The sequence below is a fragment of the Aotus nancymaae genome, unplaced genomic scaffold (assembly GCF_030222135.1).
Source record: "Aotus nancymaae isolate 86718 unplaced genomic scaffold, 86718_ANA_hifiasm-v0.15.2.pri h1tg000173l, whole genome shotgun sequence".
Classification (NCBI taxonomy): domain Eukaryota; kingdom Metazoa; phylum Chordata; class Mammalia; order Primates; family Aotidae; genus Aotus; species Aotus nancymaae.
The window spans coordinates 1-236,629 of NW_026988588.1; the positions used below are offsets into that span (position 1 = coordinate 1).

At 38.2% G+C, this 236,629-nt stretch overlaps 1 protein-coding gene and 1 pseudogene across 18 annotated transcripts; one reads left to right on the top strand and one right to left on the bottom strand.

The window, feature by feature from the left end:
* Window positions 1-72,684: 72,684 nt before the first annotated feature.
* Window positions 72,685-73,195, bottom strand: LOC105727198 (protein tyrosine phosphatase type IVA 1-like; annotated as a pseudogene).
* A 39,865-nt stretch (window positions 73,196-113,060) lies between these two features.
* On the top strand, window positions 113,061-235,723 carry ZMYND11 (zinc finger MYND-type containing 11). 18 transcript variants are annotated; one of them, XM_021670712.2, is made up of 16 exons: window positions 113,061-113,129; window positions 156,897-157,031; window positions 180,462-180,556; window positions 190,466-190,625; window positions 201,744-201,905; window positions 217,289-217,366; window positions 218,028-218,120; window positions 219,580-219,667; window positions 220,193-220,248; window positions 221,335-221,412; window positions 222,362-222,480; window positions 226,748-226,955; window positions 227,375-227,443; window positions 228,248-228,520; window positions 228,824-229,009; window positions 233,431-235,723. In XM_021670712.2, exons 3-16 carry the CDS (start codon window positions 180,492-180,494, stop codon window positions 233,551-233,553), a joined length of 1,758 nt encoding a protein of 585 aa, XP_021526387.1. In that variant the 5' UTR covers window positions 113,061-113,129; window positions 156,897-157,031; window positions 180,462-180,491; the 3' UTR covers window positions 233,554-235,723. The 18 variants fall into 18 exon arrangements, with proteins under 18 accessions (XP_021526387.1, XP_012322375.1, XP_064227858.1 ...); XM_021670709.2 differs by lacking the exons at window positions 113,061-113,129; window positions 180,462-180,556 and adding exons at window positions 113,732-113,792; window positions 199,054-199,098; XM_064371785.1 differs by lacking the exons at window positions 113,061-113,129; window positions 180,462-180,556 and adding exons at window positions 113,732-113,792; window positions 199,054-199,098 and having other exon boundaries at window positions 220,196-220,248.
* Window positions 235,724-236,629: the final 906 nt, after the last annotated feature.

The following is a 236,629-nucleotide window of genomic DNA, read 5'->3' on the forward strand; positions in this document are numbered from 1 at the left end:
GGAGGACTGTGATTTATGCAAGGTTCTGAGTAACATGCTACCACAGGAAGGTGGTGGTGCTACTCAGCCCTAGAGACAGACACACAGACACACACATACACACACACTTACACCGACACTTTAGACACACAACTGGTAGTGTCTAGACAAATCCTTAGTAGTATGAGGTGGGCATTGAACACATCCATGTTCCAAAGATGGAGAGAGATTTCCCTAATTCACACATGCATTCTCCCTCCTTCTCCCCCAAACCTGCCTCATCCTCAAGCCCACGCTTTATTACGTAGCATACAATTAGGCAGCGCTATCAGGTTACAGAATTGTCAGCAATGCTCTCATTAAAACAACAGCACAGTCAAACAGACAGCATGCTAGCGTCTGAAATCTGATTAATTCTTTCAGACATTTCTCATGATGACTGTAGCAACACAAGCAGGACAGAAGCTATGCTCAGAACCGAGCCTAACTGAGTGAATGGCCACCTCCCAAAGTGCTTCACACTCTCATTTCACCCTCAGAGGCAGAAAAGAGGATGGCAAAGGACTCATGGGTCTCCCATGCTCTCTGAAAAGGACTCCCATTTCTCCTGTGGACCAAAAGTCACAAGAAATGTAGCTTTTTATTTGTAGAGCACACAGCTTTTGGAAAATACACAGCTAAAACTGTGTGGACAGTTTTATCTGTGTGATTTGAAAAACTTGCCTCTAAGTGCATCGATCATAAAGTTAGAATGAGGGATCTGTGTCCACTTGAGTTGAGCATTCTTTCAGTAAGAAAAGATGTGGTTCTATTTTAACTCTTTAGAACTGATTCTCATTCTTGTCAATCGACTGTGAATTTTCTGTGTTAATTTCTAGCAGAGGTAATCGAGTTAATCCAAAATCATAGGTGTATATAAGTCCAGATTGACAAGTATACACAAAAACCTAGCCACTGAGCTGAAAAAGGGATCACTTCCCAGTGGGCCTTAATTCCCACGTAAACCGCTGTGCAAAAATCGAGAAACAGATACAGAGAGTGACTGGCCTAAGGCTTGTCACTTGAAAGTGTGTGGCTGAATGACTGGCGGATGGTTGGAAATCAAATCCAAATCTCCTGACCTCTAGTTTCAGAGGGTGCAGTGCCTCCCCAATGTCCAATATTAGAGTTAAATTGCTTAGCAAGGGCTTCACTGGATTGCAGTCAACATTAAGAGACCATAGATTCCATCCACACAGTCATTGCCCCTTGGTCTCTAATGAGAATTTGCCCAGTTAAAATTGTAATGTTGGGTTTTACCTGAGAGATCTTGACTTTCAGCCTGTAACTTTTGAAAAGGGTTGATATACTTAGGAGTTCCTGCTACAAAGTAAGAGTCAAGCGCACCTCTTCAGCAAAGGTGAGATGGCCTTAGTGGTAAATGGAAAATGAGCTCCTTTAAATCACCGCTCTGTCACCAATCATTAGGCAAACTTCCTAAGAACATACATGTATTGTGTTTTTAGGAGGGCTGGGATTTATGCAAGGTTCTGAGTAACATGCGACAACAGGAAGCTGGAGGTGCTGCTCAGCCCTAGAGACAGACACACAGAAACACACATACACACAGACACACACACACAGACATTTTAGACACACAACTGGTAATGTCCAGCCAAATCCCTAGTAGTATGAGTTGGGCATTGAACACATCCATGCTCCAAAGATGGAGAGACCTTTCCCTAATTCACACGTGCATTCTCCCTCCTTCTCCCACAACCCTGCCTGATCCTCAAGCCCACGCATTAATACATAGAATACAATTAGGCAGCGCTATCAGGTTACAGAATTGACAGCAATGCTCTCATTAAAACAACAGCACAGTCAAACAGACAGCATGCTAGCATCTGAAATCTGATTAATTCTTTCAGACATTTCTCATGATGACTGTAGCAACACAAGCAGGACAGAAGCTATGCTCTGCACCGAGCCTAACTGAGTGAATGGCCACCTCCCAAAGTGCTTCACACTTTCATTTCACCCTCAGAGGCAGAAAAGAGGACTGCAAAGGACTCATGGGTCTCCCATGCTCTCTGAAAAAGACTCCCATTTCTCCTGTGAACCAAAAGTCACAAAAAAAGTAGCTTTTTATTTGTAGAGCACACAGCTTTTGGAAAACACACAGCTAAAACTGACCCCGCTTTAAGTGCTGTAAGCGGGGACAGTTTTATCTGTGTAATTTGAAAAACTTGCCTCTAAGTGCATCGATCATAAAGTTAGAATGAGGGATCTGTGTCCACTTGAGTTGAGCATACTTTCAGTAAGAAAGGATTTGGTTCTATTTTAACTCTTTAGAAATGATTCTCATTCTTGTCAATCGACTGTGAATTTTCTGTGTTAATTTCTAGCAGAGGTAAACGAGTTAATCTGAAATCATAGGTGTATATAAGTCCAGATTGACAAGTATACCCAAAAACCCAGCCACGGAGCTGAACAACGGACCATTTCCCAGTGGGCCTTAAGTCCCACATAAACCGCTGTGTAAAAATCGAGAAACAGATACCGAGAGTGACTGGCCTAAGGCTTGTCACTTGAAAGTGAGTGGCTGAATGACTGGCGGATGGTTGGAAATCAAATCCAAATCTACTGACCTTAGTTTCACAGGGTGCAGTGCCTCACCAATGCCCAATATTAGAGTTAAATTGCTTTGCAAGCACTTTACTGGATTGAAGTCAACATTAAGAGACCATAGATTCCATCCGCACAGTCATTGCCCCCTGGTCTCTAATGAGAATTTGCCCAGTTAAAGTTGTAATGTTGGGTTTTACCTGAGAGATCTTGACTTTCAGCCTGTAACTTTTGAAAAGGGTTGATATACTTAGGAGTTCCTGCTACAAAGTAAGAGTCAAGGACCCTCTTCAGCAAAGGTGAGCTGCCCTTAGTGGTAAATGGAAAATGAGCTCCTTTAAATCTCCGCTCTGTCACCAATCATTAAGCAAACTTCCTAAGAACATACATGTATTGTGTTTTTAGGAGGGCTGGGATTTATGCAAGGTTCTGAGTAACGTGCTACCACAGGAAACTGGAGGTGCAGCTCAGCCCTAGAGACAGACACACAGACACACACATACACACACACACACAAACACAGACACATAGGACACACAACTGGTAGTGTCCAGCCAAATCCTTAGTAGTATGAGGAGGGCATTGAACACATCCATGCTCCAAAGACGGAGAGAGATTTCCCTAATTCACACGTGCATTCTCCCTCCTTCTCCCCCAAACCTGCCTCATCCTCAAGCCCACGCTTTATTACGTAGCATACAATTAGGCAGCGCTATCAGGTTACAGAATTGTCAGCAATGCTCTCATTAAAACAATAGCACAGCCAAACAGACAGCATGCTAGCATCTGAAATGTGATTAATTCTTTCAGACATTTCTCATGATGACTGTAGCAACACAAGCAGGACAGAAGCTATGCTCAGAACCGAGCCTAACTGAGTGAATGGCCACCTCCCAAAGTGCTTCACACTCTCATTTACCCTCAGAGGCAGAAAAGAGGACGGCAAAGGACTCATGGGTCTCCCATGCTCTCTGAAAAGGACTCCCATTTCTCCTGCGGACCAAAAGTCACAAGAAAAGTAGCTTTTTATTTGTAGAGCACACAGCTTTTGGAAAATACACAGCTAAAACTGTGTGTACAGTTTTATCTGTGTAATTTGAAAAACTTGCCTCTAAGTGCATCGATCGTAAAGTTAGAATGAGGGATCTGTGTCCACTTGAGTTGAGCATACTTTCAGTAAGAAAGGATTTGGTTCTATTTTAACTCTTTAGAACTGATTCTCATTCTTGTCAATCGACTGTGAATTTTCTGTGTTAATTTCTAGCAGAGGTAAACGAGTTAATCCAAAATCATAGGTGTATATAAGTCCAGATTGACAAGTATACCCAAAAACCCAGCCACTGAGCTGAACAACAGATCATTTCCCAGTGGGCCTTAAGTCCCACATAAACCGCTGTGCAAAAATCGAGAAACAGATACCGAGAGTGACTGGCCTAAGGCTTGTCACTTGGAAGTGAGTGGCTGAATGACTGGCGGATGGTTGGACACCAAATCCAAATCTCCTGACCTCTACTTTCACAGGGTGCAGTGCCTCCCCAATGCCCAATATTAGAGTTAAATTGCTGTGCAAGCACTTTACTGAATTGAAGTCAACATTAAAAGACCATAGATTCCATCCACACAGTCATTGCCCCCTGGTCTCTAATGAGAATTTGCCCAGTTAAAATTGCAATGTTGGGTTTTACATGAGAGATCTTGACTTTCAGCCTGTAACTTTTGAAAAGGGTTGATATACTTAGGAGTTCCTGCTACAAAGTAAGAGTCAAGGACCCTCTTCAGCAAAGGTAAGCTGGCCTTAGTGGTAAATGGAAAATGAGCTCCTTTAAATCACCGCTCTGTCATCAATCATTAAGCAAACTTCCTAAGAAAATACATGTATTGTGTTTTTAAGAGGGCTGGGGTTTATGCAAGGTTCTGAGTAACGTGCTACCACCGGAAGGTGGAGGTGCAGCTCAGCCCTAGAGACAGACACACAGACACACACATACACACACACACACAAACACAGACACATAAGACACACAACTGGTAGTGTCCAGCCAAATCCTTAGTAGTATGAGTTGGGCATTGAACACATCCATGTTCCAAAGATGGAGAGAGATTTCCCTAATTCACACATGCATTCTCCCTCCTTCTCCCCCAAACCTGCCTCATCCTCAAGCCCACGCTTTTTTACGTAGCATACAATTAGGCAGCGCTATCAGGTTACAGAATTGTCAGCAATGCTCTCATTAAAACAACAGCACAGTCAAACAGACAGCATGCTAGCATCTGAAATGTGATTAATTCTTTCAGACATTTCTCATGATGACTGTAGCAACACAAGCAGGACAGAAGCTATGCTCAGAACCGAGCCTAACTGAGTGAATGGCCACCTCCCAAAGTGCTTCACACTCCCATTTCACCCTCAGAGGCAGAAAAGAGGACGGCAAAGGACTCATGGGTCTCCCATGCTCTCTGAAAAGGACTCCCATTTCTCCTGTGGACCAAAAGTCACAACAAAAGTAGCTTTTTATTTGTAGAGCACACAGCTTTTGGAAAACACACAGCTAAAACTGTCCCAGCTTTAAGTGCTGTAAGCGGGGACAGTTTTATCTGTGTAATTTGAAAAACTTGCCTCTAAGTGCATCAATCGTAAAGTTAGAATGAGGGATCTGTGTCCACTTGAGTTGAGCATACTTTCAGTAAGAAAGGATTTGGTTCTATTTTAACTCTTTAGAAATGATTCTCATTCTTGTCAATCGACTGTGAATTTTCTGTTAATTTCTAGCAGAGGTAATCGAGTTAATCCACAATCATAGGTGTATATAAGTCCAGATTGACAAGTATACCCAAAAAACCAGCCACTGAGCTGTACAAGGGATCACTTCCCAGTGGGCCTTAAGTCCCACTTAAACCGCTGTGCAAAAATCGAGAAACAGATACAGAGAGTGACTGGCCTAAGGCTTGTCACTTGAAAGTGAGTGGCTGAATGACTGGCGGATGGTTGGAAATCAAATCCAAATCTACTGACCTCTAGTTTCAGAGGGTGCAGTGCCTCACCAATGCCCCGTATTAGAGTTAAATTGCTTCGCAAGCACTTTACTGGATTGAAGTCAACATTAAAAGACCATAGATTCCATCCACACAGTCATTGCCCCCTGGTCTCTAATGAGAATTTGCCCAGTTAAAATTGTAATGTTGGGTTTTAACTGAGAGATCTTGACTTTCAGCCTGTAACTTTTGAAAAGGGTTGATATACTTAGGAGTTCCTGCTACAAAGTAAGAGTCAAGGACCCTCTTCAGCAAAGGTGAGATGGCCTTAGTGGTAAATGGAAAATGAGCTCCTTTAAATCACCGCTCTGTCATCAAACATTAAGAAAATTCCTAAGAACATACATGTATTGTGTTTTTAGGAGGGCTGGGATTTATGCAAGGTTCTGAGTAACATGGTACCACAGGAAGATGAAGGTGCTGCTCAGTCCTAGAGACAGACACACAGACACAAACATACACACACACACACACAGACACTTTAGACACACAACTGGTCATGTCCAGCCAAATCATTAGCAGTATGAGGAGGGCATTGAACACATCCATGCTCCAAAGACGGAGGGACCTTTCCCTAATTCACACGTGCATTCTCCCTCCTTCTCCCCCAAACCTGCCTCATCTTCAATCCCATGCATTATTACATAGAATAGAATTAGGCAGCACTATCAGGTTACAGAATTGTCAGCAATGCTCTCATTAAAACAACAGCACAGTCAAACAGACAGCATGCTAGCATCTGAAATCTGATTAATTCTTTCAGACATGGCTCATGATGACTGTAGCAACACAAGCAGGACAGAAGCTATGCTCTGCACCGAGCCTAACTGAGTGAATGGCCACCTCCCAAAGTGCTTCACACTCTCATTTCACCCTCAGAGGCAGAAAAGAAGACTGCGAAGAACTCATGTTCTCCCATGCTCTCTGAAAAGGAGTCCCATTGCTCCTGCTGACCAAAAGTAACAACAAAAGTAGCTTTTTATTTGTATATCACACAGCTTTTGGAAAATACGCAGCTAAAACTGTCCCCGCTTTAAGTGCTACAGCACTTAAAGCGGGGACAGTTTTAGCTGTGTAATTTGAAAAACTTGCCTCTAAGTGCATACATCATGAAGTTAGAATGAGGGATCTGTGTCCACTTGAGTTGAGCATTATTTCAGTAAGAAAGGATTTGGTTATATTTTACCTCTTTACAACTAATTCTCATTCTTATCAATCAACTGTGACTTTTCCGTTTAATTTGTAGCAAATATAATAGAATTAATGCAAATCATATGTGTATTGGAATCCAGATTGACAATTATGCTGAAGAACGCAGACAGTGAGCTGAGAAAGGGTTGTTTTCACAGTGGAACTTAAAGCCCTCTTAAATCTGTGTGCAGAAATGGAAAATCAGAGACAGTGAATCCCTTAAGGCTTCTCACTTGAAATTTAATGGCTGTCTGACTGGCAGAAGTCTGGTTATCAAATCCAAATCTCCTGTCCTCTAATTTCAGAGGTTTCTCTGCCTATACAAAGCCCAGTTTTATAGTTAAATGGCTTAATAATGGCTTTACTGGATTGAAGTCAACATTAGAAGACATTGAACTCCATCGACAGTCTTTGGTGCCTTTTCACTAATGACAATTTGCCCAGTTACAATTTTAACATTTGGTCTTACCTCAAAAATCTTGACATTCAGCCAGAAACTGTTGAAAAGACTTGATTAATGAATGAGTTCCTGCTACAAAGGAAGAGCCAAGAACCCTCTTCAGCAAAGGTGAGCTCTCCTCAGTTTTAAACCAGAAATGAGCTGGTTTCAACCAACGTCCTCTCATGGATCATCCAGATAAATTTCTTAGAACATACCTGTATTGTGTTTTTAGGGCGGCTGGGGTCTATCCAAGGTTCTGAGTAACATATTAACACAAGAAGTAGTAGGTGCTCCTCAGACCTGGAGACAGAATCACAGACTCATGCACACACACACACACACACACACACACACACACACAGTCTAGACACACAAACGGAAATGTCAAGCCAAACACTTAGTAGTTTGAGGAGGCCTTTGAACGCATCCATGCTCCAAAGGTAGAGACCCATTTCCCTAATTGACACTTCCATTCTCTCTCCCTCTCCCCCATCTCTGCATCCTTCCCAAACCCATGCATTATTACACAGAACAAATTGAGGCAGGGCTATCAGGTTCATGCATTGTCAATGACGCTCTCTTTAAAAACAACAGCACAGTCAAACAGGGAACATGCTTGCATATGAAATGTGATTAATTCTCTCTGACTTGGCTCATGATGACTGGAGACACCCCACGTGAACAGCGGCTCTGCTCTGCAATGAGCCTAGGTGTGTGCTTGGCAGTGCTTCACACTCTACTTTCACCCTCAGAGGTAGAGAAGAATTCTGCAAAGGACTCATGTGTCTCCCATGCTCTCTGAGAGGGACTCCTATTTCTCTTGGGGACCAAAACTAACAACAAAAGTAGCTTTCTACTTGTAGAGCACACAAATTTTTCCAAACCCACAGCTAAAACTGTCCCTGTTTCTGTGTATTTTGAATAAGTTGTCTCTAAGTGCTATAGCTGATGAAATTAGAACGAGTGATCTGTGTCCACTTGAATTGAGCATTCATTTAATAATAAAGGATTTGGTTATATTTTAATTCTTTAGGACTGATTCACATTCTTGTCAATCAACTGTGACTTTTCCATTTTAATTACTAGCAGAGGTAATAGAATTAATCCAAATCATAGGTGTATTGAAGTCCAGATTGACAAGTATTCTTAAGAAACCAGGTACTGAGCTGAAAAAGTGTTGGTTTCACAGTGGGCCTTAAGACCCACATAAATCACTGTGCAAAAATCGAAAAACAGAGACAGAAAGTGACTCACCTAAGCCTTGTCACTTGAAAGTGAGTGGCTGACTGACTGGCACAAGGCTGGTTATCAAATCCAAATCCCCTGTTATCTAATTTCAGAGGTTGCTCTGCCTACCCAATGCTCAATTTTACAGTTAAATGGCTTAATAAGGGCTTTACTGGATTGAAGTCAACATTAGAAGACATTAGATTCCATCAGCAAAGCCTTTGGCACCTTGTCACTAATGAGAATTTGCCCAGTTACAATTTTAACATTGGGTCTAACCTGAGAGATCTTGACATTCAACTGGAAACTGTTGAAAAGTCTTGATTATCGAAGGAGTTCCTGCTACAAAGGAAGAGCCAAGAACCCTCTTCAGCAAACATGAACTGGCCTCAGTTTTAAACGGGAAATGAGCTGGTTTCAATCAACATCCTCTCACGGTTCATCAAGATAAATTTCTTAGAACATACATGTATTGTGTTTTTAGGAGGGCTGGGGTCTATCCAAGGTTCTGAGTAACATGCTAACACAGGAAGTAGGAGGTGCTCCTCAGACCTGGAGACAGACCCACATATCCACGCATACACACACACACCATCTAGATACACAAATGGTTGTGTTGAGCCAAATAGTTGTATGAGGAGGGCTTTGAACACATCCATGCGCCAAAGGAAGAGACACATTTCCCTAATTGACATGTCCATTCTCCCTCCTTCTCCCCCATCCCTGCCTCCTTCCCAAGCCCACGCACTATTACACAGAACACATTGAGGCGGGCTATCAGGTTCAAGCATTTTCAATGATGCTCTCCTTAAAAACAACAGCACTGTCAGAGAGCATACTTGCATATGAAATGTGATTTATTCTTTCCGACATGGCTCATGAAGTCCGAAGACACCAAAATCCTGAAGCTATTACAGCAGCACCAGCTCCTCCCAGTGTCTCCAGCTCTGCATCCTCAAGCCATAACAGCAGCACCACCTCCAACCTGGATCTCCAGCTCAATGACTCTCAGACTTGAAAGTCATCACAAGCCCCTCCCCATGTCTCTCTTACCCTGGAATTAGAACAGCAGCAATAGCTCCTGCCTAGGTTTCCAGCTCCACAAACGTCACGCTATAAAAACAGCATCAGCTCCTCCCTGGATCTCCAGCTCAATGACTCTCAGACTTTGCAGACATCACAAGCCCCTCCCCAGGTCTCTCTGACCCTCAAATTAGAACAGCAGCACCAGCTCCTCTCTGGGTCTCCAGCTCCACAATCCTCAAGTTATAATAGCAGCCCCAGCTCCTACCTGAGTCTCCAAATCAATGACTCTCAGACTTGGCAGGCATCAGAAGCCCCTCCCGAGGTTTCTCTGACCCTCAAATTAAAACAGCAATACCAGCTCATCCCTGGTCTCCAGCTCCACAATCCTCAAGCTATAACAGCAGCAGCAGCTCCTCCCTGGATCTCCAGCACAATGACTCTCAGTCTTGAAAGGCATCTCGAGGCCCTCCCCATCTCTCTCTGACCCTGGAATAAGAACAGCAGCACCAGCTCCTCACTGGGTCTTCAGCTATACAATCCTCAAGCTATAAGAGCAGCAGCAGCTCCTACCTGGATCTCCAGCTCAATGACTCTAAGACTTGGCAGGCATCACAAGCCCCTCCCCAGTCCTCTCTGACATTCAAATTAGAACAGCAGCATCAGCTCCTCCCTGGTCTCCAGCTCCACAATCGTCAAGCTATAACAGCAACACCAGCTCCTTCCTGGATTTCCAGCGCAATGACTCTCACAGCTGAAAGGCATCACGACCCCCTCCCCATCTCTCTGACCCTGGAATTAGAACAGCAGCACCAGCTCCTCCCTGGGTCTCCAGCTCCACAATCGTCAAGCTATAACAGCAACACCAGCTCCTTCCTGGATTTCCAGCGCAATGACTCTCACAGCTGAAAGGCATCACGACCCCCTCCCCATGTCTCTCTGACCCTGGAATTAGAACAGCAGCACCAGCTCCTCCCTGGGTCTCCAGTTCCACAATCCTCAAGCTATGAAAGCAGCATCAGCTCATCCCTGGATCTCTAGCTCAATGACTCTCAGACTTGGCAGGCATCACAAGACCCTCCCCAGGTCTCTCTGACCCTCAAGATAGAACAGCAGCACCAGCTCCTCCCTGGGTATCCAGCTCCACAATCCTCAAGCTATAACAGCAGCAGCAGCAGCTCATCTGTAAATATCCAGAGCAATGACCCTTAGACTTGAAAGGCACCAGAAGCCCCTCCCCATGTCTCTCTGAGCCTGGAATTAGAACAACAGCACCAGCTCCTCCCTGGGTCTCCAGCTCCACAATCCTCAAGCTATAACAGCAGCAGCAGCAGCTCCTCCATGGATCTCCCTCCCAATGACTCTCAGGCTTGAAAGGCATTATGAGGCCCTCCCCATGTCTCTCTGACCCTGGAATTAGAACAGCAGCCCCAGCTCCTCCCTGGGTCTCCAGCTCCACAAACCTCAAGCTCTAACATCAGCACCAGCTCCTCCCTGCATCTCCAGGTCAATGACTGTCAGAATGGGCATGCATTACAAGCCCCTCCACAGGTCTCTCTGACCCTGGAATTAGAACAACAGCACCATCTCCTCCCTGGGTCTCCACCCCACAATCCTCAAGATATAAAAGCAGCACCAGCTCCTCCATGGATCTCCAGCTCAATGACTCTCAGACTTTTCAGGCATCACAGCTCCTCCCCAGGTCTCTCTGACCCTCAAATTAGAACAGCAGCACCAGCTACTCACTGGGTCTCCAGTTCCATGACCCTCAAACTTCAACTGTAGCACTGGGTCCTCCCTGGGGCCAGGAGCTCCGGGACCCTCAGACTTACACGGAGGCATCAATGGCTCCTGCCCAAACTCCAGCTTCAAGATCATCAAACTTAAATTGCAACACCTGCTCCTCCCTGGAATCCAGCTCCATGAAAATCAAAGTTAAAGTGCAGCACCTGCTCCTCCCGGGTGTCAAGCTCCACGACTATTAAATTTAAACTGCAGCACCTGCTCCTCTCCAGGTTCCAGATCCATGACACTCAATCTTCCACACCTGCACCGGCTCCTTCCCAATCTCCAGCTCAACAGCTGTCAGACTTGACAGTATGCACCAGCTCCGCCCCACAGCTAAACATCCATCAAAGTTCTCTTTTATTTAGAATATACTCACTCTCAAAGTACTCTTTTATTTAGAATATATCCACTCACAAAGTACTCATTTATAAAAAATATACTCACACTCAAAGTACTCATTTATTTAGAATATACTCATACTGAAAGTACTCTTTTATTTAGAATATACTCACTCTCAAAGTACTCTTTTATAAAAAACATACTCTCAAATTAAAATTTTATTTAAAATATACTCACTCTCAAAATACTCTTATAAAAAGTATACTCATGCTCAATGTACTCTTTTATTTAGAATATAATCACTCTCAAAATACTCCTTTAAAAAAATAGACTCACGCTCAAAATACCCTTGTATTAAAATATACACTCCTTCTCAAAGTACTCTTTCATTTAGAATATACTCACTCTCAAAATACTCTTTAAAAAATATACTCACTCTCAAATTACTCTTTTATTTAGAATATACTCACTCTCAAATTAAACTTTTATAAAATTTATATCTACTCGAAATGTACTTTTCTTTATAATATACTCCATCACAAATTACTTTTTATTTAGAATATATTCACACTCAAAATACTCTTTTATAAAAAGTATACTCCCTATCAAAGTACTCATTTATTTAGAATACACTCAGACACAAACCACGGTTTTACAAAAAATATACTCCCTCCCAAAATACACTTTTATTTATAATATACTCACTCTCAATGTAGTCTTTGAATTCGAATATACTCACACTCAAAGTATTCTTTTCTTTAGAATGTACTCACTCTCAAGGTATTTTTATAAAAAATATACTCCCTCTTCAAATACTCTTTTATTTAGAAAATACTCATACTCAATGTACTCTTTTATTTGGAATTTACTCACTCTCCAAGTATTCTTTTATTTAGAATATACTCACTCTGAAGATACACTTTTGAAAACCATACACACTCTCAAAGTATTGTTTTATTTAGAGTATACTCACTCTCAAAGTATTCTTTTATTAAGAATATATTCACTCTCAAAGTACATTTTAATTTAGAATATACTCACTCTCAATGTATTCTTTAAAAAAATATACACACTCTCAATGTACTCTTTTATTTAGAATATACTCAGACTCAAAATACTTTTTTATAAAAAATATACTCCGTCTCAAAATACTCTTTTATTTAGAATATTCTCCCTCTAAACGTACAATTTTATTTAGAATATACTCACACTCAAAATATTCTTTTATAAAAAATATACTCCCTCTCAAAATACTCTTTTATTTAGAATATACTCATACTCACAGTACTCTATTATGTGGAATATACTCACTCTTAAAATACTCTTTTATAAGAAATATACTCCGTCTCAACGGACACTTTTATTTAGAACATACTCCCTCTCAAAGCACTCTTTTATTTAGAATATACTAACACTCAAAGTATTCTTTTATAAAAAATATACAGCCTCTCAAAATACTCTTTTATTTAGAATATATGAGAATCAAATTACTCTTTTATTTGGAATATACTCACTAACAGGTACTCTTTTATTTGGAATATACTCACTCTGAAAGTACTCTTTTATTTAGAATATGCTCATTCTCAAAGCACTATTTTATAAAAGATATACACCATCTCAATGTACTCTTTTAGCTAGAATATACTACCACTCAAAATACACTTTTGTTCAGCAAATACTCACACTCAAGGTACTCTTTTATAAAATATAAATTCCCTCTCAATATACTGTTTCATTTAAAATAGACTCACTCATATAGGGCTCTTCCAAAAAAAAATCCCTCTCAATGTACTCTTTTATTTAGAAAATACTCACTATGAAAGTATTGTTTTATTTAGAGTATACTCGGTCTCAAAGTACTCTTTTATTTAGAAAATACTCACACTCAAAGTACTCTTTTAGAAAAAACATACTCCCACTCAAAATACTCTTTTATAAAAAATATAATCCCTCACAATGTACTCTTTTATTTCGAATATATTCCCTCAAAATACTTTTATTTAGAATATACTCACACTCAAAGTACCCTTTTATGAATAATATACTCCATCTCAAAGTATTCTTTTATTTAAAATATACTCAGTCTCAAGGTATTCTTTTATTCAGAATATATTCGCTCTCAAAGTACTCTTTTATTTAGAAAACACTCACACTAAGGTTACCCATGTAGGAAAAATGTACTCCCTCTCAAAATACTCTTTTATAAAAAATATAGTCCCTCGCAAAGTACTCTTTTATTTCGATTATTGTCACTATCAAAATTTTCTTTTATTTAGAATATACTCAGTCTCACAGTACTCTTATTTAGAATATACTCACACTCAAAGTACTCTTTTATAAAGAAAAACACTCAACCTCAATGTACTCTCTGTTTTGAATATACTCCCACACAATGTACTCCTTTATAAAATACATAATCCCTCTCCATGCACACTTTAATTTATAATACACTCACATTCGAAATACTCTTTTTAAAAAATATTCTCCCTCTTTAAGAACTTTTGTTTAGAATATACTCACACCCAATGTCCTCTTTTATAAAAAAATATACTACCTCTCAAAGTTCTCTTTCATATAAAATATACTACCTCTCAATATACTCTATTATTTAGAATATACTCTCACTCAAAATACTCTTTTATAAAAAACACTCCCTCTATGTACTCTTTTATTAAGAATACTCCAACTCTCAAAGTACTCTTTTACAAAACATATACTCACACTCAAAGAAGTAATTTATTTAAAGTATACTCCCATTCAAAGTACTCTTTCATAAAAAACATACACCCTCTCCAAGAACTGTTTTATTTAGAATACACTAACACTCAAAATACTCTTTAATATAAAATATTCTAGCTTTTAAAGTACTCTTTTATTTAGAATATACTCACAATCAAAGTACTCTTTTAACAAGTATACACCCTCTCAAACTTCTCTTTTATTTAGAATATACTCACTCTAATAATACTCTTTTATTTAGAATACACTCACACTCACAGTCTTCCTTTATAAAAAATATACTACCACTCAAAGTATGCTTTCATCTATATTATACTTCTTCTCAAAGAACTTTTATTTAGAATACAGTCACTCTGAATGTACTCTTTATAAAAAATATACTTACACTGAAAATACTCTTTTATTAGAAAATATATTCACTCTCAATGCACTCTGTTATTAAGAATGTGCGCACTCTCAATGTATTCTTTTATTTAGAATATACTGACTCACAAAATACTCTTTCATTTGTGGTATACTCACACTAAATGTACCCTTTATTTAGAAAATATTCAGTCTCTAAATTCCCTTTTATTTAGAATATACTCCCACTCAATGTACTCCTTTATACAAAATATTATCTTCGCAAATTACTGTTTCATAGAACATATATTCCATCCCAAAGTCCTCCTTTATTAAAAATGTACTCCCACTAAAAGTACTCTTTAGAAAAAATGTACCTCCTCTCAAATTACTGTTTTATAAAAAATATACTCCCTCTCAAAGTACTCTTTCATATGGAATATTATCACTCTCAAAACAGTCTTTTGTAAAAAATATACTCCCTCTCAATGTACTCTTTTATACTGAATATAATCACAGTGAAAGTACTCTATTCTATTGAATATAATCACACTCAAAATAGTCATTTATAAAATATATATTCCCTCCCAAAGTACTCCTTTATATTGAATATAATCACACGCAAAATAGTTTATATAAAAAATATACTCCCTCTAAAAGTACTCTTTTATATTGAATATGATCACACTCAACGTACTCTTTTATAAAATATACACTCCCTCTCAATGTACTCTTTTATATTGAATATAATCACACTCGAAATTCTCTTTTATAAAAAATATACTCCCTCTTAATGTACTCTTTTATAAAAAACATACTCCCTCTCAGAGTACTCTTTTATATTGAATATAATCAAACTAAAAATAGTATTTTATAAAAAATATACTCTCTCTCAACTTACTCTTTTATATTGACTATAATCACACTCAAAGTACTCTTTTATAAAAAATATACTCCCTCTCAAAGTACTGTTTTAGATTGAATATAATCACACTAAAAGTACTCTTTTATAAAAAATATACTCCCTCTCAAAGTACTGTTTTAGATTGAATATAATCACACTAAAAGTACTCTTTTATAAAAAGTATAATCCCTCTCAAAGTAGTTTTAGATTGAATATAATCACACACAAAGTACTCTTTTATAAAATATATACTCCCTCTCAAAGTACTCTTTTTTTTTTTTTTTTTTTTTTTTTTGAGACGGAGTTTCGCTCTTGATACCCAGGCTGGAGTGCAATGGCGCGATCTCGGCTCACCGCAACCTCCGCCTCCTGGGTTCAGGCAATTCTCCTGCCTCAGCCTCCTGAGTAGCTGGGATTACAGGAACGCGCCACCATGCCCAGCTAATTTTTTGTATTTTTAGTAGAGACGGGGTTTCACCATGTTGACCAGGATGGTCTCGATCTCTTGACCTCGTGATCCACCCGCCTCGGCCTCCCAAAGTGCTGGGATTACAGGCTTGAGCCACCGCGCCCGGCCAGTACTCTTTTATATTGAATAAAATCACACCGAAAATACTCTTTTATGAAAAATAGACTCCCTCTCATTGTACTCTTTTATAAAAAATAAACTTCCTCTCAAAGTACTCTTTTATATTGAATATAATCACACTCAAAATACTCTTTTTTAAAAATATACTCTCTCTAAAAATACTCTTTTATATAGAATATAATCGCATTCAAAATACTCTTTTATAAAAAATATAATCCCTCTCAAAGTACTCTTTTATATTGAATATAATCCCACTCAAAGTACTGTTTTATAAAAAATATACTCCCTCTCACAGTACTCTTTTATATTGAATATAATCACATTAAAGTACTCTTTAATAAAAAATATAATCCCTCTCAAAGTACTTTTTTATATTGAATATAATCACACACAAACTACTCTTCTATAAACAATATACTCCCTCTCAAAGTACTCTTTTATAAAAAATATACTCCCTCTGAATGTACTATTTTATATTGAATATAATCCCACTCAATGTACTCTTTTATAAAAAACATACGCCGTCTAAAATTACTGTTTTATTTTGAATATAATCACATTCAAAGTATAATTTTATTTTGAATATAATCACACTAAAAATAGTCTTTTATAAAAAATAGAATCCCTCTCAAAGTACTCTTTTACATTAAATATAATCACACTCAAACAACTCTTTTATAAAAAATATTCTCCCTCTCAAAGTACTCTATTATATTGAATATAATACCACTCAAAGTACTCTTTTATAAAAAATATACTCCCTCTCAAAGTACTCTTTTATATTGAATATAATCACATTCAAAGTTGTCTTTTATAAAAAATATACTCCGTCTCAAAGTACTCTTTTATATTGAATATAATCACACTCCCAATAGTCTTTTATTAAAAAATAAACTCCCTCTCAAAGTACTCTTTTATAAAAAATATTCTCCCTCTCAAAGTACTCTTTTATATTGAATATAATGACACTCAAAGTACTCTTTTACAAAAAAATATACTCCCACTCAAAGTACTCTTTTATATTGAATATAATCACACTCAAAGTACTCTTTTATAAAAAATATACTCTTTCTCAAAGTACTCTATTATATTGAATATAATCACCCTCAATGTAGTCTTTTGTAAAAAATATTCTCCCTCAAAATTTCTTTTATTATTAATATAATCACACACAAATTACTCTTTTATGAAAAATATACTCCCTCACAATGTACTCTTTTATATTGAATATAATCATCCTCAAATTAGTCTTTTATTTTGAATATAATCCCACTCAAAGTACTATTTTATAAAAAATATAGTCCCTCTCAAAGTACTCTTTTATATTGAGAATAATCACCCTCAATCTAGTCTTTTATAAAAAATATACTCCCTCTGAAACTGCTCTTTTATTTTGAATATAATCACCCTCAAACTACTCTAATATATGATATATACTCTCTCTCAAAGTACTCTTTTATTTTGAATATAATGCCACACAAAATATTCTTTTATTTTGAATATAATCACCCTCATACTAGTCTTTTATAAAAAATATACTCCCTCTGAAACTGCTCATTTATATTCAATGTAATCACCCTCAACGTAGTCTTTTATAGAAAATATACTCCCTTAAAAATTTCTCTTTTATTATGAATATAATCACACACAAAGTACTTTTATGAAAAATATACTCCCTCTGAAAGTACTCTTTATATTGAATATAATTCCACTCAATGTAGTCTTTTATAAAAAATATACTCCCTCTCAAAGTACTCTTTTATATTCAATATAATCACCCTCAAATTAGTCTTTTATTTTGAATATAATCCCACTAAAACTAGTCTTTTATAAAAAATATACTCCCTCTCAAAGCACTCTTTTATTTTGAATATATTCACCCTCAAATAGTCTTTTGTTTTGAATATAATCACCCTCAAAGTACACTTTTATAAAAATATACTCCCTCTCATTGTACTCTTTTATTTGGAATATACTCACACTCAAATTACTGTTTTATAACAAATATACTCCCTCTCAATGTACTCTTTAATTAGAATATACTCGCACTCAAAATACCTTTATAAACAATATACTCCCTCTCAATGTACTCTTTTATTTAGAATATACTCACACTCAAAGTACTCTTTTATAAAAAATATACTCCCTCTCAATATACTCTTTTATTTAGTATATACTGACACTCAAAGACTCTTTTTTAAAAAATGTACTTCCTCTCATAGTACACTTTTATAAAACAATATACTCTCTCTCAGTATACTCTTTTATTTAGAATGTACTTACACTCAAAGTACTATTTTATAAAAAATATACTCCCTCTCAATGTACTCTTTTATTTAGAATATATTCACCCTCAATGTACTGTTTTATTTAAAATATACATCCTCTCAATGTACTTTTTATTTAGAATATACTCACACTGAAAGTACTCTTTTATAAAAGAATATACTCCCTCTTAATGTACTCTTTTATAAAAAATATACTCCCTCTCAAACTACTCGTTTATAAAAAATATACTCCCTCTCAAATTACTGTTTTATTTAGAATATACTCACCTTCAAAGTACTCTTTTATAAGAAATATACTCCCTGTAAACTACTCTTTTATTCAGAAAATACTCACACTCAATGTTCTCTTTTATAAAAAATATACTCTCTCTCAATGTACTCTTTTATTAAAAATATACTCCCTCTCAAAGTACTCTTTTATTTAGAATGTACTTTCACTCAAAATAATCTTTTATAATAAATATATTGCCTCTGAAAATACTCTTTTCTTTAGAATACACTCACACTAAAATTATTCTTTTATAATATATGCTCCCTCTCAATATACTCTTTTATAAAAAATATACTCCCTCTTATAGTACTCTTTTATTTAGAATATGCTCACACTCAAACTACTCTTTTATATAAAATATACTCCCTCTCAAAGTACTCTTTTATTTCGAATATGTTCACACTTAACGTCCTCTTCCGAAAAGCTATACTCCCTCTCAAAGTCCTCTTTTATAAAAAATATCCTCCCTCTGAAAGTACTCTTTTATTAAGTATATACTCACATTGAAAGTATTCTTTTATTAAAAATACACACCCTCCCAATGTACTCTTTTATATAAAATATACACTTTTTCAAAATACTTTTTTTAGTATATACTTACACTCAAACTACTTTTATAAAATATATACTCCCCTTCAAATTTCTCTTTTATAAAACAATATACTCCCTCTCAATGTACTCTTTTATTTAGTACATATTCACACTCAATGTACTCTTTTATTTAGAGTATACTCACACTTAAAATACTCTTTTAATAAAATATACTCCCTCTCAAACTACTCTTTTATCAAAAATATACTCCCTCTCAATTTCCTCTTTTATTTAGAATATACTCACCTTCAATGTACTCTTTTATAAAAATTATACTCCCTCTAAATCTACTCTTTTATTCAGAAAATACTCACACTCAATGTTCTCTTTTATAAAATTTATACTGCCTCTCAAACTACTCTTTTATTTAGAATATGCACATACTCAAAGTTTTCTTTTATAAAAAATATACTCCCTCTCAAACTCCTCTTTTACAAAAAACATACTCCCTCTCAAAGTAACCTTTTATTTAGAATATAATCCTTCTCAAATTACTCTTTTATAAAAAATATACTCCCTCTCAAAGTACTCTTTTATAAAAGATATACTCCCTCAGAAAATACTCTTTCATTTAGAATATACTCACAGTCAATATTCTCTTCAATTAAAAATATGCTCCCACTCAATCTACTCTTTTATAAAAAATATACTCCCTCTCAAAATACTCTTTTTTAAAAAATATACTCCCTCTCAGAGTACTCTATTATTTAGAATATACTCACACCAAAAGTACAATTTTATCAAAATTTACTCCAACACAATATACTTTTTTACAAAATACATAGTCCCTCTCAAGTACTCTTTTAGAAAAAATATACTCCCTCTCAAACTACTCTTTTATAAGCCATATACTCCCTATTAAAATAATCTTTTATAAAATTTACTCCCTCTCAATGTACTCTTTTATAAAAAATATACGCCCACTCAAAGTACTCTTTTATTTAGAATATACTCACACTCAAACTACTTTTTTATTTAAAATATGCTCCCTCTCAAAGTACTCATTTATACAAAATATGCCCCCTCTCAAGGTACTCTTTTATTAAAAATATACTCCCTCTCAATCTACACTTTTTAAATAATATACTCCCTCTCAAATTACTCTTTATTAAAAAATATACTCCTTCTCAAAATTCTCTTTTAAAAAAAATCTCCCTCTCAAATTACTCTTTTATAAAATATATACTCACACTCATAGTACTCTTTTATAAAAAATATACTCAGTCTCAAAGTACTCTTTTATTTAGTATATACTCACACCAAAAGCACTATTTTATAAAAAATATACTCCCACTCAAAATACTATTTTATAAAATATATACTCCCTCTCAAAGTACTCTTTTATATAAAATATACTCCCTCTCCAACTACTCTTTTATTACAAATATACTCCCTCTCTAAATACTCTTTTCTATAAAATATACTCGCTCTCAAAGTACTCTTTTAGAAAAAATATACTCTCTCTCAGTGTACTCTTTTATTTAGAATATACTCACATTCAAAGTACTCTTTTATGGAAAATATACTCCCTCTCAAAATACTCTTTTATTTAAAATATACTCACACTCAATATACTCTTTTAGAAAAAAATATACTCCTTCTCAATGTACTCCATTATAAAAAATAAACACCCTCTCAATGTACTCTTTTATTTAAAATATACTCACAGTCAAAATACTCTTTTATAAATAATATTGTCCCTCTCATATTACTCTTTCAAAAAAATAAACTCCCTCTCAAACTACTCTTTTATAAAAAATATACTCCCTCTCAAAGTACTCTTTTATTTAGAATATACTCACACTCAACTTACTCTTTTATAAAAAATGTACTCCCTCTCAATGTACTCTTTTATAAAAAAATATACTCCTTCTCAAAGTACTCTTTTATTTAGAATATACTCATACTCAAATTACTCTTTTGTAAAAAATATACTCCCCCTTCAAATTCCTCTTTTATTTAGAATATACTCACTCTCAAATTACTCTTTTATTTGGAATATACTCACTCTAAAGTTACTCTTTTCTTTAGAATATACTCACACTCAAGATACTCTTTTATAAAAAATATTGTCTCTCTCAAAGTACTCTTTTATTTGGAATATACCCCCTCTCAATGTACTCTTTTATTTAGAATATATTCCCTCTTAAAGTGCTCTTTTATTTAGACTATACTCACTCTCAAAATACTTTTTTATTTAGAATGTATGCATTCTCACAGTATTATTTTATTTAGAATATACTCACTCTCAAATTAGTCTTCTATTTAGAATATACTCACTCTCAATATGGTCTTTTATTTCGAATATGCTCACACTCAAAATACTCTTTTATAAAAAATATGCTCCCGTGCAAATTATTGATTGATTAAAAGAATACTCCCTCTCAAATTACTTTTTTATTTAGAATATACTAAAACTAAAAGTACTCCTTTATAACAATTGTATTCCCTCTCTATATACTGTTTTATAAATAATATACTCCCTGTCAAACTACTCTTGTATTTAGAATATACTCAAACTCAAGTTACTCTTTCATAAATAATATACTACCTCTCAAACTACTCTTTTATTTATAATATACTCAAAGCCAAATACTCTTTTATTTAGAATATACTCACAAAGTACTCTTTATAAAAATATACTCCATCTCAAACTGCTTTTCAATTTGAATATAGTCACTCTCATAGTACTCTTTTATTTAGAATATAGTCACTCTCAAATTACTTTTTTATTTAGAAAATACTCACTCTCCAAATACTCTTTTATTTAGACTATACTCCCACTCAAAGTACTCTTTTATCAAAAATATAAAGACTTTCAAAGTACTATTTTATGTAGAGTTTACTCACACTCGAAATACTCTTTTAGAAAAAATATACTCCCTCTCAAAATACTCTTTTGTAAAAACTATACTCCCTCTCAAAGTAGTCTTTTATTTTGAATATACTCCCTCTCAAAATACTTTTATTTAGAATATATTCACACACAATGTACTCTTTTATTTAGAATATATTCCCTCTCAAAATACTCTTTTATTTTGAATATACTCACTCTCAATGTACTCTTTTTGAAAAAATGCTCCCTCTGAAAATACTGTTTTATAAAAAATATACTCCCTCTCAAATTACTCTTTTATTTAGAATATACTCCCACTCAAATTACTCTTTTATAAAAAATTTACACCCTCAAAAAATACTCTTTTATTGAGAATATACTCACACTCAAACTACTCTTTTATTTATAATATACTCAGAGCCAAAGTACTCTTTTATTTACAATATACTGACACTCAAAATAGTCTTTATAAAAAATATACTCCCTCTCAAACTGCTCTTTGATTTGAATATACTCACTCTCATAGTACACTTTTATTTAGAATATACTCGCTGTCAAAGTACTCTTTCATTTAGAATATACTCATACTCAATGTACTCTTTTAGAAAAAATATACTCCCTCTCAAAGTACTCTTTTATAAAGAATATACTCCCTCTCAACATACTTTTTATTTAGAATATACTCACTCTCAAAGAACTCTTTTATTTAGAATATACTCATTCTCAAAATACTCTTTTATATAGAATATACTCACTCTCAAGATACTCTTTTATTTAGAATATTCTTACTCTCAAAATACTCTGTTGTTTTGAATATGCTCACACTCCATGTACCCTTTTATAAAAAATATAGTCCCTCTCAAAGTACTGTGTTTTAAAAAAATATACTCCCTCTCAAATTACTTTTATTTAGAATATACTCACACTCGAAATACTTCTTCATAAAAAATATACTCCCTCTCAAAGTACTCTTTTATGAAGATATACTCCCTCTCAAAGTACAATTTTATTTAGAATATACTCACGCTCAAAGTACTGTTTTATAAAAATGTACTCCCTCTCAAAGTACTCTTTTATAAAAAATATACTCACTCTCAAATTATTCTTTTATTTAGAATGTACTCCACTCTCAATGTAATCTTTTATAAAAAATATACTCACTCTCAAAATACTCTTTTATTTAGAATGTATTCACTCTCAAAGTATTCTTTTATAAAAATTATACTCACTCTCTAAGTACTCTTTTATTTAGAATATACTCTCTTTCAAATTACTCTTTTACAAATAATATACTCACTCTCAAAGTACTCTTTTATTTAGCATATACTCACTCTAAAAGTACTCTTTTATAAAAAATATGCTCATTCTCAAAGTACTCTTTTATTTAGCATATACTCACTCACAAAGTCCTCTTTTATGACAAATGTACTCACTTTCAAACTACTGTATTATAAAAAATATTCTCACTCTCAAAGTACTCTTTTATTTAGAATATACTCTAATATGGTTGGTTAAGAGGAGCTCAGGATTGCAGGTCCAACTGAAAGCGCAGAGGGTGAGTGGATGCCGCATTTCCAGACAGATTTTTACTGCCCACAGACCAGGAGATTCACACATGGAGGAGCTCCATGGGTCACCAGCACTGCTGTTTTGGCTGGCGCAGCTGTTTGTCCTTTGCCTGGCACAGGGGTTGCCAGTGCAGAGTAAACTAGACTGTGTCCCCTCTTAGCCAGCAAGGGGAGCTGAAATGGGGAGCAACGCCAGGAGATTCCCAGGCAAAAAAGCACCACGAATCTCACAGCTGTGGTTTCAGCTGGTGCAGTGACTCCCAGTGTAGAGTAAATGAAACTGTGTCCCCTCTTAGCCAGCAAGGGGAGCTGAAACAGGGAGCCAGGCCAGGAGATTCCTGGGAAAAAAGTGCCATGAATCTCTGACCACAGTTTCAGCCAGTGCAGCAGCTCTGGGTGCAGAGTACACAAGACTGTGTCCTCTCTTAGCCAGCAAGGGGAGCTGAAGCAGGGAGCCAGGCCAGGAGTTTCCCGGGCAAAAAAGTGCTACGAATCTCATAGCCACGGTTTCAGCCATCAGAGTGGATCACCACATGGGAAATCACACAGATCCCAGTGCCTATTCAACAGGTGACCATGTCACCGGGTAGAGAGCTGACCGTTCAACTAAAAAACAAAAGGCTCTGTGGAAGGGAGCCAGGTAACCAGGCCCAGCTGGTCACACCCCCACACACAAAAAAAAACAGCTATTAGAAATGCTTTGGGTTGAGATTTTCACGACAAGTACAACTGAACCCAGGATGGTCCAGCTCTGTGGAGGAGGGGTGTCTGCCATTTCGGAGGCAGCCTGCAGTTCCCGAGGCAACCTGCCATCGCCAAGGCAACTCGCCATTACAGAGAGAGTCCATCACTACAGAGGTGGGCCAACATAGTGGAAGCAGTTCTAGCTACACCCATATAAACAGGACTGCAGGGAAGTTCACATGGCAGTCGGGCAGAGCCCACATCAGCTCGGCGAAGCCTCTGCAGGCTGAGAGTGACTAGGCTGCCTCCTTGTGGACAGAGAATATGGCAGCAGCACAGCAGATACTCATAAAACCCTAACTCCCTGGGACAGAACACCTGGGGGAAAAAAAGGGGGTTATGAGTTCTGCTGCTCCAGACTTAAACTTACCAAAATCAGAAAGTCAATAACTACAAAGTCGACAGGTGGATAAATCCACAAAGATGGGAAGAAACCAGCATAAGAAGGATGAAAACACATGAAACCAGAACACCTTTCCTCCTCCAAGAGATCACAACTCCTCACCAGTAAGGGAACAAGACTGGATGGAGAATGAGTGTGATGAAATGACAGAATCAGCCTTCAGAAAGTGGATAATAAGAAACTTCTGTGAGCTAAAAGAACATATTCTAACCCAATGGAAAGAAACTAAGAATGTTGCAAAAAGACTTGACGAAATGCTAACAAGAATGGACAACTTAGAGAGGAATATGAGTGAATTGATGGAGCTGAAAAACACAACATGAGAACTTTGTGAAGCATGCACAAGTGTCAACAGCCGAATTGACCAAGCCGAAGAAGGGATATCAGAGGTCGAAGATCAACTCAATGAAATAAAATGAGAAGGCAAGATTAGAGAAAAAAGGGCAAAAAGGAATGAACAAAGTCAACAAGAAATATGGGACTATGTGAAAAGACCTAATCTACATTTGATAGGTGTACTGGAATGTGATGAAGACAATGCAACCAAGCTGGAAAATACTCTTCAGGATATTATGCAGGAAAACTTCCCCAACCTAGCAAGGCAGGCCAATATTCAAGTCCAGGAAATACAGAGAACACCACAAAGATATTCCTCTAGAAGAGGAACCCCAAGGCACATAATCGTCAGATTCACCAGGGTTGAAATGAAGGAGAAAATACAAAGGGCATCCAGAGAGAAAGGTCGGGTTACCCACAAAGGGAAGCCCATTAGACTCACAGAAGATCTCTCAGCAGAAACCCTACAAGCCAGAAGAGAGTGGGGGCCAATATTCAACATGCTTAAAGAAAAGAACTTTCAACCCATGATTTCATATCGAGCCAAACTAAGCTTCATAAGTGAAGGAAAAATAAAATCCATTCTGAACAAGAAAGTACTAAGAGATTTCATCACCACCAGACTGGCTTTACAAGAGCTACTGAAAGAGGCACTACACATAGAAAGAAAAACCAGTACCAGGCACTCCAAAAACACACGAAATGGTAAAGAGCATCAACACAATGAAGAATCTGCATCAACCAATGGGCAAAACAACCGGCTAGCATCAAAATGGCAGGATCAAATTCACACATAACAATATTAACCCTAAACGTAAATTGACTAAATGCCCCAATCAAAAGACACAGACTGGCAAATTGGATAAAAAGCCAAAATTCATCACTGTGCTGTATCCAGGAAACCTATCTCACATGCAAGGATACACAAAGGCTCAAAATAAAGGGATAGAGGAAGATTTACCAAGCAAATGGAGAGCAAAATAGAGCAGGAGTTGCAATTCTCATCTCTGATAAAATAGACTTTAAAGCAACAAAGATCAAAAGAGACAAAGAAGGACATTACATAATGGTAAAAGGATCAATGCAACAAGAAGAGCTAACGATCCTAAATATATATGCACCTAATACAGGAGCACTCAGATACATACGGCAAGTTCTTAATGACTTACAAAGACACTTAGGCTCACACACAATAATAATGGGAGACTTCAACACACTATTGTCAATATTAGACAGATCAACGAGACAGAAAATTAACAAGGATATCCAGGACTTGAACTCAGACCTGGACCAAGCAAACCTAATAGACATTTACAGAACTCTCCAGCCCAAATCCACAGAATATACATTCTTCTCAGCACCACATCACACCTACTCTAAGATTGACCACATAATTGGAAGTAAATCACTCCTCAGCAAATGCAAAAGAATGGAAACCATAACAAACAGTCTCTCAGACCACAGTGCAATCAAGTTAGAACTCAGAATTCCGAAACCAACCCAGAAAGGCACAGCTTGATGGAAACTGAACAACTTCCTCCTGACTATTGACTGGATAAACAATGAAATGAAGGCAGAAATAAAGATGTTCTTTGAAACCAATGAGAACAGACACCACATACCAGAATCTCTGGGACACATTTAAAGCAGTCTCTAGAGGAAAATGTATAGCAATAAGTGCCCACATGAGAAGAAAGGAGAGATCTAAAATTGACACCCTATCATCAAAATTGAAACAGCTAGAGGAGCAAGATCAAAAAATCTCAAAACCTAGAAGAAGACAAGAAATAACTAAGATCAGAGCAGAACTGAAGGAGATCAAGACGCAAAAAACCCTACATAAAATCAATAAATCCAGGAGCTGGTTTTTTGAAAAGATCAACAAAATAGACAAACCACTAGCCAGATTTATAAAAAAGAAAAGAGAGAATAACCAAACAGATGCAATAAAAAATGATGAAGGGGATATCACCACAGATTCCACAGAAATTCAAACCATCATCAGAGATTATTACAAACAACTCTATGCACATAAATTAGAAAACCTGGAAGAAATGGATAAATTCCTGGACAGTTGCCTCCTCCCAAGCCTAAACCAGAAAGAAGTCAAAACCCTGAATAGACCAATAACAAGGTCTGAAGTCAAGGCAGCAATTAAGAGCCTACCACCCAAAAAAAGCCCAGGCCCAGATGGGTTAACAGCCGAATTCTACCACACATACAAAGAGGAACTGGTACCATTCCTTCTGAAACTATTCCAACTAATCCAAAAAGAGGGAATCCTTCCCAAATCATTTTAAGAGACCAACATCATCCTGATACCAAAACCCAGCAGAGACTCAACAAGAAAAGAAAACTACAGGCCAATATCCATGATGAACATAGATGCAAAAATCTTCAATAAAATACTGGCAAGCCAATTACAACAGCACATCAAAAAGCTTATCCACCATGATCAAGTAGGATTCATCCCGGGGATGCAAGGCTGGTTCAATATACACAAGTCTATAAATGTATTTCACCACATAAACAGAACCAAAGACAAAAACCACAGGATTATCTCAATTGATGAAGAGAAGGCCTTCGACAAAATTCAAAAGCCCTTTATGCTAAAAACCCTCAATAAGCTAGGTATCGATGGAATGTATCTCAAAATAATAAAAGCTATTTATGACAAACCAACAGCCAATATCATACTGGAAGCATTCCCTTTGAAATCTGGCACTAGACAAGGATGCCCTCTCTCACCACTCCTATTCAATATAGTACTGGAAGATCTAGCCAGAGCAATCAGGCAAGAAAAAGAAATAAAGGGTATTCAATTAGGAAAGGAGGAAGTCAAATTGTCTCTATTTGCAGACGACATGATTGTATATCTAGAAGACGCCATCATCTCAGCCCAAAATCTCCTGAAACTGATAAGCAACTTCAGCAAGGTCTCAGGATACAAAATCAATGTGCAAAAATCACAAGCATTCCTATACACGAATAACAGACTTAAAGAGAGCCAAATCAAGAACGAACTGCCATTCACAATTGCTACAAAGAGAATAAAATACCTAGGAATACAACTAACAAGGAACGTAAAGGACCTCTTCAAGGAGAACTACAAACCACTGCTCAATGAAATAAGAGAGGACACAAACAGATGGAGAAACATTCCATGTTCATGGTTAGGAAGAATCAATATCGTGAAAATGGCCATACTGCCCAAAGTAATTTACAGATTCAATGCTATCCCCATCAAGCTACCAATGACCTTCTTCACAGAACTGGAAAAAACCACCTTAAACTTCATATGGAACCAAAAGAGAGCCCGCATAGCCAAGTCAATTCTAAGCAAAAAGAACAAAGTGGGAGGCATCACACTACCGGACATCAAACTCTACTACAAGGCTACAGTAATCAAAACAGCATGGTACTGGTACCAAAACAGAGATATAGACCAATGGAACAGAACAGAGGCATTGGAGGCAACACAACATATCTACAACCATCCAATCTTTGACAAACCTGAAAAAAACAAGCAATGGGGAAAGGATTCCATGTTTAATAAGTGGTGTTGGGAAAACTGGCTAGCCATATGCAGAAAGCAGAAACTGGACCCCTTCCTGACACCTTACACTAAAATTAACTCCAGATGGATTAAAGACTTAAATATAAGACCTAACACCATTAAAACCCTAGAAGAAAACCTAGGCAAAACCATTCAGGACATAGGCATAGGCAAGGACTTTATGACCAAAACACCAAAAGCATTGGCAACAAAAGCTAAAATAGACAAATGGGACCTAATCAAACTCCATAGCTTCTGCACAGTGAAAGAAACAGTCAATAGAGTGAATCGGCAACCAACAGAATGGGAAAAAAATTTTGCAGCTTACCCATCTGGCAAACAGCTGATATCCAGAATTTGCAAAGAACTAAAACAGATTTACAAGAAAAAAACAAACAAGCCCATTCAAAAATGGGCAAAGGATATGAACAGATACTTTACAAAAGAAGACATACATGAGGCCAACAAGCATATGAAAAAATGCTCATCATCACTGGTCATTAGAGAAATGCAAATCAAAACTACATTGAGATACCATCGCACGCCAGTTAGAACGGCAATCATTTAAAAATCTGGAGAAAACAGATGCTGGAGAGGATGTGGAGAAATAGAAACACTTTTACACTGTTGGTGGGAGTGTAAGTTAGTTCAACCATTGTGGAAGACAGTGTGGTGATTCCTCAAGGACCTAGAAATAGAAATTCCATTTGACCCAGCAATCCCATTACTGGGAATATATCCAAAGGATTATAAATCGTTCTACTATAAGGACACATGCACACGAGTGTTCATTGCAGCACAATTTACAATAGCAAAGACCTGGAACCAGTCCAAATGCCCATCGATGATAGACTGGACAGGAAAAATGTGGCACACATACACCATGGAATATTATGCAGCCATCAAAAACGATGAGTTCACGTCCTTTGTAGGGACATGGATGAACCTGGAAACCATCATTCTTAGCAAACTGACACAAGAACACAAAATCAAACATCGCAAGTTCTCACTCATAGACAGGTGTTGAACAACGGGAACACATGGACACAGGGAGGGGAGCACTATACACTTAGGTCTGTTGGGGGTGAGTAGGGGGGACAGCAGGGGTTGGGGAGTTGCAGAGAGATAGCACGGGGAGAAATGCCACATATAGATGAAGGGGAAGAAGGCAGCAAATCACACTGCCACGTATGCACCTATGCAACAATCTTGCATGTTTTTCACATGGACCCCAAAACCTAAAATGCAATGAAAAAAAAATTTGTCTAAATACATTTAAGTTAATCCATTTTAAACTCCAACCAGGAGTATGTAAAAGTTTCTATGAACCCTCTCCAATGCTAAGTATTTTGATTTTCTCTTTACCTTTGACAAGATAGAGCATGACACATTATCTCATTTAAACTTTGTTCTAGGCATTCTGGGTACTTTTGTAACCTTATTGCTAATTTGTGTTCAGTGTATGTGAATTTGTGTGATCTTCAGGGAATATATTCTCTTCCCAGGTCCACAAGGGGCGTAGTTTCAAAGGCAAGGACTTCCAGTGCCATGCTTTCCCTACCAGCTCCATCCGGGTCTTAAGGGTCTTTGTTTAAACTTTGGTGCATACAGGAAAAATCAAAAATCAGTCACTCCAGAGGCAGTTTAAAGGAACTCTTTTCACAGGTCAAAGAGCTTGGATAGGGTGGGAATTCCTCCCAGGGTAAAAAGTCCCCTTCTTCCACACCCCTTCGGATTCCATATTCGGGTCCCCTACCACAATCTTGTGGAAGCTTTTCTCCCTTATCTTTTTATTTCTCCTTTTTCTCTTTCTCTGCCTAAATAAATCACTTCTTGCAAAAAAAAAAAAAAATATATATATATATATATACACTCAGTCTTCAAGTACTCTTTTATTTAGAATATACTCACTCTCAATGTACTCTTTTATAAAAAATATACTTTCAATATACTCTTTTGTAAAAAATATACTCACTCTCAAACTACTCTTTTATTTAGAATATACTCACTCTCAAAGTACTCTTTTACATAAAATATATTCACTCTCTAAGTACCCTTTCATTTAGAGTATACTCACTCTCAAGATACTCTTTTATGAAAAATGTACTCACTCTCAAATTACTCTTTTATAAAAAATATACTCATTCTCAAAGTAGTCTTTTATTCAGAATATACTCACTCTCAAACTACTCTTTTATATAAAATATACTCACTCTCGAAATACTCTTTTATAAAAAATATACTCACTCTCAAAGTTCTCTTTTATTTAGAATACACTCCCTCTCAAAATACTCTTTTATAAAAAATATACTCACCCTCAAATTACTCTTTTATTTAGAATGTAATCATTCTCGAGTACTTTGGAAGATGGCCGCTTAGGAGGAAGTCAGGATTGCAGCTCTGAGAGAAGGCGCAGAGGGTGAGTGGATGCTGCATTTCCAGACGGATTTTTACTGCCCACAGACGAGGAGATTCACAGGAGGAGAAGGCCCACAGGTCGCCAGCACCGCTGGTTTGAGCAGCGTGGCTGCTCAGCCTACACCCTGGAGCGGGGGGCAGTGACTTCTCATGCAGAGCGAGAGACACAGAGTTCCCTCTGAGCCAGCAAGGGCAGGTGAAGCAGGGAGTCAAGCCAGGAGACCCCGAGGCAAGGGCACGCCACAAATCTCAGAGCTGCTGCATCTGCTGCTGCAGCGGCACACAGGGCAGCGGATTTTAACTGCCCACAGACTAGGAGATTCACAGGTGGAGAAGCTCCACGAGTTCCCAGTGCCGCTGGTTGGAACGGAGCAGTCGCTTGGCCTGCACCGGGGGCAGGGAGCAGCGGCTCCTTGAGCAAAGTGAACGAGACTGGGTCCCCTCTGGGCCAGCAAGGGGAGCTGAGGCAAGGAGGCAAGCCAAGAGATTCCCGGGCAAAGAGGGTGCCACTGGAAACACGGCTGAACTCGGGAAGGTCCAGCCCTGTGGGGGAGGGGCGTCCTCCATCGGGAAACACCCTGCAGTTCCCGGGGCAATTTGCCGTAACAAAGACAACCCACCACTACAGAGACTCCGTCACTACAGGGGCAGGTCAGCATAGTGGAAGCAGTTCTAACTACACCCATATAAACAGGACAGCAGGGAAGCTCACACAGAAGCTGGGAGGAGCCCACAGCAGCTCAGTGAAGCCTCTGCAGGCTGAGTGTGACAAGACTGCCACCTTGTGGGCAGGGAAAATGGTAGCAACACAGCTGAAAAACATAAAGCCCTAACTCCCTGGGCCAGAACACCTGTGGGGAAGAAAAGGGGGTTAATGAGTTCAGCTGCTGCAGACTTAAACTTACCAAAATCAGAAAGACAGCAACTACAAAGTCAATAGGCAGATAAATCCACAAAGATGGGAAGAAACCAGTGCAAAAAGGATGAAAACACCCAAATCCAGAACACCTCTCCTCCTCCAAGGGAGCATAACTCCTCACCAGCACGGGAACAAGACTGGATGGAGAAAGAGTGTGACGAAATGACAGAATCAGCTTTCAGAAAGTGGATAATAAGAAACTTCCATGAGCTAAAAGAACATGTTCTAACCCAATGCAAAGAAACTAAGAACCTTGATAAAAGACTTGACGAAATGCTAACAAGAATGGACAACTTAGAGAGGAATATGAGTGAATTGATGGAGCTGAAAAACACAACACGAGAACTTCGTGAAGCATGCACAAGTTTCAACAGCCGAATTGACCAAGCAGAAGAAAGGATATCAGAAGCCGAAGATCAACTCAATGAAATGAAACGAGAAGGGAAGATTAGAGAAAACAAGGTAAAAAGGAATGAACAGAGTCAACAAGAAATATGGGACTACATGAAAAGACCTAATCTACGTTTGATAGGTGTACCCGAATGTGACGAAGAGAATGCATCTAAGCTGGAAAATACTCTTCAGGATATTATCCAGGAAAACTTCCCCAACCTAGCAAGGCAGGCCAATATTCAAGTCCAGGAAATACAGAGAACACCACAAAGATATTCCTCTAGAAGAGCAACCCCAAGGCACATAATCATCAGATTCACCAGGGTTGAAATGGAGAAAATACTAAGGGCAGCCAGAGAGAAAGGTCTGGTTACCCACAAAGGGAAACCCATCAGACTCACAGCAGATCTCTCAGCAGAAACCCTACAAGCCAGAAGAGAGTGGGGGCCAATATTCAACATCCTTAAAGAAAAGAACTTTCAACCCGGAATTTCATATCCAGCCAAACTAAGCTTCATAAGGAAGGAAAAATAAAATCCTTTGTGAACAAGCAAGTACTCACAGATTTCATCACCACAAGACAAGCTTTACAAGAGCTCCTGAAGGAGACACTACACATAGAAAAAAACAACCAGCACCAGCCACTCCAAAACACACAAAATGGTAAAGAGCATCAACACAATGAAGAATCTGCATCAACCAATGGGAAAAACAGCCAGCTAGCATCAAAATGACAGGATCAAATTCACACATAACAATATTAACCCTAAATGTAAATTGACTAAATGCCCCAATCAAAAGACACAGACTGGCAAATTGGATAAAAAGCCAAAACCCATCAGTGTGCTGTATCCAGGAAACCCACCTCACATGCAAGGATACACAAAGGCTCAAAATAAAGGGATGGAGGAAGATTTACCAAGCAAATGGAGAGCAAAATAGAGCAGGAGTTGCAATTCTCATCTCTGATAAAATAGACTTTAAAGCAACAAAGATCAAAAGAGACAAAGAAGGACATTACATAATGGTAAAAGGATCAATGCAACAAGAAGAGCTAACGATCCTAAATATATATGCACCAATACAGGAGCACCCCGATACATAAGGCAAGTTCTTAAAGACTTACAAAGAGACTTAGACTCCCACACAATAATAGTGGGAGACTTCAACACACTATTGTCAATATTGAACAGATCAATGAGACAGAAAATTAATAAGGATATCCAGGACTTGAACTCAGACCTGGACCAAGCAAACCTAATAGACATTTACAGAACTCTCCAGCCCAAATCAACGAAATATACATTCTTCTCAGCACCACATCACACCTACTCTAAAATTGACCACATAATCGGAAGTAAATCACTCCTCAGCAAATGCAAAAGAATGGAAACCATAACAAACAGTCTCTCAGACCACAGTGCAATCAAGTTAGAACTCAGAATTCAGAAGCCAACGCGGAACCGCACAGCCTCATGGAAAATGAACAACTTTTTCCTGAATGTTGACTGGATAAACAATGAAATGAAGGCAGAAATAAAGTTGTTCTTCAAAACCAATGAGAACGAAGACACCACATACCAGAATCTCTGGGACACATTTAAAGCAGTCTCTAGAGGAAAATATAGAGCAATAAGTGCCCACATGAGAAGAAAGGAGAGAACTAAAATTGACACCCTATCATCAAAATTGAAAGAGCTAGAGGAGCAAGATCAAAAAAACTCAAAACCTAGCAGAAGACAAGAAATAACTAAGAACAAAGCAGAATTGAAGGAGATAGAGACACGAAAAACCCTTCAAAAAATCAATAAATCCAGGAGCTGGTTTTTTGAAAAGATCAACAAAACAGACAGACCACTAGCCAGACTAATAAAAAAGAAAAGAGAGAATAACCAAATAGATGCAATAAAAAATGATAAAGGGGATATCACCACAGATGCCACAGAAATTCAAACCATCATCAGAGATTATTACAAACAACTCTATGCACATAAATTAGAAAACCTGGAAGAAATGGATAAATTCCTGGACAGTAGACTCCTACCATGCCTAAACCAGGAAGAAGTCGAAACCCTGAATAGACCAATAACAAGGTCTGAAGTTGAGGCAGCAATTAAGAGCCTACCACCCAAAAAAAGCCCAGGTCCAGATGGGTTCACAGCCGAATTCTACCAGACATACAAAGAGGAACTGGGACCATTCCTACTGAAACTATTCCAAATAATCCAAAAAGAGGGAATCCTTCCCAAATCATTTTATGAGACCAACATCATCCTAATACCAAAACCCGGCAGGGACTCAACAAAAAAAGAAAACTATAGGCCAATATCCATGATGAACATAGATGCAAAAATCTTCAATAAAATACTGGCAAGCCGATTACAACAGCACATCAAAAAGCTTATCCACCATGGTCAAGTAGGATTCATCCCGGGGATGCAAGGCTGGTTCAATATACGCAAGTCTATAAACGTAATTCACCACATAAACAGAACTAAAGACAAAAACCACATGATTATCTCAATTGATGCAGAGAAGGCCTTTGACAAAATTCAAAAGCCCTTTATGCTAAAAACTCTCAATAAATTAGGTATTGACGGAACGTATCTCAAAATAATAAAAGCTATTTATGACAAACCGACAGCCAATATCATACTGAATGGGCAAAAACTGGAAGCATTCCCCTTGAAATCTGGCACTAGACAAGGATGCCCTCGCTCACCACTCCTATTCAATATAGTACTGGAAGTTCTAGCCAGAGAAATCAGGCAAGAAAAAGAAATAAAGGATATTCAATTAGGAAAAGAGGAAGTCAAATTGTCTCTATTTGCAGACGACATGATTGTATATCTGGAAGACCCCATCATCTCAGCCCAAAATCTCCTGAAACTGATAAGCAACTTCAGCAAAGTCTCAGGATACAAAATTAATGTGCGAAAATCACAAGCATTCCTGTACACCAATAACAGACTTAAAGAGAGCCAAATCAAGAACGAACTGCCATTCACAATTGCTACAAAGAGAATAAAATACCTAGGAATACAACTAACAAGGAACGTAAAGGACCTCTTCAAGGAGAACTACAAACCACTGCTCAATGAAATAAGAGAGGACACAAACAGATGGAGAAACATTCCATGTTCATGGTTAGGAAGAATCAATATCGTGAAAATGGCCATACTGCCCAAAGTAATTTACAGATTCAATGCTATCCCCATCAAGATGGATTAAAGACTTAAATATAAGACCTAACACCATAAAAACACTAGAAGGAAACCTAGGCAAAACCATTCAGGACATAGGCGTAGGGAAGGACTTTATGACCAAAACACCAAAAGCATTGGCAACAAAAGCCAAAATAGACAAATGGGACCTAATCAAACTCCACAGCTTCTGCACGGCAAAAGAAACAGTCAATAGAATGAATCGGCAACCAACAGAATGGGAAAAAATTTTTGCAGCCTACCCGTCTGACAAAGGGCTGATATCTAGAATTTACAACGAGCTAAAAAAGATTTAGAAGAAAAAAACAAACAAGTCCATTCAAAAATGGGTGAAGGATATGAACAGATACTTTACAAAAGAAGACATACATGAGGCCAACAAACATGAAAAAATGCTCATCATCACTGGTCATTAGAGAAATGCAAATCAAAACTACATTGAGATACCATCTCACGCCAGTTAGAATGGTGATCATTAAAAAATCTGGAGACAACAGATGCTGGAGAGGATGTGGAGAAATAGGAACACTTTTACACTGTTGGTGGGAGTGTAAATTAGTTCAACCACTGTGGAAAACAGTGTGGCGATTCCTCAAGGACCTAGAAATAGAAATTACATTTGACCCAGCAATCCCATTACTGGGCATATATCCCAAGGATTATAAATTGTTCTCCTATAAGGACCATGCACGCGAATGTTCATTGCAGCACAGTTTACAATAGCAAAGACCTGGAACCAGGTCTTTTATAAAAAATATACTCACTCTAAAATTACTCCTTTATAAAAAAAATACTCACTCTCATATTACTCTCTTATTTAAAATATACTCACTCTCAAAATACCCTCTTATTTAAAATATACTCACTCTCAAACTACACTCTTATTTCAAATATACGCACTCTCAAAATACTCTTTTATAAAAAATATACTCACTCTCAATGTACTCTCTTATTTAAAATATACCCACTCTCAAAGTACTCTTTTATAAAAAATATATTCACTCTCATATTACTCTCTTATTTAAAATATACTCACTCTCAATGTACTCTTTTATAAAAAATATGCTCACTCCCAAAGTACTATCTTTTTTGAAATATACTCACTCTCAATATACTCTCTTGTTTAAAATATACTCACTCTCAAAGTACTTTTTATAAAAAATATACTCACTCTCAAATTACTCTCTTATTTAAAATATACTCACTCTCAAAGTACTCTTGTATCAAAAATATACGTACTCTCAGAGTACTCTTTTATATAAAATATACTCACTCTCTATGTACTCTCTTAATTAAAATAATTCACTCTCAATGTACTCTTTTATAGAATATATACTCACTCTCAAATTACTCTCTGATTTAAAATGTACTCACTCTCAAAGTACTCTTTTATTAAAAAATATCCTTACTCTCATATTACTCTTTTATAAAAAAAAAACTCACTCTCAGAATACTCTTTTATAATAAATATAGTCACTCTCAGAGTACTCTTTTATAAATGTATACTCACTCTCAGAGTACTCTTTTATAAAAAAATATACTCACTCTCAATGTACTCTTTTTTAAAAAATATACTCACTCTCACTCTTTTATATAAAATATACTCACTCACAAAATACTTTCTTTTTTTAAATGTACTCACAGAGTACTGTTTTATAAAAAATATACTAGCTCTCAAAATACTCTCTTATTTAATATATACTCACTCTCGAGCTACTCTTTTATATAAAATATACTCACTCTCAAATTACTCTTTAAAGAAAATATACTCACTCTAAAAGTACTCTCTTATTTAAAATACACTCACTCTCAGAGTAATCTTTTTTAAAAAATATACTCACTCTCAAAATACTCTCTTATTTAAAATATACTCACTCTCAAAACACTCTTTTGTAATAAATATACTCACTGTTAGACTACACTTTTATAAAAAATATACTCACTCTCAAAGTACTCTTTTATAAAAAATATACTCACTCTCAAAATACTCTTTCAGAAAATTTTACTCACTCTTGGAGTACTCTGTTGTTTAAAGTATACTCTCAACATACTCTGCTATTTAAAATACACATATTCTCATTGTACTCTCTTATAAAATATATACTCACCCTCAAAGTACTCTGTTATTTAAAATATACTCACTCTCAAAGTACTGTTTTATAAAAAATATACTCACTCTCAAATTATTCTGTTATTTAAAATATGGAAACTCTGATTTTACTCTGTTATAAAAATATAGTCACTCTCAATGTATTCTTTTGTAAAAAATTTACTTACTCTCAAAGTACTCTTTTATAAAAAATATACTCACTCTCAAATTACACTTTTATAAAAATTATACTCACTCTCAATGTACTCTGTTATTTAAAATATACAAACTCTGATTGTACTCTGTTATAAAAAATATACTCACTCTCAAATTATTCTGTTATAAAAAATATACAACCTCATTGTACTCTTATAAAAATTATACTCACTCTCAAATAATTCTATTATAAATATTATACAATCTCTGATTGTACTGTTATAAAATATATACTCACTCTCATATTACTCTGTTATAAAAAATATACAAACTCTGATTTTACTGTTATAAGAAATATACTCTCTCTCCAATTACTCTGTTATAAAAAATATGCAAACCCTCAATTTGCTGTTATAAAAATATACTCCCTTCCAATTTACTCTTTTATGAAAAATATACGAACACTGATTGTACTCTGTTATAAAAAATATACTCACTCTCAATTTACTGTTATTAAAAATATATTCACTCTCAATGTACTCTGTTATAAAAAATATACAAACTCTGATTATGCTCTGTTATAAAAAATATACTCACTCTAAAATTACTTTGTTATAAAATATATACAAACCCTCAAATTACTCTGTTATGAAAAATATACAAACTCTTATTGTACTCTGTTTTAAAAAATGTACTCACTCTCAAATTACTCTGTTATAAGAAACATACAAACTCTGTACTCTGTTATATAAAATATACTCACTCTCAAATTCCTCTGTTATAGAAAATTTACAAACTCTCAAATTACCCACTTATAAAAAATATACTCACTCTTAAATTACTCTGTTCTAAAAAATATACAATCTCTAATTTTTGTCTGTTTTAGAGAATATACTCACTCTCAAATTTCTCTGTTATAAGAAAATTACCAACTCTGTACTCTGTTATAAGAAGTATACTCACTCTGAAAGTACTCTGTTATAAAAAATACACAAACTCTGTTTGTACTCTGTTATAAACAATATACAAACTCTCAAATTACTGTTATAGAAAATACACAATCTCTCAAATTACTCTGTTATAAAAATTATACAAATTCTCTTTGTACCCTGTTATGAAATATATACAAACTCTGTTTGTACTCTGTTATCAAAAATATACAAACTCCCCAGTTACTCTGTTATTAAAAAAATACAAATTCTCTTATTACTCTGTTATAAAAAATATACAAACTCTGTTTGTATTCTGTTATAATAAATATACACACACTATATGTACTCTGTTATGAACAATATACACACTGTATTTGTACTCTGTTACAAAAAATATACAACCTCAATTTTTACTCTGTTATAAAATATATACAAACTCTCAAAATACTCTGATATATAAAATATGGAAACTCTCAAAATACTCTGTTATAAAAAATATAAAAATTCTATTTTTACTGTTATAAAATATATGAACACTCAAAATTCTCTGTTATAATAAATATACACACTCTATTTGTAACCTGTTATACAATTTATACAAACTCTATTTGTACTGTTACAAAAAATATACAAACTTTTTGCACTCTGTTATAAAAAATATACAAAATCTCAAAATACTCCTTTATTTAAAATGTATACACTCTATTTGTACTGTTACAAAATATATACACATGCTATTTGCACTCTATTATAAAAAATATACACAGTCTATTTGTACTCCATTATAAAAATACACACACACTCTAAAAATTCTTTTTTAAATATATACACACTCTCAAAATTTTCTGTTTTAAAAAGTATACACATCCAATTTTTACCTTGGTATGAAAAATATACATGCTCTATTTGTACTCTGTTATAAAAAATATATATAAACTATCAAAATTCTCTGTTATCCAAAATATACACACTCTACTTGGATCCTGTTATAAAAAACATACACACTCTGTTTGTACTCTGTTGTAAAAAATATACATCCTCTTTTTGTATTCTAATATAAAAAATATACACCCTCTATTTTTACTCTGTTATAAAAAATAAACACACTCTCAACATCCACTGCTATAAAAAATATACAAACACTATTTGGACTCTGTCATAAAAAATATTCACACTCTATTTCTACTCTGTTATAAAAATATACAAACTCTCAAAATGTTCTGTTATAAAAAATGTACACACTCTATTTGTAATTTGTTATAAAATATATACACCCTGTATTTGTTCTCTGTTAAAATATATATACACACTCCATTTTTACTGTTATAAAAAATAAACACCGACTGTTTGTACTCTTTTTTTATAATATATACACCCTTTATTTGTTCCTGTTATTAAAAATATACACTGTATTTGTTCTCTATTATAAAAAATATACACACTCTAAAAATTCTGTTATAAAAAATATACACACTCCATTTAGACTCTGTTATAAAAAATATACACATTCTATTTTCAGTATGTTATAAAAAATATACACCCTTATTTATACTCAGTTATAAAAAATAAACCCACGCTATTTGCACTGTTATTAAAAATTACACTCTATTTATACTCTGTTATAAAAACTATTCACACTGCCTGCATACTCTGTTATAAAAACTATTCACACTGTCTGCATACTGTTATAAAAAATATGCACACTCTTGAAGTACTCTGTTATAAATAATATACACACTCTTGAAGTACTCTGTTATAAAAAATATACACAACCTATTTGTACTCTGCTATAAAAAATATACACACTCTAATTTTACTCTGTTATAAAAAATGTACACATTCTCAAAGTACAGTGTTATAAAAAATATACCTTTGGACTCTGTTATAAAAAATATACAACCCCTATTTTTACTCTGTTATAAAAAATATACACAGTCTTTGTGTCCTCTGTTATAAAAATATGCACCCAGTGTTTGTTCTCTGTAATCAAAAATATACACACTCTATTTGTATTGTTATAAAAAATATACTCTCTCTGTGTGTACTGTGTTATAAAATATATCCACAATCTATTTGTACTCTATTATAAAATAACACTCTCTATTTGTACTCTGTTATAAAGATGTACACACACTCTCTAATCTCTGTCATTAAAAATATACAAACTCTCAAACTACTCTGTTATAAAATATATACACTCTTTATTTCTACTCTGTTATAAAAATATGTGCTCTCTATTTGTACTCTGTTATAAAAAAATATACACACTCTATTTGTACTCTGTATTAAAAAATATACACACTCTATTTGTACTCAGTTATAAAATATGTTCACACTCCATTTGGACCCTGTTATTAAAAATGTACATACTTTATTTGTACTATGTTATAAAAATATGCACACCATCAAAATACTCTGTTTAAAAAAAATGCACATCCTATTTGTACTCTGTTACAAAATATATGCGTACTCTATTTGGACACTGTTATAAAAAATATACACACTCTATTTGTACTCTGTTATATAAAATATACACACACTATTTGCACTCTTTTATAAAAAATATACACTCTCTATTTGTACTCCATTATAAGAAATATACACACTCTCTAAATACTCTGTTATAAAAAATATACACAATCTCAAAATACTCTGTTTTAAAAAATGTACACAACCTATTTGTACCCTGCTGTAAAAAATATACACCCTCTATTTTTACTCTGTTATAAAAAATATACACAATCTATTTGTACTCTCTTATAAGAAATATACACACTTTCAAAATGCAGTTATAAAAAATATACCCACTCTATTTGGACTCTGTTAGAAAAAAATATACACACTGTATTCGTACTCTTTTATAAAAAATATTCAATCTCTGGAAATATTCTGTTATAAAACATACACAAACTCTATTTGTATTCTGTTATAAAAAATATACACCCTCATTTGTACTCTGTTATAAAAAATATGCACACTCTATTTGGACTCTGTTATAAAACATATACACACTCTCAAAATACCTTGTTATAAAAAATATACATACTCTATTTTTACTGTTATAAATAATATACACCCTCTATTTATACTGTTATAAAATATATACACACTCTCAAAATACTCTGCTATAATAAATATACACACTCTATTTCTACTCTGTAATAAAAAATATGTACACTTTCAATATACTCTGCTAGACAAAATATACACAGTATATTTATACTCTGCTATAAAAAATATACACTATCTCAACATATTCTCTTATATAAAATATACACTCTCTCTTTGTACTCTGTTATTAAAAAAATACTCTATTTGTACTCTTTTATAAAATATATACACCATCTCAAAATACTCTGTTATAAAAAATATACACCCTCTCAAAATTCTCTGTTGTTAAAAATATACACAACCTATTTGTACTCTGTTATAAAAAGTATACACTATTTTTACTCTGTTATTAAAAATATACACTTTCTAAAAATACTCTGTTATAAAAAATATATACATCTATTTGTACTTTTTTTTTAATTCAAAAGTTATTTATTTTTTTTTAATCACAGACTGGTAATTTTTTTTTTTGAAGAAAGAAAAGGAAGAAAGAAAGAGAGAAAGAAAGAAAAAGAATAAAGAAGAGGAAGAAAAAGGAAGAAAAAGAGGGAGAGAGAATGGGAGTATTGCTTTATTGCCCATGCTAGAATACAGTCTAAAAATGGGAATTGAAAACCTCTTTTATGTCAATAATTGTGCTTAACAATGGAGACAGGAAGGAATAAGGGAAAAAAAATAACAAACAAGCAGCCAACCAATATTTCATTTAAACCTATGAAATGCTATGCAATTATTGAGGAGTGATTTACTTCCAATTATGTAGTCACTTTTGGAATAGGTGTGATATAGTACTGATAAGAATGTATATTTTGTGTATTTGAAGTGGAGAGTTCTATAAATGTTTATTAAGTTACTTGTTCCAGGTCTGAGTTCAAGTCCTGGATATCCTTGTTAATTTTCTATCTCGTTGATCAGTCTAATATTGACAATGTGATGTTAAAGTCTCCCACTATTATTGTGTGGGAGGCTAAGTCTCTTTATAAGTCATTAAGAACTTGTCTTATGTATCTGGGTGCTCCTGTGTTGGGTACGTGTATATATAGGATCGTTAGCTCTTCTTGTTGCATTGATCCTTTTACTATTATGTAATGTCCTTCTTCACCTCTTTTGATCTTTGTTGCTTTAAAGTCTATTTTATCAGAGGTGAGAGAATTGCAACTCCTGCTTTTTATTTATTTATTTATGTTTGCTCTCCGTTTGGTTGGTAAATCTTCCTCTGTCCCTTTGTTTTGAGTCTTTGTGTATCATTGCATGTGAGATGGGTCTGGATACAGTGTACCGATGGGTTTTGGCTTTTTATCCAGTTAATAATATATATGAGTTTAATACTGCCATTTGATGCTGGCTGGATATATTTTTGGAAAGGCTGATACTGGTTGCTCCTTTATATGTGTAGTGCTTCTTTCAGAAGCTCCTGCAAAGCAGGCCTGGTGATGGTGAAATCTCTAAGTACTTGCTTGTTTGTGAAAGATTTTATTTTTCCTTCGCTTTTGAAGCTCAGTTTGGCTGGATATGAAATTCTGGGTTGAAAGTTCTTTTCTTTAAAGATGTTGAATATTGGCCCCCACTCTTTTCTGGCTTGTAGGGTTTCTGCTGAGAGATCTGCTGTAAGTCTGATGGGCTTCCCTTTGTGGGTAACCTGACCTTTCTTTCTTGCTACTCTTAGTATTTTCTCCTTCATTTCAACCCTGGTGAATCTGACAATTATGTGCCTTGGGGTTGGTCTTCTTGAGGAATATCTTTGTGGTGTTCTCTGTATTACCTGGAGTTGAATATTGTCCTGTCTTACTAGGTCGGGAAAGTTTTTCTGAAAAATCTCCTGAAGAGTATTTTCCAACTTGGATTCATTCTCTTCATCACTTTCAGGTACACCTATCAAATGTAGATTAGGTCTTTTCACATAGTCCTGTATTTCTTGGAGACTTTGCTCATTTTCTTTTTTATCCTTTTTTCTCTAACCTTGACTTCTCATTTTATTTCGTTAAGTTGGTCTTTGAACTCTGATATCCTTTCTCCTGCTTGATCAATTCGACTGTTAAAACTTGTGCATACTTCACGAAGTTCTCATGTTGTGTTTTTCAGCTCCATTAATTCACCTATATTCCTCCCCAAATTGTCTATTCTGGTTAGCATTTCATCAAACCTTTTTTCAAAGTTCTTAGTTTCTTTGCATTGGGTTAGAACAGGTTCTTTTAATTCACAGAAGTTTCTTATCATCCACCTTCTGAAGCCTACTTCTGTTAATGGAATGCACTCACTCTCCATCAGGGCTTGTTCCGTTGCTGATGAGGAACTGTGATCCCCTGTAGAGGGAGAGGTATTCTGATTTTGGATATTCTCAGCCTTTTTACACTGGTTTCTTCCCATCATTTTAAATTTATTCACCTGGCATCTTTTTGCTTTCTGACTTTCAAATTAGGTTTCTGAGTGGACGTCCAACTTGTTGATTCCCAGAGCCAAAATCTGAGCAATCCACTGCACCAGCCAAAACAGTGGCGTCAAGATTGATGGTGCTTTTCTGCCCAGGAATCAGCCAAAAGTGGACCCAGTCCCGCTCACTCTGCACCAAAAACTGCCACACTGAGGCACCAGCAAAACTGCCGCACCAGCCACAAGAGTCACGCCGGCGACCGTGGGGCTCCTCCACTGGGAATTTCCTGGTCCATGAGCAACAAAAATTAATCTGAAAGTGTGGCATCCCCCCGTTCTCTGCACCTTCACTGGGAGCCACAATCCTGAGCCGCCAGTGGTCAGCCATCTTGGATCTCTCTCTCTGTACTCTCTTATATAAAATATACACCCTCTCTTTGCACTGTTATAAAAAAAAATACACCCTCTAAAAATACTCTTTTATAGAAAATATACAGAACCTATTTGTACTCTGTTATAAAAAAAAATCACACTCTATTTGTTCTGTTATTAAAAATATCCACACTCTATTTGTACTCTGTTATAAAAAATATACACACTCTCAAAATACTCCGTTGTAAAAAATATAAACACTATATTTTTACTCTCTTATCAAAAATATACACACTCTCAAAATACTCTATTATAATATATATACACCCTCTATTTGTACTCTGTTTAAGAAATATGCACACTCTATTTTTACTGTTATAAAAAATATACACACTCCATTTGTCCTCTGTTATAATAAATATACACACTCTATTTGTACTGTTATAAAAAATATACAAACTCTCAAATTACTCTGTTATTACAAATATACACACTCAATTTGTACTCTGTTATAAAATGTATACATACTCTATTTGTATTGTTATAAAAAATATACACTCTAAAAATACTCTTATAAAAAATATACACACTCCATTCTCTGTTATAAAATATATACACATTCTCAATATGCTGTCATAAATAATACACACACACTCAATACTGTTATAAAAATATCCACACACTATTTGTACTCTGTTATAAAAAGTATACACATGCTCAAAATATTCTGTTAAAAAAATATACACACTCTCAACATACTCTGTTATAAAAAATACACACATCATAATTATACTATGTTATAAAAAATATACACTCTCTCATAATATTCAGTTATATAAAATATACACACTCTTCATACTGTTATGAAAAATACACACACTCTGAAAATAGTCTGTTATACAAAATATACATACTCTAGAAATACTGTTATTAATATACACACTCTCAAAATACTGTTATAAAAAATATACACCTTCCCAAAATACTGTTATTAAAAATATACAAACTCTCAAATTACTCTGTTATACAAAATATATATAATCTCAAAATACTCTTATAAATAACATACACACTCTAAAATACTCCGTTATAAAACATACACACACTCTCAAAATACTCTGTTGTAAAATATATACACACTCTTCATATATTTCTGTATTCCTGACTTCTAACTGTATTGCAAGTCTATAGTAATCATAACAGCATGGTTTTGGTACCAAAACAGGGATATAGCTCAATGGAAGAGAACAGAGACCTCAGAAGTAATGCCACACATCTACAACCATCTGATCTTTGACAAACTTTGACAAAAACAAGCTATGGGGAAAGGAATCCCTATTTAATAGATGGTGTTGGCAAAACTTGCTAGCTATATGCATAAAGCTTAAACTGGATCCTTCCCTTCACCTTTTACAAAAATTAACTCCAGATGGATTAAAAATTTAAACATAAGACATAACACCATAAAAACCCTGGAAGAAAACCTAGGCAAAACCATTCAGGACATAGGCATATGCAAGGACTTCATGACTAAAACACCAAAAGCAATGGCAACAAAAACCAAAATAGACAAATGGGATCTAATTAAACTCCAGACCTTCTGCACAGCAAAAGAAACTATCAGTACAGTGAACCAGCAACCAACAGAATGGGAAAATAATTTTTGTGAACTACCCATCTGACAAAAACTAATATCCAGAATCCACAAAGAACAAATTTATAAGAGAAAAAACAAGCCAGTGAAAAAGTGGGTGAAGGATATTAACAGACACTTCCCAAAAGGAGACATTTATGCAGCCAACAAGCATATGAAAAAAAGCTCATCATCACTGGTCATTAGAGAAATATCAATCAAAACTACACTGAGATACCATTTCACACCAGTTAGAATGGTGATCATTAAAAAATCAGAAGAAAACAGATGCTGAAGAAGATGTGGAGAAATAGGAATGCTTTTACACTATCGATGGGAGTGTAAATTAGTTCAACCATTGTTGAAGACAGTGTTGCTATTCCTCAAGGATCTAGAACCAGAAATACCATTTGACCCAGCAATCCCATTACTGAGTATATGCCCAAAAGATTATAAATTATTCTGTTATAATGGCACATGCACACATATGTTTATTGCAGCACTGTTCACAGTAGTAAAGAGTTGGAACCAACCCAAATGCCCATCAATGATACACTGGATAAAGAAAACCTGGATAAGAAAATGCACATATACACAATGGAATACTATGCAGCCATAAAAAACAACGAGTTCTTGTCATTTGCAGGGACATGCATGAAGCTGAAAACCATCATTCTCAGCAAACTGACACAAGAACAGAAAATCAAACATCAAATGTTCTCACTCATAAGTGGGTATTAAACAATGAGAATGCATGGACACAGGGAGGGGAACATTACACACCAGGACCTGTGGGGAGTGGGGGAGAGCTGGAGGAATAGCAGGGGGTGGGAGGTTAGGGGAGGGATAAAATTAGGAGAAATACCTAATGTAGATGATGGGGTGATGGGTGCAGTCAATCACCATCACGTGTATACCTATGTGACAAACCTGCACGTTCTGCACATGTACCCCAGAACTTAAATTATAATAATAATAGAAAAAAAAAAGAATCCCATCAGGTTCGTTTAGCCAGAATACTCCCAGATGTTTCCTCTGAAGAGGTTTCCCATGCACTGAGCCCACCCTCCTCTCTGGCCATCAATTCCCACTTGCCATTGCTGAATTCAGAATGAGCCCAATCTCTGTCCCCAGCTGCTGTGGCCCTGGTCAGACACTGCCCACCTTAAATAAAGTCTTAATGTCTTTCACACGCTGTCAATAAAGTTTTAGCAGATCCACCACCTCCCAGCTGTGTGACCTTAGGCAAGTTATCTGACGTGTCTGGGCCTCAGGATCCTCATCTGAAAAATGAAATGAATTCCACTCCATTGGGTTACAGGGAGACCTAATGAAAGAACTTCAACAAAGCATCAAGCCCGGAGCCTGGCGCCCACACAGCCTCGATAGATGGTGGCTCCTTTCTCAGGCCATCTCATAGGCTGCCTCCTGGCCTCACAGGTTTCGGTCATCAACAGCTGGATTCCCAAACATCTAGAATGTACAGACCACCCAAGGGCCTATATTCCTCCAGACCTTCCAGGGCTGATTCGAGTTCATTTTATTATTCATCAGGCTACGTATAAACTCTTTGTAATGATTGCTCCTTTCAATTATAAAATCAAGACACGTTTACTAATTAAGGCTAAACAAAACTACAAAAACCAATAAATCTCCGATGAATAACATTAATTTAAAGCAGCAGATGATGTTTTGCAGACACCAAATGGGCGTCTAAGGTGAGGAAGGAGCAGCCACCAGGGCCCAGGTTCTCTGGAGCTCAGCACCTGTTCCAGGTGCCAAGCAGTGACTCAGCTCCCCTCTGCTTACCACCCAGGTCCTGTGACCCCTGTCAGTACATTTCCCCATCCGCCTAAGAATACAAAAATTAGGCCAGTTGCAGTGGCCCATGCCTGTAATCCCAGAACTTTGAGAGGCCAAGGTGGGTGGATCACCAGGTCAGGAGTTTGAGACCAGGCTGGCCAACATAGTGAAACCCCATCTCTACTAAAAATACAAAAACTTGGCCAGGCACGGTGGCTCACACCTGTAATTCCAGCACTTAGGGAGGCCAAGGCAGGTGGATCACAGGGTGAGGAATTCAAGACCAGCCTGGCCAAGATAGTGAAACCTGTCTCTACTAAAAATACAAAAATTAGCTGGGCATGGTGGCAAGTGTCTGTAATCCCAGCTACTCAGGAGGCTGAGAGAGGAGAATCACTTCAATCCCGGCAGATGGAAGTTGCAGTGAGCCAGGATCGTGTGCTACTGTACTCCAGCCTGGACGACAGAGTGAGCCTCTGTCTCAAACACACAAACAAAAATATATGTATACATATATAAAAAATTAGCCAGGCGTGGTGGCGAGCACCTATAATACCAGCCACTCAGAAGGCTGAGGCAGGAGAATCGGTTGAACCCAGAAGGTGGAGGTTGCAGTGAGCTGAGATGGCACCACTGCACTCCAGCCTGGCCACAGAGCAAGACTCCATCTCAAAAAAAAAAAAAAAAAGAAAGAAAGAAAGAAAAAAATAGCTGGGCATGGTGGCACGCACCTGTAATCCCAGCTACTTGCACCTGTAATCCCAGCTACTCAGGAGCCTGAGGCAGGAAAATCACTTGAACCTGTGAGGCAGAGGTTGTAATGAGGCAAGATCATGCCACTGCACTCCAGCCTGGGAGACAGGAGTAAAACATGTCTCAAAAAATAATAATACATAAATACAATGAAAACAAAATTTTTTAAATTCTTCCACAGACCGCTAAGAGCTCTCCTCCCCACGATGTCTCTGTGGTTCCACATTTGGGAGGCACTAAACCACAACACTTGGGTGTGGATTCTTCTACCTGATTAGTATTTGCATCCACCGTCAGAGCAGGGCTCAGAGAGAAGGCGAAGGAGGTGACAAGCACTCCAGGACTGGGGACACAGCGACACGGGATGTGTTCCAGAGGAGGAGTGAGGAGGCCCTGCAGAGTGGGGCGGCAGGAGCCTAGCACACTGTGGAAAGAGGGGGCCACAGACGAAGCCAGGGGACCACAGAGGCATCACTGCCAGCCCGTCTGGGTCCGGGGAAGGCCAGAGCACCAGGCATTAATGGGCCCGCGCTGAGGATGCAGACAGCCTCGAGGGCCACAGGAATGAGTGTTCACCCTACTTGGTACTAGCGTGCGCCAGGCTCTGTTCTCTCATAAGGAAATTGACGCTGTTCCCCGGGGTTTCAAGTGCCGATGATGAGGCCCTGTAAGTTTAACCACCTGAGTCGGGTCACAGCAGCCGGGGACGCTACCTGATTTGAAGGTGAGCTACCTCGAGAGGCCATGCTCAATTTGTCTGAAGAGAGGCCTCAAGTCCCTCCTGCATGAGCTGCTCAGCCCCCAACTCTTCTGCTGCCACCCAGACCTTGCCAGCTCCTTCCCTCTCCCCAGTACGGAGAGCCTGGGCCTGATCCGAGGCAGCTGGGGCCATGACCCCTGAGTCATCTAGATGCTCATTACTGAAATCACACCAGGATGGTAACAAATGCCCTGAAGCCCCATCACCGCTCCAGCTCAGCTCCCTGAAGGTCCTCCGGCTCTTCCCACAGTCCAGCCAATAAAGGGTTCACGTCAGGCCCAGCAGGGAGTCAGGAAGCCGCTCTGAGGCCTGGCTCCTGTCTGCTTTCAACATCCCCCCTGGTCTAGGAGGCCTGGGGCCTGAAGTCTGGCTGAACTCCCAGCCTGCTCAGCCCCCAGGGAAGGTGGCACCCCCTTTGATCCCCACAAGAGGGGGTACCAAGCACAGCAGCTGCCTCCAGGCCACGTTCAGCCAGGGACCAGAGCACCCAGGGACAACGAGGAATGAGCCTAGAGGACCAGGTACTGCCTTCACCCTCAAACACATTCCCAGGCCCTGTACCTGTGGAGGCAGGAGGCTGAGCTACAGAGGAGCAGGATCCGGTCCTTCCGAGGGAGTCTCGGTCAGGTGGGGACCCCAGAATGCGCCAGGAGCTCTGACGGTGCCTGTGGGCACAGGGAAGACTCCAGCAGGAATAGAGGCAGAACAGCAGAGCCAGACATGGCCGGAATGGATTCTTGAAGACCACCAGGTGTTCTGCAGGAAGCTGGAGGTGATGGAGGAGGGAGAAAGGGACCGCAGCTGGGAGGCAGAGCTGACCTCCTCCACCTGAGGCCGAGAGAGCAGCTGGGGCTGGCTGCAGTCAGGGGACTGAAGAAGGTTGGAGTGGCCTGCAGGGGCAGGTCACGGAGGGCCCAGACACAAACAGGGGCATTGGGACATTAAGGTGAAGGTCACCGAGAGCAGCCAGGTGATGACGGGGGCTTTATGGTTCAGAACGGTCCCTACACAAGTCCCCTCGCAGGTGGGAGGGAGGACAGGCTGTACTGAGGAGCAGAACCCTGTGCGTCCCTGCACAAAAGCTGGAGGCAGGGATGAAGGAGGCTGGGCCAGAGCCGGCAGCACCATCCCCTCCTGTCACTTGCTCAGGGGGGGTGCTGGGGCTGCCTCTCCCTGCAGCCTCTGCCTCTCTCCTCCCCGCCCCTCTTCCTGCAGAGATCACATGTGACTTCACATCTCCTGGGGTGTGGAGGGCTCTGTTGTGGGCTCCAAGGGGAGGTGCCCACTGGGGCCAGGGAGTGGCCCAGAACCGTCCCTGGGCTGAGTTTAGGTGTTGGGTGCCAGGCAGGCTGATTTTTGTGGAAACCTGCTGTCCTCTGCAGGATGGTTCTAGAACCACATCTGCTCAGGGGCCCTCGGTCTCGGCTTCAGAGAGTGGGAGCTGATCCCAAAACACAGTGTGGGCCCCAGTGCCACCCTCACATCATGACAGCTGCCCAGCCCACCCAGAGTGCATCTTGGGGACCTCACTTGTCCCCGCCCAGCCTGGCGAGGAGCTGTTAGTATCTGTTTGTAGTTGAGGATTGGAGAGGGAGAGAAGGTGCCCGAGAACACCAGCTGGGAAGGGACGGGGCCAAGGTTCAAATCCAAGTCTGCTCAGGCATGCCCAACACCCTCCCACTGGCCCATGTGCCGTCCAGACCACCCATCCTCATCGCCAGTGCTCGGCCGTATGAAGAGGGGTTGCCGTTTGCCCAGATGCAGGATTTTCACTACCCCATCCCTCTCTGTCTCTCTGTTTCCTCCCTGGCACTCATGTGATGTTTGTCCTCCATTTCTCTAGGGCCTGCCCCCTCACTCCAGCTAGAGTATCAACTCCAAGGGGACAGGGGTCTTCTCCTCCTGGTTCACTGTGCGGGTCCAGTTCCTGGAGCAGAGCTAGTCCAAAGGAGGGTCGTGAGACCTGGGTCAAGGAAAACGTCCTCTCCCATAACTGCCTGCTTCCAACACCGTCTCCTGCATGAGACTGTGAGCCCCTCCTGATGGTTCTGGTACCTGCTGAGCCTTCCTGCTGGGGCTTAGTCTCCCCACAGAGCAAGCTGTGGCTTTCCATGAGGTAGCTCTCTTGTCACACAGGCTCTGGAGTACTGAGCCCAATGCTGAGGTACTGAGTACTGGAGGTACTGGGCCCACTGCTAAGCTGGGCCTGCCCTCCAGGCTGGGCAATTCTATCCTTGGCCTCCCTCAGTCTGTCCAGCTGCCCTCTGACTCAGCCTTCTCCACCCACTGCCCAGCCAAGGACTGAGTGCTGTGTCTTCCAGCTAGCCCATACAGTTACAAACCTTCTCCTTTTCCACTGTGAACTCTCTTGCTTAAAAACCACAGGAACCCAAGAAGCTGCCCCCTTCATTTGCAAGTGAAGATGCAAGCTGATCACCCAAGTGAACACTGGGAGGGACCACGTGGGGGCAGTGCAGTGACTCCAGAGGCCCCTTTACAGCCACCCAGGCCCTGAGGCCACCACGGTACCTGCAGTTAACAGGCGCTGGGTTTTAGCAACAATTCCTTCTTAGGTCACTAAGGAAATTAAGAGGTCACATGTGATGCTCTGTAAGTGGATATTGTTCTGCCCATCTTCAAGGTAAGAAGACTTTAGGCCACAGACTTGCCCATGCTCCCACACAAAGCCAGAGACCAGGAGTCTCAGGGCAAAACCAGGGGCCTGACCACATTGTCATCCACCACATCATACGGCCGCAGAACTGACCAGGACATCCCAAGACGGTGAGCCTGGGGGAGGGTCCCACCAGCAGCAGCGAGGGAGCTCCTTGATTAGTGCCTGGGTTTCTGCAGCATGGAGGTTTCATTCAGTCCAGCTGTGCCTCCTCCTCCTCATCACCCCCTCACTGATCAGAACAAAGTCGAGGTAGGCGACAGGGGCTTGAGTGAAGGCGAAGCCTGATGTCAGAGCACATCCTGCTCCTTTAAAAGCCACTGGTTGGAATCTGGAGCTGACTGGTCTGGCAAACTGCAGGGACTTGGGTTTCAGTAAGTGACCTTTCTGTTGGCACTAGTTGAGGAGGGCTTGCCATGATGTCGGCCTGCGAGGCCCCACCAGGGAGGAGGGAGGATCTGGGTGGCCGCTTCCAGTAAAAGGCAGGCGTTTGGGCAGCTGGCAGTTTTGAAGGCTTGTTGCTATTGTAAATGATAATAAGCTGATTATTGCAGCACTTGTTCTTAAAGTTTCCTCCAATTGTTACAGCTGAGTCATGAGTTACAACATGATTGTGAGTTGTTTCTTTATGGACATGAAGAGCCCTCAGCTTTTCTTCATCTTTCTCAGTAACTACGTGAACTGGAAACCCCAGCCTCCCTCTCCAGTGCAGGCCAGGACTGGCAAGGACCATCGTGGACTGCCACATCCAAGTCCCCTGGGCTGACAGCAGAGTCACAGGAGGTGACCCTCAGCTCTGAGTAGACACATGGGCTTATTTGGTATCAAGACTTAAGAGCTTCACAGGGATTTAGTTTGGTCTCAGAGTCACCAAAACATGAGTGAAGACTGTGGATCTGGGAAACTTCAAGCCCTATTCAGAGCTCTCCACCCGCAGGCTGTGCCACCCTTCCTCTGTCTGGGTTGTGCCAGAGCTGGGCCTGCCCCAAGCCAGAACGCTAGAGCTAACATTTGTGTCAGAGTTTCCATTATAAAATGCCACCCCGCCATAACCTGTCTGTTAAATTACCCTCAAAGCTACAGGCTGGCAGACTCGGTGTTCTTATTTCCTTCAGGACAGAGGGGGTGCCCCCCACCCCAGGTCTCCCAGGATTCTCCCAGGCAGCACTAACCCAGGGGAATTAACTATGGGTTTCAGCAATTCCAGTCCTCCCTCGTGTGCGGAGATGTGGGCCATGGCCTGGAGCTGCTCAGTCAAGGAACTGTTAACCTCCGCGGCGGCGTGCTCAGGACTGGCTTTGGAAACCTGTGGTGTTAAGGCTTGAATGCAACAATGTCACCATACTGGGTGGAGGGGAATGCGGGTTTCTTCACAAGCTGTCAGGAAATCTAGATGTGACCCAGCAACCAAGGAAGGGAGATGAGGCGGTACCTCCAGGCACACAGCTCACGCCACAATGCACTGCAATGCAATGTGCTAGCCCAATTCTAAAAATCCTCAGTAACACTTTTCAATATACAAGAATCAAAAGTACAGCAGTTTTACAATGTAGGAAAATTTAATACATACTATATAAACAACATCTGCATCAGAAATCACTAGGACAGTGGCATTTTTCACAAATATAAATTCATTACTGTTTAGTCAACAGGTTTTAAAAGTCCACAATTTTACAATAAAGAAAAAACATCTGTCCCCTGAGGAGTGGGGCCCAGATGGCCTAAAGCAGCCTGGACCCTTGGCATGGCTCCCCTCACCCAAAGCAGGCAGCCCTCAGAGGAGCCAGAAGATGCTGGTGCTGGGCTGCTGCTCCTGCTGACAAGTGGATTTTGGTAAGATTTCAGTGTCATTGTGTGACTTCCTAGATAAACCGTGTTTGCACTATGAGGACTGAGGCAACCTTCAGACACACCAGGCCAGAATGTCTGCAGCACAGCATGCAAAGTGTCTGGGTCTCCCTTAGAAGGGCTAAGGAATGACTGAAAGGGGAGAGAGCCCCGGGCTCTGCCGGGCACCTGTCTGCCGGGCTCTGAAAGACCACAGCAACTTTCAGCTGGGCCTTGTCTAGGCCATAGTATATCAGGTCATCCCTCATTCACATACAGGTTTTAGGGGATGCTAGCTCCCTTCATCCTCAACCCCTGGTATTTCTACCAACCACGAAATCTTTCGGAGCCAGGTTCCAGGGAATCCCACCCTCACTCACAGACTCCTGGGGCAGCTTCTCCCATTCACAAGTGGAGAATTTACTTGTGCAAAACATTTTTTTATTTAAGCATATACTATTCATACTTATTAAATCAATGAAGAAATGCTTCCTTTTTCCCAATGCACTCTTCAAACACACTTCAGCACCTAAAATAGATGTCTAATGGGGACACTGTAATTTTAGAATCAATATAACACTGATCTGGCCAAGACTGCCTTTTGTTACTTCATATGGCACTAAGAGTCCTGAAAGTGAATGAAAGGAAGGTCTTCCTTCCTCAGGATGAGACGTCTCTGTGCATAACTCACATGTCCTATCAGTGACTCAAGTGAGAAGCCCTGACAAGCATGGGAACCTGATGGAAACGCAGGGCCTCTGGTGATGCCTTCGCCTCTCCTTTTGTTCCCAGAGGACATGACCCAACTCTGCAGGGGCTCATCTCCTTCCCACCCCCACTCCCATCACTCAAGGACTTGGCAAGCCAACCTCACCTTCCTCTTTGGTTTGGGCAAGGCAAACATGGGCCAGAGTCAGTATTATCAGCAAGAAGCTCCATCTGTGGTTTCCTTCTCACTGTGTGGCCTGAGTGGGGACACATGCCCTGCCCTCTCCACTGAGCAGTCACAGAGGCCTCCATGGGAGGACCGTGGCCAGGTGGCTCATGCAGTCACCGGGGCTTTGCTTCAGGGCATGTGTGGTACAAGTCTAGGCTGAGCAACTCCAGGAACTGTGAGGAGTTCAATAAGGGGGTGGGTCCACTGAGCTCTCAACACAGGCGTCCAAGACCCAGACCCTCCTCTGGAAACAGCATGGGCCAGACCTATGATGCTCTGTGTGGTAGGGAGCAGGGGCCATGTCACACCCACATCTGCTTCGTTCGGGGATACAGGTCGGCATGTCTGGGTAAAGGCATTCATGGTGCTGCCCAGGAGCCCAGCATGCACTGAAGTCCTCACAAGAGACTTCGGGGGTTTAACCCTGTGCATGCCCAGCAGAAGGGTTTTCACAGCTCTGAGCCTGGACATTTACAGGCACACTAGATGTTCAAGTCAGATATTCTGTCTCCATCTAGAAAGGCCTCTGGATACTCCAATACTGGCAAGCTATACTGAGAATAAAACTGAAGGCCTCAGTGTCAGTAAATTGAAAAGGGCCTGCTTAATTGATACAATCAACTTGCTTCCTAAACCTGACTCAATTCAACTCTAGTGTGATTCTTACTAACTATAGCTCAGTCACTGTCTTTGGATGCTCCCCATTTCAGAAAAAGTTTAACTGAGGTTCATACCTGATCATATTCTAAGAGAAACTGAATTAAATTCTAATGATCTCCAACTAGCAGGAGAAACCTGTTCACCGGGTACTTACTTCCATCTGCCCACTACATAATGTGTGATTCTGTCCAATTGATTTCCTCAAGCTGTGCAAAGGGAACGGAAATGCAGCCGAAGTGTTGACCTAGCCCAATACTGAAAGTTTCCCCCACTTTGCTGGCACTACTGAGCCCCACATTAGAAGCCTGTTTGCTGCCTGCACCAGGACCCCCAACTTTGTGATTGCCAGCAACAAGTGGTCAGTAGGCCTGCCTCTGTGTCCACCTCTCCAGGTCCTGTAGTTTTCCTTCTCACCACAGGAATCAGAAATCCACCAGGGAGTCCAGTTCCCTGGCCACACTACCCCCCACCCTCGCCCACCCTACCCTCACCCAGCCTACTCCCCAGTCAAGTAAGACCCACACTGGCATCAACACTGCCAGACTCACAGTACTCAAAAAGTCAGCCAGAGAAACCTACTTTCCCCGGCATGGCAGAGAAAGGAGGCCCACTCAGGAGACCAAACCTCTGAAATGTACAAAGACAGCATGGGAAAATTAGTGTTGGCAGAAATGAAGCCGCTGTGGAAGCCGCTGCCCTCTCACTACCTCCCCACCCTAACCCCACCCACAGGTTTCACATAATGAGGCTGAGTGTCTCATTTCTCCCAAAAATGCATTTGAGGGGTATACCTGCTCCCCTTCAAGTCCTACACTTGTCCCCACCCACCTGCCTGCACTCCCCACACCCTGTCAGCAGCATCCATCATGTCAGGGTGAACCAAATCAGGCAAATCACACACTGTCCCATCAGGCCCCGGCTGCCTCCCTGCACCAGCTCCCGCCAGCCCATGCATTAAGGTCCTGGAAACACTGACCCTGGCGAGAAAACATTCATGACTCTGAAGATCCCCTATTCCTTGACTGAGGAAACACATCCCAGTGAAGCTGGTATACACAAAGTCAGCTCTTCCTCCAAGTGCCCATCAAAGTGGGAGGCCAGAACTAGGCTGGAATGGGACGGGGTGCCAAAGTGCAGGAGTGTTGACCTGAATCAGAGCTGGACCCAGTGAAAGGCCTCCCATTCCTTGAAGTGCTCCTTCAGTCAGTGAGTTGACAGCAGCGGCATGTTCAAAACTCCACTTACTGGTCTAGATAACTGGCTGTTGGATCAGACCAAAAATATCCATGTGTTTGATGACTCTTGCTCTCTCCTTTGCGAGCTGTCCTTTATGTTTTCCGAACATTCCAATTATAATCTGGGTTGTTTTTCTGTTCTAGTGATCTCTCCAAAGGACACCTATGATCCAGGGGTGACTTGGAGTCGTAAGGAGATTTCTGAGAAGGGGACAATCGAGGATCTCAGACTGTGGGGTGCAATGGGGGTAGAGGCTGTTTATAATCCCCCAATTTGCCTGTGTGGAAAGAGCGGTAATGGTCTGAGGGTCCCTGGCCATGGTAGCCCATAGTGGGACAGTGATCAGATGTTCGGCGGAAATTCTGCAGGTGGTAATTTTGAGGCCTAAATTCTTCAGATCTTCTCCGCTTGGAGTCATGATGGTGCCTGAAATAGAGATGCAAGGATCAGCTGAAAGGCTGAAGTCAGATTCCCATCCACTTCTCTTCACCACCCACTTGGCTCTTCCTCATACACTCATATTCAAGGACACTTACATACGGACTTAAAGACATGCTCACATTATTAGGAATCAAAAAAAACTAAAGTAATAACAAAGAGTCATTTTACACTTATTAGCAAAACACATCCTATGAAATGACATAAGCCTCATCAAGTGTGCAGTGACACAAGTATACACTTGAAACAATCACCGATGGCTTTGCAAACTCACTCCCTTTAGGAAAAGTCTGATTAAGACCCACAAACATTTTCATATTTCTGGACCCAGCCCATTAGAAAAAGAGACACAGAAATTATTTTGTAAGTTATTAGTAACAGCAAAACCACCATCAACCTAAATATGCAATGAGTAAGTGAATAGTTAGTAAAATTCTCTTAAAAATTAACTCAATTTGAAGAGTACTAAAATTTTTGGCTTGTACCATGGTAAACTGCTCATGATACCATTAAAAAAAGAATTAGGGGCCGGGCGCGGTGGCTCAAGCCTGTAATCCCAGCACTTTGGGAGGCCGAGACGGGTGGATCACGAGGTCAAGAGATCGAGACCGTCCTGGTCAACATGGTGAAACCCCGTCTCTACTAATACAAAAAATTAGCTGGGCATGGTGGCGCGTGCCTGTAATCCCAGCTACTCAGGAGGCTGAGGCAGGAGAATTGCCTGAACCCAGGAGGCGGAGGTTGCGGTGAGCCGAGATCGCGCCATTGCACTCCAGCCTGGGTAACGAGCGAAACTCCGCCTCAAAAAAAAAAAAAAAAAAAAAAAAAAAAAAAAGAATTAGGAAAACTCCACAACAAAGACAAGCCAACTCAAAAACAGGCAAAGGATATGAACAGACATTTCTCCACAAAGAAGATATACAAATGGCCAAAAAACATGAAAAGATATTCAATATCATTAATCATCAGGGAAATGCAAACCAAGCCCACAATGAGACCACTTCACACCCACCAAAATGGCTCTAGTCATTAAAAAATACTAATAATAAAATAAAAACAGGAAATAAGTGTTGCCGAGATAAGGAAAACCTGCAGCTCTCATACGTTGCTGGTAGGAATGTAAAATGGTTCAGCCGTAAAGAGTATGACTAACAATTCCACTCCTGGGTACATACTCAAAGCTGAGGTGCTCAAGGACTTACACACCAGGCTTCCCTGTAGCATTGTTCACAATGGCCCAATGATGGAAACAACTCAAATGGCCATCAACAGATGAATTAATAAACAAAATGTGGTATAATAAAATATCCTTCAGCCATGAAATGGAATGAGTGCTGATGAATGAATGAACCTTGAAAACATTATGCTAAGTGAAAGACACCAGACACAAAAGGTCACATATTATATGACTCTTTCTATATGAAATGTCCAGAATACGCAAATCCAGAGAGAGAATGCAGACTCGGGGTTGCCAGAGGCCGGGGAGAGGGAATCATGGAGAAGGCTTATTTAATGGTTAGAGGGTTTTCTTTGAGTGATGAAGGGTTTTGGAACCAGACAGAAGTGGTGGCTGCCCAACACTGTAAATGCACTAAGGTCACTCAGTTGTTCACTTTAAACAGTTCCTTTATGTGATCTGAATTTCACCTCAATAAAAGAGAGGGAGGAAGAACTGAGCAACTTCAAGTTTCAGTCAAAATGGAATAAAAGGGACAAAATTGACCCTCCCACCCAAAATAGCCAAAAGGGACAAAATGTATAGAACAGTGGTTTCCAAGACACCAGATGTCAGGCAACGAAGAAGAGTAATCCCTGAAGAATGGACACTAAAGAAGTGAGACTTTTAACTGCCCCTGCTCACTCTCATGAGCTAGTCCTCAGGCTGTGACACAGGAAGAAAGAAACCCAAGAAGAGACCAGGTGGCCTCTGAAGGTGAGGGAATGGGGAACCAAGGTGGCTAGAGTTCATTGGACACAGTTTGAGAATCTGCAGAGAGAGAAGTTTGAAGACCTACAGAGGGTTTCCAGGTGTACAGTGGAATACTGCTTAGGGTGTGCATGTAGGGAGACGACCCAAGGCCAGAGAAAGAACCACCAAAAAGACTGAAGGTAACAGTGCCCTGTGCTCATGAAGAACTGGCATAGTGCCTGTTCTCAGCAGCCACACCAAAGGCCTCCAGATTAAAAAGGCCCTGATGGTATGGTTTGGTGTGTCCCTCCAAATCTCACATGGAAATGTGACCTCTGATGTCGTAGTGGGAGGTGTTTGGGCAGATCCCTCATAAATGGCTTGGTGCTGTCCTTGTGAGGATGATGAGTGAGTTCTCTGAGTTCATGTGGGAGCTGGTGGTTTAAAAGAGCCTGGCACCTCCTCCTCTCTCTCTTGCTCCCTTTCTTGCCATGGGACACCTTGCCTAAACCTTCCACCATGAGTAAAAGCTCCCTGAGGCCTCCCAGAAGCCAGCAGATGCTGGTGCCATGCTTGTACAGCCTACAGAACTGTGAGCCAAATAAAACTCTTTATAAATTATCCAGCCTCAGGTATTCCTTTACAGCAATGTGAAACAGACTAATGCAGTTGGGTAGAGTGTAATGAGGCTCCTTACCTTGGGGGTGGGCACTCATTAGCCCTTGATTGAGCACTGCTCTGGTTCTGCCTAACAGATGTTAACAGCAAGATCTGAAAGAAGCAAACTGCTTCCAAAAAATCTGCAACTCATAACAAAGCTCCAGAATACTTATAGGAATACAAAAATATACAGCATCCAACAAGGTAAATGTTACCTCTGGCATCTGATCAAAAATTACTAGGCACAGAAAGCACCAGGAGGGCAGGACCTGCAGTGAGGAGGTAATCCACTGAAACTGACCCAAGTGATAGGATCCGCAGACAAGGACATCAAAACTGTTCAGAACTTTTAGAGCTAGAACTACAATGTATAAAATTCAAAGTACCTGCCACTACAGAGAGAGTCTGCCATTACAGAGGTGGGCCACCATTGCCAAGGCAGTTCTAACTACACCCGTATAAACAGGACTGCAGGGAACTTCAGACAGCAGCTGGACGGAGCCCACAGCAGTTCAGCAAAGCCTCTGCAGGCAGACAGTGACTAGGCTGCCTCCTCACTGGGCAGGGCAGCTCTGATAAAAAGGCAGCAGCACAATGGAAACTCATAAATAAAGCCCCAACTACCTGGGACAGAGCACCTGGGGAAAAAAAGAAAGGGGTTTATGAGTTCTGCTGCAGCAGACTTAAACGTACCTGCCCAGCAGCTCTAAATGAACAACGGAGATCACAGCTCAGCACTTGAGCTCCTATAAAGGACAGATTGTCTCCACAAGCAGCTCCCTGACCCCCATATATCAAAAGAGTCACCTCATAAAGGAGAGCTCAGACTGACATTTGGCAGGTATCCTTCTGGGACAAAGATAGCAGAAGAAGAAACTGGCAGCAACCCTTACTGTTCTGCAGCCACTGCAGGTGATCACCAGGCAAGCAGGGCCTGGAGTGGAACTCAGCAGTCCTACAGTGGAGGGGCCTGACTGTTAGAAGGAAAACTAAGAAACAGAAAGAAATAACTTCATCATCAAGAAACTGGACATCCACTCAGAGACCCAATCTGAAAGTCAACAACTTCAAAGACAACAGGTGGATAAATCCACAAAGATGGAAAAAAAACAGTGCAAAAAGAATGAAAACACCCGAAACCAGAACACTTCTCCTCCTACAAGGGATCACAACTCCTCACCAGCAAGGGAACAAGGCTGGATGGAGAATGAGTGTGATGAATTGACAGAATCAGGCTTCAGAAGATGGGTAATAAGAAACTTCTGTGAGCTAAAAGAACATGTTCTAACCCAATGCAAAGAAACTAAGAACATTGAAAAAGATTTGATGAAATGCTAATGAGAATAGACAACTTAGAGAGGAATATAAGTGAATTGATGGAGCTGAAAAACACAGGACGAGAACTTCATGAAGCATGCACAAGTTTCAACAGCTGAATTGACCAAGCAGAAGAAAGGATATCAGAGGTCGAAGATCAACTTAATGAAATAAAATGAGAAGGCAAATTAGAGAAAAAAGGGTAAAAAGGAATGAACAAAGTCTCCAAGAAATATGGGACTATGTGAAAACACCTAATCTACATTTGATAGGTGTACCTGAATGTGATGGAGAGAATGAATCCAAGCTGGAAAATACTCTTCAGGATATCATCCAGGAAAACTTCCCCAACCTAGCAAGGCAGGCCAATATTCAAGTCCAGGAAATACAGAGAACACCACAAAGATATTCCTCAAGAAGAGCAACCCCAAGGCACATAATCATCAGATTCACCAGGGTTAAAATGAAGGAGAAAATGCTAAGGGCAGCCAGAGAGAAAGGTCGGTTTACCCACAAAGGGAAGCCCATCAGACTCACAGCAGATCTCTCAGCAGAAATTCTACAAGCCAGAAGAGAGTAGGGGCCAATATTCAACATCCTTAAAGAAAAGAACTTTCAACCCAGAATTTCATATCGAGCCAAACTAAGCTTCATAAGTGAAGGAAAAATAAAATCCTTTGTGAACAAGCAAGTACTCAGAGATTTCATCACCACCAGGCCTGCTTTACAAGAGCTTCTGAAAGAGGCACTACACATAGAAAAGAAGAACCAGTATGAGCCACTCCAAAAACATACCAAATGGTAAACAGCATCAACGCAATGAAGAATCTGCATCAACTAACAGGCAAAACAGCCAGCTAGCATCAAAATGGCAGGATCAAATTCACACATAACAATATTAACCCTAAATGTAAATGGACTAAATGCCCCAATCAAAAGACACAGACTGGCAAATTGGATAAAAAGCCAAAACCCATCAGTGTGCTGTATCCAGGAAACCCACCTCACATGCAAGGATACACAAAGGCTCAAAATAAAGGGATGGAGGAAGATTTACCAAGCAAATGGAGAGCAAAAAAAGCAGGAGTTGCAATTCTCATCTCTGATAAAAGAGACTTTAAAGCAACAAAGATCAAAAGAGACAAAGAAGGACATTACATAATGGTAAAATGATCAATGCAACAAGAAGAGCTAACGATCCTAAATATATATGCACCTAATACAGGAGCACCCAGATACATAAGGCAAGTTCTTAATGACTTACAAAGAGACTTAGACTCCCACACAATAATAGTGGGAGACTTTAACACCCCATTGTCAATATTGGACAGATCAATGAGACAGAAAACTAGCAAGGATATCCAGGACATGAACTTAGACCTGGACCAAGCAAACCTAATAGACATTTACAGAACTCTCCAGCCCAAATCCACAGAATATACATTCTTCTCAGCACCACATCACACCTACTCTAAGATTGACCACATAATTGGAAGTAAATCACTCCTCAGCAAATGCAAAAGAACAGACACTATAACAAACAGTCTCTCAGACCACAGTATGATCAAGTTAGAACTCAGAATTCAGAAACCAACCCAGAAACGCACAGCTCCATGGAAACTGAACAACTTTCTCTTGAATGTTGACTGGATAAACAATAAAATGGAGGCAGAAATAAAGATGTTCTTCAAAACCAACAAGAACAAAGACACCACATACCAGAATCTCTGGGACACATTTAAAGCAGTCTCTAGAGGAAAATATATAGCAATAAATGCCCACATGAGAAGCAAGGAGAGCTATAAAATTGACACCCTATCATCAAAATTGAAAGAGCTAGAGGCGCAAGATCCAAAAAACTCAAAAGCTAGCAGAAGACAGGAAATAACTAAGATCAGAGCAGAACTGAAGGAGATCGAGACACAAAAAACCCTTCAAAAAATCAATAAATCCAGGAGCTGGTTTTTTGAAAAGATCAACAAAATAGACAGACCACTAGCCGATTTATAAAAAAGAAAAGAGAGAATAATCAAATAGATGCAATAAAAAATGATAAAGGAGATATCACCACAGATTCCACAGAAATTCAAACCATCATCAGAGATTATTAAAAACAACTCTATGCACATAAACTAGAAAACCTGGAAGAAATGGATAAATTCCTGGACACTTGCATCTTCCCAAGCCTAAACCAGGAAGAAGTCGAAACCTTGAATAGACCAATAACAAGGTCTGAAGTTGAGGCACCAATTAAGAGCCTACCACCCAAAAAAAGCCCAGGTCCAGATGGGTTCACAGCCGAATTCTACTAGATATACAAAGAGGAGCTGGTACCATTTCTTCTGAAACTATTCCAACTAATCCAAAAAGAGGGAATCCTTCCCAAATCATTTTATGAAACCAACATCATCCTGATACCAAAACCCGGCAGAGACTCAACAAGAAAAGAAAGCTACAGGCCAATATCCATGATGAACATAGATGCAAAAATCTTCAACAAAATATGGCAAGCCAATTGAAACAGCACATCAAAAAGCTTATCCACCATGATCAAGTAGGATTCATCCCGGGGATGCAAGGCTGGTTCAACATACGCAAGTCTATAAACGTAATTCACCACATAAACAAAATCAAAGACAAAAACCACATGATTGCCTCAATTGATGCAGAGAAGGCCTTCGACAAAATTCAACAGCCCTTTATGCAAAAATCCTCAATAAACTAGGTATCTACAGAACGTATCTCAAAATAATAAAAGCTATTTATGACAAACCAACAGCCAATATCATTCTGAATGGAAGCATTGCCTTTGAAATCTGCCACTAGACAAGGATGCCCTCTCTCACCACTCCTATTCAACATAGTATTGGAAGTTCTAGCCAGAGCAATCACGCAAGAAAAAGAAATAAAGGATATTCAATTAGGAAAGGAGGAAGTCAAATTGTCTCTGCAGAAGACATGATTGTATATCTAGAAGACCCCATCATCTCAGCCCAAAATCTCCTGAAACTAATAAGCAACTTCAGCAAAGTCTCAGGATACAAAATCAATGTGCAAAAATCACAAGCATTCCTATACATCTATAACAGACGTAAAGAGAGCCAAATCAAGAACAAACTGCCATTCACAATTGCTACAAAGAGAATAAAATACCTAGGAATACAACTAACAAGGAAGATAAAGGACCTATCACTTCAAGGAGAACTACAAACCACTGCTCAATGAAATAAGAGAGGACACAAACAGATGGAGAAACATTCCACGTTCATGGTTAGGAAAAATCAATATCGTGAAAATGGCCATACTGCCCAAAGTAATTTACAGATTCAACGTTATCCCCATCAAGCTACCAATGACCTTCTTCACAGAACTGGAAAAAAACACCTTAAACTTCATATGGAACCAAAAGAGTACCCACATAGCCAAGTCAATTCTAAGCAAAAAGAACAAAGCGGGAGGCATCACACTACCGGACATCAAACTCTACTACAAGGCTTCAGTAATCAAAACAGCATGATACTGGTACCAAAACAGAGATATAGACCAATGGAACAGAACAGAGGCCTCAGAGGCAACACAGCATATCTACAACCATCCGATCTTTGACAAACCTGACAAAAACAAGCAATGGGGAAAAGATTCCCTGTTTAATAAGTGGTGTTGGGAAAACTGGCTAACCATATGCAGAAAGCAGAAACTGGACCCCTTCCTAACACCTTACACTAAAATTAACTCCAGATGGATTAAAGACTTAAATATAAGACCTAACACCATAAAAACCCTAGAAGAAAATCTAGGCAAAACCATTCAGGACATAGGCGTAGGCAAGTACTTGATGACCAAAACACCAAAAGCATTGGTAACAAAAGCCAAAATAGACAAATGGGACCTAATCAAACTCCACAGCTTCTGCACGGTGAAAGAAACAGTCAATAGAGTGAATAGGCAACCACCAGAATGGGAAAAAATTTTTGCAGCTTACCCATCTGACAAAGGGCTGATATCTAGAATTTGCAAAGAACTAAAACAGATTTACAAGAAAAAAACAAACAAGCCCATTCAAAAATGGGCTAAGGATATGAACAGATACTTTACAAAAGAAGACATACATGAGGCCAACAAACATATGAAAAAATGCTCATCATCACTGGTCATTAGAGAAATACAAATCAAAACTACATTGAGATACCATCTCACACCAGTTAGAATGGCAATCATTAAAAAATCTGGAGACAACAGATGCTGGAGAGGATGTGGAGAAATAGGAACAGTTTTGCAGTGTTGGTCGGAGTGTAAGTTAGTTCAACCATTGTGGAAGACAGTGTGGTGATTCCTCAAGGACCTAGAAATAGAAATTCCATTTGACCCAGCAATCCCATTACTGGGTATATATCCAAAGGATTATAAATCGTTCTACTATAAGGACACATGCACACAAATGTTCACTGCAGCACAGTTTACAATAGCAAAGACCTGGAACCAACCCAAATGCCCATCGATGATAGACTGGACAGGGAAAACGTGGCACATATACACCATGGAATATTATGTAGCCATCAAAAACGATGAGTTCACGTCCTTTGTAGGGACATGGATGAACCTGGAAACCATCATTCTCAGCAAACTGACACAAGAACACAAAATCACACACCGCATGTTCTCACTCATAGGCAGGTGTTGAACAATGAGAACACATGGACACAGGGAGGGGAGCACTACACACTGGGGTCTGTTGGGGGGAAATAGGGGAGGGACAGCAGGGGGTGGGGAGTTAGGGAGAGATAACATGGGGAGAAATGCCACATATAGGTGAAGGGGAGGAAGACAGCAAATCACACTGCCACGTATGCACCTATTCAACAATCTTGCATGTTCTTCACATGTACCCCGAATCCTAAAATGCAATTAAAAAAAAAAAAGACTGAGGCCCCACCAGATGCAACTGCCCAAACTCGGACATTCCAGCCACAAATATGTGAGCCAAATGAACCTATTTTACTTACAAATTACCCAGCCTCAGGTATTCTGTTACAGAGGCACAAAATGGACTAAAGCACAAATGTAGGACAAAACTGACTGAAGGTGTCGGGGAAATGGTGCTGACCTGAGTCACTTTGAAAATGAATAGAATCTGTAGGCTGAAGGCAAATGAACTATACTTCATCATTAGATTTCATTTTTATAAAGCTCTTTCCAACAAGGGTAATTGTGAACAATTGTAAAACCACAGTATTTGTATCGGGAATAAAACGATGACTTACATAAGTCGTAGATGGTAGGAACCAGGTCTTTCACTGTTGAAGTGGGAGGTTACAAATTAGCAAGGGGAGAAGGGTAGAATTATTCATGTGATAGTGGATCAGAGGTGGAGACATCAATGTGAACTTAGGTTTAGTTTAATACAGATCCATACAGTTCCACATAGAAATCTTTATAATTAGGTATATATAAGTAGGTTAAATACACACATATAGTTCCTAACATTGCTAATGGGGGACAAGATACAATGTGAGCATTTGGTAGCCCAATGTAAGTTTTCCTATGATTATCAAAGCAATCAGGCTCTTTGAAGAAATGTCTGATACTAGAACTGTGACAGTAAATATATAAGCCAGGATGATCTTGAAGTATCAGAAAGTGAGTACTAAAAAAAAGTAAAATTTATCAAAGAAAAATTGGAGCCAATAAAAAGAGCTACTGATGGCCAACATAGGAATGAATTGTGCTACATAATGCTGTAGTATTGAGTAATATCTAAAGCTTAAAGTAATTATCTAGATGTCTGTATTTGTATGCACAGCTGAATAAGCACATTGCTAAGTGGAAAAAGTCTGAGGAGAATACACAGTGTGACCTCATTTAATGAGATTCTGGAGAAGGGAAACTACACAGATGAAAAGCCACTGGCTGCATGGGGTGGGGGTTTGACGCATTCCATGTGATACTTTAATAGTGGATACCTGCCACTAGCATTTGTCGAAACATGCAGATTTTTACAGTCAAATGGTTACATAGAGCTGTAAATCAAACTCTATTCAAATTAAATAATATTATTCATGATGTGGAGTATCCCAGCACAGAATACATAAGGTGTTATTAGTGTATAGGAACGCTTGTGATTTTTGCTCATTGATTTTATATCCTGAGACTTTGCTGAAGTTGCTTATCAGCTTAAAGGATTTGGGGCTGAGACGATGGAGTTTTCTAAATATACAATCATGTCATCTGCAAACAGAGGCAATTTGACTTCCTCTTTTCCTAACTGAATACCTTTATTTCTTTCTCTTGCCTGACTGCCCTGGCCAGAACATCCAATACTATGTTGAATAGGAGTGGTGAGAGAGGGCATCCTTGTCTTGTGCCGGTTTTCAAAGTGAATGCTTCCACTTTTTGCCCATTCAGTATGATATTGGCTGTGAGTTTGTCATAAATAGCTCTTACTATTTTGAAATATGTTCCATCAATACCTAGTTTATTGAGAGTTTTTAGCATGAAGGCTGTTGAATTTTAAGGAAGGTCTTTTCTGCATCTATTGAGAAAATCATGTGGTTTTGGTCATCGGTTTTTGTGGAGTTTTTTTCATTTTTTCCCCCAAACACTTTATCTACTCCTTTATATCTTCTCCGTCTGTAACTCTGACAATGTGTACATTGGTACACAGCTTCCTCGGATCTGTTCATTTTTCTTCATTTTTTTGTTTCTGCTTCTCAGAATGGATAATTTCAATTATCTTACATAAAGTTCACTGGTCCTATTTCTGCCTGCTTAAATCTGTTGCTGATCCCCTCTACATTTTAACGTCAGTTATTGTACTTTTCAGCATGCAAATTTTTGTTTGGTTCTTTTTCTATTATTTCCATCTCTTTGTTGATAATCTCATTTTATTCAGGTATCATTTTCTTGATTTCCTTTAGTTCTCATTCCGTGATTTCCTTTAGCTCATTAAACATAATTAACAGTTGATTTAATGTTCTTGGCTAATAATTTTGATGTCTGGTCGTTCCCAGAGATAGTTTGTGTCAAATTCTCTTTTTTCCTCTGAATGACACGTTTCCTATTTCTTTATATATTTTGTGATTTTTGTTGAGAAACTGACATGAGTATTATTATATCATAACTCTGGAAATCGACTTCTTCTGTTATTCAGAGACCGCTGATTTTTGCTTATTTGTGCTTAGGCCCATCCATTTGTGACTTTTCCTAACTATTTTTCCAAAGTGTGTCTTCTTCATTGTGTGTGGTCACATTTCTCTTTCGCTATCTCTGTGGTCAGCTAGGTGGCTGAAAAATATTTTCTTAAATGTCTGACTCCCAGGAGGGAAAAGAAAAATAAATTTTTAAGTACTTTCTTTAAATCCTCTTAACAGATAGATACTGCCTGAGAGGCACTTCAGTTCATGGAGTTTGAAACAATGGCTGGCACGCCAGCCTCTCAGCAATCAAAGCATATGAGCCCTATTTTGAAAGATAAGGACCTTATTTTCTATCCAGGCATCAGGGTTACTCTGAGGTTCAATCAGTTGTATTTGGAATAATTTTCATTTAGCAAGGACACTAATAAGTTAACAAGTATGGAGCAGAATCTACCTTTATATTATGTTTCAAGTCATTACCAAAATTTAACCACAGATAGAGGTTTAACTGTAGCAATTGGTAAAAAGTAAAATCATCACTTAATTCCACTGAGTAAAGGAGAGCTTCTTGGAGGAAGGAGAATTGTAAAACACTTTCAGAGAATCATGTGATATCAAGGACACTCTAAAACTGATAAATTTCCTCCTGCACAGAATAGGATAGAATGGATACAGATGAAAATGGAAAAATCATATACATTTGACAAGTTGTAATACTCAGTTCAATACTTACTAAAATACTGAATTTCATCGGTTTTGAATGCTCAGCATATTAGTATGTCCAGACTGATTTTTTTAACCACTATGAAACTCTTCATAGCGCAAGAGAATTGTCAGTCCATGAACACAGATTTCCAATAGGTGTGTCAGTGTTCCAGTGTTCCAGGAAGAAGTTTGCTGAGTTCCTTTAATTGCACAACCTATTGCCAGCAAAAAGCAAACCTAGTAAATGCTAGAATTTTCTGTGGAGAGGAAAGCCAAGCAATAGCATCAGGATGCAATGTCAAGTTATAAAGATAACGATTGCTACAAGTAGCCTGTGAAAGGCACTGGAAAATATACTCTCATCCATTGTGGAAAAAGAATAATTTTTATAATACTCTAAGTCTACAAATAGGATTTTGAAAAATGTCTGTCTAGTGTCAGGTCACAATGAATAACTACTACATACATAATGTATTTGTTAAAGTACAAAACAACCAAATATTATCTCCTTCTAAAGTTATTACCCAGCTGATGGAAGAGTTTTCTACTGAAAAATAGTGCTGCTGCCCAGAGTCAAAATTATTCTTCATGACTGTTCAATAGAGGCAGTAGCAATGGGGATGGTGGCTCACACCTATAATCCCAGCACTTTGGGAAGCCAAGACAAGCGGATCACCTGAGTGCACAACCAGCCTGGCCAACATGGCAAAACCCCATCTCTACTAAAAATACAAAAATTATCCAGGCGTGGTGGCGCACACCTGTAATCTCAGCTACTTGGGAGACTGAGGCAGGATAATCACATGAACCCAGGAGGCAGAGGTTGCAGTGAGCTGAGATCGCACCATTGCACTCCAGCCTGGGTGATAGAGCGAGACTCCGTCTCAAAAAAAAAACGGCAGTAGCATTGATTTTAAATCCTAAGGGTAACAATGAAAGCTTGGAAGAAATACAACATTTTTATTAGTTGGCGTATGCATAGAACTTTAGAGTTTACAAATTGTTTCCTCATATATTATTTATACAAGAGATATTTACAGAGAAATCATCCAAGAAGATTTTAACTTATCAAGGCAAATATCTTACATCGAAAGAGTAGAGGTGTCAGATTAATGATAAGTCAAGGGGGTCTGGAAAATGTAAACGTGAAGATGGGTTATCTACCATTGACTATTATATGATACTAATTTCCACAGTGTGTTTTATTAGGTTGGTGCAAAAGTAATTGCAGTTTCTGCAATAATTTTAATGGCAAAAACCGCAATTATTTTGGCATCAACCTAATACCATCACCTTACTTGAAAAACTGACAGAGCTCCAGCTCTGGCTTCAGTCACTTCCTAGCCCATTGTACTCTTTTATTTTTATCACACCAATCACCATTAACTCAAATTATTTTTCCTACTTGCTTTAATGTTTATTTTCCGTCTTCCCGCACTAGAATGCAAACTCTGAGTATGGGGAACTTGTTTATTTTGTTCATTGTTCTGCCTAAAAAACCTGAAAGATGGGCACATATTGGGCACTCAATAAAAGGTTTGATGTTAGGCCCTTTTTCTGTATTTCCTTATTTATTTAGATGTTTAAGCCCTCACACTAAATTTGTACAAGCTGCTGAATACTGACAAATTATTTCTCCCACAGAACTATAACCACACATCCCCAGATACTATAAACATATGGTTGAACTAACATTATGATATATCACCATTTTATCAATTATGTAATAAAACAAATTACCAAGCATCCAAAAATTAAGTGACACAGCTCAAAAAGCATATAAAAATATTAGATGTCTGCTCAATTCCCTAGTAGAAACCCACTTCTTGTTTTGCAAGGGATGTTGGGAAGAGAAGGAAAAAAACCACAGTTCAAATAAGTTGGTAAGTAACTTCTCATAGGTATGGGAAACAACTTCAAATACTTTTTTTTTTTTTTTTTTTTGAGAGAGGGTGTCTCGCTGTCGCCAGAATGGAGTGGTGCATCTCGGCTCACCGCAACCTCAACCTCCCAGTTCAAGCGATTCTACTGCCTCAGCCTCCAGAGTAACTGGGACTACAGGTGTGCACCACCATGCCCAGCTAATTTTTGCATTTTTAATAGAGACGGGGTTTCACCATGTTGGCCAGGATGGTCTCGATCTCCTGACATGATACACCCACCTCGACCTCCCAAAATGCTGGGATTACAAGAGTCAGCCACCGTGCCCAGCCAGTAAACAACTTCTGATATGTATGGAAAAAATTTCAAGAGATGTTATGATTAAGAATTGTTTTAATAACAATAACAAAGCATCTCCCCCTTTTAAAAAGCATTTACTAAAGGGCATATTCTACATATTCTGCACAAGACAAAAGCAACATTTCAGTAAAAATAATTAATAACCTCCTCCCATTCTTTTTTCAGGCCCTCCCTCTTTGCTTGTACCACAGAGTGCAACCATTACATTAACTGGAAGGCTTTTCTTGTCTGAAGGCATTAAACGTGTTTCTATACAATGTAGATTTTCAAAAGGGTTTTTTTTTGGTAATAGCATAAAATAAGATTTATAGAAAGACATTAACCACTGTAAGACTTGGTAAACATTTTTAAAAATTCAATGTTTAAATAAACATGATGTATGCTGGTGTAAATGTGGAAGATGTAAACATAAAGTGAGCAGACAAATAACCATATAGCCCTACTTTCAATGGGTAAGATGACTGAAGGAATAGACTACATAGTGTGAAGTGTTCGTAGTTCCTGGGATGTCAGTTATGTATGGCAGCAAAAGTACACAAGTATTACGCTGGATATTTTGGTGCCTAATATTCCTAAATTTCTTACATATTGAGAAGATTTTGGTATGGGAGGATTTTATTTTTTTGAAATGAAATTTTGCTCTTATCATCTAGCCTGGAGTACAGTGATGCAATCTCAGCTCATTGCTACCTCTGCCTCCTGGGTTCAAGCAATTCTCCTGCCTCTGCCTCCCAAGTAGCTGGGATCACATGCATGCATCGCAGTGCCCAGCTAATTTTTGTATTTTTAGTAGAGACAGGGTTTCACCATGTGAGCCAGGCTGGTCTCAAACTCCTCACCTCAGATGATCCATCCGCTTTGGCCTTCCAAAGTGCTGGGATTACAGGCGTGAGCTACCATGCCCAGCCGGGAGTATTTAAATAAGACATAATACCTCATGATTTCAAGAAAGGTCAGTTGGTACAAACAATAAGCACATTTTCAATGCTAAACAGCAAAAATCTTTTGCCAAGTGTCCAAATAGGTCGATCATAACTCCAACATGGAGTTTGCCAATTTTGCCTAGTTTATGGCCTGGTAAAACTGCTCATCGATAACTCCAATGGAAGCTTCATTAGACTTGTTCACCAAAGCAACATGTTGGCTAATATGCACAACAAATTAAGTCCTGTCTCAAGTTCCACTTCCAAGGCAATGGCATCAGGCTCCTCAGTCTTATTAAATGCAGCAGTTGTTTCTATGAGCCTGGGAGTCTTAGAAGCACAGCCGCATTTTAGGATGATACTTCTCCAAATATAAAAGTTGTTTGCCATTAAAAGCTCCATCCACTTTTGTTTTATGAATTATACTGTTTCTTCATATTTCATTCTACCTTCAATTGATGCTAGATCAACAAGCACTGGAGCTCCCCCAAGGCCTGCAACACAGTGAACAGCAAAACAACAACCAGGTTCTTCAAGAAACTTAGTATTTATAAGACTTAGTCATCAATAATGTGGTTGGATGGTGGTACACCATGATCAAAAGGCCAGTCAAGAACGTGGATGCCTTCTTTCTCCACAAGAGTAGTGTCATAAGTTGCTTCACATACTCTTACTATTGTGGTGACTTCATGCTTCTTAAATTCTTCTCTACATTTGTTTAAGGTTGCATTGGTTAGATTGTGTGTAATAAAAATCATGTTCTTATATGTGACTTATACAGGACCTGGGCAGTTCATTCAAACCATGTTAATTTAGTTTAAAAACACTCAATAGGATTATGAAAGAATTGTAAAAATTGAATACAGAAATGATGCAAAGAAACAAAAGTCCACTTTAATCTACTACACTTGAAATTCTCAATGTTTTGAGTATGAAGTTCAAAGTAACAGTAAATGAAATGAACCTTCTAACAAGAAGCAGCAATTCTTCAATCTTGTAATACTGAAGCAACAGAAAGTACACTGAGGTTTACCCTATCCAGATAAGAACTCTTGTAAAATGCTCAGTGGGTTTCAGTTCAACACTCCTGCATCCAGGTTAACCACTTGAGGACTTCTTGGTAGGGTAATAATAAATTTCTACAGTGCATTTGTTGGCATAGAGCTCAGGCTGTGCCTGGCAGTAATCCCCATTATCTTTCAGAAGCTCTACAAATGTGTGACCAAGAACACCACAGAAAGGAAAATGTTTACTCATTGAAGACTGTTGCCTGTTCACACAGCTGGTCCTGAGGTGATGCTGACACAGGCAGCAGTGGTCATCACGAGGCAGCGACGACAGGGGCACTAGCCTTTACCATGCAGTGAGTGGCTCTGAAAAGAGCTAGGCCTTCTCTGAATCTTGGTCATCATCCTTGAGCACTACAATGGGATACAGATTGTTGTTTTTTTTTAAGTGAGCCTCACAGTTTTTGTTCACAAATGCAGATTAGGGAGTTTCTGTTGTCTATTATGACATGATGTACTAATACTGAGCAGAAAACTAGCTAGAAAATCCTAATATATCCATTTCTGGCTAGGGTGCAGTGGCTCATGCCTGTAGACCCAGCAGTTTGGGAGGCCAAGGTGAGCAGATCACCTGAGGTCAGGAGTTCGAGACCAGCCTGGCCAAAATGGTGAAACTCCATCTCTACCGAAAATACAAAAATTAGCCAGGCGTGGTGATGCATGCCTGCGGTCCCAGCCACTCGGGAAGCTGAGGCAGGAGAAATCGATTGAACCCGGGAGGTGGAGGTTGCAGTGAGCCGAGGTCACGTCATTGCACTCTAGCCTGGGCAACAAAGCGATACTCTGTCTCAAAAAATAATAATAAATAATAAAATAAATCCATTGTCTCCAATCTATCTGTGAAATCTGCTCCATAAGCTAACTCACAGCAGAAAAGTAGGTACTTATGTGAACCTGATCTACTTTGAATAGCTACTGGTTAAGAATAAATATATTGTCTATCAAGCAGTGGATTGGAGTCAGAAAACCTAGTTTACCTCTTTGCCCCAACACTTTCTAGCTCTGTCATTCTGGATAAATCATTAAATTTTCTGTGCCTCAGTCCCCTCTACTGTGAAATGGAGTGCCAATTCTCATGTGAAAACGTGAATGCACTTCCTGGCATAAAGTAGTCATTCAATTTTTCAAATGTTGTTTAACTTTGGCATCTCTACCCAGTAGATTTATCAAGCCCATTGGCATAACATATTTAAATTAGCGTAAAAACACAAAATGCTCATAGTTCACAGAAATCTTAAAGGCAGCAACCTTGCTTTTGACTTTTGAATTCTCAGTGCACTGTCCCTACCCAGTCTGTTCTACTACCACCCTCCTGTGTTCTTCCCCGTATTGCTTATAAATCACTCTAGTGCCTGCACCCTTTCACCTCCAGCCCTTGGAGTCTCTATATACCCTCAGCATAACGGAAGCCAGGCAGCTGACTGACAGCCCCTTGCAGAGCAGTTCAGGGATCATTCACTGTTACTCGCCCATTGGGAATCCACTTCACCACAAAGTAGCTTTTTGGTTTTCTCCAACAAAAATAGGGAAGGAGGAGGAGGGCTGCTATGTGCATGTTGCTGGTAAACAATATATTCTCTGTAGTGTTTCATCAGCGTTGCATCATTGAATCCCATCTGCAGAAGCCGGGGAGGACAACAAAGTCCTATAGGATAGGACATCTGTCTCAAAAAGAACCTTTCATGAAGGAAAACAAAGCATTTATAATCTCAATCTGCAGAGTATCACAGATTTTAGGAGACCTCCAAATTTTCCCTAAGAAAAGTAGGCAGCTGACTACAAGATCTGTCCTGTGAATTTCTCAAAATAAAGGAAGTTGAATAGATGATAATGATGTCTTCACTTCCAGCAACTCTTCCTTCAACTCTCCTCAACATATTTCCACACTGAAATTTTATAAAAGCCCCTTTTCACCAAACTCTCTGCTTTATTAGTCAGGTTTTTAAAAATATGAACATATACAGTAAACACCTACAAGTAAATCTTAAGTAATTAAGATAAAGGTTATTGAGATTGAGGTTTGAATTCCTATCCTATAGTTAACGTTCTTTATAAGTATGATGTATTGACTTCTAAGTAGTTTTAATAGAAAAGCATGATTTTTAAAAAAACTACAAAATAAAAGACACACCAAATCCAGTAAATTGATTTCTATTCTAACCACAAAAGAGAATTTTCTGGAAAATTATTATTGTCAACTCTTTTCAATATCCTTGTTAGTTTCTCAGTTGTACCTGAAATCATTTTTAAGCAAAATTAGTTGATTTAGGTGAAACTTTTCTAAGACAACATGGGAAGAACATTAAGAGCCAGCAGGAGCCTGGGCAACACAGCAAAACTGCATCTCTAGAAAAAATGCAAAAATTAGCCGGGTCAGGTGGTGGGGTGGCATGTGTCTGTAATCCCAGCTACTTCAGAGCCTGAGGCGGGAAGAAATCGATTGAACCCGGGAGGTGGAGGTTGCAGTGAGCCGAGGTCACGTCATTGCACTCTAGCCTGGGCAACAAAGCGATACTCTGTCTCAAAAAATAATAATAAATAATAAAATAAATCCATTGTCTCCAATCAGGAGACAATGATTTTTGCTCATTGTCTCAAATCCAAAACTTCGCTTATCTTATGATAAAAAGTTTAAGTGAAAACATTATGAAATGTGGAAATTGAAGTCTCCATAGTATTTCAGTACATTGATAAACTGTAATTTACTAGTACAACTAATAATTACAAAACACTTAGCATGGTACATTGCATTAGCAGCGCTAAGTTTATGCATTACTCAAAAGGTGTTCATATAAAATTTATGGTTTTTGTATAACATTATTCTTATCTACCTAGCAATATTACATATTCATCTGTCACAATGTAAACATGCATGACAGATCATGAATATAAAAAATAAAATACTATTTTAGATACTATTTATACACTGAGGTCATTCCTCTACGCTGGGAAGATTAGGCAGGGTTCAATGAAGTGATTAATACATTTACTGATGTGCAATGGAAGATGGATTGTTTGCTTTGTTTTTTTAGTCTACCTACTTAAAAGATCATTTCATTTTCTTTAGAATTATGAAATAATTTTGGATTAGATCCATGTAAGAAAGTCTGAGAAATGTAGTTAGCAAAATCTCTCAGAGTTCCTAAATCCAAAACTAATAGCATAACAGTTTGGGTAAGGGCATACTAATGATGACATCCAACTCTTGTCATGAGTAGTAGGTAATCTGAGCTCACTTAACAAATAAGCAGGCAGATTCTTAGAGCACAGCTCTTCCTCAATTATCCCAGCATTGTAATCTTTTAGAGCTGCCTGTAAAAGACGTCTTGTCCAATTCTCGCACTTCATGGAAGAAGAAACTAAAGGTTAGCCCAGACCTGCTGGCTGGTTTTTTTTTGTTTTTTTTTTTTGGCAGAGGTCTTGCTCATCACACAAGCTTGAGTGCAGTGGCACCCTCTTACCATCTTGGCTTATTGCACCCTCTGCCTCCTGGGCTCAACCAGATGCACATGCTTGTTAATACAGATCTCATCTAGAAAGATATATTTCTTCATATAGCTTCAAGGAGTCAGAGTTTCATTAACCACATTCAACAGTGCTTTTCCCTCATGCCTGTAATCCAAGCACTTTGGAGGCCAAGGCGGGCAGATCACCTGAGGTAGGGAGTTCAAGACCAGCCTGACCAACATGGTGAAACCCCGTCTTTAAAAAACAAACAAAAAAAAGAGTGTTTTTCTTTATCAAAACACAAGGGCATATCTGTAGATACTTGACGATCTTTTGCACATGAATTTGAGAAAGAAAGCTTCACTGTGAAAATGTCATACATTAAGTGTGTAATAAAACAGTGATACTTGTTAAAATAGAAAGACTCTGACAAGTCATTATACCCTAGAGTAGATTTGACCTTGGGTCTCTGAAACATCTTGATCATCTTTCATTCTAAAAGACGTTGGAATTTTAAAAGAAATGCTCACACTTCTGAAAACAAAGAACATTTAAAGTAACATTTAAAGGTAAGTCCTGCAGCTCTCTGATATGGTCATGTTCAGTTTGCCCTTAGAGTGGGTCCTTTCCATGCTGAGAGGAGCAGGGATGCAAAAATCATGTCTGTCATATATGAATTAAACTTGTTTTGGAGGCCAGGAGCAGTGGCTCATGCCTGTAATCCCAACAATTTGGGAGGCCGAGGTGGGAGGATCACTTGAGGTAAGGAGTTTGAGACCAGCCTGGCCAACATGGTGAAACCCTGTCTCTACTAAAACTACAAAAATTAGCTAGGCGTGGTGGTGGGTGCCTGTAATCCCAGCTACATGGGAGGCTGAGGCAGGAAAATCTCTTGAACTCAGGAGGTGGAGGTTGCAGTGAGCCAAGATCATGCCACCACACTCCAGCCTGGGCGACAGCACAAGACTCTGTCTCAATCAAACGATCAATAAAAATAAACTTGTTTTGGAGAAAACCTGCAGAGTTGGGTATCTAACAACAGTTTAGCATACAGATCTTGGCTTTGGCACTACTAACATTTCCCATTCTTATCACCTCCTCCCAGACCCATCACAGAATCTCTTTCCTTCATGTTATTCATAGCCTCGTTAAGCCAAGTTCATTGTTTTGCTACTATCTAAGGAATAAGAAGGATCAAAGAAGTTAGTTTCACGTTTTCTGCTTTTCTAGGAAGACTTCAAGTGTGTTGCATTTTTACTAGTTTTTTCTTCATTCCATAAATCTCAGTTTTCCTGGCTTCTTAGAAAGACTTGGGATAAATCTTACTAACTTTTCAAAGTCTTTCTCCAGGCTTTTTTCTAAGATTTAATAAATCTAGCTTACAGTGAAGATTTCCCTTCTGGAATTTTAAGTCAGTTTTTATTTACATAAATACTTCCCTATGCCATGTCTGCATCTTTGCCTTTAATATTTCACTCCTCAGATAGATTTTAAACCCCTTGAACAGAAAAATCACATATTATATCTTTTAAAACAGCATCTAAGACCATTGATTCATAAAGTACATCACGTGTAAGAAATACAGCTGGGATATGCAATTCGGTTACAGTGTTTACAGTTCATCAAATATTCATTATAAATAGATTTCATACCTCTATACTTTTGCAGCTACTGTGGGCCCCTCATGATTCATTTCATATAAACAACAACCATATAACCAGCCAGTTCTCGGAATCTAACTTCTTAGACTAATCAACTTCCAATGGGGGTTGAGGCACTACAGCATGACTCCAGCTACCTAGAACATTTAAAAGTAACAAGGAGGAGAACATTTCAGGAGCTATTGCTCAGGGCCTCCCCACCACGAAAGTACATCTCCTTCTTCTTCACCCAGGGTGCCTACTTCAGGCCAGATCTTTAAGCATGGGATAAAACTCCTGGGTGGAATCCAGAATGAGCAGGGAATCTCGACAGAAGAATAATCAGATGAAAAGGCATTATTCAGAGAAGGATATGGATTCACAAGCCCACTCTGAACAATCCATACCTTTAAGGGAATCCCCACTCTCCAGGGACAGCTTGAGGGGGACAGGCTCTCTAGAAGACAGCCAGAAGGGGCTGTTCTTCCTGGCCAGTCAGAACTGATCACTAGTGTTTCTGGACTTGCCTCCCAAGATAAGATAACCCCAGAGCAAAGAACATTACAAAACTTTAGAATAAATAATTCTACAACTAGCTCAATTTCTCATTATTCATCACCAATTTGAAACAAAATTCTAGCCTTGGGAGCACACGCGCGCGCGCGTGCACACACACACACACACACACACCCCTAGGAGGTGGGTGGCATAGGGTTTTTTTTTTAAATAACTAAACAGTAGCAGGCTGTTTGTGTAGATTGCTGATATATTGAAGATATCATTCATCCAAACTAACAAAAAGAATAATACATACCTCAGTAAAGACATAACTAGTACTATATCTTAGGGCTCTTTATGTATTCAGAGCCAGCTAAAAATAATACTTGGATGGAAACTGTTGCTTAAGAATCTTTCCCAGTCATGTTAACATATTAAGCTACTAGAAAAGGAGAGAGATTGTCCTATCTGGCAAGAAAATGATTGTGTGGTCTGATTTATAGAGAATAAATGAGTCTTCAAATTCAGTCTCTACCTGTTCACACTGCTCTTTGAAACATTGGATTCGCATGTTCAGCATCATGTGCAAATAAGTGTTTTCTGGAAATCTCATTTTAGTTGCTTTTTTTTTTAGAGAAAAAAAGTCTATCTTGCCCAGGCCAGAGTGCTATTCACAGTCACGATTGTGCACTGTAGCCCCAGACTCCCCGGCTCAAGCAATCTTCCTGCCTCAGCCTCCCAAGTAGCATAGATGGGACTACAGGCACATGCTCCCAGCCTGCTACTTTCTAAATTATCATCCTCTTAATCTTAAAATTACAGGAGAGTATCCCTTATCAACTGCTAGGAAATAAAGATGGTGTGGCAATTCATATTAAAATACAAAGAAGAAATATACTTTTATAAGTTTAGTAACTTTAAAAACCCTAACATATCTAGCTAAATAAAATAAATTATTTGCACACAAGTTGAGGGAATTAAAACAGTGAAAAAGGAGAGGGAATTGTGTCAACATTTTTTTACCATTGAAAATGATATTTTCAAAATAACTTTTAAAGTTATCTTCAGTTACCAGAACTACTCAGTTTTCCAAACTTCCAGATAAATGTTACTCTCTAGAAGACTATTTTTAAGGTTAATTCTCAGCACACATGCTTTCTATTTGCACAATAGTCTTAGGCACTCTTGGTAGCATTAACACTGCATTGCCCTTATTCTGTGTGCTCTGAAGTCTTCAGGAACTGCCCTTATAGACAAAATATATGCAGATGCAATCTCATCTCTGGTGTTTACCCTCTTTCCTGAACCTTGGTCATGATGTGCTTCCTGTAAAAAAGCCTTCTCTTTCTAAAACTTCACCAAATGGGTAATGAATTTCTTACCATCAATGCATGGCCTGTAGTATTTCACAGAAAGTCCATAAACGACTACTGTCCTCAGATTTTCATATCCAACATCATTTACCAAGACCATAACTTGTTTTACAGCCTAATGGTCTTGCTCAAAATAAGTCTGCTATGTCTAAGAACTCTAAACAAGTGATGTTGTGTGTAGACATTATATGTGCATATCAATCTCCTCACTCCTTTAATTCACTTAGACATAAATGTTCTATTTACTGTTTGTAAGGAACATACAGAGATGAATAAAATACACACTGTGTCCTTGGTATTATGTACTCAACATAGAGACAGACATAACCCATTTTAACACATGAATTTGAGCCGTGTTGTGGGCTCATAAAGTGTGCCTTCCGGCTGGGTACAGTGGCTAACACCTGTAATCCCAGCATTTTGGGAGGCCAAGGCAGGTAGATGGCTTGAGCTCAGGAGCCTATGACTAGCCTGACAACATGGTGAAACCCCGTCTGTACCAAAAATGCAAGGCCAGGTGTGTATTTTGTAATCCCAGCAATGGGGGAGGCCAAGGTGGTCTCCTGGCCATCATGGCGAAACCCTGTCTCTAATAAAAATGCAAAAATTAGCCAGGCGTGGTGGTGCACACTTGTAATCCCAGCAACTCGGGAGGCTGAAGCAGGATAATTGCTTGAACTTGGGAGACAGAGGTTGCAGGGAGCCAAGATTGTGCCACTGCACTCCAGTCTGGCTGATAGAATGAGACTCCAATTAAAAAAAAACAATTAGCCAGTCATTATTACAGGATCCTTAGGGTGTCACTTTTCTGGCTGGAAACCTCTTGGCCAGTGGCACCTTTACCCGAGTTTTGCTCTGGGCTACAGGGCTCATTCTGCTCATTCAGCCTGGCAGGCTGCACATGGCTCATGCTACTGGCTTGGATCCCATGCCTGCCAAGGGCAAGCCAGGCACAGAGTGGTGAGGGGTGTGTGAGTGAGTGACCGTGGGGTCTGGCCATTAAACACAGTCAACCATGCTGACTGCTGCAGGCAGCCAGCTCCAGGTGCCAGCATGGGTGCCGGCTCTCTGTGAGGCAATGGCTGGACCAAGGGCACAGCCAGTGGCTTCTACAGCTGGCGATAGGGAATGCGGTGGCACCAGGAAGCTTGGAGACTTCAGGAACCACAGGGCCCTAAAGAGGGAGTCACAGTCCTGGCTCCGGGAGCTCCCAGGTCCCGGCTCCCTAAAGTGCCACGTTTTCTCTCCTTGTCTTTGCCAGCAATGTGGCAAGCAGTGGGTGTGTTTCAGCCCCACCATTTAGCAGGTCCTGAGTTCTTTTCCTGCACAGGAAGAATGAGGTATGTGGACAAGTGGAGGGTGAGCAAAATGAAGAGGAGCTTTATTGAGTGACAGAACAGCTCAGAGGAGGTCCTGGAGAGGGTAGTTCCTCTCTGCAGCTGGTTTTCCTAATGTCTGCTCAGCTCTCACTGAGCAGGGAGCTTTTATGGGCCTCAGAGGGGAGAAAGTGTGCACTGATTGATCCATGTATGGCCATGGGTGGGCCAGGAAAAGGCACCGCAAGTCCCCATTTTGATCCATGGGATTGGCAGCATAGTCACCAGACTTAAGGTCCTCCCTGGCCTGAAGCTGGGGCCTCACTTGGGACCCACCCACTTCTGCCCAGGAACCTATCTGCCTCCTGCTGCTGTTCATGGCACCCAAGCTGTAGGTGCCAAGGTGTGCCTGCAGGCCAGCACCAAGCTACCCTCAGCCCCCCTTGGCTTCCCTCCTATGCTCATTGACACCCAAAATCCAGAGCGGGCCAAGGCTGGGGGCTGGCATGTCAGCACTGCCCTGAATGTATGCACACCTGGCTGGGCTGTGAGAGTGTCTGGGTTGGCTCTGACTTTGCTCTAAGATGGGAGCAGACACCAGCAGCAGGGATAAGCCAGGTAGTGGGAGCAGACACTTCCAAACCTGTGAGGGAAGGGGGGCCTTCCTGGGAGGCCCCAAGAGTGCAAGGATGCCTGAGTCCACAACCATGGTTTGGGTGACTGCAGCTGTGGCTGAGGGAACAAGGCTCTTGCTTTCTCCATGGAGTAGGAAGCATAGGTCTGCAGCTGCAACTTGGGTGGCTGTGGCTATACCTGGGAGGGTAGGGCTCCTGTCTGCTGCATGCAGCAGAAGGCCAAGGTCTGCAGCCACGAACTGGGTGGCTATGGCTGCACCCAGGGAGCTCCTGCCCCTCCAGCTCAGAAAGGGCAGAGCTCCCGTTTGTCCCCAGCTCCTGCTGGCCCCATTGTGCATCCCCGGCTGTGCGTCTCCACTGAAACTGGCATGATGGCAGCAGTCCCTCCAGACCACTGCCACTGCCACCAGCATGGTGGTGGGCCTCTGTGTTCCCAGCTACTCAGGAGGCTGAGGAGGGAGGATTGCCTGAGTCCAGAAGGTGGAGGTTGCATTGAACCAAAATGGCACCACTGCACTCCAGCCTAGGCAACAGAGTGAGGCCCCGTCTCAAAGAAAAGTGTCTTCTACCTGCACTGGTGCATCATCTTTACTGTTTTATAATTTCAAAGGTATAATTTTATAGGTATCTGTTGTCATTAAGTCTGCTCAGATGTCTAGCCCAGTGGAGTTGCATTACAAAAGGAATCCATTGATTCACACATTAACTCAACAGATACATTGGGAGGCATCTTATGATAAGTCCCTTGGTTTAGGGTATTTCAAGTAACATGTGGATTTTAATCACCGTAAACACCTAAGAATGAATGTTAGTCAACATTCTCTGAGAACCAGCGAGCTGCAACCCAACTGCACTCTTTTCATCCCTTCCAGTTGTCCTATAACCAAGAGAAGAAGAGGTAACATTTTATTTCCCAGTATTATTCTGTCACATTAAATAGTAATGGCCGGGTTCTGTGGCTCACGGCTGTAATCCCAACACTTTGGGAAGCCAAGGTGGGTGGATCACGAGGACAGGAGTTCAAGTCCAGCCTGGACAATATGGTGAAATCCTGTCTCTACTAAAAATACAAAATTAGTCAGGCATAGTGGTGCACACCTGTAGTCCCAGCTACTCAGGAGGCTGAGGCAAGAGAATCACTTGAACCTGGGACGTGGAGGTTGCAGTGAGCCAAGATCAGGCCACTACACTCCAGCCTGGGTGACAGAATGAGACTTCATCTCAAATAAATAGATAAATAATAAATAAATAATATCTTGCTATAGTTGCAATATTTCCTTGCTATAGTTGCAACAATGTAGCCATCTGAGAGATCAGAGTTCTTTTTTCCAGGGTAGAAAAATGGTAACACAAGGGAGTTGTGACTTAAAAATGCCTTGATTTCTCAGAGACTTGTTAACGTTAGTTTATTACATAGGGTCATACACATCAACATGATACACTATATTTGGAAGGATTTTGAGATCATTTAGAAATCAGAGAGCATGTAGCTAGTAGTCATTCATTGACTCAACAGATATTTACTGAGTACCGACTGTGTACCCAGCACTGTTGTAGGTGCTGGGGCTACAGCAGGGAAGGGAGAGAAGCTTGGTTCTTGTCTGGACAGCAGCCTCCCATCACCCCACACTGTGCAGAAAAGGATCCTGGTATTGGGGGAGAGTTAGGCATCTCCACTACTCTGGGAAAGTAACACAATTTAAAAGAAAGATTTAGGCATGTGCTAAATGTGAAAGAAAAAAATTAAAAAGCAGAGTTTAATAATGTTAAAGTTCATGAGAAGGATATTTAATGTATATCTAGATGTGATAGCCTTTTAAATTTGTCCTAACTTTTATATGACACTGTTTAAAGTGACCCATATTGCATCATTAATGTCATTGTAGAAAATATATGAACCAGTAACCTATGACCTGCTGACATTTTAATAAATTTATAATATCCCCAGAACTCCTTGGACACTAGAGAGAATAAGAAAATGAGAGCTTAGTAAAGTATAGAAGCCAACCTCCCTCACACAGTCAATGATATTTTGACTCCTTGCTTCAATGTTCCTCTTAGACAAAGAAAGAAAAACACAAAGGAATAGAGTTGATGGTGTCGCCATTGTTAGGAAACTTAAAATTATCAGTTTCAACTTTCACTGAACTTGAAAAATATACTATTTTTAGTTACATTTCCTATGTCAGTCCAACTGGCTTAACCAGATTTTCCCCTACTCAGAATCCAGGTAGGCTCAAATCAAAAATGCTTTATTGTTGACACATGTAAGAGTGCCCGAACACCCATCCAAATGTTCATCATGAAGTATGAATAGTGCCTGAGAAAGCAAAACCAAACCAATTGGTTCCTGCTAACCAATTTAAAGTAATTCAGAACCAAAGTCAGTTTTGTACACAAAAATTAGGGTAAAATGTTGAATACAATAGGAGATAAAGTCAAAGCATTTTAAAGAAACACAAGAGAAAACAAGCCAACTAAAGCAAAAATATATAAAAATGTAGTGAGACTGACCACATGTTCATAATTGTTAAACTTGGATAAGAGATACATGAAAATGAATCATTCCCTCTTCACTGACTTTTGTTTATGTTTGCAATTTTCCATAATTAAAAAAAATGGAGAAAATAAATCTGCAAAATCAAATTTGTGTTTCTTGAAAGTCTTCTTTAAATAACTAAATATAAAAATATAAAATGTTTAGAATGCATATAAAAACAAGATGCATTGTAGCATACATTTTCTGGAGGAAAATTAATACAGTACAGAATATTGAATTAATCTCAGGGGAAAAAAGACCACCAATTAACCATGAAAATATTGTGACTCTTAATGGATAAGTTCAGTAAATCTTTTTTTTTTTTTTAGATTTTAACCGATAAAGGAGAAAGAAATGTCATTTTGCAAAGTTGGCATATTGATTTAAACACACACACACACACACACACACACACACACATACACATACACACCATTCTCAAAAACAGAAGAGGGGATGCCTAGGAAATTTTAAATAAGTAGTTTTAGATAAATTATTTGCAAAAATTGGTTTGTCTACAAAGCCAGTTATTTTTTTAAGTCACTGAGTGCTGTGTTATAGGAAACAGTAAGTACTTCTAAAAAACAAATACGGTACTAATTCAAAGACAAAATGAAGCTTTTGTTTAAAATGACATTAAACCAAATCCAATTTTCATACCTTAATAAAATTATGTGTAGTAGATAATACCTTAATAAAATTTTGTGTACTAGAAAACTTCTGGAAATGGATTTAAACCAAAAATAATAGTGAAGTTTTAAAGAACAAACCATGTCTAATAGTGAAGGGATGTTCTTAGTAAAATCACAATATTAGAGAGGTAGAAGAAACTCTAGTATGCAGGAACACTATTTGGTCTAAAATACAGTGTAGATACTACTTCAGGGAATTTTGTTTTAAAATTGAATCTACTGGGATATAAACTCTGTATTAAGGGAAGTCTGCTCAGTGAATGATGTTAAGCGGAATAATGAGTGTAGCTTATTAAGGAAAAGCAAAATAAAGGGTTTCTGGCTTTAGGAAAACAATAAAGTCATGAGACTCCCAGACTACATGTTCATTCTCAGAAGTTTTCCTTTGTATATAAAATCACAAATTCCTTCCCTGACCCCAGGGCTTGCTTTCTACTTTGTTCTCTAGCACCCCTTTAACCTAACATCCAATTCTAACCAGAATCTTCTATCACCTGAATTAATCTTGTCAACTTCTTAAAGCTATGTTTCCATGGAACAGAAGATGTACTTAAACAGACTACATATTAGTCTGTTTTCACGCGTTATAAAGAACTACCAAAGACTTGATCATTTATAAAGAAAAGAGTTTAATTGACTCACAGTTCTGCATGGCTGAGGAGGCTTCAGTAAACTTACAATAATGGCATAAGGTGAAGGAGAAGCAAGGCACATCTTACATGGCAACAGGACTAGAGGTGTAAATTGCCACACACAATTAAACCGTCAGATCTTATGAAAGCTCCCTCACTATCATGAGAACAGCATGGGGGAACTACTCCCATGATCCAATCACCTTCTACCAGGTCCCTTCCTTGACACGTCGGGATTACAGTTCAAGGTGAGATTTGCATGGGGCGCAGAGCCAAAACATATTATTCCATCCACAGCCCCTCCAGAACCTCACGTCTTTCTCACATTTCAAAACACAATCATGCCTTCCCAACAGTCCCCCAAAGTCTTAACTCATTCCAATACAAACCCAAAATCCAAGTGCAAAGTGTAATCTGAGACAAGGAAAGTTCCTGCTGCTGATGAGCCTGTAAAATCAGAAGCAAGCTAGTTACTTCCAAAATACAACGGGGGTACAGGCATTGGAGAAACGCTCCAATTCAAAATGGGAGTGATTGACCAAAACAAAGGGGCTACAGGCACCATGTAAGTCCAAAACCCAACAGAGCAGTCATTCAATCTGTTTTAAATTTTAATTTAATTTTTAATTTTATGATAAGTTCTGGGGTACATGTGCAGGATGTGCAAGTTTGTTAATAAATATTTTAAAAGACAGGTTGCATTCTGACCAGTAAGAGGTATCTCATGGTAATTTTAATTTAATTTCTCTAATGATTAGTTAGTGATGCTGAGCATTTTTTAATATATCTGTTAGCCATTTGTATTTTTTTTTGTTGAGACAGAGTTTCACTCTTGTTTCCCAGGCTGGAGTGCAATGGCGCAATCTCAGCTCGCCACAACCTCCGCCACCTGGGTTCAAGCGATTCTCCTGCCCCAGCCTCCCAAGTAGCTGAGATTACAGACATGTACCACCATGCCTGGCTAATTTTGCATTTTTATTACAGATGGGATTTCTCCATGTTTGTCAGGCTGGTCTCGAGCTCCTGACCTCAGGTAATCCACCCGCCTCGGCCTCCCAAACTGCTGAGACTACAGGCACAAGCCACTGCACCCAGCCTGCATGCCTTCTTTGGAGAAATGTTTTTATCACTGGAATACAAGGATGGTATGCCAATATGTTATTTGCAATATATTCAAATCAATAAATGTGACATGCCATATTAACAGAATTTAAAGACAAAAATCACATAATTATATCATTAGATGCCAAATAGCATTTGACAAAATTTGATATTCTTTTATGATAAAAACTATTTCTTATCTTCCATTCTCTAAGAAAAGACAGAGACAGAGAGAGAGAGATGAAAAAAACCTTTCGCCAAGGCTGGGCATGGTGGTTCATGCCTGTAATCCCAGCCCTTTGGGAGGCAGAGGCGGGTGAATCACCTGAGGTCAGGAGCTCAAGACCAGCCTGTCCAACATGGGTGAAACCCCGTCTCTACTAAAAACACACAGAATTAGCCAGGTATAGTGGTGGACGCCTGTAATCCCAGCTACTTGGGAGACTGAGGCAGAAGAATTGCTTGAACCCAGGAGGCGGAGGGTGTAGGGAGCCAAGATTGTGTCATTGCACTCTAGCCTAGGCAACAAGAGCAAAACTTTGTCTTAAAAAAAAAAAAAAAAAAACTTTCACCAAATTGTACATAGAAGGCATGTACCTCTTTAAGGATACCCTTGAGTGTAATTTTTTTTAAAAAAGAAAAAATATAACAACACAATAAAGGTCATTTATGAGAAGCCAACAGCTAACATTACACTCAAAGCTTTTCCTGTAAGATCTGGTGCAAGACAAGGATTTCTACTGTCTTAGTCTGTTTGTGTTGTTCAACAAAATGCCTGAGGCCAGGTAATTTATTTAAAAAAAGAAGTTTATTTCGCTCACATTTCTGCAGGCTATACAAGCATGGTGCCAAATCTAGGGCAGTCATTCAATCTTAAAGCTCCAAAGTAATATTCTTTGACTCCATGTGTCACATCCAGGAAATGCTGATGCAAAAGGTGGACTCTCGGGGCCTTGAGAAAAACCCGCTTTCTGGAAAGAAACTCAAGCCAGGTGCAGAAATTTGCATAAGATTTGGGCAGCTCTGATCCTGTGGCTTTGCTGGGTGCAGCCCCTGCAGCTGCTTTCATGGGCTCATGTTGAGTTCCTGTGGCTTTTCCAGCTGCACAGTGCAAGCTGTCAATGGAACTACCGTTCTGCAGTCTGGAGGATGGTGGTCCTCTTCTCAGATCTCCACTAAGCAGTGCCTTTGTGGGCACTCTGTGTGGGGGCTCCAACCCCACATTTCACTTCTGCATTGCCTTAGTAGAGGTTCTCCATGAGGGCTCCACCCCTGCAGCAGACTTCAGCCTGGGCATCCAGGTGTTTCCATACATCCTCTGAAATCTAAGCAGAGGCTCCTAAAGCTCAGCTCTTGCCTTCTGCACACCTGCAGGCCCAACACCACGTGTAAGCCATCAAAGCTTGGGGCTCGCACGCTGTCAAGCTATTGCCCAAGCTGCACCTTGGCCCCTTTTAGCCACAGCTGGAGCTGGAGTGGCAGGGATGCAGGGCACCAATTCTCAAGGCTGCACAGAACAGTGGGGCCCTGGACCTGGCCCACACAACCAGTTTTTCCTCCTAGGCTCCCAGGCCTGTGATGGTAGGGGCTGCCATGAAGATCTCTGACATGCCGTGGAGACATTTTCCCCATTGTCTTAGTGATTAATATTCAGCTTCTCTTTACATATGCAAATTTCTGCAGCTAGCTTGAATTTCTCCCCAGAAAATGAGTTTTTCTTTTCTATCACATGGTCAGGCTGCACATTTTCCAAACTTTTATGTTTTGCTTCTCTTTTAAACATAAGTTCCAATTTCAGAGCATTTCTGTGTGAACTCATATGACTGAATGCTTTCAGAAAAAGCCAAGTCACATCTTGAATGCTTTGCTGCTTAAGAAATTTCTTCTGCCAGACACTGTAAATCATCTCTCTCAAGTTCAAAGTTTCGCAGATACATAGGGCAGGGGCACAATGCCACCAGTCTCTTTACCAAAGCATAGCAAGAGTGACCATTCATCCAGTTTCCAATAAGTTCCTCATCTCCATCTGAGACCACCTCAGCCTAGATGTTCATTGTCCATGTCACTATCAGCATATTAATCAAGACCATTCAATAAGTCTCTAGGAAGTTTCAAACCTTCACTTCTTCCTGTCTTCTTCTGAGGCCTTCGAACTGGTCCAATTTCTGCCTGTTACCCAGTTCCAATGTCACTTCCCCATTTTCGGGTATCTTGATAGCAATGTCCCACTTCTCTCAGTACCAACTTTCTATATTAGTTTGTTTCACACTGCTATTAAGAACTACCTGAGACTGGGTCATTTAACAAGAAAAGTTTTTATTGACTCACAGTTTTGCATGGCTGGGTAGGCCTCAGGAAATTTACAATCATGGTGGAAGGCAAAGAAGTAAGGTGTGTCTTACATGGTGGCAGGAGGGGGCGGGGGATCATACACCTTTAAACCATCAGATTTCATGAGAAGTCACTTACTATCATGAGACCAGCACAGGGGAAACCACTTCTATGATCCAATCATCTCCCATTAGGTCCCTCCCTTGATATGTGGGGATTACAATTTCAGATGAGATTGGACAAATCATGTCAGTCTAATTTATTTGAAGGTCTCTAATTTAAAAGAAAGAAAAGCATACTTAAGAAGTAAGGAAATAACTCAGTGATTCTCACAAATAGGCCTTAAGGAAAACTTATGAGTATGCCTGTGTGTTTATAGATGGTAACATACTTTGTGCACTGAGGGTTGATACACATGTATGTATGTATGTATGTATGTATGTATGTATGTATTCTTGATTTTAACAATTTAGTGTTACTATTCCTACTGTCTTCTTTCTAAATACCTTTCCTAAGCAATTTTATCCATTCTCTTTATTTAAACACCTACTGTAAACCAAAAATAAAACTCTATGCTCCCCAACCATGTGAATGACCTTTCTTCTTGACCAAGGGCATCCTAAAGTTAACCTGTAAAACTAGTTCAGGCTATGATGTGAAGGGAGAGTTGGACATGTCTCATTACCATTTATATCAACACAGACCTTAAGTCTATTAGAACAGACTCTTTAAGTCTGAAAGGAAATATTTACCATCTATTCTCTCTGAAGCCACAATGTATTTCAAAAAGTATTAGTCATGGGGATATCTTTGGGACCCTCCCAGGTGGGATGAGTAAGCCTAAAGTAACTAATCCACGCCAGCATCCCAACCTCCCTAAGCCTTGGGATCCCTTCCTCTACATTAAACCAAGGCAGATGAGGCATTTCCAGCTCATTCACAGTGGGCCATCTTTTAATCCATATTTCAGTTGACCAAGCAAATAAATAGTTAGAACGTTTTTTAGCTCCCCAAGCTGCAACAGTAAATGCAGAATCCCTGCTTAGTGGGCCCAAATTAATAAATACAGCCTCATTCAATGCTACGTCCTTCCACCATTATCCCACACCTGTTATCCAGATTTCTGCTTGTATAACTTAGAAAACTCAAGCAGTTCTTTTGGAGTATAGTGCACCTCCTCATGTCACACTCTGAACTTCACCTCCAGGCTCTTTCTCAGGGCAATCTTAGAAGATTTGAGGCTCAGTATCTACTTCTGATGTTGGGAGTTAGAATCCCTGAGTTTATCATTTCCTTTCATTACTTTGTCCAGTGAACTTAGGAGCAACCAATCAACTTTATTATATTCCTTGGTTCTCCACATACGGTCAAAGGGTCACTAAACTCCTTGCCTCCATGAGTGGTGTATTAGGAATATCAAATGCATTTATTTTGCATAACTATCTAAACAGTTCATGCCAAGGACTATCAGTGTTCTCCATACTATTAGGAGAAGAGTCCTTAGCATTTTCGGGCCTAATTATATTAAGCAGCCAACTCCAGAAACCCAAAACCAACATTAGAACTCCATCTTCAATATTCTGTTCCTCTAGAACCACTTCTGGTACCAAAATCTGTATTAGTCAAAGTTCTCCAGAGGGACAGAGCTAATAGGTTAGATGCAGATAGAAAGAGAAGTTTATTAAGGAGTACTGACTCACACAATCACCAGGTGAGGTCCCACAATAGGACGTCTGCAAGCTGTGGAGCGAGGAAACCAGTTGGAGTCCCATAGCTGAGGAAGGTGGAGTTTGATGTTCAAGGGCAGGAAGCATCCAGCACAGGAGAAATATGTAAGCCACAAGATCAAACCACTCTAGTCTTTTCAGGTTCTTCTGACTGCTTTTATTGTGGCCTCCCTGGCAGATGATTAGATTGTGCCCACCCAGACTGATGATGGGTATCCTTCCCAGTCCACTGACTCAAAGTAGATTAACAAATCTACTTTGGCAACACCCTCACAGACACACTGAGGAACAATACCTTGCATCCTTTAATCCAATCAAGTTGACAATATTAATCATCACAATAACTAATATGTTTTTATAGGGAATAAAGCAGATGTTTCTCATGATACCTGTAGAATTTTGTTTCTCTGGCCTAAATATAGGTTGGATTGGTTTAAATGTGAAGTCTGTTTTATAATATTTGAATGCCCTTTGTAAATTCTGAGCACTTTTGAGTCAGATCATTGCTTTTTTTTTTTTTTTTTTGAGACGGAATCTCAGTCTGTAACCCAGGCTGGAGTGCAGTGGCACAATCTGGGCTCACTGCAACCTCCAATTTCTGAGTTAAAGCAATTCTCCTGCCTCAGCCTCCTGAGTAGCTGGGATTACAGACATGTACCACCATGGCTGGCTAATTTTTCTATTTTTAGTAGAGACAGGTTTTCACCATGTTGGCCAGGCTGGTCTTGAACTCCTGACCTCAAGTGATCTGCCTGCCTTGGCCTCTCAAAGTGCCAGGATTACAGGTGTGAGCCACCGTTCCTGCCTAAAAATTTGTTTGTTTTTTTTTTTTTTGAAGTGGGGTTTCACTCTTGTTGCCCAGGCTGGAGTGCAATGGTGCAATCTTGGCTCACTGCAACCTCCACCTCTGGAGTTAAAGCGATTCTCCTGCCTCATCCTCCTGAGTAGCTGAGACTACAAGCACCCACCACCATGCCCAGGTAAGTTTTATATTTTTAGTAGAGACAAGGTTTCACCATGTTCGCCAGACTAGTCTTGAACTCCTGACATCTGATGATCCACCTGCCTCAGCCTCCCAGACTGCTGGGATTACAGGCGTGAGCCACCACGCCACCATCCCCACCATGAATAACTTTTAAAGTTCTTAAATCTTCATCAAATTATTAAACTACAGAATGAATACATGTAAAATTTCTAACATTATAATAATTGTTCATTCTTTGTTGTAGGAAAAGATTTAGCATCTTATAAAAATTATGTCTGAGAAGAAGAGATGTTTCTTTAAGCAGCCAGATGCAAATAACTGTAAGCCTACACTACTCAATATGGTAGCCAGTGGTCACTAATATTTAAATTAAATGAAATAAAAAATACAGTCCACCAATTGCACTGGCCTTTCTGTCAAGTTCTAAACAGATCTCTGTGACCAGTGGCTACCATATGGGATGATGGTGCAGATACAGGACATTCCCATTATCTCAGAGATTTCTCCTGGGCATTGCTGCTCTAAGGCGAAGCCTCCAGAAAAAGAGGTCAATGACGAGAGAAGGGGAGGGGAGATGAGCTCAATGGCCATATTTCCTCAATGTACAGCCACCTTTTCTTTTTTACCAGTGTTATCTCATAATGGAAAGAAATAGATGAAACGTTTTCTGTCTTACAGAGTTTGAAATGCTGCTTGTCCTGTGATGAGCTCAACCATGATCAATTGAATGATGATGCTTCACTTTCACGTACAGATGTAGCCCAAGAGATGTGGTATTAAGTTGTTTCAAATAACAAATCCTTTAGTATGATGGCATAGTGATTCCATTTATTAGTGAAAAATATGCCCTTGACAAATTGGGAGAAGGTTAATTTTACATTTCAGCATCCTCTTAAGTATCAAGGGACTCTTCTAACAAAAGGCATCAACCTTTATGAGTCTTCAAAGATGTCTGTATGGCAAATAAAGTATCAGTCTTCAAATGGCTACTGTGCAGGTCCAGATAGGCACAACAATTTTGGAAAAGAAAGAGGGAAAACATGTTTCAGTTGAAGACTTCAGGATCCAAAGGAGGCAAATGTGTTTGGACTAAAACAGCCAGAACAGAGAGAAAAATCACCTACGATAGAGTAGCTGATATATAATATTCAATGATTTTTATGGCAAATGATTTGGACATGGTCCAGAAAACTGCACTTATTTTCCTGATGCTGCCAGATAAACCAGGGGTGTGTATTTTTGTTACAAAATTACTCCTTGAATTAAAAAGTATGCAAATACATTTATGTATGTATTTATTTATTTATTTTTATTTTGTGTTTTTAAGACAGAGTCTCAATCCCAGCTACTCAGAACTCACTCACTATCATGAGCACAGCAAGGGGGTAATCTGCCCCCATGATCCGATCACCTCCCACCAAGTGCCTTCCCCAACACTGGAGATGAGATTACAATTAAACATAAGATTTGGACGGAGACACAGAACCAGACCATATCAGTATATTTTTTATATGTAACTGAAAGTATTGTGGAAAGGCAAATGTAAGCGATGTCTTCAGCAATTGATACATGCTCTGACTGGTGTCACTTCATCTCTCAAAAAGATTCAACAGCACAGAAAGAGTTCAGAGCCACACTTGCCAACTGGTTGTAAGAGATGAGAAGTGAAGAAGTCGAAAGCAGCCGCATAAACCCACAGAGAAATCGTGGGGAAAAAGAAAAAACAGGTGCATACAACAAGAAAGACATAAAAAACACATTTTCTTGGTGAAGAAGAAAAAGGAATTAAACAAGAAATTAGATTTCCAACCCTTTCTCTCTTAATGAAAGATTTGATCCTTTTAATCCCCACTGGAAATTAGCAGTTCTCTACACACAAATTACTAATTTTCTTGGTTAAATTGATGTTGATATTCACTCGAGGTTTTATTGGGGCAGGCCGAAGGTGGCCGGCTGGTCCATCACTGGGGAGAAGATAGGGGAGACAAGAGGCTTTCCCTGTTTAAGTCTGTTTACCCCACATCCCTTCGTCTCTACTCTGTTTACTCCTGTAAACTTTGTGCTGGATGTCCCTCTCAGGGGGAGATCAAAGGGGAATTACCCGTTAATAGTGTTTGCTTTGGGCCCAGAACCTAAAGCTTTTATCATTCGTATAATCACTCTTTTAACCATGCTAACTGTCCACAAGTGTGTTAACTTAGAACCTGTGTTGTAAAGTCTTGATAGAATAAATGTATGAACGGACAGAGGGTCTTGGTCGACTGGTTGCATTTTGCCCTCTGAAAGCAGCCAACGGCCATACCTAGCCTACTCCTATCACCGTAATGGTGTGAGAGTGCGTTCGTTTGTCCATCATTGAGGCAGGGTCTGCAAGCCACACCTCCACAGGCGGCGGTCAACATCTCAGATTGATATAATCAGTACAGCGTATGTCAAGCATATATACGCAGACGTATGTGTATACATATGTGTGTCCCTGTTAGCTTAAGAAGTCTACCCCTGACCCCTCATCTCTATATAGTCATGAATAAAAATCAGCATCTGGCAACAGGGGAAACTTACTAATTTTTTTTTGGAGATAGTCTTGCTCTGTCACCCAGGCTGGAGTGCAGTGGTGCAATCTCGGTTCACTGCAACCTCCACTCCCTGTGTTCAAGCAATTCCCGTACCTCAGCCTCCTGAGTGCCTGGCACTACAGGTATGTGCCACCGTGCCCGGCTGCCAGGCTAATTTCGTATTTTTAATAGAGACGGTCTCATGTTGCCCAGACTGGTCTCAAACTCCTGGGCTCAAGTGCTCTCACTGCCTTGGCCTTCCAAAGTGCTGGGATTACATACACATTCTAAACATTTATCTTCCAGAAATTTTAGTACCTGTGTAAACTTTTAGAATTTAACTATATTACCTAAATTCTAAAAAGGCTTTCTGTTTTCCTATCAGTTTCTCTCCAAGATCACAGTGGACTTTGTAGGTTGACACATGAAGGGTAGAAATTGTTGTTAATAAACACTCATAGAAAACATATAGTTGAGAACCGAAAGAGTAAACTGTTGAGAAATTCTGAGTGTGATTGTCGAGAAATGCTGACCGTATGATAGAATATATAGTTTGCTAAGAACAGCAGCAAGGAAAACCTAGCCCCCATGCGGACCCAAGTGGAAAACTACCTGGGGCATTCTAAAGTAGGAAAACAGTATCTGTGTATCATACACCGGCCAAAACAATTCTTTAAGTATGGGTTCTGTGACCCTGCCCCCGTGGCTCCCTCGTGGAGAATACTTTCTGGTTTGCCCTTGATCAGTGGTAAGCAGGCACCAGCTGCCTACCTCGTTTATCTTGGTCCTTTGAGAAAACACAGAACACCTGTTTGTTAATAATAATCACTTGTTTAGAGAGAATACATGGGTCAGAGTCTGCTTGAGCCCCTCAGCCCGGAATGTTGCCAGCCTTTGAGGCTCTCAGCTGTTCTGACTTTGTTGTTCTATTTGGGTGTCTGCTTCTTAATGCCTTCAGTGCCATCTGGGTGGGGATCTCTACTGCCGAGCTGGTCTCAGTAGTAAATGATTGTATAGAGTCTCATTCCTATAAGTTATGCCAAACCCTTTTATTCATGCTCAAAGTCCTGGCTAGTGTCCACCAAAACCCACTTTTCCAGCTCCCTCCATCCTCCCAGGCTGTTGACCTAGCTGTTCAGTAACTAAATAGTCCTGAAGTGTTGATATTGTTATCCTAAAATCCATAAATACAAGACCATTCAGAAAACAGGAAAATCAGAAATACAAGTGGTTTGCTAATTTAAGAATTGACTTCAACCACTGTAAAGTAGTAAGTTAAAATGAATAAATTAAAAACACATTCTTTTTTTTTTTCTATCTGCAGCCATGTCTGGAGACAAAGAAATTCCGTGATGAAAGCCTTTGAAACATAACATTGCTATTGATTTGGAATATGCAAAGAAATGAAAGAGTAATTCCAAAGGAAGGTAAACCCTCAAAGTTGAGAGGAAATCTCTTTTTATCTTGATTCCAATGATGAAATACAACATTAAATTATTTTTGTTATTTTATTCTACTTAAATTTAACATTAAATTTGGAATACAGTTTCTAAGACAGGATATTATAAGTAACAGAACACAGGAAAAATCCTTCATTAAGGGTCACTACCAATTGGTTAAAACGTAAATGGGTGTGGGCCCACTTCCAGCCCTTCTGTTGATGCTTGCAAGAAGATAGAATAAATAGCATTCCACCCTCCACACTGACACATCTCCTGAAAGCTACTGTTATTATTTAGGTCAATTTAAACATTAAAATGAACCTTTAATGTTGATGAGATGCTACTATATAATTGATTTAAAGCACTATCTGTGAGTTTAGAGTCACTAAAGCAGTAGATAAATATTTGTAAGTACTTATGTTACTAGGCACATGCATTTTATTTACATTTTAGTTTTCATTGAGGCATAGGAGGAGTTTACCAGCTATATTAAGAACTTTAATCAGAAATCCAGAAGGAAAAATACCAGGGTGAGAGCATCTTGAAAACTATACCCTCAGGCATGTTTTCAATTCAGCAGAAATGTGGCCCCTGTGTCTTATAAACACTTTAGTGGCTTCTTTGCTTGAGGGAAAAGGTAACTTGGAGATGATGTTTATTAACGTAAACAACATGGAACACTGAAGACTCCTTCCTTATTTTCAACAAGAAAAAGAACTGATTATCCCTGCTGAGCATTCATCTTATAGAGGAATAAAACCAGGATGGGAAAAAAATCACTTAATATGTGTTTTTAATTAATTTAAACAATCGTAAACTTTTGCACATGTTGCTGTGTCTGGGATTTTGACATTTAAAAACACAAGTGTCAAGTATGTTACCACTTAACCTTTGACTTCATGTTAAGAGTTTGCCTTTGTTTTAATTGCATGGTGACATGGAATTTAATGCAAAGGAATCCCAGTTTTTTCTATGTTCCATAAAGGTGGTTCCAACTAATGAGCTTGGTTTAGTAAGAAATAAAATTTTAAATGTTAATAGTAAAATCGATTCTATTATATTTTCAAATGAGCACGTTTATTCAGCACTTATGGGTACCCAAAACCCCTAAATGCTAGTACTTATTTGGTACCTAGCATGTGTCAGGAACATGCACATACATGCATACCATCATCATATCATATAGGGGATGTCCCTTACCCCAGGACAAACAACAAAGTGGCAGGGTGGGTGCTGAATGGTCATTTGAATTACAACCATCCAGGTGAGTGAGTGGAAGTCAAACTCATATATTACGTTTCAAAGTCTATTTGAGCACACACTGACATTCTCGCCACCTCTAGGATTCTTCTGTGTGCTTGATAATATTCAGGACTTTAAAGAATAAAGACCATTTCCCCCCTAAATATTTTAAAATAAATGTATGAATATAAAATACACATTTTATATCAGTGTTGATATCAGGGTTGAGATAACATTTAGATACAATGTTTCTGTGAAGAAACAATACATATTACTCAATGTATATGTTGTCACTACTGCCTTAATTGTACTATAGTAGACAGAAAGAGATCTTATTTTTCATTGTGCCATTTAATAGAGGAGAACAGATACAAGCATAAAACAAAATTGGATATTAAAAGTAATGGTAAAAGAAATGGGATGTTACTTTCACTTGACTAAGGTTCTATCTGCAAAATAATAAAATCTTGACTTAATGGATCAGGAACAAAGTTCTGAGTCCCCTTTACTAAGTCGTTTCTCTATAACCTAGTCTCCCTGCTGACAGCCCATTCTCAAACATGAAACTTCTTCTCAAGTTTCTTTTCTGAAGTAAGGAATCAGTAATTGAACACCAACATGGCTTCACCTCACTCCAACAGTGAAATTGCTCTTATAAAGGTCACCAATGAGCTCAAAAGGTACCATTTGCCTTCATTATTTGGCCTCTTAGCAACTTTTAAAGTGTCAGATCATGCTCTGTGACCAAGACGTTTTCCTTTCTCACTTCTTGGTGACACCAGACAAAACTAGGTTTCCTCCTTCTTCACAGGCCAACTTTTTGGGTTTGTTTTTTTGTTTGAGACAGGGTCTCACCCAGTCACCCAGGCTGGAGTGCAATGGCTCACTGCATCCTCAGACTCCTGGGATTAAGCAATCCTCCCCCTTCAGCCTCCCAAAGTACTGGGATTATAGGCATAAGCCACTGCACCCAGAACAAGCCAACTTCTTGTTCTTCTTTGCAGAGTATTTCTAGTCTACATAGGGATCTAAAAGGGCTTCTATCTGGGTGTCTTTCTTTTCCCCATCTATACTCTCTACAGGCAGCCTCATCAAGTCCAACGATGTTAAGTAACAAGTAAATGTTGATGATTCCCAAATGCATGTCCTCAGTCTTTACCTTTCTCTGAAGCTCCTGACTGCTATATCTGTACCCATCTGCTTATCTGATATTTCCCCTTGCATGTCTTGAGCATAACTAAAAGATAACATCAGGAATAGAATTCCTGATTCCGCTCTAAAACCTGTTCCTCCCCAAATTAATTCTCCATTTCCAAAAATGATACTATTCTCCCAGTTACTCAGTCCAAAAATTTGGGAGCTATATTTAACTTCTTCATTGCTTTCATCCCCTAATTTTATCCAACAAGAAGACCCGTCAGTTCTAAACTCCTAAATATATAAACTATTGCCTTCTGTCCAGTTTCAGTTTATATCCAGCTCCTGGGATGAATATTTCAGACTCAGTGATGTTTTCAAAGACCCAATTTCCTTCCATCTTTCAAAGGGGCAAAAGGCAAAATTCTAGACCAATAGATGTTTGGAGACCTCTTCAACCTCTCTTATGCATGACGTCAATCGCTAGAGTGTATATTTTTGACTTTATGTATTTTAGGGATACAGATTATGGGCAGATCACAGTGATCTAGCTAGTAAAGTTTAAAGGGAGAATGAATACCACAGAGAGGAAGAAGGAATATATTTATATGAGATAAAGGAAAGACAGACATAGATGGAAGGAAGGAGGAAGGAAGGAAGGAAAGAAGGACAAATAAATCTATAGTTCCAAAATATTCTGTAAAATCTGAATATCGAAGCAAAACATTCTTCATTCTTTTCAATGATACAGGAACAACACATGTTAATATCTAAAAGTAATTTCGTAAGTTGAGTCTAATAGGTAAAAGAAATGATTTTAATGAATTTTCTTAGCTTGGTGATGCATTATTCAAGTGTACTAAATTGCTTCTGATTTTAACTTTCATTATAAAGTTAGCTTATTTTGTTGCTTTTGTTTTCGCATTTAACCATTTTTTACATTATATATATAACATCACATAAGCAATTGCAAAACTATGTAGAGTCAGATTCTCTAGCATGGAAATGGGCCACGTCACACAGTCACATACTAACAAAAATTAGTGTCGTGTTGTAAAATTAACAATAATAAAAATATTTCAATTCAGATTATAATGTAAAAGCGTCATACCAGCTGAATTTTAATGCAAATGCTTTGATAAAGAATTATAGACTGGGCACAGTGGCTCATGCCTGTAGCACCAGCACTTTGGGAGGCTGAGGAGGGCAGATCACTGGAGGTCAGGAGTTCAAGCCCAGCCTGGCCAACATGGCAAAACCACTCTCTACTAAAAAAAAAAAAAAATGCAAAAATTAGCCAGCTGTAGTGGCTCACACCTGTGGTCCAGCTATTTAGGGGGTTAAGGCATGAGAATTGCTCCACCTGGAGGTGGAGGTTGCAGTGAACCAAGATCACACCATTGCACTCCAGCCTGAGCAACAGAGAGAGACTACATCTCAAAAAAAACAAAGAGAAAAGAATGATAATTAAAAGAATATAGTAGTTGTAAGTCTCACACCTGACCATACTTTTGAATTCCTTCTCTTTATCTGTCTTCATCTACCAAGTCTTGCCATAATAGAATAGGAGTAATTGGATCTCTTGGAATAAATAATACACATAATAACCACGGTGGGCCTAGCTGTGAATTCTACGGTCCTGAACACTAGGTGGCCAAGGAGAATATTTTTTTTTTTCACTTTCAGTGACTCATCTGAATATATTATTTTGAATTTCTTTTTTGCTTGGTTTTAGAATTTTTCACATATCTAAAAGACTTGGTTTAGTGAGTGGGGTTTAAACAGTTTTTAAATTGTTTGCTCTGATGGACAAAATATAAATTTTAATACAAGGCAGGGAGGTTTTCTGTGTGTGGCATTACAAGTATAGTCTTTAAAAACTGTGCTCCTTATTGGGTAATATATCTGAAATGATAGTTGTGAATAGGAATATTAATTAAAAGTCCAGACTTCAGATCTGTCAGTAGCTAATCTTGGACTCAAGCCTGGGATAGGTCACTTGCCAGCTGGGAGCCTAGGCAATGTATTTTATCTTTCTAATTCTCAGTTTCCTCATTAGTAAAATGTGGGCACTACAGTTATCAATTGGTAAGGATTAAATGAGCTGGTATGATAAAAGCTTAGTCACACCACACATTTCTCAGAATACTTTATTTCTGTTTAATGACTATGGGTCCTCATTATGCAAGGGATTTAATAATCAAAGATAAATTTATAGAAGAAATAAATTTTCTAACTACAACTTCTCACTATTATATAAAGAGTTTCACCTCCAAGAGGAATATGAGTTCAACATCACCATATCTCTTAATATAAAATATTGAACTGATGACATGGTTTGACTCTGTTTACTCTCCCAAATCTCATATTGAATTTTAATCCCCACGTGTCAGGGGAGGTGCCTAGTAGGAGATGTTTGGATTATGGGGGTAGATTTCCCCCTTGCTGTTCTTGTGATAGTGAGTTTTCACGAGCTCTGAAGCTTTAAAAGTGTATGGCATGTCCCCCTTGGCTCTCTCTCTCTCCTGCCACCATGAGAAGAAGGTGCCTGCTTCCCCTTTGTCCTTCTGCCAGGATTGTAAGTTTCCTGAGACCTCCCAGCCATGCTTCCAGTTAAGCCTGGTGAACTGTGAGTCAATTGGACCTCTTTTCTTAATACAGTAGCCAGTCTCAGGTAGTTCTTTATAGTAGTGTGAGAATGCACTAATACAACTGACTTACTGAAGTTGATTGAATTTGAGGGAAAGCCTACATGAAATGCTATCATGAGCATTTCTTCTCATTGGACTCCCACTTTGTCTATTGGATCACCATTTTCCTAATGAACACGCTATGTCTGGGTTCGCTTTTGGTTTTGTTTTTCCAAAATCGCAATCAGATGATCTGAAAACCGATGCTATAAGGTTGAACCATATGAAAATGCCAGTGTCCGATTTCTTTGACCTATAAAAATGGCTTCAATTTAATATTACTATGAACAGTAGAGTTGTTCTTCATTTAACGGGATAAATATTTTCATAGGAATATAATATTTCATTACAAATAAATTTTCTGGGCTGGGTGCAGTGGCTCACACCTGTAATCTCAGCACTTTGGGAGGCTGAGGTGGGTGGATCACATCAGGTCAGGAGTTCGAAACCAGCCTGGTCAACATGGTGAAACCCCATCTCTACTGAAAATACAAAAATTAGCCAGGTGTGGTGGCACACGCTTGTAATCCCAGCTAATCAGGGAGCTGAGGCATGAGAATTGCTTGAACCAAGGAGGCGGCGGTTGTAGCGAGCTGAGATCACACCTCTGCACTCTAGCCTGGGCAACAGAGTGAGACTCCATCTGTAAATAAATAAATAAATAAAACAAATAAACAAAATGAATTTTCTGTTACCTGCATCGCAAGGTACTTTTGCCTTTAGTCGCTTGCTAAATAAGTACTACTTAAGGTTGCACAGCAAGTCTGCTAAAATTAAACACTTCACTCTGGGAAAGGAAAATAAATCTCAGGACCCCAAAATCACTAAGCCAAAAGGAAAAGTCAAGCTGGGAACTTCCTCAGGCAAACCTGCCTTCTCTTTTGTTTCCAAATAAGACAGCCACGAGCTACATACCTCACTTACAATTTTGCTCACAAGGAAATTCCTCGGGGGCCTCAAGATCTTTACCCTAAAACTGTTGTGTTAAATTTTACTCCGACTATGTAAATTGATAGCTTATTTTCACAGGGGTGGGACAAAGGACAGAACTCAAAGTCATCCTTCTGCTCACCTGAGACAAATGCACATCTGATTACTTCCCCTGCCTTATCATTTATGTAAAAATGCAGAGTCACCTTGCCAGAATAAGGCCTAAGTGACTATGTGTCTACCCACCGCTCACGTGTAAATTGTGTATTTCAGTGAAAAGCTGATCAAACACTGGAAAGAATACAACCGTTTGTCTCTTAACTATCTATGACCTGGAAGCCCCTGCTTTGAGTTGTCCTGCCTTTCCAGACCCAAGCAATGTACATCTTACATGGATTGACTGATGTCTCATGTCTCCCCAAAATGTACAAAACCAAGCTGTGTCCTGAACACCTTGGGCACATGTTGTCAGGACCTCCTGAGGCTGTGTCATGGGCGTGTCCTTAACCTTGGCAAAATAAACCTTCTAAATTAATTGAGATCTCTCTTGGATACTTTCGGTTCACAATTTCTACAACAACGTTTTTAATAATTGTAAAATGAACATGACATTTCATATATAAAAAATGAATATTTCATATATGAGAATATATGAAAATATATAAAATATAAAATATTTTCATATGAGAAAATAAAAATATAAAAAAGAAAAAGTAAAACACAAATACTTTTATTTTCCATAGATTAATATAGTTAGCATTTTTTCATATCGCTTTCTGGTCTTTTTCTAATATATATGTTTATTTTTACACTATATGATACTTTCCTTTAACATCTATCCTAATCCTACTTTTTCACTTAACATTAAAAAATGACCTTTACAAAAAACTTCTTTAATAGTTACATAAATCCTATCCTAGGAATAAATCACAATTTATTTAAATCATGCTATTGCGCACACGTGTGTGTGTGTGTGTGTGTCCGTGCGTGCCTCTGTGGGTGTGCATAAAACACCTTGCTGGCACAATATGACAATTACATAAAGGATAATTAGCATTCATTTATTAGTAAATATATCAGAAATTCCATAATTGTCCATAAATTTTGTTGTGATCTATATTCAATTACCTTATCTTCCAGCAACTGTCCTTTTTAAAAAATGCAATTACTAATAAAAAATTTAAAATGTGCTGAGTTTCACTTTTTCTTTTAGCTTCTTTGCCTATATTCTGTATGAATTTTCAAAATAGGTATAAAAATAATAAATACAAATAAGAAAGGACAATCAGCCCTTGAATAACACTGTATGTGGAAAAATAAAACTGGGCTTCACTGGAGAAGAGGGACTGCGGGCTGGCTGATGGAAGGATGAGGGCGAGCAAGCGGAAAGAAGCACGCTGCTTTCTGTGTTCTGCTTTCTACGCATGGTAGTTGATGCAGAACTTCCTGCGCTTGAAATTCTCAGTGCAGTTACATTAAAAGAAAAAAGGAAGTTGTGCTCTCTGAAGCTTTTCTTTCTTCTTCTTCTTTTTTTTATTTTTTTTGGTTTGTTTTTTGAGACTGGCTCTTGCTCTGTTGCCCAGGCTGGAGTGCAGTGACACAATCATGGCTCACTGCAGCCTCAACCTCCTGTGCTTGAGCAATCCTCCTGCCTCAGCCTCCAGAGTAGCTGGGACTGCAGGTGTGCATCACCATGCCTGGCCTCCAACTATTCTTTGACTTTATCTCAATACTGCACATAAGCAAAAGAAACCAATCAAATTATAAATGCAGAGACAATGGCCAAATAATGTAAGAAATATTTTTGAACAATATTTTGTAGAAAGTATAATTTGGTGCTATAATTATTTACATTCATTTTATTATTCCCGTAGATTTTTACTTACTTTTTTTTTTTTTTTTTTTGAGATGGAGTTTCGCTCTTGTTACCCAGGCTGGAGTGCAATGGCACGATCTCGGCTCACCGCAACCTCTGCCTCCTGGGTTCAAGCAATTCTCCTGCCTCAGCCTCCTGATTAGCTGGGATTATAGGCACGCGCCACCATGCCCAGCTAATTTTTGAATTTTTAGTAGAGACAGGGTTTCACCACGTTGACTAGGATGATCTCAATCTCTTGACCTCGTGATCCACCCGCCTCAGCCTCCCAAAGTTCTGGGATTACAGGCGTGAGCCACAGCACCCGGCCTTCTCTTCTTCTTCTTCCTTCTTCCTTCTTCCTTCTTTCTTCTTCTTCTTCTTCTTCTTCTTCTTTTTTTTTGATACAGAGTCTTGGTCTGTCGCCAGACAGGAATGCAGTGGCACGATCTTGGCTAACTGCAACCTCTGCCTCCCGGGTTCAAGCGATTCTCCTGCCTCAGCTCCCGAGTAGCTGGGATTACAGGTACGTGCCATCACACCCAGCTAATTTTTGTATTTTATTAGAGATGGGGTTTCACCATGTTGGCCAGGATGGTCTCAATCTCTTGACCTTGTGATCTTCACACCTTGGCCTCCCAAAGTGCTGGGATTACAGGCGGGAGCCACCACACCCAGCCTATATTTTTACTTTCTACCATTTCTCCTGGGAGATCTAATGTGTTTAGATAGTTCACTATGTTTTCCTTCACGTCTTTAAGGGATTTATCATTGACCAATTTAGTGAGATATAATTTCCTTTAAATAATAGAAGAATACAAATGGACATTTATATTTTACTACTTCTAGAAGACAGTTTTCCTATGAACTATTTATGTATAAGTGTTACGTTAAATGTTTCTATCTCCTCAGCGTTTTTACAATTTCTCTCACGTTTATTCATATTAAAAACCTAAAACATACATGAAGATAACATCAGTTCTAATTTTATATCAATTATCCAAACCTAAAGAAAGCTTTTCTGAAAATTAACAAAAGGGAGAAGAATCCTTTAGAACAACATAAAATTCCGAAAGCATCAATGATAAATATTGTGATGTTCTTAAACATTAATTTGTATGGGAATATGAGTAATCACAACTGTGAGAAAGCCAAAGGAAGAGAATGAAAAAGAAAATCTTAAATGCTATATACCACAGTACTGGGTTTTAAAGAAACTAAAAAAATTCACCCACAGATTCTCATTGGCCATTGCCACAAATAGGTAGCAATGAGAAGGGAATTTCTGTAAAATGCAACATTAAGAAGGCATGTTCACAGCTCTGCATTCAGATATGATCATCATCAACATGTGTGTACAGAGCTCAGTAACGATGGCAAAGTGCAGGCGCCTGTTGCTTTAATGTAAGTTCACTACATGAAACTCTGGATAAGCTGATGGTGGAAACTACGACTAAATTTTGTCCTTCCTAAAAAGTGACAAGATTTTGAAAAGGTATCCCTGACAAGAGGTTAGAGGAAGTATATAAACATGTAAGTGTGCATTTCCTGCTACTTTGAATGTTTAAATGAAGAAGAGAATAACTTCTCAAGATATTACAGCAATTATCCCCATGCCTCTGTATATTGAGAATCCAAGAACAAATCTCTTAAAGGGTACTGGCTTCCATCCCAGGGGAAGAGGTTTTCTACAGGGAATCACTGGTCTCATAGTTCCTGCAGAGTGATCAAGCATCATTTAGCACTGTGGGGAAGAAAGGAAGCCAGGGGTAAAGAGAAACACGACCAGAAAGAATATCTGATAAGACAGCTTTGGAAGAAGAGAGCAGAAACAACAGGATTTCCAGGAACAGATGCTGGTAACGCATTGGAATTCATGGAATTTTATTACTAATGGGAACCTTGTGCACATCGTAAACCTCCATCATTTACAGAAAAGGGAACTAAAGCTGGGAGAGGCTGCTACTTGCCAAAAGTTATATAACTAGTCAGAAGCAGAGTCTGGGGAAGTGATTGCTGGAAAGAAAGAAAAGAAAAAAAAAAGAAAGAAAGAGAGAGAGAAAGAAAGAAAAGAAAGAAAGAGAGAAAGAAAGAAGAAAGAAAGAAAAAGAGAGAGAGAGGAAAAGAAAGGAAAGAAGGGAAGGAAAGGAAGGAAAACCCTAAAAGAGTCAACACTAGCTGAAATTGATTCTTCTGTTCCAGATAATGGCAATTCATCTGGAGCTAAAGGATCAAGAGCCAGGAGGAAATCCCCGGGATCCAGCCTGGGTCAGGCTGCTGGACCCGTGGGGAGGTCGGAGGAGTTGGAGATGCACCTATGATTAATCATGCACATTCTTGTGTCCTCAGATGTCTTCACTTCGTTGTCCTGTATGCTCAACTCCAGGACGTAGTCAAAGGGGAGCTCCTTTTGTGTCAGGCATTTCACAATATTTAGTCCATTTAATATTCAGCATTACCATTTTACAGATAATAATAATTGAAGCTACTAATACTGAACAGTTATTCCAATCAGGCAGTATTATAATACAGCTACTTGGGAGGCTGAGGTGTTAGGATCGCTTGAGCCCAGGAGGTGGACGTTACAGTGGGCCAAGATCATGCCACTGCACTTCAGCCTGGGTGACAGAGTGAGCCTCATCTCAGAAAAAGGGAAATGGAAAAGGGAGACAGGGAAAAGGCCAGGGTTACAATTTTGAAGGAAAGAAGGTGCACACATACACAAACATCCCTTTTTCATTTTGTGTGATAAGTTGCTCTTGAAACAGGATCCTACTTTCCTTTAAATGATCTGAAGCATATTAACATGGGTATGTGAGGACCTATTTCTAATAAATAGTGTACATTCATCGATGGATGTGGGAAACTGAATTTCAGGAGCCGCAGCTATGGAGCCCTGAAGAGATGCCCAGAGCCTGGGTTTCAAGGCCCACAGGCACTGAAACTAGGCATGGCAAGCACTTGGTTGCTGTGTAGTAAAAAGTTGCCACTTAGGTATTGGCAATCTAAGGAGTTGGAGGAATCATGCTTTCAATGAAAATGGATCTCTTACTTTATATTGACAGTTTCATTTTCTTTTCTTTTAGAGACAGTCTTGCTCTGTTGTCCAGGCTGGAGTGCAGAGGTGCAATCATAGCTCACTGCAGCCCTGACCTCTTGTGCTCAAGCAATCCTCCTCCCTCAGCTTCTCGAGTAGCTGGGACTACAGGAATGCACCACCATACCTGGCTATTTTATTTTGTAGAGATGGGGCCTCGTTATGTTGCCCAGGCTGGTCTCGAACTCCAGGCCTCAATGGAACCTCCCACCTTAGCCTGCAAAGTGTTAGGATTGTAGATGTGAGCCACTACTCCTGGCTGAAAGTTTTTAAAAAGAGATGACACTCACTAGGCATACATTTTTGAGAGCTGCCCCGCAACAGGAAGCAGTTCTGGAGGCAATGAGCCAATGAAGGTGCTGTTACATTTACACTCACAGCCATTTGCAGCAGTCCACACTTTTTACCAGTAACTAATTGCTATGCTAGTATCTTACATGATAAAGCTATACTTTTCATAGAATTGAATACAAATCTTTACTTCTTGATTTTCCTTTTCGGATTGGTGAGTTTCAAAGTGGGTGCCACTGAGCCCTGTGGCTTCTCAGAGCTGTCAGGGGGCTATATCTGCCGGACCAGGACATGGAGATACTCCTCTTACCCCCAATCAGAGAAGCACTGCTCTATTTTCTAAAATGAGTGTCCAGATCAGATTTCATTACCTGGCTATTGTGACAATGTATTGTGTGTGAGGTAATAATTGCTTAAACTCAGTTGACATGAATTAGGGTCTCATTAAATAAGCATTATAGCCTTCTTTTCTTAGGGTGAACTTCCTCTGTGGTGACTACCCACATATATTTTACACTCACTTTTATTAGCTTCAAATGCCCAATAGTTGCATTTCTTGGCTTTTACAAACTCTGGGATGTAAGCTATGTGTAGACTGTAGCCACAAATCTGTGTTCTAACTGTAAATCTGCAGAAAATAAGATTTTGTACAACTTAATTTTACAGTTAATATTCTAAAAATCGAGAGAGATCCAAGATGCCTGATCATTAGCAGCTCGGGCTCGTAGCTCTCAGTGAAAGCACAGAGAACGAGAGGACGCCACACTTTCAGACGAATTTTTGTTGTTCACGGACCAAGAGATTCCCAGCGGAGGAGCCCCACGGGTCGCCAGGGCGACTCTTGTGGCCGGCGCGGCGGTTTTGCTGGCACCTCAGCGCCGCAGTTCTAGGTGCAGAGTCCGGAGATTCCCGGGCAGAAAAGCACCATCAATCTTAACACCGCTGTTTTGGCCTGCGCAGTGGATTGCTCAGATTTCAGCGCTGGGAATCAAAAGTTGGACGTCCACTCAGAGACCTAGTTAGAAAGTCGGTAATTACAAAGACGACAGAGGGATAAATATATAATGAAGAGAAGAAACCAGGCTAAAAAGGCAGAGAATACTCAAAATCAGAATGCCTCTCCCTCTACAGGGGATCGCAATTCCTCATCAGTAACGGACCAAGGCTTAATGGAGGATGAGTGTGTTCCAATAACAGAAGCAGGCTTCAAAATGTGGGTGATAAGAAACTTCTGTGAATTAAAAGAACTTGTTCTAACCCAATGCAAAGAGACTAAGAACCTTGAAAAAAGGTTTGACGAAATGTTAATGAGAATGGACAATTTAGAGAGGAATATAAGTGAATTGATGGAGCTGAAAAACACAACACGAGAACTTTGCGAAGTATGCACAAGTTTAAACAGTCGAATTGATCAAGCAAAAGAAAGGATATCAGATGTCGAGGACCAGCTTAGTGAAATGAAACAAGAAGACAAGATTGGAGAAAAAAGGATAAAAAGGAATGAGCAAAGTCTCCAGGAAATATGGGACTATGTGAAAAGAGCTAATTTACGTTTGATAGGTGTACCTGAATGTGATGAAGAGAATGAATCCAAGTTGGAAAATACTCTTCAGGATATCATTCAGGAAAACTTTCCCAACCTAGCAAGGCAGGGTAATATCCAACTCCAGGTAATAGAACACCACAAAGATATTCTTCAAGAAGACCAACCCCAAGACACATAATCGTCAGATTTATTAGGGTTGAAATGAAGGAGAAAATACTAAGGGCAGCCAGAGAGAAAGGTCAGGTTACTCATAAAGGGAAACCTATCAGACTTACAGCAGATCTCTCAGCAGAAACCCTGCAAGCCAGAAAAGAGTGGGGACCAATATTTAACATCCTTAAAGAAAATAACTTTCAACCCAGAATTTCATAACCAGCCAAACTAAGCTTTACAAGCAAAGGAAAAATTAAATCTTTTGCAAACAAACAAGTACTTAGAGACTTCACCACCACCAGGCCTGCTTTACAAGAGCTTCTGAAAGAAGCACTATACATATAAAGGAACAACCAATATCAGCCTTTCCAAAAATATATCAAAAAGCAAAGAGCATTAACACAATGAAAAATTTACACCAACTAATGGGCAAAACAGACAGCTAGCATCAAATGCCAGTATTAAACTTATATATAGTCTAATTGGATAAAAAGCCAAAACCCATCGGTATGCTGCATCCAGACCCATCTCACATGCAACGATACACAAAGACTCAAAACAAAGAGAAGGAGGAAGATTTATCAACCAAACAGAGAGTAAAAATAAACAAATAAATAAAAAGCAGGAGATGCAATTCTCGCCTCTGATAAAGTAGACTTTAAAGCAACAAAGATCAAAAGAGGCAAAGAAGGACATTACATAATGGCAAAAGGATCAATGTAACAAGAAGAGCTAACGATTCTATAGATCAACGAGACAGAAAATTAACAGGGACATCCAGGACTTGAACTCAGACCCGGAACAGGTGAACTTGATGAACATTTGTGGAGCTCTCCACTTCAAATACACAAAACATACATTACCACCTCACACCTATTCCAAAGGTGACTACATGGTTGGAGGTGAATCGCTCCTTGGTAATCACATAGCATTTCATGGGTTTGGATGAAATGTTGGTTGGCTGCTTGTTTGTTATTTTCTTCCCTTGTTCCTTCCTGTCTACATCGTTGAGTATAATTATTGGTGTAAAAGAGGTTTTCAATACCCATTACTAAACTGCATTCTAGCCTGGGCAAGAAAGCAATACTCCCATTCTCTCTCTCTCTTTCTCTTCCTTTTTCTTCCTCTTCTTCATTCTTTTTTTTCTTTCTTTCTTCCAAAAAAAAACCAAACTGATAATTAAAAAAATATATATTCTAAAAATCACATATATACATATATACATATGTATATATGTATATGTGTGTGTGTGTATATATATATATTTATAGAGAGAGAGAGAGAGAGAGACATGGAGTCTCACTCCTGTCATGCAGGCTGGAGTGCAGTGGCTCCCGCAATCTGGGCTCACTGCAACCCCCACCTCCCAGGTTCAAGCGCTTCTCCTTCCTCAGCCTCCTGAGTAGCCAGGACTACCAGTGTGCCCCACTACACCTGGCTAATTTTTGTATTTTTAGTAGAGATGGGTTTTCACCATGTTGGTCAGGCATCTCGAACTCCAGACCTCAAGTGACCCACCCATCTGGGCCTTCCAAATTGCTGGGATTACAGGTGTGAGCCACTGTGCTCAGCCTGAAGACTAGTACCCTAGTTCTTATTTCTTATGTATATATTCTCCTAGTTTGTTTGCCTTTTATTTGTAGTTGTACAGTCTTCCCTACCTTATAAGGTTAAGTAGTTGATGAAAAACCATTATTAGAAATTAAAAATGCAGTTACTATTACTTTAAATTAGAAAAAAATTGCTATGTGTCCGAGTTCCCATACTCATAACACCAACATCTCATTGAAATGGACCTGTTTATTCATGAGTTCACATTAGTAATCACCCCACAATATAACACTTTCTGGTCACAATTTTTTTCTTTGAAGTGCTGTTCATCTGCATCTTACCTCCTTGCCCTCTTTTCAAAAATCTAGTAGATAAACCCAGGGTACGACGTAGGTTGTATGGAAAGAACTACTTTGGTCTTCTGGGCTCCCTCCCAGCCTCAAACCATTGGTCCCCAGAACCACATACACATATTCATTCAGCTGATGGGCAAATCAGATAAAAATCAAACTTTTTAAAGGCCTCTTGGTATGCGTTTCAAGAGAGTTAATATCAATGCAATTTCCTGCCAGCAGTGTGTAAGTGTTCATTTTGCTAACTCTCAGTAGCATTATCACTGGAAAAGAATTCTGTCATTTGAAGAAAAGCAATGTTAAGTTGTTTAAATGTATTATTACTAGTGAATTTGAGTATTTGTCAGTATTTATTAATAGTTTATACTTCTTCTTCTGTAAATTATTCATGGCCTTTGAGTTTTATGTGGGGAGGGATATTCGTATTTATCTTACTGGATAAATACCATCTTACTTGGAAAATAGAGCCAAGGGTTAAATTCCAGGCAAAACCAACAGGAAAATCAAGGTAAGTCATCTAACTTACATTAGGTTGAATGAGAGATTGTATCTGGATATAAAATTTGAAATGATGTCTACAAAGTATAACTGGAGAAAAATGCGGAGTTACACAGCCACTTCTTTCCTAAAAGGTAAGCTTCCTTTTAAAGATATGATGTTGTCTTACTCTAGTGCCTTCTATAAAATATACAGAACCACACAGTCCTCTACAGATGAAGTAACAGACTTTTTAAAAAGGTGATTCACTGAAAGCTCTTCATTGTTGGAACTTCTGGTGCAACATTCAAACCAGGCATTGCTTGCTTTTCTTCTGATACTTTTTAACCCTTCTACTAAATGTTAATGATATATATTTATTCTTAAAATGAATTAAAATTATTTTGTGATGTTCTTTGAGATAACCAAAAACTCTGTGATGTATCAGAATGAGGGCTGTGAATGGTTTAAAGATTGTGTTTATTTTACTGGTGTATATCATAGACCTATTCAAGTTCCACCCATTTCTAAATTCTAACAGTCTTAGAGACCAGCTATTGATGAATTCAATCAGAACCCCAAAATTCCTACAACGGTCTCTTCTTAATGATTTTTCAGGTGCGGACACGTGCCAAGACGCTCAATAGATACCTGAAACCTGGGGTAGGGCTGAACCTTACTTACACTACGTTTTCTCCTATACATACCTGCCCATAATAACGTTTAATTTATAAGTGAGGCACAATGAGAGATTAACAACACTAATAATAAACCAGAACAATTATAACACTATATGGTACTAAAAGTTATGTGAAAGCAGTCTCCCTGAAAACACCTTGCTCTCCTCTACTCACCGAATTTCACAGGACTCTAGCTGACAGGTGTTTCCCGACTCCCAGTGGCGAAAGGTCCACAGGGAAAACAGGTGAACACTATCAAAGCATGCTTATCTCCGAGCGTTTCTGAAACCAGTTTTAAGGCATCGTCTCTGATTAGGGTTCTAGAATTACTCGCCACAGAAGATAGCCTACTTCTCGCGCAAATCTGCAGTGTTCTTGCAGGGCTGCTGATGGGTGGTCCTGTTCTTTTCACAGTCCTGTTTGCGCAGAGATGGAACGCGGAACTTAGCGTATCCCTACCACTCTCTCTGACGACAGGAGCAAAGGGCTGTTCAGACTACCTAAGCCATGTTGTTCAGGGAAGCACTCGCACTTCTCAGGCTACGCCGCTCCGGACCCCGCGAGCCCCGGGCAGGCACCGGGTCCACCCGGGGCTGAGCGGCGTTGGTGCCTGACAATGCCCCCTCGCGCCCCGGCCTCGGCGCCCGCTCCCGGCTCCAGCGCGCCTGCACGTACGTAGCCTTCACGTGTGTGTGGAGACAGAGGAATATGCTCCAACAAATTTCGGTTACAGGCGCCGAGGACAGTACGCGGGGAAGGTAGGAGCCGCGTGCACGGCTCCGGCCCCGGGCGGGAGGCGGCCGCGAGCCGGGCCGGCCGCGCGCAAGTCCGGCGCCCGCCGCTAGAGTCCCCCGTGTGCGGCCCGGCCCGGCCGCTGGGCGCCGCGACCCGACACAATAAACTCCGAGGGCGGGAGGGCCGAGGGGCCGAGCGGCCGCCCAGCGCAGCATCGCCATGTGAGCGGCTGCCGCGGCCTCGCGGGGACCCAACTTTCCCTGGCGGCGGCGCCCAACTTCCCGCCGCCCGCTCTGGCCCCGCAGGCCCGTGGCGCCGCGGGGAAACGCGAGTAAGTGCGGGCGGCGGGGCCCTCCCGGCCCTCACCCCGCGCGCGGCGCGCCGGCCGCCTCGCCTCCCTGGCCCGGGCGCGACCGCGGCGTTCTCTGAGGTGGAGTATTGCAAACATGGCGCCCCTTGAGCCCGGAGCCCTTCGCGCGGAGCCGGCGGCGGGGTCCGGGCGGGGGGAGCCGGGGAGGAGGGAGGAGGCCGGCAGGGAGGAGGAGGAGGCGGCCTGAGCGTCCCCCCCGCCCCCCGCGCCCGTCGCCGGCTCAGGCCCGAGAGGCGCCGGGCGGCGGGAAGGAGGCGGCACCGGAGGGGAGGGCCGGGCGCGGCGGCGGCGGCGGTGGAGGAGCCGGAGCATAATGGTGGGAAAAGCTCGGCGGCGGGGCGGCGGGGCGGCGGTGCGGGTGGGGGCGTCCATGGAGATGGCGCGGCCCGCGCCGTGGAGCCTGCCTGGCCGCGGCCTCTGGGGCGGCGGCGGCGGCCGCTGGTGGTGACGGCCGCTCGCCGGCTCACGACCGGCTCACGAAGGGCTCCCAGCTCCTGGGGAGCTTTGTGGGTGGCGGGTCGGGCCGGCGGGGCCTTCGAGGGCGGCGGCGGGGCCTGCAGAGGCTGCCCGCCCGCCGCCCCCTTGCCTTGGGCGTCTGCAGAGAAGGCCCCGGGATGAGGCCCCTGAGGACCGCGCGGGGCCTGCTCGGGCCGGGAAGCCGCGGAGTCGCGTGAGCACCGCTCGCCGGGCCCTGGGCCCCTGTTTCGGCCAGGCCTCCGGGGCCCGTGCGCAGTCGGGGCCGGCGGGGAACGCGGCCCCGGGCGTGTGGCGGGAGAAGAGGAAGCGCTTGTCGGCGCCGCACGCCGTGTGCTAGCCCGGGAGCGGCGGGCAGGGCTGGCCCCGAGGCCCGGGGCGGAGATTCGTCGGTCCCCCGGGGCTGCGAGCGACCCCGGCGGAGAGGCCGCCGCCTCAACAGGTCCTTGCGGACCTCCGGGACAGTCCTGCGGGTTCCGCCGCCCTCCTCCCACCCAGAGCTCCGGGGAGAAACTCCCGAGGACTTGGCTGGGATGAGGGGCTGCCTGGGGGCGCCGGGACCCGGACTTTCACTTAAGAGTCTCCCCTCGTGCTTTTCTCTCGAGCCGGGAGGAGTAGGAGCTGGCGATGTGTGCGTCGTACCTGTTTTATTTGTGTGCACCAGGGCTCGGTGTGCTGTGTGGTGTTTAATGCGGTGGGTACCCAGTACGCGGGCTCTTGTGGTGTACTCTGTGTCATATGCAGTGTGCACGAAGTACCCGGTGTCGTACCAGGTATCATATACGGTGTGCACATGTATCTTCCTCACCTAGGCTGTGCACACCTCCCCGGTATTCTGTGCAGTGTGTGCATCGTACCCTGCTGCCATATGAGGTGTGTATGCGGTACTCCGTGTCATATACAAGTGTATATAGTATATGGATAGTTTATTAAAGTATTAAATATATTTACCCCACCTTGTGTCATATACAGTGTGTTTGTAGTACCTGGTGTCATAGATGCTGTGTGTATAGTACCAGCTGTCATATAGTGTGTGCACACAGTACTTGGGGTCTTAGATGGTGTGTACATAGTGTCCTTGTCACACTTTGTATGCAGCACCCAGTGTCATATACAGTCCTTTCGCATTACCCAGTCTTCTGTGCAGTATGCGCAGGGTACCCTGCCGCTATATGTGCTGTGTATGCAGTATCCGATGTCATATGTTATATAGTATCTGGTGTCATGCAGTGTATATGTATATACAGCACCTGGTGTTATGGTTTGCATATATATATCTGGTGACATATACAATAGTACCCCATGGACTACCTACACACTGTATATAAAACATTACCTGGTTTTATATATGGTGTGTAAGTAGTACCCAATGTCATATGCACCAGACATGCACTATCCTTGCCACATAAGCTGTACCCAGTGTCAGATGCAGTGTGTACCTAGTACCGAGTGTCATATGTACTGTGTATACAGTATCTGCTGTCATATCCAGGATCTAGTGACATGAATGTCTGTGAGCTTGGAGGAGGTACCCAGGTGGTCCATTCAGGGCCCTGCCGGTAGGAGGGAGTGGTGCAGGTTGGGTTTTTAGGGAGGTCTAGAGCCCTTGTTCTGCATCCCACAGTAAGCTGAGTCATATGGAGGCAAGAGCATTCTTAAAAAAATTTAATGTGTTTGTCCAGAGGCAGAAAGTAAATCTTTACTTGTTTTCCTCTAAACTGAGAAATATAGTAATTTTAGCTTAGTAATTATGGGGAGCACAACGTTTTCAGATTTTTTAGGTCATTGATTTTAATTAATGGTTGGATATTTTCAGGGAGATAGTGTTGGTTGTACTTTGAAAGTTGAAAAGTTTGAGTGCTTTCTGGTAGGCAGGATCATCTTTGTAATTTTCCTGAATGTCTTAATTTTTACAAGCAGGAGACAAAATATGAATTTCTATACAGGCCTTTAATTTGCCTTGTCTTGGACTAACTGGCACGGGTTACATTATAGTTGCTATTTTTGGTCGATTCATCGTTATAAGATGACCAGGCTAGAGAATCAAAGATTAGAGGATATGGGATGTGATTATGACAGAATCAAAATATTTGTCTTGCTTACCTCTGTGACTTAAAGGATTTCTGTATTTTACATGATACTTCCCCCCATAGATATTGCTCATTTGAAAACCAAATCTTCCTTTTGCAGTCTCTAAATTGGACAGTTTATTTTTGCAATTACCATTTGTGAGGTGTTTACATAAATGTACATATGTGAGCTTCCAGCTCTACGAAAAGAAATCAATTAAAATGTTAAAATTTAGTTCTTTCATTGATACTGAATATTCCTAGGATACCATTCTGTTGGTGTTTTTTTGTTTTTATTTTTTGAGACAGAGTCTTGCTCTGTTGCACAGGCTGGATTGCAGTGGTGCGATCTCGGCTCACTGCAACCTCTGCCTCCCAGGCTCAAGTGATTCTCATGCTTCAGCCTCCCGAGTAGCTGGGACTACAGGCGTGCCTCACCACACGTGGCTAATTTTTTGTATTTTTTAGTAGGGGGCCATTTCGCCATGGGCCAGGCTGGTCTCGAACTCCTAGCCTCAAGTGATCCACCTGCCTCGGCCTCCCAAAAGTGCTGGGATTACAGGTGTGAGCCACTGCACCTGGCCCTGTTGGTGTTTTCAGTGGATGTCATGCATGTTTCAATGGATGACATACGTTTGCTTGGACTCTTATCTTTCTGTAACCCTCCAAGTTTTTTCTTCTTAGGGTTGTTCCAGTGGTGTATAATAGAGGCATTCATACCCTTTGGCATACCTTAATTGAGACACTGAGAATTTTCAACCTATCTGAGGATTTTAATGCTTGCAACAAAAGTATCAAAACGCTGCTCTAACATGCTTACTTAAAGCCCTAAGCCTCTGGTGTCAGATTTTCCTTAACTTCCTAGTCCTTCATTTGAATTCTAAATGGAGAACATCATTACATTTAAGCAAAAAGGCTGTATCTTGGGGGGGTAAAAAAAAAAGAGAGAGAAAATAGTCAGACTTAGCCTTATGATAGTTAAAACTTTTCACTGTTTGAAAACTTTAAATTGGATTTAATACTGAATTTTGTTTTCCTTTTTTTTTTTTCTTGAGACAGTCTCACTGTGTCACCCAGGCTGGAATGCAGTGGTGCAAACTTGGCTCACTGCGTCTCTGCCTCCTGGGTTCAAGTGATTCTCCTACCTCATCCTCCCGAGTAGCTGGGATTGCAGGCCCCCACCCACTATGCCCGGCTAACTTTTGTGTTTCACCAGGTTGGTCTTGAATTCCCAGCCTCAAGTGATCTGCCTGCCTTGGCCTCTCAAAGTGCTGGGACCACAGGCATGAGCCACTGTGCCTGGCCTATTGTTACTTTGATTAATGATATTATTATTCATTTATTTTCATTATTCATTTGATGAATAATTTTATTCATTTGGATAATACAAATAACTAAAATACACTGTGAGAGTTCTTATTTTAACCATTGGTTTTACACTAGTATTTTTCTTTTTTTCATGTCTGTCAGTCCATAACTGCTTCAAGTTGTATTTTCTGTATTTCCTTGAAGCAGATAGACTTTCTGAATAAAGAAAAACTGGTGTTTTCTCTTCATTTGATCTTTGTTAAACCCTCACCAACATTTCTACTAGGAATTCAGCATATTTGAGTTTAATTTCTACCTATATCTCTCATATACCAACTTTCAGTTAGTTGCAGTGCCATTATCAAGTTTGCAAAACAAGTGTAAATCTGCTTTGATACAGTGATTTGTGCAGATATTAGTGACATGGAGGTTGTTCTTCAGGTTATGAGTGGTTTGTCCTCTGTTCGTCTCGACTTTTGAAGTATTTGGTAGCCACAATTTTATAACATAAATGAGGACCATGTTTATAATAGTTCATGTTTTGCCTGTCTACTGTATATCAGCCACTGTGCAGAGTTACTTACATGTATACTTTCCTATTTTAAAAAAGTGACACTTTTTTTTTTTTTTTTTTGGAGATAGGGTCTTGCTTTATTGCCCAGGCTGGAGTGCAGTGGCGCCATTTCAGCTCACTACAACTTCTACCTCCTGGGTTCAGGTGATTCTCATACCTCAGCCTTCCAGGTAGCTAGGACTACAGGCAGGAGCCACCCTGCCTGGCTAATTTTTGTATTTTTAGTAGAATTGGGGTTTCGCCACGTTGGCAAGGCTCTTCTCAAACTCGTAGGTGATTTGCCCGTCTTGGCCTCCCAAAGTGCAGGGATTAGAGGTGTGAATCACCGTGCCCATCTACACATTGTCATCTTAAAAGCATAGCAGTCTTCCTTTTAATTATGGAAGGTTCACCTTGTAGCATACCCTTCATCCCATCTCATCCCATCCCAGAGACAGACAGACACACACACACACACACACACACACACACACTCTCTCTCTCTCACACACGAGAAGTGGATGAGATATGTTTTGAGAGAGAATGTGATTTATATAACATAAAAGTTTGAGAATCTCTAGGATAAGAGGTAAGTGCTAGAAATGAAGATAATGTGAGGGAGATAAGGATCCAAATCTAAATAATACAGTAGTCTTTTTGAATAATCACGGCTTAGCTGTGGTTTTAAAAACATGCAGAAATGATTTATTGCTTAAGGAAGATTGTGTATGTGCTGTTTCTCTTTTTTCAGTAGAAAATCCAGAGAGTTATTGTTTGTATCATGAAAATGCTATACAAGTTTTAGTATCAAAATTATTTGCAAATGCAAAGAAATAATCTGTAAAATAAAAAAATTGAAATTTTTTTAGTGTTTGTGTAATCCATTATATGTCTTAGGAGAGAAATTTGGCAAATTAATAGACATAGATATTTAATCTTCCATTGCATATATATTTTTCCTATTCAAGACAAATGTCCTGATTTTTAGCTTAGCTTTCTTTTAAGGGGAATTTAGCATATTGGAAAATATTTTCATAATAAAAGTACTGGGTAAATTCTTTTAAAATATGTTTGATTAGATAGCAGTAGAAATAACCTTACTTGCATATACTTCAGTTATTGTTCACACTGTAGTCACTGTAAATGAACTTATAGTTCACACTGTAAGTCGTTGTAAAGTTACAGTTGCATTATGTGGCACATTTCACTTAATGCTGATAACATCTGCAAATGTCCAGAGTGCTTGCTTCATAAATGTCTAAAAGTTTTCCCACTTTTATGAAAAACTAGAGATGTAGAAATGACAGAATTAATAGAATGCTGCTATTTCAGAGTTTTAAAGGAATCATATAGACTCTTTGATCTGTTTGTTTTTCAGAGAAGGATATATTTACAGATCACTTAGCTTACACATTAATTGGAAAATGTGTTTTGCTGAAAACTTATGCACATAATATTTTTATCTTTCTGTAAACTTAATATTTCAGTATAGTAGGTAAACTAGTTTGGTTTTAAATCAATGCGTTTATAGTTCAAGTTACTTTATAGTTTGTTTCATAAGATCAAACTAAAATACTGTATTTTCATATAAGTAGAATATATGCAATTTTAATATCTTGACTTCATTTATTAATACATTGTTATTTATCGAAACTCTGCTATGTGCCATACCTTTGCTAGATGCTGAGGCTAACAAGATGAGAGGGTTCTCACCATTGTAGAGTTTAGAGTTCAGAATAACATAATTACTGAAGCACGCATAGTAAAATGAAAGGCAAGAGGACTGCTAGAGCCCAGGAGTTTGACGCTATGTATGGCCAGCTGATCAGCCACTGCAATCCAGTCCTGTGGGACAGTGTATGAATTAAGATATGTCATATTTGAGTTAAGATTACTTGCAAAGTCTTAGCACTGATGATATAAAATTTATTCTGATTGTAACTTTGAGATTTTACTATATTAACAATCTGAGTGTTTTTAAAAGCAACTTTATTATGATTGGTAACTTTTAAAGTACTCTGTTGAAAAGTAGAGCTCTATTAAATATCAAACATATATTATGTTCTCCAGATATTATCTGAGCATTTAAATGAAAGATAGATCCAATTTAAATATTTAGTTTTTTGTTCTCTGTGATTTGGTCTGCATATATGTTAAGTAAATTTAAACTATAGTTTAAGAGCAAAGGATTTTCATTCCTAAACATTTATCATGTGAACACGAAAGGTATTACAAAATCTAAAGGATTTCTTTTGAGAGCTTGTCATATAATATTAGCTCTCATAACTGGGATTAAAATGGTATTTTTAGAAATCGGAAGATAGTATGGTTTATAGCAAGATAATCTGATTTATATACGTTTTAATTTGGATGTACACATTAGGTCGCTTTACAAGTACTTTGTAAGCAGTTTTTAGGAAGCTGGGTTTAATCATGAATGTTGTTTGTGGCAACACCATTTGTGTTATTTGTGTTTTGTTTTGTTTTTAGACAGGGTCTCATTCTGTCAGGAGTGCAATAGTGAAAACTCTGGTCACTGCAGCCTCCGCTTCCTGGGCTCAAGCAGTCCTCCCACCTCAGCTTTTCCAGTAGCTAGAGCTACAGGTGTGTGCTGCCATGCCTGGCTGATTTTTTGTGGTGATGGGGTTTCACCATGTTGCCCAGGCTGGTCCTAAACTCCTGAGCTCAAGCGAACCACCTGACTCGGCCTCCCAAAATGCTAGGATTGCACGCATGAGCCACCTTGCCTGGCTTGTTGTTTTAAAGGTGTCACTTTTTGAGCGCCTACCATACTAGGAAATTTACATATCCCATTTAGTCCTCACAAAACCATCATGAAGGATGTGTCATTGTAACAATTTATAATAAGGGAATAGACTCAGGAGAGTTAAGTTACTGGTGCCCAAGGTCATAGATACATAATCAAATTGGTCTGAATTCGAGTACATAACTACCACATCTGTAATCTGCTATGCTACTCTGTCTCCTTAAAACCCATCAAATTCTTAGATCTTTATAGTGATATACCTTCCCTTTCCCAATGCACTTTTATAAGTCTGCAAAAGTACATAATATTAGCAAAGTATAAAACTATGCCCACTCTGCTTATAAAAGCAGGTGGTAGGAAGACAGGAGTATTAGGAAAGTCTGAGCAATCAAAACATTTTATCTATGAAGTTCTGGTTAATGCCAACTCACTGGTACTGACAGCTAGTAATCTGAGAACAAGCATAGATAATTGGTTCATTTTCTTGCTGTCACTATGGTAGCTCACATTAGGAAGATAACTTGATTCAGGGGCAGGAGCACTGGGGCGGGGAACCTACAGTCTTTATTTTAATACACAATGGAGAAAATTGTTTTAAAATATTTGGAATTATCTCCAACACTAAAGTATTCTTGCTGTCTTAGAGAGGGAAGTCATTGTCTTGAGGAATCTTATAACATTCCCCCTACTGGATAAGTTCAGTTTGGATTAAGATACCTAATTTCTTGAAAGCTATATTAAATACTAAGGTTTTAGCATTCCACTGGGTGTGTACTGTCATCTAAAATAAAATGATACCATTTTGTGAGAAGCATATGGTAAGGAGAGAAATAATCAAGTGAGTGATTGCACCCACAGATTGAGATCATCCTGACACTCATCAGCAGTGATACTGCAATGGGATAATTGAGGGCTAAGCATGGGGAAAGTTCTCAATTTTTGAAAGATAGTATATTTTTTAGTTTCTCTTCTTGTAGATTCTTATCTGCTTCTTGCTTGTTTTTCTATCTTGAAAGAATGTCTGAGAAATGCTGTTTAGAGAGCAGGTCCTTATTTTCGATTGAATTTTGACATGGAGTCCTTCCTCAATTAATATAAAATATACCTACTTTCCCTGCCCAGTTTTTGCAATACAAAAAAATGAGAAAAATTTATTTGGGCTTTTCATTGATGTCAAATTTAATAGGTTTTGGGAGGAGATTGTTTACCATTAGAGATGTTGTCTTTTTAAATGATAGAGGGTGTTAAGTCTACGGCATTTTTTCTACTGTAGTTATAGTTTAGCATTTTTCTTACATGTTTAGAAATATCAAATTTAATATTAAAGGACCAGAGATCTTTTATTTCACAATACTTATTTTACCAGTCTGCATATCTATGTTCTACAATTATATATATATATTTTTTTGAGATGAAGTCTCACTCTGTAACCTAGGCTGGAGTGCAGTGGTGTGATCTTGGCTCACTGCAACCTCCACCTACCAGGTCCGGGTTCAAGCAAATCTCCTACCTCAGCCTCCCACATAGCTAGGATTACAGGCACGAGCCACCTTGCACAGCTAACTTTTCTATTTTTTTAGTAGAGACGGGGTTTCACCATGTTGGCCAGTCTGGTCTCAAACTCCTAACCTTGTGATCTGTCCTCTTCAGCCTCTCAGAGTGCTGGGATTACAGGTGTGAGCCACGGCGCCCGGCCTACAATTCTAATTTTAAGAAGCCTTTCATTTGTGATCAATATTCATGTTGGATTGTTTCAGGTAAGAAACTGCCATTTGAGACAGTGGCTCATGCTGCCTGTAATCCCAGCACTTTGGGAGGCTCAGACGTGTAGGTCAGTTGAGCCCAGGAGGCAGAGGTTGCAGTAAGCGGAGATAATGCCACTGCACTGCAGCCTGGGCAACAGAGCCAAGGCCCTGCCTCAAAAAAAAGAAAATAGAAACTGTCATTTGAATCATTTGAGAGTTAATTTTTAAATATTTTTAGGACTATCCAGATAAAAATAGTTTTAGTCTGTTATTTTCAAATGAATTAAAAGCTGAACAGCCAGCAGTCCAATTTAAAGTTAGGCTTTTTCTCTGCTCATGCTGAGGAAGACTTTACTATTGTTGTTGTTTATGCTGAATTTACAAATACAGTAGTATTTGTACCTCATTTATTTATTTTATTTTATTTTAATTTTTAAAAACAGAGTCTCGCTCTGTTGCCCAGGCTGGAGTTCAGTAGCACCATTGCGGCTCACTGCAGCCTTGATCTCCTGAGGTCAAGCAATCCTCCTACCTCAGCTTCTTGAGTAGCTAGGACTATAGGCGCATGCCACCACACCTGGCTAATTTTTGTATTTTTTGATAGAGGGGAGGATTTTGCCATGTTGCCCAGGATCATCTTGAACTCCTAGGCTCAAGTGTTCTGCCTCTCTTGGCCGCAGAAAGTGCTGGGATTATAGAGGTGAGCCACCTTGCCCAGCCTATTTTTTAAAATAAACTATTTAGAATTTTAGAGGACAGTGTTACACAACTCACATTAGGAACCAGGAGTGTTTTAGCATAGTGGTTCTCAGTTATGGCTGACTGAGCATCTGAATTCCTTTTTTTTCCTTAACAAAAGCATTAAATCAGAATCTCAGGAGTTGTGTCTGGGCTCTAATTTTTTTTTTTTTTAGATGGAGTTTCGCTCTTGTTACCCAGGCTGGAGTGCAATGGCGTGATCTCAGCTCACTGCAACCTCCGCCTCCTGGGTTCAAGCAATTCTCCTGCCTCAGCCTCCCGAGTAGCTGGGATTACAGGCGTACGCCACCATGCCCAGCTAATTTTTGTATTTTTAGTAGAGACGGGGTTTCACCATGTTGACCAGGATGGTCTCGATCTCTTGACCTCGTGATCCACCCGTCTCGGCCTCCCAAAGTGCTGGGATTATAGGCGTGAGCCACCGCACCCGGCCTCTAATTTTTTATTTGTACTATTATATATATGCATACATATTTCATTAGCTTTGGGGTACTCGTGGTTTTTAATTACATGGATAAATTGTATACTGGTAAAATCTGAGATTTTAGTGCACCCATCACCTGAGTAGTGTAAATTGTGCCCAATGTTTTAAAAATATTAAATATTAAAGAGTTTTTTAAATCTCTTACTCTTCTCCCCTCTTTCTCATTGTGGGTCTTCAATATCCGTGACACTCCTGTGTATGCCTTTGTGTACCCATAGCTTAGTCCCCACTTACAGGTGAGAGCATACAGTATTTGACTTTCCATTCCTGAGTTATTTCATTTAGAATAATGGCTGATAGCTTCATCCAAGTTTGAGCAAAAGACATTATTTTTTTATGGCTGAGAGTATTCCATAGTGTGTGTGTGTATCACTTTTTCTTTTTCCATTTGTTGGTTGATGGGCACTTAGGTTGGTTCTATATCTTTGCAATTGTGAATTGTGCCACAATAACCATACACATGCAGGTTTCTTCTTGATGTAATGACTTCTTTTCCTGTGGGTAGATACCCAGCAGTGGGATTGCTGGAGCAAATGGTAGATCCACTTTTAGCACTATAAGGAATGTCTGTGCTGTTTTCCATAGAGGTTGTACTAATTTACATTTGTATACGTTCCCATAAGCACTCTCTTTTCCCCATATCCATGCCAATACCTATTGGTTTTTGACCTATTGGTTTTCACCATTCTGGTGGGGATAAGGTGGTAACTCACTGTGGTTTTAATTTGCATTTCCCTGATGTTTAGTCATATTTAGCATTTTCTTATGTGTTTGTTGGTTATTCATATATTATTATTTGGGAAGTGTCTATTCATGTCATTTGTCCACTTTTTGATGGGATTTTTTTTTTTCTTGCTGATTCGAGTTCCTTATAGATTCTGGATACTAGTCCTTGGGCAGATGCATAGTTTCCAGATATTTTCTCCCATTCTGTAGGTTGTTTATGCTGATGATTATTTTCTTTTCTGTGCAGAAGCTTTTTAGTTTAATTAGGTCTTACTTATTTTTGTTTTTGTGGCATTTGCTTTTGGGGTCTTAGTCATAAATTCTTTGTCTAGGCCACTGTCCAGAAGAGTTTTTTCCTATGGTTTCTTCTAGAATTTTTATGAGTTTTGGTTTTAGATTTAAGTCTTTAATCCATCTTGAGTTGATTTTTGTATAAGGTGAGAGAGAGGGATCCAGTTTCATTCTTCTACATGTGACTTTCCAGTTTTCCCAGTACCATTTATTGAATAGTGTTTCCTTTCCCCAATTTTGTTTTTGTATGCTTTGTCAAAGATCAGTTCGTCGGAAGTATTTGGCTTTATTTCTAGGTTCTCTATTCTTTTCCATTGTTCTGTGTATCTACTTTTATATCAATACCATGCTATTTGGGTTACTACAGCCTTGTAGTGTAAAGACAGGTAATCTGATGCCTCCAGATTAGTTCTTTTTTACATAGGATTGCTTTGGCTATCTGAGCTCTCTTTTGGTTCCATATGAATTTCAGGAATTTTTTTCTATTTCTATAAAAACGATGTTGGTATTTTGGTAGAGATTGCATTGAATCTGTAGATTGCCTTGGGCAGCATAGTTATTTTCACGATACTGATTTTTCCAATCTGTGAACATGGGATGTATTTCCATTTGCTTGTGTTATCTGTGATTTCTTTCAGCAGTGTTTTGTAGTTCTTGTAGATATCTTTCACCTTCTCTGTTAAGTATAGTCCTAGGGTTTTGTTGTTGTTGTTTTGTTTTTCCAGCTGTCATAAAAGGGATTGAGTTCTTAGTTCTTAGTGACTTGATTCTTAGTGATATGGTTTGGCCGTGTCTCCACCCAAATCTCATCTTGAATTGTAGCTCCCATAATCCCCATGTGTTGTGGGAGGTAATTGAATCATGGTGGTAGGTTTTTCTCATGCTGTTCTCATCATAGTGGATAAGTCTCAAGAGATCTGATGGTTTTATGAAGGGCAGTTGTCCTGCACAGGTTCTGTTGCCTGCCAACATGTAAGACATGCCTTTTCTTCTCCTTCACCTTCTGCCATGATTGTGAGATCTCCTCAGCCATGTGGATGAGTTCATTAAACTTCTTTTTCTCTAAAAATTGCCCAGTCTCGGGTATGTCCTTATTAGTAGTGTGAGAACGAACCGATACACTCAGCTTGGTGGTTGTTGGTATATAGCAGTGCTACTGATTTGTGTACACTGATTTTGTAGCATGAGACTTTACTGAATTCATTTATCAAATCTAGGAGTCTTTTGGAAGAGTCTTTAGTGTTTCTAGGTATATGAGCATATCATTGGCAAACAGATAGCTTTTCTCTTTTCCAATTTGGATGACCTTTATTTCTCTTTCTTGTCTGATTGCTCTGGCTAGGACTTCCAGTACTGTGTTGAGTAGAAGTGGTAAAAGTAGCCTTGTCTTCCAGTTATTAAGGGGAATGCTTTGAACTTCTCCCCATTCAGTATGGTCTTGACTATGGATTTGTCATAAATGGCTTTTCATATTTTGAGGTACGTTTCTTCTCCTATTGGGCTCTAATTTTTTTTTTTTTTTGAGACAGTCTTGTTCTGTTGCCAGGCGCCAGGCTGGAGTGCAGTGGCACAATCTCGGCTCACTGCAATCTCTGCCTCCTGGGTTCAAGCAATTCTCCTGCCTCAGTGTCCTGAGTAGCTGGGACTACAGGCACATGCCACCATACCCAGCTAATTTTTTGTATTTTTTAGTAGAGACGGGGTTTCACCATGTTGGCCAGGATGGTCTCTGTCTCTTGACCTCGTGATCCGCCCGCCTCAGCCTCCCAAAGTGCTGGGATTACAGGTGTGAGCCACTGTGCCCAGCCTGGGCTCTAATTTTTAAAAGTTAAACAGTTTTATTTTAGCTTTTCAAGTTTAAAATTTTTATTTTTTGAAGTGGGCAGAGGTATATGCACCTTTTAAAATACTTATTTTTGAAATAGCTTGTATAAAATGTTGTACCCTGGGATTTTTAGCTCCAGGCCTCAGAAATTCTCTTTCAAGAAGCAGAACCATGAAGTTACCTTAAAAAGAGGATAATTGCCGGGCGCGGTGGCTCACGCCTGTAATCCTAGCACTTTGGGAGGCCGAGGCGGGTGGATCACGAGGTCAAGAGATCGAGACCATCCTGGTCAACATGGTGAAACCCCGTCTCTACTAAAAATACAAAAAAAAAAAATTAGCTGGGCATGGTGGCGCGTGCCTGTGATCCCAGCTACTCAGGAGGCTGAGGCAGGAGAATTGCCTGAACCCAGGAGGCTGCGGTTGCGGTGAGCCGAGATCGCGCCATTGCACTTCAGCCTGGGTAACAAGAGCGAAACTCCGTCTCAAAAAAAAAAAAAAAAGAGGATAATTAAAATAACCTGAAAATGCATCCTCGATGAAAGCCTTAAATCTTTTCAGATTCCTCAAACATGCTACTGTATTGCCAGGGAAGATGGATAATCAAAGGTATCATTGGTTGATAGTCCCTGATGGTCTCAGATATAGCCATAATACAGGTAAATACACATTAGATCTTGAGATACATTATAGTCAGGATATGGGCTGCCATCCAGTTTGAATGTCTGGGCATTCCAGTAATTTGACTGAAAAGCAGCAACACAGTGTTCCTGCCTGACCTGTATTCAACTCTCCAGGTTGTCTCCTAATCCTGATGGGCATCAGAAAAACTTGAATGTCTAGTTGGGGAGAGATAGCATGGGGAGAAATGCCGACATAGGTGAAGGGGAGGAAGGCAGCAAATCACGCTGCCATGTGTGTACCTATGCAACAATCTTGCATGTTCTTCACATGTACCCCAAAACCTAAAATGCAATAAAAACAAGATTTAAAAGAAAAAAACAAAAACTTGAATGTCTTTCCCTGGGGTGATCAGATCAACCGTCGTGGAGTTATGCCTTCAGTCAATAGTGAGACCACCTGAGGTTTTTCAGGCTCTGCCCAGCTCTCTGGCTAGCCTTCTCTTTATCCCTGGTGTTTATCTGGATTTCAGAAATCACACCTGGTGATTATCGACATTCCTCCAGGTTGGGAGGATTATTTCCATGTACAGATGGTTCTACAGGTTTGGCCATCTACAGAAGTAGATTTGAGTCTTTAAACTGAGTATCAGAAGAGTATGTCTTCGTTTGCTCTGGGAAGAAGTCCTTGAGGTGTAAGACTCGCTGTGGCTCCAACTCCTACTGTCCAATATCTGCATTCATACCTTAGTAATTGTATTATTCACACTAGCGTTTTGAGGCTTCACAGGTATCCCAGGACCTAGGCAGTGCCTGATAATTTCCATAGGTTTCTTTAATTTCTCTTTAATATAGTGTTCATAATTCTTCACCGATTCCACAAAAGTCAAGCTTCATGGCAAGTGGAATTTTAGGGAGAGACCAGGTAAGGCTCCCTGGGCTCGGTGCTGACAGGGTACTTACCAGTGCCTCATCAGGGCTCTTCTGACAGCACAGCACAACCTCGTCCACCATTGGTTTTCCTTACTGTCTTCCGGGTAGACCTCGGTTGATAACTCCCAAAGTTAGTCTATGTTTTTAAAGTGTGCTAAGTCAAATTTTCTTAAATGTATGTACATAGTTTTGCCAGTTTTGGATTACCAGATACAGTCAAGAATTATATTAATTGCTGCTGTTAGAATTGCATTTTAAAGAATAATTTTATGAAATTTGGACTTAAAGAACAGAGTGGAAAATGTTAGATGGTTATCCTAAACATTGTACGTGATAGGAAGGGAAGAGGATCTGAAGTCTGATTCATAGAAAGTAATTAACTTTGGAAAACAGGAATTTTTGGAGAAGAAAGGCTGAACCGAAACTCGGCCACTCCAGTCTAGGGTCTCATTCTTCTCAGCTCAGTGAGGCCACAGGCTCCCTTTGGATCTCTGTCCCTGCACTGTGGCCTGGGAATTGCTATGAGGCAGAACACTGAGGTTATTATTATTATTTTTTTGAGATGGAGTTTTGCTCTTGTTGCCCAGGTACGATCTTGGCTCACCACAACCTCCGCCTCCTGGGTTCAAGCGATTCTCCTGCCTTTGCCTCCTGAGTAGCTGGGATTACAGGTGTGTACCACCATGCCCAGCTAATTTTGTGTTTTTAGTATAGACTGGATTTCTCCATGTTGGCCAGGCTGATCTCTTAACTACTGACCTCAGGTGATCCACCCACCTCAGCCTCCCAAAGTGTTGAGATTACAGACGTGAGCCACCGCGCTTGGCCATTATTTTAAAATGTAGTTTACTTTTGAAAGAACACCACAATAGTAAATAATTACTTAATACATTTACTGTTGTCATTAAAAATATTTGCATATTAAATTCTGGATATGTCAGTATAAATGGGAACTAATTTTATACTTTATCAAGTCTCACACTTTAAATAGACATTGTATCACTTAGGAGAAAGGCAATTATTCTATTGTGGGAGTGCTGAAACAGAGCCTAAGAAAGTGCTACACTTCTTTCTCTTCCTTTTTTTTTTTTTTTTTTTTGAGATGGAGTTTCGCTTTTGTTACCCAGGCTGGAGTGCAATGGCGCGATCTCGGCTCACGGCAACCTCCGCCTCCTGGGTTCAAGCAATTCTCCTGCCTCAGCCTCCTGAGTAGCTGGAATTACAGGCATGCGCCACCATGCCCAGCTAATTTTTTGTATTTTTAGTAGAGACGGGGTTTCACCATGTTGACCAGGATGGTCTCGATCTCTTGACCTCGTGATCCACCCGCCTCGGCCTCCCAAAGTGCTGGGATTACAGGCGTGAGCCACCGCGCCCGGCTTTCTCTTCCTTTTTAATGGAACCCTGCTCCTCAGATAGAGTGGCCACTAGTTACTCTGCTCACTCCATCTTCAAAGATAGCAAGGGAAAAAGTTTGTGAAATGGAATAATAAGTGAAGGAAATAGTTTGCCAGGATTCACGCAAAGTTAGCCCAAAAGTGTTAGGGATGGATGTGAGCTGCCCAGTACCATCCTGGCAAGTTTTAAAGAATCTGTGCCTCAGGCTGTGACCATTTTTACTGCCGATGAGATGGGATTATTCTAGAAAATATACCTTCAGAAGTCACAATTAATAATTGTATATATATTTTAGTTTCCTGGAGACCGACTCTCCTCCCTTAATCCCCAAAACTGTTTTTACTCCTGGACCTCAGAATCCTTCTCCACCCAGTACCCTAGGCAGTCATTACAAATTCATTAGAAATGTGAAGTGACACCAAACCCAATTGATACCCCTCTTCAAGATTACAAGAAACATATTTTAACCAAATTAAAATTCAGAGTACTATTAAAAAAAAAACAACAAAAAACCTCAGAGTACTTTAGAAAGAGCTATTATATTGCAATAACAGAAGTATTTGGTTTATTTAGCTATAGAAAGTGCCAGATTTATTGACACACATTGTCAGTATCCACTGTTGGCCATGTCTACTGTTGCCTGACATTTCACAATGTGTAAAGTAATTGTGAAATTTCAAATTTTATTTCACATTTAATGAAATATTTTATATATAAGATGGTATCAAAAATAAGACAGAAGTGTATGTTCTCCAAACCAGAATTCTGTTGCTCAAAAGTTGGACATCAGCCTGAAATGTGTTGTGATTCTGGTGGGACGTGGCATTAGAGTGAGTGCCAGGAGCTGTTTTTCCCTCGCATGTCTTTGCTAGGTTTGATCCAGAAAGTGGCCGTATAATTTCTTAGTTCTTTTTCCTGTTCATTCATTATAGTAATATGTATACAGATAAGATTTTTTCCTTCATTATGGTATAGCCTCTTTTGTATGGAATGGCAAATAATTAAGGGTTTAAAAAATTATAGTAATTCCCATGTAATCAGAATCTAAACAATGGAAAAGTTCAATTGCAAACCTTTTCTTTGGTCTATCTTCATGGATTAATTAAAACATGCTACTTTCAAAGATAAATTTATTAGGACAAAAGAGAGTCAGTACAGGTTGAGGTATCACCTGAATTGTCCGTAGTATGATGCTACTATTATAATGTGTAGAAAATATAAACTATTGTTACCCTACCTTTTAAATTCATTCCTTTATTAAGCAAGATGTGTAACTTTTGGTGTAAGCTAGTTTGTATTGGAACAGATTGAAATTTCCTCTTGTCTTTCTGCCCTTGAATACCGTTAGTCATGTTATTAATGTATTGATATGTTCTCTAAGTAGTTCACATTCCACCAGTTTTGAAGTACAAAATTGTTATTTGCTATTTTTATCAGACATGAAGTTTACTATTATACGACCTATATGACAAATCTCAAAAAATTGGAGAAATGAAACATTTTAGTTAATTTAGCACAGACTAGTATGATTGCTATATAATAAGTGAATAGCCAATTAAAAATGAATATTAATAAAAATGCTTACATATCCTCTTTCTTCAATTTTCAAGTTCCTAATAGACAGTGATTATGTCATTTTAACTAACTTGTTAGGAAATGTTATAGCAGATGACAGGATCACAATAATCCCTGATCTGCCATGCTGTTAGTTACTCAAAGTTCGCTGTCTCTAACTAGAAATACCACATTTTCCCTTTTTTAAAAAATCTACCTCTTTTATTGGCATACATTCTATTTATATCAATAACATATACAGAATGTTTATTGTGTATTATAGAAATGGCCGTTCAAAACATTTAAAAAGCAAAGATTACATACTTTATTATACTTAGAGTTGATTCTCATTGTTCACCGTAGTTATGCACTGAATTGGTGAGTGCTGACCTATTGCCCTAGGAGAAATACAGAGTTTGGTTCCTGCGAGCCTGGGGTCACAACGTTTTTATAAACCAAAGTGCCATTTGTATTAGATGGATTCATTTGCCAATCTCATTGTAAAACAAGCCAATGTCTTCCACATAACCCATTGCTGTGAAAATATTTGCTTTAGCAAATATTAAGAAATTTCTTTTGCGGCCTCCTGATCTGCAGAACCTGCCTTGCCTTCAAGTTTAACATTTTCATGCCATATCACCTTTTGAACATGAGGCAGCCAGCACTAGCCAAGAAGGGTTTAACATTTTCCTTACCCTGTGTAAGGAGACCAAGAATTTCTTTGACTTTCAGCTTCCCAACGTTGGTGTTCACTACACTTACTGTTTGATTGTCATCCCATGAATCCAGAAAGTTAGCTACTTTTCTGTTTTTTATATGACTTCATCACATGCTATAGATGTTACTGTAGCACTTTTGGAAATGGCTTCATATACAGATTAGTGCATTGTCTCTTCCTTTTTCCAGAATCATATTGTTGAATCATTGACATTGAACTCGTGGGCAGTAGCACTGTCATTCATACCTGAACAAAAGCTCATCTAACACATATATAGTGTTATAGTGTCTCTGTAAGGCACATCACAGCCTTCTTGCACTTAGGAACACTAGACAGCACTTCACCATTACACTTGGGGGCCACTGTAAACAACAAAATCACATCCAGAAACACAAGAAAGGGAAACACCTGGCATCAGATCTCAAGAAGGACGCCTGTTATCACAGTCTGAGTACTGAAACAAGGCAGAACATGGTCGCAGGGGCCCCAGCTGGGAGTGCGCATGCTGAGTGACTCAATTTTCAGCTGCTCTGTGCATGTGTGCGGTCATATGATGTGAGAACATCATGAGGATTGATTTTAGGATTACAAATAATTTTAGCAAGTAGGAACATTTGCAAATACATAATCTGTAAATAATGAGAATTGATGTAGATAAAATAGCAACAGCTCTGTATCAAGATTTTTATAATTTTCACATCTTCTAATTCTTCATTAAAAAATCAATTCTGTACTGACATTTCATGGCTGCAAATGAAATATAAGAAAATTTCTCTTATTTTGTCTACCAAGTACTAACCAGGCCTAATCCTACTTAGCTTCCAAGATCAGATGAGATCAGGCATGTTCAGGGTGATAAGACCATATTTGTATTCTATCAGTTGGACATTTTTTCCCATGTAATTTTATCTCTTTCTAACCTAGGTAGTAGTGGCTTAGTATCTAATATGCTCTTGGTATATGTGGCTTTAAAAGAAGAATCAGTGTTAGGCTTTGGATTTTTTATTTTTTTGTCAGAAAGCATCTCATGGTTAAAAAGAAATTGAGATTTTTATGCCAAAAAGGTACTTTTTTGGTACGTAGTTCTAAAACTATTAAGTTGAGAAAAGTGTATGCAAAAATCTTAAAGGAAAAGATGGACAAATTTGACTACATACAAATTTAAAAAGAAAAACCCTGTTAACAGAGAAGGGAACTAGAACTGTATTGGCAATATAGATGATAACCCAAAGGATAATATTCCTATGGTATATAAAGAATTTTTGGCTGGGTGTAGTGGCTCACACTTGTAATCCAAGCACTTTGGGAGACCAAAGCAGGAGGATCTCTTGAGGCCAGGCGTTTGAGACCAGCCTGGGCAATATAGTAGACCCCATCTCTACCAAAACAGCAACAACAATGAGAAACAAAGAAATTTTGAAGAATCATTAAGAATGGCAGACGATACAGTGAGAACAGAAGTGATACCTCTCTAAAGAAGAGCTACAGACACACACAAAAAATGTGCTCGAAATGATATTTGGCTTCACTAGCAAGTTTTTAAAAAGCAAATTTAGACATGATATGATTTTTGTACTTTTGGTTTTGGCCAAGATTAAAGCAAGATCAAAAATCTAAAAACTAATAGCCATAATATTTATAATTGGAGAAACTCATGCCTTTATTCAGAGGGGAACTTCCACCCTCTTTTACCATAACCAAAGAGGTCCTCTTTGGGAGACTGGCTGTCATCATAGCAGTGTATTGACACTTTGGTGTACAACAGACGTAAAACAGTTATAAACGGACAAGGGAATCCTTTGAGAAACCTACATACAGTTACTGGGCCATTGACTGGCAGACATTTAGGGAGGAGCTAGAAAAGACAAATTTCAAGCACATGAGTACAAAAGCATGACCATTTAATTTATAGCAGGGATTTTTCAAGTCTCATGGGCTTTGCCATGAAGGGGCTATTTGGCTCTGTCTGGAGACAATTTTGATCGTCATGCCTTGGAGGATACTATAGGTATCAAGTAGGTAGTGGCCAGGGATGCTACTGAACATCTGATGATGCACAGGATGGCCCCGCAGCCCAGAACCATTGGCCTCAAATAGCTTCAGGGTTGAGAGAACCTGCTGTAGAGAGAAGCAGCCCCTGTGCAATTGAGTTGATTTTTTTTGTATTGTTGCATATGATGACCCTGGGGATTTAGAAAACATGTTTGTTTATATTCTGTTTAAGCAGATCTGGGCATTTCAAATATACGTTACAGTCGCAATCACATCTTAAGAAATTTTTAATGCTTAGAGAAATCACATTTACTTGGGAAATTTATGGAATGTATTTTTAAATTAGCATAAATCAAACCTTACTGCATTTTCGTGTTTTACTTACATGAAGCACATAACTAAAACTTATGGATGGTAGATCCTTTTTCCTCTGTTCATGTGATTAGCTTCTTAGCATAAATATACTACATGCTTATTATATACTTTAGCTTAAAGGCCCTTATTAACTAAAAACAAAATAACTAGGTCTCTAACCTTCAGATAATGTGAGAACCATAAATTTGGATTAATGTTAAGTATGTTTTTATGTACTTAGCATTTGTGTATCTTTTTTGGACAAACATCTGTCCACATCCTTTGTCCATGTTTTAATTGGGTTATTTGTATTTTTATTGTTGGAAGAATTTTTATATATTCTGAGTAGAACTTCTTTATCAGATATATGATTTGCAGATTTACAGGGATTTTTTTACATTCTGTGGTTGACTTTTCACTTTCTTGATGGTGTCGTTTGAAACAAAAAAGTTTGTAATGTTGATGAAGTCCACTTTATTTTTTCTTTAGTTACATTTTAACATGATCCCTCTTTTTTTTTTTTCCTAATAGCTGATTGTACTTCACTATATGGATGCTCCATACTGTATTCAACCAGTTCCTTATTGATTTACTATTACAGATAGGGCTATGATAAATGACTTTATGTATACATCATTTTGTGATTTTTGCCAATGAGATTGGTGGGTCAAAGAGTAAATGCATACGTAATTTTGGTGATTATTGCCATATTTCCCTCTAAAAAGATTGTGAAATTTTGTGTTCCCACCAGTAGTGTATGAGAATGCCTATTTCCCTGCAGTCTATACAGCAGAGTACATTGCCAGGCTTTTAGAGTTTTGCTAGTCTAATATGTAGAAATGATATATTAAATGTAATCTAAAAATTACTTTAATAATGGGATAAATTAAGCATCTTTCCATAAATTTATAGGCCTTTTGTATTACTTTCTGTGTTTTCTGCTTGTCCACATATTTTGCCCATTTTTTTTTTCTATTAGATTTTGGGGCTTATTCTGAAATTTTAGAGGTTCTTTACGTATAAGGGATATTAGCTCTGAATTTATAAGTTGCAAATATTTCTTACATTTGTCATTTATATTTTTACTTTGTTTATGGTATATTTGAGTTGTGCAGAGGGTTTAATTTTGCTTGTTTTTAGGTTTTACGTTTACTTGTTTGTTTCTACTCTGGTTTTAAGGAATTTACTCATTTTCATCTAATACTTGATTTTCATTTTCTGACTTTTGATTGTATTCTTCATTCTTTTGAGTTTTCTGTATAGTCATATCATCGGTGCCACCTGTGAATAGAAGTTTTACCTCTTTTTTTTCCAGTTTTGATTCCTCTGATTGCCTTCTTATGTAATTGCATTGGTAAATACAGTTGTATTTACCAATGCAGTATTACATAAGAATGGATATAGTGAGCATCCTTAACTGTTCCCTTATTTTAGCACAGAATCTTCTAATATTTCCCCATTAAGTAAGATGATAGCTTTGAAGCTAATAGGTATACAGGCATACCTTGGATATATTGTGGGTTTGGTTCCAGACCACCACAACAAAGTGAATATCACAACAAAGTGAGTCATACAAATTTTTTGGCTTCTTAATGTAGATAAAAGTTATGTTTACACTATACCATAGTCTGTTAAGTGTGCAACAACACTATATCTAACAAGACAATGTACAGACCTTGATTAAAAAATACTTTATTGCTAAAAATGCTAACAATCATCTGAGCCTTCAGGGAAGGGTCTTGCCTTGATGTTGATGGCTGCTGATTGATTAGGGTGGTGACTGCTGGAGGTTGGGATGTCTGTGGCAGTTCCTTAAAATAAAGACAGCAATGAAGTTTGCCACATCTATTGGTTCTTCTTTTTATGAAAGAGTTCTCTGTCATTTGTAATGCTGTTTGATAGCATTTTACCCACAGTGGAACCTCTTTCAAAATTGGAGTCAGTTCTCTCCAACCCTGCTACTGCTTTATCAACTAAGTTTATGGAATTCTGAAACCTTCGTTGTCATTTCGGCAGTGTTCACAACATCTTCATCAGGATTAGGTTCCATCTCAAGAAACTACTTGCTTATTCATAAGAAGCAACTCCTCATTCATTAAAGTTTTATCATGAGATTATAGCAATTCAGTTACATCTTCAGGCTCGACTTCTAATTCTAGGTCTCTTACCGTTTCTACCACATCTGGAGTTAATTTGGTCCATCAGAGGAATCACTATATCAGCTTTAGACTTATGAAATGGATTCTTAAATCAGACTTGAAAGTTGAAATAACTTTTTTTTTTGAGACAGGGTCATGCTCTGTCACCTAGGCTGGTGTGCAGTGGCACAAACAGGGCTCACTGCAGCCTTGAATTCCTGGGCTCAAGTATCCTCCTGCCTCAGCCTCCCAAAGTGCTGGGATTACAGGTGTGAGCCACTGCACCCAGCTGAAATTACTTCTTGATTAATGGGCAGCAGAACGGATGTTGTGTTAGCCACATGAAAATAACACTAATCTCCCTGTAAATCTCCATCAGAGCTCTTGGGTAACCAGGTGCATTGCCAATGAGCAATAATATTTTGAAAGGAATCTATTTTTCTGAGCAGTGAGACTCAATAGTGGGATTAAAATAGTCTGTAAACCATGCTGTAAACAGATGTGCTGTCATCTAGGCTTTGTTGTTCCAGCTAGACAACACAGGCAGAGTAGATTTGGCATAATTCTTACTGGCCCTAGGATTTTCAGAATGGTAAATGAGCATTGGCTTCAAGTTAAGGTCACCAGCTGCATTAAGAGTTAGCCTGTCCTTTGATGGTTTGAACCCAGGCATCACCTCTCTAGCTATGAATGTCCTAGATGGCATTTCTGCCAATATGAGACTATTTTGTCTACAGTGAAAATCTGTTGTTTAGCGTAGCCACTTTAGTCAGTTATCTTAGCTAGATCTTATGGATAACTTGCTGTTTCATCTTGTAGTTTTATGGAGACAGCTTCTTTCCTCATAAATAACCTCATGAGTCAACCTCTGCTAGCCTCAAACTTCTGCAACTTGCTCACCCCTCTCTTTGTCTTCATAGAACTGAAGAGAGTTAGGTCCTTGCTCTGGATTAGGTTTTGGCTTAAGGGAATATTGTGGCTGGTCTGGTGTTCTATTTAGACCACTAAAATATTTTCCAAAGCAGCAATAAGACTGTTTTGCTTTCTTATCATTCATGTGTTCACTGAAAGAGCACTTTTAATTTCCTTCAAGAACTTTTCCTTTATATTTGCAGCTGGGATAGCCGTTTGGCTCAAGAGGCCCAGCTTTCAAAGCCTGTCTTGGCTTTCAACATGCCTCCCTCACTAAGCTTAATCATTTTTCTTTTTTGACTTAAGTGAGAGAGATATGACTCTTTGCTCACTTGAACACTTTGAGGCAATTGTAGGGCTATTAATGGGCCTGATTTCATTATTGTTGTGTCTCATGGAGGCTGGAGCAGAGGGAGAAAGATGGGAGAATGAGCAGTTGGTGGGGCAGTCAGAACACACACAACATTTATTGATTAAGTCCATTATTTTACATAGGTGTGGTTTGCGGTACCCCAAAATAATTAGTAACCGCAGAGATCACTGATCACAGATCACCATAACACATACAATAACAATAATGAAAAAGTCTGAAATACTATGAGACTCAACCAAATGTTATCCATAGAGACGAACTGGGCACACGCTGTTGGTAAAAGGGCACCAGTAGACTTGCTTGACTCAGGCCACGTTAGATTTTCTTTTTTTTTTAAGGCAATACCTGTGGAGCACAATAAAGTAACTTGTAAAACAGTAAGCGATGCCTGTATATTAAAGCAGTATCCCTCAATTCTTAGTTATTGAGGGTTTTTTATATGAATGAAGTTTGAAGTTTGTCAAGTGCATTTTCAGCATCTGTAGAGGTTATCATAGTCTTCTTAGTTCTAATATCATTTGTTATATTAATGTATTTCCTAATATTGAACCATCATTGCATTCTTAGAATGATACATTAAAAAATACGCTATTTTGATTCCATTGGCCAAGATTTATTTAAGATTTTTGCATGGATATTAATTTGTACCATAAATTTATATGTGTATTGGTATACGTATGTGTTGAGTCCAATGCAGTTGCTCAGTTTCATTTTTGTTCCCTGGAACTCCTTTCCTAAGCCTGTCTTGTATTTGCTCTAACGGTGACTGGACTTTTTTTTTTTAACAGATCTGCTATAAAGCTCTTGGTTTGGGAATTCCCATCGCCTCCCTCCTTCCTGTGTTGAGTCCTGTTTCCTGGACAAGGCAAGATTGCAGGTTTTTCATTCTCCTGAGTTATTTATTCATATTAGTAGCTTCCTGAGAAAAGATACATAGAATGTAAATTCTTTGAATATCTATATGACTGAAATGTCTTTAGCCTTCACTAGATCATTTTGAGGAATTACACATTTAGATTGAAAATAATTTTTCTAAAGAATTTAGAAGGTATTCGTCTTATCATTTTCTAGCTTCCGTGTTGACATTAAGAAATCTGATGCCATTTTGTTTTATGACCTCTCCCCATCACCCGCCACTACCTGGGAAGCAACTCTCAGTGTTTTGATATTCTAAGGTGATGTGCTTTGGCCTCCCTTCCATTCACATGTTAGACAGTTGATGGGTCTTTTCCATTTGCAAATGCCTATGTTTCAGTGCTAGGTACTTTACTTGAATAATTTTGTCCTTCCATTTCATTGTTCTGATATAATGTCTTTTTGTCATCTCCTATTATGCATTTCTTATCTTTTTGTTCTACTTTTTGGAACATTGCCTCAACTTTATTTTCTAACCCATTAACTGAATTTGTTATTACTCATATTTTATATTTTCCTGAATATTCCTATTTATGGTTTACAGGTACAATATTATTTCTAACTCATTATATTACATATATTTTAAAAATCTTTACTGTTTCTGCATTTTCTTTTTTTAACTCCTTCTCCCCCAACCCTTACTCTCTTCTGTTTGCTTGATGTTGTCTCCTTCTTTGTTAAGAAGCTGGTATCAAATATCTGGTTATCTTTGGCTGTCTGTTCACATTTAAGTGTGAGTCACGAGAAAGCTAGCATCTGAACAGTTGTCTTGGACTGAGCACATACCTATACCTATTCTGTGTGAGTTGGCTTTACTGTTGGGATGTCAGGTAGCCAGATGGCTTTTTCTTTAGATACCTTCAAATGTCAGTGTCTAAAGATTCTTTCTCTGGGAACATTTGATTTCTCCAGAAAGGTATCGTTTGGTTTTTTACCTGAGCCTGAGATCTGGAATTTGGCAGTAGAAAGGGAATGCCAATTATTCTTGATTCGTTATGTAGCTTTTTGCTTAACCCCATGTTCCCCTCACACCCCACTACAACTTAATCCCTCTAATTGCTGTGTTTTGCTATCATTTGGCAATCCAAGCTACTTATTGTCAGCTTTAGATTCTGCATGATTTGATCTTAGTATAGCTGTCTTCTGCCTTTCATAGTTCTGTCTATTCACCACATTCCAGTCACTGTCCTGTCTGCTTCAAACATACTGAGTACTGAGTTCTTTCTCACTTAAGGCTTTTGCATATGCCTTTCCCTTTACATGGCTAGCTCTCTTTCACTATTTAAGTCTTTCCTCATGTATAATCTCCTTGGCCTAGGATAGGCAGGATTGGTTAGGTTATGCTGTGATACCAAGAAACCTCAAAATCTCAGTGGTTTAAAACAGTCATTGTTGCTTGTAATACATGTTCATCACAGATGAGCTGGGAGCTCTGCTGTCATTTGTCCTCATTCTAGTATGTAGGCTGACAGAGCAGCCACCATCTGGGGATTGCCGTTACCCATGGTATAAAGAAAAGGAAAGCATAGCAAATCATACTGAGCTTTCTTAAATCATCCAATGTGCAAGTGGTATAAATCCCTTTTACTCAGATTCCACCTGTCAAATCCACACATGGTCTCGCCTAATTTCAGTATGGTGGGGAAGTGCATTGTCCTAATAAACAGTGCATTTTGATTTAACTAGAAATTGGAGTATGACTTTCTTGAGAAGAAAAAAGGAAGGATAGTGTGTATGTGTTGGGGAGGTATATGTGAAAGAGATTAATTGACTTAAAATAGGAAGATAATTACATAAGGGTAGGGTTTTTAAATACAGAGGTAAAACCCAAAAAAGAAAACTAAAATAGTTGACAGTGATTGCTTTAGGATGGCAGGAAGAGGAGGTAGGGAGTTTGGGACTGTTTGATTTTTGAAAAATCATGTGTATGTAGTATTTTAATTAAAATGAGAATAAAATTTAAATAATCATAGACCTTCATATGACCTCTCACCTGTCTCTTTCCAGCTACTTTCCATTTACCTCATTCCCCTTTTTCAATCATTCTTCTGGAAAGTGTTCTCTATTTCAGTTTTTCCACCTGCCACTTACTTCTTAACCCACTCCAATCTGGTTGGGGTGCTATTATTTCGATAATACAGCTCTTGCTGAAGTCACCAGTGACTAACGTATTGCTAAATCTAGTGGACATTTTCAACTCTTTGCTGTTTGACATCCTAGCAATATTCTCCACTTTCTGAAATCCTGCCTTCACTGGACTTCTGTAAGACGGCTCTCCCATATTTGCTCCTAGTTGTTGGCGGCCTACATCTCTATCTACCATATTCTCTCCTGGGGCAGTCTAATCTACATTTATAGTTTCAGTTACCCTGCTGAGGTGCCTGACAAATCTTCAGCATAGATTCTCAGCTCACTAGCTCTATGTCCACATACCTACTTGTATACCTACATTTCCCTTAGATATTTAAAAGACACCTGAATTTAGTCTGCCTAAAACAAAACTCAGCACACACATGCACATAGCACTGCATTCTGCGAACTTTGTCTTCATCTCACATTTCTTATCTCAATTGAAAACACCCAATATCATACCTCGTGTAAACCGGAAATCTAAGCATTATCCTTGACACTCACCTTTCCCTTCTTCCCAGTCCAAAATTAAGTTGTGGTGATATTTTTTCCTCATTCTGCACCCTGTATCCAGGGGTAACTTAAGAAACCCATTATTTTCCAAAGCTCCCATTGATCTTGCATTTTTGCTGCTTTTCCTCAATTACTACTCTCCTCTTTTCCTCATTTCAAAACTTACTCCAAAGCTACAGTAATCAAAACAATGTGATATTGGAACAATATAGATATATAATCTAGTAATAACACAGGTATATGGTCTAGTACAATAGAATTTAGAGTTCAGAAATAAACCCATACATCTATGCCTGCTGATTTTTGGCAAGGATGTTCAGTCCACTCAATTGGGAAAGAATATTCTCATCAACAGATGGTGACAAGATAACTTGATTTCCACATGTAAAAAATAAAAATTAGACCCCCTACCTCACATTGCATATAAAAATAACTCTAGATGGGTCAGTAACCTAAATATAAAAGCTACAACCCTAAAAATTTTTGAAGAAAACAGTTTAATCTTCATGACCTTCAGTTTTGCAATGGATTCTTGGGTAAGACACCAAAAAGCATGAGCAACAAAAGAAAAAGTAGATAAGTTAATATTTCATCAAAATTTGAAAGTTTTATGCATTAAAGGACCTTATCAAGAAAGTGCAAAGACAAGCTACAGAACGGGAGAATGTTTGTAAAGCTTATATCTGATACCAGATTGATATCTAGAATATATAAAGAACACCTACAACTCAATAGCAACAAAAAGACAACCCAATTAAAAATGGGCAAAGGATTGGAATAGACATTTCTCCAAACATATATGCATATCCAATAAATACATGAAAAGGTGTTCAACATCATTAGAGAAAAATTTAGGTAAAAACCACAATGAGGTAATTACATCTACTTAGATGGCTATACTTTTTTTTGAAGTAAACAATGGGAAATAATAAGTGTTGGTAATAATGTGGAGAAATTGGAACATTTGTACATTGCTGTTGGGATTGTAAAATGATGCAGCTGCTTGTGGAAAAGGGTTTACTAATTCCTTAAAAGTTTAAATATAGAATTTATTACTTGATCTAGCAATTCCACTTCTGGGCATATATCCCAAGGAATTGAAGGCAGGCCCAAGCAGATACTTGTATGCCAGTGTTCACTGCTGTCTCATTCATAGCATCCAAAAGGTGGAAACCACCCAAGTGTCCATCAACAGATGAATGGATAAACAAATTGTGATTTATCCATGCAATGGAATATTATTCACCCATAAGAAATAAAGTACTGACATGTGCTACAAAATGGATGAACCTTAAAAATGTACTAATTGAAATAAGACAGATACAAAAGGGTAAGTATTGTATGATTCCAGTCATGAAATATCTAGAATAGGCATATTAATAGAGACAGAAAGTGGATTTGAGCATGCTAGGGGATTGGAAGAGGAAAGAATTGGGAATTATTTAATGGTCTATAGTTTCTGTTGTGATAAAAAAGTTTTAGAAATAGGTAATAGTGATGGTTGCAGTGCTGCCAGATTGTGTACTCAAAAATGAGTGAGATGGCACATTTTATATTAATATATATTTTATACAATTTTAAAAATTAATAATGTAATGTTCCAAGAACGATTGAATTGTACACTTGAAATGGGTGCATTGTATGGTATGTGAATTATACCTCAATAAAGCTTTTTAAAAAAATAAAAAGGTAACAATTTTCTCACCCACCATTTTGTTTTATAAACTGTTTTGTCAAATCGAAAAGTCCTCAAATATCCTTTTGCTTTATTAGTATAACTAAAAAAGTAATTAAAACATTTTTTAAAAGGTGATTAAAGGGTTCATAATGATGTGTTTTTCTATCAGGAACCTTGATCAATGTGTTAGATAGGATTATTTCCTGTTCTTAATCTAATGTACTTTGATCCAAACAAACAAACACCTACCAGGAGATCCACTCTTAAGTGCTCTGTATTGCCAGTTATCCATGTTCTATGCCTGCCACATATGGAAAGCGTGCAGTGGATTGATTGTCTTGGGGGCTCCTGGAGCTGTATTATTGATCTTTACTCTTCCTAAGACCTGGTAGTCAACCATTTATTTTTTATTATTTATTTATTTTTATTTATTTATTTTTTTATTGCATTTTAGGTTTTGGGGTACAGGTGCATACGTGGCAGTGTGATTTGCTGCTTTCCTCCCCTTCACCTATATGTGGCATTTCTCCCCATGCTGTCTCTCCCCAACTCCCCACCTGCCGCTGTCCCCCCCGACTCCCCCCCAACAGACCCCGGTGTATAGTGCTCCCCTCCCTGTGTCCATGTGTTCCCATTGTTCAACACCCGTCTATGAGTGAGAACATGCGATGTTTGATTTTGTGTTCTTGTGTCAGTTTGCTGAGAATGATGGTTTCCAGGTTAATCTATGTCCCTACAAAGGACGCGAACTCATTGTTTTTGATGGCTGCATGATATTCCATGGTGTATATGTGCCACATTTTTCCTGTCCAGTCTATCATCAATGGGCATTTGGGTTGGTTCCAGATCTTTGCTATTGTAAACTGTGCTGGAATGAACATTCGTGTGCATGTGTCCTTATAGTAGAACGATTTATAATCCTTTGGATATATACCCAGTAATGGGATTCCTGGGTCAAATGGAATTTCTATTTCTAGGTCCTTGACGAATCGCCACACTGTCTTCCACATTGGTTGAACTAACTTACACTCCCACCAACACTGCAAAAGTGTTCCTATTTCTCCACATCCTCTCCAGCATCTGTTGTCTCCATATTTTTTAATGATTGCCGTTCTAACTGGCGTGCGATGGTATCTCAATGTAGTTTTGATTTGCATTTCTCTAATGACCAGTGATGATGAGCATTTTTTCATATGCTTGTTGACCTCATGTATGTCTTCTTTTGTAAAGTATCTGTTCATATGCTTTGCTCATTTTTGAATGGGCTTGTTTGTTTTTTTCTTGTAAATCTGTTTTAGTTCGTTGTAAATTCTGGATATCAGCCCTTCGTCCGATGGGTAGGCTGCAAAATTTTTTTCCCATTCTGTTGGTTGCCTATTCACTCTATTGACTGTTTCTTTCACCGTGCAGAAGCTGTGGAGTTTGATTAGGTCCCATTTGTCTATTTTGGCTTTTGTTACCAATGCTTTTGGTGTTTTGGTCATGAAGTCCTTGCCTACGCCTATGTCCTGAATGGTTTTGTCTAGGTTTTCTTCTAGGGTTTTTATGGTGTTAGGTCTTATATTTAAGTCTTTAATCCATCTGGAGTTAATTTTAGTGTAAGGTGTCAGGAAGGGGTCCAGTTTCTGCTTTTTGCATATGGCTAGCCAGCTTTCCCAACACCACTTATTGAACAGGGAATCCTTTCCCCATTGCTTGTTTTTATCAGGTTTGTCAAAGATCGGATGGTTGTAGATATGTTGTGTTGCCTCCGATGCCTCTGTTCTGTTCCATTGGTCTATATCTTTGTTTTGGTACCAGTACCATGCTGTTTTGATTACTGTAGCCTTGTAGTATAGTTTGAGGTCCGGTAGCGTGATGCCTGACGCTTTGTTCTTTTTGCTTAGAATTGACTTGGCTATGCGGGCTCTCTTTTGGTTCCATATGAAGTTTAAGGTGGTTTTTTCCAGTTCTGTGAAGAAGGTCATTGGTAGCTTGATGGGGATAGCGTTGAATCTGTAAATGACTTTGGGCAGTATGGCTGTTTTCACGATATTGATTCTTCCTAATCTTGAACATGGAATGTTTCTCCATCTGTTTGTGTCCTCTCTTATTTCACTGAGCAGTGGTTTGTAGTTCTCCTTGAAGAGGTCCTTTACGTTCCTTGTTAGTTGTATTCGTAGGTATTTTATTCTCTTTATAGCAATTGTGAATGGCAGTTTGTTCTTGATTTGGCTCTCTTTAAGTCTGTTAGTGATGTATAGGAATGCTTGTGATTTTGTTGAATTTTGTCGAAGGCCTTCTCTGCATCAATTGAGATAATCACGTGGTTTTTGTCTTTGGTTCTGTTTATGTGGTGAATTACATTTATAGACTTGCGTATATTGAACCAGCCTTGCATCCCCGGGATGAATCCTACTTGATCACGGTGGATAAGCTTTTTGATGTGCTGTTGTAATCGGCTTGCCAGTATTTTACTGAAGATTTTTGCATCTATGTTCATCATGGATATTGGCCTGTAGTTTTCTTTTCTTGTTGAGTCTCTGTCAGGTTTTGGTATCAGGATGATGTTGGTCTCATAAAATGATTTGGGAAGGATTCCCTCTTTTTGGATTAGTTGGAATAGTTTCAGAAGGAATGGTACCAGTTCCTCTTTGTATGTGTGGTAGAATTCGGCTGTTAACCCATCTGGACCTGGGCTTTTTTTGGGTGGTAGGCTCTTAATTGCTGCCTTGACTTCAGACCTTGTTATTGGTCTGTTCAGGGTTTCCACTTCTTCCTGGTTTAGGCTTGGGAGGAGTCAACTGTCCAGGAATTTATCCATTTCTTCCAGGTTTTCTAGTTTATGTGCATAGAGTTGTTTGTAATAATCTCTGATGATGGTTTGTATTTCTGTGGAATCTGTGGTGATATCCCCTTTATCATTTTTTATTGCATCTATTTGGTTATTCTCTCTTTTCTTTTTTATAAATCTGGCTAGTGGTCTGTCTATTTTGTTGATCTTTTCAAAAAACCAGCTCCTGGATTTATTGATTTTTTTTTTTTGAAGGGTTTTTTGTGTCTCTATCTCCTTCAATTCTGCTTTGATCTTAGTTATTTCTTGTCTTCTGCTAGGTTTTGAGATTTTTTGGTCTTGCTCCTCTAGCTCTTTCAATTTTGATGATACGGTGTCAATTTTAGATCTCTCCTTTCTTCTCATGTGGGCACTTATTGCTATATATTTTCCTCTAGAGACTGCTTTAAATGTGTCCCAGAGATTCTGGTATGTGGTGTCTTCGTTCTCGTTGGTTTCGAAGAACATCTTTATTTCTGCCTTCATTTCATTGTTTATCCAGTCAACATTCAGGAGAAAGTTGTTCAGTTTCCATGAAGCTGTGTGGTTCTGGATTGGTTTCTGAATTCTGAGTTCTAACTTCATTGCACTGTGGTCTGAGAAACTGTTTCTTATGGTTTCCATTCTTTTGCATTTGCTGAGGAGTGATTTACTTCCAATTATGTGGTCAGTTTTAGAGTAGGTGTGATGTGGTGCTGAGAAGAATGTATATTATGTGGATTTGGGGTGGAGAGTTCTGTAAATGTCTATTAGGTTTGCTTGGTTCAGGTCTGAGTTCAAGACCTGGATATCCTTGTTAATTTGCTGTCTCATTGATCTGTCTAATATTGACAATGGTGTGTTGAAGTCTCCCACTATTATTGTGTGGGAGTCTAAGTCTCCTTGTAAGTCAATAAGAACTTGCCTTATGTATCTGAGTGCTCCTGTATTAGGTGCGTATATATTTAGGATCGTTAGCTCTTCTTGTTGCATTGATCCTTTTACCATTATGTAATGTCCTTCTTTGTCTCTTTTGATCTTTGTTGCTTTAAAGTCTCTTTTATCAGAGATGAGAATTGCAACTCCTGCTTTTTTTTACTCTCCATTTGCTTGGTAAATCTTCCTCCATCCCTTTATTTTGAGCCTTTGTGTATCCTTGCATGTGAAATGGGTTTCCTGGATACAGCACACTGATGGATTTTGGCTTTTTATCCAATTTGCCAGTCTGTGTCTTTTGATTGGGGCATTTAGTCCATTTACGTTTAGGGTTAATATTGTTATGTGTGAATTTGATCCTGCCATTTTGATGCTAGCTGGCTGTTTTGCCCGTTGGTTGATGCAGATTCTTCATTGTGTTGATGCTCTTTACCATTTGGTGTGTTTTTGGAGTGGCTGGTACTCGTTGTTCTTTTCTATGTGTAGTGCCTCTTTCAGGAGCTCTTGTAAAGCAGGTCTGGTGGTGATGAAATCTGTGAGTACTTGCTTGTTCACAAAGGATTTTATTTTTCATTCACTTATGAAGCTTAGTTTGGCTGGATATGAAATTCTGGGTTGAAAGTTCTTTAAGGATGTTGAATATTGGCCCCCACTCTCTTCTGGCTTGTAGGGTTTCTGCTGAGAGATGTGCTGTGAGTCTGATGGGCTTCCCTTTGTGGGTAAACCGACCTTTCTCTCTAGCTGCCCTTAGCATTTTCTCCTTCATTTCAACCCTGGCGAATCTGACGATTATGTGCCTTGGGGTTGCTCTTCTGGAGGAATATCTTTGTGGTGTTCTCTGTATTTCCTGGACTTGAATATTGGCCTGTCTTGCTAGGTTGGGGAAATTTTCCTGGATAATATCCTGAGGAGTATTTTCCAGCTTGGATGCATTCTCTTCGTCACATTCGGGTACACCTATCAAATGTATATTAAGTCTTTTCACATAGTCCCATATTTCTTGTTGACTTTGTTCATTCCTTTTTACCCTGTTTTCTCTAATCTTGCCTTCTCGTTTTATTTCATTGAGTTGATCTTTGACCTCTGATATCCTTTCTTCTGCTTGGTCAATTCAGCTGTTGAAACTGGTGCATGCTTCGCAAAGTTCTCGTGTTGTGTTTTTCAGCTCCATCAATTCACTCATATTCCTCTCTAAGTTGTCCATTCTTGTTAGCATTTCGTCAAGTCTTTTTTCAAGGTTCTTAGTTTCTTTGCATTGGGTTAGAACATATTCTTTTAGCTCACGGAAGTTTCTTATTATCCACTTTCTGAAGACTGATTCTGTTATTTCATCACACTCATTCTCCTTCCAGTATTGTTCCCTTGCTGGTGAGGGGTTGTGATCCCTTGTAGGAGGAGAGGTGTTCTGGTTTTGGGTGTTTTCATCCTTTTTGCGCTGGTTTCTTCCCATCTTTGTGGATTTATCCACCTGTCGACTTTGTAGTTGTTGACTTTCTGATTTTGGTAAGTTTAAGTCTGCAGCAGCAGAACTCATAAACCTCCTTTTTCTTTCCCCAGGTGTTCTGTCCCAGTGTGTTAGGGCTTTATGAGTTTCCGCTGTGCTGCTGCCATTTTCCCCGCCCACAAGGAGGCAGCCTTGTCACTCTCAGCCTGCAGAGGTTTCGCTGAGCTGCTGTGGGCTCCGCCCAGCTGTCATGTGAACTTCCCTGCAGTCCTGTTTATATGAGTGTAGTTAGAACTGCTTTCGCTATGTTGGCCCACCTCTGTAGTGACAGACTCTCTCTGTAATGTAGATACAAGGTATCTACAATATATACCTTGTTTATTATAATAAAACATCTACAAACATGGTAGATATTAATCTAACTATATTAATGGTCACCTGAAATATGGCTAAATACAACAGTTAAGACATGAGAGTGGATCAAAAAATTTGACTCAACAGTATTTTGACTGCAAGAAACCCACTTTAAATATATAGATTAAAGAGATAAAGATATAGCATGGTAACGCTAATGAAAAAATCAGAATAGTTATATCAATTTCAGACAAAGGACTTCAACAGTAGTTATCAGGGATAAAGGTGGGGATTACATAATGATAAAGGAGTCAATATTCTAAGGCGGCATAACAGTGCTTAATGTGTATGTACCTAACAGAGCGTCAGAATATGTGAGGCAAAAACTGACACAACTGCAAGGAGAAATAAATGAATCCTCTACTCTAGTTGGAGGTGACAATACCTCTCTAGCACCAGTAGACTGGTATAGCAGGCAGAAAGTTGGTAAGGACATAGTTGAACTCAGAAACATCAACTGGGTATAATATCTATAGATTACATTGTTCAATGACAGCATATCACACATTCTTCTGAAGGTCACACAGAACATTCACAAACATAGACCACACTCGATGCCATAAAACAGACCTAAATAAACTTAAAAGAATAGAAATAATATATCTGCTGTCAGACCACAATGGAATGAAGATTGAAATTAATTACAGAAAGATAGCTGGAAAATCCCCAGCTACATTGAGATTAAACTGAATAACAGGGCTCAAAGAAGACATCTTGAGAAACTTTTAAATATTTGGAGCTAAATGAGAATAAAAATAGAGTTTATCAAAATCACATGATCTTACCAATAGAAACAGAGAATTTGATAAAACCCAATATTCTTTCATAAAAACTTTCAAGAAACTCGGAATAAAAGGGAGCCTCCTTGGTTACAGAATATCTATACAAATCCCACAACTAACATCATGCTATGGTAAGGAACTTGAAGCTTTTTCATTAAGATTAGGAACAAGGCAAGAATGTACACCCCTCAGCACTGTATTTCATCATCATATGGGAAGTCCCAGCTGTTTTACTCTATTCTTGCTGCTATAACAAAATACCACTGGGTAATTTATAAATAACAAGTTTATTTCACGCAGTTCTGGATGCTGGGAAGCCCAAGATCAAAGCACCAGCAGATTTAGAGTCTGGTAAGGGTTGCTCTGCTTCCAAGGTGATACTTTATTGCTTTGTCTTCACATGGCAGAAGAGATGGAATGGTCAGGCAGCTCTCTGAAGCCTCTTTTATAAGGGCATTAATCCCATTCATGAGGACAGAGCCCTCAGGGCCCAATCACCTCAAAGTCTCCACCTCTTAATGCCATCACCTTGGGGTTTAATTTCCCACATGAATTTTGGGGAGAGACAATACATTCAAACTGCAGTACTAGCTGATGCAACAAGATAGGAAAAGGAAATAAACAAATAGGTTGGGAAGGAAGAAATAAAACTTTGTTGGCAGATGAAATCATTTGTATAGCAAATCCAAAAGAATGAACAAAAAACCTCCTGGAGCCAGTAAGTGATTATAGCCAGGTTGCAGGATACAAGAGTAATATACAAAAATCCATCACTTTCCTATTTATCAGTAATGAACAAATGTACTGTGAAATTGAAAGCATATTACCATTTACATTACTACCCCCAAAATGAAATGCTTAGGTAGAAATCTAATAAATTGTGGATAAAAATGTATATGAGGAAGACCTCAGAGCTCTGATGATCGATATAAAAGATGAAATGAGATATTCCATGTTTGTGGATAGGAAAACAATATTGCCAAGATGTCTGTTCTTCCCACTTTTATATACAGATTTCTGTAGACTCAATCAAAATCCCAGCAATTTATTTCATGGGTATCAACAAACTGATTCTAAAGTTTATATGCAGAGACAAAATACCCAGTATGGTCAACATAATAATAAAGGACAAAGTCTGAGGACTGATACTACCTGACTTCAAGACTTACCATAAACTTGAGTGGCCAAGAGAATGTGGCATTGGTGATAGGACAGACAAATAGATGGTTGGAACAGAATAGAGAACCCAGAAATACTCACATAAATATAGTCAGTTCAGCTTTTACCAAGGAGCAGGAGCAATACATTGGAGCAAAACAGTAGCCCTTTGAAGAAATGATGCTGGAACAAATGATCATCCACTTTAAAAAAAAAAAGAATCGTCTAGCTACAGACCTTACACTCTTCGCAATAATGAACTGAACCTGGATCAGAGACCTAAATGTAAAATACGAAACTGTAAAACTCTTAGACAATAGCATAGGAGGAAACCTGGATTACCGTTAGTATGGTGATAATGTTTCAGTTACAACACCAAAGGCATCCGTGAAGGAAGAGAACTGATAAGCTGGACTTTATTAATATTTAATACGTTCATTCTGTGAAAGATAATGCCAGGAAAACGAGATGACAGGCCACAGACTGGGAAAAAAACACTTGCAAAAGACACATCTGATGAAGGACCATCAACCAAAACATGAAAAGAATGTCTAACAATAAGAAAATGAAGAATATGTTCTAAAAATGGGCAAAAGGACCAAGGTGGGCGGATCACTTGAGGCCCAGAGTTGGAGACCAACCTGGGCAACATAGTGTAATCTTGCCTCTGTGAAACATTAAAAAGGAAAAAATTAGCTGGGCATAGTGGTGCATGCCTGTAGTCCTAGCTACTCTGGAGTGTTAGGGTAGACCTCTTGAGTCCAGGAATTTGAGGTGATAGTGAGCCATGCCTGCACTTCAGACTAGGGGACAGAGTGAGATCCTGTTTACAAAAGAAAAAAAATTTTTCAGGGGCAAAAGACCTGGCTGAACACCCCACCACAGAAATACAGATGGCAAATAAACATATGAGAATATATTCAAGATTATTTATCATTAGGGAAATAAAAATTAAATCATCAGTGAAATACTACCACATACTTGGCCCAGATCCAAAACAATGACAATACCAAATGTTGATGAGGATGTGGAACAACAGAAGTGCTCAGTCATTGCTGGTGGGAGTACAAAATGGTCTGGTCACTTTGGAAGACAGTTTGGCAGTTTCTTATAAAACTAAACATTTTCCAACCATATGAACCAGCAATTACACTCCTTGGCATTTACCCAAGTGAAATGAAAACTTATGTGCACATAAAAACATGCACATGGTTGTTTATAGCAGCTTTGTTGTGACTGCCAAAACTTAGAAGCAACCTGTCCTTGAGTAGGTGAATGGATAAACTGTTATATTCAGCCAGTGGAATACTATTCAGTACTAAAAAGTAACAGTCTATCAAACCATGAAAAGATATGGAGGAAACTTAATGCATGTTACTAAGTGAAGGAAGCCTATCTTAAAAAGGCCACGTGTTGTATGATTCCAACTGCGACATCCTGGAAAAGGTGAAGCTATGGAGACAGTAGTGAAAAGACCAGTGGTTGCCAAGTGTTTGGGGAAGGAAAGGATGGAGCACAGACAATTTTTAAGTCAGTGGTACTATTCTGTATGGGCACTACAGTGACACTTACTTGTCATTCATACATTTGTCAAAACCCATGGAATGTACACCAAGACTGAATCCTAATGTATACTATGGACTTTTGAGTCATAGTGATGTGTCAATGTAGGTTTGTTGATTTTTAACAAATGTATTGCTCTGTTGTAAGATGTTGATAATAGGGGAGGCTGTGCATGTGTAGGATCAGGGAGTATATGGGAACTCTGTATTTTCCACTCAATTTTGCTGTGAACTTAAAATAGCTCTAAAAATAAGTTTATTATCATAATTTTAAAAATGTAATTCTCTCCAGCACTTTGGGAGGCTGAGGCGGATCACCAGAGGTCAGTCAGGAGTTCAACACCAGCCTGGCCAATATGGCAAAACCCCATCTCTACTGAAGATACAAAAATTAGCCAGGCGTGGTGGCACATACCTGTAATTCTAGCTACTCAGGAGGCCGAGGCAGGAGAATTGCTTCAACCCAAGAGGCAGAGGTTATAGCGAGCTGAGATCTCACCATTGCACTCCAGCCTCGGCAACAAGCGAAACTCCATCTCAAAAAAACAAACAAAAAAGCACCTAGATTTCAGTGTAATTTAATTAATTAATTTGAGACAGACTCTCACTCTGTCGCCCAGGCTGGAGTGCAGTGGTGCAATCTTGACTCACTGCAACCTCCACCTTCGGGGTTCATGCAGTTCTCCTGCCTCAGCCTCCCTAGTAGCTGGGATTACAGGCACCTGCCACTGTGCCCAGCTAGTTTTTTGTATTTTTAGTAGAGATGGGGTTTCACCATCTTGGCCAGGCTTGTCTTGAATGTCTAACCTCATGATCCACCTGCCTTGGCCTTCCAAAATGCTGGGATTACAGGCATGAGCCTCTATGCCTGGTCCTATGTAACGTTTATTAAGAGGCAAAGACAAAGTATGGATAAACCTAATGTATAAAAATATATAAATGGGAAAATGGTATGAATAGACAATGAAAAATTAAAAGTGCTAATAGACTTTGGGGAAAAGTTCAGACTTATCAAATGCATATTAAAACAATGGGATTAATTTAAAAATTTAATATTTGATGCAAATATTTGAAAGCATATGCAATATACTGATAAAAAACCTGAGCCTACCACCAGAAATAAAAATCATAACATTTTTGGTGCTTTGAATTCTTATACTGTGCTCCTCCATCTCTCTTCCCTGCCTCCTAAACTGTTCTTGTTAACTATTGTGTTTATCGTTTCCTTAAAGCCGTTTTCACAAGTATGTATGTATCACCAAGCAATGTCTTGTTTAATTTTGCTTAAGTTTTTTCTGACTTGTTTCCTCCTTTATTCTCTCTTTTGCCCTCACCCCAGTTTGTGTAGAAGTAGTATGCATATAAAATGATGTTTCCGTAGACTTAGGATATTGCAGTACATCTGAATTTGTTGGGATAGAGAATATCAGTATCACCTGGGAGCTTAATAAAGTTACTCAGAAGTTTTTGCTATTTCTAATTTTTTCAACTACAAGCTTCTTGAGAATCATGGGCTACTTTTACGAAAAGGAGCCTGTTATATTTCTGAGATATGTTGGAGCAGAACAAAGATTGAGGACTATATTAATGATCTCTACAAAGAGTCTTCTGATCTTTCTTTTTGATGTCTCAATCTTTGATATAAAGATTCGCTCTGGGCTCTCGCTATTTACATAACAGCTGAAGAAATTGAATTTAATAATTTTATATTGAAGGTTCAGTATGTTCAAAACTGTAGTAGACACTTTGAAAAACATTAGTTATAAAAATTATGACGTATCTTAGTTTAATTAAGGCAGTTCTTTTGAGGAATTCGTAAGTATTTGTATGAGCAATACATTTGTAAGAGATGTATAAACAAATTGGTATTAGAATATAAAAGACAATTGAGTTTTATCTTGTTTGATTCCAGGAGAAGAGGCTGGTCAGGGAAAATTGCATTAAAGTGGATCCTGGAAAGGACAGGGAAATTTTTGGTAATTGGTAAGGGGCAGGGGAGAACATTCCAGGGAGAGAGAACGGCATAAACAAAGGGATGCAGGTGTGAAATTTGGGAGCATATTTGGGAACTGTGATTAGTACAGTTTAGTAGCAATAATATGCACTCAGATAACAATGGACTGTAAGGTTTGGTTTAGCCATATCAACAAGGAACCTTAAATAATCAACTCTCTGTACCCAGGATTCTAAGTCTTTATTTTTATTGATGAACACCCAAATTGCTATTCTTATATCTAGTTACATCATTAGTCATGTTTACTGGATGAGAGAAGGATTTTCATCTGTTTTGCTATTGCCGTATCCTTAGAGCATAGAAGAGCATCTGGTATATAACAGGCATATATGAATTCTGTGTTAAATGAGTGAATGAATTTAGATTTCATAAGAAAGAATAATTTTATGGTTGTACTTTAAAGAGATCTTGCCTCCATGGGTCAAGTTGTTTTTGGTACTTTTATAATATGCCTCAAACTTCATTGCATTTCTCTCACTTGGAATTCTCTTTCCCTGGCATTTTTTGCAATGTTCTACGTGGGCTCTTATAACTCATGATCATCCTCCTTATAGTGTACCGGTATTACAAGTTACGTTTATTTTCTGTGACTTGATCCAGGTAGATTTTAACTCTACACCTGTTTTTCTGAGATGTAGCATTGCTTCATTCTTTAATCTTGATTTTAGTCATTTCTAGGAATCTGTGACATCACTTTTTGAGTTTTCTGCTACTTAGTCACCACTGTATTCTTCTGGTTATGTTAAATAAATATATTTACTATTTATTATGGTATTATTTAAAAATGTTAGCTTTGCTGTTAAATTTAACATTTAACATTTTACACGTTACAACTTTGCTGTATTTTTTATAGGTCTGAATAAATTGCTCATTCTTACATATCATGAATTGTGAAAAAATTTACAAGTTGAATTATGTTACCTATACCTATTGGTATTATTCTTCAGTGTTTGCTCTAGGTCCCGTGAATTAATATACTACTACTTGGCATAAAATGTAGGAGCTTTATAATAATATAATTCTGCTTACTCCCCCTTTCCTTCCTTTGTGCTTTGCTTGTCATGTATCTTATTTCTACATGTGTTATAAGCCTAATGACACCTATCAATCATTTTTATATTTGATTTATACAGCCAATTATCTTTTAAAGAAATTAAGAAAGGAAAAATTGGCTTTTACATTTTTCTACATATTTACCATACTGCAGAGTTCCTCATCTCTTTCTGGTCAAATTTTACACAAGTGAGAAATAGTGTTTCCCTTGTCTCAATTTTTATAGCACATATTGTGGACCATTTATATGTCATATATTACCTTACAATTAGTTCTATGTCTATGTCCAATTTCCTCTGCCAGTTTTAAATTATTTTTTGCAAGGGTCACTGTTTATACTTCATTATGTTTAGCACAGTGCCTTACATAAAGCGGACAACTGTATGTATTTTTAACTATGTAAGAATGACTGAAACTTTGTGCTTTTGTCTGAGTATTTGTATAATCTCACAGGATTAAGTTGTATTATTACAGTTGACCATTAGATGTCACTTTCTAACATATATTAAATCCTTATCAATGAATTCCTTCCATTAAGGCATATCAAATTCTGAAAGTTGGTGCTCCAGTACAGGAGCACTTAAACTGATAAATGTTTGTACTTTTTAAAGTGGTTACTGTCTAAAATGGAAGTGTTTGTAAGTTACAACTTTTATTATATTTTAGTTCTGTGTATAAATTTATACAGAACCAGCTGATTTTCCTAAAGTTTTCTTTAGAACTTGAATACTGGTATTATTTGTGTATTTTTTGCTCTGTGGAGCAGCTTGGAACTATTAGAAGTAACAATGTGAGAATATTCAGGAATACCTTTAAACATGTTCAGAATGTATTCTGATGGTGCTGTAATTCCCAAACACATCTTATTTTAGGAGTCTGACTGACACAGTTTTCTCGAGATAAGTTTTGATAGCAACTATAGTGTTTATTTGTGTTTGTCTGAGAAAAGGGGGGAACTGAGTGGGCTGTGAAACAGACATAGAGAAAAGGGAATTCATATGGCTCTCTTGGCCAGTCATGGAACACAGCAAAGTGCTTCCCTTCCTCATTCTCTAAACCTAAAAGATAGGAAAGGGAAGATCAAGGAGATTTCAGCTATCTCAGAAGGCTTAATGTTTGCTGTATATTTAAGGACCTAGATATTAAACTTAGCATGATAACATGTATGATCTAGAAGGATGTGTTAGTGGTTCCCAAATGCTAGAATTCATGACGAAGGCTTACCAGATTCCTACAGACACGGCTCTCCATGCTGAGTTAAGAGAAGCCTCTGTGTTATTGTTGCCTATCAGACATCCAGGGTTTAACCTCCTCTTTTCTGTTCCCCATCTTGCCAGGAGAAAACAGGAAAATTACTGGGAGGTGTGGTGGCAATTTTCTTCAGTTCATCTAAAATACTAAAATTTGAATACAATAGCAATGCTGTTTCCTAATCGTGTATTAAATACTTCCGAAATTTACACCTAATCCAAGAATGTTATCATTCTTCGAATTTGTGACCTTCTAGGTTCTGTCCCTCAATCTTTAACATCTCATTCCAGAAGTAACTTTCTTATGTTTAATGTTTGTGATTTGATTTAAAAAAAGAATGTTGTTTTCGTATATCAATGTATGTATATAAAATTTGATTTTTAAGCCAGAGTATAATAAACCAAAGTATTAAACAATTAGAACATTTAAATTCCATTTTGTATTGATCAAATTACAAACAATGTAATGTCAACAAGTGAAGTTTTATCTTGCAGTATTTCTGTGCTTTAAAATAAATATATTTTTAAAAAGTATATTGGTATGAAGTGACCACTTGTCCTTCTTGGGAGAACCTTTTTAACTTTTTGGTTTTTAGAATGTCATTCTTCATGATGTACTGAAATGAATGATACCTCATATGAAGTAACTGGTGATGTGGATGGTAGAAAAAAATAGAATGTGGGCAGTACTACATACTACATTTGTACGATCAGTAGTTGAGAGATGCTGATAATGTTACTTATTTTGTAATCTGTTTTTTCCCTTATGTTTTTGCTTATTACTGCAGCTAAAGAAGTAAACAGGTCATGGCACGTTTAACAAAAAGACGACAGGCGGACACAAAAGCTATCCAGCATCTTTGGGCAGCCATTGAGATTATACGGAACCAGAAGCAAATTGCCAACATTGACCGTATTACAAAGTAAGTAAATTTAAACAAAAAACCTCTGTAAAATTTCGTAGAAGGTTTTGGGGTGAAAGGTCAAAAAAATGTTATCTATTAGGCTAATCAACATATATTACAAAGAACTGAAGACACTGTTTGCTTTGCTGGAGTATTTGTTAGAAAAACAAACACGGAAACATAAGCAACTTGTGTTTAGAAGTTTTATAGAAAAATTAGATAAATAAAATATCACTATGTACTATTTATAATAGTTTTTTAGTTATCAAAATTTTTAACTCTTGGAGATTCTTTTTTCTTTTTTTTTAATTTCTTTTTTGGCTGGAGTGCAGTGGCACGATCTCGGCTCACTGCAACCTCTGCTTCCCAAGTTCAAGAGATTCTCCTGCCTCAGTCTCCCAGGTAGTTGGGGTTACAGCCACTCACCACTATACCCAACTAGTTTTTGTACTTTTAGTAGAGATGGGATTTCACTATGTTGACCAGGCTGGTCTCGAACTCCTGACCTTGTGATTCGCCTGCCTTAGCCTCCCAAAGTGCTGGGTTTACAGGTGTGAACCACCGCACCTGGCTGGAGATTCTTTTATTAAAAACAACTTTAGTGGATCACTTGCTTTTATGTAGTGAAGCTATTTAAAAGCAGTCTATTGTGGTTAATAATTTTAATATAGGATAGGCATGGTATGTATAGTAACATCTTACTAGTTTATAGCCCACTAACAGAATTTTTAACAATTTCATTCTATATTTTAGAAATTATGTTAAATAAACATTCAGTTTTAAAGAAGAAAATTCTCCACCCCCACCCCTCAGTTTCTCAAGCTCTTTATACAGGTAGACAGATTCAGGATACCAAATAAAAAAATCAAAGTACTTTATGAATCTTCTATTTACATGTTGTATACTAATTATAAGGGAATCTTCAATTAGGAACTTGGTTTTGTTTTGTTTCTCTGGGTATTTTTAAAGAAATAAAGCTAAATTTATCATTTTTAAGTGTTTGAAATTTTAAAAATAATTCAGAGAAAATTTATACTTACCTCTCTCCACATTCTTTAGATGCTATATGTAAAAATGGAGAACGAGTAATTTACAAAACTCACTTAAATAAATGCTATTTTTGGAGGCTTTACTAATAAGTAACAAAATTGAGTTCCATATATTTTTCTCCTTTCCCTGTATGCCGGTGAGGAAGATTACAAAGGCTGCTTAATGCGGGACGTGGTGGCTCACGCCTGTCATCCCAGCACTTTAGCAGGCCAAGGCAGGTGGATCGCCTGAGCTCAGGAGTTTGAGACCAGCCTGGCCAACATGGCTAAACCCCATCTCTGCTAAAAATACAAAAGCCCAGTGTGGTGGTGCGCACCTGTGGTCCCAGCCACTCAGGAGGCTGAGGTGGGAGAATTGCTTGAGCCTGGGAGGCAGAGGTTGCAGTAAGCTGAGGTCAGGCCACTGCACTCCAACCTGGGTGACAGTGAGACCCCCATCTCAAAACAAAATAAAAGAACAAAGAAACCCAGAGACTACTTAAGAGAGAAGGAAAAAGGAGCTAGAGAAGGGGTAAGGTATATGCAGCTCCAACTCTGTACTCACCCTTGGAGTTATTTTAAAGCTGACTATGTACAGCTCCTTGCTCCTGTGAGATAGTAGAAGGAAAAAAACATAATACTATGTGAACAATGAGAATAAAATAAATAGTACCTTATTTTAATTATTATGTTTTTAAATAAAGCACATAATTTGAGGTATGATAACTAAATGTAAATGATGTTAATGTGAAACATTAAAAAAAACTCAAAGTACAAAGCAGTATTTTCTTATGGTTGAGATTTTAGAAAAAACATACTTTATGTATATAGAAATTGCTTAGAGAAGAATGTTTACATAAAATGCTTTTCTTTGGATTCAGCTTTTTAAATAAAAATCATGTAAACATGTCAACTATTTCAGTTTTTCAGACAACCTTTTTTCATCTGTAGCATCTTTGTCTAGAAGCTTTAGGGACTTTTTTTTTTTCGAGACGGAGTCTTGCTCTGTTGTCCATGCTGGAGTGTGGTGGCGCGGTCTCAGCTCACTGCAACCTCCACCTTCTGGGTTCAAGCATTTCTCTGTCTCAGCCTCTTGAGTAACTGGGATTACAGGCACCTGCCCCTACACCCAGCTAATTTTTGTATTTTTATTAGAGACGGAGTTTCACCATCTTGGCCAGGCTGGTCTTGAACTCCTGACCTCGTGATCCACCTGCCTCAGCCTCCCAAAGTGCTGGGGTTACAAGTGTGAGCCACCGCACCCAGCCATTTGTGGCCACCTTCTAATCTGGGAGTAAGAGAATTAACTCCCCCAGTAATGGGTGGCAGATATTTGTTGGATTATTATAACACCTGTGTGCGTACATGTGTACACATTAAACTGTAGTAAAAGACATGGAGATTAACAGGATTGCATACATCTCACTTTGCATTATGTATTATTGATAAGCATTCTTTCTCTCCTTTCTTCATCAGAGTAGCCTTAATTGATGCCAAGCCTTATTTTTCTTCATATTGTAAGGTCCATAGTTTTAAAATTAAATATGAATAAATTTATTTACCTACCAAATAGTCTTGGTTTTATTAGTCTCATCTAAAGATGAAAAAGAAAGAAAGAAAAAAGAAAGAATCAGAGGTTAAGTGTTTAAGAATGGGTCCCAGTGTTTCCTCTGCCTCATCTCATCTGAGAGGTATGCCATGTTTATTTTTATTATGTGGCTCACATCAGAGCATCCTGTACTTTCATAACATTAATCACATTTGTCATTATTTCCCTGCTAGACAGTTCCAAGAAAGAACTATCTAGAAAATTGCCTAACCCAGCCAGTGCCTTTGCTGCTTGTCTAATATTAATTTCCTTGCTTGTTAAACTTGCCTAAGGTAAGTTAGGAAGTAGCTTTGGACTATGACAGGAAGTCAGATTTTTTTGCTCTAAAGCCTAATATTCCTATCCTATACTCTTGTTAGGTAAATACTTTTCAAGCCTTAGATTCATTTGAAGTCCAGTTGTTCTGTTTAGTCAAGTCTGAACATAAAGATCTCTTTTAAACTTTACAAATACCTTAAGGTACTGAAGGCTGTAGTAGAGTTACTGTCAAGAATGCATATTAGTCATTAAGTTTCAGTTCTTATTTAGACTGGTGAGTGACACCATTATACAAAAAGCTACACAGTTTTTGGGAAACATTAAAAGTTGTGGGCTTTGGAGTGACTGGCTCTTAGCCTGGTACATCCTAAACACGTTAGTTTACTTCTGTATAATTGTTTAGTTCTGCTTGCTTTTGTTCTTTTAATCTATAGGTTTTTCTACTTTTTTGTTGTTGTTTTGTTTTGGAATTGATCGAAGAACCCCAGTCATTTGTTGTGGTTTTCCAGTCTGGCTTTTGCCAGTTGCATCCCTGTAGTCTAGTTTAACCTGTTGCTCAGCCCTTTTTATTTCATGGAGATTGATAGCTGCATCTGGAGGGTTGGGAGTGGGGGCAAGACTATTCCATGGGAGTGGTGTGTTCTATCCGGAGACACGTGATGTCAGTCGTTTCTCATTTTGTGATGTACATAGCAATTGATGCTAGATCCAGTAACTCATTAAGGACTGCAGAATGGTAATCATCTAATTTGTCTTTCCTTTTTTACTTGGACTACTCCTATAAGGACAAACCTTCCCATCATCTGCTGTTTGTTTACCCTGTGGAATGGTTCATAAGGGAAAAATGTTCATATGGGAAAATTCATTCTCTTTATTTACCAGTTTTTAAAATAGCATCCTTTAATGGTACCAATTAGATTTAAAAACAAATTGTCCGTTGGAATTCATGCATTTAATTACATTTTGTGTATTTCAGTCCATTTTGACAAACACCTTATTGATGCTGTCTTTGACTAGTTGGAGCCCCTAGGCTCTTGGACTTCTTTGTGCTTTGTTATAGAACAAGATGTTTTGAGATCCTCTTGTACATATCCTGCCCCAGACCTGGAACCATTGATTTCTCCCAGGTGCTCTGGTTTCTTTTAGTTTTAAATTGTATTTTAAGAGCACTTCCTGGCTACTCAATGTTGCTAGTGGGTGGGTCTGTCTTTCTAGGCCTTTGGACAGTGTTATGAAATGAAACATACTTTTAAAAGATTAAAAACACCTCATGAGTTCATGCTGATATTTTTCACTGAACTTTGTGGCTACTGGATTTTATTTACTTAACTCTTCTATCTAAAATCTTTATCTACTTTCTGACATGGTGAGAATCATGGTTCTCAAAGACATCATCTGTGATAAAATTTTAGAATTTCAGGTAATTAGTTATTTTATGCAACATTAAATACACAGCTATTAGAATATGAAAATCTTACATATATGTACCATGTATAATTAATGATTATGTTATTTTGTTTTCTATACACAACCTTATTTAGTTTGGGGCCTCTCTTAGTATGCTGAATCTTCTTTTCCTGTCTTCTATATTTGTACTTTTCTGTTTAATTCTTTTCGTCTTTATTTTTGTTTTTTAATATTCTTTGCAACCTCTTTTTATGTAACATTATCTGGTGTATATTCATTTTTGTCTTCACTTCTGAAGTGATTTTTTTTCTATTTACTTCAAATGTTTAACTTAGAATTCTGAGTTTTTCTTCTGATTTGTAGCTTTTTTATCATATCATTTTATTCATGTCTTTTCTCATGTCTTGAGACAGTAGATTCTAGTTTCCTTCTGTTTCGTAGGCTTATCTTTCTGCCATGTTTCCAACTGTCAGATTGTCATTCTGCTCCATGTGCCATAGTCCTCTCTGTTGGCCATTCTCTCTATTGGAATCAGTTTTCCTAAAGTTGTGTCACGGCAGGGTGGTTCCTGAATACTCTTTCCAGATTTATGGCTCTAAAGTTCCTTCTTACGGTATTTTTATAAAGTGCTAAAAATAGAGCCTATTTTTTATTGAGATTTCCCAGATTTTTCTCCCTCTTTTCCCTGTTTTTTTTGTGGAATCACTTTTCTTATACTGAGGGTCTTTTTAACTGACTGCAGTAGTATTTGTTACTTTTATTCATAGCCTTTCTCCGTAATACTGGCCTTTGTCCTGGAAGGGAGCTGTGACTACTTAATTTTGAGTGTTCGTAGGCCCATTAAGAATTTACCACAAATTCATGAGTTACCATGAGTCATCTGCAAATGGGAGTGTGTAAAGTCCTGTCCAGTTTCAATGCTGTTATCAACTGGGCCTACTGTGCTTTCCAGTGAGGCTCTATTGGGCACTTTACCCTCCTCTCCTCTGTTCCATTAGTATCTATTGTGCCTTTCTTTCTCCCATAAGGGTATCAGTACCAATTGGGATTGTAGCTTTCAGATTTGTTCTCACCTGCTCAAATATTGGGATGCATAGGACTTCTCATGACTTAATTTTGTTGTACTTTGTATGTTGTCCAAGGGCGTTTTGTTTTATTTGCTGTTCTTCCAGTAACTCAGTCTAGTAGGTTTGGGGAGATTTAAAAACTATGTTACCGTCATCATCATTTCAGCTCATGACAATCTTGTGATTTTTTTCTTTTTTTTAAAGATGGTTGCTAAAGGGACAGGATATTTTCTGAAGTTCAAAAGCAGAGCCGAAAGCAATAAAAAATTCCCTCTGGCAGAGGCAAATCAAAGGAGCGTTCTCCGTGTTTGTGTACTATACTGGACACATCAGAATAAATAGCAGTATTATCTTCAAACACAGGATTCTTAGCATAGCAAGACTTGGGTTGTGGTTTTAAAAAGACATTCCGGCCGGGCGTGGTGGCTCACGCCTGTAATCCCAGCAATGTGGGAGGCCGAGGTGGGCGGATCACGAGGTCAGAAGTTTGTGACCAGCCTGGCCAACATAGTGAAACCCTGTCTCTACTAAAAATACAAAAATTAACCGGGTATGGTGGCGTGCATCTGTAGTTCCAGCTACTCGGGAGGCTGAGGCAGGAGAATTGCTTGAACCCGGGAGACGGAGGTTGTGGTGAGCTAAGATCGCACCACTGCACTCCAGCCTGGGCAGCAGAGCAAACTCTGTCTCAAAAGAAAAAAAAATTACATAAGTAGAATTTGTGGCCATTTGAAGGATTTAAGTCTCAGATCCTCATAATTAACTGAATTCTTAGAGACTAATCATTTTCTTATCTCTGTAACAAAATGGGAGAACTTATCTGTTCTAAATGTTTGTTCCATCTAATTGTGATGGTATCTAATATTCGTAGTTCATAGCAATAGTCACCCGTTAGTTGTCACCATCTCTCCCCAAGAGAGTTCCGAGTCTTTTTTTCCCCATATTCTTTTAATTTTCCTTTGTAAAAAACTACTAGTGTCTGCCAGGTGCAGTAACTCATGCTTGAAATGCCAGCACTTTGGGAGGCTGAGGTTCGGGGATCACTTGAGACTAGGAATTTGAGACCATCCTGGCAACATAGTGAGACCCTATCTCTACAAAAAGTTTAAGAAATTAGCCAGGCAAGGTGGTGCATGCCTGTAGTCTCTGCTTCTTGAGAGGCTGAGGGAGGATCACTTGAGCCCAAGAGATCGAGGCTGCAGGGAACTGTTATTGTGCCACTGCACTCCAGCCTGAAGACAGAGTGAGACCCTGTCTCAAAGCAAAAACAAAAACAAAAACAAAACAAAACTGCTAGTCTTGAATCCAAGAAGGTAGTAGGGAAGGTACTGTAAGTTAGATATTCACTGCTAAGATGTTTTGAATATTTTGGCTATTTAAAAAACATACCCTAGAGAAACTTCTTACAAGCTCTAACATTTTGGCATGGAAAATATAATTATTAAAAGGGTCAGTCTGAAATCAAAATATGTATATATGGTTAAGTCTGATTTTTTATTAATGATTAAACTGTCCCTCTGATTTAAGGCTTATATTTATAAACTTGATTTAATGATAATATTCACCACCCATCTTCACCACCACCAGGCCTGCTTTACAAGAGCTTCTGAAAGAAGCACTATACATATAAAGGAACAACCAATATCAGCCTTTCCAAAAATATATCAAAAAGCAAAGAGCATTGAAAATTTTACACTAACTAATGTGTAAAAATTTTCACACAATGAAAATTTTACACTAACTAATGTGCAAAACAGTCAGTTAGCATCAAATGCCAGTATTAAACTTATATATATTCTAATTGGATAAAAAGCCAAAACCCATCGGTATGCTGCATCCAGACCCATCTCACATGCAACGATACACAAAGACTCAAAACAAAGAAAAGGAGGAAGATTTACCATCCAAACAGAGAGTAAAAATAAACAAATAAACAAAAAGCAGGAGATGCAATTCTTGCCTCTGATAAAGTAGACTTTAAAGCAACAAAGATCAAAAGAGGCAAAGAAGGACATTACATAATGGCAAAAGGATCAATGTAACAAGAAGAGCTAACGATTTTATAGATCAACGAGACAGAAAATTAACAAGGACATCTAGGACTTGAACTCAGACCCAGAACAAGTAAACTTAATAAACATTTATAGAACTCTCCACTTCAAATACACAAAACATACATTACCACCTCACACCTATTCCAAAAGCGACTACATAATTGGAAGTAAATCACTCCTCAGTAATCGCATAGCATTGCATAGGTTTAAATGAAATATTGGTTGGCTGCTTGTTTGTTTGTTACCTCATTTAGCTAAACAAGCACAAATAAATTTTGGCCTGTCAGCAAAACATTTTACATTTTTAGAAATGGAAGGATGTTTTGTGATGTTTAATTATTATAAAATGGAAACAAATGAGTCATTTTATAAAGAAGAAAAAGCAGTAGTCAGTTCAGGGTTATGTGTGAAGATAAACACAGGGAATAGTAGCTTCTCTTTTCAGTTGAAATGTCTGTAAATGCTAAATTATAGCTAGCACATATGAACTAATCAGTTTTGTATAGTTTGAATAGATATCATCATATTACATTTTTGAAACTTATTTAACAGTAATATTATGCCAAAGAAGCTAGCCCTCATTTTATAGATTATAAATCAAGAAATAAAGGATAAAGAATCATAGAACAACAAAATCAGTAAAAGAAGTGAAATTTAAACCTTTAATCACTAACTTTCCCAACATGAGGCCATGCGCTGTGGTTCACACCTGTAATCCTGGCACTTTGGGAGTCTGAAGTGGGTGGATCGCTTGAGCTCAGGAACTTCAAGACCAGCCTGGGCAATATAGTAAGATCCCATCTCTACAAAAAATACCAAATTAGCTGGGTGCAGTGGCATACGCCTGTAGTCCTAGCTACTTGGGAGGCTGAGGAGGAAGGATTGCTTCAGCATAGAAGTTTGCAACTACAGTGAGCCATGATTGTGCTGCTGTACTCCAGCCTGGGCAACAGAGTGAGACCCTGTCTCAAAAAAAAAGAAAAAAACTTTCCCAGTATGATTCATAACTCATTGTCATGTTATTTCTCTAGATGCTATGTCTATTTTAATATCCAATAAAAACAAGTTACATATATCACTTTCTTTTCTTCTTTAATCCAAACAAATTATTCACATCTACTATTATCACTTGGCTTTAGAGTTTTAAAATTATTTTAAGTAATGCTTATAAGATAGTTTAAAGACATGCTTTTGAAATAAGTACAGATTTTATACTAGTCTCTACTGGCATTGTTGGCTAGACTGTGTGATTGGGGGAGGTTAGCTTGTTTATTATTGACTACTAGAAAAAGCAGTTGAAGTAGTTGACCTATATGTTTCCTTCCTGTCTTGGGCAACTTTAACTTTGTGTTTCTAGAGGTGATCACACTGTGAATAGTATGATTAAACGAACATTCGATTGGTAGACTAGTCCCATTCAAGTGAATGTTTCAGATTAGGGCATCAATTAATTACATGTATTGCTTACTTTAGGGTCAAACCCCAGTTAGAAAATGTGACCTCTGACCTCTTGTGACATGTTTGGCATTGAAATTTCTGAGTTCTCCTGGAGTTCTTCCTGTCGCTTCAGATATACATAAACCCAAACTGTAAGTCTTCTTTCTGTGTAGGATGCATTTGAAGTTGCAACTAGGTACACATTAATTCTTTAACTTTTTGAAACTCACTTTCCAGGAACTGTTTATTTATGTAAGTTAAATTTTGCTATGTCTCATTGTCAGTTTCTGTTCCTTCAGTGGAATTATTGGAGAGGAAGAGAGTGGCCATTGCTTAAGTTCTAAGAAGGAAATAAGTTCATTTAAAAAAAACAACTGATTTATACTATACTGTTTGTGTAATCCCAAGAATTCTCCACAGAATTGCTTATTGTATTCTCATTTGCATCGATATTGATTTAGTATTTCTTACATATCTTACCATGAAAGCAGATTGGCAGGTATACTGCTATTTTATTTTATTTTATTTTAAACAGTAATGGCCTTACAGAAGAGTAACTGATTCTGAATAAGTATAGTCTGCAGTGAGATTCTTCCAGCATGCCAAATTCTTACGACATTTACCTTGCCTTGGGTTGTTGTCTAGCTATTTTTGTGTATTTCACATTTCCTTGCAGTTCTGTGAAGGAAACATACAAGGCACGTAAAAGAATAAACCAGTAGTAGCAAATAATAGGAGAGGGTCAGTACTGCAGATTGGAGACTATCAGTTTACCACACTGTAGGCCTTATTTGAGGGGACAGTCACTGTGAGAATGTTTCAGATGCCTTGTGAAGGGTACAGACATAGTCATGCCTTGGTAGTTGGATGGGATTCGACAAGGCAGAGAGGCGAGTCAAAACCTAGACTGTCTGGATCAAGCAGTGGGACTGTAAGGCTTAAGGGAAAGTGGATAAAAAGGCAGAACGAGTTAGACTAGCATTGTCGTTAATGGTAGCATTGGAAGTTTTATCCTGTAGTGAGAGGGGAATAGCAAAATTTTTTGAATGTAGAAATGATAAAAGTAAAACACAGTCATTTTTTTTCACTACAGCTGGATTGACTTGAGTCTGTCTGTTCTTCTCTGTTCTGGCCTGGGTTTTCATTCTTATGACTTCCTTGCCTGTTTTGTGAGCCCCCAGCTTTGCTACTCTGTTTGTTCCCATCATTGGTGTTAGAGATGTTTCTCAAAAACATTATCAGATTGGTCCACTGTTGCAAACCTTTTTCTGCTGCCCATGAAGTCCACATTTCCAGGCAAAGGTGTTGCTGTCTCAGCCTACCTCTTCTGCACACCCTCCTGCAGCTCCCCACTGTCCTTATGCTCTGGTTGGGCTCTCGCCGGCTCTCAGATCTGCGATTCCCATGCTCTACCTGGGATGCCCTTCCCAGACTCCTCTTTCAGGTGTTATCTCTTGACACCTTTAAGTAAACCTAATTCTGTCAGTTACTTTTCTAAATTTTAGGCATTGTTATGCTCTTAAAATTCTTTTGATTTCCTCATTATCGATAACAATTCTCTTTGGATTTCCTGATTATTGATAAAGTCCAAATACCTGAGCAAGGCATTTGTACAAAGCTCTTTACAATGAGACCCTGACATTTCTTTCTTCTTCTTTTTTTTTGTTTTAATATATTTTATTATACTTTAGGTTCTGGGGTAAATGTGCAGAACATGCAGGATTGTTGCATAGGTACATACATGGCAATGAAGTTTGCTGCCTCCATCCCCGTCACCTGTATCTGGCATTTCTCCCCATGTTATCCCTCCCCAACTCCCTACCCACTGCTATCCTTCCTGTAGTCCCCCACAACAGACCCTGGTGTGTGATGCTCACCTCCCTGTGTCCATGTGTTCTCATTGTTCAACACCCGCCTATGAGTGAGAACAAGTGGTGTTTGATTTTCTGTTCTTGTGTCAGTTTGCTGAGAATGATGGTTTCCAGATTCATCCATGTCCCTACAAAGGACACTAACTCATCATTTTTTATGGCTGCATAGTATTCCATGGTGTATATGTGCCACATTTTCCCTGTCCAGTCTATCATCGATGGGCATTTGGGTTGGTTCCAGGTCTTTGCTATTGTAATCAGTTCCGCAATGAACATACGTGTGCATGTGTCTTTATAATAGAATGATTTATAATCCTTTGGATATATACCCAGTAATGCGATTGCTGGGTCAAATGAAATTTCTATTTCTAGGTCCTTGAGGAATCACCACACTGTCTTCCACAATGTTTGAACTAATGTACACTCCCACCAACAGTGGAAAAGTGTTTCTATTTCTCCACATCCTCTCCAGCATCTGTTGTCTCCAGATTTTGTAATGATCGCCATTCTAACTGGTGTGAGATGGTATCTCAATGTGGTTTTGATTTGCATTTCTCTAATGACCAGTGATGATGAGCATTTTTTCATATGTTTGTTGGCCTCATCTATGTCTTCTTTTGTAAAGTATCCGTTCATATCCTTTGCCCACTTTTGAATGGGTTTTTTTGTTGTAAATTTGTTTTACTTATTTGTAGATTCTGGATATTAGCCCTTTGTCAGATGGGTAGATTGCAAAATTTTTTTCCGATTCTGTTGGTTGCTGGTTCACTCTAATGATTGTTTCTTTTGCTGCAGAAGCTCTGGAGTTTAATTAGATCCCATTTGTCTATTTTGGTTTTTGTTGCCAATGCTTTTGGCGTTTTAGTCATTAAGTCCTTGCCTGTGCCTTTGTCCTGAATGGTTTTGCCTAGATTTTCTTCTAGGGTTTTTATGGTGTTAGGTCTTGTGTTTACATCTTTAATTCATTGGAGTTAATTTTCGTGTAAGGTGTGAGGAAGGGGTCCAGTTTCTGCTTTCTGCACATGGCTAGCCAGTTTTCCCAGCACCATTTATTAAACAGGGAATCCTTTCCCCATTGCTTTTGTCAGGTTTGTCAAAGATCAGATGGTTGTAGATGTGTGGTGTTGTCTCCAAGGCCTCTGTTCTGTGCCATTGGTCTATATCTCTGTTTTATTACCAGTACTATGCTGTTTTGATTACTGTAGCCTTGTAGTATAGTTTGAAGTCACGTAGCGTAATGCCTCCAGCTTTGTTCTTTTTGATTAGAATTGACTTGATTATGCGGGCTCTCTTTTGGTTCCAAATGAAGTTTAATGTGATTGTTTTCCAGTTCTGTGAAGAAGGTCATAGGTAGCTTGATGGGGATAGTGTTGAATCTATAAATTACTTTGGGCAGTATGGCCATTTTCACAATATTGATTCTTCATAACCAGGAGCGTGGAATGTTTTTCCATCTGTTTGTGTCCTCTCTTATTTCCTTAAGCAGTGGTTTGTAGTTCTCCTTGAAGAGGTCCTTTACATCCTTTGTTAGTTGTATTCCTAGGTATTTTATTCTCTTTGTAGCAGTTGTGAATGGCAGTTCGTTCTTGATTTGGCTCTCTTTAAGTCTGTTACTGGTGTATAGGAATACTTGTGATTTCTGCACACTGATTCTTTCTTCTGTTCATATCCAGCATCTCCCTACTCATTGTTTCATCTGATGAGACTCTTCTCAATTGCCTGAGCACTTTATGGATTCTTCATTTTGTATTTTTCCTTCATCAGTGGACAAAATCATACCCATTCTTTTAGGATCCAACTCAAATCTCCTTTGAGATTTTGAGACATTCCTCATTATATTCAAGCCCATTTTCCTTTCTCTTTGTTCTCTTAATAATATATATACAATTTGATTGGGAGAGAGATCCAAAATGGCTGATCACTAGCAGCTCGGGCATGTAGCTCCCAGTGAAAGCACAGAGAACGAGAGGATGCCACACTTTCAGACGAATATTTGTTGTTCACGGACCAGGAGATTCCCAGTGGAGGAGCCCCACGGGTCGCCAGAGCGACTCTTGTGGCCGGCGCGGCGGTTTTGCTGGCGCCTTAGTGCAGCAGTTCTAGGTGCAGAGTCCGGAGATTCCCGGGCAGAAAAGCACCATCAATCTTAACACCGCTGTTTTGGCCGGCGCAGTGGATTGCTCAGATTTCGGCGCTGGGAATCAAAAGTTGGACATCCGCTCAGAGACCTAGTTAGAAAGTCGGTAATTACAAAGACGACAGAGGGATAAATATATAATGAAGAGAAGAAACCAGGCTAAAAAGGCAGAGAATACTCAAAATCAGAATGCCTCTCCCTCTACAGGGGATCGCAATTCCTCATCAGTAATGGAACAAGGCTTAATGGAGGATGAGTGTGTTCCAATAATAGAAGCAGGCTTCAAAATGTGGGTGATAAGAAACTTCCGTGAATTAAAAGAACTTGTTCTAACCCAATGCAAGGAAACTAAGAACCTTGAAAAAAGGTTTGACGAAATGCTAACGAGAATGGACAATTTAGAGAGGAATATAAGTGAATTGATGGAGCTGAAAAACACAACACGAGAAGTTTGCTAAGTATGCAGAAGTTTAAACAGTCAAATTGATCAAGCAGAAGAAAGGATATCAGAAGTCGAGGACCAGCTCAGTGAAATGAAACAAGAAGACAAGATTGGAGAAAAAAGGATAAAAAGGAATGAGCAAAGTCTCCAGGAAATATGGGACTATGTGAAAAGAGCTAATTTACGTTTAATAGGTGTACCTGAATGTGATGAAGAGAATGAATCCAAGTTGGAAAATAATCTTCAGGATATCATTCAGGAAAACTTTCCCAACCTAGCAAGGTAGGGTAATATTCAATTCCAGGTAATACAGAGAACATCACAAAGATATTCTTCAAGAAGACCAACCCCAAGACACATAATTGCCAGATTTATTAGGGTTGAAACGAAGGAGAAAATACTAAGGGCAGCCAGAGAGAAAGGTCAGGTTACCCATAGAGGGAAACCTATCAGACTTACAGCAGATCTCTCAGCAGAAACCCTGCAAGCCAGAAAAGAGTGGGGACCAATATTTAATATCCTTAAAGAAAAGAACTTTCAACCCAGAATTTCCTATCCAGCCAAACTAAGCTTTATGAGCGAAGGAAAAATTAAATCTTTTGCAAACAAACAAGTACTTAGAGACTTCACCACCACCAGGCCTGCTTTACAAGAGCTTCTGAAAGAAGCACTATACATATAAAGGAACAACCAATATCAGCCTTTCCAAAAATATATCAAAAAGCAAAGAGCATTAACACAATGAAAAATGTACACCAACTAATGGGCAAAACAGACAGCTAGCATCAAATGCCAGTATTAAACTTATATATAGTCTAATTGGATAAAAAGCCAAAACCCATCGGTATGCTGCATCCAGACCCATCTCACGTGCAACAATACACAAAGACTCAAAACATTAAGAGAAGGAGGAAGATTTACCATCCAAACAGAGAGTAAAAATAAACAAATAAACAAAAAGCAGGAGATGCAATTCTCGCCTCTAATAAAGTAGACTTTAAAGCAACAAAGATCAAAAGACGCAAAGAAGGACATTACATAATGGCAAAAGGATCAATGTAACAAGAAGAGCTAACGATTTTATAGATCAACCAGACAGAAAATTAACAAGTACATCCAGGACTTGAACTCGGACCCAGAACAAGTAAACTTAATAAACATTTATAGAACTCTCCACTTCAAATACACAAAACATACATTACCATCTCACACCTATTCCAAAAGCGACTACATAATTGGAAGTAAATCACTCCTCAGTAATCGCATAGCATTGCATAGGTTTAAATGAAATATTGGTTAGCTTCTTGTTCGTTATTTTCTTCCCTTATTCCTTCCTGTCTACATCATTAAGTATAATTATTGGTATAAATGTGGTTTTCAATACCCATTACTAAATTGCATTCTAGCCTGGGCAAGAAAGCAATACTCCCATTCTCTCTCTCTCTCTTTCTCTTCCTTTTTCTTCCTCTTCTTCATTCTTTTTTTTTTCTTTCTTTAAAAAAAAAATATATATATATATATATATAATTTGATTTTGTTATTTATTAGTCTCTTAGGATCTTTGAAGAACATTCTGCTTCCTTTCAATGGTGAGCACCTTAAGGGTAGGGTGTGTATCTTTTCTATCTTTGTATCTTAGTGTGAGGCATAGTAATTGGGACATTAATAATAATAAATATTCAGCTGTGTAAACTGTAGAAGTGGTTTGAAGGAGGATTATAATAATTGATAACATTAAATGAGCCATTATTTTGTGGAAAGCACTGTATTTATATAATTATTTAATTTTCACGACTCTGTGAGGTATGTTGGCATGACTCATATTGCTGCAAAGATAAACCTTAGGTAGGTGAAATGGATTCCTCAGAGTCAGTGGCAGAACTAAAATTTTAATATAGGTCTATCTGATATTGAAGTCCAAGCTCTTAACCATTAAATGTTTCCTTCTGGTATTTTAATGGATTTATGTTTTTATCTTTGCAAACTTTGAAGTTTTCAAAACATCATCTGCATGGAACTAACACATTATCTCATGTCATCCTCACAACAACTGTGAGGTTTAAGTGAGGCCCACTTTATAGGTAGGGAATGTGAGGCTATCAGGGTAAATTATTTATCCCAGGCTACGTGTTAGAATTAGGAAGAACCTAATGCTTCAGAATGTATTCTGAAATATTAAAATAATTCCATTGATGAAGGATCCATAAAAATGCTATTTTAGGTTTTGAAGTTTATTACTCTTTGTTCCATGCATTTTGAAATATTTGTTTGCCATGAAATATTTTTATTTCTAAAAGTAACATAAACATATTATAACTTGGAAAATAGAAAACAGAAAAATAACCCTCTATAATTTGTCTATCTGAATTAAAATCAGATACTCATTTTGATCTTTTTTCCCCATTCATTTTCCTATATGTGGTTGTTGTCTCAGCATCATTCAGCCTTTTTTTATGTCATTTCTTGGCCACCATAAGTTATTATTCGTAGTGGTTGCACAGTGCACAGTTGCATCTGGCGAGACTGTGCTGTAACATGATCTGCAAAGGAAGAGAAACAAGATGAATGAACATTTGTTATATGACTTATCTTACCCTCAAAAAAACAGCATGTAGTTAACTTTACTAATTTTACTTTGTAGACAGGCAAATTGAGATACAGTGAGGTTAACTGACTTGTCCAGAGTTAAACAGCTAGTCACTTGGAAAACTGGTGTCCGTGTGCAAATCTGTGTGACTTTGCAGGCCATGCTTTTCCACTCTGCTTTCATGGTGCCTCCATGTGTCATCTGTTAAATTCTTATAACAACACTACATATTCCAATTATACAAATAACAAGGCGAGAGCTTAGAGGACGTAAATCGTGCTAAGTAGCAGAAACTACTTATTTAAATATCAAGTGTGAGGCACTGGACTACATTTTGCATCCGTGGTATCATTTAGCTCCTACTGCAGCCTTGTAATGTTGCCTGCCTTCTGACCATAATGCTGCCAGTGTTATGGTCTAGGATAACTTGGATGTTTTCAGGTTTTTCATCGTGTTCCATATCTCGGTATTATAACTTTTCCCCATGTTTTGAATTATTTCCTTACCATGGACACTCAGGATGTCTTCAGTTTCCTTCCACCATAAATTACTGTGCATTGCCCATCTTTTCCATACCACAGATGACATGACAAAGAATTTTTTGGTCTATCAAACAGAATTCCTCCTTGATCAGGGTGTGCACGTAGGTGCCTAATCTGACTGAGCTCTCAAGAAGGGGTGCCTCTGTCTTCATGCTGGGTGGTACTGTGCATAAGGGGTTTTATTTTCCTGCGTATCTGTGTTTGCATGATGCTATTCAGTTGCCCACATTTTGTCACTCAGATAGATGTTTGAACTTGCATTTCTGTATCTGCCAATGAGTTTAGGCAGCTCTTGGTTTTCTTATAAGGTTTTTGGCTTCCTTTTCTGTGAGTCCTCGTTATTCTCTGCCCATTTTCCACCGGGATATTATTTTTTTCCGTTGATTTACAGGTGCTCTGGTTATTCCAAACATCAATTCTTTTATGCTTTGTAACCTCTTTTCTCATTCTGTCATCTGTTTAACTTTTTCCATAGTTTCATTTATTGAACAGAAATTTTAAATTTTGAAATGATCATATTCAATTTCTTCAGCTGTTTTATGCTTTTGAAATTTTATTTAAGAAGTCCTTCTCCTTAAGAAGGCCACAGAATATTCCCTACATTTTCTTTTAATTTTATAGTTTTATCATTTGCAGATAGGTCTGCAACCCATCTGTAGTTCTCTTTTTATATGGTAGATAAGGATCTACTTTACCTTACTATCTTTTGTTTCACTCCATAGTCTGCCTTCTTCTTTAGGGTTTAAACTTGAAAATCAAAAAGTCTTTTGGGAGATATTTTAGGGCCCCTTACAGCATTCCATCTACTTTAATTTTTATTAGCATACCCTTATTTGTCTGCCCTCCTCTCCTACAACCTCTTTATATGGAGTAAGGATCTCTTTTGGGTATGGGATATCCCAAACACCTAAAACTAGTGACTGGCATGTGACATTCACTCAGCAGTCTTCAATGATGTTTGTTGAGTGCTAGGTGAATGTAGGCTTTTCTTCTGCAGCTAGCCAGTCATTCTAACAAAACCTTGAAATCCTTAATTGCAGAGCTATTAGTCCGGTTTTATTAACTGGCTACATTTTCTTGAGGAAGACATTTCCTTCCTCTGTAAATTAATGCCCTGTGTAACCACCATCTCAATCAAGATTATAGGAAGATTTTATCACCCAGAAAGTTGTTTGTACTCCTTTATACTCCCTTCAGCTGCCTTCCATCATTGCTTTGCCTATGGTCACTGTGATTAGCTTTGCCTGTTTTAGAATTTTATAAGAATGGAAACATTATTTTCCATGATTAGCTTTTCTTGGTCAGCATGTTTTGTGATTCATGTGCTACATATATTGGTAGTTCGTTTTCATTGCTGAGTAGTATTTCATTGTGCGGCTATACCACAATGTTAAACATGTATTAATCTACTGGAGGGATATTTGGGGTGGTTTTTTTGCAGGGAGATAGGGTCTCGCTCTATTACCCAGACTGGAGTGCAGTGGCACAATCTTGGCTTACTACAGCCTCAACCTCCTGGGTGCTCAAGCAATCCTCCCAGTTCAGCCTCTTGAGTAGCTGGGACTACAAGTGTATTCCACCATGCCTGGCTAATTTTGGTATTTTGTTTTTTTGTAGAGTTGGTGTTTCTCCATGTTGCCCAGGCTGGTCTTGGCGATCCACCCACCTCAGCCTTCCAAAGTGCTGGGACTACAAGTCTGAGCCTCCACACTTGGCTGGTGTTTTCATTAGGAGGCAATTATGGCAAAAGCTACAGTGTGCTTTCATGTACAGGTGTAGGCATATGTTTTGAGAAATACCTAGGAGTGGAATCACTAGACTATATGATAAGTATATATTTAACTTTATTAGAGGTGGCAAAACTGTTATCCAAAGTGACTGTTTTGCGTTTCCAATTGCAGTCTATGAGAATTCCAAATTTTCCACATTCTCTGCAACACCTGGTTTTGTCAGTTTTTTAAAAGCTCTAATCATTCCACTGGATTTGTGGTGGCGTCATTAAAATTTGCATTTCCCTGTTAAAAGCATATATATATTTTATTGTAATTTAGGTTCTGGGGTACATGTGCAGATCATGCAGGATTGTTGCATAGGTACATACATGGCAAGGTGGTTTGCTGCCTTCATCCCCCATCACCTATAGCTGATATTTCTCTCCTCATTATCCCTTCCCCCCCTCCCCACCCCCCGTCCCTCTGCTAGTCCCCCCACCACTGACTGCAGTGTGTGATGCTCCCCTCCCTGTGTCCACATGTTCTAATTGTTCAACACCCACCTATGAGTGATAACATACGGTGTTTGGTTTTCTGTTCTTGTGTCAGTTTGCTGAGAATGATGGTTTCCAGAGTCATCCATGTCCCTATGAAGGACACGGACTCATTGTTTTTTATGGCTGCGTAGTATTCCATGATGTATATGTGCCACATTTTCTTTATCCAGTCTCTTGATGATGGACATTTGGGTTGGTTCCAGGTCTTTGCTATTGTAAACAGTGCCACGGTGAACATATGTGTGCATGTGTATTTATAATAGAACAATTTATAATTCTTTGGGTATATACTCAGTAATAGAATTGCTGGGTCAAATGGTATTTCTATTTCAAGGTCCTTGAGGAATCACCACACTGTCTTCCACAGTGGTTGAACTAATTTACACTCCCACCAACAGTGTAAAAGTGTTCCTATTTCTCCACATCCTCTCCAGCATCTGTTGTCTCCAGATTTTGTAATGATCGCCATTCTAAGTGGTGTGAGATGGTATCTCAATGTGGTTTTGATTTGCATTTCTCTAATGACGAGTGATGATGAGCATTTTTTCATATGTTTGTTGGCCTCATCTATATCTTCTTTTGTAAAGTGTCTGTTCATATCCTTCGCCCACTTTTGAATGGGTTTGTTTTTTTCTTGTAAATTTGTTTTACTTATTTGTAGATTCTGGATATTAGCCCTTTGTCAGATGAGTAGATTGCAAAAATTTTTTCCGATTCTGTTGGTTGCCGGTTCACTCTAATGATTGTTTCCTTTGCTGTACAGAAGCTCTGGAGTTTAATTAGATCCCATTTGTCTATTTTGGCTTTTGTTGCCATTGCTTTTGGTGTTTTATCCATGAAGTCCTTGCCTATGCCTTTGTCCTGAATGGTTTTGCCTAGATTTTCTTCTAGGGTTTTTATGGTGCTAGGTCTTATGTTTAAGTCTTTAATCTATCTGAAATTAATTTTAGTGTAAGGTGTCAGAAAAGAGTCCAGTTTCTGCTTTCTGCACATGGCTAGCTAGTTTTCCCAACACCATTTATTAAACAGGGAATCCTTTCCCCATTGTTTGTTTTTTGTCAGGTTTGTCAAAGATCAGATGGTTGTAGATGTATGGTGTTGCTTCTTAGGCCTCTGTTCTGTTCCATTGGTCTGTGTCTCTGTTTTGGTACCAATACCATGCTGTTTTGATTACTGTGGCCTTGTAGTATAGTTTGAAGTCATGTAGTGTGATGCTTCCAGCTTTGTTCTTTTTGCTTAAGATTGTCTTGGCTATGCGGACTCTCTTTTGGTTCCATATGACGTTTAAGGTGGTTTTTTCCAGTTCTGTGAAGAAAGTCATAGGTAGCTTGATGGGGATAGCATTGAATCTATAAATGACTTTGGGCAGTAGGGCCATTTTCACGATATTGATTCTTCCCAACCATGAGCATGGGCTGTTTTTCCATCTGTTTGTGTCCTCTCCTATTTCATTAAGCAATGGTTTGTAGTTCTCCTTGAAGAAGTCCTTTACATCCTTTGTTAGTTGTATTCCTAGGTATTTTATTCTCTTTGTAGCAATTGTGAATGGGAGTTCACTTTTGATTTGGCTCTCTGTTTGTCGGTTATTGGTTGTGTAGAAATGATTGTGATTTCTGCACATTAATTTTGTATCCTGAAACTTTGCTGAATTGCTTATCAGTTTCAGGAGATTTTGGGCTGAGACAATGGGGTCTTCTAAATGTACAATCATGTCATCTGTGAATAGAGATAATTTGACTTCCTCTCTTCTTATTTAAATACGCTTTATTTCTTTTGCCTGATCGCCCTGGCTAGAACTTCTAATACTATATTGAATAGGAATGGTGAGAGAAGGCCTCCTTGTCTTGTGCCAGATTTCAAAGGGAAAAAAGCATATTTTAATGTGCTTACTGACCAATTATAATTTCTTTCACAAAGTATTCAAATTTATTTCAGTTTATTTCAGTATTACTGAAGTGCTCTATATATATTCCAGATACAGGTTCACTCACAGACCTGCAAGTCTTGAGTTCAGGAAGGATATAATGGAGGAAATGAGGAACAATCCACATTTATAGAGATACTGGCTAAAAACTTTCTGAAGTTATTGAAAGGTAGTAATACTGAATCCAGGAAGCCTATTGCAGACCAAATTTAAAATGATATTCACATTTAGCTGTATTGTAAAAACTGCAGTATTTACTATAGGTAAAGAAAAGATCTTAAGTGTAGCCAATAGATTTTTAAAAAGACATCATGTATACATCATATATACAGGTGTGGTACTTAGACTCACAAACTGACTTCTGAACTGCAGTAATGGAATCCAAATGACTGTGAAATAATAGCTTCAGTGTGTGTTAAGAGACAGAAACTGTCAGCCTAGATTTATTTACCTTTCAAGGAGGAGAGTCAAATAAAGACTTTTATAGACAAATACCATCTGAGAGAAAAGAAGTTCTGAGAGAGAAAAAAATGAAGTGAAAAAGTTCTGAAATACAAGAATGAATAATGAGCAAAGACTTGATAAATACACGGTTAAAATTAAAACATTAACTATAAAAAATCAAAATATTCAAGTTGTGAGAAAAAGTCTAGTGCAACCATAATAATGATCATTGACAGTAGAATGGATAGTCATATTTGTATAACAGACTATTATACTACAGTAAAAATACAGCCTCACACATCAATATGGGTTAATTTCAAATATATAATATTAAGAAAGTAATAAAATTACAAAATTATACATGCAGTATGATTCCATTTCTGTAAACTTCAGAAACAGACAACACTGAACAGCATGTTTTTAAGGGATATGTATACATGGGGGCTAACAGGATGAAGACACAAAAGGGGAAATGGGGAACACAAAATAAAGGACAGTGGTAACCAGCAGTGGGGGTGAATGCCACCAGAATGGGCACGTTCTCGGGGCTTTTGTCAAAGTTGGTTTCTGCTTTCTTACCTAACATAGGAGGTGACTTAGCTGGTGTTTGTCTTATTATTCACACTACACATATTTTAAAATCATTTGTTATATATGTAATTTCTACACTGAAAAATTTAAACAAGAAGTAAATGCGAGGCATAGAAGTTTGTTGGGGAAAATAGATGATACAGAAGGGTAAGGAAGGCGGGGCATATAACTGAGAAGGATTAATTGCTCTGTGTTTTCTAATCACTGTTGTACTGTTAGCAGTGCTTTCCTTCTGTTCCCTGAGTATCTCAGTCACATTCAGGTGTATTGATGACCATTACACTGTTTTAGGTAATTCATTACATTCAGCAGTAATTATCATAATTTACATCAACTGTTTCTTGTTGGCTATTTCTCTTTTCTTCTACTGAAGACTCTTCTGTGCCAGATTATCAAAATGCAAAGGATGTCCTGATTACATGGAAATTACATTATTCACATGCTGTTCGCTTCTAAACATTTCTGGTAATACTATAGAAAGTTTTTTCTGCTAAGTATTGTTGTGAGTAGAATTCAATTTAGTGTTATCCAGAGGAATTTTATATGGAACTGAAAGAGAAGACCTATTTTGTTTTTAATTATTTTTCTCCAACAAACTGGATAAAGTATATAATTTTGTTATGACCATGTTTTATAATCGAGTTAAAAATGAAAATGGAAGTTTTTAAGATGTATATAATTTGAAAAGACATGATATTTCAATTTTTAACTACACAACTTATTTTGAAGGAAAATCCATTCAACAAAATTAGTAGGTTATATATCATAAAATTTGCTAATCATTGAAATTTTGTCCTAGAGTTGTGTTAAAATAGATCATGTACTAATATAGTAAGAAGCATTGTACAAATAAAGTTAGATTTAGTTTGGGGCTAATAAATGAATATAAAAAGAAAAATATAACATTTTAAATACTGAAATTCAATTTTAATGTAAAAATTTGAAACATTGTGTTTCATTATAAGACATTGATTAATTCATATTTTCAACTGCTGGGAAACAGAAAAGGAGAGAAGAGAATGTCTGAAACAGGGATAAGAGTAAAAGGGGAACTATTAATAGTTCTGTCGGTACAGCTGTAAACACAGCAGTCCAGGAAGCACAGTCCCCCTTTCATCATGAAGGAAGAATGGAAAGTGGAATCCTTTTAGTTCGTGTTTATGCACTCATGGGCGTTGTATTCATATATGTGTATCAATACATATACACAGTATATTTTATTGGAACTTCTTTTGTTTCAAAAATATTTTGGGGACAATTAAAAAAATATATAATAAAGTTATTTATATCAGAAGGGGATGAGTAGGATGAGGAAAAGGAAAATGAAGTTTAGTGTATGAAATAGAGCCATGAGTAAAGCTACTATAAGAAAGACTTATATAAAGTCTGACAGCTTGTCAAGGATGTGTTGCCGATTTGACTTTCCGTTTTCTGGTAGCTAATACAAAGGAGATGCCTCAACATTTTAGTAATGTCCGTAAAGCAAGTCAGTAACCTAGGTAAAGCATAGCTATTTCTAGTTGTACTTAAACCAGAAAGAAATCTTCAGAGTTTTCAGCAAGTTAACAATTTTCTAATAGTTGCAAAGCGTGTGTCAGGTGTCAGCGTGTAGTGCTATGTCTTAAGAAGTCATGGTTGAGATTTCAGAGGCAATTTTAATTGAAATGTTATTGTTATATAATAAAGAGTATACCAAAACAGTACTCTGCTGTTACTTTTACTCTTTTTTTCCAACTACAAAGGAAATTGACTATCAAACTTACAATATATTTCAATTTCAGATGTGAAACAACTACATTATTCTTGAACCTATGGTGATTTTTGCATCATTACACAGATATGTCATTTTCATTAGTTGTATCATTGTTATAAACTGGTAAGTAAGTTTTTAAAAAGTTGTTAAATTTGGGGATAGGTCTAATTTAATAATTTAAAAAATTGAGCAAGTTGTAAAGTATATAATTCATAATGACTGAAATTGAGATTTTAAATTAAAAATATTTTCTTTTTACAAAATGGAACCAATGTTAATAAAATAAGTAGTTACATGTGTCACAGTAAAAATGTTCTTTTCTCCCCAAGTGAAAACTTTGCCCATTATTTTAAGGGGTATCTAGGTCTCTACTTAGCTTTAAAATAACTGTTTTACTTTTTCAATTTAAATACAGTCACTGCATAAATGATAGCGATCAAAATCTAGTGTAATTATTTACAGTGTAACATTTGAGATAATCATACTAGAGACTTTTTAAAAGAAGTAGAATAACTTTACTATTAATAATTGAAAGGAAGGGATTTTTTTGGTTAATCCTCATATAATCTTTACAGTGTATCTATATTCAGCAAATACTGTAAATTATTTTTAATTCAGAAATAAGGGAAATCAAGACTCAGCAGTTATGGTTAAATAGAAATTATGAAAAGGGTTCATAGTTTAGTATTATGAATACTAAAATATTTCACCTCTCCTTGTTGGCATTTTTCCTAAATAGTCGCTGCAGGTCCATGAGAAGTAGTTCTGTGCCTGGAATTTAGATAGTGGGACAGAACTGGAAAGGAGGATTATTATACTCTTGCCTAGGACTTTACAAACAAATAGTTACTTGGATATTGTGTGTTCTTTCAGCTCCCATATGACTTTTTATTAATTGTTTGCCATGTATCTATTTCAAATACAGACTAGAGAGAGAGAGGCTCTAGGATGATGATGTCTGGTGCACCACCAATTTCAGATCCCTTAATCAAATCAGGAATTGAGATGATTGAAGCTGGGGTTTTGGTGCATATGAGGACCAGTCTCCTTCTAGGTTAGCTTTAAGCATAGTCTTTCAGGATCATAACCTAGTCTGTGGGTTTTTGCCAAGACTCCTTTTCTTTGTGCGCCTGAATTACGGTTTTTGTTTCCCTGTCCCCATGAGATTGTCGGAAGCTCTGCCTAGCTTCTGAGCCTCTCATTGCCTTTTCCAGAATTGGCAGATGCTCCTAAATGAATTATTTTTCAGTATTTTCTTTGGTTTTTCTAGTTTTCATTGTAAGGATTGATCTGAACAACCCAATAAACTATTATTGGTAGCAGAACACACAGAAAGTGTTCTCTCTCTCTCTTTCTTTGACTGTATGTATGTATGTATGTATGTGTGTATATGCATATATAATTTTAAATCTTATCGCTATGAACATTTTCTCACACCATAGTTGTGTTTTTTTTTTTTTTTTTTTTTTTGGAGACAGTGTCGCCCAGGCAGAAATGCAGTGGTACGATCACAGCTCTCTGCAGCCTTGACTTTCTGGGCTCAAGTGGTCCTCCCACATCAGTTCCTGCTTAACTGGGACTACAGGTGCATGCCACCATGCTTGGCTAATTTTTTTTTCTTATTTTTTGTAGAGACAGGGTCTTACTATGCTGCCCAGCTGGTCTCAAAATCCTGGGCTCAAGTAACCCTCCTGCCTCAAGCCTCCTAAAGTGCTGGGATTATAGGCCTGAGCCACTGTGGCCAGCCACGATATTGTTTTGTGAAACATTAATTTTATTAACTAGTATTCTGTCGAGTGGATATACTACAACTTATTTTACTAGTATTAACATTTAGTTCCTTTTTAACTATAAAATTGTATGATGTGGAGAACTTTTTTTTTTTTTGAGACAGGGTCTTGCTCTGTCATCCAGGCTGGAGTGCAGTAGTAGGATCATAGCTCACTGCAGCCTTGACCTCCTGGGCTCAAGCAGTCCTCTCACCTCAGCCTCCTGAGTAGTTGGGACTACAGGTGTGCACTACCATGCCTGGCTAAAAAAGAAAATACCTTAGATTTTCTAAAAGGGTCACCACTTCACTGACCCATAGGAATGATGAATACACCCCATTTCCTTTTCTAAAACACTCTGACAGAGGTTTTGGCAGGGAGGGGAGGGCTCAAGTTAGGGTTAGCTGGGACTATAGACATGCACTGCAATGCCTGACTAATATATATATATTTATTTTTAGAGATAGGGTCTTGGTATGTATATTGTCTATGCTGGTCTTGAACTGCTGAGCTCAAGTGATCTGCTCACCTTGTCCTCCCAAAGTGCTGAGATTACAGGCAAGAGCCACCACACCTGGCTGGGAACATTTTTCTATTAATACATAAGTCCTGTGCCCCATCTTAAGTTACTTAGAAGTAGATGGCTGTCAAGTGACAGGATTATTTGTAATGTTGTTGATGTGTAATGCTGAACTGCTTTCTAGAAAGTGCTTTCAATAGCGGTATGTTGAGTGTAACTGTCTTGATGCCTCTTTAATTGAGGATAATTATTTTAAATATCTTGCTAATTTAAGAGGGAAAAATAGTTTTCCTGTTGTTTTAGTTTCACATTTTTAGACTGTAAGCTTTTTGTCATATTAGTCATAAATGTCTTTCCAGTTTATTTTTTTTTTAATTTACAGAATGGAAATTAGTGATAATTGCTTCAGAGGCAAGAAAAAATGAGTTTCAGATGTTTGTGCGATAAAGAAATTCAACATTTCTAATCTAGTCAGATATTTTGGATCTCCACCTCCGTTACTTCCATAGCTTTTATACTCATAAAGTCTTTTGACATCAAGATACAAGATCAATATTCATTTAAATTTCTATCTTGAATTTTATGATTCTGATATTTTCAGTCCCCTGAGCCAGTACACTGAGCCAGTAGGGGGCCATGAGGTACTGAAATTGGGGGACAGTCTTGAGTCTTAAGGCATTTGTCCAGATTACCTAGAATACACTTAAAATAAATTTATGTTACCATCAACATTGTAAAAGGCCTCTAGACTCCACAGCGGTGTGAACCTGTTTATGAGGGAGAAGAAGGCATCACAGGCATCTGTTGTTTTTGTTGACAGAAAACACATCACTGCATTCTGTGGTGGTTCGTTCTTCCACTGGTTGTTTTTATACTGTTTTTATTAATGTGCTCATTTCCCAGTATATTCATTTCAAATGAGATTGAATCATTGTTAGAAGGCTTTAAGGTAGGTAATTACTTTCAGGAAATTATGGCTCATGAGATTTCTTACTTTGTAAAAATGTTAAATAATCAGTGGCTGTTAGCATGAAATAAATACACATGTATATGTATTTGTCTTGGAACTTTCAGAATAATCTCAGGGGAGGGGAAACAATGTAGGGCCCTATGGCTTGTGGCTTGGAGGCACTTGAGTACTCCGCAATCCATGGACGCTTGCACCCTGGGAGAGAGGAGAGCACTCTGGGGCGCCAGATGGTGGAAACCTGTGGGAATGGAAATGGATAGGGTGGGAGAACATGAGAAGGAAGTTATTGAAAATGGTCAGATAAATTGAATGTATACTTAAATATTAGACATTTACATGCCATTTTGTGACTTATGCTATTAAGTGAAATTAAAATAGCAGACTAGAAGGCCATTATAAGTGTATCTTACACCCAAATTGCTATGCTTTCTCTTTATTGGAAGAAGAAAAGTTTTTGTTATAGATTAAGTAGTTTATAAGAAAATGAGAGACCTGGAGTATCCTTTGCCTGAATTACTAGCAAACATATTTTCACATGATGCAAATCTGCCTAAGTACTTGATGATCAAAGAAAATGAATAATGAATTGGGACCCGTTGTTATATTTGAGGTATCGTATCAATCACTCAACCTTCAGAGTTTATTATTAATTCAAGAAAATCTTAAAACATGTTTGGCCTCTAATGTGCAGTAGGATCACATTACTCCCCTATATACTTAATAATTACATGTTCTTGCTCAGTTCTAACCATTTGCTTTACTTTTGAAGAAAAATGGATGTGAATCTCTCTGAATTTATTTCTTAAGAACATAGCAATATATGTATTTTTAAAGAATTTAGAGTGAGCAGGAAAAAATAAATTCATCACATTTAGACATTACTTTCAGCTTATATTTCTTGACACCACCATTATAAATAAGGAACACATGTTCTTAGCCCTTAGATGACACTTTTAATATGTACTAGATTAGTTATTTTTATTTTTTTGAGGTGGAGTTTTGCTTTTGTTGCCCAGGCTGGAGTGCAATGGCGTGATCTCAGCTCACTGCCACCTTCGTCTCCCAGGTTCAAGTGATTCTCCTTCCTCAGCCTCGCAAGTAACTGGGATTACAGGCATGCGCCACCATGCCCGGCTAATTTTGTATTTTTAGTAGACGGTGTTTCTCCATGTTGAGGCTGGTCTCGAACTCCCAACCTCAGGTGATCCGCCCACCTCAGCCTCCCAAAGTGCTGGGATTACAGGTGTGAGCCACAGCACCCGGCCTAGATCGGTTATTCTTTATTGTAATTTGCCTAAACTCAGACTTTCCATTCAGAAAACATAAAGTTATTAACTCCTTCATTATATTCTCAAGGTGCATCAGTATAGGAGGAAGCACTTAGTTTGCATCGTCATTCATGTGTTTCTAGGTGTGACTAATTTTTCAGCCACACCCTCTCCCGACCTTTGTCTCTATGAAGGGGCTCCCTGATTCCAACCTGCTCTTCATGGCGTACATCTTTTTTAGTCCTTCAAAGACCAAAGATAGAGATTCAAATGACCAGAATATATTCTTCTTTTAACTGATGTAATTTTACTTTGAACTAAGAAAATTGAGCCCAACGTGCTATGACTAACAACAAGGCAGAACTCGTGTGTGTGTGTTAATTCATGCTCTACAGTTGAGTGCATAGTGGCTAAGAAAACCCATTGTGTGAGTCTGTGGATAAAAATATATAAAGGAATAATAAAAGGCAATGCCATTTTCAAAAAACACTTAGCAAACTGGAAGGAAATATCCTCAATAAAAGCTGTGCACCAGAATCCTGTAGCAAGCATCATATTTGCATTTATATTTATCATTTTATATTCATAAGATATGTCTACCAATAACCATCCTCAAGAATCATGTTTAATGGTGAACTATTATAAGAATTCCCTACGAAATCTAAAACAAGATAAGGGTACCCACTGTTACTACTTGTGGTGTGCACTTTACTAGAAGTCCTAATCAGCTTGATAAGAAAAAACAAGTCCAATAGAATTTACAGATAAACCTGAAACTAGTAAGAGAGGTAAGCAAAGTCGCTTAGTAAATGCCAGCAACCACTAACCAGGAAATACTATGTAAAATAAAATCCCATTTTCAAAAGAAATAGTAAACGTAAAATATCTAGGAAAAACCCAAAAGATAGGTAAGAATCTTATGGATAAAAATTATAAAACCATATTAAAAACATAGAAAAAGATATAAATAAATGAACATATGTACCAGTTTCATCAGTGGATGTTCTCAAATTAGTTACGGAGATTTAATTATTTTTGTGGATTCTGGCAAACTGACTATAACGTGGACGAATATAGGACCAAGAAGAGCCACAATGAGTTTGAAAAGGAAGGAGGAGAACTCCCTAAGGCTGACAAGCTTATGTGGGAGCAGGAAACTTGTATGTTGCTAGAGGAATGGTAAATGGTAGCTACATTTTTAAAAGTAAAAGTAGTCTAGCTAATAGATGTAAACAAAATTCCAAGGGGCATACGGTGGGGAAAAAAGTCTTCTCCCATCTCTTGTTCCCTGAGCCCCTGTCAGCAGTTTCTGGAAGGAGTCAAGCTCTAGGACTCTTGTGCATATTATACAGTGTTTTGAGAAATAGTAATGTCTTATACCACGACTTTCAATAAATGTAATATAGAGCTTATGTCATCTTATCACCTATAACGTTGCCTCATTTCTTGTGAAAACAATATAATAATCCTCGGTACAGTTAACAGTTATTTAACCAATCCCCTAAAATGTATGTTGAGATTATTTCTAATTGTTTCTTGCTGCCAGCAATGCAAAAATCAATTTCCTTCTTTGTATGTGTGTTATTTCACACATGCCTAATAATTCTGTGGTTTTGTTGTTGGTTTTTAAGTCTATCTATCTACAATTTATGGATGCAGTCTAAGGTAGGGCTCCATCTCCTTTCCCATGTTAGATAACCAGTTTTCCCAGTGTCATGCACTGGTTAATCAATCTTTCCACCAATAATTTGAAATGTCACCTTTATTATAATGAAAATTCCCATTTGTTCTTTTTTTTTTTTTTGGCATCAGTAGCATTTCAGAATTTTCTTTACACAAATTTTGTCATTCTATTTTTTCCTGGAAATTTTATTTTTCTTACTGTTGTAAATAATTGAGGTTTGGTCTTCTTTTAAATCTTCTGTCTTTTTGGGTTCTATATATGAATGTTGTTAACCTTAATAAATTTGTTGGTATCCAAAGAAATTATTTAATTACTTACTTCATTAAAATTACTTAAAAGCATATCAGCTGATTTTCTTGGGTTTTCTAGATACATGATTTGCAGACTCCTTATCAATTTTTACAACTGTTTCAATTTATATTGGTTATAACCTTTGCAGAGTGTTAAGAAAAAGTGACAGCCACAGACATCTTTGAATATTCTTGATTAGGTTAAGGAAGCATTTACTCTTTCTTGTTTTGTTAGGGGCTAGGTGTTGAATTTTAATAAGTGCCTTTCAACATGTATCAAAATCTTTATGATTATTTTTGACCAATTAATGGAGTAAATTATATTTTTTAATTTCTTCATATTAAATCTTCCTTCAGTTCCTACAATTAAACATTTGGTCATTAGTATATTATTTTGATATTTGACTGTGTTAGTATTTATATATTTATATTTAATATTAGATTATATTAAAATATTTTATGTAGGACTTTTATATCAATATTTCTATAGGTCACTGATTTTCTTTGTCTATGCTATTTTGTGGGGTTTTCTTATTACATGTTAGATTTCTTGCTTTCCTATGATTGTGCACTGGAAGAGTCTGAGTCTCATTGGAGTTAACTGGTCATTATCAGTTTGACGGAAGTAACTTCCGATTATGTCCGTAGCTGATGTTTTTCTGGGGAAGCTCTTTGCAAACTTACTCTATTTATTTCTGTGGAACTTGGCCTTTTAAAGGTTCTATTTTGTTCTGTGTTCAGCTTTTGATCGTTTATTTTCTTATAAAATCATAGTGTTTATATTTTTGCATTGAACTGAACAAAGTAGTTGCTTCTATTCTAGTTTCCTTTTTATAGCTGTCTCCCTATAGACATTTCTTTCTTTGTATATTTGTGCTTTGTGTCTTCATGGTTGATTAAATTAGCCGATGATACCTCTTTTATTTTTCCCTAAGAGGGAGTTATTGGGCTAGGCATGGTACTTCATGCCTGTAATACTAGCACTTTGAGTGGCTGAGATGGGAAGATCACTTGAGGCTGGGAGTTTGAGACCACCCTGGGCAATGTAGTCAGACCATGTCTCTACAAAAAATTAAAAAGTTAGCCAAGTGTGGTAGTATGTGACTGTAGTCCCAGCTTCTCAGGAGGCTGAGGTGGGAGGGAGCGCTTGAGCACGGGAGGTCAAGGCTGCAGTGAGCCATGATTGTACTACTGTACTCAAGCCTGGGTGGCAGAGTGAGACTCTGTCTCAAAAAAAAGGAGGAGTTCCTGGATTCTACAAATTTTCTTTTTAACAGCACTGCTTTAGCTTTTCATTTAGATCTTTTGTAATTTTTAAGTAACCTTTTTGACTCAGTAGTTGTTTATGAGGGTTTTCTGGTTTTGTTTTTAATATCTGGTTTAATTTCACTGTGATTAACAGTGGTGTGTATCACTTTTGGAATCTGTTCAAGTCATCTTTGTGGTGATGTTGTGGTCAGTTGTTATGTATCATCTCTGGACCTATTAAAGGTATATTTTTTGGTTTCAGAATAAATGAACTAGATTTGTCTTATGATGATTTTTTTTTGTTTCAGAATATATCAACTAGATAAATAATAAATGAAAAATTAGGCCAGGCAAACTGGCTCATGCCTGTAATCCCAGAACTTTGGGAGACCAAGATAGGTGGATCACCTGAGTCAGGAGTTCAAGACTAGCCTGGCCAACATGATGAAACCTCATCTCTACTAAAAATACAAAAATTAGCCAGGCATGGTGGCCAGCACCTGTAGTCCCAGCTACAATGTTTTTATCATTTTGTTTTATCACTACGTAACATATTTTGTATGAGTTTATTAGGTAGCTTAGAAGTTTTTTTTGTGTTAAGGGTGATGTTTATGTATTTAAATAGTGCACTCAGTCCCTGAGATAGTTGTTCCCGACTCTTCACTGCGGGGGGCGAGGACATTAGCACATTTTCCCCTTCAACATCCTCCTTCCCCGCTTTCCAAACTCCAGTTGATTGTGCTGGTCTTGACCTTTATATCAAAATATATTTGTACCACTCTTACAAGATTGATCACTTACAGTCTTTTGACTATTAGTCAGCAAAGGTAACAAAACTAGTATGTTTGGACTGACTCCCACCTTCCTCCTCCTCAACCTCATTGGTATAGACATTGCCATCGTCAGGGCTAACGTTCTATTCTCTGATCATAATTCCTCCCTCTCTTTCAGTCTTAGTCTTTCTATTAACTGAATTGACAGAAACAGCAGGCAGTTTTAGAAAGTAAGCTATTTCTTAAACAAGAAAAAGTTACCTTCCACAGTGATCGTCATTAGTCCTTTTGCTGGAGTTTGCTAGTTTTCTTTGTTAAAATTCATCCTCTGAGTTTAGAAGGCCCAACAACGCTGAGTTTTTGCATTTTCAAAATTATTTGTTGTTTTGATGTTTGAATGACAGACTAATTGGATATAAAATTCTTGTATCCTACTTTATTTCCTTGAGCACTTATGAGGCATTACTTCCCTTAATTCTAGCATGTAATGTTTCTCTGGAGAAATCCGAGACCAGTCTGATTTAGCTCACACTATGTTTTTTATCTGGATCCAAATACCTCTTGGAAGTTTAGTGGTTAACTGGAGATAAAGATAGATACATTTATTTATATATATACACACACATACAAACATATATTTATACACACACACACACACACACACACAGAGATCAATCAGTGTTGATGTTTGTTTGGAGGAGAATGGAAAATGTCACAAATCCAACTCTGTAGAATTTATTTCTTTATTAAACAAAAAAGATACAAAGCAAATATGCCAAATATTAACATGAGTTAAATGTAGTTGGTGAATACAAAGGAATCTGCAATATCATTCTCAGTGATCCAAGGTGTGTTGGAAATATTTCACTTTTTTGTTTTAAAAAAAATACCTTGTAACTATAAGTCAGGGAATGTTTGTGTGCTTCAGTGACTCAGTTTTAAATATATTTCATTGAAAATCACATTTTTGCCTGATTGATCACAACATGCATCCATGTTTTCCTTGTATGTTGACAAGCACTCATGTAATTTCTGAATTTTCTCTGGTGTCATTTCCTAAGTTTTGGGTAAAAGTATTACAAAATATGTTTGTAATTCTAAAGTCTTATGGTTGTGGATTATAAAATTCTAAATGTAGAATCTGTAGAGTAGAAGTTAGTGGTAATTGCTCCAGAGAGTAAAACTAAATGGGATGTTCAACTAAAATCTCTTAAGTGATTTATATTTGCTGATTTGTGACTATTTTGAACATATCTTGCTCTAACCATTACAGAATACAATTTGAGTTTAAAATAGCATGATAATTGGAGGAGATGCATATTGAAGATTTTTTCTTTCTTTTCTATTTATCTTGTTTGTTCTTTCATTATCTTGTTCTTTATCTCAACAGGATTCTCATAAATACAAGTCATAATGAAAGAGAAACAGATTACCTCCATTTTCTTATTTTCATTCAGTTTTAGTTTTCACTACTAAAGGATTTTTAAATTTGTTTTTTCTCTGTGTTCAGGTATATGTCTCGAGTCCACGGTATGCATCCTAAAGAGACCACCCGTCAGCTGAGCTTAGCTGTGAAAGATGGTCTTATTGTTGAAACTCTAACAGTGGGCTGCAAAGGTTCAAAAGCTGGTATTGAACAAGAAGGATATTGGTTGCCAGGAGATGAGATTGTAAGTACATTTTATTTGATAAATGTAGAGATGTGAACTTGTAGCTTTTAAACATTATTTAGATACAACCTATTGGAAATCATTTTCAGAAGTTTAATAATATTTTAACATTTTTATCAACATTAACGCTCTACGTTGCTAATATGGATACTTTCCTTACTAATTGTTTAGGAGATGACTCACTTTTACAAAGATCATGCTTCTCTATATATTACCTTGAACCTAAAAAATAAAGCAAACCAAAGCTCTTTAGATATACCCACACTTAATGGCATTCCTAAATGTTTTCTTCAATTAATGTTAGCAAAAAACGTTTCCATGTCAGATAATGTTGATACCATCTAAATAGATAAAAGGGGATGAAATGTCTTCTTGGGGAAACAATCTCAGTTCAGGTGGCATGGTGTCAGAGCCCAGAAGCAGGCTTCAGTAGGGATTTTGTTGCAGAGTACAAAGGTTCCAAATGTTAAGTTCCCCTGGCCAGTATCTACATTGACTGATGATGATTGCAGGTTTCATGTACGGGAACAGAAATCGAATAGGAAAGACAGAACATTAATTCTCTTTACATTTTTACCTACTTCTCATTTGACTCTTCTTTTAAATGTTGACATTTTAATCTTCTATTTCCTTTCATTATGTACCTTTAAACTCAGAGGCACATATCGAAGTACATTTTTTTCTTATGTAAACATTGATTTCATGTGTAATATTTCTATCTCTTATCTCTTTTGGTATTTTTAATACCTTGATTAGAAATGTCTTAATTTTTACAAAGAAACATCATTTAAGATGATAGGTTTCAAATATAACAGATGTGGCCAAGTGTGATGGCTCATGCCTGTAGTCCTAGCACTTTGGAAGGCTGGAGCAGGAGGATAACTTAAGCCCAGGAGTTCGACCCCAGACTGGGCAACATAGCAAGATGCCATCTCTAAAAAATAAAAATAAAATAAAAAATTAGCTGGGTGTGGTGGCACATGCCCGTAGCACCAGATAAAAGGGGATGAAACGTCTTCTTAGGGAAACAGTCTAAGTTCAGGTGACATGGTGTCAGAGCCCAGAAGCAGGCTGAAGTAGGAAGATCACCAGAAGGTAGCACCAGAAGGCTGAGGTAGGAAGATCACCTGAGCCCAGGAGTTTAGGGCTGCAATGAGCTATGATCATGCCACTGCACTCCAGCCTAGGTGACAGAGCAAGACCCTGTCTCTTAAAAAAAAATATCTGTAGATACAGATAGACGTATCCCTTTCAAAAATCTATCCCTTTCTATAGATTTAGTTTTCGAAAGGGATAGATTTAGTAATTGACGACGTTGAGCGTGTTTTATCATAAATTCTCTAAAATCTAAAATTATAAAAATGATGGAGAATCTTATAATTGGATCTTGGTGGAAAAATTTTCCAAAAAGATTTGAGTTTATTTTCTTTTCTGGCCCTACAGCAGATGAGCCAACAAACATACAAACCTGTCAAGCCTGACAGCAGTAAACTAACTAGCACAGTGCCTGTGGGAAGGTGGTCCACAGCAACAGCTGTGATAAATTGTAAACTTAGAAAAGGTGTTCACTTTTTTAACATTGTTTTTGTCAATTTAATCTGCACCTTCAAAGCTTCAGGAAAGAAAATTCACATTCTCCAGCAACAGAAAACGTGGAAGAAAAAACCTTTGCTTTCGTAATTTCATTTGTGTACTGGAAGTATTCTTGAAAAGTTAAGTGGAAATAAGTATATAAGAACAATTTTTCTATTGAGTTTCCTTACAGAAAAGTAAAGCTTTCCTACCAGTGAAGAAACTTAGGGTGCTAAGACATAATAAAAATGATGTTAAGTGATATAAATCTATTGTCTCAGGTATTTAAAGGAGGGCCATTAATTGTTGATAGCTTATCATATACTCAGAATAATCCAGATAATGTAAAATTTATAATCCTAAAACACTTAGAAATTTATAGACAGTATAGAAGACTATACTGATAATTTCCAAGGTTTATATAGTAATTAACTAATAGTAAGTGCAACTTAATCTATAGGATTTTGGTTTGTGGATCATGTGTACCTTTTTTCATAAAGTGATTTTATTTCTCTTTACTGTTTAGATTGGTACTCTTCCATATGCTTTCTTCCTCCTCAGGTTGAAGTTTTTTGTTTAATTCAACCAGTTATTAATGAGCACATTATATTTTCACCACTGTTAGGTCTTACGTTTTGTTTTTTATTTCTAGATGTTCTTCTTGCATATATTTATAGAATAAACCTTTTTTCTTCTGTCTAGATAAAATATTATATGTAAACCAAACATAGTATACAGTTTAATTCTGATTGTTCTTTCCTGCATACATTTTTATTTTAAATATGGCTTTATGATATAAGCACAACTGAATATATCAAAGTTTTGCCTGGTTTATAAAATATGTAAATTTAAATTTATTAAATGCAATGTAAATATATTGTTTTAAAAAATTAAATGTAAATTTACAATTCAGAGGTAACGTAGTTTATTAGAAAGATGTAAGACCTCATATGTCACAAATAAACGGGTTTCAGATCCAATTCAAGCCGTTAGTTATGTGACCTTGAGGAAATTTCTTAGCCTCTTTGATTCTCAGCCCTCAGCTGTAATATGGGCATATTAATGTATATTTCACTTGATTGTTTGAAGGATTAAATGAGATTATATACATAAAGTATGTAACCAGGTACTCAAAGCAAGTTTTTGACCAATGAGTAAAGATCCTTACAACAAAAAATACCTATATGTAATACAGTAAAAGCACATTAGTTTCTTACTAACCATACAAGCAAAAATTCTAATCAGGATCTTTTTACTTTTCAACCTGTATTCTCAAACACAAGACTTATAAAGAGGTTTTTCATTAGAACACTGGATCTTTATTTAAAGTTTAAAATAATGGGACAAATTACATGTATATTTTGTTACCTTGGCTGGGGTCCCACTTGGCTACTCAGTAGCCGTCTATGTGCCACAGTTTTCATGCCCTGGTAACACTCTACAAGGACATACTAATTAACCATTTCCCACTAGGCACAGCACATGCATCTTGTGCTGACCAGCTTTGTGTACTTTTTTAAATGTATGGCCAGTGCATGCAGGCCATCGCGTATGGGGGTGCCAGATGTTAACTGAACAATTTAGGAAGTCCCATCCACATCACAGACATAGTATATTTGCATATTTATTCAACAGTCGCTACTGCATTTATTCTAATAAATGAACATAAAACAAAAGAGTGTCTTATGGAAGGGCCATCTTTTCTAATTTGCACATAGGTGTTCTGTGGCCTAATGACTGTCCTGCATGCCAGCATTTGAGTCTGGGACCCATTCTTTATAGTTTTACCACCTTGTGTATAAGATGAATCACTTTGATGTCTCTAAAAACTTAACTTTTTAAATTGAAAGATGTATGTTGTTATTTATCCATTCATCAAGAAAGGAATACGTCAAGTAGATGTATATGGCCTTAGGAAGGGAAGGCATAGGATGTTTTTGGTTATCTATTTTTAAATGTTTAAGTCAAAGTTACAAATACTCTTTACTTAGGCAGTTCTGTTACTTTAAAAATGGGTGGTAAAGCTCTTTTTTTTCCTCTGTTATCTCTAAAAATTGCTGTAAGCTCACGTGGGGAAAAGGTATATTTATCTTGATAAGTCCCACAAGTTCTATCTCCTGAGATAACTTTGTATCAGCAAAGAGGCTAGAGTCTTGTCTTCAGTTCCACAATTCTGGTGAGAAAGAGAAGGTAGACGAAAGTGTAGTTTTCTCTGTGCTGCCTGTCAGTGATGGAATTTAAAAGTCAGGGTTTGTTGCTGTTACATTTTTTATTCCCCTCTGCTACTTTTTTTTCAATGTTTATTTTTAAAAATTTGAAACAGTTGAGAAATATGCATATATTGAACAAGATTATTTTTTACAATCTAGCAATCATGTAACAAAAGCCTAACTATAATATGTCAGCATATAATTATAAATAATCCAAGTCGAAGCCTATATATTTTAAGTCCAAGATCGTGACCTCATGGTGCTGAGATTCCTTCTTCTAGACTGCAGTTATTTTAGGTATTTTGGGACGCTGATCTCAGCCACTGTTTGTAGCCCTCCACGTAAGTGATAATTCATTTGGAGAAACTGTGTAATTAGGTAGCGTATAAGCATCTTCATGGTAATGTTTTAAATATGTCCATATGAGATGGTAGAATGAAAAAGTAATTGCTTAAAATAAGGCCACTCCCAATTTTAAATGGTTTGCTCAAATATTAGTCAAACAAACAGAAGTTACATACCGAGGAGCCAGGTGTGATGGCACACACCTGTAGTCCCAGCTACTTGAGAGGCTGCGATGGGAGGATTGCCTGAGCCCAGGAGTTTGAGTATAGCCTGGGCAACATAGCAAGACTTGTCTCTTTGAAAAGTAAATGCATAAAAAAGTGTGTGTGCCAACTAGTTTTTAAAATGACAAACTACACTTCTGTAAATTTTGTATGGTCATCTCATACTTCCAGATTGGTCTGTCATTACTTTTTACTCATAGGGTCCACATAATTCATTTAAAGGTATTTTCACAAGTTTTTACAATTATATTGGGAAAAGATCATAAGACCAGGGCACTGAGTGAAATTGTAATATCTGGTCATTCAATGTTTTGTTATTTCAGGACTTTTTTCTTTTGATTTTTACAAAGAAATGCTACATGTCCTTGTAGGCTCATAGCTTGCTTCATCTGCTTACTCTAGAGAAATACACATTGGATGGCTGCATTAAACTCGTATTTCTTCATAGTATTTCAGCGCCTTTATTCTTAAAATGTGAGAAGTATATTTCTTGGACAGATTTTTGCCATCTGCTGGGCTAAGTTACATTTGGTATTTAGTAGCTCCCTGTAATAAATATAAGTTAATATCTTATGAGTTATGCTTTTAAACAATAAGATACTCACTAAAGATGAGATGGTCTTACCAAAGTCTTTAATGTAATACAGTAAGGCAGGTCACACTGAATTATGGATCATTTGCAGATAAAGCATATCAAATATGTCATTTGAAACTGAGACAGTTAATGTTAATTTGGTGACTTTCAACTTTATTCACACCCTCAGCACAAAGCTAGAATATTATTTGACAGATACTTTTGATCTCACATTAAATAATTTGATCACAATTGTTGAGGATGACTTAAAAACATTAAAAAATGATGTTTGCTGTAAAACTACTTCTCCCTTTACTTACCTACCAAATTTGGTCTCACAGCCTCATTTCTTTGTCAATGCCAGGACAAAAATAATGTATGAGTTTAGGTACCACAGTTTACACTTTTGGTTAGAGTCCTTCTGCCAGTGTGTTTTCTGCTTCTGACTGACTCAAGAGCAGCTGCACACATGAGCTCAGGTGTTGGTTCTGTGTCCTGCCTCCATTTGAGTACTTTCTTTTCACATGCTCCAGCTGGTACTGCCTATGAGAAGGATGCCTCGGGGCATCTTTTTTTTTTTTTTTTTTTGAGACGGAGTCTTTCTTTGTTACCCAGGCTGGAGTGCAGTGGCACAATCACAGCTCACTACAGCCTTGACCTCCTGGGCTCAAGCAATCCTCCTGCCTCAGCCTCTGAAGTAGCTGGGACTACAGGCATGCGCTACCACACCCAGCTAATTTTTTTTTTTTTTTTTTTTTTTTGTAGAGACAGGGACAGGCTATGTTGTCTAGGATGGTCTTGAACTCCTGGCTTCAAGTGATCCTCCTGCCTCAGTGACCCAAAGTGCTGGAATTGCAGTCATGAGTTACCATGGCTGTATCTTTTTAAATGAAAAGGTAGACTTCTGTATCTTTTGCTTTTTCTCATTTAAGGCTTTTGACACATATTTAAAAAGCGCAATTAATGAAAGTACATATTTTGTGACTTATTAAAGAGATTAACCTATTATATTGGGGATAAACAGACTTAAATCTTAATTTACACAGGGGCAAGATAGACACTTCTTTTCTATCATCTGTTCCTCCCATCTCAAAATGCCCATTCTACAAGAAGTTTTTGGTTATATTTCTCTTAAAATTTAGCTTAGCTCACATCTTTCAGATAAGAGGCAGGACTGGAATTGATGACCTTATTCGTCAGAACTAACACCATAAGCAGCCATGGCAAGCAGTGGCTCCTATGAGTTGTTCTAGAGAAAAATACTATGCGAGGCTCAATTCAAACTGGCTTGACTCCCCCAACCCCACAACCCTTTTCATATAGCATATTACAGTAAGAATTTCTTTTTAAGTTTTAGGTCTTTGTCTTTTTCTTGATATAATTACAGTTACGATAGTTGTCATAAATTAATCAATCATATGTTTTAAGTGCCTTTAGGGAAAAATTTGATACCTCCTGGATACTGTTGATTCATTTAATGTAAAATATACCTTTTGTTAATTTTTAATTTTTATGGATAGGTATATATGTTTATGGGGTGTGAGATATAACTTATTCTATTTGTGTTACGTGCAGAACCACGTATTTCTTCCAAATGTCCATTCCCTATCTTAGTTACAAAAATATCATTCATTTACCAAGTAAAGTATTGGTGATTATTAGAAATCATTTATACTCTGGTTCTATGTGCATTTAAACTATAATATACTTGCACTTAGAAATTATTTTTGCTTTGGTAAAGAATTTCCTTTTTATTCAATAGTATTTTTGGGTCATGCTGTCTTGTAATACTATTTTAAGTTTATTTTGATTCTATGTGTATATGTTTCTTTTTTTTCTTCTGTCTAAATTCTGTTGCACTAAGCAATGTTGTAATATTTTTATTTTAACTATAAGTAATATTTAAAATTACTGGAAATATGTAACCATCAGATTATTATCTCCTAATGATTAACAGAATGAGTTAATTAAGCTAAACCTAGAATTGTAGAGAAATATTTTTACATTACATCTACATTAATATACTATCTCAGACACACACACTTGCTTGTATAATATTTACTCATTAAGTAGAAAGAGGAAATTACTTTAAAACTAAAAATTGCTTTTGGATTATTGATGAGGGTGGATTATACTTTAGAACACTTTATTCTAACAGTTCTTCCATACATCTCCCTTCTAACTTGACTGAGCAACTGTCTTTCTGTGCTTCAGTTTGGTGTCTAAATCAGAGTTAATATTTCTTGCCCTGTCTAGCATATAGAAGCATTGTGGGCTGGGCACGGTGGCTCACACCTGTAATCCTAGCACTTTGGGAGACCGAGGTGGGTGGATTACCTGAGGTCAGGAGTTTGATACCAGCCTGGGCAACGTGGAAAAATCCTGTCTCTACTAAATGTACAAAAAATAAGCTGGGTGTGATGGCTGGCGTATGCCTGTAATTCCAGCTACTTGGGAGGCTGTGGCAAGAGAGAATTGCTGGAACCCGAGAGGAGGAGGTTGCAGTGAGCCAAGATCTTGCCATTGCACTCCAGCCTGGGTGACAGAGTGAGATTCTGTCTCAAAAAAAAAAAAAAAAAAAGCATTGTGAAATACAGATGTGATAATGAATTTTAAAATGCCTAGCAGAGAAATGTGCACACATACATAATTATAAACATGTTATATCATTTTGTGACTTGGTCAGTTTCTGCTCTGTGCACTGATAGATAATAATAAGAGCACTTCCTGGGTGCTCAAATGGTGCCAGGCACTCCTGTAAGGACTGTCTGTGTATTAACTCATTTGATTCATAGAAAAACCCTGTAGACTAGGTACTATCATTTTGTTCACTTTGCAGATAGAAAATGACACACAGAGAAGTTAAGCATTCTGCCCAAGATTATACAGCTGTGAATGCCAGGGACAGGATATGAACCAGTCTAGCTCTAGAGTCTTAACCAAATGCTGTATGAATGACAGAGACTTAAATCAGTAGGCTGCTGCTAGATGTGGATTTTTCTACTAGATTCTGAGGACAGCCTGTATAAATTTCATATCATGGTGAGTTATTCAGTTGTCCACACTCACATTCATCATTTTGGGTTTTTAAAGAATCTAGTTGAACCAGTTTTAAATCAGTAAGACATACATTCATATCTTCTACAAGTATGTGCAATAATGGCACTGAATTTATTTATTAGCAAAATATTTTTCTAACATCATTATGTTTTTCATGATACATTGGGGAGAGATTTTCTCTATGTCCATTTGTAGCTTTTGTGTTTGTTAGTTGAAAAGTTTCCTCTGCAACTAGTAATGACTCTTATGTTTGCATACTTCTGTCTTTTCATTATTGATTAGCACATTGATTATCAGTTAATATCATCTGCAAAATAGTGTAAGTCATCTAGGAAATAATAAACAGTTTGACCATGTGTGAAATCCCTTTAGCCCTGTGTATTACCTGATATTTAGCAAAGTTAAGTAGTGAGACCAAGATTATTTTGTTTTTATTTTGAAAGGCCTACAGTATGCAGCCTTTCTCCAGGACAGCAGCCCCAAACAAGGTGAACTAATTTTGCACTGTTATTTTACTATAAATCTGCTTTATTTTTTGTATGATATTTCTCTTTTACCATAGGTTAGCTTAGTTAACTCTTGCTAGATTTGTTTGTTAAAACCATACCATCTTTACATTGCTTCTAGTTTTGAATTTCATGCTAGTAGATTTGCTATTTAAAAGCTTTCTTGTTTCGAACTGGCATTTCACATATGCTGTTACTCAGGCTATCTCTAGAGTAGCTGATGACATGATGGAATCCAGTGAAAATGCAAACTTAGCTTTTTGGCATACTTGTTTGAATGTTAGTCAAAAGCACTATGTAAATGAGTTCTACTTACCAAAAGATGAATTGTAGGCAACCTGTCCTATAATAAACATGCCTGTATGATTCATAACTCAGGAAAATGTTTCCTGTATTCAGAGTCTAATAACTTTTGAACTTTTGCATGTTTTGCATATTCTGAACAGCTATTGCCATGATAAGAGAATGGACAGCACTGCCTCCCCAGCCCATACGTTCTGAGAATGGAGTTGGTTATATGACAGCATATAAATGTGTCCAGGTGTTTCTCTTTTACTTAATTTGAGTTATACGTTCACTTCTATAATTGGTTATGAAAAAGTAGGTCAAGAGTTAAACATCCTATCAAAGGAAGATTCATTTTTATCTTTATTTCATGGGCGGATGGGGAAAGGGTAGGGATGTAAAGGGGTAGAGGTAATATGGAGAGGCCAGAGGTATGCACAGGAATTATACTCTTGCTTCCCTCTGTTAATTAGCCTGATAACTACTATAATAGTTTGCCCAAAATATCAAGATGAATTAATGTAAAAAATTCAAATGATGAAAATGGCAATTTCTGTTTTTAATATTGAGTCAAATATAAGCCACCAAAATCCCTTAAGATTATTTTAAAACAGCTATGATTATGAAGAAAATATTCTGAAATAAAGAGTACTGTTAATTAAAAGTAGAATATCTTATTTCCACCAAAACCTAATTTGTCAATGATTTTTAATACAATAATTGATAAATTGAAATAGCTAAAATGCATCTTACATATGAGCCATCTCAAATGGATACATCAATGATGACTGCTTTAATACAGCCAAGCACCACACACATATATTGTTGTCTGTGTGATGCCACTGTGCCCAGCTTTGTGGGGTACAGAATTTTCTGCCATGTGCCCATCAGGGTTTTATGTAAAATCTATATTTTAAGATTCCAGCCCAACTGAAATTACTCTACCAAAGGAAGTTTGCGGAGTGTATATATCTGTAGCAAATACCTAACAGTGGTCATTGTCTTTTTCTTTATTACTTTGGTCAACAACGACTGCCAGTTGCTTAAAAAGCAAACCAGGGAGTTTACATTTTTGCAGGATTTACTACTGCACTTTAGTCATGACTCTGGATGTGGGTTGGAAGACGTGAATTTTTGAACATTCATGTATCTCTTCTCTTTTGAAGGACTGGGTAGTGGTACTCAGAGATGATCAAGCAGTAATGTGTTTGAACCTACAAAGAAGTTGCTGCTTATGGAGTGAGTGCTACATGGAAGCCCATTTATTGTGAGAGTGTTGACATCAGAGAAAACAGTAAAGCTGTTCCACCTTGAAAATAGTATAGATGATAGTTTATAGAAATAAAATTGATGGTGGAATCCAAATTTGGAATGCCAGGGTCCCCACTGGAAGTGGCCCTGTTTATACTAACTGTGGACTTTGCCCTTGTTCATTTGGTTACCACATCTACAAATAAAATTGAGAATTAACCCATCACTCTTAGCATACATGTATTTTAAGAAAAGCTAAGAGTATTATTTATGAAGAATGAATTCTAAACTAAGAAAACTTCCAACAGTCTTCTTGTATATATTTAAATGGCACTGGCTGTGCAAAACAAAAGGTGTCAAAAATAAGAACATGTTGAAGAATGCCTGTGTACCTGCAGTTGTGTTCTTTTCTTTCTAGGAAGAGCCCTAATCAGGAAATAAGCCTACTTCCTTTTTTTGTTTTCTGTGATAATCTCCCTTGGATAATGTGATTAAACCTTTAGTTTCACAGTTTCAGTTTATTTTCCCAAATTCAGCAGCTCTGAAAATCTGACAAACTATCAGAACATGGACACTCTGATTAATAGTTATTTTCAATAAAACATCCAGTACCACAGATGAGAAGATAAGAATAGTGAGCATCACCTTATGACTATTCGCTCTGTTCCCACAGTGTCAAGGACTGTTATATACGTATATTTAGAGCAGAGCAAAACAAAGGTTTGTTTATTTGAAATACTAAGCTATAGGTTGGTTTGGGGTTCTCAGTTTACTGAAGATATTATTCCTTAGATTATATTTTTAAATGAAAGATAATGTTAGAACCGGAGTTGACTTTGGACTTACTTCATTTTGGACTGGTTTTGCTATCCGATGATCTTAAGATATTTCTGAATATTAACCACTGTTTAGGAAAGATTTTAAAATTTAAAGCAGCAACTTCTAGGTATTTTCCCTCTTGTTTTTAAACAGTAAATGTCTTAAAATTGTTTATGATGCCTAACTTCTGATGGACATTAGTTTCAATTTTGTTCTTAGTCATTGCAGATATTGACAAAATGTCATACAAAATTATTTTGTATTTTTTGTAGGACTGGGAAACAGAAAATCATGACTGGTATTGTTTTGAATGCCATTTGCCTGGAGAGGTGTTGATATGTGACCTGTGTTTTCGTGTGTATCATTCCAAGTGTTTGTCTGATGAGTTCAGGCTTAGAGACAGCAGTAGTCCCTGGCAGTGCCCAGTTTGCAGGGTGAGTACCTATGAGCTTTCCTGTGCTGGTTAGAGGGTTGGAATTAATTCATAATAGCTTCAAAAAGATATCCCAGGTGGTCTTGCCAGGTGAATGGATAAAGGACTGGAGGGTGGGGGTTACCGAATGAAATGATGATCTTGATACTACAAATGGACATCACAGAACACATACCATATTTCAGGGTGTGGATTTTAGAAAGTTTTAACCACATAAAATATCCTCTTCCCTTCCCTTACCTGCCTCTGGCTTATCTGACTACTTTAATGGATAGCCTTTGGACATCAGAAATACAAAACCTACTAACATCTGTTCAGTAACGACTTTGTAATAAACTGTACAATTTATGGTATTCAGGAAACACAGTTAGCAAAAGGCATATTGTTGGAGGCATTCTTTATCTATTTCCCATTTTGTATCCATGTAATGTTGGCTTTATTTTTGTCATACCATGAGTTAGTTTGTTTTTTTGCTTACATTTTATTTGGAGGGTGGAGGGATGAGACATTGTGTATAAAGAATTCCAATTATTATTTTTTTTTAAGTAAAATGAAATTGCCTAGTAGGTAAAATAGGTACTTTCCACAATGACTTTTATTCATTTACCCCACTGAGGAATATACATACTGTGATTGTTAGTTGCAGAATGTGGTATGTATGTGTATACGAGTGATATGTGGTGACTGAATATTACATTACATATGACATTAAGGCAATAAGTAAGGAATTATTTGATTGCAACCACTATTATTTTATACTTGCTATTATTAAAGTATTTATTTAGAACCATGCACATCGTCCAGATTACTCCTGAATTCCAGTTTCTGAACGTGCTTGAATAATTTAAATGTTTCTTTACTTTTTCAAAAAAATTCTTTCATAATTTTTTCTCTCTTTGGCATCAGTCAAAAATTTCCTGTTAGCATGATGAGCAGACTACAGTCTATGTTCTAGTCTTCTAACCGTGGCTTTGTATTGCCTCAATGCACTTAACCTTGTGCTGCGTACGTATTCGTTAGGCATACAACAGGCAGTTGAGATAGCTTTTAAAAAAATGTTTAATGATGACTTGCCACTCAAATGCCTAAGTACCAAATAAGTAATGTCAACTTCCTGAGTAAATCAGTATCAATTTTCAATTTGTAGAACTCCTCTTTCCTGTCTACAAGATTGTCTATAAGAAATTAATGTAAGTGGTACTCTGAGTTTCACAGTTTTGAGCAAAGGAGTTGTATTAATATTCATGTTTTATTCTCTTGTGGATTTGGATTGTTTATTTTAAAAGCAAGTATACATCTTCTGTTTTCTGCTAAAAGTTTAGGAGAAGTAAAAAATTAATGAGATCAGGAAAAAAGAGGCAATGTTGCTAGTCAAATAGGATCCTAATATGGATGCAGGAATTAGGAAATACAGCTCTGGGTACATCTGTATCTCTACAGCCATTGCTCTTTTGTATTTAATGTTCAGTTCGTATTTTCATAGTAAAGAACTTAAATGAAAATACTGGGACTTCTGAGGACAGGTTAAGCTTCTTTGTAGATGTTTTGCATTTCTTATAGAGAATGGAAATTGAACAATTATTATACCCTTGAAGAAAATGTTTAATAATTCCATCAGAATTCACTATCAAGTTATCTGATTCCATTTTGTGTTTCCTTTACCCTTTTTTTTTTTTTTTTTTTTTGAGGTGAAGTCTCACTCTGTCATCCAGGCTGGAGTGCAGTGGTGCGATCTCGGCTCACTGCAACCTCTACTTCCTGGGTTCAAGTGATTTTCCTGCCTCAGCCTCCCGGGTAGCAGGGATTGCAACTGCATGCCACCACGCCTGGCTAATTTTTGTATTTTTAGTAGAGACGGAGTTTCACCATGTTAGCCAGGCTAGTTTTGAACTCCTGATCTCAAGTGATCTGCCTGCCTCGGCCTCCCAAGGTGCTGGGATGACAGTTGTGAGCCACCGCCCAGCCTGTGTTTCCTCTATTCTTTACTGATTAGATGAAATTAAAACATTTTTTACAGTGTTATTGGCTCACACAGAAACATGATTACCCTGTTCTTTTCTTCTCCTTTGCTTTCTTTTTGCCTTTGTCAATCTAGATATTTGTATACTGCTATATAATTGTGCTTACTGAAATGATGCTGTAAGTCAATAGAAAATCTTGAACTTTGCGTTCATTTTAAAGTCTATGAGCTACTCCCTGCTAAGGCTTTCAAAAAGACTGTTTTGTATGGTGAGGATGGAGAGTTTTATCTTGAGCTTTAAATTTTCCAAAGAAATAGTTATTTCTGTTGGATCCATTCTGTTGTTTTAATAGTATTCAAGAAAAAGATAAGTGCTAACAGTTCCTTTCCTTTGAGAAGGGGTAATAATAATCTTGAAATTGTAATGAAATTTTTAATATCTTTAAGGTGAAGTTATTGGTTTATTTGTTTTGAATTTTAAATGAAGTGTCAGAACTTTGAGTAAAGCCGTTTTTAATAATATAAGAAGAGAGTGACCAGATGTAAGTAATCACGGACTAAAAGAACTTAAGAGTCTATAGGCAGAGACTCAAGAACTGTGTTTCCGAATCAGAATAACTTTCTACTCTGGTTTTTTTTTTTTTTTTTTTTTTAATGTTTGGAAATAATATGAGTTAATTAGACGTGTTGAAGATAAGGTGCCATGGCCAAATTTCCATACAGTAAAAAAAGTCAGTGGAAGCTAACCATTACTATCTGAAACTGACAGTGAAAAGAAGCCCTTTTCTAACAGTTTGCAGTGATTGGAATACTATTCACTTTTACTCCTTTCTCTCCGTTACAGTGTTGAAAAAGTCACTGAGAGTAGGTGTTCTGTCTCCCAGCTGCCAGCTGTGTTGCCAGATTTAATTTAGCTCAAGCAGCTTTATCTTATATATCTATTTTTGAAATATTTTAACAGGACAGTAATAGGCATTTTTCTCAATTAAAAAATAATTTTATGACTTGTCATAATAAGTCTCTAGAATCTTCTAACCCTGAGAATAGTCCTTTGGAATGTCTGCCTTTCTAAAAAATAAACTTTTGCTTTACAGACACAGTAGATTATTATTGAAAAGTAGCTTATTAATGTCAGATTAGATTTTGCTTTGAGAAAGATTTAAATACTGTCCAGTTTCACACTTTTAGTGAGATCTCTCTCATTAAGTTTTAGAAAAGAGATTTAAAATTTTGCTATAAAAAATTCAAATAATTTAAAACAGGATAAGAATATCAAAATTCCCAGAAACCATATCCCATGGTAGGTAATATTCTCACAGACTTCTTCCTGTGTTTGTGCGTGTGTCATTTTGTTTGTATCTGTATCTACATGACTTTACGTACATTACTGGATGTGGCTAGTGTGTTTGTACGTGACAGTATCCCAGAAACCTTTTTTTTGGCACATGTTATGATTTGAGAGGGCGTGCTGTTTAACTTATGTGACCAGTTCCCTATGCAGCATGTGTCCGTCATTTCCACTGTTCTGCACGGCCTGTCAAAGGTTACATGCAAATGCTATGCTGGAAATCATGCCCCATTTCCAACTTCTGAGGAGGAGCCTTCTCATTATTATTTATGTCTGCATGAAACTGAAGTTTATATTTTGTCTTGTTTTATTTGAATTTTATTTTCCTGAAATAGCCACAAATTTTCCAGGAAAAAAAGAGAGAAAATCACACTCTTTTGTGAAAATTCCCTTTAAGATTTTGCTTACAAAAAAAAAAAAAATACCTTTAAAACACAGTATAGTCCATTGTATTTTTTTAAGATAGAAATTTATATTTATGTAATGCTGTCTGATCACCTTTGGTAGGATAAGTTTATTAACATGGGATTTTTAGGTTTAAAGGATAGGGTACACATTTAAATTTTTGATAAAAATCACTAGCTTGTTCTTCAGAATATTATACCCATGTACATTAACAGCACATTAAAGAATTTTTCAATTTTTTTTCTTTTGCCTATTTGCTAAGATGATTTTTTTTTTCCCGGCAGGGTCTTGTTTTGTCACCCAGGTTGGAGTGCAGTGGCACGATCATGGCTCACTGCAGCCTCAACCTCCTGGGCTCAAGCCAGCCTTCTGCCTCAGCTTCCCAAGTAGCTGTGACTACAGGCGCATACCACGATGTGTGGCTTATTTTTAAATTTTTTCTGGAGACAGGGTCTTGCTGTATTGTCCAGGCTGGTCTTTAACTTCAGAGTTCAAGCGATCTTCCTGCCTTGGCTTCCCAAAGTGCTGGGATTACAAGCATATGCCACTGTACCAGCTGTCTCATTTTAATTTTGCTTCATTTTCAAATACAAAGTCATTTTATCCTTTGAAGCCATGGTTAGAGACAGATGTGTGTGCTTGCATGTGTGTGTGTCCATGTGCTACATGCTTGCTGGCTTGTAAGCCTGCTGGTGAAAATCATGGTAGTGTAATTCATGGTCAAGGCAGTCTGTCATAAGAAGCCCCTGGGTTGCCAGCCTGCTGGGCTGGTACACTGCCTTATAGAGCAGGGCTGTTCAAGAGCCTCTTTGGTGGGGGAAAAGATCCCTGTGCTGTGCAGTGTGAGCCATTAACCTTATGTGTCCATGGAGCCCTTGAATGTGACTTGTAGACTGAAGAACTGGATTTCAGTTTGCTACATGTGGCTTGTGGCTACCATATTAGATAGTGCAGTTTTAGAACATTCATGTTCTAAATGCCTGTACCACCCCAAGAGAAAAATCTTTATGTATAAAATATTGGCCTCTTGAGAGTGGCCTGGTATTTGTCTCCCCATCATGCCAGAGTTATGACGTGGAGAGTTCTAAAAGAAGCATATAACTACGTGACTCCCCACCCTTCCTCTCCCTAGTATACACAGCAGATTGTATAGCAAACACTGCCTTGCACAGATTAGTGGCTATGATATCTGGTAGTGTTGCTTTTGCTCAAATATCTCATAACAAGTCAGCAGATTAACTTTGAAAAAAACAATTTAGCAAAACAAAGTGTAGATTTTTACACAAAATAATTGGCACTTTTTAGGTTAAGAATCCGGAGACGTGGTTTGAAAGTGGGCCTCTATTTCCTCCTCTTTAATATGTGTGTGTTCCTTACATAAATGAATTTTGATTTCGTAACTTAGAAGAGTTGTAGATTCATGTTATTGCCCCTATTCAAATTCAGATAAATGCAGGTTTCATATTTGCACTAAAATGTGTCATTAGGCAATAGAATTTAGGGCGTTAAATTTTGTATGATGTGCTTTTACAGTAAGTGAGTTACACAGAAAGTGAGTAAAGGGGAAAAATCACAAGGAGCTACGTGTTTTCATTCCCGTATTCAGGCCACTGAAATGAATACTGCTCCACTGAATCCCTCCAAAGAGTATTGTCTTGGATTTTTAAACTTGCTTTATAATATTAAAATTTTATATTACTGTTCTTTAGATCACTAACAAACTTTGGTTTACATCCCACTTTGAAATAAAAGGATCAAATTAAGTCACAAAAGACAAAGTAAATAAGTCAAGGTAATGCAGAGGGAACATATTATTTCAGTATGTCTCTAAAAACTGGAAAAGACTCATCCCCAATAAATGTTTTGGGTGGCATTTTTCTGTTTAAGGATCACAAGTTTAAAATTTATGTTAATGTACAAATTGTATGGTGAATCAACTCAGCCCACATAACCAAATGTAGAAACACAAAGTGTAGATGAGGAAATAAGAATCTGCATGGAATTATTTTATTAATAATTTCAAAATACTTTCGTTCTACATCTAATCCAAAAAGCTTTCCCATATTTGCAGCACTTGATTCTCTGACTCATGTTCTTGACGAGTAGGCGCCTACTGAGATCCAAAGAAGAGAGCTATTTGGTGGTACTTCATACTAGTAGGAAGTATTCCTAAAATTTATTTGCTCTTGCCCTTTTTAAAATAGAATGATACATGTTTTGCAGGAAAGTTAATACTTTAAAAATAGACTCATAGGAGTTTATAGAAGGCATTTGAAATTAAATTTCAACTTGGAATGTTAAGCCTCATGTACTGTTTTAAAATTCACCATTGGGAGTCCACCTAGTGCTCGCTCAGTTGGGTACAGGCTGGTGTGTCAATGTTGACCTGGGTCTGGGTAAGTTATGTTTGAGGCATTTGTAGTGTTTGTTGTTGAGGTGAAGAAAAACATGATGAAATCTGTCTGTTGAAATTAGAGATAGAAATTCGTTTCTGACTTTAGTTTTCACGCTTTTTGGTATGTAGACAGTACAGTCTTTAAATTCCAAAAGTGAAGAGAATGCACATACAATGTTTAGAATGAAAATACTTTTGAACATAAATTCCTTATTATATATCTACTGTGAAGCTATAACTGCTCTTGCTTTCTGATCATCCATTTTTTAATTTGGGAAATTTATTCATATTTTCACCCCAAAAGTCAGTACCTTATACCTTCAAGATACCTGTTAACAAATCTAGAATGGAGATTTGATTTTTAAATAAGTAGAAATTAAAGCCATTATTTTCTTAAATAGTAGACATAGTATTGAAAACAACTAATGAACATTAATCAAATGTTTTTATAATTTGCAAGACAACTTGGTCGTATAATTTTATACTAACAAAAGTAGAAAGTTAATTTTAGAAAAATCGTGTCTGAGCCAGGCACTTTTATAAGGCAGTTTTGCTATTTACCACAAGCTTAACCAGAGGAAAAAATAATGGGAACGCTGATAAAGCCAGAGGATTTTAAAGTTGGATCTACAGTATAAAACTGTAAAATCTCATGTATTGTTATCTAATCTGTGTAAAACTACCTAGGCCCAAACAAGAAGAAAAAAAGCTCACATATTTTCGATACTACCTTCCTGTGAGGAATTTAAAATTGGTTACGATCAGAAAGGATATCACCGTGAAATATTTTGGATGGTGGTGTATTTGGTCTTTGTGATACACCTTTTGGTTTGTTTAGAATCTTATTTGAAGTTTATCTTTTATTTTAACTGTAAGGGATTGAGAAGGTGATAGTTGGGCTGGTTCCTATATTCGGATGCTTACAACTTAATGTAGATTAAATAGAAAGCTCACTCAGTGTTTCCAAAGTTGATGAACTGAAAATATTTACAAAGTACATACAGTTCCCTTGTGCTACCTCTGCAGTGCAGAAGGAATGAGAGGGAGTGAGAAGGTAGGATGTACATAGGCTGGATGTCAGCCCAGTTAATCAGAGAGCAAGTAATATTCATGCCTTGACCTGAACACAGAGACATAAGTTATTTTCCGAAAAGAATGCAAAGATGTATTCCACTGAGGAGTGCATTCTGCCTCTGCCTTTCAGTCTTGTTCTTCCTTTAGAGACTAGTGTTATATAGAGGGGAAAGGAACAAGTAGATACAAAACCTGTGTTCCATAAAACTTTTCTGACTTCCCTTTCCTATTCCTAAGTCATATAGCAAGCCACCAAGGGGCTAAAGTTACCAGAAAAGGTGCATTCATATTGAATGATACAGTTCCTGACATGCGTAGCACCCTTCTCTCTATAGGTAAATACTATTTTAGCAGTGTGTATGTGTGTGTGTGTGGTGTATGTGTGTGTGTACACATACCTGGTGGGTATAGAAGATTCAGAAATACTACATGCTTTTTCTATCACAGTATGTTTTGTAGACTATATTTGAGAGATGCTTTCATAGTTACTAAGTCAGCCCAACAGCAGACTGGCTGCTACAAAGCTGCTCATATCATGTGAACTCTTGATGTTAGTCAAAATTTGTTGTCTTCCATTAGAGCAGAAAGAGTTGGCTTTGTAAAAATTAATAAATATAGATACAGCCACAGTAGCATTCAGTGATATATTTTTTAATCTGGAAGAAAAAGTGTGGTGCATTAGTAATTCTACAGGACTAACTTACTGACTAGGGAGTGGCCTGTGACTGGAGTCATATTTGCCAGGATACTCCAAGAATCCACCTCAAGATACTCTTTAGTAATTTGAATTATCTTGAGTTCTACTTTTACCTGTAATAAGGCATATTTGTGATAGCTTAGAGGAGGTTTTTGAACTTGAATTCTTTTAACTTAAAAACAAAAAAATACTCTCAGAAGCTCAAGTGCAAATACCAGTTGGTGGATAATCTGTGGAAGAGTTAGGATGCAGCTCTGTGGAATCCTGCATAGTTCAGTGTGATTCATTCTATAGGCAGAAGTGGGTAGGTCGAGTTTTCTACCATTAATACTGGCAGTCGGTGTGACATACTGTTCTTCTGGTCTAATAGGTAGGCAATTTCAGTGTGTCAGTACTGGGAGTGAAAAAACAGGAATCTATATATCTTTACAAAATAGTTTTAGAAAATGATTTTCATTGATGGGCTACTTGAGTCTTAGTGGTTTGAAGGGAGAAGTGGCAGGATAGGGCCACTCACCACCACTTCCACTAGACCAGCTTCACTTTTAAAAGTCTCAATTATTGGGGTTTCTTATAAATTCTGTGTAATTCCTTTATATTCCATTGTTGCAAGTGGGTCTAGAGGATATTGCAGAGCGTCTTGATTTCTGTAACAGCATAAAATAAAAATAAAAAAAGCCTCTATGATTAATTTCGATTCTTTTATGTTCTAAATTTTAAAATAACAAATCAGAATAAATTTTGATTCTTGTGTTCTGTGATTATAATTATAGAGGAGATCTAGGAGCTGTTTAATCCATAAAATGATATAGGTGTTTTATATGTAGACTAGTATTTCTACAAATAAGATCTAGAGGCCACTTGTACAGGAATCACCTGGTGCGCTTGTTTAAACACAGCCTCCAGGGTTCCCACCCAGACAGGCTCTGGGGATGAGGCTCAGGAATCTACATTTCCAGTAAGTACCACAGGTGGCTATGCTCACTAATGTATCAGTGAGCTGTAGGTGACATTATTCTTGATAGTAGTCAGCGATTGATATTTCAGTGTCATCTGTCAATGAAATGGTTCATACATCAGAAATAAAATTATTTATGTTGGTCAGAATATGCTGACACAGACTTGGGTGTGAGTAATTGCTTCACATTTTAGATGGGTCCTCATATTCTTGAGTTCAGCTGCATGGAGAAGTTTCTCTAGTAGGCAATGAAGACAGAAATGACTGGCGCCAGTTCAATTCAACTGATATGTATCGAACATTTATTGTGTGCCAGATGCTATACAAGGGTGTTGCAAAAGACCACTGAAATTGACATTATGGGCCCTGCTGTCTTCACAAAACTTAGTCCCTCTGTGGTCAGCCTGTGTTTTTGTACTGCTCATGAGCCAAGAATGGCTTTTACGTTTTTAAACTGTTGAAGAAAACTGACAAGAGAATAATACTTTGTGACGTGCAAATTATAAAAAATCCAAATTTTAGTATCTAAAAGTTTTCTCCGAACACAGCTACACTCATGTGATGTATCCATTATGCATGACTGGTTTGTCATTACAACAGCAGAACTGTATTGTAGACAGAGACCAACCACATGGTCGCAAAGCCTAAAATATTTGCTATCTGGCCCTTTACACAAAATGTTCGTTGACTTTTGGTCTAGTTTGTTGTGGAAAGAATATTCTGGGTGTTGGAAATGGCCAAGAAAGTTTGAAGCTCTTGCCTTGTTTAATCACAGATGTGGGGACTTGGCTGAGGTGAATCTAGCTGCATAGATATACATGCCTGAAAAATGTCTGTATTTCCAATTTTGAACTTCCTTCCTTCTTTAGGATACTCAGTAAGTCAAAACGACCAAGATTTCCACAAGTTCATTTTCTGTCAAAATAGGTTTCTATGGCTGAAAAATTAGATCTCTATAAAGAACTGAAAATTCCATACTAATAAAGGTATTCAGTCCTCAATGCTCCTTTAAGTAATGATCCTTGGGCATCATTATCAATAATCAGCTATGGATAAATTTTGACAAGATCAGGAGTGGCCAATAGTGTCTTCCAGGCAGAAACACCGAAGGGCACCAAGTCTGTCTGAGTTACTTGATTCATGCTCTGTCTGTTGTTTCTACCTAGAATCATCTGATTCAGTGTTGCCTGGCAATTACTTTATAACTGGCTTAAGAATCCCTTGTTGAAGATGTTCAAATTTTCTGTTATTTTTTTCCTTAAAAGAGGGCAGCCCCAACATCTACTTTACTTCTTACATAAACATCTACAACACTGCTTCAGAGATGTGATTATTGTCACTTTTAAAGAGTTACAACAACTTTGCCATGATATAGAATGTTTCTTTCTTATTTGTAAAAGTTGACCACAATCACTCCCACATGCCACCAGGTGATACGACCTCTGGATTCTGCTTGAACCCTGTTACAGGAAGTCCTTGGTTGAAGAATCCTCAGGCCTGCAAATAGAGAATAGGAATAATTCCTCAAAGTCTGAGAAAGAATTGGATCAGAAATAATCTGTTCATATTATAAAGCATTGTTTCTATGTTTTTCTGACGTTGTTGTCAAGAGCTATCTGCTTAGTTTACCTCAGAAACTACCTCTTTCTTAGCTGTAGCTTTTTCTCAGTCATTGAGTATGTTTTGGTCTGGCTGCCAAGTACCAGCTGAAGCACTTCAGTGTGAATGCCACAGAAGGCAGCTCACAGCTTGTTCCCTTAAAAATCCCCCAAAATCACATTGTACAGCCCTGGGTCAGAATGTGCAATGTCAAATCTCTAAGTGATAACTAGAAAGAAAACCCACAAGTTTATCAAACGTGAAAGCATCTTACAGCAAATGTTTTGTTCCTACAAATCACTGGGAGAGGTTTTAGTTCCGTTGAGAGTCCTCTCTTTTGTGTCAGTTCACTGAGAAGGCCCCTCAGCCTGTGAACCTGGGAGCAGCTTCTTCTGTCGGCCCCTGTGGCCGTCCCTTGGGAGCAGCGCGGCTTCGTGTTGTCTGGAATAGAATACCCCATTTATCACCAGAAAGGTGGATGGGGCAACAAATTTAAAAAACGAAACATGGAAGCTTTCAACAAAATAATCCCCTTTGACTGTGAAATAGTCCTTTTGGTCAGTCCTCCTCTACAGCCCAAATCATTGAAGTTTCTAACTATTAAAAAAACAAAACAAAAAAAAACTCAAGTACTTAAAACATAACCTCAGTAGCACCCTTAGCATATATAATGAGAGAAATATTCCTCTTTGTGCAATTAAGTAGATTGAGACTATCCTAGAGCTGTTAAGTGGGGATTCAAAATAAAAACTTAGGTTAACCTCAAGATCCCTTTAAAAGAGAGCTTTTGAAGATACACCACTTTACACCTTCTCAGAACACCAGCAAAGGTTAAAATCAGGGCTGCTGGACCAGTGTGTGCCTGTCCATGTTTATATGATGAAGTCTCTTAGGAAGTTAAGGCAATGCTCTTAATCATACCTGTCAGAAACCCCTGGGGGCTTTTAGGACTATGAATGCCTAGACCTCATCTCGCAATGAATTTTATCAGAATTTCTGGGGGTGGCATCTAAGACGTTGGTGGGCTTTTTCCTTTGAGATAAAATTTACATTACACTGACATGCACAAGTCTTAGGTGTGTCATTTGAAGAACAGACAAGAGCATGCACTGGTGCAACCCAAGTCCCATCAAGCTATGGGGAAGCTTGATCTCGTTCCTAGGCCAGTTGATCTCATACCCAAGCCCTCACCCCCAAACCAACATTGTTCTGATTATTTTCCATGAGGGATATGTTTTGCCTGTTCTAGGACTTTATAGAAGTAGACATAGAGTGGTGCTTTGTTAAATGAGGTATAAGACATTTCCTGGAGTAGTTATGAAGGTAATACCTTGAAAGAATTCTGAAAGTTTCATCAGAGTTGAGAAATGGGGTGGCCTTATCCAGATGACCTTGTTTCCTTTCATACTTTACTCAGTCATTTTTCCAAGCTCAGATTACCACTTTTAATTGCACTCAGAAGGAGAGCGAGACTCTAGCGAACTAGCTCTAAGCAAATTTAAACATGAGACAAAATCAGACTTTCATTCTCTATTATGCCATTTCGTTTTGTGAAATTAAGGCCCTCAACATGCACTGTGTATGCATTCTGTCTTTCCAAAAATAAGGAAATGTTGCTTGCACATGGTTACAACAAATTAGCAATTCATTTTAAAATGTTTAAACAGAACCAATGTTTTTGAGAGTGTGTAATATGCACAATTTATGTTATCTATTTAAAGAGAGTAGGAACTGAATATAGACCTTTATTTAAACTGGGTAATTACATGAACAAGTGTTACCTAAACTTCCATACTGCCATTTCAAAGTAAGAACAATGTAGTTAAGATGTTTTGGCTATAGCGATATTAATTATGATATAAAATTCTGATTCTAACATACATAATCTTTGTCCATGTAGAAACATTGGATTGCTTTCTTTTCTAAAGAGTTAGAAACGAGGTTAGATTCAATTTAACAGAGTGAAATACTTAATAGATTTATGTTTAAAGTGCAGAAAGGAAAAAAAAAAAAAAACTCCTGCACATAATATAGTGCACAGTACCTTGAGAGAGAAGCAAGAGGTCTTGTGCTGGATATAGCGAGTCTGGTTAGCAGGGTCAGGCCTCCTCTCCCACTGTCGCTACTCATGGGGACCACAGAGCCTAGAGCTAAGATCCAGAGGGGAAGGGATTCCTGCTCTGTTGAATTGACGGAAGGCTGTGCATGATATTTAGTGAATATTAAAATTATATTTCAGTGCTATATAACAGTGTTGGTTGTATATTTCCTTTGAATAATATGTTTCCTATTAAAGGAACCATATACCAATACCCACTGATAGTATTACAAGACTTCTAACCTGGTATAGATTGCTATTATGTCTTAATTTATATAAATTCATACTTTAATGATGAGATTGATATTTGAAATCAGTTTTAGTAGTGTATCCAAAGTGTTTGAGTTGGCATGAGAGAAGGCCATGTAGCTAGAGAAGCATGTGTTTTTATTCTCCCTTATTTTAAAAAGAATGTAGATTTTATAAGTGCCAAGAAGAATGTAGCCATCTCCAACCTTACCTTTTCTCTTCCTGTATCTGACAGTTCATCAAACTGCTTATTTAGTATAGAAAGCAATGCATTGAAGGATGTCTATACTGGTAAGAATATTTGTTCAAAAGCATTAATAACTGACTGTGCTTCAGATCCAGGAAGAGAGAGTGCCTTCTGCCATCCTGTGTGAGATGCAGAATGCAAAAACAGCATCATTTTTTACTGTAGTCTAGTGTATAAAAGGTGCCTGCTAATATTTTGTGTGTGTGTGTATGTGTGTGTGTGTGTGTGTGTGTGTGTGTGAAAAGCACTGGGGATCTCGTTAAAATGAGACTGGTTTTAAGTGTTCTCACTACAAAAACCAATTTCCTGTATTTCACCATTGCACATATTTCAAAACATCACATTGCACACCGTAAGTATATAGAATTTCTTTTTGCCAATTAAAATTTAAAAAAATTTTTTTTAGGTTGCTAACCAGTGCTGCTGCATAAACAGACTTAATAACTAGAGTTCAGTGTTTGTTTAAAGTTTTGTCTCTAAGCAATGCATATGGCCAAATACGGTGCTAATGAATTACTTGAGTCAGTTCTTTACATTCCCCTTCATGTGGCTGTGTTACTCATTTTAAATTCAGTTATGTTCTGTTAGTTTTCAAAAAGATAGAGAATTCTCAAGTTATATCATTTTCTCCCCCCACCCCACAAAAAGATTATAAACCTTGGGTTCTGGAAATTTCATTGCACTTTAAATCCATATTTATGCCATGGGTACTCTGTCTTCACCATGCATCACAGTCACCTGAGGAATAAGCAAATGAACGAGCAGATACGCATCACAGGCCCTGCCTCTAGAAATCATAACCCAGATTCTTGGGGTGAAGCCCAGCTGCATTTTATAAAAGTTCAGTCCAGGCAGGGCTTGGTGGCTCACACCTGTAATCCCAGCACTTGGGGGGGCTGAGGTGGGCGGATCACAGGGTCAGGAGTTCAAGACCGACCTGGCCAACATGGTGAAAGTCCGTCTCTACTAAAGGTACAAAAAATTAGCCAGGCGTGGTGGCGGGTGCCTATAATCCCAGCTACTTGGGAAGCTGAGGCAGGAGAATAACTTGAACCCGGGAGGCAGAGAGCTTGTAGTGAGCTGAGATCACACCATTACACTCCAGCCTGGGCGACAGGGTGAGACTCCGTCAAAAAAAAAAATTCATTCTGTATCTCTGATGCAAGTCTGGAGTTGAGATGAACTGCTCTATAATTGGCATAAACGTAGCAGCTGTGGACACAGGCCACAAAGCCGCGTAAGAGAGCACTGACTGCACCGCCAGAGAACCTAGGTGAGAAACGGAGGCAGGAAGGTGCAGCGCAGACATCAGGTACATGAAATTAAGTTTAGTTTCTCACTAATAAAATGTGTTTCCACTTGTTAGATATTTTATATGTATATAAACATTGTATGTATGTATAATCAATTCACTTAAGCCCTAGCTAAAAGTTCTGTCATGTGAGAAGTATTTGTCCTTTACTGTATTTAGCATATTAAAGTGACTTCCTATGTTTAAAGTTCTGTTGGGAAGAATTATACCATTGGGCAGAGAATCATCATTTAGTTACCTGGAAAAGTTAAAGCATCTATTAAAACAGTGGCCACACCCACTCATTTCCTCTGCAGTATGAGCTGATTATATTTGAGTGCTTGGCATTTGCCTTTGCTGCCTTCAGGCCGTTGTACTATTGGGACTTCGACTAAGTTCAATAGGCACACTTGTCCTTGTTTCCTAGCTGTTTAGATGTAACAGGGGTAGAATCTTACATTTTTTTCTTCATGTGAAGTTAGACTTTTTGTACAATGAATTTAAGAATCTAATTGGCTTGCAGGCTAGACTTAAGAAATTGGAGTTATTACTGAATAGATCCATGATACTAAGAAATGGAGATGTTAATGTGTGCAGCTGCACTGTATGTAGTAAGTGAAACAGATTTTTAAAATCACCTTTTAAACAAAGAATAATGTTACATTGAAACACACCATTTATTATTGCTAATTTAAGATGATCCCCGAAAGGAGTTTAGCCATTGATACTGTTTGCAAAATAAGTGATTCTCCATTATGTCTACTGCTTTTGTTTATCTAAAACTTATTTTAGGTTTTAAAATACCAAGAAAAAATCTATAATTGTCTAAGGATATTATATCAAGCACAACATAATATTTTAAAATTCTCACCTTGTTACATTAGATGCTGTTTTTGATATGCAAATATCAAAGATTTTTCTTTGTCAAATATGCTGGGAAAAGTGCGTCTTTTAATAAACTCTTTGCATACTATCTCAGTGTTTGATATATGTTTTTTACATGCATATAGACATATGAATGATCAAATTTTATACCCTTTATTCTTTATTTTTTTTTCAATAGAGCATTAAGAAGAAGAATACAAACAAACAGGAGATGGGCACATACCTGAGATTCATTGTCTCCCGCATGAAGGAGAGGGTGAGTCCTGCTCAGGGAAGCTTTCAGAATATCCCAAAACCTATTTCACTGTGGCTCATTCTTTCAAAGTTGAATGATCGAGAAGTAACAAATGTGTATATAGCAATATGAAGTGTGGAGAGCACCCCCATCATATTTCTTCACTGCAGTAAACGGTTCTGTAACAGGCAGTTAGATTTTTTTTTTGTCTGTTTTTGACATAGACATTTTGACATAAGCTGCATGAGATAAGAAACATTACATTTTTGAGTTTCTTTCATCAGAATGAAGATTTTCATTGATGATGATGACTCTTTAAAACGAAAGGGAACTTTTCAAAATATCCTATCACAACCTTAAGGAATGTCATATTAAACTATATGGTGATATATGTACATTTTTTCTGTTAAGTTTTAAAGTACTTCCTCTGAGATTTTGCTTTAAAGGTAGAAAATACTGGGCGGGCACCATGGCTCACGCCTGTAATCCCAGCACATTGGGAGGCCAAGGCAGGAGGATCGCTTGAGCCCAGGAGTTCAAGACCAGTGTGGGCAAGATGGCAAGACTCTGTCTCTAGAAAAATAAAAAATAAAAAGATAGAAAATATTTTGAGCTTTAGGAATTGATGTCTTACCTGCCTTCCTTTAACTACATTTAAATTGATGTACTAACACCCTCTTAGGCTATAGATCTTAATAAAAAGGGGAAGGACAACAAACACCCGATGTACAGGAGGCTGGTGCACTCAGCTGTGGACGTTCCGACCATTCAAGAGGTAAAACCAGTTTCTTTTATTTCCACTTCAAGTAAATCTTTTTAACTAACAAGCTAAAGAATAATTTAGCAGTTAATAGATGTTGGTTCCTCTTCTCTCCTTCAAAATGCACCATTTTCCACTTATTTTCTAAAACAAAATACAGGCATACCTACCACATGAAGCATTATTACTTTGTAAATTTCATGTGCTTACTCTAATGCAAATTAGGTGTCATCTTTAAAAGGCCTGGTTTTAAAGATCAGCAACTTAGAGCTTCTTGATCCTTGTTAATTTAAGAAAATGCCTTATAGCTGGGCAATTTAATATTATAGATGTAAAGAATGTTTCCCAGGTTTAGCAGTGGTACCTGAGAGTTCCTCTCAGAAAAAAAGTAGAGCATAGAGTTAATCTGTAGTCTGGGGAAACAACAAAGTGAACAAAACAAAGAACATGCTTAGAAACGTTATTCTTAAAGGTCTTAATTTTACCAGTTGTAGCTGAGGATTGTTTGTTCATGTTCAGTAACAAATTGCAACAAAGTCAAAAATAGAACTGACATATGTTTCCAGTCAGGGTTGCTGAATTACTAATTTTGTACCACATATGTCATGTTGGAAATTTAAAATCTTAAGGTTGGTCATAACAGCCTATAGGGAGACCACAGGAATAATTTTAAATCATCTTACAAGTTTCCTTCGTACTTGAGAAAGACTATGGCTGTATTATTTCAGTATAAGGGTAAATGAAGGGTTTTCCCTTAAAAGTAACTGGCAAATCCTGGAACAAAACCAAGTAATTTTAATTTTACCTCCCACCTCCAGAGGTTGTAGCCCCACCCACAGCCCCTTCTCCTAAACTGCAAGACCTCTTCAGTATCTGTAAGAACCCAGACACCCCTTCTTGCCCACTGCCTTTACTCATGCAGGTTCCTTCCTGTTGAAATCCTCTAAGATTTGGCACAGAGAGGAACACCTGAGATGTTACTTTAAAATGATTTATAAACCAATTCCTGGCCCCAATTCAGAATTATAAATCTGCCTTAGTAGTTTATGGTAAACTGTCACAGAGGCTAACAGTTCTGTTTACGACACAGGAAGATCAAGATTGAAAAAGAGTGACAGGTGTGTGCTTAGGGGCTCATCACCCACACTGGCCCAGGCATTCATGCTTTACAAAGCTTAGCAGCAGCTTTCTGCATTGTTGTCAAATGAGATGTTCAAACCTTAAAGTTCACTCTGAAAAACTAATATAGATCTATGTGTCCGGGGCATATCCAGCCTGCCATGCTTCATTCACTGTAGTATTAAAACTGCAGGTGGAGTTGTTGGCTTCTTTCACACACATTCTCCATCAATAGTGTGGGATGGCAGTAGTCATCCTGATGTCATCCTAGAAAAGTCTGCTTGTCCTGTGAACTTAGTCCAGGCAAGTATTTTCTCCTGGTAACTTTTTGTCACTCTGTTTTTGCCCACTGCAGAAAGTGAATGAAGGGAAATACCGAAGTTATGAAGAGTTCAAAGCTGATGCTCAACTGCTTCTCCACAATACAGTGATTTTCTATGGAGGTTGAATATTTTTGTGTTTTCTTTCTGTATGCATTTTAAAACATACCATTTCCATTCCAAGCAATATCTTTTATAAAACATTATATTCAAAGAATTAATACCTTAATAAGCAATAATGTTAGCATATAAGCTTAGGAATATCTTGTGATGTCAATTATAGAATGGACTGGCCAAAGACAAAATCACAGTATACTCGATGAAAATGTAATTATTCTTTACAGTTTTATATGTATTTGTTTTAGCTGCGAGGTTGTTTTTTATAAGCACTGTGATTAATTCTGATTGTTTCCCCATTAGTATCACATTATCCAAAGATAAGGTCACTCTCTACCTAGGGAATTAGTGGTTGTATTGGATGGAAAACAAAAACTGCCTGTGTAATTTTATTTTGCTATCGTTATTTTAAACAGACATTTTGGTTTGAAATGGTAGATGTCTACTTTTGCAAACTGAAAGAAAAATACTAATTTTGAGTCTTCTATTTGCAGACGGTTGCTTATAGCTAATATCTGTCTTTACTTACAGCAGACAGCGAGCAAGCTGACATTGCGAGGATGCTGTATAAAGACACATGTCATGAGGTACCCAATAATTGCACTCTTTCCATAATTGAAATTAATTTATTTCAGGATTCCACTTTTACCTACATTTTAATTGTGCCATTTCCTTTAAATGTCTTTTATTTTCATGTTTGTCATACATGGAAGATAATGCAAATATTTTTTAAAAATCTGGCAAAACTGTTCGAAGAGAAATCCTGGGAGTCAGATTTAGTTACTATTAACTTCCACAAGGAAACTCTCAGTCACCTTCAGAACTGTTGTGTTAGCTAGATGCTGCATGTGACTGTGTCTTGCTGGGCAGACGTGCAGTAAACATTACCCTCTTCTAAGGAAGGATCCAAATTTGCATCCCTCCTAAACTACACAGGCAAAAAACAAACCCAGCCAAACAACAAAGCACAGATTCGTACAGTAAGTGAAGGACATTTAAGGAAGTATATTTTTTAGAGGTCTTACTTAAAACACCTGTAACCATATTATCTTTGCAAAAGTTCCTCAGTTTATACAAAAAGTTTTGTTTCGTGAATTCATTTCAAATTTGAATCTTGTTTTTTATTTGTTCAGTAAGTATTTACTGAGTGCCTCCTATGTGCCAGGCAGTATGTGAGGAGGAATAAAAGGTGATCACAGTGCAGGCCTCCTGCTCATAGAGCCACATTCTGAAGGAGGAGACTGGGAAAAAGAAAAAAAAACAGATAAAATATGTCTCTTTACAAGTGGTACAAGAATGTTGTGAAAGAAACAAGGAACTAAAATAGAGAATGAGGCAAAGTAAGGACTGCTGTGATTGGTAGTAGACATTGTTACCTTCCTGAAGAATATTCAGTCTAAAGTGCTAACCAGTGAAGTTTGGGCAGGGCCTGGTCAGACCAGGCCTGTCAGACTAGGCTTCTATTCCAAAAGTGTGGGCTGAGACCAGGGAGATGGTTCTAAGAGGACAGTGGCAGGATCTTCCAGTACCATTTATTGAAAACTTTAAGCTTAAAAGATTAAGGATTCAACACCACTTATGTACATGAATGTTAATTTACATGGATACATTTTATTTACTTTAATGTGTATGTATATTTTATGTAGACTAAAATAGTTTCTCTTCTTTTTCAGCTGGATGAACTACAGCTTTGCAAGAATTGCTTTTATTTGTCAAATGCTCGTCCTGACAATTGGTTCTGTTATCCTTGTGTATGTGAAACTTTGTGATTTTTGTTTTTTACCTCTTAAGCATGTAAAGTTTATTTCCAGTTTGGTTAAAGATTTTAATACTCCCTAAATTTTTTAAATATCATAATATAGATGGTTTTAATGAGTATAAACAACCGAAAGGAAAAAATAACTGGGCTTGTTATCCATTTCTGATTTTAAAATGAGATATCGAATAAAAATAGATATTGGGTCCTTTTCCTTTTTGAGACAGGGTCTCACTCTGTTGCCCAGGCTTGAGTACAGTGGTGTGATCTTGGTTCACTGTAGCCTCGACCTTGCCCAGGCTCAAGTGACTGTCCCATCTCAGCCTCCAGAGTAGCCGGGACCACAGGCACATGCCACCACACCCAGCATCTGGGTCCCTTAATAAAGTGAATTTTTGTTTCTTCATGAGAGACCTAAGGCTTTGCATTTGTCTGTAGTTGTATAATTTCCCCAAAATGATACGGCTTCAAGCTGGGCGCTGACAAAGGGCCTCTGAGCATTCTTGGCCGGCAGCCTTGGCTGCCTGAGAGAGCCAGTCCTGCGAGACAGTGCTGTGCAGGCCTAAAATTTCCCCATTTCTAACAAATTCCCAGGGGGTGCTGATGCTGCTGGCCCCTCTGGCTGCACTTGGCAAAGCAGGTGCTCTGTTTGCCACTGTCATGCGTGTGGATGGCCTTGGTTTCGGGGGCTGCCATGCTCCAGTCCCAACTTCTTCTGAGGAATAAGGCTCATGTTGGCACCCTGATGCAAATATAAATTTTTTGGTGTTTTTCTTAAAGGTAAAATCAGTCAGTCCTAGAAAAAAAAAATCTCATATGTGTTTAGGAGTTACAAAAGAAATACTTTCGAAATATGGATTATACTTGACTAGTTTAATATGAATGGTAAACTTGCATTTAATACTTTAAAAGTAATATAACAAGGTAAAACGTTTAATTTCCAGATACCTAATCATGAGCTGGTTTGGGCTAAAATGAAAGGTTTTGGGTTTTGGCCAGCCAAAGTCATGCAGAAAGAGGACAATCAAGTTGACGTTCGCTTCTTTGGCCACCACCACCAGAGGTAATTCATGACCCCGCGTTCAGTGGTCACAGCTGTGTTTATGAAGTCTTTAAGAAAGTCTGATGATTTCTCCATCAGAGATGGATGAAGTTTATTTTAAATTGGAAAAAAGAAAGCACATTATGCTGCCAGCAATACATTCTAAGATAAATTGTTTCCAAATATTGTTTACTAAACAAACAGGACGTTTGTAATAACTGACACCATTGAACTTCAGAAGCACATTAGTGCTCAGACTGGATTTGTAGAACAGTGGGCAGAAGGGCCTCAGAATGTGGCCATTCCATAATACAGTAATGACGTTACAGTTGCTCCAGCCATCTTCAAGGCTCGGTTAAAGACATAGACTAAAATAATCTTGTGATCTTAGAATGTGTGTAAATACCTTAAGTGTGCATAAAAATTACAGTTGACCCATGAATAGCGTGGATGTTAGGGTCTAAAGCCACAATAGGAATATAGAATTCACATGCAATTTATTTGGTTCATTTAACACAGCTATTGAGATAAGGGGAAAAAGTGACAGAAGTCAGCTACATGATCTAATAGTCCTACTTTGCAAAGATTTAAATGAATAGTCCATGGAGTGTCATCTGTCTTGCCAGGAGGTTATTAGTGCAGAGAGAAGCTACACAATGAGGGACCTTATTCCTCCCCGTGGTAAATTTTTACTTAGTCTTCATTGAATTTAAATCGAAGTGTAGTTATGAGAAACCTATAAATACTGTAATTTTCCCAAAAGGTAGTTCTGTTCTTTCATAGGTAAATACACACTTACCTGACACTGTCATGTCGAGAAACGTTAGTTAAATAATGATCCGGTAAAATAACTCAATATAAAATGAACGTTTTAGTTACCTTATTTTTAAATGGTAATTTTTAACAGTATACTTAATACATGATATTCCATTGGTTTCAATTTCTTATCAGAACAGGCAGGGAGGGAATGTATTCTTACGACGTAGGTTAGGGTAAAGCTTTATGTGAGATTTGTGTCCTTGCTTCACCATCTTTTACCCTAATCTTGACACATTAGTTCTCTGAGCCTTAGCAAAATACGGGCCTCAAAAGAGTTTTTGTAAGGTTTAAAGAAATGTTTATATAGAGAGACTTAAGCGTAGTACATGGCACATAGTGAACACTCTAATAAAGGTCCGCTTTTATAATACAACAAATATGCAAGGAACAAGGGGGAAAGTTTGCCTCAATGTTTTTTAACTTAGAAAAACAAGAATTCAGTTATGTTTTTACAGCTATGCTACTAGGTAAGAATAATCTAATTAGAACTTTTTACCTGTATATTTATTTTTCTTTTCCATCAACTTGCAAGTATATGCTTTATAGTGTCTTCAACCATGAGTGATACTTACTAATAATGAGTTAACTTGTTTTATGTCATTCAGTATACTAAGCAGAAAATATTTTTAAACAATATTTGGGCTAATCTACAGCAGTCCTTAGAGTAATCTGTCAACTGAAGGAGAGAAGTAAAACATCAGATTATATTTCCAGAGGTATTTTTTTCCCTTTTTAGGTAAGATTTTACCTAAATAATTCTAGACAGATAGGACTCTAAGGACTTTATTTTAGAAAATAAGAGGTTGAAAAAAATCACTATGTAATCTTTTTCTTGGATATAATGTGAACAATAAGATATTTGAAGTGAATGATTGGTTAGGATATACTTTATAATCTATCATATTAGAATGTTGGATTTATTTTTAAAAACTGATAAAATTATAATCATGAATTTTTAATTATTTAAGCATCATATGCACCAAAAGGTTCTGGTTAATGAGGAGCCACTGGTTGCAAGTTTTGGCTAATAATTATTCTTTTGCTAGTTTGTCATATCATTACATGTAAGTGGGAGGGAAAAAAACTTAATGGTTTTGTACCAGTCCGTTCTATACATGGAATAGAATATGCTGCTCCTTCCTAAACAGTGAGCACGTTGTAAATCTCCAGGAAAAGAGCTGATGTGTTAATATGTGAGAGCTGCTTTAGTGAGGTTGTTGTAAGATTTGCAAGATTTTGCCTGCCAAAGAGAAGTAGCTGAATCCTTTTGCTGCAAGTAACTGGTGGATGGCATGGCCCAGGCCAGGAAACCAAGTACAGGCAAAAAAAGAGGTAGAGCACTTTGGGTTCGTTGACATCAGATCACTGAACCATTTTAGTCAAAGCACTGACAGACATATAGATGGAGCCAAATTAGACTATTCCTCTTTTTATTTAGACTTACCTTAAATTGTGGGGCCATGTGTTTTTTTTTTTTTTTTTTTTTTTTTTTAAGATCAGAGAGCATACCCTGTGATAATTTTTTTTAACTGAAATCTGATATTCTATAGTACTGGAGTTGATAGAAGTACATTATGAACTGTGTTGAGGCTTTTTAAAGAACGAATGTGAATCCATTTTATTTAAGATAAATAATTTAAGTAAGGAAAATACTCTATAGATGACAAGTTCATTCCAGGTTGTCAGCACTGCTTGTAACAGAATTTTCAAGAGCAAACTACTTTAAAAAGTGAGCAAACCATTTTTATTGAATTTCTACTACATAATGGCAACTTAATAAATAGCTGTTGACTGGAAGACTAAATATATTAATTCAAAATCTAATGGCAGGAAACTTTCCACAAGCATAATTTCATTTGTACTCTGCATTAGAGTTTAATTTTTCAAAGTTCAGTTTACTTTGATATGGTTTTTAACAAAGTACTTAAGGCCAGATGAGACAGTTGATACAATGTTAACAGTAACAATTTTAGCTATTGTTAGCATCTAATGATATAGATTACTGTATATTTAAAATGTACTTCTAGATTATAAAGCTTGACTTCTACAAACAAGTAGAAATCTTTATGCCTGAGGCACATGTGGCCATGATTCTGTAAGTGATTCCTTCAAAATGGTCATAGGCCCAGTATTTCTGGAGCTCTATAATTATAGGCCAGGGATGAAAACTGTGATATCATATATATTTATAGCAGGAAAAAAATCTTTAACAGAAAGCTAAAAAGCATAAATCTGTGTGTGTTTATAGTACCGTATCGCAACTGGCACTCTGCTGTAGAAAGTGTCTGTGACTCATGCATCCATGTCATTGCCTATCTCATTTGTAATGTTCCCTCTGCCTGGAATCTTCTCATATTGTCTGCTGTTTAAATCTTACTTATCTTTCAAGACCAAGGCCAAATAAAATGTTGTGACCACTCACAACCAAATGAAAACCTCCTCTTCTCCATAGCACCCTAGAGTACCTTTGCTACCTGCTGCATTGCATTATAATTATTCCTTAGTTCTTTCTGACAAAATTGTTAAGTCCCTCACAGGCAGAGGCAGCGTATGAAGTGCCATCCTGATAATCAGAAGACTTAGGACCTTGCTGGATTCCAACCACTAATTAATCGTTTACCTTAACCCCTGTGGGCAACATTCTTGCAGCTGTCAAATGAGGCAATGAAACTCAAGGTCGCACCACTTCTCCATTCTTTGTAGTGCCTTCCACTGGTACACAGTAAACAGCTGCTGAATACAATTTTTGGGATGGATATTAATTTAAATCCAGAAAGAGACCAATGCCCAGGAAAATGTTCTTGAATTTTTAGCATTCTTTCCTGTAGAACCAAATACAGTTTTCATTTTCTAGTTTTAGATATGTATTACACATAATTCAGAGGCACTTCTGTTCACAGCTAAGTACATTATTGCTAAGTAATAAATGGCTCTGTTTGTCAATCTGATTTCTCTAATGAGTAGAGGCATGATATAAATATGACTTGATAATATTTTTAGTTCTCATTTTATATGAATATATGTACGTATCTTGTGAAAATTTCTGGGCATTTTCACGTGATTCTTCAGTGCTAACTGCCAATAGCTAGATGGGTTCTGTTAGTTTACAGTATTCAGAACAACAAATAACTTTAAAAGGACTTATGAAGAATGCAGATATGAACTATGACAAGCTAAGCTGATTACATTGTGAACAATTACGAGGCATTTGTGAATCACTCCAATTCTGAGAACTTTTCTTTGTCGACTGTGAAAAACAAACAAATCTCATTTATTTTCTGCTTGGTAACAGTTTGCTTATTCAAGCCATGACTAAGCCTAAATAATTGTGGTTTTTGCAATTAAAAGTAATGGCAGGGACCGCAATGACTTTTGCACCAAGCTAATAGGTGCTGCCACAGGTCACACTTTTACCATCTTTCCTGCCATTGGGGATGCTTCTCACTATATCTTTACATGCTTTTCCTAGGGCCTGGATTCCTTCTGAAAACATTCAAGATATCACAGTCAACGTTCATCGGCTGCACGTGAAGCGCAGTATGGGTTGGAAAAAGGCCTGTGATGAGCTGGAGCTCCATCAGCGTTTCCTACGAGAAGGGAGATTCTGGAAATCTAAGAATGAGGACCGAGGTGAGGAAGAGGCAGAATCCAGCATCTCCTCCACCAGTAATGAGCAGGTGAGTGTGTCTCAGGAAGGAAGTGCGTATTAGTTACTACTTTTAAATGTGGAAATCTTAGTGTACACTCCTCACTGTAATGAACAGATTTTGACATTTTCCTTCCCTTTTTTACATTTGTAAAGTGCTCTGCACAAGTAAACCAAAACCAATTCAAATGAATACATAGATTTAACCATGACCTTGACCCTGCCGGTGAGGAGAGAGTTAGGGACAATTGCTCATCTCTGAAGGTGCGCTAGCTCTTCCAAGCCTGCAGTTACCAGAATAGTAATTAAGTCAGTGGTAACTGAGTGGATGGGAGGATGCAAAAGGTAGAAATGTATTCAGTTCTCACCTGTGGGTCCACTATGAGTGTTTACAGTAGAGAAGTATTTCCTAGTGTCCGGAATAATATATTACTTTTATAATGCCCACAGCTAAAGGTCACTCAAGAACCAAGAGCAAAGAAAGGACGACGTAATCAAAGTGTGGAGCCCAAAAAGGAAGTAAGTTGCCCACCTCGCAGTATCCAGGTGGCAAATGAAACAAGAAATATTTTCAGAGTATGTTCAGGACAATCACTCTTGATGGATACTTGTGAAATTCAGTTGCTGTCAATCAAATAATATCCATCAAGTTGAAACCAGTCTTGTGACTTCCCTGGAATAGCATACATACTCCAAGTCTCCATCTTAATTAAGCAACCAGTGACCAAAGCTTGGCTAAGTGGGAAGGGCACATTGCTGCTGATACATTTCCCGGGAACTCTGATACTTTTTTCATTGCATTATTTATCCAGTATGTCAATTATACCAACATTCAAAAACTTGAAGGAGACTGTGGTTGAGCTCAGCCGTGTAAGCCCTGCATGTTTTAAAACTGTAAATCTGGGCACATTTCAAACACATATGCAGTGAGAAGTGGTTCAGGGTTTTAGGAAATTTGTTAATGAATCTAGTCGAATGAAGTGATTGTAAGTTGACAATAATTTTTATATTCTATAAATATTTGTGTTTAGGCTATTTTAAAAACAAAATTTATAGTATCAATATGTAATAAAATTATAATCATTGTAGCTATTAATTGCATGTTCTTTTCATTCACTGATTAGTTTGGGGGAGAATGGTTTATTTTTAATTGTGGCAACATATACAAAAAAATCTACCATCCTGACCATGTTTTTTTAACAGCAGTTTAGTATATGGCTATTTATGTATATCACTGTATTTTTATCCTAATAGAGTAGTAGTTCTTGAACTAGTGAATTATATTGCTTTGTTTTGCATCTAAACTTTTTTCTTGCCTTTTAGGAACCAGAGCCTGAAACGGAAGCAGTGAGTTCTAGCCAGGAAATACCCACAATGCCTCAGCCAATCGAAAAAGTCTCCGTGTCAACTCAGACCAAGAAGTTAAGTGCCTCTTCACCAAGAATGCTGCATCGGAGCACCCAGACCACCAACGATGGCGTGTGTCAGAGCATGTGCCATGACAAATACACAAAGATCTTCAATGACTTCAAAGACCGGATGAAGTCGGACCACAAGCGGGAGACGGAGCGCGTTGTCCGAGAAGCCCTGGAGAAGGTAATGCTTGTGGCTGCGGTGGGCGCCCCGCTGCACCTGGCCCTCTTGTCATGGTTAGGCTCCTTTCACTCATGCATCAACCCAGTAGCAGATTTTAAAAGAGCAATATAATGAAACCAATATCTTTTGTAGCATTTCAAGTAATAATGATACTTTTCTCACCTAAATTTTTTACACATGTAATAAAATAAAGGGGAAAAAAGGCACCTCATGCAAGTAGAAACTGTGTTAAGTTTTTGTTTCGGTGTAGATGGTCTGTGTAAGTTGCATACTGACCTGCTGTGGGGTTTCTTTTCATTCCAGCTGCGTTCTGAAATGGAAGAGGAAAAGAGACAGGCTGTAAATAAAGCTCTAGCCAACATGCAGGGTGAGATGGACAGAAAATGTAAGCAAGTGAAGGAAAAGTGTAAGGAGGAATTTGTAGAAGAAATCAAGAAGCTGGCAACACAGCACAAGCAACTGATTTCCCAGACCAAGAAGAAGCAGTGGGTAAATACCAGTCTTTCTTAGACTTGTATTTCTGGAAATGTACCACAGGTAGGATGCCAGTTAATTCAGAAGGCAGCTGTGGCACATGCAGATGAATTCCTGAGATAAGATCAAGTGTGAAATGGTCAGCTTTAATTTTTAAAATTTTACTAAAAGTCCTATGATCTCCCAACCTCATATCTCACATTACTGTGTACTGCTCAGAATTATTTTGTTAAGTTGAGATTATAATACTTCAGTACATATTTATTACAATTAACTTATATAATTTCTCCATCTCTGCAAATATTTGGGCAAATTGGCTGGCCCTGACTTTTACCTGGTGATCTCTGATAGGTAACATCCAAATGGTCAAATTGTAAATGTAATTATCACAATAAATTAAAAGAGTTTCAGATTTCCCTGCATTTAACATTTATACATTAGATTCTGTTAAAGAAATCAATTACTTTTACTTTACAGTAGCGACATCTCATTGGTCTCTACCCTCCCTTATACCTGACTAACTAGTGTCATTTGTCACCGTGTCCTGCTCATGAGTCTCGTGCTCTCCACCAGAGTGGGAACTTCTGAGTACACGGGAGCCACGTGCTCGTCTTACAGCCGCCATAGCACTCAGTGAATTGGTAGGGAAAAGTTTTGCTCCCAAAAGCTCATAACTTGGTTGGTCTCAGTTTTAATGAACGACTATGTAAAGTTTTGTGATAAACTTTAATTCTTCATTTTATCCAGCCTATGTTATATAAATACACATAAACTTTTCATGAAAGAAATATTTTTAAATCTGTGATAAAGATTTGGCAGGAAGGAAAAGGGAAACTTACCATATAATTCAGAAAAATAGATGAAGATAACCTGGTAGGAAGAGCTGGTGAATGACAAAATAAATATTGTTAACAAAAGACCAGGAGATCTGTGGAGGGAAAAAGAGATTTTCTGTTAAAAACACAACCTGCATGTTGGGGAGGCACAGCCTTCAGTACAAGTGAAAGTGTGCTCTCCAAAGAAGAAAGAGGAGGCTAGAGGTTTTATAAAAAGGAGAAATTTTCCATATTTTTTTCCCCTTCCTGTAGTCTTTTTTTAATTGCATTTTAGGTTTGGGGGTACATGTGAAGAACATGTAAGATTGTTGCATAGGTACACCCATGGCAGTGTGATTTGCTGCCTTCCTCCCCATCACCTATATCTGGCATTTCTCTCCATGCTGTCTCTCCCCAACTCCCCACCCCTCACTGTCCCTCCTCTATCTCCCCCGGCAACAGACCCCAGTGTGTGATGCTCCCCTCCCTGTGTCCATGTGTTCTCATTGTTCAACACCCGCCTATGAGTCAGAACATGTGTTTGATTTTCTGTTCCTGTGTCAGTTTGCTGAGAATGATGGTTTCCAGGTTCACCCATGTCCCTACAAAGGACACAAACTCATCATTTTTTTATGGCTACATAATATTCCATGGTGTATATGTGCCACATTTTGCCTGTCCAGTCTATCGTCGGTGGGCATTTGAGTTGGTTCCAAGTCTTTGCTATTGTAAACAGTGCTGCAGTGAACATTCGTGTGCATGTGTCCTTACAGTAGAATGATTTATAATCCTTTGGATATATACCCAGCAATGGGATTGCTGGGTCAAATGGAATTTCTATTTCTAGGTCCTTGAGGAATCGCCACACTGTCTTCCACAATGGTTGAACTAAATTACACTCCCACCAACAGTGTAAAAGTGTTCCCATTTCTCTACATCCTCTCCAGCATCTGTTGTCTCCAGATTTTTTAATGATCGCCATTCTAACTGGCGTGAGATAGGTATCTCAATGTAGTTTTGATTTGCCTTTCTCTAATGACCAGTGATGATGAGCATTTTTTCGTATGTTTGTTGGCCTCATCTGTCTTCTTTTGTAAAGTGTCTATTCATATCCTTTGCATACTTTTGAATGGGCTTGTTTTTTTCTTGTAAATCTGTTTTAGTTATTTGTAGATTCTGGATATTAGCCCTTTGTCAGATGGGTAGATTGCAAAAATTTTTTCCCATTCTGTTGGTTGCCGATTCATTTTAATGATTGTTTCTTTTGCCGTGCAGAAGCTCTGGAGTTTGATTAGGTCCCATTTGTCTATTTTGGCTTTTGTTGCCAATGCTTTCGGTGTTTTAGTTATGAAGTCCTTGCCTATGCCTATGTCCTGAATGGTTTTGCCTAGATTTTTCTTCTAGGGTTTTTATGGTGTTAGGTCTTACGTTTAAGTCTTCAATCCATCTGGAGTTAATTTTAGTGTAAGGTGTCAGGAAAGGGTCCAGTTTCTGCTTTCTGCACATGGGTAGCCAGTTTTCCCAACACCATTTATTAAACAGGGAATCCTTTCCCCATTGCTTTTGTCAGGTTTGTCAAAGATCAGATGGTTGTAGATGTATGGTGTTGCCTCCGAGGCCTCTGTTCTGTTCCATTGGTCTATATCTCTGTTTTGGTACCAGTACTATGCTGTTTTGATTACTGTAGCCTTGTAGTATAGTTTGAAATCCAGTAGTGTGATGCCTCCTGCTTTGTTCTTTTTGCTTAGAATTGACTTGGCTATGCGGGCTCTCTTTTGGTTCCATATGAAGTTTAAGGTGGTTTTTTCCAGTTCTGTGAAAGTCACTGGTAGCTTGATGGCGATAGCGTTGAATCTGTAAATTACTTTGGGCAGTATGGCCATTTTCATGATATTGATTTTTCCTAACCATGAGCATGGAATGTTTCTCCATCTGTTTGTGTCCTCTCTTATTTCGTTGAGCAGTGGTTTGTAGTTCTCCTTGAAGAGGTCCTTTACATACTTTGTTAGTTGTATTCCAAGGTATTTTATTCTCTTTGTAGCAATTGTGAATGGCAGTTCGTTCTTGATTTGGCTCTCTTTAAGTCTGTTACTGGTGTATAGGAATGCTTGTGATTTTTGCACATTGATTTTGCATCCTGAGACTTTGCTGAAGTTGCTTATCAGTTTCAGGAGATTTTGGGCTGAGATCCATATTGTTCTTTAAGAAATTTCATGGGTGGCTAGTAAGGTTTTGAGGAGCTGGCAAGCTCTGATTGCTGAGGGATGGCAGTCGGCAAAACTAGTCTGAGAGTTGAAGACTAGTTTTGTGGTCTGAGTGCTTTTCCCCACTAGCTTCTTGACTTGGCTTTAGTTGGGTATAACAAGACTGACTGAACTTGTATGATCAACTCACACAGTATCATTAGATGGGAATTAAGATGTGCTCAAGATAACAGAAGCACAGCACCCAAAGATCCCATTTACAATAATTCGATGGCTAGGTGCAGTGGTGCGTGCCTGTAGTTCCAGTGCTTTGGGAGGCCAAGGCGGAAGGATTGCTTGATCCCAGGAGTTCTAGGTTGCAGAGAGCTGTGACTGCACCACTGCACTGCAGCCAGGGCAATGGAGTAAGACTCTGTCTCTTAAAGAAAACTTGTTCTCACTTCATGCAGAAACAAGAAAAAGCTAGAAAGTGGACACTAGATTTGAGTAGAAATCTCTTAAGTTTACTAAAAACATCAACAAAATGGGAAGAAGAGGCTGTAATTATAATACTGTCTTTTATAGCACTCTACCATTTGTGAAATAGCTAAAGTTCATATTTTTTGTACTCTAAGATGAGGAATTTGAGGCTTATGAAATTAAATGGAATGATTAAAAACCTAATTGGCTTAGCTGAGCTTTTTCTACTCATCACATTGTGTGTAGTAGACTAGTCAAAGGGTTAGAAAAGTCTTCTTGGTCGGGTTCATGGTACTACCATTATCTTACCAACCCACCTCTTCTCCCATGACCAAACAAACAGTTCGACCATGGTAGTATGGACCTTTGCTATAGGTTCTCTGGGGGAGGCGTACATTGCGGGATGTTTGTTTAGCAGCATCCCAGGCCTCTGTCCGCCAGTAGTACCTTCTCTCCCAAAGTTGTGACAGTCAAAAGTACCTCCTGAGATTACCAAACAAACAAGATGAAGACAGAGAGACTTGGCCACTAGATTTGAGGTTGTAAGTAAGTGACCTTGCTAACAGCATAGTCAGGGGCATGGTATGAGTTTAGGCAGGTCTTTCACGAAGCTTGTGGGGAGCAGAGAAATGCAAGTGGTAGCTGGGAAGGGATGTGAAGTCAAGAGCATTTTAAGAAAAGAAATGGGAACGACCCCCATAGAGGTGGAAAAAAACAGGTGGTGTCAGGTACCGCCTGACAGCAGCTTGAATTTGCTGACAGCCAGGCATGAGCTATAGCTATAGTCATCCCCAGGGCTCTCTTTCCATCTGCTGTGCATAAAACATACTTAGATTCAACAAAAGGTTGAGCATAAAAGATCTTTTAAAACCACCACCTCAAGATTCTGCCATTTTAACCAGTCTCCTCTTACACATCCACGCCCAAGTCTAAAGACTGCCCGATCTCTTGCCTGCAGTGCTACAACTGTGAGGAGGAGGCCATGTACCACTGCTGCTGGAACACGTCCTACTGCTCAATCAAGTGCCAGCAGGAGCACTGGCACGCAGAGCACAAGCGCACCTGCCGCCGGAAAAGATGAAGCTGGCCCTTCCCGGAGTCACCCCGACGACACTCTTTTCAACACAGCGGTTTTTGTTTCCAAGAAGCCAAAATTGTTTAGAATTTGCTTCCCATTTTGCACCAGCCTTTAAACACTTTTCGTGAAGAAATTTTGCACAGTAGTTTAAATCTTTTGTTAATGCTCCTCCGAAGTTTTTCAGGGGGTAAAAGTAACATCAGTGGAGGGTATTATTTTAAATAAATTTTAATTGAGAATTTGTTGCATTTTCAGCAAATTTTAAAACATTTTTAGGTTTTACAGAGATTTTAACCTTTAAACAACAGATCTTTAAAAAACAGGTGAATACAAGTGAGTTTAACAAAGAAACATTTAGAATAGATCTGAATGTAAGAACTACAGAACTGTTTCAGAAATAAAACATACTACCTTGATGTGACATTTTTTTCTTAACCTTGTTGAGCTGGTTTTGTTCAGCTTAATTTACTGTTCAAAGGCATTATCTGTTGGTCACACCAGTGGGTATATGATTGAATTTAGGGAACAGGGTTGACACAGCAGGGCTAGTCCTGCATATTTTTTCTTAAATATTTCCCAATTGTGTTTTTCATTATTTCTTTTCAATATATAACTTTTATAACAAATTATTAGCTTTGATCTTGTAGTTTAAAATTGCAGGGAACTGGGGTAATCTTTTACTGAGCTGGATCTTAGAGAAAATGAATATTTAAATTTTAAAGTTTGCACATTTCATCTTTGTCCTAACATGAGTGCTTGTAACAAAATAAACAACAAAAACAAAAAGCCAAAAACTACCTTTATCCATATGTGAAATTATAGATGAGGCAGACAAACTTGTTTAATGCTTCCCTTCCCTTCCCACATATCATCTCACTGCCTATTACCTGGTGTCACCTCGTGTATCGTAAGTTAATACTAAAAGAAGAGAAAGCACTTAAGTTTCACAGAAGCCGTTATGTTTGTAGTAATGGGTCATTGCCTACTAATGAACCCCATCACTGTACACAGAATGAAGAATAATGCATGTTAATTTCCTTGTATTAAAGATGCCGTGATTTGTAAAAAGTCTGTATTTTGCGGAATGTCTGGATTAAGAAGCATTACCAATAGGAATGGATCGATAGTTGAATAATGATTTTTTTATACATAGATATATAAAATACAGCCAGGAAAACGTAAATTACTTTTCTTTTAAAATATCTCACAATTTATGTGTTTTTTTAAAGACTGATCTTAGACCAAGTCAAATTCCCATTTATCATTAGTTATTTTTTTTGAGGTTAGAGAAATAATTTGTAAATATTTATTTAGACCTTTGATATTTATTAAAGCAATTACTCACAATGGAAGTGAAAGAATCAGGAGAAAAGCCTTTTAAAAAGTTTTCTCCAGGTTTGTCAGGGTCACTCTAAAAAAAAAATTGTAACTAAGTCTTCTGTGAAATATCATCCATCCAATCTCAATGCTGTTGCAGACGGTGGTGACACAAGTTAATTGACAAACTACTGCCAAATGGTGCACAATATTTTGTAAAAAGTACCCAGTTGCCCCATTTCATACAATGTACCTGAATTATGCGGTAACTCGGCATCATCATTCCTCCTTGTTGCTGTGTAATTAGTCAGTGTTGCCACAGTGCGTGGCACTGGTGGACGTGTCAGAACCGAGAACACTTAACCTTCTCTGATTGTTTTTCAGGTTTTAAGAACTTCGATCCACCCCTATGAGAGCAAGTAATTGTGGAAATATTTTTGGTGTAAAATCATTCCAGAGTATGTAATATTTAACTGATAGCTGCATGAAAGTGAGATTCGTGTTACTTTGGCTTTTTTGTCTCTGTTGACACGGTTGCACATTTCCAAGTTACTACAGCGTGAAAACTGTGTGTTAAAAAAAAAAACAAAATTAAAAAAAGAGATTGTGGCCTGGTTTTGTAAAAGTTTTAGGTAAAATTACAATTGATTGTTTTAGGAATCATTATTAAAAATTTTCTGCAAATCATAAAGCTATATCGAGGTGTTGAGCTTAGCCACTATGCACATTGTAATTATTCATTGTGGCTGTCCAGTTCTATGATGCATTCTGGCATTTTGTAAGCTGCTCTGACTAGCAATATATAGATTCATTTAATGTGTTAACATTGGTTAATAAATGTATTTAAAAAAATGGCTTCAGTAATTTGTTGACTTAGTCCAGTCCCCTATATCCAGCCAAATACTACCGTTACTAAATGTTGATCATAGAGTGTGGGTCACTCTTTGGTGACTAACCTTATCAGTGTGTTAAACATCATTCGTTCACTTAACCAGATCTCAAAAAGACCATACTTGATTTACAAAGGAGAGGATGATTATGTATCAGCTGCATATCAATTACTGTAAATCAGCCTGAAAAACATACACAACTCAGAATGGAGCAGATTCTTAATTGGAAGCCAACTGAGGCTTACCCTCTGCTGTTTTCATCTGCTTGTTGGTATGACAGTTGAGGGTAGTTGACCAGCCCCAGGTCTTAGTGCCAACATTAACCCAGCCTTAGTCGGTCCTCTCTGGTTTTCATCATTCATGCCCTGTAGATGTATCACAACTGGGATCAGACAGTTTAGGTCTGAATGTTAAAGTCCCGGATACTGCAGGATTGTAGTAGTAGTATCATTCTGTTCACCCTCATTTTGTATTTGTTTTTCTAGATATATTTTCCTAAGCAACAAGCTTATTGGTCCTCACTTAAAAATGAGGTATTGGCCGGACGCAGTGGCTCACGCCTGTAATCCCAGCATTTTGAGAGGCCAAGGTGGGTGAATCACCTAAGGTCAGGAGTTCAAGACCAGCCTGGCCAACATGATGAAACCCTGTCTCTACAAAAATACAAAAAGACCTGGGCATGATGGCAGGTACCTGTATTCCTAGCTACTCAGGAGGCTGAGGTGGGAGAATCACTTGAACCTGGGAGGCGGAGGTTGCAGTGAGCTGAGATCATGCCACTGCACTCCAGCCTGGGCAATAGAGTAAGACTCCATCTCAAAAAAAAAGAGGTGTCACTTTATGAAATACCAACTCTGATTCTAGACCTTAAT

What these genes read in the sequence shown, in the direction of transcription:
- ZMYND11 (XM_021670709.2), top strand. Translation starts at nt 156,916, where the DNA reads ATGGCACGTTTAACAAAAAGACGACAGGCGGACACAAAAGCTATCCAG. An exon ending in TCTCCCGCATGAAGGAGAGG is followed by an intron (nt 217,367 to 218,027) that starts GTGAGTCCTGCT and finishes ACACCCTCTTAG; the next exon opens with GCTATAGATCTTAATAAAAA. An exon ending in AGACCAAGAAGAAGCAGTGG is followed by an intron (nt 229,010 to 233,430) that starts GTAAATACCAGT and finishes TCTTGCCTGCAG; the next exon opens with TGCTACAACTGTGAGGAGGA.